Source organism: Equus przewalskii, chromosome 3 (assembly GCF_037783145.1).
Source record: "Equus przewalskii isolate Varuska chromosome 3, EquPr2, whole genome shotgun sequence".
NCBI lineage: Eukaryota > Metazoa > Chordata > Mammalia > Perissodactyla > Equidae > Equus > Equus przewalskii.
In genome coordinates, this window is record NC_091833.1 from 88157650 (window position 1) to 88416907 (window position 259258).

General features: G+C 40.1%; 5 protein-coding genes across 15 annotated transcripts; 4 read left to right on the plus strand and 1 right to left on the minus strand.

Annotated features, from left to right (window-relative positions):
• The first annotated feature begins 8062 nt into the window (after window positions 1–8062).
• TMEM156 (transmembrane protein 156) lies at window positions 8063–48249 on the plus strand. 2 transcript variants are annotated; one of them, XM_008520687.2, is made up of 7 exons: window positions 8063–8271; window positions 24678–24947; window positions 27525–27785; window positions 30790–30909; window positions 32937–33020; window positions 45768–45873; window positions 47664–48249. In XM_008520687.2, exons 1-7 carry the CDS (start codon window positions 8184–8186, stop codon window positions 47674–47676), a joined length of 942 nt encoding a protein of 313 aa, XP_008518909.2. In that variant the 5' UTR covers window positions 8063–8183; the 3' UTR covers window positions 47677–48249. The 2 variants fall into 2 exon arrangements, with proteins under 2 accessions (XP_008518909.2, XP_008518910.2); XM_008520688.2 differs by having other exon boundaries at window positions 8105–8271; window positions 45771–45873.
• A 23699-nt stretch (window positions 48250–71948) lies between these two features.
• On the minus strand, window positions 71949–147697 carry FAM114A1 (family with sequence similarity 114 member A1). 4 transcript variants are annotated; one of them, XM_070615149.1, is made up of 14 exons: window positions 147576–147697; window positions 138557–138912; window positions 127243–127330; window positions 109492–109605; window positions 109263–109366; window positions 106479–106613; window positions 100876–101028; window positions 94379–94508; window positions 86836–86927; window positions 84887–85048; window positions 83907–84046; window positions 81364–81436; window positions 77436–77489; window positions 71949–75754 (listed from the first exon to the last, which is right to left on the minus strand). In XM_070615149.1, the coding sequence occupies exons 2-14, from the start codon at window positions 138902–138904 to the stop codon at window positions 75653–75655; spliced, it is 1695 nt and encodes a 564-aa protein (XP_070471250.1). In that variant the 5' UTR covers window positions 138905–138912; window positions 147576–147697; the 3' UTR covers window positions 71949–75652. The 4 variants fall into 4 exon arrangements, with proteins under 4 accessions (XP_070471250.1, XP_070471248.1, XP_070471249.1 ...); XM_070615147.1 differs by having other exon boundaries at window positions 94385–94508; window positions 147576–147696; XM_070615148.1 differs by having other exon boundaries at window positions 94385–94508; window positions 109263–109363; window positions 147576–147674.
• TLR6 (toll like receptor 6) lies at window positions 147028–174785 on the plus strand. 2 transcript variants are annotated; one of them, XM_008520693.2, is made up of 2 exons: window positions 147028–147209; window positions 171832–174785. In XM_008520693.2, exons 1-2 carry the CDS (start codon window positions 147087–147089, stop codon window positions 174289–174291), a joined length of 2583 nt encoding a protein of 860 aa, XP_008518915.2. In that variant the 5' UTR covers window positions 147028–147086; the 3' UTR covers window positions 174292–174785. The 2 variants fall into 2 exon arrangements, with proteins under 2 accessions (XP_008518915.2, XP_008518916.2); XM_008520694.2 differs by lacking the exon at window positions 147028–147209 and adding an exon at window positions 156342–156457.
• Window positions 147070–209516, plus strand: TLR1 (toll like receptor 1). Of its 2 annotated transcripts, none has more exons than XM_070615144.1 (3): window positions 147070–147209; window positions 204618–204715; window positions 206884–209516. In XM_070615144.1, exon 3 carries the CDS (start codon window positions 206947–206949, stop codon window positions 209305–209307), a length of 2361 nt encoding a protein of 786 aa, XP_070471245.1. In that variant the 5' UTR covers window positions 147070–147209; window positions 204618–204715; window positions 206884–206946; the 3' UTR covers window positions 209308–209516. The 2 variants fall into 2 exon arrangements, with proteins under 2 accessions (XP_070471245.1, XP_008518922.1); XM_008520700.2 differs by lacking the exon at window positions 147070–147209 and adding an exon at window positions 202345–202439.
• An 11299-nt stretch (window positions 209517–220815) lies between these two features.
• Window positions 220816–230779, plus strand: TLR10 (toll like receptor 10). Of its 5 annotated transcripts, XM_008520696.2 has the most exons (4): window positions 220816–220951; window positions 226003–226082; window positions 226226–226325; window positions 227717–230779. In XM_008520696.2, the coding sequence occupies exon 4, from the start codon at window positions 227779–227781 to the stop codon at window positions 230212–230214; it is 2436 nt and encodes an 811-aa protein (XP_008518918.2). In that variant the 5' UTR covers window positions 220816–220951; window positions 226003–226082; window positions 226226–226325; window positions 227717–227778; the 3' UTR covers window positions 230215–230779. The 5 variants fall into 5 exon arrangements, with proteins under 5 accessions (XP_008518918.2, XP_008518920.2, XP_008518919.2 ...); XM_008520698.2 differs by lacking the exon at window positions 226226–226325; XM_008520697.2 differs by lacking the exon at window positions 226003–226082 and having other exon boundaries at window positions 220835–220951.
• The last annotated feature ends 28479 nt before the right edge of the window (window positions 230780–259258 follow it).

Here is a 259258-nt window from a genome sequence, read left to right on the forward strand (position 1 = left end):
CTTCTGTTAAAATACAGAGCTTTAAAAGGTATGAGCAGATCATACCCCTGGAAGGAGAATCTCCAGGTTGGGAGAAATAGGTGGCCAAGCAATCTCAACCCCAAATTTGTCCCCCTGAAGTTCACCTCAGATTCTCACACTGGTTTCTCTTGGTTCCTTAGGGTAGTTCATTCCCTCTTTTAACTTGTTTCCATTCCCCTCCCCACCCCCAAGAAAAGTTTCCTTGGCCTTCTTTACCACAGTCAAGCCAGTCTAGAATTTTCAAAATGAGCTTTACTAAAATCCAAAGTGGTAAAAATGAAATTAGTATGGAAAATATAAGCAACACCCATAACTCCATTCATTTGTTTAGCTCCTCTCCCACAGTTTCCATCCTTCCAGGAACAAACTTCCACCCCAAAGGGCAGCTGTAAATTTACAGGTGATCTGCCTCATTTCCTTCCCTGTTGGCTGCCTTCCTTTCTCTGCATGGTTAGGGTCATTTTTTCCTCTTTCACATGGGAGCCATCAGGCTTGTCCCGCTCACAACCAAGGCTAAAAGCTTCACTTCTATTCCTGTTCAATTCTTACTTCTGGCCAGAGGGACATGGCATAGTCCCAGTACAATCACAGGACTTCGGGGACTGACACAATGTGTGAGCTCCTTCTTCAGGTGGGACTCGCTTTACTCTTAGAGGAACGGTCATTCCCACCCCAGTGTCTGGCCACTCCTTTCAGTCCCCAGAACTGCCCTCCACAGTGCTGGGGACCTGGGGAGGAATATGCATTCTTTCATGCACATGTTTGCATCCACCCATTCATAAGCAGGCCTCCTACAATCAGGCCATACTCTCTGATGGGAAAAAAAGGTTTTTGAGAAACAACCTTAAACATTTCCTGCCAGTCTCCCCCGCTTCAAGATAAAGTTCAAAATTCTTTGCATGGATGTAAGATCCTTCATAATCTAACCCCTCTCTTCCTCTCCAGGCCTCTGCCCATTCTGAATGTTTTGCAGTGCCCAGAATGTATCATTTCTCCCACAATTATATCTTTAAGTTTGTTTCCTTCATCTAGAATGCCTTGTCTTTCCAATCTCTGCTTGCCTAAGTACCTCAAAACTCAACTCCAGGGTCACTGTCCTCTGGCAGTCTTTATCCTCAACTCTCCAGGCTGAGCATGTTTCTCCTCTGTTTTCCCATAATACTGTAGGGGAAGAAAAATAATTTTTCTTCTACCCTTCTAGGTTCTTCGTTGAGACCCCCCCCCCCCCCGTAATAAAAGACATATTAATAGGAGAAAAACAAAGAAAAGTTTAATAACATGTATATCTCCTATATACATGAGAGATACCCAGGAAAACTGAGTAACTCCTCCAAATGGCCCAAGTCACCACCTTAAATGTTATTACCAGCTAAAGACAGAAGATGTTGGCTACAGGGTGTAGGAGAGTGGGGGGTGCCAGTTAGGGGAGGTTACCAGGCAAAGCACAGTAAACAAGGGTATGGTTGTTGTGCAGATTTAAGTCAATTGCTTTCTCCATTGATAAGTTTCTAGAGATTTATTCATCCTCTTCTTCTTGGTACAAGAGGAAGACATCCTTACTATGGAAATTTCCCTTATAAATTTAAATGTCTCTTTTAAAAGGGTAGCTTCTACTTGGTTTTCAGAGCTTTTCCTGTGTCTGCTGTTTCTTAAAAATAATCAGCCTAAAATAATCTTTATGGCAAAGAGCCATATTTTGGCTTGGTGTATTTTGCTCACCTTCAATACCCTGTGTGACCCTCTGTTGTAGTAGGAACTTGATGGCCTGTGAACATTGGCTAACTTGTCTGTCTCCCTGACTAGCTGAGAGATCTATGATGGTAGGCACTCATAAATATTTGTTGAATAAATGAATGAGAAAACACCCCTTGCCTGTGAAGTCTTGAGAAGTAGCAACTTATTAGAGTATGGCCATTTCCCCCTGAGCACTATAACATAACAGACAGGACATTTCCTCTAATTTACAGTGTTATACTACCAGTGTCATGAAACTTTAGAAGGTCCTTAATTTAGGATTCCATAAACTTACAAGGCAAGTGAATGAACACAAAGGACTTGTATTTATTTCCATGCATTAAAAGAAAAATTCCTCCAGCATCTCAATATACTTGTTTTACTTTTTAAAAATAAAAGTTCCAAGACTGCTAATTAATGTTGATTTCTTATGAGTTAAAAAATGTTCCAGGATGCATCTTCATATCTGGATATATTACTTCCTGATTCACTGTCTGACACACAAGAATCACTCCATCTGGCTTCCATTTTAATGTTCTCAGAGAATAAGTTCCTAACCACTATACAAGGTTAAGCATTTAGGTTTGTCACTGTGCTGATAATTTGCTTATGGCATATTCATTCAGTAACACTCACAAGATATTACAAAAAGACCTACAGCATAGACACTGTGCTACTTGTCATGGGGGAGAGAATAAACAAAGATGAATTACACAGATATGTAAACTGAAAAGTTCTTATCAATATCATGCTTCCTCTTTCTCCTCCATTTTGTTCATCTTTTTAAAAGCACACATCTGTCTGCGTTCACAGTTGCATTCTGTATTCAGTGACTATACTTAGCATGGAATTCTTGAGGAAAGATTCTGGCTGAGTAACAAGCAGCTGACCTGAGATTCAAAAACAGTGGGTGAATAGAAGGTGGCGCGCACTGTGCACATTTGGAGACATTCTCAGAGGCAGTGGTCTAAGCAATACAAAGAGGCAAGAAAACAAGCATTTCATTCTCTTCCCCTCCATCCCCAAGAAAATCAAGAAATAGTATTACTTATAGATTACACATATAAAGAGACAGAAAAGCACAATAGAAACAGTCTTCATGATGCCAGAATATAACAACCTTTGACTCTTCAGGAAGTAGAGAAAAATCAATTGCTCAGTCTAAAAGTAATAGGTCCAATATGTCTAGTCTCAGATAAAAAGAACTGACTGCAACAAGAGGACTCTTCTGAGTCTAAGTAATACTATTTCTTGATTTTCTTGGGGACAGAGGAAAGGAGAATGAAATGCATTCATAATTTGACAGGGAAATGCCCTCTTGTTGCAGACAGTTCTCTTTATCTGAGACTGGATCTATCGAACCTAGTACTTTCAGACTGAGCAATTGATTTTACTCTGTTTCCTAAAGAGTCAGAGGTTGTTATACTCTAGCATCATGAAGAAGGTTTTAATTGTGCTTCTCTGTCTCTTTATATATGTAATTAACATGATAATGCATTTCACTGTCAACTTCATTGCCAGAAACTTTATTCCCAGAGGCTGAAATACTACCAGCAGTCCTAGGAGTCCGTTCTGAATGGTTTTGCCTTCTTGCCTCCCCTCTCTGAGTGTACTGGCTGCGCAGAAAAGGCTGCCTCATAATCCTTTTAAGGGAAGTGGCCCCAACAGGTTCTTTCCTGCTGCATAGGCTGCTATCTCAGTGCAGTGGGTTTTGTTAGTGAAAACAGACTCTTTCCTGCCACAGATGATTAGGGTGGGAACAATGTAGGCAAAGCAGCCATGTATGGGCTGGGCATGAGAAGGTCAGACACCTCTGAGGAAGCCTGTGTGAAGGCCTCTGGTGAACTCTGCTCAGTCTTGAGCGTTCTAAACACGGTGGCAGATCAAACCAGGTCTTCCCCAGAGAGCAGGTGAACAAAAAGAAGGCAGGTGAGTAAACCACAGCCTGTAGTCTAAGCAATGCTGAGCACCTTTTCTGGTTCTCTGAGGAGCCAGCTGTACTTCCAAGGTTGGCATGGCTTACCCGGCTGCCTGTGGTGACCAACTGTGTGCCCTCATGCCCTGGGTTTCTTTGCAACAACCTCACCACAGCCACTGAGGGTAACAAGGCAAGCAGAGGCAATGCTGTGGCCTCCTGCCGGCCTGACCTGAAGTTGTCTCTGGATTTCTCTTCAATGAACTTCAAGGCCTGGCCCATACTCTCAGCTTCAGAAACAACATCCCAGCCCCTTTCTCAATAATGTCTGCTTCTAAAACAGCAAAAAGCCTGTGTAGAGAGAGAGAATCATGTTTACTGAGTTATAATTTACATGTAGTAAAATCCACCCTTTTTAGTGTACAGTTCTAGTCTTGGCTAATGTATACTGTTGTATAACCACCATCATGAAGATATGATTGAGACATAGAACATTGCCATCACCCTCAAAATTCCCTCCTGCCCCCTTGTAGTCAGCCCCTCCCTCTACCTCCAGCCTCTGGCAACACTGATGTGTTTTCTGTCCCTTGAGTTTCGCCTTCTGCCTAGTGTCGTATAAATGGAATCATACAAGGCTTTCTTTAACATCCTTATTTAAACCAACATGTGCCATGCCCAACTCTCTGTTAGCATATCATTAACACTTAACATTATCTGAAAATAAACTATTGACATTATTTGATGATTGTCTGTCACTGGGATGCACACTCCCACTAGAATGTGAGGCCAAGGACTTGGCCTCCTTTGCTGCTTCGTCTCCAGGGTCAGAACGCTGCCTGACATTGCATAGGTGTTCAGCAAATATTTGTTGAACAAACTGCAAAAGGAATCAGGACATTGGAACTTCCCCAAACCCTCTCCGTACTTAGGCCAACCTGGTTAATAAGAGATTATTTTCCCCCACAAAATGTGTTAACCCAAGCATTGCTGTATCGCCAAAGTAGGTGGTTTATCTGCAAGTAACACAATTAGAAGTAATTAGGCTGATCCAGATTATGAATTATCTTTTGAATTCACTTTCTGGATGACTAGATTACCCAGAATAGAACTGATCTGAAGTGAGTAACATGGAAACAATGATAGCAACTCTCACAGGCTTGTTATGAGGATTAAATGACTTAATGTAAGTGAAGTGTTTACTGCAGTGGTTCTCAACTGGGAGTCATTTTGCCCGCCCCCAGGGACATCTGGTAATGTCTGGAGACATTTTTTTTGTTGTCATAACTGGTCTGGGGACGGTTGCTACTCACATCTGCTGCTAAACATTGCAGGATGCACTGGACAGACCTCTACAAAGAATTAGCCAGTCCAAAATGTCAGTAGTGTCACCAGTGAGAAACCTTGGTTTTGAGCAGTGTCTGGCACACAGTAAGGGCTATATTTCTGTTTGCTATTATTATTATTTTCTAAGTGACCCTTCTTGACAAATGTTCTCACACAGTCCTAGGCTGGAGGTCTAGCATGGTGGTTGAGAGCATTAAGTCTGCTGTCAGACTCTCTGGGTTTGAAGCCCAGCTTTACTGTTTCCTAACAATTCGCTTTTGAGCACATTACTTGATTTCTCTATATGGTATATTCTTTGCCTATAAAATCGGAATAACAATAGCAACTCCTTCAGAGGGTTGCTGAGGATTGAATGGAACGATCCATGGAAAACATTCAATAAAGCTCTGTTTCTTACACACCACTAGGTGCACGGCTCCTCTAGGCTTGTCTGTTTCCAACTTTTCTGTTGCTTCAATTCTATGTTCAAAATAAAATTAAAAACTAAATAAGATCAAGAGTTAGCACAACCTGTGTTTATTGATTCTAAGGCATGCTCATTTTAAGTTGAATTATCTACAAGAAACTGCAGCTGAATTCTTAAATTTTAGTGATTCATGGCATGTAAAATGCAAGTATTTAATGATATACTTTGTGTAGCAATTTCAGTTATAAGACATTTTAGTGGGTGAATTTTGACAGTCAGAAAAAGCAAGATATTTTGACCCTTTAATTTTAGACCTTGCCATTGAATCTCGGAGGATTTGACCCAGGAGAGATTTGGAATTTGTCACTGGCTGTTGTTTTGCTAACAGTTTAAGCAGTTAGTAACTGTAGGCAGAATGACCAAAAGTTTTTATAAAAATTAGATTAATACATAGTAGGACAATTGTGGACAGTAAAAGATTCCTGAAATATCTGAGGGCATATCACAATTTTTTCATGATTTGCTGAATCAGAGATGACACACTCGTGTCCAGCAAGTGGATTACAGGCCAGCTGTGAGATACTGATCCCCTATGTCCTCAGAGCAGCCAGGCAGTGGCCTGGGATTTAGGGTCCCTGGACTGGTCTCCTGACATCCACCATCTGTATAGCACCAGAGAAGCCAGCTTCAGAGAACATGAGTCAACCCATCATCGACAAAGGACACTTGGAGCTGCTAGGGAAGTTTGTCTTCCAGGTGCTCAAGAATAGGATAACCAGCCTGAGGTCATATTAGAGGGTATGAAGTGGGGAGGGGAGAAGCAGGTCTGCAAGAGCAAGAAATACTACCAAAAATAAAACTTATAAATCAGTAAAATTTGATTTGGACAAAAGAATGAAATGAAACAAAGCATTGTTGTTCATAGAAAGGAATAGATACTAACAACACTAATTTCAGTAAGATTAAAATTGAAGTGGAAAAATATAGAAGTGGTTTAACTGCCTTTTTAAGAAAATAGATCAAGGAATTAAACAGACTTAATGGTGTTACATCAGGTAAAAACTTTCTTGATTAATTTCATCTCCATTGGTAAAATTATGGTTGGAATGTTTGTATTCCTAAATAGGAGTTAGAATGTCTGAGGGAATCAAAACAGGGTCAAAATGGGGCATAGAAGGTCTACTGACCACTTAGTGACACTTGTAAGATGGGGAAGAATTAGGGAACAGGGTCTGCCACTCCTCCCCACCAGCATCTCTACTGAAGATGCTGCCTGACCTATGTTCCAATATGTCTCAGTCCACAGCAAGTGGCACAGGCCATGACTCTCATCAATACCTCTCTTCCTCAAAGAGACCCTTGATGGTGTTTATAAAATAAGTCTTATGTTTAAAGTTCTGCTCCCCTTTTGACTGTTCTTACACCCGGGTCCTAAGATCTCTTAACTCATGATTCCCATCTGTCTATCAAATCACTGCACCCAATCAGAAGAAAAGATGGTTAATTCATATTCACAATATAGTCACAGCATGACCTTGTTCCCTGCCTCCTACTCCTCACTCACCCACGTTCCATAAAGCCCAGTGTTGGGTGGGTAAGAACAAGAAATAGGATAAATGCAGGGGCTGGCATGGTGGTGGCACAGCGGTTATGTGCGCATATTCCACTTTGGCAGCAGGGGTTCGCTGGTTCTGATACTGGGTGCGGACCTATGCACCACTTGTTAAGCCACGCTGTGGCAGGTGTCCCACATATAAAGAAGAGGAAGATGGGCATGGGTGTTAACTCAGGGCCAGTCTTGCTTAGCAAAAAAGAGGAGGACTTGCTGCAGATGTTAGCTCAGGGCTAATCTTCCTCAAAAAAACAAGAAATAGGATAAACGGAAACAGATGAGTGGTGGGGGTACAAGAGATGGTGAGCAGGGAGAAAATGATTGGAGATGGTCAGTACCATTTTTTGTTTTTAAACCAGAAAACAAGAGCAATGGAATAAAAATATTTGTTTGTACATATTCTTTATTCGCCATGAATTTTCCCTACCCTTCATTTATATTCTAAGACAAAGTATTTTATTTCACTGGGATTGTCATAATGAAAGATCTTTCTTTGAAATGAGAACTGAACACATGGATTTTGTACAATAATCACAGTGTTTACAGGCATAATGCTAATGAGTCCCATTCTGCTGCTTTTATACAGTGTAGTAAAGTAGAACCAAAAATTTGCATATGTCTTCAGTTTATCCTTACATTTTGTTCTGTTTACTGCCTTCTAGACATACTGTTTCCTGAATGCCAGAATCCAGCACAGTGCCTGGCACTTAAAAGGGGGTCAACAATCACGTAATAAGTAAATGAATCAATGATGTCCATACGACCTAGACATGACTGACATTCATCATTTTATTTTTGGTAAGTATAGTGTAGGTTTACATTATATTTACTCATACAGATTGGTGAACATGGGAAAATAGCTTCAGATTTAGGTGAGGACAAGACCCGTTTGCTTCTTGACATCACTTCTTTACATTTCTTGTTTAGAAGATAGTTTGAAAGTGCTTAGTTGAAGGTAGTTTTCTTAATGGAAAGTGACTCAAAATGAAGAAGTCTCAGTTCAAGGCCTCTTTTTTTTTACTTCTTACCCAAAAGGAAGTGAGTATGAGGTAAATTGCATAAACTTGAAGTTCCGCAGAGACAAAACTTAAAGCAGGAAGAAACATGCCATCAATGTACTGGATGGGAACACGTGTGTCATGTGAGTAGACATGACAAAAACAGCCCTTCTTAAATTACTTTTGGCAATAGTGATCACATTCATTTTAATTTTGCCAGAATATTTCAAGACACCAAAAGGTGAGTATATACTTATAATCTATCTTTCCTTTTTTAATTTTTAAAAATTACGTCAGCTAATGGTTACAGGAAAGGTCTCCTTTTTGGATATATGCTGCATGAGCTGAAGCTCTGTGTCTGAAAGCTAATAAAATAAGATTGCAATTATAGTAATGTTACATAGCACAGTAACCTTATTTTAGTACTTAATTATTGCAGCATACAATAATGAAATGAAAAAAGGAAAAGAAATATTTAAAATCTCTAGTCTAGATTTCAAACTTTGAGTTTACAATAATCTAATTGTATGATTTTGCTCTTCAAAGGTTTCCTTTAGAAACAATTTTAAGTATGCTTTTACATTCTGAAATTATTTCATAAAGAAAATAACATTTCTTATATCAAAATTGCCTGAATTCCCTCCATCACAGTTATGCCACACAAATAAATTATAGTTGCTTTTTTTGAAAAACAAAAGTATTTTGATATTTTCAAAATACAATTAAAATAAGATGAGTGCAGATTTAAGCAGATGAATGTTTATGTATGTTTGTAACAAGAGAAAAATGGAACAAAATTAACTCTGAATATTTCAGAGAATTGTGATATGATTGCTGAAACTTAGGGGAGAAAAATAAATAGATGTAAATTTAAGCTATTTTTATATGTCAGTAAAAGATTTTAAAATATATTAATGTGATTTGGATGGTAATTGTGCTCCCTAAAATTTAATAAAAAGAGAAAGTAAAAAGAAAATGCTGTATTCTGTCATTAAAATATTATCATATGAATTGATGAAAATCAGAGAAAAGCTTATTTATATGTGATGACTTGCTGCAATGATTATTTATTGTTGCATATGCGTAGTGTTGTGGCAAGATAAAAATATTTTTGCTAATTACATTTGGTGACATATTCCAATGATTATTTAATGTTGCATATACATGACGCTAAGTACTAGGTAAAAATATTTTTGCTAAATAAACACCATGACTGTGAAATTTTGTGAATGATTGAATTTTTCAAATTTCTCTTGGTTTCCTGGCATTCCGTTGCTTAGATTAAGCAATCATAGCATATATTTTAAATTCTTGATTTCACTGGGTGAATATATAAGAAGAATAGTTAGAATTGGAATAGAGATAACCTATTTCAATTTTTAAGCTTCTGTGGCCTGAGAGTAAGCTCACTTAGTAGTTATCTAGGGTGGGTCATATCGATATACTCAGCACCTCCAAAAAATCAGGCTGGGTCTAATGATAACCAGTTAATCAGCCTAAAAAAGTATTTGCTAACTATGGGTTAGTGTTTTATGAGAACTGGTGACTAGAAGAGAGTGATAAAAGTTTTTCTTTTTTGAGCAGATGCCTTGACAGTAATCAGCCACCAATGATGAGGATTTTTGTTCTCTTAGTTTCATGGCTGATTACATCAGCTCCCAATATTACCTTTACTGCCCCCGCCCAAACTTAAAATAGTGATTTCTGTTTTCCTGCTCCAAGAACAGCATAGTTATTTCCTCGCACTCTTTGTGGTGATGGATTTCTTTGGGAATTTTGTTTCAAAGGAACCCTCCTTGAGGCCAACAAACAAAAATGTTTGAAAACCACCATTTTATCCTGACGTAATTTTGCACAGAGCCACCATAAATGAAAAGTTGATTATTAGGCAAAATGTTTCACATATAAAATAGTGTAATAATAATGCCTTATATTTTATAATGATTTGTGGGTCCCCAGGAACAAGTTCATATAGTCTCATTTTATAAAGTCTTATACTGATTAAACTAAGGGCACATAACTGTTTTGCCTTTTTCTAAAGTAATTTTTAATTACAATAATAGTTGCCTTATGAAATGCGGTGACTTGTCAACCAGTGTACTTCATAAAATAAAATACTTAGTGAAATTATTTAATGATAAGTTGAGTGTTCTAGAAACGCTGAAATTAACCTTGAGATTCTGCTGTGTTGTCTTACCCTCCCTATCAGTTACTTGTGTCTTTTCTTCACTCTTTTCTTATGTTCTTTCACTGTAATTTCTAAAATAAATATTATAAAGTGACTTTTACTTATAAATTATTTACTGATACACTGTCTTTAACATGTCAAATGAATTCAAAAGGAATCTTAATGAGGAATAATGTATTCATAAGGTTTAATAGATTTGATTCAAAATAATAAACCCTCTGAAGGCCTAGGTTAAAAATAGAGCACTGTGTTTGATCATTTTCCATCAAGAATGTATCTGAGTCTCTGAATAATCATTACTCAGGATATTCAATTATCATAATTACACAGTATAAGCTAATTAGTCGAACTTGACCAAAGAAGAGGAACTTCTTCAAGGGTGTTGGGCTTTTAATGAATTTGCATTGGGTATGCACTGGCAAGAAAGCCTATTCTAACTTTCAGTTTGTTGGAAAGGCAGCGTATACTAAGATACAGTAGTTAAAATAATGGTTTGATACACTTATATTGCATGTAGATAATGGAGACATAAAGAGAATGGATATATTTTGATTCAGAGCTTCTTGCAATTAGGCAGCTGGGTTGCTCCAAACAAGAGACTTCACTAACCTGCCTTTGTTGGACTTACGGTGTTTAAGAGCCAGAGACCTGGTTAACTCATGTAAATCTCACTGATCTTTTATTTACATATTCCTTCACTTATGAATAATGTTTCAACTGTACTAGGAACCCAGGGCTGCAAAAATGAAAGGCAATTCTTCCTTCAAGAAGTTTTTAGTCAGAGGGAGGATTGTCTGGAAAATAATTAAACGCAATACTGTAATTACTAAAATAGTGATGTAAAAAGTCACGATCGCAACGTCAAAGTTGTTTCCAGGCCTGTCTGGGGGAGGATGTTTCTTCCATTTTCATTTGCAAAGAGAAATAACGGTCAGAGTTCTAATGATTACTTAATATTTCTTCTTACCTACTTGCAGGACCACTTTCTAAGAGAAGCAAGTATTATTGATTTTCAAATAAAATGTACTGATGTTAATATCTCAGAAATTCTCGATACTAAAAATTGTAGTGAGTTATACAAGCGTATTCCTGGTAATTTGTGGCAATGAGGGACAGGAATAGCACAGATGAAAACACCTCAAACCTAATTTTATCAAGCTGTCCTGACTTCCTCACTTACTTTTAAGAGCCAAACTGACATTAACTATGTTTACCAGCTTTCATTTCCCCTTCCATTTCACACTTTCTGATGGAAATGGTAGTCTAATGAGCAGTGAAATTGACGAAAATAAAAGCAAAGGAACTTTAAATACTTGCAACTACAGCATAAACCCTGAAGCATGTGAGCATATGTGTACGTTACTTATATCCATATTATAAAGAACAGTGTTTTCAAGGGTAGCTGCAATTAATTTGCCTCAAAGTGTTATCTTAGGTCTCAAAAATGGGCAGTTTATTTTCTTCTTATTAACTGGCTCACTAATAATTTAATCAGTAATTGCCAATGAGGTTTGGGATATAGTTTTATGACTATTTAAATTTTTGTGTGTGTGTGTGTGAGAAAGATTGGCCCTGAGCTAACATCTATGGCACTCTTCCTCTACTTTGTATGTAGGAAGCTGCCACAGCCTGACTTGATGAATGGTGTGTAGGTCTGGGCCTGGGATCTGAACCTGCAAACCCTAGGCTGCCGAAGCAGAGCATGTGAACTTAACCAGTATGCCACTGGGCTGGGCCCTAAATTTTTAAAAATTTAACATCTACTTATACGTGTACCAAGTAACAAGTACTTTTACATGTAATAACTCATTTTAACTTATTAAATATTTCAACTCATTCCTGGTGAAGCATCATTCTGCAGAGAGTCTATTCTGAAAGTCTTGAGAAAGAAGGAATAAACTTAGATAGATACATTTACTTTGTTGTAAGATTTTCTTTCTTACTGGATTTTCTAAATCATTATAGTCTTAAAATGGCTACTCATAGACACAATATTTTTACATATATATTTTAGACAACATATGCTGACCAAAAAAAAATTCTGGTGAATATAAAGCTTTTCCCTGTTTTGGCAGAACAGGCCTTATTCTCTCATCTATTAGGTTACCATAGCAACAACCCTTGCTGGGGATGCTTTCTAACTGCTTGTCTCATTTCATGGTGGATAAATGAAATATTCTTTCTGTATATCTTTTTTGTTTGTCTAGAAAAAATGACTTGCTCTAAAACACTGACGAGGTAATGCATCTTCCCCTTACACTGTGCTTTTCTTTCCTCCATAGCACTTATCACCTATATAATTTACTCATTTATTGTGTGTATTTTTTGTTGTCTGATTTCTCGGAATGGAATGTAAGCTCAGGGCTTGCCCAGTGGCACAGCAGTTAAGGTTTCATGTTCCACTTTGGCAGCTTGGGGTTCACCAGTTCAGATCCCAGGTGCGGACATGGCACTGCTTGGCAAGCCATGCTGTGGTAGGCGTCCCACGTATAAAGTAGAGGAAGATGGGCACGGATGTTAGCTCAGGGCTGGTGTTCCTCCAAAAAAATAAGAAAAAGAATGTAAGCTCAATGAAAATGAGGTTTTTGTCTATTTAGTTCATATTTCAAGCACTTAGAACAGTATCTGTCACATTAGGAGGCACTCAATGAGTATTCGTTGATTGAGTGAATTTTCATATTGTAAAGGAAAAAAAGGAAACATTCTTGAGGGAAGCATTTCTCATCAGATCCTCACAACCATCTTTTTTTTTTTCTTTTCCATGAGGAAGCTTGGCCCTGAGCTAACATCTGTTGCCAATCTTCCTCTGTGTTATGTGGGATGCCACCACAGTGTGACTTGACAAGTGGTGCTAGGTCCATGCCCCGGATATGTACCTGTGAACCCTGGGCCGCCAAAGCGGAGCATGTGAACTTAACCTCTACACCACCGGACTGGCCCTCCTCAGAACCATCTTTGATTTAGGCAAGCCAGGCATCATTATTCTCACCTTACATTTTCAAAACAAAAAATTTCATTACAAACCTAGGACTTTTAGGTTGCATAGTCTGTGAAATTTATTTCACAGAACCTTTTACTTAAAAAATATGTATCTCTTTACCCTAAGTCATTTTCCTACCCTGTTTTTTCCCATGAAGAATTTCATAATGTGCACTTATTTCCAGTTTTTTGACAAGTAAAGCCAGACGTCTCTTATGTTCCAAATCTGTAGTTCATATACTACTATCATAAGTTAAAAGTAACTCAAAATTTTGCCCTTGGTCCCCAGAAAATATTTTTATTGCCTTCCCCAAATGTTCTATGAATAAATCCATTTCTTCTCTAGACTCTTCTGTTTCTGACCTGGTTAATATCATGGATGCATCATCTGTGCACGACATGATCTTTTCTTTTTTTTCCCTTTCCCACTCAATATTAGCAGAGAAGCTTCAACTATTGGACCCACAATGGAAATATAATTGTTTGAATTGTTACTATTGAAATTGATACTCTTTTGAGTCTATGCCAGTTGTTAAAGAGGCGGATCTGTAACCAAAGGAAAACAACATAGGTTAACCAATGTCTCTGTAAATTAGGCCGCTAAACCATAAGCTCTCCCCTATCCTGGCAGCTAATATTTTTCAGTTGCTGAATTATACTACAGAATATCCAATAATGATGAAACATCTTTAGAAACAATTGGCTATGTTTGCTTTGGTTTGGTTATTTTTTTTGAAGGCATAATTTACACACAATAAAATGGAAAGATCTTAAGTGCTAGTTCGGTGAATTTTGACAGTTGTATGTACCTGTGTAACTACCACCTGACACAAGACACAGATTTTCATCACTCCCAGAATGATTTCTCCTGCCCTTTCCTGCCAAATCTCCTCCCAACCCCAAGGGAGGTTTCTGACCTGTGTCACCATAGTTTAGTCTTGTCCCTTCTTATACTTCATATAAATGGAGTCATCACACAGTATCTACTTCTGGTCTGTCTCCTTTAGCTAAGCATAATGTTTTTGAGATTCATCTACGTTATTGAGTGCATCAGTAGTTCCTATCTTTTTATTGCTAAATAGTCCATTGTACAAATATGCCACATTTGTCCATTCAGCCATGGGTTGTTTCCAGTTTTTGGTTATTATAAATATGCTGCTATGAACATTCTTGTACGAGTCTTTATGTGAACATATATTTTCATTCTATTGGGTAACTAGCAGTGGAATAGCTGAGTATATTTAATTTTATAAGAAACTGCCAAATGCTTCTTCAAAGTGGTTATACTAGCTATGTTTTTAGTGGCAAAATTTCTTATTTTCTCTAGTTTACATTTACTATGTTGAAGCAATAACACTTAAAATACATATTGTTTGAGAAAATCTCGTGCTTCTACCAAAGTTCCCTGACAACTAGTTAACAGAGGAATAGCTTAGGTATTGGGAAAATATGACTTGACGTAGAGTATTTTCTGGAGTTCCTATTGTCTGTCAAACAATGAAGGTTTTATTATAAATTCCCACTTATCATTTTTAAAGGTCAACAGATAGGTGTGACTTCTGTTCTTGCAACCAAACCTTGAGACACATTCCTGGAATAAAATATCTAAAACTGTGAGCTAAGACAGATTAAAAATACATAGTTGAACTTATAAGAAAATAAGAAAACTCCTCAAATGTTGAAAACAGCTAGAAATTACAAATCTAGGTGGATTAGCAAGAGCGAATGGATTGGTCATCTCAGGAATATCTACCAATTCTTGGTGGCCTGGGGTCTCAGTTGCATTGAGCCTCACATTGGGGGACACAAGCCAGAGCCTTAGCCTGGGTTGGAAAAGGTGCCACGCTTCATGAAAGAGTAATTAAGGATAAAATCTGTCTGGCTATAAGGAAATCTGTCTGCCTCCACCTAGGCTCTGGATAGAGAAAAGAAAAAATCCCCCTTGAGAGTTTGGGAAGATAAGCTGGACTTAATTTGGATATTGAGGGTCATTTTCTGTGAGGTGCGAAAAGCCCAACCCAAGAATTTAATTTAAAGTGGTTTTGAGTTAGTGGTACCATTAGACACCAAGTAGAGGCAAATACCAATCCTCTCTGGAGGAAAACATTTTCAACCCAGATCTCAAATATTTCCTGAGTAAAATTCTAAGGAGCCTGAGATACTATAAAAATCATAAAACACATAAAGACTCAACAGGCAAGAGTCAACAGAAGCAACAAATAGCAGAATCAGATCTCTAAAGAATTCAGACATTGGAATTACAAGATATAATATAAAGTAAGTTTTCAATTTGTTTCAATAAATAAAAAATAATATCAAAAATATGAATAAGAAACAAGATTATTAAAAATAACCATGCAGATTTGAAAAAGAACCAACTGGAAATTCTAATTACGAAAATATACTAACTTGAAGTAGAAACACGAGGAGTAGAATAAACAGATTAGACACAACTGAATAATGATGATCTGGAATATAGATCTGAAGCAATTATCAAGAGCATATTTCAGAGAGCTGGAGAAGTAGAAAATATGAAACAGAGGTTAAGAGACATAGAGAACAAAGGGCGATATTTCTAATAAAAGGTGCAAAAGGAGAGAAGAGATAGAATGGGCAAAAGGCAATATTTGAAGAGATGTGGCTGAGAATTTTACAGAGTGATGAAAGACACAAAGCCTGAGGTTCAGGAAACCCAACAAATCCCAAACAGAATAAATAAGAAATTATGTAGAACGTGAAAACTAAAGAGATCTTTAAAAATAACCAGAGATAAAGGCATATTATTTTCAAAGGAACAATAATTAAGCTGAAAACTCCCTTCTTGAAAGCAACAATGAAAATCAGAAGGCAATGGAATAATGGCTGCAAAGTTCTGGGGTGAAATTACGGTTAGTGTAGAATTGGTGAAATGTACGTTTTCAGTTGAACAAAGCAGAGGGTTTATAATCAGCAGATCCTCAGTGAAGGAACTTTTAGAGAATTAACTTCAGGAGAAAGAATGTAATCCAGAAGAAAGGCCAGAGATGCAAGAAGAAATGACAGGAGAAAACTCCAATATTAATTATAGACATTTGAGTAAACCTAAATAAATATGGAAAATATTAACTGTGAAGAAAACCCTACTAATTTATGTGTCAATGAAGAAACAAGAGAATTAAAATGCTATACAAAAATATCATTTAAGTCAGGAATGTTGTGATCAGAGTACAGTATTCTTAGATTCTTATATTGTTTGAGAGAGGGTAAGACTATGGATTGAATTTAGACTTTGTTAAGGATGCATGTTAAAACTTACTAAAATAATAGAAATATAGTGTCTAACCTTCAAATAACTAAAGGGAAAAACAATGAAATGAGAAAAAAAACCCCTCTAAATCAATTCAATAGACAGCAAGAAAGGTAATAGGGAAAGTGGGACAAATAGAAATCACTAGATAATATGGTATATTTAAATCTAAATATATCAATGATCCCAGTAAATATAAATAGGCAAATCTATTCAGGTAAAAAGACAAAAAAGTATCAGACTGGAAGAAAAAACAATTTCAAGCAATATGACCTTTAAAAGAGATCTCTCTAAAGCATTAGGGAATAAACATAACAGTAAAAGAATGAGAAAAATATAGGGAGGAAATAGTAACTGAAGAAAGCACGTATCATTGCATTAACGTAAGATTGTAAGATCAAACACATCACTAGCAGTAAAGAAGGTCAGTATATACAGATGAAAGATTCCATTCACAGGAATACCTATCAATTCCAAATCAGAATGTCCCTAATAAGATAGCTTAAAAGAGACATTTATAAATCCATTATTACAGTGGGAGATTCTAAACATATTTCTCAGTATAAAATATAATCAAATGAACAAAGAATAGGAATATAGATGATTCAAACAATTCAAACAACTAGTTTTATCTAATGGACATATTTAGAATACTGAACTCAACATTTGGGAATACACATTCTTTCAGGCACTTATGGAACACTAATAAAAATTCACCACCTACCAGGGCATAAAAGCAAGCCTCAATAAATTTCAAATGATCTTTAATATATGTATCTAACTAAGTGTGATTAAGTTAGAATCTAATAACAAAAAGAAAACTAAAACCAAACAATATATTTGGAAATGTAAAAAATTCACTTTTAAATAACCCACATTTGAGAAGAAGTCATAGTGGAAATTAGAAAATAGTAACAACTGAATAATGATGAAAAGGATATCTATTTAAACTTGTGGGATGTTACAAAAATAGTAGGTATTTAGAAGAAAATGTATAGCTTTCAAAGCTTATACATGAGATATCAGAAGAGCAGTGAGATAAACCCAAGGAAAGTAGAAGGCAGGAAATAATGAAGACAAGAGCAAAAGTCAATGAAATTAAAAGACACAATAGAAAGGGTCAATAAAGTAAAAAATTGGTTCTTTGGAAAGAGTAATTAAATGGACAAACTTCTGCAACGATTAATGTGTTAGTTTCTTATGGCTGCTTTACAAATGACCACAAACTTAATAGCTTAAACCAACACAAACTTATTATCTTATATTTCTGTAGGTAGAAGTCCAACAGAGGTCTCACGGGGCTAAAATCAACTTCTTAGTAGGGCTGCATTCCTTTCTGAAGGTTCTAGGTGAAAATCTATTTTCTTTTCTTTTCCAGCTTCTGGAAGCTGCCTGCATTCCTTGGCTTGTGGCATTCTTCCATCTTCTAAGCCAGCAATGGCCTGTTGAGACTTTCTCACGTGGTATTACTCTGTCGCAGATGCTTCTGCCACCATCTTCTATATTGTGATTACGTTAGGCCCACCTGGATAATCCAGGGTAATTTACCTATTTTAAGATCAGTTCATCAGCAATCTTAATTCTGTCTTCTGTCTTAATTTCTCTTTGCCATGTAATGTAACATATTCACAATTCTGGGAATTACGATGTGGATATCTTCGGGAGGCCGATATTCTGCCTACCAAAACTTAATAATCAAAAAATGAGAAGATCAAGTAACTAGTGTTAGGAATGAAAAAGGGACATAACAGAAATTTAAAAAGTAATGAGAGATTATTATAAATAGCTTTAAGTTAGTAAATTTAAAACATATGGACACATTTCTAGAAAAATATAGCTTACCAAAACTTGGGAGGAAATGGAAAATCCAAAGAGTTGTACAATAATTAAAGAAATTGAGCCAATGATTTAATTTTCCCTGAAAGAAACACTAGGTTCAGATGATTTTACATGCAAGTTCTGCCAAACTTTCAAGAAATGGATTGAAGAGATAAATTCAATTTTATAATAAACCTTTTCAGAAAATAGAAAAGGGGGAACATTTTCTAATTTATTTTTTAAGACTAGCATATCTTGGTATCCAAACACAACAAAGACTGTATAAAAAAGAAAAATTTACAGGCCACTCTCATTTAGAAACATAGATAAAAACTTTTAGGCAAAACATTAAGAAACTGATTGCAGCAATGTATAAAAATGATCAAATTAGATTTATTCCTGGAATGCAAGATTGAGATAGCATTAGAAAATCTAACAATATAATTCACTGTATTAACAGATTAAAGAAGAAGTGCCATCTAATCATCTCAATAGTTATTGAAAGAGCATTCAGTTATATTCAACAGCGCTTATAATGAAAAACTTTTAGCAAACTAGGAGTAGGAGAGAACTTCCTTAAGCTGATACAGGCTATTTAAAAATGGTGGTATGAAATATCATCGTCAGTGACAAAACATTATAAGTATTCTTCTTAAGATCAGGAGCAAGCATGGATGCCCACTTTCAACACTTCTGTTCATCATGGTGCTGGAGATCCAAGTCAGTACAATAAGACAAGTTGAAGAAATAAAAGGTGTAAGGTATAAAGTTTTCATTATTTGTAGTCAATATGCATATCTGCATAGAAAGTCCAAAATACTTATAGGAAAAAATGAAAATTAGTAAGGAAGCTTATAAAGTGGCAAGAATGAGATATTCAAAAGTCAATTGGGGGCCTGCCTGGTAGCACAGCGGTGAAGTTTGCACATTCTGCTTCCGTGGCCTGGGGTTCACTTGTTCGGATCCTAGGTGCAGACCTATGCACCACTTGTCAAGCCATGCTGTGGCAGGCATCCCACATATAAAGAGGAGGAAGATGGGCATGGATATTAGCTCAGGGCCAGTCTTCCTCGGCAGAAAGAGGAGGATTGGTGGCAGATGGTAACTCAGGGCTAATTTTCCTCAAAAAAAAAAAGAAAAAAAGTCAATTGTATTTCCACATACTCTTATGTGGAAATAAAGAGAAAACATATTTCTTAAAAGATGATATTGATAATAGCAATAAAAAGTAAGATACCTAGGAGAAAAATCTAACAAAAGATGTATGGGGCCATAATGGAGAGAATTTGGAAACTTTATTGAAAGATATCAGGGAAAACCTATATAAACAGAAAGAAAGGAAGAAAGGAGTGAGAGGAGGAACTCAGTGTCATGTCTTTCTCCTCCAGCTGATTTTGAGATTCAATTAAGAATTACAACTGGATTCTTCATCAAACTCAACAAGCTGATTCTAAAATTTATCAGAAAGAGCAAAAGGACAAGAATAGTAAGACACTCCCAAAGAAAATGAACAAGATGAGGGGACTTTTCTTATCAGATATAAAAGCTTTTATACAAAGCAGAAGTAATTAAGTCAGTATGATCTTTGGAAAGATGGATAAATGGACTGATGGAACAAAATTGAGAACCCAGAAACATACTTATACCTACATGGATGCTTGATATATGACAGAGGTGTTATTACAGATAATGAGGGAAAGACAGATTACTCAATAAATGCTAGTACAATTGATTATCCATATGGAAAAAGTAAATTTGGTTTCCTAACTCACACTGTGCACAATTTGAGATAGATTAAGAATTTAAATGTAACAGGCAAAACTTTAAAACTTTTAGAAGAAAATGTAGGAGAAGATCTTTTAAACTTTAAGGGAGAAGGGTTTCTTAAACCAGACGCAAAGTACAAATTGTAAAGAAATGATTGATAAATTCACTACATTCAAATTAAATACTTCCTTTTAACAAAAAGAACATAGTAAAAATGAACAGACAAGGTACAAACTGTGAGACAATACCTTGATAAAAAATTTAAAGAACTTCTTAAAATTGTAAACAGAATATTTAAAGAACTTCTTACATTTTTAAACAGAAAGTTTAAAGAACTCCTAAACATTAATAAGAAAAGACAAACAACCTAACAGAAAAAGGAAAAGTAAGGAAAACTAGGAAATACACTTTACACCATGGTGAGATTCTATTTAACACTCATCAAATTCGCAAAACTTGAAAAGCACTGGCCAAGGAATGTGTCAATGGGAACCTTTATATATTGCAGGTAAGAGTATAAATTGGTACAACCACTTAGTAAAATAATTTGGCATTTTCTAGTAAAATCAAAGATGCACATACTGAATACCCAGCAATTTCGCTCAGTGTGTATGCTAGAGAAACATCTGTATTTGTGTACCAGGGGACATGTTCATGAACATTCATAGGAACACTATTTAAAAATAAACTTTACTGGGGCCTGCCTGATGGTGTAGTGGTTAAGTTTGTGTGCTCTGCTTCGGTGGCCCAGGGTTGGCAGATTTGGATCCTGGGCATGGACCTACACACTTTTCATCAAGCCATGCTGTGGCAGTGTCCCACATACAAAATAGAGGCAGGTGGGCACAGATGTTAGTTCAGGGCCAATCTTCCTCAGCAAAAAACAAACAAACAAAACCCAAAAAGTTTATTGACATATAATTTACTTATAATAAAATGATCCCATTTTAAGTGTATAGTTCCAGGTTTGACAAATGTTTATACCAAGGTAACTACCACCACAATCAAAATATAAAACTTTCCAACACTCCCCAAAGGTTCCTCTTTTTCCTTTGCAGAAGAGCTCTCCTCCCACTGTCAATATAGTTTTCTATTTTCTAGAATTTCGTATAAATGGGATCACAGTATGTAGTCACTTGTATCTATCTGGCTTCTTTCCCTTGGCATAATGTATTTGAGATTCATCCATGTTGTTGTTCATATTAGCATTTTCTTCCTTTGTGTGGCTGAGTAGTACTCCATTATATGGGTATGTCAGGAATTGTTTATAGATTCACCAGTTGTTGGACATTTGGATTGTTTCCAGTTCTTGGCTATTATGAATAAAAAGCTGCCGTGAAAATTCATGTACAGGTATTTGTGTGGACATATGTTTTTATTTCTCTTGTGTAAATTCCTAGGAGTAGAATTGTTGGGTCATATGCTAAATATATGTTTAACTTAAAGAAAATAAAAAATCTATTTTCCAAAGTGGTTGTACTATTTTACATTCCCACCAGCAACGTATGAGAGTTACAGTTCATAGCAGCATTATTCATAACAGCAAAAATAGAAACAACCCAACTGTTCATTGTCAGAAGAATGAATGAATAAGTTGTGGTATATTCATTCAAAAGGATATCACAGGTAATTAGCTACGATTATTTGCAGCAACATGACTAAAACATATTAAGCAAAAAAGGCAAGTCATAGACAATAATACAGTATATTCCATACCTGTGCATACATTTCTAAACTATGTTAAATGAAACAATGTTATTTGAGAATATGTACATTTTGAAAAGGCTCTAAGATAAAGAAAAGGAATAATAAACACAAAATTCATGACTGGTTAACCTGTGGGAAAGAAGGAGTGTGTAGGAATGGAAAGGAATAAGGTGCTTCAGAGATGTTGATGATATCCTGTTTTTTAATTGGGTGCTAGATACATGGGTGTTTGCTTATTTTTATTATTCTTTAACTGGCACAATGTATTTCGTATACACTTATGTGTGGTATATTTTTATAATAAAAGTGTAAAAAGAAAATAAAGATAGTTGATGTTTCTTTAGTCTTGTTCTTTGCTTTTTTTAAAAAGAAAAAATAGCTGACTTGGGCATTTGTCCTATACTGTAATGTATTTTCCTAATTCTATTTAGTATTTTATAAACTTACTCTGAGAGATGGCAGTTGTAGTACTGGAGTAATTCTGGAATGCATTTCTATCTCTGGGAGTGAGAATTCAGATGTCTGACTCCTAGCAATATTAATGGCATAGTTAAATTCATAAATCCTTATTTATGGAGATGAGAATATAGCTCACCTGATAACAACAATGATTGAGTAGAATTCATTTACTTCTTAAAATTATGCCAGGGAAGGATATGTCCTCTATTTATTTCTTTTTCAATTGAATTCTTTAAAACTAAGGTTTAAAAGCCATCATAAAATGACCTCTTAGCTAAATATAGAGGACATCGCATCAATTCCATAAAGCCCAGTTGGTCACTTTTTGGATAAGAAGATTGCAACGTTCACATAAAAATTTCTTTATCTCCTTTGGTGGTCATATAATAGGAATATAAATTCGAGGAGTTTAAAATTTCATAAGATGAAAAATGCCAGTGAGGAAAATGGAGAGATGGCAAGAACTTTTTCATGTGTTTTAGTAATATAAAAAAGCTATAGATTATAGACTTCTGTCAGATGGTACATTTCTGTCTCTTTCCTGGGACATTATTATTATTTTTAAAAATCAGTTACAATTTGATTACAATTTTATTTATAAATATATTAAGACATTATAAAATTGTGTATTTGAGTAAAATACCATTTCCTCCTGCAAAAAAACCTTTATAGCAACTCAAGTATGAAGTGTTTTTATAGCTGGAAATCACATGTCAGTTATTACAGAAGCTATTTCAAGTGTAGAGGGCTGGGAAGCAAGCCTTTAATTTGCTAAATAATAAAAATATTATCATCAGTAAGTGAAACACTTATGGAATTGCTATTACAGTACAAACTCCACAAGTAAAAAACATGCTTTAATATAAATCAATAGCTTGATTTTCTTTTAAGTTTGAACCAAAATCTATGACTAGGAGTAATCATTCCAAAAAATGAAGTAATTCTTTCATTGTGTTCTACATTATTTAGAAACTTTCAATAATACGTTTTGCCCTATATGATTATATGAGAGATAGTAAAGAAAGACATAAAGGTGAAATTGAGCATGCCAGTTATTTCCTCATACTAGCAAATGCCTGCCAGACTGGGAATGTCTGAAAGAGAAGTTACGTCTTCCTTAGGTGATCAATACTGTTAAATAGAGATTCCCAAGTTTTATATGGTCAGCTTTAATTACTTTTGTGGATTAAATCGTAGATAATGCTATCCTAAATGAAGCATGAATTTTGAAGTTTTACTTTGGAATATGGGTTTGCATTTTAAATAATACACATTTGTACCAATTTCCAAAGTATTTTCATATGCACTATAACACTTGATGCTGCCAGAATCCCATGAGGTTAGCAGGGTCTAGAATTATTATCTCTCTTTTGCTGATGAGAAGATAACACTCACAGAGACTAATTGTCCAAGCATCTTGGCTAATGGCAGATATAGCACTAGAGTCTTTGTCTTTTGTTTTGAACTCAGTGTTCTTTCTATTATACCATCATTTCCATACCTGATGTTTGCCTTCAGACAAAAATAAAAGTTATGATGTCACCCTGTTAAATTGCATCTTTGGAGGTCCAGGTAGGTTGACTAATGGCCACCCAAAGATATCAGGTGCTAACCCCTGGAACCTGTAAATGTTACCTTGTGAGGAAAAACGGTCTCTACAGCTGTGATTCAGTTAAGGATCTTGAGATGGGGAGATTATCTTGCATTATTCTGGTGGGCTCTTAATCCAATCACAAGTGTCCTTATAAGAGAGAGGCAGTGGGAGATTTGACACAGGCAGAAGAGTAGAAGACAGAGACAAGAGGAGAAGGCAAATGATCGTGTAGCCACAAGTCAATGAATGCCAGCAGGCGCCAAAAGTTGGAAGAGGGACAAGGAACAGATTCTTCCCTAGGGCCTTCAGAGGGAGCGTGGTCCTGTAGACACCTAGATTTCAAACCAGTAAAACTAGTGTTGAACTTCTCGCCTCTGGAATTGCATGAGAATAAATTTCTCTTGCTTTAAACCACCAAGGTCGTAGTTATTTACTACAGCAGCCCTCAAAAACTAAAACAGAGAAACTGTTCAAGTTTGCCATTCCTTGTTCAACTCCTTGCAGTTGACTTGAACCTCTATTTTGGAAGAGATAGATTCAGGGGAACCTAAGGGTTGTCCATTAAAACTTTTCCAGAAGAGAGAATGGCTAAAATGCTAGGGTTTCCGAGCACTGCTCTAGAAGGACTTCTGTTCTTTGGAAATTAATAGGGAATGTTGGCAAATTTTAAAAAGAAATATTTCAATGGAGTAGGTATTGTTAATTCATGTAAGAACAAAGTCTTGTCACTGATAAGCTGAAATGTACTGAATTTGCCTCAGAAAAACTGTGAGCTTACTGTGTATTTATCTGAATGCCCAAAACTCAGAATTTCACAGTAAAGAAAGTTTTCTTTTTTTTCCTTTATAGGAAACATCTTGAAGCTATCATGTCTGGAAGGGTGTTTACAAACTAATCTCACCTATTCACTCTCCTCCGTGAACTTGTCCTTTGTGACTTTCCTACAACCACTAAGGGAAACTCAGACTATTATGGGAATCTTTCTAAATCACACCAACTTTCAAAACTTCACCAGGATTTGCCAGGACTTCACGAGTGAATTTCAAATGTGCTCCTCATGTTTGGTTTGTGAGTCTAAAGGAGATATGGATTTTATTTCTCAGGAACAAACATCAAAAGGTACGTGAAAAGGGAAAGTAAGAATAAAATTTATTAAGGATAAATGACTTTATTCTGTTAAAAAAAGTATTAATGATATATTCCAATTTCAAGTCCAGTGGCACTGGAACTCCTGGTGGTGTGGCTCTTGATGAGTGATGCACAAAGCTTTGGGATATCACTCATTCTTGGTTTACTTTGATTTATCAAAAACACAATATGTATTCTCAAAATACATCAAAATGCCACTGTAATTCATATACCTTTGATGGGTAAAGGATTATTTAACATGCTGTCTTCAAAGATATTGAATTTTAAAAAAATGAACTGAAAAAAGTGAATTAAAAATATTCTAAGTAGAGGCCAGCCCGGTGGCTAAGAGGTTAAATTCACGTGCTCTGCTTTGGCGGCCTGGGGTTCCCCGGTTCGGTTCCTGGGTGCGGATGTAGGCACCGTTTGTCAAGCCATTCTGGGGCAGGCGACCCACATACAAAGTAGAGGAAGATAGGCACAGATGTTAGCTCAGGGCCAGTCTTCCTCAGCAAAAAGAGGAGGATTTGCAGCAGATGTTAGCTCAGGGCTAATCTTCCTTAAAAAAAAAAAAATCAAAGTAAACTAGCAGGTTCTCATAGTAAAATCACACTTTGATTTTCCAAGGAGTCATTGAATCTTTGATGCATTTGTAATTACTCCTGCCTAACATTTATCCATGGTATACAATTGTCTTTTCACTTGGCTACCTATCCAATGAGCCTCTTGATGGCAAGGACTTTGTCTTTGTTCACTATTATATTTCTATATCTTAGAATAATGTCTGACATTAGGCATTCAGTAAATATTTGTTTAATGAATGAATGAACAAATAGAAGAATATGTATTATCTGTAGTGCCTAACTGAACCTTGCATTTATTATGAGGTCAGTATCTATTATTTAATTAAATTGAATCAATTTTTTGATTAAACCAAATCGATCTTTGAAAAATTATTCATTTACAGTCATAAAATATACTAGTGGCCTCAAGGCCAAACATCTGATTTATTGCTTACACCTATTTAGCAAGACTGCTTCCTGTATTGCTCTATATTGGCATTTTTTCCCTTCTTTCTGAATGGGACCAAGATTTCTTGGCGTTGACTTTAGATGAAGTGCAATATAGATACGTCTTTTCTTCTCTTCTTATTCAAGTAGTGCTGTGACTATTGCAGGGTTCTGGGTCAAATTCACTAGAAAGCAAATTGGGAAAGATACCTTTATGATAATAGAGAATGAGGAAATGTGTTAAGAGTTGGTAGCTCACAGATGCTACTTCTCTGCCTCCTTGAAAAGCAAAAGCAGTTCAGTGATAAGTTATCCCAGTTGCTATGGCTGTGTAACAAATCATCCCAAAACTCAGTGGCTTAAAACAACAGCAATCATTTTATCACTTCTTTTTTTTTTTTTTTTTTTGGTGGGTCAGGGTTTCAGAATGAGCATAACTGGGCATTTCTGGCTTGGAGCATTTCATGCTATTGGAGTTAGACAGTTACTGGAACTAAAATGGAGGGGGCAAGAGGGGCTAGAGGCAGGTGGGCATCTCTCTTTTAATGTAGTCTCAGAGTTTTCCTATGTGGTCTCTCTACTTGGGCTAATTTGGTCTCCCTCACAGCATGGTGGCCTTGAGTTGTTGAACTCATAGTTGTTCAAGGCTCCAATATTAATGCTCCAAAGAACAAGGCAGAAATTGCTTGACCTTTTCTGGCCTCGTCCATTCAGTGTCACTTCCTCTGCACTTGATTGGTTACAAGCAAGTCACAACCCTTCCCACCCAGATTCAAGTAGAAAGATATTAGACTCCATCTATTTATGGGCAGTGGCAAAGTGTTAGGTTAACATGTGTGTTATGGATTGAATTATATTGAAGTCCCAACCTCCAGTATCTCCAGAATGTGATATTATTTGGAAATAGGGTCTTTGCAGATGTAATTAGTTAAGGTGAGGTCATACTGGAGTAGGGTGGGCTCATAATTTAGCATGACTGGTACCCTTACGAAAAGGGGAAATGTGGACACAGACATGGAGACAGAGAGAAAGTCACGTGAGGATGAAGGCAGAGATCAGGGTGATGCTTCTGTAAGTCAAGGAATGCCAAAGATTGCCAGGAAACCGTCAGAAGCTAGAGAAGAGGCATGGAATCAATCCTCCCCTCATAGTCCTCAGAAGGAAGCAAACTTGTCAATACCTTAACCTGGAATAACTAGCCTCTGGAACTGTGAGACAATACATTTTTCTTCTTAAAGCCACCTAGTTTATGGTACTTTGTGACAGCAGCCCTAGTAAACTAGGATAATATGAAATGGGAAATATTATCGACAATTTGGGGGAATACAATCTGTCCCACAAGTCACCAGGGAAATGTCTGTATTTTCTTTGAGATGCTCTGGTTCTATGGTTTTCACAATCTTAAAAAATGTAAGCCCTTTAATCATTATTTTTAGTGTAGGTAACTTCTTGTTTCTACTTTTTTGTATAGGAGGGAGGAGACTTAGTTCTGAGTTGTATATGTTTTCTTACCATGTATTACTATTTTGTGAATAACATTTTCTTAATTTCTTCCTAGTTCTTATCATGAAAGGATCAATGGAAGGGAAGACAAATGATTTTCATTCACCTTGTCCACATTTTAACTTCACTGTAACTCCTACAGTTGACCACATTGAGGAATATAACCTTACCTGTGATCCAAAAACCCACACTAGAAGCTCAGCAATCATGCAGGAAGATCCTGCCAAGGAAAAGTCTATAAACCACACTTGTAGATTTATGGAATACCCAAATAATTGTATACACATTACTTTGCACCAAGAAATGGATGTAAAAAGTAAGTTTTTAAGGACATTAGAGGAAAAGAAGAATCGGACGTAGACACAATTAAATAAGGGCTACCACATTAACTTCACTGAAAGTTAAATAGTTGAAGAATTTTGTTGATGAAATAATACGGTTGGAGAAAATGTTAGCCCATTTATCTGTTCATTTTTCTTTCAAAATGTGCTTCTCATGGGGCCCAGCTGTACCCAAAAGCAGAGGAGATATCTATGGGTTGTGATTTGAGGGTCACTAGAAAGACCTTGTGCCCCAGAATAACTTTTGGACATGCCTGTTAGCTGTGCTTGAAGCAATACTACCACACTTGGGTATCGAAGGGTGAGACTTGTTTTTAAATGTAAATATCTATGTACATTGTGATGTGCTATTAAAATCTTATTTTGAGTTGATTTAACATGTTGTTTCTTAGAGCTGAGAACCAGGCCTGGATTAAATGGGATTTTTGATGTAAAGCCTCAAAGATAGGCAGGGTGCAGTTTAGGCCCTTTGGGTCACTGATGACTCTGAGGAAAAGGTAAGAGCCCAAAAGACAAAACTTACCTACACCTTAATTCTATTTAAGGCTGACTAACTTCCTAGTCACCCTTTTCTGAATTACTGCAGTTGATCCTTTCTACTAAGCAGTGTGCCCTCACTTCACCCATAAAACCTATCCTTGAAGAGTATTTTGTGATGTAATCATTTAATGAGTGCCTGCTGTATGCCAAGCAGAGTGCCAGGCATTGGGGACACAGAGAGATGAATGTAAAACAATCGAGCAAGTGCATTCAGTGTGTCAGGGGCTGGGAGAGCCATTTGCTGCTGTGCTTTTTGATGTTCCGGACATATGGGAGCCTTTCAGATGGCTTAGAACACTTTCCTAAAGCTTTAATTATTTGAGAGGTAATTATTTTTGAAATGTTATACTTATTGTAGAGCAAACACAAATGTATAATATGCATGTGTTTTTAAAGTAAAACATAAGACTTCAAAGAAAGCTCTCCTGTGAGTTAGCTTGCCCAGGGCACTACAGCCTCTGCAATTAGGGGGTATTTCAAGGTATGTGTATGTGTGTGGGGAATGGGAGAGGATCTGAGAAGATCTGAACAGAGGGGTCAGTTCCCTCCGGTTCAAGAGTGAGATCGGAAGGCAGGTTTTGGAAAGGCTGCAGAGAGAAGGCAACTATGAAGAAATCTGAAAGATAAAGAGGTTTGGACTGTAGATATTAAAACTTATATTTATTTCAATGTACATTTATGTATCCATTTAATTGCTTTTTATATTTTCTAAAACATAAAAGAAAAATAAGCATTTCCATAATTTTGATTTTAAGAGAATTTATTTTTGTGCTAATAGAAAAATCTATGAATTCGAGTCAAAGTGAAATGATCGTTAACATCTTTTTTGGGTCCATATTTCAGAAAGATAACATTGGTGCACAAATACGTAGTCTTGTATTCTGGAAAAAGTATACCCATTTTGCCATGTGTACAAGATTGAAAATTTATTCATATTTTCTCTGTTGTGCAAAGACTAATCTGATCTTCTTTAAAAGCCCTATCTACCAGAGGGTGAAACTAAATTCAGTCCAATCTGGTAAATTTACTTTGAAGCAACAATTTAAACTGTCTTTTTAGATTTTCTCAGATTCCTGTCTGTTTCCCCTTGCTCTTCTCCAAGATGGCTGCAGGGATGGGGGGTAGGTTGACAGCCTAGGATGTTGGGACACACTCTTCTGGTGCTTTGGTGGGTGCCCTGGCTGGCTTGGCCCCACTTGTGCACATTCTGCTATTGCAATATAAAGTTGGTGAATGCATGGTTCTTTTTTTATAGCTTGCTCAGTTCCTAGTGACACCTTAGTCATTGGGCCCAGCTTGGCTCTTGCTGGCACTGCAAATCTTCTCTGTCGGTGAACTGCATGCTGAGTGAGGAATACAGATTTGATGGCTGAATAGCATGGAATGATATTGGGGAGGCCGAGTGCTGCCACCCCAGTCAACCTCTACCCTTTCTCTATTCAGCCTCTTCTCTGAATGAATATAGACTGCCTATTTAATGTACATCTTCCCATGGATGGGATTTCCAGATCATGAGCCCCACAAAGACAGTCATCCAATGGGGCAAACAAGTTACACATCTTGCTAAGTTGAATAACTGCTGCCTGTGTTTTGTGTGTGAGGAAGAGGGTACATAGAGTGGCTTAGAGCACCAAATCTTAACCACTAGACCACCAGGGCTTCCTAGAGTGGTTTAGAGAGTCGGTAGGCAGTTGTGTCTTGAACATGGTGAGGTTGGCCTTGTTTAAGTCACTGATTTCTGCGTCGGGTGGCCAGCGTGTCTTTATGGGACCAAAGGAGATGGTGCTAAGCTATTGCTGGATGGTGACTATCCTTCCCACGTTGCCTTACTGTCATTTGAATGAACGAGTTTCTACTGTATCGTTATTAAATTTAGGCTACAGTAACTACATGTTTAATTAATACGTGCACTTATGTGGTCATTGTCGTCAGAGTCCCTGCAGAAAGGGGATCTGATTATTCATCTGCCCTGGCCTCTTATACGCCTCAGTCCAGCCTTCTCTCTTTATCTTTCCCTTTATTCCCCATCTACCTTACACTCATTGCATCTTTGTCAATTTGAGGACATAATTTTTGGCTGCTGGACCCAGTGCCAAACTTGTTAATTACAAATGGTTCTGATTCTGGGATGCTGCTATGTTGCAGTCTTAACCTAGTCATACAAATGATGAGTGAAACTAACATCAATGAAAACTCTAAGTGAAATTAACCCTAGAATTTTGGAACTAAATGGATCCCTGGAAGCCACCTGGTCAAGTTTCCTCATTTAATACATCAGGCAAGAATTCAGGAGAGCCTGTGACCCTGTAGGAGTGAAGATTGTATATTCAGCTTTCCACTTCAGGGAAGAATATGTGGTAGAACCCAACTACACCACTACACAGCCTCTCTTCTGTTGCATCATTTTATTGTATTTTTAAAGTATTTTTTTCTTTGCAGATTTCACTTGTTCCATGAAGATCACTTGGTATGTTTTAGTTCTATTAGTTTTTATATTTTTGCTCACCCTCGTTATCCACAAAATACTTGAAGGCCACAGGAGAGTGCAGAAATGGCAGAGTAAGTACTGAGAAATAAATCCATCATTTGGGATAATCCATGTAGTGTCAACGAACTCCTAATCTTATCTGTAGATTCAATTTTTTTTTTTAGTTCAATTTACGGTCACAAAGCACCTACAGTGTGTAAGTGGTGATTCTAGGTAATCCAAGGAATGTAAGCATAAATAAGACATGGTGTCAGCATTCAGGGAGCTTCACGTGTCTTTCTCCTACCAAGACAAGTGAATAAGGGGGGAAGAAAGGCTGGGTGAATCCGAAGGAGGTGATGGTCTGGAGGTTGAGCAGGTGCTTGGTGGAAGTGAGGGCAGAAGACGGGTAGAAATAGGGGGAGTGGTGATAAAGAATTTCAGAGTTGGAGATCTTGAGTAGAGCGACTCCAGGTGATGAGTGAGACCAGGAGTCAATCTTTAATAAGTGTGAGGGTGTCAGATTTTTGGCTGGGCTGAGCTAAAATGTGTAATTGGAAATCAAGACAGTAGGAATAAAATGTTTCATAAATAAATAAAAATATTTAATAACTAATATGACACAGGCACCTGCCTATCAAGATAGACACTGACTGTTAACTACTGGCATGGCCCTGCTGGTGTGTCCCCATGCATATACTGGCTCTACTGGTCTGCACCCACGTATATATGGGCCCTGCTGGTGGGTGTCCCGATGCATAGACTAGTCCTACTGGTGTGTCCCCACACATATACTGGCTGAATATCAGGCCTGATGGACAATTTATAACATGAGTAGTTGGTTTCTTAAAGACAGTATAAAATGTATCTCTATGAGAACAGGCTTTGGAGACAGGGGGACTTAGGTTGAAATCCTAGTACTACCACTTACTAGTTATGTGACTTTGGGCAAGTCGCTTACTCTGTCTTTTCTCTCCTCCGTAAAACATGAATAATCACCTTTACCACACAGGGTTGAGGTAAGAATTGAAATAGAGATTCTATAGAAGTTTAACACAATGTCTAATGCATAGACATAATGTCAATAAAGAATAGTAAGTGGTATTGTGCTGGTTATATTATTTCCCAAGGCTCTTATGTCCTTTAGCGGGCAAGGCTGTGTTAGTCATTTCAGTAGGGAGAACGAATGGCTGCCTCTAGGTTTGAGTGAAGGTGCCATTAATTCTTTTGGCTAAGTATTTGTTGCAGACGTTCTGAGAGCAGTTTCATTTCAAGTCTTGTCATTGATGCCTTAGTTTACAAGGCCCTTAATGCATTGGTTAGCAACATCATCAATATTGTATATTTGTAGAAGAACCATTTTCAGAGTATTTTTATGAACTTTTCACTAGATGCTCAAAGTATGTGAACAGGGTATGTGCTATTACTTTCATTTCATAATGAAAAACCCTCTGACCCTTGGAGAGGTTAAGTGCTTTCTCCAAAGGTATAGAGCTAATAAAATGTCCGAGTTAAGACCCAGGGTTTTTCTAGTTTTGAAAATTATATTACTTTAAATAATAAGTGTTATTTGCAATTAGTGCATGGTTTTGAGTTTCTTGCTTCATTTTTCCATATGGTTACATATTAGGAGAGAGAGAAGCCAAATAGAAAAGGTCTAGAAAGAGATCAATAGTGGGGAGTGACATTAAGTTCTTATGAACATCTACTCAAATGACAGGCTTAGTGGCCTTCAAAGGCTTGCATTAAAAATCCAAGCATATAAAGTAGTGAAAATGTCACACCATTTAAGACATTGAATATTAAATATACATTAAATACCCTATATATCATATATATATAATATCAATAATATAATATTTTGTACATAAGAGCTGAGGCTTTTCATTAGAGGAGATGGCATAATGACATTTATGTTAGTGACGAAGCCATTGGTTTTAGAAAGAATCTGTATGTATTTGCTAACGGAAAATAAGGAAGAGATCTTAACGTCTTGTTACTCCAGGCCCTGTTCTGAATGGCCCATTGTCCTTGGTAATCCTTTGAATCAACATGGGAAATATCTGCTAAGAATGTGCTTGTTTATAATCTAAATATTTAATTTCTTTTCTTGGAATAGGTCATAAATACAAACCTACGTCTATTCGCTTAAGAGGAAGTGATTCTGAGAAACCTCAAACATCGAATGTGCAGGTTACTTCAGGTGAGTTCCGTGGCGTGCAAATAGAACACCGCTTCGGAAATTCCAAAGCGTCCTTGTTTCACTGCAGAGTTAACTCAAGATCGAGAGATCTGAGCTCATTTAAATTAGCTTTGTCTCTGGAAGAAAGGAGCTGTGGGCAAATGAAATCTAGTTTAATGTCTTATTATCAGGGGACAGTTACTATCAAAACTACCTCCTTAAATAATGGAAAGTTTGATTAATTGGCAAGGAGAAATTCATGTGAGTAGGCAGAGGAGAGAAGGCAGTAAGGAATAAGTCTCAGATTTATTTTTAAATGAGACAAGTTACCATTATTCCTCAGAATTGCAAGAAGAAATTGCAGAGTGGGCATGGCTTTTGCTGGAGCCTTTACTTAGCAGAGGGTGTCATTGTGTAAAGAGAACTTCTAATAGCCCCAATTAAAAAGTCCCTGTCCTCTGCAGAGAAATAGAAATGGAAGAAGGGAATCCTAATTAGAGCAAGTAAGGGGGCTGTTAGCACAGATGCGGCTGTTCGATTTCCTTCTTCTAATTGTAAAGCCTCCTTCTGAATTCAAGCTGTCAAATCATATTAAAAAGAAAGAGAGGGAGAATGTGACACGGGCAAGGGCCTCTTCATCAGAGAGAAATCATATCCTTGACTCGTTGAAAACCACAGAATTATGATTGATATTCCTCCGGGTCCTTATGCACAGCCAGTGCACAGGCACCTTCATACTTTGTGAGAAGTTAGATAAGGAAGCTTCAAGGCTGGTGGGTAAACGGTTTTCAAAAACGAAAGGAAGCCGAACAACCCCTGAGTCTCCCACTGCAGCTGCGTCTGTAGCCACGTGGAGATTTGCACGGCATTTCATTGAGGACATCGATGCCAAGGAGTTTTTAGCTATTTAAATTAGCAGGTACTCAGACCCCTAGCTTGAGGAAAAATTGGATTGGGTGAACCTAAAAAGCTCAATTAAAAAAAAAATTTAGACTTCCCACTCTCAGCGTTAGCAGTAAAATTATTAACCGACTGGTAACAATAAGTATGAGCTAAATAATCATTCAATCCAGCTAAATGCGGGAAAAGTTGATGGAAATTTTGTGCAGTGACAATTTTGTTTGATTAATGAAATAAAAATTACAGGGTTGTTTCAAATGGCAAAATTATTTTTTAAAGGGAGAAAATGGCGTTTCCCCTGGTCCCCGCTCTTATCCAGTAGACGTGCCTGACATCCATACATCAGGAATATTTTAACCTAGTTCTGTGGAGCTTTCATGTGGCCTCAGGAATCCTGGTCCTTTCTCTTTTCAAGTCATAATTTTGAGCACTGCAGGGTTGTCTGAGAAAAAGTCAGTAGTTCCCCTGTCAACCCATATAATCGGGAGGAATCACAAATTTAAAGTACTAGCTAACCGCAAGACTAACCTCTCAAGTTGTATTTACGAGCCTGTGATTTTCATTCAGCAGAGAAGCCTGTCTTGGCCAGCCTTTCCCTTTAATGGCTCTCGCTAAAAGTCTTCTTGCTTTATTACCAGGTCTATAATGTTAAGGTTTAGAGCAGGCCAAGAGGTGATGGCCTTTTTTAAAACTAAGAGTCCTTTTGAGGCTTTAGCATCTTAAAGGGAGAAAGAAGCAGATTCTTTCTTGTTATTTATACTCCTTTAATCTAAATGCAATTTTCCCCCTCCCATTATAAGTTGCTCTTTCTGAGAGAGAAATGGAAAGGAAATAATGTCTCCCTCGAGGGCCGTTTTTAAGGCCTCTCCTTGTGGTGATGGATTATAGGCGGCAGGGAGAATGTAAGGGAAAAATGTGCCAGCATGGTTCTCTGGAGAAGCAGTAACATGAGTAAAAAAAATGTAGTTCAAAGAGAGCAGTGACTATAGTTACATTCAGCAGAGCAGCTTGCTGTCGACTCTGGCTGTACTTTCCAGAAGGTCTCTCCAGTTGTTCATGTACTACAAAGTAAGTGTTGCACACGAACGCACAGTGATATAGATAGGTTCACACCCTCCAAAAGACAGGAGAGAAATAAGGACTGATTACCAAGACCCTGGCACCACACAGGGCCCGGCGTGTACTGGGGGCATAGTAAACACTGATAGAAGAAAAGAAACAAGGCTCGGTGCTGTAGAAAGAGATGTCGTGCAGAATCAAATCCCAAGCTTTTATGTGTCTAATATTTTCTTCCTTGCTTTGAGAAGCACGATGGCTTTTGTTGTCTGTCTTGGCATTAATCTACTTTGCATTTTATTTGTTTGACTATTGTCTTCACACAGGTGATGACTCTGTCTTATTCATCTTTGGATCCTTGTCCCTAGCATAACATCTGGCATGTAGTTCATGCACAATAAAAGCTTATTAAATTGCAGAAACCCTAAGGGGAAATGAGTGCAGATCAAAAAGAGAGGATGGGCAAGAAATGAATCTTGGGGGCTGGGAAAGGAGAAAATGAATGAAGAGACAGAGAGTGAGCAGAGGGAACATAATTCCATTTCATTAAAGAACATACAACACATTTTGTAGAATTGCTAAGAATATCAGAGAATAATGAGTAACGTTGACCATCTTGAAGAAGAGATTTTGAGAACTATGCAAAAGTAACTTTGAAATGTATCCGTAGAAACTGTGCTTAATGAGTTGACCACATTGGGAGACCCAAGCCAGGGGCAGGAGCAGTGGACTAGGACCTGAATCACTGGATGCAAACAATAGAAACCACCTTGACAGAGAGGAAATCCAATGGAAAATCAGTAGGTAACCCATAGAAGCAGCAGGAAGATTAGAGAATCTGAGCGTGGAAAACAGGAGTTAAGGGAGGCCAGGGAGCCAAAAATACAGCCAAAGTCACACCACAGGAATGGGTTTGGTGCGAACTCCTCTGCTGGTGTCACCACCACTGGCCGCTCCGTCTGAGCTGCCAGAGCTACCCTTAGACCACCTTGCAGCTTTGCATCACTGCCCAGGATTGCAGGTACCAAGGAGGAGTATCTGATCGACTGAGTGTGGGATACCTGCCCCTGTGGCTTCCTGCATACTTGAGATGTCCACATGCTGGTCAGTCAATAAATAAATGTCTATGACACCAGGTTTCCAGAATTAGTGCTTCTACATATTCCTGCTGCATGGGTTATTAAAGGGGTCATTTCATCTCTCCCCTCGATCAAAAATGGTGAATTCTTCACCTTTAGATATTCAACCAAAATCTACTGAACACCAGCTCTGGGCCAGGCATTATGTTAAGCCTTGATGATACAGTGGCACATCCACAGCACGGTTCCTGCCGTCATAGAGCTGACATCACTGTTAAGGAGATGCTCCCTGTGGTTGCTTAAAAACTCATTAAGCGCCTTCCATATGCACAGTACTTTCACATACAGCATTTTATTTCACTTCACAAGAACCTCACTTTTTTCCTGATGAGAAAACTGAAGCTAAAAGAGTTTAAGTAAGTGACCCACAGCCAGTTCCTAGCAGAGTCAGGGTTCAAACTCAGTTTTGTCCAACAGATGCACTTTCTAGCGCAGCACTTACTGGCAGTGGTGAACTGGGGAGTCTACCGCTGCTGGCTCAAGCCACAGATCAAAACTCTTCTTGCTCCTTTACATTTAACACAGGAAACCAAAACAAGACATTTTCCCTATAAGGTTGTAGGAGCCTGTGTGAGACGATGTGAGTCATCTGCCAAGCAGCATTTCAGCATTGGCTGAAATGTCTTTTGCAGTTAATGTGGGTGGGTTCTTAAGGGACCATAAATCAAAGAGAACGAAATTTTGTTGTGAAAGAGAATTACTAAATGCCAAAAGTAGATGAGCCAGTAATTTGTATTACCCCAAAATAAAACTAACGGCAAGGTAAAATTATAATTTGCAACATGTTTATGGCCAGTGTAATAAAGACTAAGCAGGTTTCAACTTTCTGCAGAAGAGAAGATAAATTACTGGTGACCAGCAACAAAGCAAGATAACATGAGAATTTAATTTTTACTTGCTTAACTATAATATTTATGGCTTTTTAAATACAGATTTGGGTTCATAAAACAGTAAAGGTTGTAGCCATCTGCTTGGTTACAGAAGAGATCAAAATGCAAAGGGTAACTCTATATACAGGAAGAAATTCATAAGTGTGAAGAGTCTATAGGCAGAATAAGATGATTTATTCTGTTTATTCATTGAATGCCTTTATGTGACAGCCATTTATGCTAGGTCTGGAAGAACCAATGATAAAACATATGCAGATAAATGTCTTCTCCATCTTTGCACGGGCTCTCCCTGCCTGAACCATCCTGCCTCCCTTGCCACCCCCTGCAAACATCTCTTCCTCCCACTCTGCCTTCTTCTAGTTAACTCCAACCCTGCCTTCTGACCCTGGCTTCTGATCTAGGCTTAACTAACACTTCCTCAGGCAAGTCGTATTGAACCTCCTAGACTAGGTCAATTCCACTTATTACACACCCTCATAACACTACAAATCTCTCTTTCTGGCAATTATCACTGCTGCTATTATATCTAGCTATCTATCTATCTATATATTTTTTTGGCTTGAGGAAGATTAGCCCTGAGTTAACATCTGTGCCAATCTTCCTCTATTTTATATGTGGGTCACTGCCACAGCATGGCAGACAAGTGGCATTAAGCCTGTGCCCAGGATCTGAACCCATGAACCTGGGCTGCCAAAGTGGAGGGCACTGAACTTAACCACTATGCCAGGGGCTGGCCCCTGTAATCTTATATTTTTGTCTTATTATTTGATTGATGTTTCTCCCATGAGCCAGGTAGCTCCTTGAGGTCAGGGACACTATCTGATAATACTCATCACTGTGTCCCCAGCTCATAACATGGTGCACATGAGGGCACAGAGTAAGTGCCCAACAAATATTTGTCAAATAAATACAACCCGACATTGGTTATGTTGAAAGGATGGCTGCTGCTGCCTTACAAAGATCTTTCAAATACTTTTTTCCCCTAAATTATAAATTTTGATAATGCCTATCCAAAATAATGAAAGGAGAATGGCTAAACACTTCATCAGTTGCATTCCTTGCAGTATTAACACCTGCAGTGTGAATAAACTGGGAACTGAGTCAATGGCTCAGAGTTTTGGCAACTGTCTGTTCAAGGAGTTTTTCTTTAGTTTTAATTCTAGATAACTTCGCAGTCATTTATTTTTCTATCCTCATTTGATTTTCACATTGGCCAGATTTGGAGCAGATGAGCAGTTTTAGGATCACTGTTAACAATAACAGATGGAGATTTGAGCATAGCAGGGAGTTGGCACCTTGAATAAAAGAAATCTATTTTAAGCTGCCATAATTGGTTCTATTAGTCCTAAAAGGCTACTAGCTCTCTTGGGCTTGCACAAAAATGCCAATGTTTTTATGTGATGAAAAGGTCAAAATGATGCATAACAATTTTGAAGTTCTGCATTCCTATGGCAGTATGAAAACACAAGTAAGACTGGAAGGGTTTTTGAAGATAGATGAGAGAACTGATTAAGAATCACCAAACCATCTGAAAATTTCCACATCTGTCTTGACTGAAGTAATCTGTGAAGATTAACTTGAATTCGTTCATCTTTGGAGAAGGTCTTATGAGGAAACCAAGCACTTTGTGGGTGATAGTTTAGGCATTTATTATCGTTGTCTCCACAAGCAGTCATGACTGAATCTCTGTTCAAAGGAAACAAAGGAAGCACTGAGGTCATCATGTCCAGGGTTAACCGTCCATTGCCTTGCCCTGCTGAGCACATGTCTGGGTTCTACTAAATTCTGAGCAGACCCCTCGAGTGGGCTTAAAAAGATGCTGCTAAAAATATCGTGTTTTGCACTTGGTAGTGCTTTCTGTTTTTCAAAGTGCATCAAAATACACCTTTCTTACCTCATTTGCCCTTACCTTTATTTTCCTCTCTTTGGCCTCGAGGCAGTCACACTAGCTTTGCTAAAGCCACAAGGTAATCATCTCGGTGGTTCAGGTGTCAGTACCCACTGCCAAACCTTTGAACAGAATGCGTGGGGCGAGGCCAGGGCCCTGCCAGGACTGGCTGCCTAGCTGCTGCCGCCCGCAAGGCCACACAGGTGCCTCACATTAGGGGAATTTACCTGGTCCAACGCTTCCTTCCGGCCTGCGGTCTCAGCCTCCTGCAATAATAACACATCAAGAAGGATCCATTGTGTATTCGGCTCACACTAACGGATTCATAAAACCGGGAGGCCAAGGTATTAATTCACAAAGAATAATACGATTGTGAGAAATACAGACCAAAATGCTTCTGACAGCAAACACGTGTGTCCTCTCTCCTTTGGTAGAACTATGTAGGAAGTCAAATTACAGCCAAGGCTTGTTTGGTAGGTCTTAAAGTGGATTCCTTCGCCCAACTCATTTGAAAGGCCACCTTCTCCGTTTTAGGAGTAGCCTGATTGTCTTGTTTAACACAGCACTGTTAACATCTAACAGGCGTTGGCCTGGGAATCATATCTGAAGATGACTCTGTGTGTTTGTGCTCTCATTAGGGGTCAGTTTTATAGATTAACTCTCAGAGGGCAAGCTTATCTTCCTTATCCCCAAATTCCTGGGTGGCATGTTGTGCTGCTTGAACCTGTTCCCTTTTATTAAGAAAAATGAGGCATGAGGAAGTTAAATGACAGTATTCCAGTTATTCAACACATATTTGTTGAGTACCTATTATGTGTCATGCTCCAGGCTGTGTTCTGGGGGATATAACTGTGCATAAAATGTATCTTTGTACAAAAGGAGGCAGACAAATAAACAATTCCAACAAAACTGGATACGTCACTATGGGGGAAGTAGAGGTCACAGAGGGCCGTACGTAGTATGGACACATAACCCTGTTTACTCCTCCTTGTTTTATTTTGTTTTTAGCTGTTTTGGATTTCCAATTTAATAACCAAGTGAAATATAGCTGAACAAGTAGTTTTGGAGACAAGAATATCAAAAATTGATGGGGCAAATTCCGTTTGAGCCAAGACAGCCTGGCCAGAAGGAGGAGGTTTTAGATGTGTCTTCACTGTGGGAGATGCTCCTTGTCTTTTACATGAAAATCCTCAGGAACAAAGTGGAGAAAGCGCCTTTCAAGTTTCTGGTACTTGGTGCGAATTAAAAATCACTTTGGAAGGATGAGCTGAGGTTAGATGCCAGATGTCATAGATAAGAAGCACTTTTGAAAAGTGATAGAAATCTAAATAAAAGAAGAAGAAGAAAAGAATTATCAGAGGGCAACCTGGACACTGTCATGGACAGTGTGATGGGTGCTTTATTTGAAAACATAAAGCATGGAGTTTTATTTTTAATCAAGTTTCTACTACTGGAAATCCATTTTGTTGGCTAGATTCAACCAGGTCAAAACTCAGACTGGGGTTCTTTTTAATTTTTTAGGCTCTTCTGAGGTTCCTGCAAAAAGTCAAAGAAATGTTTGATTCAGAGATTTGACAAATTCATGAAAAAGAGTTCTGTGAAATTTTAAAATATTTCCGACTGCTTCTGCTGCTTTAACCAGTGTTGGTGAATTAATATTATTTGAAAGAAACTCTATTTCCCAGTGTAAAACTAGAAAAAAATGCCGCCCATTTTAGCCATTCTGAAGAAAGTATTAAAATGACATATATCCTATCTTTTTGCCTTTTTATCAATTTTCCAGAGGTTTTCCTATTGGCATATAAGTTACATGACTTTGGATGCTAGGAGAAACAGAAGATAATACACCCCACTAGAGAGTTACTTTGGACTAGCCATCATTTTGACAGATAATAGCTTTCTATAGTAAGTTATGGTTATACCGCACTATAAAACATCAGCAAACTGAATGAATGAGCAAAGGATGAGCAGTTTGGCTTTCCAACCAGAAGAGCTCTGTTACTTTTCTTCAATAATTATCTGCTTTCACGGATAGGCTCTTTTGATACTTTAACCTTAAGAAGAACTATCTCCAAATCTAAAACTCTGGACATTGTAAGATGCTTTGTCAAAGATTGTCTAAGCAATTATTCACATGGTAAGTTCATTCTGAAGCTTTAATGTGCATCAGAATCAACTTGGATGTCTGTAAAAATTCAGGCTCCCAGGCCTTTAGGAAGGGAGACTGTCATTCAAAAGATCTGGGACAGGGTCCTAGAACCTGCATTTTAAATTACTACCTTGGGTGATTTTCAGGTCAAGGGTCTGTTGATCAATTTATTAGTTTTCTATTGTTGTGTAACAAATTACCATAAACTTGGTGGCTTAAAAACAACATACCTTTATGATCTCAGTTTCCATGGGTCAGAAATCTGGGCACAGCTTTCTGGACCTCAGGGTCTCACAAGGCTGAAATCAAGGCGTGAGCTGGCCTGGATTCTCATCAGGACACTCTGCTTCGAAGCTCATTTGGGTTGTTGGCGGAATTCATTTCCTTAAGGCTGTATACTGAGGGCCCTAGCTTCTTACTGGCTGTGTCCAGAGTTGCCCTCGGGTCCTACATGTCCCTTGCGGACCCCTGCTACGTGACTCTTTCCATAGACAGTTTACAGCATGGCATTTTGCTTCTTCAAGCCCAGCAAGAGATCCTCTCTGACCCCAGGAAGGGTCCAGTCTCTCTTTTAAGGCTTTCACCTCATTAAGTCAGCCCCACCCAAAAGAGACTCCCTTTTGAATAACTCAAAATCGACTGATTTGGGATGTTTATTATGATTGCAAAATGTCTTCATCTTTGTGTAACATAATCACAAGAGTGAAATCCTATTCACAGTCCTGCCCACACTCGAGGGAAGAGGATTACAGAGGATGCACTGCAGAGGGTAGGAATCTTGAGGGCCATCTTAGAATTCTGCCTACCACAACCACCCTTTGAGAAACACAGATTTAAAAAGACAAAAGTCACAGACTCCTAGGAACTTTTCAGTCTGAGACAAACAGGGCTGTTGGAGGTGGTCCCATAGCTGTGGTTGGTACTTACTGACAATAAAATAAAATAAAGGATGCTAAGGGGTTCTAGTGCAATGCCTCTGTGTAGAAGAGAGCAAGGAGATGGGAGCTCTGCATCCAGGGAAAGACTGGTCTCACTTTTCCACCTTTTCCTGATCAGTTGGAAAGCTTTGTCCTTTACCCCTTAGAAGGCTAAATGCTCTGTAAGAAGAAAATCTAACTTTGGTGGTTATTATAGCATTTTCGTAGGAACGGAAGGGCCCTCAATGTTTGCTAGAAATAGCCTCAAAAAGGCATCTATTCCTGCCTCTTAAGGAGTAGTTGCTATCCTGATTTTTAAAATCTCTAGTTAAGATGGATGATTTTCTGGAAAATTTTACAAAACAGGACACCAGAATAAATTAAAAATCCAAAAAAACAATTATCATAGAGAATTAGAAAATTTGTTAGTTATCCCTCAAAAGTAATAGGAAGAGTAGTTCACGGGGGAATTTTACTAATTTATAAAAAATAGGTATTTCCAATGGTATTTAAACTATTATAGACCATAGAGAAAAAGGACATATCCTAATTCTATTTATGAAATAAATATTAATATTCACTGTGTCTAAAATGAAACCATTGGGCAATTTTATGTATATCTACACAAAAATTCTAAACAAATATTAACAAAGAATCTAGCAACACAGTTAGAAAATATATATGTATAACACACACACTCATCCCTACTATGATCAAATGGGGCTCTTCTTCTAGGAATAAGGGAACAGTTCAGCATTAGATCTATTAATGTCACTCATTATATTAATAGAACGAAGGGAAGATTGTTTGATCATCCCTGTAGATGCTAAAAATGCATTTGACAAAATACCATACCCATTCTTCATAAAAACTGCTAATAAAAATAAGATGAATAGGTACTTCTTTAACATGATAAAATACATCCATCTCAACCAAAAACCCAGAATCATGCCTAACAGGGAAACACTGAAAGCATGCCTAGCTAAAGCCAGACATTTTCAAGGATGTCCACTCTCGCCACTTTGTCTACCATTGTCCTGGAAGGGCTAGTCAATACAATTAGGGAAGAAACAGAAATACAAGGTTTACAAATTGAAAGGAATAGATAAAATGATCACATATTTTGCAGATGGTAGGATGTGTACATGGAAAATCTAGAATAATTCCCTAAAATGCATCTTAAAAAAAAATTAAGTGAGGGGCAGGGTATAAAATTAATATAAAAAACCAACAGCATTCACATATTTAAACAACCACCCGTTAGAAGATACACTGCATTTAAAACAACTGTAAAAAGATAAAATAACTAGGAATAGACTTAATAAGAAATGTGTAAGATCTTTCTGAAGAAAACTTTGGAAAAACGCTCCTGAGAGACCTACAAATGACTTGAACAAAAGGAATGGAATATCATGTTCTTGACTAGGAAGATGAATATATAAAGATGCCAATTCTTCCTCAATCAATAAGTTCCTTTTAATATCCCAATGAAAAATAAACTGTCAATAATAGCCAGGAAAAATTGACATAGAATAATAAAGAGAAGCATCCATTCCATCATGGCACTGGTACATAAGTAGATAAAAATATCTAATGAAAAGTTAGAAAGTTCAGGACTTTAGCAAATGATGAAAATGGCATATCAAATTAGTAGGAAAAAGGGTTACTGAATGAATGATGTTGGGACAACTGAATAACTATCTATGGAAAAAAAATGACTTTATCCCAAGCTCGCATGCTAAGACTAGGGTAAAGTGCAAATGGATCGATGATTTTAATGCAAACGTGAAACCATAAAAGTAATAGAAGCACAATGGTAGAATTAATTCATAACCATAAAGCAGGCCTTTCTAATCATGACACAAAACTCACCTACACAAATTGAACCGAATAACGCGAAAAAGAACGTACACAGCAGAAACCGCCAGGGAAAAGCTATTTGCAGTTCATCTCAGGTAAACAAACTTTCCTCGTATGTAAGGAACTTCTAATAAATGATGAAAAAAGACAATAACCCAGTAGGCAAATGGGTTAAAGATGAGAATGGACTGTCTACAGAAAAGGAAATACAAATGGATCTTAATCATATGAAAGGGTGTTCAGTTTCACTCAGAATAAATTCTTACAAAAAATTTTTTTTTGGTATCTACTAGGTCCCAATTGGCCTTCTGGGGATAGGAGACACAGCAGTGAACCAAACAAATAAAGATCTCTGCTCCCACGGAGCTTACATTCAGATGGAAATGCAAATCAGAGCTCCACTGAAATGCCATCTTCATCTATTAGATTGGCAAAAATCCAGAAGTTTGACATCACACTCTATGGCACTTTCATGCTTTCCCAAGGCAAATTGAAAGGCTAAATCAGTACAACTTCTATGATAGGTAATTTGGCAATAGCTCTCAAAGTTCCAAATGTACAAGCCCTTTGAGCCAGCAATTCTACTTCTAGAAATTTATCCTATAGATTTACTTATATAGGAGAGAAATGACATACGTACAATGTTTATTGCTATTGTGTTTGCAATATCAAAAGATTAGACACAATCTAAATAGGAAGCTGCTTAAAGACATGATGATACAGCCAAACTGTGGAATACCAGAAAGTTGTAAAAAGGAATGAGGGAGCAGTTATGTGGAAAGATCTCCAAGACACATCGTTATGTGTATATATTTATATAGTATGCTACCAATTGTGTAAAGAAGGACAAAAATAAGATATCCATATATAAATATAAATCCATCATCTAGCTGTCTATCAATACACAAAAACTAATAACCTTGGTTGCCTGTGGCAGAGGAAGGGGAGAAGAGAAGGAAATATGTGATGTGCTGGGAAATGGCTGGGAGATGGGGTAAGAGGGAGACATTTTGCTGAATATGCCTTCACAGTTTTTAAATTTTTAATCACGCAAATGTATTCCTTATTCAGAAAATTAAATCCAAAAAGTGTTTTTCTTACTCAAAATTTTTCTAATTAAAAGAATAAAATTCTGAGAGAAGGTTTGACAATATTTCTATTTTGGTAACCTATAGCAGTGTTTAATCATCTTCATGGACAAGCAGCATCACATTCTTGATGACACAAATCCTCCTTTTTGATTTCTCTTCTTCAGAAGCAACTAACCAAACTTCTTTTTAAATTATAGGTCACCTCCTTTCCATCCATGCTCAGGGCTGTGTATGAAAAAAGTAGAACCATCTGTGAAGCAAAACCCACACACATTATGTAGAACTCAAGTTTCAATATAAAACTAGAGAAACAAGACCCCAGACCCCAGTGGATGAAAGAGATCCATTATGCTATGGATACGAAGTTTCATTTCCTATCTTGAAGTCAGTTGAAGATAATATTAGAAGTCACATAGTCATAGTAAAGGAAGACAGATTAGACTTCATCTAATTTGTAACTTTGCTTCTTGGTAAAATTGTCCCTGAAATCAAGGACGTTGTTAATATTCTTCTCAGGGACACACTTCAACAATATGTAGTAGAAGGAAATCTTTGCAGTCTTCAAACTAAAATTCTTTTCTTGCTACTTGATATTGTATTTAAAAAAAATTTTTCTCTTCTTTGCTGCTCCTTAACTATGCTTCAGGGCTTGTGCCCAGGAAGTGGGGGGAGAGGAGGAATGAAAGGAAAGAAAGACAGCTAAGAGAAATGAGTTAAAGATGTCAGATTTGTAGGCAGGAAGTTTAGTGAGTGGCAGAAACTGCCAAAATCCTTTCTAGATGTAGAGCGTGGTTCTCCACCACATCAGAAAATATTGTGTCTGTTTTTGCATTGCTGTTGACTAAATATGGACTAAAACAGTTCTCCTTTTTAAATAGCAGAGACAAAGCAGAGGCTGCCCTTAACTCAGATCAAGGAAGTGCTTCCTCCAATACCAGAACTAGAAGTCACTTCCACAGTGCATCAGCAAAATCAGTGTACACGGTGAGTGCTGCTTTGGCTTTATTGACGGTTTGACTTTATTCACTATAAATGCAAATAGATCCAAGGAGGTATAGTTTACCCCCAACTGCATTTCTATCTGGGTGTAGGAGATAGAAAGTGATGAACTTGCAAGAACAGTCCATATACATTAAGTGACATGAAATAAAATCACTCTTTCCTCCAAGGTCTAGGAAGGACCAGTAAACTAATCTCTTAGCCTGTTAAACTCCATCCCTTGGCACTGTTTCTTGGGGTTGAGTCATAATTCTAGCAGGCCAGTCGTTGTTTCAGTCAGAGCATGAGAAAGGAGAGAATGTAAATTTGTAAAGCAGAACTACTTACGGACCCTCAATTACTGAAATAAAAAATTCCTCTAAATTTAAGATCTGGTGGTTTAGATTAATGCACATTGATTATTCTGGTCAATGATGGTATACTCAAATTGAATAATTTGAGGAGAATTTAATAAAGGGCCTATTAAGCCAGCATGTGGGAAAACCAAAAAGGAGAGTGCAGCACCCTAGGACTAGTGACAGTAGGGTGCCACTACTGTCCCTAAGACTAAAGGGGCAAAGAACTCAGAGAGACAGAGCCAGAGGCAGACACATGCACACACATACGCACACAGACAGAATATGTGGGGAGGGCTGCCTGACAGGAGATGTGACCTTCGGTCAAGGGACACCACAGCCTGTGGTTGCCCTGAATAAGAGAATAAATATCCCAACTTGGTGGTTCTCCTTCTCCGCCATGGGCTAGTGCTTCCCATTGACCAAACCCAACCAGAGCCAGAGGACTGGAGCTGGATGGAGGCAATTTATATAGACTGGCTTCCCATGGCACCAAGCAGGGCGGGGAAAAGTGGAGAGCAGATCTGGAGAGGCAACCTAAGGGATCCAGCATAGGAGGCTCAAAATGTCAAACTGGAAACTAACTGCCAAGAATGTGTATGTTGAGGACTTAGAGGGAGGCAGGTCTTAGTGCTTGGGTCTTAGTGTAATCAGGGTCCACTGTTGGCTCAGAAACTCCTAGGTAGAATATAACGTCATCATATCATTGTTTTAATGAAATATTACTGGGTATTAAGCTTGATACCTCTCATTCTGGTCCTCATTCTGGGATGCTCAACCTTGCACGTGAAGAGCTCTCCTTTGTTCATTCACCAAATACTATTTGAGCACCTACTGTGTGCCAAGAATTCCACCACTCACTGGCAAAAGTAATGTGCAGTCAGTGGAGGAATCAGATTAGGGAACCCCGAGTTCCTACAGATGGTCAAGTAATGTGATAGAGGTATTCACAGGGGACAGGGTAGCATAATGGAGAGACCCCCTCACTCAAAGGACATGTTGCCTAGCATTTAATAGATGTTCAGTACACATTTGTTGAGTGAATGAATAAGTCCCAACTTCTCTGTCTCTCTAATAGAGTCATGGAATGTTATAACCCAAAGAAACTTGAGTGAACACATACTTTGATTTTATAGAAGTGGGAAATAAGCCGAACACACTTGCAGTGGCAGAGCCCAGAGGAGACACTGCGTTTCTTAGGCTGAGAAGTTTATTAGCACTAACCACAATCTCTTCTTAGGTCTACAATGGAGGCTCCATTGCATAACACAGGGTTGGAAAGAGGCCTTAATCAGTGACTTTAGGGAGTTTTTTGGTGTTTTTACATGACACAGTTTTAATAAATGGTTTTAAAATTGTTTTCTGCTAATTCTATTCAGGTAATACTTGACAACATTTTTGTGTGAATAATATTTGCCTTTTTTTTTTTTTAATCTTCAGAATATCCTTTTGAATTGCTCTGGACAACTTGGACTGAACCCTTTTGAGGAATATTCAATTTTATTTTGAGAATGAGTAAACTGGTAAATATTTGGGTCCAGCTGGAGATGCATAATAGGAAACAGTATGAATGCTGACTGGTTGATGAACACTAGTTCAAGAGCACTCTTTTGACCCAGGAGATCAAAGGAAGGAGAGTTTTTTCAGGAAGCCATTATGAGTCATGGAAAACAAGCTGATGAAACCCACAGAAACAGCAAGAGAACACTAACTCTCCTTGTTTATCCATCATTATGCAGGCATACCTCATTGTATTGCACTTCACTTGTATAGCTTACAATAACCCTAAGATTTCGATTTTGAGGAATCAAAAACAGAGTCAAGGATGAAAATCTTTTCTCTCATTGGCCCACATTGCAGATTCTGATTTGACAGGTTTTCAAATAGACCATTTCTATCCGGCAAATTGCTTCAGAGAGCCTGGACTGTTTATACATTTGTTTAGATTTATCAATCTTGTCTCCTTTTGGCACTGGGATGTTTAAAAAAATTCAAAGATGCCAAAATAAAATGAATTTAACTGAAATATTGGAATTTTTAAATCTAACAGCAAAATGTTTCTCTGATTCTTTTGGCTTTCGTATTTTTATAGCTTTCATTGATGTGAAGAATAATTATAGTTATTAATTACAATAAAAGTACATATCATCAAAAAGCAGCTCTTCATATTGAATAATATAAAAATACCTTCCCAGAGTTAAGGAAGAACTTAATCTCCTGGCTTCATTATATAGTTAAAATTGTTTATCTGAGTAGATTTCTAGACTTGAACTGCAGAGTCAGATTTAACATTAAGAAAACAAACAGAAATGAATGTTTCAGCACACAGAGGTTTTTCTGGTACTCCATTTTTTGGGCTAGATCACAAACTGAGATTCTAATTGTAAGGTTTAGAGATTGAAGACTTGGCAAAAGAAATTCTCCCAGTCTCGCTTTTTCTTGTCTGTGTATCCCTGATTAATAGGTGAGTCAGGCTCAGGTCTGGGATTATTCAACAGGAGTTTAGGGGTGCCACACTCTATAAGGTATGATACAGTTTCTGAGAAGCCAAATTATCTTTTCCTTACAATCACCCATTCCGTTCAGACAAATGGCTTGGAAATCCATGGGAACTTGGCTTACAAAAGGCATAAATTAAGCTCAAGTTCTGTTAAATTGTGGCAGCTTCCTGGAAGCTAATTTCCCTTGTTTATTAAAATAATAGACTTTAACAGAAACTGTGACGCTTTCAAAGATGTAGATGGCCTGCTGTCTGCCCACAAAGAGTTCACAGTCTGGTAGAGGAGACTGGACATGCCTACCACAGGTTGTAATGCTAGACACTGCAGGGTGAGATCAGCTCATTTACAGGCTCCACGCTTCCTGCTGAGAATCCATAGGCTGAGAGAATCGTCTCCTGCTGGGGGTAATCAGGACAGGCTTCTCGAGAAGTCTGCTTTGGAGCAGGGTCTGGAAGATGGCTTTTCCTGATCTCTCAGGATAGGTCAAATCTCCCAAGTGTACACTTTCTCAGTCCTCATAGCCCTTTTCATATCTGTTATTTACAATTATTTTCATGGTTATTAATTAGTGTCTGCCTCTCGAGTCCGCTTCTGCTCACCATAGTATCCCCAGCAGCTGATATGATGCTTGGCTCACAGTAGCTTCTTAATAAATATTTTTTGGATGAAGAACTATTTATTGAGCCCTGCTATACATCAGGCATGTGCCGTGTATGCTCTCATTTCTTCCTCACAACCGCTCCTCGAGACAGGTATCATTATCCCTGAGGAAGCTGGGCCCAGAGCAGCTTACCAATTTGCCCGCCTTCTCAGGACTAATTTGAGGATTCAATACTAGGTGCGCTGGGCTGCAAATCCTGTGCTGCTCCTGGTACTGCAGGGTAGAGCCTGGGCAAAGGAAGCAGGGTGCATGGAGGGGGTGCCTGAGAAAAGGGGCTCCAGCCGAGAGCACCAGCAACGCTGTCTTCTGGGACTGCAAGGAGGCTGGGTTAACCGTACCCTTGGACAAGATCTGACTGGAACTGCTGTTTGGTTGTTGGTCCTGCCTGTCTCCGTTAACCTGACAGTCCTGCTCCCCTCCTCATCCAACTGACTCCACTAAAAACAAATTTGTGGTCCTTGGGGCCTGGTGTGATTCATGGCTTCCAATTTACACCTCTGACCCTGGCTTTTAGCATGCACGGCCTTTCAACTGATTCCGAACCTGACCTTAACTGACCCTGTTCCCCTTCCCTAATACTTACAGCTTAGTCCTGCATCTGTGGTTCTATCCCCAACTGCGACTCATACTCACCTCTGTGTCCTGTTGAGTAGCCAGGACCCTAGCCCCCCATGCAAAGGAATTCAGGTGTAGATTGGGAAGGGCAGAGAGGAAACATGGCACCATGCCAGAAGGCTGCCAGAATTGTACAGTCAAGCGGACACGGTAGAATTAGAACAGTAGAAAGAGGGTTAGACAGAGGAGAGGATATGAAGGGAGAATTGGTGGCACTCGGCAACTGATTTGATGCAGGGGTGGGAGTGAGGTTGGGGCAGAGAAAGGGGGAGAGAAGAGACTCAGACGCCAACCCGCCAGACTTCTGTGTGTAGAAAACGATGTTGCCGAAACTTAGAGCTGCTAGTTTTGGTTTCTGGAAGAATTTTCATTTTCCAGAAGATTCCCTTCAAACTCTACTTTCAACCTAGCCTAAGTTCTACTCTCTCCCCTCCTATACTTAGTCAGCCTGGATGGAGCAGTCCTTCTTCAGAGCACCTTGCTCTTCCCTGCCTCTTTTCTGACTATTACATTTGCCCTTTCCCTCCATCTGTAGAAATCCTCTCCACCCTTCAAAGGCAGATAGGCTACCTTCCCATGGAGCTTCATACCACAACTAGCTGTATTCATGTCTGCTTCCCCGTTAGACTGAGTGAGAGTGGGAACCACATCTTCTCCAGCTTCTGAGTGCCCAGTGACGGGTACTCACTTCTGCCTACCTGCCCCTCCCTTGCCATAACTCATCTTAGTTAATGGAGTTTGACAGATGGTGGTTGTAAATTCAGCACTGTGGTCACCTCTCAGGGAATGGGGAAGGCGATGGGATTGAGGATCCACATACCAGGGACTTCTAACACGAGGGCAATGTTCTTTTATAAACTTGGTGGTGAGTATATGAGAGTTCATTGTATCATGATTCTACGTAGCTTACATATAGTTTATTTTATTTAATTATTTTTTAATTTTAATTTTCATATTTTTTATATATATTATTATGGTAACATTGGTTGGTAGCATTGGTTTGTAACATTATATAAATTTCAGGTGTACATCATTGTATTTTGATTCCTGTGTAGATTACATCATATTCACCACTCAAAGACTACCTACCATCCGTCACCACACACGTGTACCTAATCACCCCTTTCACCCTCCTCCCTCCCTGCTTCCCCTCTGGTAACCAACACTCTAATTAATCTCTGTCTCTATATGATTTTTTCTCATTGTTTTTATCTTCTATTTATGAGTGAGATCATACAGTATTTGACTTTTCTCCTTCTGACTTATTTCACTTAGTATAATACCCTCAAGGTCCATCCATATTGTCACAAATGGCCAGATTTCATTTTTTTATGCCTGAGTAGTATTCCATTGTGTATATATACCACTTCTTCTTTATCCATTCATCCCTTGATGGACACCTAGGTTGCTTCCAAGTCTTGGCTATTGTGAATAATGCTGCAATGAACATAGGGGTTCATGTATCTTTACGCATTTGTGTTTTCGTGTTCTTTGGATAAATACCCAACAGGGGAATAGCTGGATTGTATGGTAGTCCTATTCTTAATTTTTGGGGGAATCTCCATACTGTTTTCTACAGTGGCTGCATCAGTTTGCACTCCCACCAGCAGTATATGAAAGTTCTCTTCTCTCCACATCCTCTCCAACACTTGTTGTTTTGTGTCTTGTTAATTATAGCCATTCTGAGTGGAGTGAGGTGATATCTCATTGTAGTTTTGATTTGCATTTCCCTGATAGCTAATGATGTTGAACACGTTTTCATGTGCCTGTTGGCCATCCATGTATCTTCTTTGGAGAAATGTCTGTTCAGATCTTTCGCCCATTTTTTAATTGAGTTATTAGTTTTTTTTGTTGTTGAGATGTATGAGTTCTTTATATATTTTGGATATTAACAACTTATCAGATGTATGATTTGCAAATATCTTCTCCCAATTGTTATGTTGTCTTTTCGTTTTGTTGATGATTTCCTTTGCTGTGCAGAAGACTTTTAGTTTGATGGAGTCTCATTTGTTTATTTTTTCTATTGTTTCCCTTGCCCAGTCAGACATGATACTTGAAAATATGCTGCTAAGACCGATGTCAAAGAGCATACCACCTATGTTTTCTTCTAGAAGTTTCATGGTTTTGGGTATTACATTCAAGTCTTTAATCCACTTTGAGTTAGTTTTTGTTTATGGTGTAAGATAATGGTCTACTTTCATTCTTTTGCATGTGGCTGTCCAGTTTTCCCAATACCATTTATTGACAAGATGTTCCATTCTCCATTGTGTGTTCTTGGCTCCCTTATTGAAAATTAGCTGTCCGTAAATGTGTGGGTTTATTTCTGGGCTCTCGATCCTGTTCCATTGACCTGTGTGTCTGTTTTTGTGCCAGTAACATGCTATTTTGGTTACTATAGCTTTGTAGTATATTTTGAAATCAAGGAGTGTGATACCTCCAGCTCTGTTCTTTTTTCTCAGGATTCTTTTGGCTATTTGGGGTCTTTTTTTTTTCTCTTAAAGATTGGCACCTGAGCTAACAACCGTTGCCAATCTTCTTTTTTTTTTCTGCTTTTTCTCCCCAAATCCCTTCAGTACATAGTTGTGTATTTTAGTTGTGGGTCTTACTAGTTGTGGCATGTGGGTCACCGCTTCAGCGTGGCCTGATGAGCGGCGCCATGTCTACGCTTAGGATCCAAACCAGTGAAACCCTGGGCCACCAATGCAGAGCGTGCGAACTTAACCGCTCAGCCACAGGGCTGGCCCCCTTGGGATCTTTTGTTGTTCCATATAAATTTTAGCTTTCTTTGTTCTAGTTCTGTGAAAAATGTTGGAACTTTGGGATTGCATTGAATCTGTAGATTGATTTAGGAAGTATGGACATTTTAACTATGTTATTTCTTCCAATCCAAGAGCACAGACTATGTTTCCATTTCTTTGTGTCTTCTTCAATTTCTTTCAACAGTGTTTTATAGTTTTCAGTGTACAGATCTTTCACCACTTTGGTCAGGTTTATTCCCAGGTATTTTATTCTTTTTGTTTCAATTGTAAATGGGATCGTATTCTTAATTTCTCTTTCTGCTACTTCATCGTTAGTGTATAGAAACGCAACTGATTTTTGTATGTTGATTTTGTATCCTGCAAATTTACCATATTCACTTATCATTTCTAGAAGTTTTTTGGTAGATTCTTTAGGGTTTTCTATATATAAAATCATGTCATCCACAAATAGTGACAGTTTTACTTCCTCCTTTCCAATTTGGATCCCTTTTATTTCCTTTTCTTGCCTGATTGCTTTGGCTAGGACTTCCAATACTATGTTAAATAAGAGTAGTGACAGTGGGCATCCTTGTCTCGTTTCTGTTCTTAGAGGGATAGCCTTTGGTCTTTCTCCATTGAGAATGATATTAGCTGTGGGTTTGTTGTATATGGCCTTTTTTATGTTGAAATACTTTCCTTCTATATGCATTTTACTTAGGTTTTTATCATAAATGGATGGTGTATCTTGTCAAATGCTTTCTCTGTATCTATTGAGATAATCATGTGATTTTTAGTCTTCATTTTGTTAATGTGGTGTATCATGTTGATTGACTTGCAGATGTTGAATCATCCCTGCATCCCTGGAATAAATCCCACTTGATCATGGTGTATGATCCTTTTAATCTATTGTTGTATTCAGTTTGCTAGTATTTTGTTGAGGATTTTTGCATCGGTGTTCATCAGTGATATTGGCCTGTAATTTTCTTTTTTTGTGTGTTGTCTGGTTTTGGTATCAGGATAATGTTGGTTTTGTAGAATGAGTTAGGAAGCTTCCCCTCCTCTTCAATTTTTTGGAAGAGTTTAAGAAGGATAGGTATTAAGTCTTCTTTGAATGTTTGGTAATTCACCAGGGGAACTGTCTGGTCCTGGACTTTTATTTTTTGGGAGTTTTTGATTATTGTTTCTATCTCCTTCCTGGTGATTGGTCTATTCAAATTCTATATTTCTTCCTGATTCAGTTTTGGAAGGTTATATGATTCTAAGAATTTATCCATCTCTACATTATCCAATTTGTTGGCATATAGCTTCTTGTAGTATTTTTTTTTATAATCTTTTGTATTTCTAAGGTGTCAGTTGTAATTTCTCTTCTTTAATTTCTGATTTTTATTTATTTGACCTTCTCTCTTTTTTCCTTGGTGAGTCTAGCTAAAGGTTTCTCAGTTTTATCTTTTCAGAGAATGAGCTCTTAGTTTCATTGATTTTTTTTCTATTATTTTTTTAAGTCCCTATTTCACTTATTTCTGCTCTGATTTTTATTATTCCTTCCTTCTACTGATTTTGGGCTTTGTTTGTTCTTCTTTTTCCAGTTCCTTTAGGTGCACTGTTAGATTGTTTATTTGATAGTTTTCTTATTTGTTGAGGTAGGCCTGTATTGCTATAAACTTCGCTCTTAGAACTGCTTTTGCTGTTTCCCATAAATTTTGGCATGTTGTATATTCATTTTCATTTGTGTCCATATATATTTTTATTTCTTCTTTGATTTCTTCATTGACCCAATCATTGTTCAGTAGCATTTCATTTAATCTCCACATATTTGTGGCTTTTCTGATTTTCTTCCCATAGTTGATTTCTAGTTTCATACCATTGTGGTCAGAAAAGATGCTTGGTATTATTTCAATCTTCTTAAATTTATTGAGACTTATTTTGTGGCCTAATATGTGATCTATCCTGAGAATGTTCCACGTGCATTTGAAAAGAATGCATATTCTGCAGTTTTTGGATGGACTGTTCTGTATATTTCTGCTAAGCCCATCTGGCATAAGGTGTCAGTTAAGGCCAATGTTTCCTTATTGATCTTCTGTTTGGATGATCTATCCGTTGGTGTAAGTGGAGCATTAAAGTTCCCTACTATTATGGTGTTACTGTCTATTTCTCCTTTTATGTCTGTTAATAATTGCTTTATATATTTGGGAGCTCCTATGTTGGGTGCATAGACATTTACAAGTGTTATATCCTCTTGTTGGATTGTTCCCTTTATCATTAGGTAGTGCCCTTCTTTGTGTCTTGTTACAGTTTTTGTTTTAAAGTCTATTTTGTCTGATATAAGTATTATTACCCCAGCTTTTTTATCATTGCTATTTGCATGGAGTATCTTTTTCCATCCCTTCACTTTCAGTTTGTGAGTGTCTTTAGGTCTGAAGTGTGTCTCTTGTACGCAGCATATATATGGGTCTTGCTTTTTAAAATCCAATCAGCCACCATATCCCTTTTGATTGGAGCATTTAGTCTATTGACATTTGAAGTAGCTATTGATAAGTATGTACTTATTGCTACTTTGTTGCCTTTTTTCTAGGTGTTTTAGTAGTTCTTCTCTGTTCCTTTCTTCTCTTGCTCTCCTCCTTTGTGGTTTGATGGCTTTCTTTAATAGTATGTTTGGTTCTTTTCTCTTAATTTTTTGTGTATTTATTATAGATTTCTGATTTGTGATTACCATGACATTCAGATATAATAACCTACATATATAGCAATCTATATTAAGTTGATGGTCTCTTTAGTTTGAACTCTTGCTAAAAGCTCTATGCTTTTAATTCCCTCCTCCCACATTTTATGTTTTTGATATCATATCTAACCTTTTGTGTGTGTGTGTGTGTGTATCTGTTACCCTCTTATCATGGAAATAGATAATTTTAGTACTTTTGTCTTTTGACCTTCATAGGTGGTTATCTTCTGCCTTTACTATATATTTGCCTTTATCAGTGATTTTACTGCTCTTCTTTTGTTTTTTGATGATTTTCTTGTTCCTATCTGTGGTCTTCTCTTTCCCACTCAAATAAGTCCCTTTAGCATTTCTTGTAAGGCTAGTTTCTTGGTGATAAACTCCTTTCATTTTTGCTTGTCTTGGAAACTCTTTATCTCTCCTTTCATTCTGAATGATAACCTTGCTGGGTAGAGTATTCTTGACTGTGGGTTTTTTTCCTTTCAGCACTTTAAATATGCCACTCCCTTCTAGCCTGCAAGGTTTCTGCTGAGAAGTCAGCTGATAGCCTTATGGGGTTTCCTTTGTATGTAACTTGTTGACTTTCTCTTGTGATTTTTAGGATTCTCTCTTTGTCTTTAATTGCTGACATTTTAATTATAATGTGTCTTGGTGTGGGCCTCTTTTGGTTTGTCTTGTTTGGTACTCTCTGTGCTTCTCGTACCTGCATGTCTGTTTCCTTCCTTAGGTTAGGAAAATGTTCAGCTATTATTTCTTAAAATAGATTCTCTGCTCCTTTGTGTCTCTCTTCTCCTTCTGGGACACATATAATATGGATGTTAGTGTGCTTGATATTGTCCCAGAGGTCCCTTAGACTGTCCTCATTCTTTTAAATTCTTTTTTCTTTTCTGTGTTCAGCTTGGGTGATTTCCTCTAGTCTTTTATCCAGCTCGCTGATCTGTTCTTCTGTATCATCTACTCTGCTATTGAGTCCCTCTAATGAATTTTTCGTTTCTGGTATTGTATTCTTCATTTCTGATTGGTTCTTTTTTATCTTTTCCAATTCTTTGAAGTTCTCACTGAGTTCATCCATTCTTCTCCCAAGATCAGTCAGCATCCTTATGACTTTTTGTTTGAACTCTTTGTCAGGTAGATTGTTTATTTCTGCTTCATTTAGTTCTTTTTCTGGGGTTTTGCCCTGTTCCCTTACTTGGAACGTATTCCTTTGTCTTCTCATTTTGCCTCCTTCTCTGTGTTTATATATATGTATGAGGTAGGTCAGCTATGTCTCCTTATCTTGAAGAAGTGGCCTTATAAGGCCCAGCAGTGTGCTTCCTTCTTGTCACCAGTTCCAAATATTCCAGGAATTCCCCTGTGTGGGCTACATGTGTCCTTCTGTTGTGGCAGGGTTGCTCTTGCTACAGGTGCCCAGGGAGACTAGGCTGTCCCCCTGGCCGGCTGGTTGTAATACTCTGCTCCCTGTGGCTGCTATGGACCCTTCAGTCACTTTATCAGGTGTGGGGAGCCCCAGCACAGTTGGCTGCGAGGTCTAATAGCACATTCCCATTACACTTTTTCTGTTAAGTGAGTAGGCCCCCAGTGTGGCTGGTTGCTAGGCTCAGGGGCTTACAATTACTGTAGGCCTCTGGCCTACAAGGCTGTTGTCAACTCTCTCAGGGTTTCAGCTGGGTGGGGCCAGGCTCAGGCATGGGAGCACCCATTTGTTTTAGGCTTTGGAAGGTGGGGCTGGTCCCCTATGTGGCTGTTTGGGAAGCACAAATCTGCTGCAACTGACAAGCCCCACCACTCACAGGGCCATACACCCCATCAACACAGTCCTGCCTCACGCACATGTCCAGCCCACTGAAGTGGACCCAGTCACCCCATTGCAGAGGCACTACACACTCCACCAATGCCCCCACACTCCACCTGCTCCTTGTGCATGCTCTACCCTGCAGAGGCGGACCTACTCACCCTGACTGCAGAGGTTCCAGGCACCCAGCCTGTGCAGGCCCACAAATTGTCTTAGGGCTTGCTGTTGGGTGTGGCCAGTCCCTAGGGTAGGCTGCCTGCCCTGGCTGAGATGGATTAAATTGGTGCTCTAGTGGGTGGGGCAGACCCTGGGCTAACAGACCAGGGGAAGAACTCCAATGGCCTGCCAGTGTCTATGTCAGCACTCCTGTACTAGGTCACAATAATGGCTGCCACCAATGTCTCCGTCCCTGGAGCAGTCTCACCTCTCACTGAGAAGTACCCAGAGCCCATCAGGTGAGTCTCTTTTCACCAAAGGACTGTGCACCTTTCTTTCTGGTGATTTTAGGTTGCTTTCTGATACAAATTCTGTGAATTTGTGTGTGGGTCCTTTAAGAGCAGGCTTTTTTCCCCCTTATGTCCCATAGCTTTTCTGGGAGTACTCCCTATTGTTGTTAGTAGCCAGCAAAGCCAGATATTATGACACTTGTCTTGGTTGTGCTGAGTCCACAAGCTGCTTATAGCAGTAATGCTCCCCCACTCAGATCCCCTGCTTTCCAGGGAATGCTTCATACCTTAGGATTGCTTCCAGCCAGCCATGAAGCACTGCAGCTTGCAAAGGTGGCATTTTTCTCTCCGGAAAGGAATTTCTGCCTCTTCCACCTCAGTCAGCACTGTCCTTTGTTGTGGGGGTTCTTTTTACCCAGTTTTCAGTTCTCTGTCAGGGGTAATTTTTCCAAGAGTAGTTGTAAATTTGTTGTGTCCTTGGGAGGAGGTGAGTTCAGATTCTGTCTATGCCACCATCTTGACATCATCTCCTCCATATATCTTAGAATACACTTTTGTACCTGCTCAATATTTATTACAATCAAATTTTACAAAAGGCAAATATTGTATGAATTGCGTCTTTCTTTCTCCCTCTGTCAGTAGATAGCTTCTGTCTGTCTGTCTCTCTATCTCTCTTTCTCTCTTCCAACTATATTCCTTTCCATTCATGTAAGACATGTGGAATAAAGACTTGGACAGAATTTTCTGACACAGTTTATTTTCATAGTTTGACTTTACTTCTTTCCCTCTCTATTTATTTTACTTTTCTTTTCTGTCTACATCTTTTTTTTTTTTTGAGGTAGATTAGCCCTGAGCTAACTAACTACTGCCAATCCTCTTCTTTTTGCTGAGGAAGACTGGCCCTGAGCTAACATCCATGCCCATCTTCCTCTACTTTATATGTGGGATGCCTACCATAGCATGACTTTTGCCAAGCAGTGCCATGTCCACACCCAGAATCCAAACTGGCAAACCCCGGGCTGCTGAGAAGCGGAACATGTGAACTTAACTGCTGTGCCACCAGGCCGACCCCTGTCTACATCTTTCTTAACCACCTTCACCTATTTGTGCTATTCTGATGGGTTGTGATCTTAGGATAATAAGTGGAAAGAAGTTCTGACATTTAAAAAATCTAAATAAGATATATTATCAGATTAACTGAGAAGTACGACAACTAAAAGATACATTAAAAAATATCCTCTGTGAACTGAGAATCATGTACTTTAGTAAAGACAGAGTGGTCTAGAAGTGTCTGTGATTTGAAGCACAAGATGAAGTGTGCATGTATGAGCAGGCAGAAAACAGAACATCTTAGCAAAAAATCATACTTCACAAAATCCTCTGGATGAGTTATTTTCCCCCTGAGAGTTAAGGCTGTTCTGTTACCAGAGGAAAGTATGGAGATAACACTGCTACTTACTGGAAGAATATTGTTTTGTGGGTTATCAAATAAGATACTCTCATCTGCAAATAACAGCAGGCTCAATTCAAAATGACTTAAATGATAAGAAGATTTCTTATCTTACCTAGCAGAAATTCTCAATAGAGTGCTTCCAGGGTTGGCTAATTCAAGAACTCACTTCATCAAGCACCCAGGTTCTTTCCTCCCTTTCCTCTCTGCCACCTTCAATTTGTTGACTTTTGTCTTCAGGCTTCCCCTCGCACGATTTCAAGAGAGATTGTATTAAATGGTGGTACAATGGCACCAACAATCATCATATCCTTACACCACAATGTCCTTTTTAAGAGTAAAGAAATCTTTACAAGAAGCCCCCCACCCCTACTCCAGTAGATTTTCCCTCATGCCAGAGCATCTAGAATTGGATCACAGACCCACCCTTAAACCAGCAATGACAGGGGAAATGGGACCATCATGACTAGTTTAGAAGGATCAAGATTTGTCTTGTTCTGGGGCTGGCCCTGTAGGCTAGTGGTTAAGTTTGGTGCACTGCCCCACTTTGGAGGCCTGAGTTCTGTTCCTGGCTGTGGACCTACTCCACTTGTTGGCAGTCATGCTGTGGTGGCGACCCACATACAAAACAGAGGAAGATTGGCACAGATGTTAGCTCAGGGTGAATCTTCCCCAGCAAAAAAAAAAAAAAAAAAAAAGAAACGGAAAAGAAATAAAGATTTGTCTAGTTCTTAAGATGGGGAGGGGAATTGACCATTAGAATAAAAACAAGGCTTTCCAAACGTGGAAGAAGAGGAAAATGACTGTTAGGTGCATCTGTGAATGTTCTTCCTCAATTCCAAGGAGATGTGCAGAGAGAAACTGACTTAAAGCACGAGCTTGTTTTTGTCCTCAGGACAATCTCTTGAGGCGTGCTAAAGATATTCTTCAAGCATGTGTCATTGCCCAACATTTTGTGATGGATGTCCACAATGTTGTCATGGGGCCATTATCCCCCTCCAAAGATATGTCTGTTTTCAGACGAACTGTAGAAATAGTCCATCTATTTTCACAGAATAGTGATACCAGTATGTGATACCATGAAGGCAAACACAACATTTGTAGTGAAGAGTGGCACAGTAGTCATTACTTTTCTTTCACAACCTTATGCCAGTCTCATTGTAGGGAATCACCTCTCGCCCATTGAATGATGTCTTGGTAGGACAGTAAATCAGGTTCTTGCCCACCAGACAAGGGGTGACATGTGACTTGAGCTAGACCAATTTGACCCTCTATCTTAGGACTGTGATTTATGGGTACAGTGACATGGGGGTGGAAAAAATGATTGGGGGTTATTCATTCCAGCAGCAGAGTTGTGTTGTTCCTGCTTCTAGACACTCCAGTACACCCCCTATTCCCACCAAACTGCCTTGGTTCTGAGCCTGGTCCTCAAGCCTTCCCTTTGATTCTGTGAGCTACCAGTAATATCCTGCAAAAAGATCCATTTCCTGCTTAAATTTCCAGAGTTGGTTTCCGTTGCCTGCTGGGTACAACATCTAACATCTATTTTATTTCATAAAACCACAGGATGTCTGAGCTGTAAGAAATCTTAGAGATCAACTGGTTCAACTGTCTCATTTTATAGCTGAGGAAACTGAAGCCCCCAGAGGTGGAGGGTTTCACCCAAGGTCACATCACTGAGCTCATCAGTGACGGAACTGGGAATAAGACAAGGTCTCCTTTGCCCGCGGTAGTGCGCTCTGCTTTTTATTTTAGTCCGTTTTTAGTATAAACCTGCCCCTCTCTCTGCAATGCTGAATAAAGGATGGTGACTTAAAAATCTCCTCTTCTCGGGGCTGGCCCCGTGGCCGAGTGGTTAAGTTCGCGCGCTCCGCTGCAGGCGGCCCAGTGTTTTGTTAGTTCGAATCCTGGGCGAGGACATGGCACTGCTCATCAGACCACGCTGAGGCAGCGTCCCACATGCCACAACTAGAAGAACCCACAACGAAGAATACACAACTATGTACCGGGGGGCTTTGGGGAGAAAAAGCAAAAAGTAAAATCTTTAAAAAAAAAAAAAAATCTTCTCTTCTCCACCCCCTGCAACTGACAATTTGTTTTGTGTAGTTTAAACATTTTTTCAGAGATAGTCCTTTCAGGGATTTGGCATCTGGTAAAGACAGGCATCAGTTTATATCCTTATATGGAGCCTTGATTCTTTCCAGCTGCCTTTAAATGTTTATTTTCCCCTGACATGAAATTCATGTTTGCAAAGGAAGTCAATTCTCTAGGGAGACATATGGACTAGGGTTCTGAAAGGGTTGTTTACCATTTCTAAGTCTAGCTTCTAGCTGTGTGCATTTGGGGAGAGGCTTCCTTGACTCACACGAAAAGATATCTATCTGCTATCTTTTTTCAGTTGTTTTAGGGCAGTCATAGCTCATACAACCACTGCCCAATGTTGGGGTAGGAGTTGGGGAAGGGATTAATAATAATAGTACAATTATGTGCCAGACACTATTTTAAGCACTTAGCATGCATTAGTTAATTCATTTTATCTCACAACACTAAGAGATAAGTACCCTTATCACCTCAATTTATAGGTTGAAGAAATTAAGGCAAAGAGAGGTTAAATAACTTGCTCAAGGTCATACAGCATTTAAGTGACAAAGTTGAGATTTGAACCCAGGTGGTCTGAATCAAAGTCCATGCTCTTAACCCTCTGTTCTGTTGCATCTTAATCATGGCATCTCTCTCTGTGGAGGTAAAAGTAGATTCTTTTTTCTTAGAAAACAAAGATTGTGCAAAACAGACAAATGCCTTTCACAAACACTTCTAATAGGGGGTTCTGTATCATGAGTCTGTGTCCCCACAGTGCTTGGAGGGTGTACTTACAGACAATACTCTGCCACAAGCACTCTTACACAAATGTTTCTCTTGTCTCTCACCAAAGTACCTCTAAAGAGCTCAATTATTTGGTGTTGTGAGAACTGCAGGAAATGAAGCTTTTTGCTCTGCATGCTCATAAAATAGGATCAGTGAGTAATTGTTCAATCGATTATTTAAAAGAGTGAAAGTCTTTTAACAGATGTCAAGATCCCTTGTGGTGAATGATATTAATTATAATGCAAAACACCCAAATATTGTTGAGGAAAGACTGTGAACTGAGCACCTGAAAAGTCCCTTTCTGCTTACTGGGTTCAAAACACATTTTTATACTTGAAATTTGCTTCAGAGAGACAGGAAATCATCTCTATTCCCCTTCCTCCTTTGGCAAACGAACAACGTAGGTTTTATTTTTAAGCAATTTATCATAACAAAGATCCTCTCTGCCAAAACAAACCACAGTGCTCAATGACTACATCGGGGTGAGATTTTTTTCTTAGATTATTCAGAGCGAAAAATTCAGTAGAGAAAAAGAGTATTTTAAAAAATTGACTATTTTATTCTAGCTATCTAAATAGTAGACTAATACTAGAAGAAAAGTTCCCCATTATTCAGTAATTGTTGCTTTTTTACAGAATAATCAGATCAATGTAGCGCCTGAAATTTCATCATAGTCAGAAATCACACAGGCTGTGGTCTGCAGAATCTGTTCATTTAGATGGGATGGGTAAGGGTGGAAGAACCATGGGGAGGCAAGACAAGGAGGAGAGAGGAGGTTATCCCACCTCTCTTGGGAGCCAGTTCTTGGGAACCAGTTGTATGAGCCCTGGGCATGTAGGCCTCCCCTCCCCAGGGACCCAGGTTGGCCTACCTGTGCCCCAGTGTCCGAGCCTCCATCTCTCCTTCCTGTTTAATTAACACCCCTGAGCAGTTGAGCAGTGTGGAACCTACCCCACCATCCCAGCACCTAGACTTAGTGTATTAGCAGTTTTTTCAGTGAAATTTAATTGAAGTTTGTTACATACGGAGGCCTCCGATGGGCTCCTTTTTGATTATTAACATATTGCTGAAGTGAAGGTCTTTCATTTATCCATCCGTTTGTTAACATAATACCTACATTATGCCAGGCACAGTCCGATGGCAAAGATAGGTAACCCAAACAATTATAATGCAGTCAGAAAAGGGTTGAGCTGCATCTTAACTCCTTGAGGGACTGGTTTTATCTATCTCTGAAGTCCCAGCACCAAGCCAGCTGCCTGATGGAGAAATTACCCAGTAAGTGTTTGTGAAAATTTGTGAACTTAATGGATAGACTGGTATGGGAGCCCAGACAAGGGACAGCTAAATAAAGGTAGAAGACAGAAGTGAGGGAAGACTTCCTGGAGGAGGGGACACAATCTGAGTCTAAAGAATAAGTTGAACAGGGAGGAAGGAACACATATAAAGGCACTTGGGCAGTGATGTACAGAAAAGGGGGCTCTCATTCAAGATCTATGTGTCTTCCAAAACACACACATACACACACACACACACACACACACACACACACACAGAGTGGGCTCCTGGCATGCAGGAGACAGGAGACAGAAATATGCTCTCTTTGCAAATAGTGGTAACTGTGATATTCTCTATTTCAAGGACATTGAGGTAATTAATATGAGAGAGAGGTGGGTTTTATTAAGCTTGAGAACGTCAGAGTTCTGCAAGGGAAACCTGACAATACTGTGATGTGTTATGATATTTTTTACGCTATATAATTTGAGCTTGTAACTGCTTAACCAATTAAAGATTTAGGAGAGAGGCCTTAAACACTGTTGCACAGCTGAAGGAATGATTTATTACACCAAAGCTTATTGGAACAGAGAGAAGCCAGATTGCATTCAGAGGAACACCACTGTAGGACCTGTTAATTGATGTTCCAGAATCAGGCTTCTCTGTTCAACCTGGAGAAAAGCTATACCTTAAATCTGCTTTTTGGAGAGTTCTAATGCACAATAATAAACCAAAACGTTTGGGAAGTTTCTATAGTTAAAAAAAAAAAAAAAGGTTTATTATTGGTTAAACATACTTCCCCGGAAAATCCTTTTTTTCCTTCCCAATTATCCGTAAATACCAGTTTTTGAATGGTTGCAGTAAGAGAAGATTGAGACACTGGAGGATTTATGGAATTTCACCCACTCTTTTGGGTTTATACTATAACCAGATTTTTAAAAAATCCAGTGAAAGATAAATTCCATTAAAGCCCAATTTCACTTGTGTCAACGATGCAGTACTGATTTAGAAATGCATTGTCTATGACATTGTCAATGCTGTCCTTCATTTCATACAGGTCTCTCTTGGGCTCCAATCAATGCATGGTGGAAGCCGCATAAGTTAAGTTGCCACTGCACAGAGGTGAGAGAGAGCATGGTGCAAGGGGCAACCCACGAGGATCTCGGTGGGTTTTACCCTTGAGTCTTGTGGGAAGAATTGATGAAGGTGCCTGAAAAGGTAGGCAGGGACCAGACTGGAGAGGGTATTTTCCTGAATGCTGGGGTGAGCCAGTAAGGGTTTTAATCTGAGGAACAACCAGATTTGTGCTCTGAGAGAGACCATGCTGACCATACCATCATGGGCGATGAGAACCGGACTGAGACCTGCACTGACCATGAAGCTGGGTGCCTGAGGGTTGCTGTAAATATTCAATAAGATTACCTTTCCACCTTGTTATGAAAAGAAGTTAATCTTGTCCATTTACTGTTTTCTTGTTTAACTTCAGGGATGACTCAAGGGTCACAAGGATTTGTGAGTTTGTTTTACAGAAGAAAAAGAATGTCTTAAAGGAAGATATGATCACCAGATAACCAGCCCCCAGCTGCCACTGACCCCCAGAAGTCAGATTGTCCAAGAGCTTATCTGGAGTGAGAGAAACATGGATTACCCCTTTGTTTCTCTGAAACTTCTGCCTAGCCCCTTAGCTCTCTAAAACCTCTGCTTTCTTCTCTTGTTAAGGTGGATTTGAGAGAACCTATCCTTCTGTCTTCTCATTTTGGCCAATTTGAATAAACCTTTTTCCATCTCAAAGCACTGATGTCTCGTGATTGGCTTAGTGTGCATCAGGCACACGAACTTGAGATTAAGAGGTTCAGCGTCAACACCAGCATGGTATTGTTGGGGAGGAAAAGTAATTTTCCCTCTATCCTTCTGGGTTCTCAGCTGAGACCACATAGCAAAAGACAGATTAACAAGAGAAAAACAAACAGAAGTTTACTAACATGTATCTTTATGTATACATGGAAGATACTCAGGGAAAAATGAGTAACTCCTTGATGTGACTTAGAATTCAGGCTTAAATAGCATCTTAATAGGGAAAGGGGAGAGGGCATGTAGGCCTCTTAGGGAGAATAAATGACTTTAGGAAACACGAATGGGCCTTTATAAGAATAGATGGGAGGTATGATAGTTTGTGACTAGGTTTCTCTGGGTGTGGTATGGACTTCTAGTCTCCTCTCCTTTGATAAGAGTCAATCCTCCCTAGTTGATGAATCTCCAGGGGAGGGGATCTATGACAACTGAGTTCTTTTTGGAGGATCTGTCTTTAAGCAGATAAGGGGAGTTCAGAGAAAGTCTCTCCCTGCATTTACTGTTTTTCAAGTGCCTACGGCTCAAAATAATCAACATACCAAAGCAGCATACTTTGGGGTAGCGTATCTTGAACTCCTACAGTCATATTTGGGGTGGCATATTCTGCTACCCCTCAGTATCTATTACACTAGTTCACAGGACGGATGAGAAGAAAATGAAACAAGACTAAGGCAATGGGATGGAGGAAGATAAACAAAGAAGTAGTAATTGATAGTGCTTGAAAACCTCAACTCGCCCTGCTGAGGATGAAAAAAAGTGACAACCCAGGGTGGCAGCTAGACTTCTGGGAGAGTAACACTATGCATCCACCTGGGACAGTGATGGTAGGAGGAGGGGGAAAGAAGATGAATTCAATTTGGACATGTTCAGACTAAGTTTAGTGGGACACCTAAATACTGATGTACAGGTGTCTGGTAGGAAGTTGACTATATGGCTGGAATTTAGACTGATGTCAGAAATTTGGGTGTCATCAGCATATAGGTGAGTGGTTGCAAGAAGCTCTGGATATGTCCAGTGGATTTCTTTGCTCAAAATGATATATATAATTTTGGATGATAGAAGTACAAGGTGAATTTCAAATTGAACCCTATTTAGTAGAGTTGCATGGCAGTTGCAATAAGTGTTTGTGAACTGGCTGGCTGGCTGGATGATTGAATGAATGAAGAGTATAGGTTCATGAAAATCAATTGATGTTCTCCTCTTTTACTTTACCTCATGATTTGTTTCAGTTATAGCTCTGGAATGAAAAGTATATTACAACCTCAAAGAAGCAAAAAGGCAACATTTGGATGCAATACATGGAAGGCTTTTAAAAATCAGTGAGCCTTTCATCTTTTAAGCCAACTAATTTCAGACGATTTGATGTATATTACTCCCATTTGGTATTGCTGCCCAGCAGTGAATGACCAACTGCTGCCTTTTCAGCAAATCCAGATGGAGACGACCAGCCGAGTGACAGACTGGGCACTGTTCAGCAAGCAAACGTTATTTTGCACAAGACTTCCTTCGAGTAAATGCGAGTCTTCACTCTACCTTCCTTGCCAGAGACCAAGTGGTTTTAAAAGAGAGAGAGATGTAGGATACCAGGCATTGGCTTGTAACACCCATATCTTACAGAGATGGCCATACTGTGGTCCCAGAGGCTGCAGAATAGACCAAGACTTGTTAATAATCAATCACACCCCCATCAAGGCAATACACAGGGCAGGTGGGAAAGAAGTCTTCCAATACCATCGACGGACAATTCTTACCTTGCCAGGGAAAAGTAGTTCTGACCTTTCATGAATCATTGAGGAAATGGTTAAAAACGCACAGTCGTGGTCCCAAATGGCTAAAATGTTTTCATACGTCACTACAGGCACCAAATGGTTTGGGCAATGCCAAGGAAATTACGAATCCATTTTGTAGTTCAGGAAGGTCATTAGGACTCAGATTCATTATCCGCTGAGAGTTTGCTTTCCATTTATTACTCTTCTTTGAGGGAAATGAAGCTGCGGGAGCAGAGCAGAGACCTCGGTTCGTTCAGCCCTGACACGTTATCCGAGTCTACAATTTCGCCATAAATTTGGAGAGGGAGAGACAGGAATTGCAAATGCAGGGATTTGAACCCCTTGGGATACATTTGTCAAGATGAGCAGATTGTAAACTGCCTCTTGCAGATATGATATGCGTTTGGGCATCAAGCTAATAACTCTGAACCAGAGACTCATTTATTTGTGTGGCGCTTCCCTCCAGAAGTTTCTGAAATTGCTTCTGTAGTCATTATGTATCCCAGAGCTGTTCGGGTTTAGGAGGAAGATCAGAGAGACTGTCTGGCTAAGGAAGTTGGAGTCTTTTTCCAATGAGATGGAAATGACAGATTTTTCTGTTTACATCATCAGTCTTCACAAACCATGCATTTGGAATACTTAGTTTGGGCTTTTCTGAGGAAAGCAAGGAGAGATTTGTATAGTCATCAAATTTGTCTTAGAACCTTTTAGGAACACTGAAGACAAACAAATCGAAATCATTTAGATGCTCTCTCTCACACTTCTGGTTCTTCTGTTGAAAAATAACCTGTGCATTTTACAGTTTATTTACAACGTAAGTCTCCGGCAGGGCCCTATCCTCTCACTTCCCTGATCAGAAGCAATTTTCTTTTGCTTCTCGGTTTGATTTTTAAAAATTTCCTTATTTAAGTCATCCATTAACACATTTTCATTATAAAAATATTTAAATATTACAAATAACACCAGAGTCTCCTTTGATTACCATGTCAAATTCTGACCTTCTCCCTGACGCTGGTCGCAAGCACTGTTTTTTTTTTTTAAGGAAGATTAGCCCTGAGCTAACTACTGTCAATCCTCCTCTTTTTGCTAAGGAAGACTGGCCCTGAGCTAACATCCGTGCCCATCTTCCTCTACTTTATATGTGGGACGCCTACCACAGCATGGCGTGCCAAGTGGTGCCATGTCCGCACCCAGGATCTGAACTGGCGAACCCCGGGCCATGGAAGCAGAACACGTGCACTTAACCGTTGCACCACTGGGCCGGCCCACAAGCACTGTTAATAGTTTTGTGTATATCTTTCCAGATCTTCTTCTAGGGGTGTGTGTGTGTGTAGTATGTTTTTGTGTGTATGCATGTGTTATTTTCGAAAAAATATACTCCCAGTACCATACTGCAGCTTTCTTTTTTCGCTCAATGACACATCTTGGAGCTCTATCTGTTAGCACAGAGATCTATTCCATCCTGCTATCAACTGAGTGTTTGTGTCCCTGTAGAGCTCCTATGTTGAAGGCTAATCCCCAGTGTGGTGGCAGTAGGAGGTGGGGCTTTTGGAAAGTATTTAGGTTGTGAGGGTGGAGCCCTCATGAATGGGATTAGTGCCCTTATAAGAAGAGACACGAGAGAGCTTGCTTCCTCTCCCTCTCTGCACTCTGCCATATGAGGATGCAACCAGAAGACCGCCATCTGCAAATGAGGAAGTAGGCCCTCACCAGACAGTAGATCTGCCAGCACCTTGATCTTGGACTTCCCAGCCTCCAGAATTGGAGGAATAAATGTTTGTTTAGGTCATCCAGCCTACGTTTATTTGTTATAGCCCATAACCCAAACTGACTAAGACACATTCTTCTTCTTCTTCTTCTTCTTCTTTTGGTGAGGAAGATTGGCCCTGAGCTAACATCTGTGCCAATCTTCCTCTATTTCTTTGCATGTGGGTTGCTGCCACAGCATGTCTTGATGAGTGCTGTGTAGGTTTGCACCCAGGATCTGAACCCGTGAACTCTGGGCCACTGAAACAAAGTGCATGAACTTACCCACTATGTCACTGGGCTGGCCCCTAAGGCACATTCTTTTTAACTGTTGCATAATATTCCATAGTACTGATATACCACAGTTACTTATTTAAGTGGTTCTCATTTTTCACTATAGTCTACCCCTGCCTTGTGAAGAGTCTTAAAAAATTCTTCATAGACTGAATTCTTCTAAGTAAAAAATGTAAATTCCATTTACTTTAATTGAAAAATGTTTATGCATTTCTAAATCCCCAAATCATATCCATTTATGCCACAACACCAAATACCATTAAAATGGACCCAATTACTTCTATAGTTAAAATGTAGTAATATAACTCAACCATTTTCCCATCATTAATTACCCTGAAATATGGCTGTTTCCATTCTCTCATTCAGCTTTTACAGATCGTACACTTAAGACTTTGATGTATTTGTTCATTCAACAAATAATTACTGAACCCCTACTGTGTGCCAAGCATTGCTGTGGGTGCTGGGAAATGGCAATGAACAAAACAGACAAAAATTCCTGTCTCATGAAATTTACATCCTAGTGCAAGAGACAGATAACAGACTAAATTAAGGCACACAGGATGTTAGACAGTGATACATCCTAAGGAGAAGAAAACAAAGCAGGGAAAGAATATAAACTTTGAGAGGGTTGCAGTTTGATTCAGAGAGATCTCACTGAGAAGGCAGCTTTTGAATAAAGACCTGAAATGAGTGAGGGAGGAAGCTGTGAGGCTGTCTGAAAGAAAAGTACCCCATGCATTGTTCAGATGCCCTCCAGAACCAAACAATTCTTTCTCAAAGAAATGGCCAGAGTCTTCCTGCCCAGCAGCTCATCATTGGTTTCTTGTCTTTTATCGCTTTTTCTAGCAGTGGAATTTCCCCCAAAGATAGCAGACTAGAGCTTTCCTGCAGAAGTGTCAAAGGGCAACCACAGTTTTCAGTGAATCCCTCAACATGAGGGAGAATGGCACATACAGGCTACCCACTTTCTCTTGGTATCAGATGCATTGGCAGAAGAAATATGGTTAGCCCTCTGTCAGGGAGATCTGTGGAACATTCCTTCTCTGCCTGAGACCGCAGGATGGAGAGGAGAGAGCCCAGGTATAGCTGGAAGAGAAGAATTGAACCCAAGGGAAAACGAGCAAATTTTCTTTTTATGACCAGATATTTGCTTGTCCATGGGCTCTGTCTAGCATTCTATATACTGCCTGGCTATAAATCTCAGTTCTTCCAATTATCAGTTGGATAACATTAGGCAGATTACTTAATCTCTCTGAGCTTCATTTTTCATCATGGGTACGATAATAATAGTAGCTATCGCATAAGGTTGACACTGAGGATTAAATGAGATTATGGAGGTAAAGTGTCTGGAATATAGTTAAGTACTCAATAAATAAGTACACCACCATCATTGTCATCATCATCACCACCATCACCATCATCATTTCTTGGGCTTACTAGGGGATAGCACCAAGTTTGGGGACAAGAAAGCATTATTCAGTACATCTTTAAAACATTTATCAGCATCTCACAGCACTTGGTACTGAAGAGTTAGCTGAAAGGCTGCCTAGACAAGTTGGTAATCTTCAAGGCAAGGGAAGCATAAAAAAACCCCACACTCCAGGCAGGTTGTAGAGGGTTAAGGATTTGCAGGAAGAATGGTGATTTATGAATGGTCTTCCCTGGCACTAGAAACAGGAGACGGGGAGGAGAAAATGGAGCCACATTAGGAATGTCAAAAGCACCTGTGAGATGGGATGCTGTGTGGATGATGACCAGGAAGCCGCTTGATGTAAATATCTGTGAAGTGGTGAGGGGGCCTGTGGAGAACCACCCAGGGGCCCAATAATCTCGCGTGGCTTCACTCTGTTGTCTCTTTAGTCTCAGTTTGTTCTCAGTTGCACAGAAACACCCGAAGCTGATGATCAAATCTTTCAGCTACAAATCCATCCCACAGCGTAAAGATGGCCTGGCATATAAGTGTTCAGTTGCCTCTAAAAATAACATGCTACATTTCTCTTTCATTGAGAGGCTCTGTATAATAGTTTAAAACGCTAGCTAGTCAGGTTGGACTGACCTGTGTTTGAATCCCGGCTCTGTTTTACCAGTAGTGCAACATTGGATGAGATATATAATTTCTCTGGGTCTCAATGTCCTCATTTGTGCAGTGGAAGTTGTAATAGTATCTAATTAACAGGGTGATTATGGAGATTAAATGGGATAATGGGTAAAAAATACTCAGCATGGTGCCCAGCACACAGTAAATACATATTAGTTATTATTATTGAAATCTTGTGGATCGTTTTCTGGTGAGATAAATGGAGGAAGGAGAGTATAAACACAGAGAAAGAGAAAGAGATGAAGAGATGGCAAAGAGCGGCAGGCTGTTAAAAGCTGATCCTGGAAGAGAGGCACTTAATGACTGTCCAAGAAAACCTCCTGAGAGAGAAAAGGATGAAGATGGCAGGGACTCAAAGGCAGAGGCTCGGCTGTGTTTTTTGCCAAGGTTGCATCCATCTGGCCTTGGCTTCTCTGCTGGTTTTTTCCTCCAAATGACAGCTCTGGAAGCCCAGTGGTGACACCCAGGGCAGGGAGCTAGACCATCTTTGAATTACCCTAAACTTCGGTGCTCGTGGAAGGCATATAAGAAATGTACCTATTATTCTTTTGCAGTACAGAATTCCTTTGAGACTAACAGAAGAGACAGGCCTGTCAAGTAAGTCAGCAGTGACCACAGGCAGATATAATCCTATTGCTTTTTGGCTGACAGCTCACGCAGAGAAAAATACTCTCCGATGCAGACAAAGGTAAATGTAGCTTAAATCCCAACACAAAATTCTCCTCCGTGATCAGCTTCTATCCCAGTCTATGATGACCCTAGACACCAGACATATCAGAAAAACCGTCAATACATTTCTTACTGTTGGGTTGTAATAATTTAATCATTGCTGAAGGTAAAATGCTCAAAGGGTAGAATAACTCAGATTATTTTCAGGGTCTAAGCAAAAAAAAAAAAGAAGGACAGAATGGTGACTTTCCTCAGATTTAATAGCACATAGTACAGAGGACCATCTGTTATAGGCGAGCATATAGAAAATGAACACAAACCTGAATAGGTTATGAAATATCTAGAAAAATAAGACAAGTGGTTAACCACATGATCTTTTCTTTTAAGTGAAGAATGGCTGGTCTGAATCCAGTCCTACGGCTTTTTGAATCCTAATCACCTACAGAACCCAGGCATACTTGCAGTTCTGGGATGGATTGGCACATGGTCTCTTCTACTGTGCCTTTACAGACACAATCATTGAAGAAGCTGAGTTGAAGCCTGAATCTGAATATCAGAATGTAGGGCACGCTGAAGAGGAAGATCAAAGGGCAATTTTACATTGCAAAAAATAGCTTGATGCTGAAGAATAATTGCTTTTATAAAATTAAACACAGACTGAAATCGCGTATTATGACCTACCCCATCTGTTCAGCATACACTCATAAATATACAGTACATATGTAGATACAAATACATATACTATATATATTTGTTTGTTTTTTAGGAAAGAAGAGAGACACGTTTATTTCACATTTTCGCTGAATTACTCCCTGAGATGCTCTGTCCTGGATCTCTGGGGTGGCTATGATTGGAATCTGTCTGCTCTTGTTTCTAACTTAAGCGCAGCATGGCTGACCTGTGCAGAAAGGTGACTTCCTAGACATAAGGGCACATTGGGACAAACGTGGGAAATGCACAGGAAACGCTCTCATTTCTGGCTTCAGACCTCTCCCTATATTTAGCACTTTCCTTTAGCCCACCCGAGGCTGGTGCTTCTTTCACCCGCCATGAGCCCTGCAGCTCCCAGGTTCCATGCTTCCTTGGATGGTGTTGCCGAGGCTGCTGCAATCCCAGCTCAGTGTTGCCGCTGCCTCACTAGTCACACTGCTCGCTGAATCACAAGCTTGATGTACAGCCCAGCGTGCGATCCAGAGAAAGAGAGACTTCTGTTCTCAGTGGGACAGAATATTTAAACTTAGGCCTCTGCTTTCAGATCTGGGACTCAATTTCGCCCTTTAGCGCTGTGTGTATCCATACCCCAAAGCAATTTTTCTTGGATGCATTTTGCTTTGAATTTGAAATATGCTTTTGATGCTTTTTATTTAATAAGGCACAGGCACAGGACTACATTCATTATTTAGACCAGAACTTATTTTGCACTTGATGTAAGAAAAAAACTGGCATGCTCATTCAGGGTAATTGCATAGAGTGAAATGAACCCAATTTACGTAAAGGATTATCGAAGGAATAGAAAACTTCCAAAGGAAGCCTGCTAAATCATTCATTCAGTAACTGATTGACATTTGCCCAGATCTGGGTCCTGTGCTTTGCCAGGTTTTAAAGCAAAGCAAAGAAGCAATTATTTAAAAGTGATGGTGAAAAGCAGTATTGAAAGACAGCAATCCTGGAGAGCGGATATATTTTAAGAGATAATTCTCTCTTAAATAACGTAATTCACAGACCATGGACCTAGGCCCCAGGAATCATCTTTCAGCCTACGTTTCCACCTGGCACCCTTCAATAGTCTACCATTAAAAGATATGTAAATGTAATGTAAATAGTGCCAACTACTTTTTAAAGAATAATTCTCTCTCATCCGTTTACAGATTTCTATTTTATTTTATGATTAAAATTTTGCTATGCATTAAATGGGTGCAGTTATGCTTACAGTCTAATTCCAGGAATCGAGCTCCTCTGAAACTATTTGTTTCTGTACATTTCCAGTTAATGTCTATAAATCTATCTGATACTAAAAAATCTGCTGTGAAGAAATTGTAAATCGAAGTCCTTTGCTTTGCTCTATACATAATAAGTCTAAGATTTATGGAGAGGCAACCCAACATTTTCATCAGCTATAATTGTTCTCTAGACTGAATAACGGAAACATTTCAGGCAATCAAAAAGCAAGTAGAAAAAAAGCCATCTTTAATTGATTCCTCAGAGGATTTTTTTCTAGATTGTAAATAATTTGTTCTCATGTTTTCTATTTGGCTGTTTCAGGAGCTACACAAATGGAATACAGGACATAGACAAATGAAATGCTAATAAGATGTAGGATATTAAAATACCCCTACTTTGCCTGTAGGCAAAGGCAATCTACTCTATCAGGGGAATAAAAGGAAACGTGAAGGAGGCATTTTCACCCTTGCAAAATGAGAGGCTTCATCTGACCTGGAGAGAGCCACTGGACAAGATGTCTTGTGACAGCGCCTGTAAGGAGGGGCTCTGAAATAGGAGCATTATACAGAACTCCAACCCGGAATGAACGTAGGAGCTCAGGAGTCAGAGTGCCCATTGACTCTGCCTCTTCTGGCTACAGGGTCTTCTGTGCAGCCTCTCAGCAATCAACATACCAGTGAGTCAACTCACACATCAGTATTTTCTGTTCTTTAGAAGCAATGACGGTATTTGCCACCAGTGAGAGCGATCTGTGTATTTTTGGAACAGCTTGACTCAACTGTAGTAGACGTAAAAATGCAGTCCTGGGGTCTACTGATTGAAATCCCTTTAGTTTCTTATTTGAATACTTCCAAGCTTTGTAATTATGCTATTATGTACTTATGATCATAAGAAGTCAATTTTAAGCTAAATACTCTTTAGTACCCCTTTTCATATATATATTTTGCCCCATATATAAAGTTTGGGATAAAAAAGTTCAAGGAATGTGGGAAAATACAATAAATTGAAGGGTAGAACATTTTAAAAACCACTAATTTAGCTTGTTCAAATTTTTTAAGGTTTAGAAAATTTTTTAGTACTTTAAGGCATTTTAAGAATTATTATAAACCTCCTTTCAGAATATCTGTCCCTACTGGGATGAGATCACGTTCCTCAATTGTGAGCACACAGTAGGAGCTCAATAAGTCCTTGTTTAGACAATGAATGGCTATAAAGAGATACTTATGTTCCTCTTTTACCATAATAGGTAAAACCTATAAGTAGTGTTATCTTTACCCATGACACCTGTGTAACAAAACTAAGTTCGGTGTAAGAATTGACTTAAAGTAATACAATAAGAATGGGAAATTTAGGGGCTGGCCTGGTGGCACAGCAGTTAAATTTGCACGTTCTGCTTCGGTGATCCAGGGTCCGCTAGTTGGGATCCCGGGTGTGGACATGGTACCACTCATCAAGCTATGCTTTGGCAGGCATCCCACATATAAAATAGAGGAAGATGGGCACGGATGTTAGCTCAGGGCCACTCTTCCTCACCAAAAAGAGGAGGACTGGCAGCAGATGTTAGCTTAGGGCTGATCTTTCTCCAAAAAAAAAAAAAAAAAAGAATGGGAAATTTAAAGGATTAAAAGAAAGTCTTGGGAAAAAAAAAAAAAAAAAGAAAGTCTTGGGTCTGCCCATGAATTTCTAAATATAGCATGCTTGACCAGGAAAATGGAAATGAGTATTTGTGAATGAACTTTAGATTAAAGGAAATTATTAATACAAAGCCATGTAAGTTTAAATTAACATGAAGAAAAATACAATTATTTCTAAAAACAACCATATACATTAAGAGAAATGATACTTTCTTTAAACTTGCATTCTCAATACTGTCTGTGCAAAACTGCTTGTAGTGTCCTCAAATGGGCATCTGTGGTCAGATGTGTAGGAAACATCCCATTAAATGGTATATATATCAAAGCAACATGGCCTGCCATTTCCTTTAATTAGATGGAGTCTGGCCAGGTCACGGCTGTGCTTTTGAACAACTGGTCTGGATGTGTGAAACCTGCAGAACGGGCAGTAGCAGCTGGAAGGCGTCCTGTACGTATGTCATGCTATTGCAGCCCTGTGAGAGGAGAAACATGTGGTTAAAGGGTTATTTTCAGATTTAATCTTGACAAGTCTTCCAATTTGATAATGTTCCCTCTCCTCAAACCCCACAATATTTTATAATATTTTTCTTTTAATGTTGCTGTTTAAAGCAAATGTAAGCACACTCCTTTGGATAGAATACATCCAAGTCTCAGTTATCTATACTAACAGAGAGAGGGATTCACTCAAAATGAGGCAAGACATTTCCATCGACTTTTAGGGTACATCGATATGCGTATATTTATGACACAACACGTCCAGTCTTGCCTATGCTTTTCTCAGGTCAAGCCCACTGCCCTGAAATAAAAGCACAGTATGAAGGAGGCTCTAGTTTGTCTGAATCTATAGACGAATAAACAAGAATGGTCTACATAAAGCTAACTGGAGATGTCATTGTGCAATTATTCATGGCAAGCCTTGAATGCTAGTATCTTCCCATGCATGTTGGTACCTTCTGCTTGGTTTGGATATTTGATGTTGCTATTCATGTTCTGTGGTGCCCTAACATACAGTATTAGAGGGAGAGGCCATTTAAAGTTTCAGGTAACTAAAACTTGAGAAAACTTCCATTGGGAGAATGAATCGACATTTGACCTCATATTCCTCAGGACCGATATGGTGCATTAATCTGCTCATGCCTTCTGGCTAGCCAGGCGAGAGATTTTCTTGTTCCATATTCTGCCTCTGATTGCCTTGGTTTCCTCTTAGCTGTGTCTGTCCCTCCAGAACCTGCCCCTACAGTTCCTTGTCCCTTCTGTGTGGCTGTGTCCCAAACAATAACACTGGGTGCCACCACTTTGTAACTTTTGTACTTTGGTAGTTTTCCTTAGCAGTAAGGCACAACTCCTACAAACACTGCTATAAATATATGGGTAGCCCTCCCTGAGTTGAAGTTTTCTAATTTCCAGTTTTTGTAATTGACAGCTACTTCAGACTTGTGGCTTCAGCCGGGTGCCCTGTGGCTACAGATGTGCCAGTTTCTTATAGTGTGGCCGCTACGGAAGGTTTTCCTCCACCAACCACAGATAGAACAGAGTGCCTACGACTCAGGAATGAGAAGGCCTCTGGGCTTCTTTTCCTCTCTCTTACATCTCTGCTTCTGGCAAAGACACAGCAGTGTCAGGGTCGCTTCATATCTATGCTACAAAGTCCTGGCGGGCGGGCAGGCCACAGAGCAAGTAGTCACAGAGGATGGTGTCTCTGGTCACTGAACGGGCGGAGGCTAAACATCCTATTTGCCATTTTTGCCAGTCTGGAGCTCAGACCCAGCTAAATCATAGGTTATTGTGAATGGAAGGAAGCACCCATTTTTACAAAAATCACCACTGAGCAAGAATCTCTCATCGCAGCCAATAATCACACTGTTAAATCTGGTGTCAAACTTGGCGGCAGAAATCTGCTTCTGCTGGAGGAAACAGCGACAGAAATAACATGCAAGCTTAGCGTTTCTCTTTACAATCAGGAATTCTTGAAAATTAGGTATTGTTGCTTCACCCGCGGGTTTACAGCTGGTTGAGCTGCACAAAGGTACTCAAAAAAGACTGCTGATAAGATTTAGGATTGCAGTAACACTTGCTGTCTGGGAGAAAGACCAAAAAATGTAGCTCCAACATTTGCTTTGATAGAGAAGGGCTTTCTCTCCAGGGGCCACTTACCTCTAACAACACACTATTGATCATGGGGTTAAGGACCTCAGCCTTCTTGTTGCTCTGCAGAAGCAAAAGGATGAAATTAACAGATCAGATTCTCACACTACAGAGCTTGACACATAAAATGTGATACACCAGCTTTGTTGAGGGATCTCTTAGAGACGAAGGGGAGGAGAAGTGGAATACTTACTATAGACCAGGCTTCCTATTTGGTGCTTCCCCTATATAATTGCATTTAATTTTGACAAAAATCCTAGGAGGTAGGCAGGTACCATGATAAATCCAATTTAAAGATGAGGAAACAGGGGCCAGGAAGGTTGAGTAACTTATGTCAGGTCACATAGCTAGAAATTTAAACTTAGGCCTTTTTTAACTATTTACAGCTTGTGGCAGGTCTGAGATTAGGTGAGATGAATGAGGATGAGTTGTACAAGGGCAGGGTCGAATCCTGTCTTTACTCAAAATTTTGGTATTTTGTTCATCATAATTTTTTTTGCCTTCATTTTGATGTTTAAAAATATTGCACTAAAATATCTAGCTAGATGACTGAGGTTATTTCTTTGTCTTTTTTGGGGGGGGGGCGGGACCTTAAATTTTGCTGGTGAATTAAGTACCTTACTCGCCTACCCTAATTCCAGCCCTAGTCTGTAGTCTTTTTTTCTTTCTTCTTTTAAATGCAAGCATGGATATTTGGTTATAGGGTATGTCTTCCAGATTAGCAGCAAAATTAAAACATTCTTAACCATAACTTGCAAACAGGTCTGCAGACTCCAGTTTGCAAAATATGAACAACCCATGGAAAGCACAGAATACAGTGCCTGATACAAAGCAGATGTTCAAAAAGTGAGAGCTAGTGTTAGTATCATCGTTATTATTATTTCCACTATTGATCTCTCAGTCAACAGTCTTCTCTATCTAAAATGTTCTATCTACTCTTAGACAATAAATAATTCAAGGGACTGAAAAGAGAGAGAGCAATTTTACTAGACTGGTTTCCCTTACACTACTCAGAAGACTTTATGGTAAACAAAAGGATATAAATGAAATATATCTTCCCAGAGCAGCCGACTTTCATTGACATCACTCCACTGAGGGCAAAGTAATGTCTTACTGGGGAAACTATAACAGAGTCTTGGGAAAAACCTCTTTAAAAACCCAGTCATTTTAGTAAGTAACCAGAAAATCCATTATGGTATTTGCTTTCATGTTTATTTGATTATCAATAAACCTCTAAAATATAATCAAAATGAGGGCAATAAAATGACATTGGTTTTCAGAATCAATGAGATGTGCAAGCAATTTAAATAGAGTCTGGAGAGCAATATACACTCATTAACTTCGAGTTATGAATAATGGCTGTTTCAGAGAACAGAAACAATGACTTGATGAAAATGATTCATCATAGCACAGGACGAAGGGTATTGTGGTGAGATGGCATTTTAGTGAACTTTATTTTAGACTTATCTTTTTCATTCTCCAAAATGATCGTTTGTGTGTTTCTGGTTTTGTGCATGCAAACATTTGTACACATGTGTGTATATATGCATATATATATGTTCAAGTGCACAACCATCTGCCAGAACTTTGCTACTCAAAATGTAGACTGTGGATCAGGAACAGTGTTATCACCCGGGAGTGCGTTAGAAATGAGAATCTCAGTCCTCATCCCAGACCTGCTAGCTCAGAATCTGCAGGGACAAGATCTCCAGGTGATTTGCTTGCACGTTAAGGTGTGAGGAGCACTATCCCGGAATACAATATGTTAAAAGGAATGGAAACCAATACCATGAACATTACCCACTAATGTGAATAAATAACAGGAATCACATAGAACATATAACACACACACATGCAGACACATACATCCTCGTCACTGGACAACCATAGAGAACCAAACAGTTGGCTTTCTGTCTGCTGTGTCTGATGGACAGCTGCTTAGGAGCTGAGAGATCAATTGAGAGGCTTGAGTGAATCAGTCCACCCCTCTGGGCCTCAGTTTCCCACCTAGTGAACTGTGGGAAGAGTGAGAAGAGGCTAGACAAGAGCCTAGAGAAGCCGAATCACCGAGACCATCCCATCCTGGTAAGACCTCACACCTCTCTATAAACCTACCAGTTATGCCAAAGCCCATGGGTATCAGTCAACTTAGACAACACTGAGCACACAAATGCATTTTATTGAGCCTATCATATCCATGAACTTCCCTCTCGCTTCACTCCGCTTGCATATAGTGAAGCTCCATTGCTGAAGGACTAAAATTAGACAAATGCCAAAGCTGACGTCTTACAAAATAGGAGAGGCGAGCCAGATTCCTTGACAGCAGAACGAGTAGGTGTTATGTAGCTCACTCCTTATTAACGGAGTCACTTAGAGAATTGTGGCAGACACACATCTCTTGACGGTCAGGTCCATAATCACTTCTGCTTCTTGTGAGAACTGCCTTTGGCTTGGGGGAGGCGGGTACACCCCAGCAGCCAGGTAGGTTTACATGATGTGACCCTAGCCCTACTCACTGCTGAGTCATACCAAGATGGACATCTGACCCACACTGATGAGTCTTTCAAACCTTCTCAAGCAGGAAGGATGGAGAGACATGGGGTCTGGGAACTGCTGTAGCTGAGTCGCATTAACAGCAACACTAGAGAGAGGGCACATGATCTCTGCTGCCGGGTCCCCACAGCTGCTCACATTCCTCCTTTGCCTTTAATAAAGTCCTTTTTCTGTCTAAACTACTTTGTTTCTATTACTTCCTGTTATAGGTCAAATTGTGTCCCCCGCAAAGAGATATGTTGAAGTCCTAACCTCCAGTAAATCAGAATGTGACCTTACTTGGGGACAGGGTCGTTGCAGATGTAATTGATTAAGATGAGGTCATACTGGTCATACCCTAATCCATATGGCTAGTGTCCTTATAAGAAGAGGGAAATTTGGACACAGACACACATGGAGGGAGGACAACGTGAAGATGGAGAAACAGATTGCAGTTATGGCGTCACACCCCAAAGAACGCCTGGGGCTCCTAGAAGCTGGAAGAGAATAGAAGGGATCATCTCCTAGAGGCTTCAGAGGAAGCACGGCCCTGAGGCACCTTGATCTCAGACTCCCAGCCTCTGTGAGACAATAAATGTCTTTTTCTTAAGTTACCCAGTTTGTGGTATTTCTTATGGCAGCTCTAGGAAACGAATACATTTGCAACCAAAAAACACCCTACCTAAAACAGGAAGTAAAACCTAATGCTTCTCATGGAAAGAAACATTTGGCCTTACATCCAGGGCCTTAAAAGAAAAAGTAGAAAGGTTAAAAAGAAATATTTTCCACTTGCCTCCTCAACCCCAATCCCACTAAGGTGGGGCTATATACCGTGACTGATATCTAAAGTAAACAACCAGAAGCCACACCTCCAAATGAACGCTGAAATTTTCAAAGTTATTACCTTGAGAACAGAAACATTTATGCCAATTGGTAAATTTTTTCTTTTGGTTAAAGTTGATGTATACAACAAAGAAAAGCAACTTTTTATCTTGTGTGGCTTATAAAATAGCCTCTGAGGGCAACAAGATTGTGAATATTCAAGATTAATTATTTTAAGAGATATTCTTGAATTACATACAACAGACATTAAGTAATAGAAGGAACCTTCATTTGACATTTCTTTTTTTACAAAGAAAATGAGGCCCAGAGAGGTTTGGAAAGCCACTCAACATCTTGTATGTCCGCGATGACAAATTCAGGGCTGGAGCCCAGTCAGGTTAGAGCCCTGAGGTGCCTGTGGTTAGAGAAGGTGCTCTTGGCCTGGTTTTAGCAAATATCCCGGCGGAGCTTCCATTTTGTGGAGCTATCAAAAAAGGCACTGCATGCTCTACTTTTCCTCACAGCTCCTCATAGACCCATCTCTCCTAAAAAGGTGAAGAAAGAATCCATATTATAATCTTACCCCAACAGTGGTTAAAGAATTTGTAAACTTTTTTGATAAAGAGGCCACTTCCTTGCACATTGCAGTAGTTAATCTGAAAAACAAAAAAAGAGATTTAGAGATTTTCAATAAAGTAAAATAATTTAACTGCCAAGACAATTGACGGATATTAATACCACATTCCATTTAGAGGAACATGGTTTGAAGATGCTTTGCAGAAATGTTTTTCTCAATAATCTCCCATGATTCTCAATCACAGTTTAATCTAATCCTGGTTTTCTCTGCATGCTTAATTAAAGAATATTCAGCTAGCTCACCCTACATCTTTTTAGAGTCAAAAGTGTTTGCAGGAAAATAACAGGCTTGAGCCCCACATGTATAGGGGTATAAGATTCTTGCCAACTGGCTTTTCTCCAGCTTTTTGGTCATTTTTAAAGAATAATGAACATTCATTGAGGTACTATGTTAGGTACTTTCATATGCACAATCATATTGAATCTTTATAGCGACCTTATAGGTTTTGTGGTTATTCCCATTTTATAGATGAAGAAACTGACAGTTAAGAAGATTAAGCAACTTGCTTAGGACAAGCAGTAGTAAGTGACAGAGCTGGGATTCAAACTCAGGTGTCTCGACATTTTGATTATGTTTTTATTAGATGCCTCAAAATAAAGATCCTGTAGGATATGTTTTTAAGACTTATATCAAAACTCGAAGTTTATTCCAGCCACTCCACTTCTAGGACTTTACTCCAAGAAAATAATGCAAGATGGACACAAATATTTAACCAATATAATGTTTGTCATAATATTACAGATGATAACAAAAACTGAAAACAATCTAATTACCTAGCGATGTCAGTATTGTATGATTTTTCTTTTACAATTAGTGTATATGACTTTTATGAATAGTGATTAAAACACTACTAGAAAAACAGTAACTCCAAGTTAAGAACCTTACATGTTAAAGATCTAATGAAGTCAGCAGAGGTAAGTTTTGTTTTGATAAATCAGGGTTCTGTCTGAGCTATGTATGTATTCAGGTTTGTTGAGCTTTATCCATCTACCCACCTACCCACCCACGCATCCACCCATCCATCCATCCACTCATCTACCCATCCATCCATCCACCCATCCACCCATCCACCCATCCATCTATCCATCCAAAACTATCTGCAGAGGGTCAGGAGTAGGGCCAGGAGACAGCCCAGAGCCACTCTGTCTATGATTTTGGGGAGGTGCGTGAAGAGGCATTTATTTTACAGACAAACATGAAGCCTTATTACCTTTTGCTTGGTGCAGCTTGATAAGGTTGGGACAACTAGGGCTGAGAATCAGAAAGCAGCTAAGAGTAATGTCCTGCTATCCATACTCAGGGACTTTTGAACTTTAGCCCTTCTCTTTCAAATCAGTACTGCAAATATAAAATAGTACCTAGGTGTTTTCCTCAATATTTTAAATTCTTCCTTTTTGCCCTTTCCTCTTCCTTCTAAACACTGAGGCAAGTACATATTCTTTCTAGGCATAGCAAGGTCAGGATTGTGAGGTTGTTATAATATCTTTGATTTTCACATTTCTAGATATGAAAATCTAGACTAGATGACAGATCCTGACAAGTGAGGAAAAATGCCATCGGTAGTATAAAGACACTAATATCAAATTTTTGGAAGGTCCTTCCAGTAGAAATTTGCTCCCCAATCTACAATGCCAAATACAATAAGAAGCAAAGACCAGTTAGCTAGCAAGGTGAATGAGTGTGTTGAAACCTGTGTGTGTGTGTGTGTATGCATTTACCTCTAGGAGGCTCTTATCTTGGCTCCTGTGTCTGTATAATAATGAGAGGCTGTTTGAACCTGTGCTAATTTTCTGTACCACAATATACAGCCATGCACATAAAAGTTAATGGCTCATTTTTCAGTTCCATACCAACTATTGTAATGAACACTCCATACCAACTATTTTCACGTATATAAAGTTACATATCTACACATTTTTATTTCACTAGATAAATGAATAATAATAGCTACTATTTTTTGAAGAACATAACATATGACCGCACATATGCACACACATGCAATCCACAGCGAACTGGCTTACATTAGTGACCATCACTGCCAGAATTCAGAATATGCAAAGTTGGTATAAGTCCCTAGGAACAGTGGGGGTGTGTTTGCATACTTTTGTGAAGCTAGCTGAGACGTCACATTAAGGTGTCCTTTCTCTATGTTGGTATGTTGAAAATGTAATTACCCTCAAAGGTCTGTACTTTCAAGACTTTGATCTATTAAAATAAACACTCACACAGCTCTGAATGATTTAGTGTGTCTTCCCTTAAATCTCTTCATAAATAATTCTTGGAATTTAGTTAATTATTATTATTCTTGCTAACATAGTTTATTTCTTAAAAGAGTCCTTTTTCTTAACATAACATAGAACGATGTAATTAGTTGACTGGAAATCTGAATCTTTAGTAGCTTAGGGTTTGTGTGTGTGTGTATGTGTATGTGTATTTGAGTGGCACATATATATAAAATTGGAAAAATAAGAATTAAAAGTAATATTTACTTTATGAGAACTTTTGCTTGGTACTGAGCTGATTTTTCCTCTTCTTGTCCATGAAGAATTAATTCTGCTACTTTATGAAGCTGCTCAATACAGCGTGCTGTTACTTCTGCCAGACTTTCGATGGACAGCATGTATACTTCCTGAAATAAACAAATGCAAGTAAGAAAATAATTCACTGAGCAGGTGCTTTTTAAAAAACCCTGTGACACTAAACCTATTATATAATTCTTGAATAAACAACCAAATATGACCTTTAAAAGCTTACCCAAAGATTAATGGGTGTACGTACAACTTCTCTAAGTGGAAATATTGCCATAAAATGGGAACTCTGCCAGGTCCCCAGGGATATGGCAAGCCTTTTTCACAGCTGCATGCCAAGTACTCAGAGCAATGCTGGGCACACGACAGGCAGGTACTCAAGAAGGTGTGTGAAAGGGCAGCCGAAATAATAGACCTCAGTGGACATTTTTCTTTAGACCGATCTAATTTAAAAACTTACTTTCTCTAAAATTAAATCCCATGTAAGATGAAGTTATTGCAAATTCATTTTTGAACATAGGCAGGATATAAATTATGCACATAGAAATTTATTAAACTACAGAATAAAAACTGCGGCAATGAAATTTTTTTGGAAAAAGCTTCAATTACCTCATTCATTAAGGGGCATAAAGACATTTTATAGTTACAAATTTGCATACAAGATGGAATTTTACCCTAAAGATAAATTAACTGTGTTCGTAAAGACCTTTTTTCCTTTAAATTATAATTGTAAAGCTATGGAGAAAAGCTACACTATCTATGCTAAATCACAAATTCTCTTGGCATGGGGAAATTTTAGTGTTTATTACATTAATACTCATATTTCTATAATGTAGAACAGGGTACAAATGACAATGAAATGGCCTCTCCTCATTTAAAATTGGGCTGCTAATAAAATTAACATAATATTACTGCTTTTGAGGTGGACAATATAAGTTTACCTCAACTGTCTTCGTTCTCCTTCCTTCCTTTCCGTCTTCTTTGGGGTTTTCAGGTTTTTCTTCCCCTTCTTCCTTTTTAGTTTTCTCCTCTGACTCTTCTGCCACATCTACCGACACCACGGTTTGATCTTCGTCCATGCAGTCATGAGCTTTTTTCATGGCCTGCAAAGGCCCCCAACCAGAGCAACACATTTATCGTGTCAACATGGAGACTAAGAAATTCCAATCCCAAGACTAGGATCAAGTTGCCCTAAACCTTTAAGGGTCATTCTCTGTAAATTTAAAGCATGATGGGGCAATTCCTGAACCTCCTTAAAAACATCTTGTTGTTGCTTTCTGGTAAATATAAAGTAAGAAAGGGGACAGAATAAAAAGAAAGTAGAGAGAGAACAGTGCAGGGCTGGATGACTTTCCACAGCGCGTTCTAATGTGATACTCAGATAAGAATAAAAATGACAGTCACCTTGAAAGATCGATAGTATATTTTTCACTTTGCCTGACCAACTGTAAAAGAATAATAGTACTTTTTAAATGTACACAGGTTAGAGATTTAGCCACGGTCATTGCTACAGCAAATTTCCTCATTTGAAGTGTCTCATGAAGCCCTTAATGTTTCATGGACCTAATAACGTATTGTGCTGGGAAGACGAAGGATGGCTCCGCTCTTCTCTAGTCATGCCACGTCTTCCAGCTCAAGGGGCAGGAGAGAAGAGCTGTGGGAATGACCTGGCTCTGCTCTGCAACTAGTTTAATTTCACATGGGTGCAGTTTGAACAACCTGTGGCCTAAAAAATTATGGCTAAATTGAACAAGCAGAAACCACTTTGCCTGTTATTCCCTGAATTTAGAAAGGACAGAGTCACCCAGCTTTGATCATTATAGTTTAAGCCGTTTGCTTAAGTGAAAGTTATATCTGAGCTTATGCTAAACCTACTTCTCATCTTAAAGCTTACACGTCAAAGTTTAACGTCAGTGTTGAATGGCCAGTTAATGGCAAGATGATTTAGGGAGACAAAACCCACCAAAACCATCCTTGGTGTGTCCTCTTTTAGAGACAAAGGTTTACCTGGCTATGTAAATAAACCAGTGGGACCTTGGAGGCATCATACACGCTCTGAGCAGTGGCAGGTGCTGCACGGAGATGAATGAGGCAATTTCCCACTGTGTTCAAGTCATTGACCTGCCACAGTCGGTGACCTCTACCAGAGATAAAGAAATTACTCTCTCTCCACCTCACTGCCTCCTTCTGCCCTTTCCTCACCCACTTTGATAAGTGAGGGCCTGTGTCAACTACTGCATGCTAAAAAGAAGAAAGGGAAAAAAAAGAGAGAAAGAACAGGAAAAATAACACAGCTTTAAGTAAATAATAATCAGTGTCCTCATCAAGAAACTCTACAGCAAGACCTGGCACTAACCTGCAAAATGTACTGTGGTAACTATTAGAGGAACCCAGACTGTTAAAGCTGGAATGTTCTTAGGCATGATGTAGCAACAACATTCCAGGGGGGTGGGGATGTGTGGTTGACCTGGCTGATGTGCTTCCTTCTGCCTAATCCTGACATGTCACTTTAGCGGGGGAGGGGAAATGGAATTTGAAAAAACCTGTTGGTGATTCAGCACCCCTCTCTTCTCCCGTATGCTGAAGGTAACCACTGCTCTCATGTAAAATTCTATTTTGAGGAGAAGTGACTTGTTCAAGGTCACAAGGTAATTACTAGTAAAAGTTGCAGCTGAAATGCAGATCTCATGACACAGTCTACCATGTTCTCTGCCACCACATTTCATCATGTTGCCCCCTTGAACCTTAATTACTGACCTCACACTCCCCTCCTGCTATGTGCCATTTGGGATTTGGGGTATTTCCATTTCGGGTGGATCTCTGGAATTTTATAACCGAGATCCTTTTTTTTTTTTTAAAAGACAAAGACTCAGACTCAGAAGGGGCTGACCTTATTGAGTTTGTCAGGCGTGGCTGCGACATGTAATTCAAAGAGAAGCTCTGTGAGCATGCTAGCAAATTCTTCTCCCTTTTCTTCTAAGCCTAGAAATAGAAAATGACAGAAGTAAGAAGCATGATTTATTTTTCATCCTTCAGGATGTGGCAGCTCCCCCAACCATATAGCCCGCAGTCAGAGTCTAAGTGGGGGCTGCGGCAGCCTGTCCTCCAGCTGCCGGGCAAAGATGAGTTTCGCTCGCTTATGAGCATAGCACTGAGGTAGGAGACTGCTGCTGGGTGAGGGCTGCTGGAGCCTTGTTGCTCGCAGCTCTAGCCGGGGCACTGCCAGGCTGGCCTAGAGGGAATGTGAGCGCAGTGAGGGACTCATGCGTCTTGTTCAAGCTATGGGTGGTCAGTAGCTACTTGTTGAAAGAATGACCGAAGGAACAAATGAATGACCTTTCTCAGGGTTGGGAGCCGTAGGACAACACTGTGTTTATGACCTAGAGTACTGCCGTGCTTACTAGGCAACCCTAACGATACCCAGGGCGACCTTTTCTGTCTACAGAGCCACCGTGCTAAGGGAGCAGAATTAGTCTCGATGGCTCGTGTGCTATCTGATGTAACAATGTTATATCTCTAGAGAAATTTCCCAAGGTTTCCTGGGACACCTGTCTGGTCTTACAATACTTCTTAACAATATGCCTTCCCTCCAGATTGGAAGTTACCTAAAGACAGAGACAGAATTTGTTTTGTTCACTTTTGAATCCAGGGCATCTAACACAGTGCCTGGAAGATAGGAGGTGCTAAAATGAATATTTATTGAATAAGCAATTCATTAATAAATTATATCACAGATAATAATATATTGATTATATAAAGTATAATGTTATATTTAATATATCTAAAAATAAAAATAAATTAATATCATTGGTGAGCAATAAAGAAGAAAGATCTTTAAAAGTTACAGTCTGAGCCAGGCCTGATGGCCTGGCAGTTAAAGTTCAGCATGCTCCCCTTTGGTGGCCTGGGTTTGGTTCCTGGGTGCAGAACCACACTATTTGCCTGTCACTAGCCATGCTGTGGTGACGGCTTAAAGAGAAGTCAAAGGACTTACAACTAGAATATACGACCATGCACTGGGGCTTTGCAGAGGGAAAAAAAAAGTTATAGTCTTATTTATCTCATTTGTATCACGAGTTGAAGCCTTTTTTAAAGTTTCTGATAAGTGCTGAAGAATTGATTCCACAATCAGTTTACTACCAGTTTTGAGGGGAATAAAGGCATCATTAATCTGGCCTGATTACATGATCTCAAAACCCTCTGAGAAGAAAATACTCTGGCTATGTCAGTGGGGAAAGCAGTAGCTTCAGGGAGGACTAAGCCATGCGAGAAATACTGTATCTAACACTCGTCTGCACGTGCTCTCTGTTTTATAGACAAAATGTTAATCAGCAGCTCATAAAGACAGCCAGGATAACTTGTAGGTCTTTGTTCAAAACATTTGGCTTAACCAGCTTAACATCACCTAGAATTTATATATGCTCATGAGGGAGACAGATCAGTAAACGTACTAGAGAAGTAAAACATATATGTCAGGAGAAAAGATTCATGGAGAAGTATAAAGCAAGGAAGAGGAATAGGGACAGTGAGGGGTTAGCAATTTTAAATGGGAGGGCAGCTGAGAAAGTGCCATTTGAGTAATGAACCAGAGGAGGAGAAGGGTGAGCCACACCAGATCAGGGGAAGAGATTTCCAGGCAGAGGCACAAAGTCCAGGAGGGAGTGTGCCCGGCTTATTCAGGGACAGCAAGGAGGCCAGGGGGGCCGCAGCAGGGGAGGGAGGCATGTGCCTTGGGGGTAGAGAGAGATGGCTGTCTTTGTTCCTGATGAAGCCAACACAAGTGAATCATTATAACCAAAAGAGGCAAGTGCTCTGACTGAGGGGGCTTTGCAGCACCTAATCCAGTCCTCAGAGGGCTGTTAAGAAGGCTTCCTGGAGGAGGTGATGCCTGAACCAAGCCTTCAAGAACGAGAAGGCATTAGTCACAGGCATAAAGGGAGATCTGGGGGATGCCAGAGGGAGAGGGAACGGGGAGAGAGAGAAATTCCTCCCAAAGCTGAGATTCTCTCTCTGTTGGGCAGAGGTCTAGATCTCATCCTCTCTAGGCCGGCAAATAAAAGGGGCAGGGGCACATCAGGGCAGCATCAACAAGGTCTCGTTCCCAAACAGCCGGGGCCTTCTGGTTCTGGAAGAGGCAGCGTTGCAGGGCAGAGACAGCCCAGGCTGAGGCTTGGGAGGAGGGGTTCTACGTTTAGTGGCTCTGTGACCCGGGCCAGTCACAGGGCTTCTCAGCTTCCATTTCCACCTCTGTGAACTTAGGATAATAAAACCCACCCATCTCCTCTTTAGCGTCGTTGTAAGGACCAAATAATACAACAAATGTGAAAGTATCCTGCAAACACTAAAGATTTAACTACATCATTATGTGCTACAAAGATATAAACATAGGAAGATTAAGAATATTTGGGAGTCATCAAAACTAAACTAGGATATAAGTACTCACGCAGCTTCAGTTTTTAAATGTGTGTTCATTCTATAAAACAGAAAAATACACCAGTGACTTTTATCAAATATTTTAGGAAAAAAAATCACAGAGAAAAATGGAAGGAGAAAAAAACAGATGATAAAAAACGTTTCAACAAACAAAAAGAATAAAATATCTAGGAATAAATTTAACCAAGGAGGTGAAGGACTTATACAATGAAAACTATAAGACATTATTGAAAGAAATAGATGATGACATAAAGAAATGCAAAGAGATTCCACGCACATGGATGAGAAGAATAAACATAGTTCAAACGTCCATACTACCTAAAGCAATCTACAGATTCAATGCAATCCTAGTCAGAATCCCAATGACATTCTTCACGGAAATAATACAAAGAATCCTAAAATTCATATGGGGCAAAAAAAGACCCCAAATAGCCAAAGCAATCCTGAGGAAAAAGAACAAAGCTGGAGGTGTCACAATCCCTGACTTCAAAATGTACTACAAAGTCATAGTGATCAAAACAGAATGGTACTGGTAGAAAAACAGGCACACAGATCAATGGAGCAGAACTGAAAGCCCAGAAATAAAACTGCACATCTACGGACAGCTAATCTTTGACAAAGGTGCCAAGAACATACAGTGGAGAAAAGATAGTCTCTTCAACAAATGGCGTTGAGAAGTCTGGACAACCACTTGCAAAAGAATGACAGTAGACCATTATCTCACACCATACACAAAATAAACTCAAAAAGGATCAAAGACTTGAAGATAAGACCCGAAACCATAAAACTTCTGGAAGAAAATATAGATAGTACACTCTTTGACATCGAACTTAAAAGGATCTTTTCGAATACCATGTCTTCTCAGAAAAGGGAAACAAAAGAAAAAATAAACAAATGGGAGTTCATCAGACTAAAGAGCTTCTGCAAGGCAAAGGAAACTAGTATCAAAACAAAAAGACAACCCACCAATTGGAAGAAAATATTCGCAAATCATACATCCAACAAGGGGTTAATCTCCATAATATATAAAGAACTCACACAACTGAACAACAAAAAAATAAACAGCCCAATCAAAAAATGGGCAGAGGAGATGAACAAACATTTTTCCAAAGAAGATATACAGATGGCCAACAGGCACATGAAAAGATGTTCAACATCACCAATCATCTGGGAAATGCAAATCAAAACTACACTAAGATACCACCTTACACCTGTTAAAATGGCTATAATCACTAAGACTAAAAACAACAAACGTTGGAGAGGTTGTGGAGAAAAGGGAACCCTCATACACTGCTGGTGGGAGTGGCAACTGGTGCAGCCACTATGGAAAACAGTATGGAGATTCCTCAAAAAACTAAAAATATAAACACCATATGACCCAGCTATCCCACTACTGGGTATCTACCCAAATAACTTGAAATCAACAATCCAAAGTGACCTATGTACCCCTATGTTTATTGCAGCACTATTCACGATAGCCAAGACATGGAAGCAATCCAAGTGCCCATCGACTGATGATTGGATAAAGATGTGGTGTATATATATATATAAATGTACACACACAATGGAATACTACTCAGCCATAAAAAAGACAAAATCATCCCATTTGCAACAACATGGATGGTCCTCGAGGGTATTATGTTAAGCCAAATAAGCCAGACTGAGAAAGACAAACACTGTACAATTTCACTCATATGCGGAAGATAAACAAACGCAAGGACAAAGAGAACAGTTCAGTGTTTACCAGGGGAAGGGGGGTGGGGGGTGGGCACAAGGGGGAAGGGGAGCACTCATGGTGACAGACAAGAAATAATGTACAATTGAAATTCACAATGATGTAAACTATTATGAACCCAATAAAAAAACCCCAAAACATTGCAACAAAGAATATCTATTACTACAACTCTTGGTCTGTACACATGGCTGAAAAGAAGATCTTCACCAAGGATATAAAAATAGAAAACAGCCTTTTAAAATCTCTTCACAACAGTGTGGTAAACCAAATTAGAGACCCATGGCAGCGTGATAAAATTACAATCTGCTGGCAAGACGAACATGCAAATCACTAGCTAACATCCTAAATGTAGAGGAGCTCAATAGGAAATCTACCTAAAAACGACAGTTGATTACATTTTCTGAGACTATGAAACAAATTATTTAGGTGTTAGGAGGCTTTTAGGAACGTAAGTGCTTACAAGACACAAGTTTGATGGAAATGCTCTGGTCTCCCAGAGCTTCGCCCCAGGATAAGATTCCTCTCCGTGGCTTTAGGACAAGCCCTCCACCTTCCTGGAGTTGTGGCACTTCATCATAATTGGATTGACTTAATGACAACCCCACTATTCTTTTCTCTTGGTTCTTCTTGAAGTGTTTGAATGACATTTATTTATTAAATTAAGTTAATTAGAATTAATAGTGTTTTTATAATCTGGAGATGCCCTCTGGGAAAATGGATATATTATGGGAGATAACAGGGTTCTGTCACTTAAGGAGAGACAAATGTACCATTTCGTAAGCATGCTGTTCAGGACTTCAATTTTTTTGGGTCATATTCAACAATCTCAATATACTGAAGCTCTACATTAAGACTGGAACACATCACATATAGTAACACTTTCTATTTAACAGTACTGAATCACGTTTCCTCTCCAAAAAATAGCACTAGTTGGGGATGCAATATTGCCTTAACTTGCTCTGGCAACAGTATCTCTTTGACGTTAGGGGGAAGTTAGGATCCTCTTTTTTATTTAAAGATTGGCACCTGAGCTAACATCTGTTGCCAGTCTTCTTTTTTTTCCCTTTCTTTCTTCTTCTTCTCCCCACAGCCTCCCAGTACATAGTTTTATATTCTAGCTGTGAGTGCCTCTGGTTGTACTATATGGGATGCCACCTCAGCATGGCCTGATGAGCAGTGCCATGTCCGTGCCCAGGATCCGAAACAGAGAAACCCTGGGCTGCGGAAGCGGAACATGAGAACTTAACCACTCGGCCACAGGGCCAGCCCCTGGGATCCTCTTTAATCCTCTCAGAGTGACATTCCCAATAGGACCAAGGTCTACCTCAGGCATCATGGAACTGAAGAGAAATAGCCTGGATCTTTTTGGTGATTGTTATGCTGGAAAAGAAGCATCTATATTAGTTCATCTTGGGTCTATCATGCTAGCCGCATGACCTTTGACAACAAACGCCTTAGTTTCTTCATTATTAAAACAGAGACAAGGCTGTCATCCTTTGTGACTGTAGAACATACAAATGCTCAGAAATGTTATTCTCCAACTACTTCTTTGATACTGGGTCTTTCTATGCTTCTGTCTAATTGATTTTTCTATTTTGATGCAACGAGCATAAATCTCATTAAAGTGAATGCACATAAGGTCAATACGTGGGGCTAAAGCGGGAGATGGTATTTAAATAACAGTTTGCAAATGCTTAGAATAATTTTGCCGTGAGCACCGAGGCTGAAGCATTTCTGCTCTTGTGTTGGAGCTTTCATTAAAGGTGTGCAACATGCATGGGCAGAAAATACTTCCAGTGACTTCATGGTATGAATGCACAGTATCACTGTTCTGCATTTGGGTAACAACAAGTACAATCATAAGTAAAAGCTACAATGTATTACACACTTATTACTGTCCTGGCATTGTGTTAGCACTTTAAATAATAATAGTTAACAGTTTTTAGCAGCTCTGTGCGTCAGGCATTGTAACATACGTTTTTACATATATTATCTAATTTGATCCTCACAATAGCCCTTGGGAATATGTAACATTGTCTTCACTTTACAGGTGAAGATACTGAGTTTCAGAAAGGTGATATAGCTTGTTCAGGGCCATTCAGCAACTAAGTGGCGAAAATGTTTCAGATGGGACCTTCAGATGGTCCCAGGAGAAGCCAGCCTTGTGTGTCTATGGTTGCTTGAATTTTTTCTTTTTTTGTGGTGAGGAGATTGGCCCTGAGCTAACATCTGTTGCCAATCTTCCTCTTTTTGCTGAGGAAGATTAGCCCTGACCTAACATCGGTGCCCATCTTCCTCTATTTTGTATGCGGAAGGCTGCCACAGCATGGCTGATGGGCAGTGTGTAAGTCCGCGCCCGGAATCTGAACCTGCCAACCCTGGCCGCCGAAGTGGAGTGCATAAACTTCACCACCACGCCACCAGGCCAGCCTCTTGAATTTTTAACGTAAGCGACACAAACAACTGTGGTAGTGGTGGTTGGTGGTGACATCAGTAAGAGATCACTCTCCATGTACATAGCAAATATTTTGCTATATTCTCTTCCCAAATGGACGTAATCATTAAGCATGCCCAACTTTGAGAACGTTTTTTCCCCTTCTCAAGGAAGGCTTGCTTCTCACAAAATATGTTCTAGTCTCCTTGGTGTCATGTCATTGTCCAGCTGGAAGATGGTCAGGAGTGCACACCTGGCTTAGTTCAGTGATTGTCAACCCAACACATCACACCGTGGTGCACTGGGTGCCTTTGTCAGAACTGTACTTTTTCGGTGGAGTGTAGGCCACTTACCAGTACACCCTAACTCCTGCACATATAAATTAAAAAGAATAACAAGATATGAAAAGAAATCCACTGAAAGACCTGCCCACCATCAACATCAATCACATTCAACAATTTCTGCATGCACACAGAACATTAGACATCGGAGCATAAACTCTAGGCATCAGGGCCCCGTTGAGCACACTGTGCTCTTTGTTCATTTGACCATACGCATTTATTGCACGTCTGTGATGTGATGTGCCAGGATTGTGCTGGACACCAGAGAAATAAAGATGGCTCTGTCAGGAGTTCCCACCCAGCAAAAGGGAGGGTTACAGATCAAAGTGACCAGCTCCTGTGACAAGAGCAGATGCACAGAGTGTTCTGGAAGCAGGGAGGAGGAGCACCTGAATTAAATAATTCCACCCTGTTCAAAGGGCTGTGCTTACTAACAGCGTTCATAAGAATTGTACCTACAGTCTGTCTTGCTCTTTAACAGGTTATTTACCTTTACCTTGTTCTTCTTGATTCTCTTCATTCTCTAATTCTTTGGCTGCAAAGATGTCTTTTATGGAAATTAGGTCATTTTTTAAGAGTTCCAGCTTCTCTCCATCAAGTGATGATAAAAATGACTGAACCTGAAAAAAGAAATAGGTTGGCATAACTGTCATCTCTTCTTCTCATTAATAACATTTATGTACGGCCGTCCTCAGGTCTCCCAGGACTGAGGTGATTCTCGGTGTGGGAGGTTGAATGTTGGATTTACTGCCTACTAACTGTGCAACTTTGGGTAAGTTACATAAGCTCCTTGGGCCTCAGTTTTTTAATCGAATGTGTTTGACATATAACACTGTGTAAATTTAAGTTGTACAACATGTTCATTTGATACATGTATATATTGCACTTGTAGTGAGGTTTAGTGCCTCTATCATGTCACATGATTATCCTTTCTTTTTAGTGGTTGGAATCATAAAGTTTTAGTGTGTTAGCAAGTTTGATGATGGTAGTACACTATTGTTGTCTATATTCATTATACTGTGCATTAGTTCTCTGGCTTATTTACTACTCGCTGCCAAGTTTGTGCCCTTAAACATCATCAATCTAATCTCCCCACCTTCAACCCCTGGTAACTGCCATTTTACTCTCTGTTTTTTATGACATTTGACTTTTTTAGATTCCACATATAAGTAAGATCATACAGTACTTGTCTGTCTCTGTCTGACTTATCTCACTTAGCATAATGGGCTCAAGGTCTATTCTTAGTGTCCTAAATGACAATATATCCTCTCTTCTCAGGGGGGATAATATTCCATCGTGTATATATACATATATATATATACCCCATCTTTTTTATCCTTTCATCCATTGATAGGCATTTAGGTTGTTCCCATATCTTGGCTATTGTAAATAATATTACAATAAACACAGGAGTGCATATATCTCTTCGAAATCCTGTTTTTGGTTTCCTCAAAAAATTAAAAATAGATCTACCATATGATCTAGCAATTCCACTTCTCAGTATATACCCAAAGGAAGTTTTTCTCAGTTTCAAAACAAGATCCATATTTCATTGTGATGCTTTGTGGGGTCAATGAAATAAGGAATAGGAAGTACATTGCACAAGTGTACACAGCAGATGCTAAATAAATGGTGGTGGTAGCTTTTCTATCATGGTGGTTAAAAAAACACTTTGACGTCAACCCTGGATTCAATTATGTGACCTTGGGTAACGTATTTTACCCTTCTATGCTTCAGCTCCCTTATCTATAAAACGAAGACTATACCACCAACCTTGTAAGGTTGTTTTGAAGTTTAAATAAAATGATGTACTTAGAAGTATTTATAGTGATGGTCAATAAATTATATTTATATATATACACACATGTAAACAAACATATAAATAAACGTTATATGTATATATACAGATATATATATACATATATACTTGCTAGATGTGTGTTATTGTACTGGGGTTACAAAAAGGCACAAGACACATTTTTCTTCTCAGAGATCTTGCAGTCTAGAGGAGGGAGACCCATGTCAACTGACAAAAGCCATGACAGACGTGAGTACAGCGACAGTGGGGCACCTGGGAGGGGGCTGCAGTCCCACTTCGGGAGGGAGGGCGGGGGTGGGGAGGCTTCACAGGATGATGCTTGAACTGATGTCCTCTCTGCTCATTGTCTTCAGGACCCTTCTTTTGTAGCTATCCTTTGTAAACAACTTAATAATTATTTGTACAGGTGGCCAGTCATCCTCTGTGAATTTTAAGATTGATTTTAATTTCCAAAATGGTCAAAGGGCAGGGAGGACCATATAAAAAGTCACGTATGACTAGACAGTACTTGTAAGCTTTTAGTTTTTTCATTCTGCAGATCAAACGCTTGCTCTGGAGGAAGAACCAGCAGAGGAGCCACAATGCTCTTCGGAATATGTTGTAATATTCATGATGGTGGTAGATTTGTACATGAGGATAAGTGAAAGAGTTAGAGAGGGCCTCCGAGAGGCCAGGACGCCATTTTCCTAAAAGTAGCTAATGCACATCACCAGGGCATAATGCGACCGGTGCCAAGGCCCTGGGAGGCAGCTTGACGGGAAGTCATCCACATGAAACCCATTAGCCTCAGAGTTCAGCAGGTGGAAGCAAACGCGCCCTGCAGGATGGCTGCCGTCACTCCTTTCTGCCCTGATCTTTTCAGAGTCCTTGTGTTTAGGTCTCAGGGTCCTAGATGTGTGCACATCATATTCTTATGCTTCAGATATATTTTCTAAACAGCAGTTTTCTAAGACTGAATAAAAAAGGTAATTGTTGAATAAATGTGCTTGAGTACAACACTCAGTGAAAACGTATATACACACGTGGAACATTTTGGTTTCCCTGTGTCTTCCGGAGGGTGGCCATCCTCCAGGAGGGAATGCACTGGGGTTTTACGCTTTTGGCATCCCCTGGGAAGGGTTCTTTTTAACTAAGGACTCTTTTGTCAGCATCTTTCTCCTATAGCATCTCTTTTGCTTCCTCCTAGTTCATTCCATTCTGCCAAGGTGAAGTGCATCGAGTCCTTACTTCAATCCAACAATAAATAATAAATAATCATGCGCTCCTCAATAAATATTTGTGGAATGCTGACTATATGCTTGGAATTGTGCTAAGTGTTGTCGAGGACATGGGGTGGACAGTCTGCCTTGTAAATCTTTTCCCTGAAAGGGGGTGTGGGGGGCCATTTTGACGATTCTTGTTTACTATTTTTATTAACTATTGACTATAATGGCAAAATTATTAGTTTCTCCTTAAGATTTACAGAACACCACTTTGCCATGCCTATTGCCATCCTGGAATCAATCTATTAGAAAAGTAATGATAATAATTCCTGATATTTCCATACAACGTGTCTAAGTTTTAGCCAATGGAATGTCAGCAGAGGTGACGTGTATCATTTCCGAACCAAGACTTTTAAAAAATGGGAGCGTCCCCTCTACACTCTCTCTCCTTATGCTGATGGGATAAGAAGACAATAAGGCTCTAGAGGACGGTGAAACCCAATACTTTAGACTTGGATACAGCGGAGGTCACAGGGCCAAAGGGACGTGCCCACCAGAGTCCACACTCCCCCTTCTAGAGCACTCTCCAGGTGACTGAAAGTTCCTTTCCATGGCCTGTGTGAACCCCTTGCTCAGCTGCGCTCCTTACAGGGAGACCATCCATCAGAGTGTGCACCCCAACCCCAAGGGATGGCCAAGACGTGGCTGTCTGCAGGGGTGTCAATGGCGCTTGAACCAGGGCATCCTCACCTGTACACATGAGGCTCCCTGAGGCGAGAGACAGCTGGAGACAACGGGAGGAGAGCAGGCAGGAGGGTGGTGTGGAAATTTGAGGAGTTTGAGAATTCTAAATGGGAACCCTGCTTTCTAGGTCATTATGAAAGTATATTTGTCAAGGTAGGCTGACAAAATATATTTTCTTTAACAAGCGGTTTCACAAGTCCTTTAACTTTTAAATATTTGGTATGCGTAGGTTGCCTGGTAATATATAGGATGTCTTGGGTCTGGCCCCATGGCCGAAGTTAAAGTTAAAGTTCCACGTGCTCCACTTTGGCAGCTCAGGTTTGTGGGTTCGGATCCCAGGCGTGGACCTACACCACTCATCAGGCCATGCTGTGGAGGCATCCCACATCAAAAAATAGAGGAAGATTAGTCCAGATGTTAGCTCAGGGTGAATCTTCCTCACCAAAAAAAAAAAAAGTCTAGTTAAATTTAAATTCCAGATAAACAATGAATATTTTCTTAGTGTAAGTCTGTGTCCCAAATATTGCATGGGACCTATTTATACTAAAACAGTATTCACCATTTATCTAAAGTTAAAATTTAACTAGTCACCCTGTAATTTTATTTGCTGAATCTCACAACCCCAGTATGGATCTCCATTTGTATTCTTGCCAGAGGCCTGTGAACTTTAGGCTGGGTCTAGTGAAGCCACAAGATGGACAGAGCCTGGCTCCTGGCTCCCTAAAGGCAGGAAAGCTGCCTGCTGACCAGGCGCCCCCATCTTGGGCTGTTCTAGGAGTGAGGATAATAACTCTTACCAGTTTTGACTCAGACATTTTAGGACTGTTTATTATAGCATCCAGTAACCATCATTACTAAGCCAAGAAAAAATTCTGCATTCCTTACTATGAATACTACAAAAATCTCCAGGCTGGAGGAAGAAAGCAGCGCTTGTGGGAGCAGTGTGCCAACAGAGGGAAATGCACCCTCCAGGGACCAAGCCTCCTTTCCAGTAACATCAGTCCCTTGGGGCTCTTTGCTTAGGGGCCTGGGGCTGTTTCACAGCTGAGACCTGTGATGGAACTGGCCAGAGTAGAATCTCTCTCTACCACCATAACTTCCAGGGGCCATGCTGCCCTGCAATAGTTTTTAATAATAATAACAAATATATACATATAACATAAAAATGCATATAAAAATAAAATGTCACCCACATTATATATGCATATATGTACACATGCATAAAATGGCAGCTAACATTTATTGAGAGCTTATTATGTACTAGGTATGCTGTGACTGGTTTCACATGAATTGTCTCATTTAATTCTTTTAATAATCCTATGAAGTAGGTTTTATTATTATTCTCATTTCATAGATAAGGCAATTGAGGCAAGACAGGTCCAAAATCGTACAGCTATTGAGTGGTATTTGATAATATGATGTCTGACCCTAAATCCAGCTTTTATAGGGAAAAATTCGTGCTTGAGTAGAAAACTGTATTTTCTAGAGAGCAACTTACCAGATTTTCAGATTCTGCTTTCATGGGAGCAATTTTACAACTATATAAATTGTAGCTAGCTGATAGCAGCGTGAAATGATTCTTGTCCATAGACATGAGAATGACTTTTGTCCAGTGGAGGGACCATTTCCCCTCCTGTGGAAAAGCCAGGTTGTGTCCATTCGTACTTTCATCTCAAATTGCTTTACTCCATATAAATTTACGCTTTGACTTTCCCTTTGAACTGGTTATAACATCTGTCTCATTCCTTCATTTAATTAATGAGCTAAATAAATTCTTTAATTCATGTTCATTTTGTATCTGAGTCATGATTTTGCTTTTGAAAAAAATTATCCTTTAACAGTTTAACCATAAGACTGTCAATGATGGCTCACAGATAAACAGAAAAGGGAATAAATATAGATAGTAATATAGAACTTGATAATCTTGGGTGTGTGCTGTGTGTGTGTCTCCATCCTGTGTGGCTCTTGGTTGCTTATATGGCAGAGGTCATCTGTCCCTGATGAGGTGGGCATCAAGAATGTCTCAATCTCCTCAAAGTCCAAATATAAGAAGGCATGGCCTAGAGAGAGTCAAAAATCACTTTTCTAGGGTCCAGCCCAGTGGCATAGTGGTTAAGTTCACACACTCTGCTTAAGTGGCCTGGGGTTCACAGGTTCAGATCCTGGGCACGGACATACACACCCCTCATCAAGCCACGCAGTGGCGGTGTCCCACATACAAAATAGAGGAAGATTGTCACAGATGTTAGCTTAAGGCCAATCTTCCTCACCAAAAAAAAAAAAAAAAAAAAAAATCACTTTTCCATTCTAAGGCTCACTTCCAAGGTCAACTTCCTGTCTGAGGACCTGCCTCTCCCCAGTGAATGTCACTGGGATGGCCTAGAGCCTCTCACAAGAGGTTCAGAGGGTATTGTCCTGTGGCCTCCGTTGGAAAAACAGCCCTGAGTACAGTCAGCTTGACATCCACACAAAATTGCCATATATACAATTAAATAAGTTAACAGTTTTAAAGTGCTTAGAACAGTGACTCTGTAAGTGTTTGCTAAATAAAGACACACACACACTCACCACGTAGATTCTTAAAATAGAAATCCCCAAACCCTGATGATTTCTGCTCTTCATGTTTTGTTTCTCGAGATCACAGTGGGGAGTGCGAATGTGCAGGGTTGTTAGGTAATTCCCAGGTTTCTGTTCAGGAGCATTCCCAAATAGAACTTGAACGCCCGGTGAGATAACCCTGCCCTTTGTGACCCAGGCTTTCTAAGAAATGGGTGAAAAATAACTATATAACCCATAAAGCTAAATATATTAGAACCCTACAGTCTGAAAAAAACATCAGCTGCTTTGTTTTCACTGCGTAGGAATGAAGATGTGGTCTGTAGGGCATCTCTGACCTGGTACTACGTCAGCAAAGGGAGGCACAGGGCCAGGAGCCTGACAGCAGAGTTTCTGAGCAGCCTTCTGCACCATGCGGGGGGGTAGTGATGACTCTCCTCGTGCTGGCCCTCTTGGGGCTGGGGAGGGGTAAGAGCTTGGCGCAGGACAGAGAGGACATAATATGGAGCATGAGGGGGTCATCAGGCTGTACAGTATTTGTGACCTTAGCACAATAATTATGAAGCTCTAAAAATGCGATATTTTAATGAAGATTTTCCAGTTTCTTTCATGTTTAAAAAAGCGTATTAGTGGACATGCTATTTCCAACACCCAGCGCAGACGTACCTTGCTTTCACTTTCATTGGACAGAATTTCCAGGGCTTCCAGGTGTGACAAACCTTGGTACTCATCAAACAGCATCCCGTAGTGCGCAGTCCTCTCGGCCGTGAGCTGCTGTGCCAGTCTCTGCTTCTCTTTCTCTTTGGCTTCCCTCAACATCTGCAGAAACACACAGTGTTTATGCACTAGATGTACGCTTGAAAGCCCCACTGCCTGCGTAAGATGGAAGGGTAGCACACGAGGACCGACTTTATATTTGAGAAGGGCAGGTTTTAGTCACTTTGGAATTTCTAAAAAAAAAATTTATTTGACTGATAGTTTTTACGTAATATTCCACTTTTTTGTGTGTTCATTTTATACATGACAAAACAAAGCAAAAATTCTATGCCCAGGAACAGAATTGGAAAGAAGCACAACAAACGCTTAACAGTGGTTTCCACTAAAGTGTTTGTCGTGTGTGATTAATTTTCTTGTTTTCTAAAATGTCCAAACTTTCTATAATGAACAAATTTTATGTACACTTGGAAAACTTAATCTACTGTGACAGGATTAATTGCAACTTCTGCGCCCAAGCAGACTTCAAAGCAGTAGTAAGCTGATCTGATTTAATATGAATTATATTATTTAAAAAATTTTATATGTGTGGTTATTAAAATCTTTGATGAAAAAATTAGTAAAATGTAAACTCCTAATGTTTTCTTCACCAGGTAGTGAATATAAATAAGAACGTTAGCTTATCAATTCCTAGATTGGTCTCAAGAAGTATGACTATGAACTGAGTTTCTCTCCAGGTGGATAATTTTTCTCCAGTTATTTTTTTCAGTGAATAATAAAAAGACAACAAAATACACACATGTCCACCAGTTACTCCCAATTTCCTATCCTCGCTGTCTTTGATTCTAAACCTCTTTTATTGGATTCCTAAATTAAATTTACTGGGCATTAAGTTTATAGGGTTCTTTAATAGCTTGAAGAGCACCATAAATACACTGGCCACCACAAGGTCACAACGGGAAGGTCATGGAAGAACAGATTCTGGTTTTTATTGTGTCAATAAAACAATCAACCTCATTCTCCTTTTGGGTTCTTGAGGTTATCAGCCCAAAACCCACTGGACCGCAGACAGAATTCGCCCTCCTGCCTGTCTTTAAAACGAAATAAGTACAAGCTCTGAATTCTAAAGTTTTCAAGACAACCCCAGCAAATCATCACTGGGAATTTTCAACACTTACAATAAAACCCAACCACCCCCACTGGTCTCACTGGCTTGGTGGTGGTAAAAGAAAATAACAAAGTGACATGGAAATTGCTTCCTTTCTCTACACCAACTTCCATCTCTAAATCTGTACTTTGGAATAGAGAGGAAAAGGCAAGAATTGGAAGGGAAAGGGGAAGTGTCACTCTGGAATGATCAGGATTCACTCAGGAAATGGAAAGTGAAATTAAAGTTGCCTAAAGAAGAACTGGCTTGACACAGGGTGTTGGCTCTATTTTCCCTCTGGAAAAGAAAAGATGGTTTTAAACAGCAAGGAGTGATTCTGGCCTGAAGACTTCCTAGCGGACGGGCAGCTCTGGAGACAGACCCATGGGACTGGAGAACCACCGTGTCTCCGCGTTATTCAGGTGTCCGGGTACCACTGGGATAGAATACGGGAGAAATTTAGGGAGTGCGTGGACGAACGTTTCTGATTTCTATAGTTATTTAGTGCGGATTAGGAAAAACACAGCAGACTCCTCTATCTCAGTCGATGGCCGCGTCATCCTTCCAGCTGCTCAGGCCAAAAACTTTGGGGTCATCCCTGCCTCCTCCTTTTATCTCATACCCCACATTCCATCCCTCCGGAAACCTGGATCGACCTTCTAACTATACCCAGAATCAGCGTTCGCCGCTACCTTCATGGCTCCACGCGCCTCTGAGCCACCGTTCCCTCTTGTTTAGGTAACGGCAGTGGCCTCCCGAGGTGGCTGTGAGAGCAGAGCATAAATGACCGAAGGCCCAGGTGCTGCACTTTGAAATCCCTCACTGACCTGGAGGTCAGGCCTCCCACGACCTGTCCCTACTCGTCACCGGAGCAGCAGGGACACTAGGGCAGACCTGTTCCCGGGAGACAGGAGCTCCTTTGTCAGAGGACTTTGGCTGGAGGACCCTTCCGTGGCTTTGCCCAACTTTCCTTAGACAGCACAGCAGTCTAGGACGCTTCCACCCTACCTTCTCTCCCCCTCACCTTCACTGGGGTCAGACTTGCACCTTGGCCTGATGGCCCTGCCAGCCTTCCCGGGTATCCCCTGCCCACTTTCTCCCACTCAGGCATTTCCCCTAATAAAATCTTCACGTGCTTAAGCCCACTTGGCATCTGCTTCTGGGAGGACACACCCTGATACACACACTAACTGGTTTCCCTGCCTGTGGCCCTCCCTGCTACCCAGTCTATTTTCAACACAGTAATGAGGCTGATCCTTTCAAAGCGAGATCTCGTCATTCCTCTTTTCAAAATGCTGCAATGGTTTCCTCATTTCACTAACAGTAAAACCCAAGGTCCTTACAAATGCCCTCGATGATCTGCCATCACCTGCTCCCCATTACCTCTCTGGCCCCATTTTGAACAACTCTCATCCTGGCTCACTCCTCTTCCACCACGTACCATCCCTGCTGCTCCTTGTTCATACCAGATACTCCTGCCTCAGGGCCTTAGCACAAGCTGCTCTTTCTGCATGGAATGTGCTGTACTCAGATTTTCGCATGGTCAAGCCCCTCATCTCCTTCAAATATTTGCTCAAATGTCATCATCTCCATGAGGCCACCCCCTCACAATCCAATTTAATACTTAACCTGCCCCTCACTCCCACACTCCTGATTATGCTCTTCCTGCTCTAGTTTCTCTTTTTTTCCACAGCACTCATCATCTTCTAAAATACTAGATAATGTTGATTATTGTTTCTCTCTCCTCACTGGAATGAAATCTCCTTAAGGACAGGGATTTTTATCCATTTTGGCTACTGATGTATCTCAAGATCTTGGAACAGTGTCTGGCACATAGTGGACATTCAAAACGCATTTGTGGAATGAATGAATGAACAAATGAATGAATGAAAAATTACCGTTTGGAGGGAGGTTAAGGTCAGTAGTGTTGTGGAGATCCAGCTTAAGCCAGCCAAGTGGATTGCAAGTGCAAGGCTCAAGTGTGCCCCAGAATGTTGTGTAGCACACTTTCCGCATGTGTTTCAGACGTGTAAGTAGAACAAACACCGCACATGGCCAGTGTGGATTCTTGGATGACACATTTCTCTGAGCATTGCTACTTACTTTTTAGCAGTAGATTGAACGCAAATCTGATAAAAATTGTGAAAGTGGCACAAAAACTACAGTAATCTGGGAAACTGACCAGGTCCAACTCTTCATTTTACACGTGTGTAAACTTAAGCCAAAGAAGCCAATAGAGTTAGCCAGTTTCTGTACTTGGTCACACTTCCCCCCACGTTACCACCTTCTTAACTAGAATCAAATTTATATAGACATATATTTCTGTAATGAATGAACGAATGAACGAATGAATGAATGAATGAAAAATTCATATATGTTTTCACGTATGTACATGTATCTATATAATTTATAAATATATACATAATCTTGTGGCAAAAATACTCCTATGTGCTCACCAAATATCCTTTTCCTTCTACACACACAACTGAACTGTGTTTCTCAGCCTGCCTGAGTTGAATTCGGTGAACTATATGAGAGTTTTGGCCAAAGGAATGAGGGTAATAGTGACATATGCCACTTCCAGGGTTAGTCCTAAATTGTCCCATATGGCCCTCTGCATATTTCCTTCCCCTTTCTATGAGGCTGAAAGTAAAGGTTTTCAGGATGTCAGAGACACAAAATGTGGGCTCAGAAGAGAGCTGCCCAGCAGGGGCCCCTGAACAGGAACATTCACACTATACAAGCAAAAGGTAAATCTTTTTTGTTCTAAGCCACGTTAATACTTGAGGGTTGGGTTTTGTTGTTGTTGGTTTTTTTTTTTTCTTTTTACAACATCTAGTATTAATTATCTGATTAATACCAATCTGTTTTCTTTTTTAAAGATCAGTATGGTGATGGTGCAGATGACCACGCCTGGGCTGTAATATCAGAGTGGTTATTTGCGGATTATTCTGGAAGAGAGGAAGAAATAGCTTAAAAGAAAAGCTTTTCAGGAACTGCCACTCACATGTTGTCAGTGACAGCTCCCTCATGGCTTCCCAGGACCCAGGCATGAGAAGCTATGTTTGTCTTGCCTGTGAAATTTACAAAATCCGCTGCTACCTCAGCTGATCCTGATTTCAGTAGGGCACAGCGAGACCTGGTGTATCGGACACTTAAGGAGGAAGGGGACAAAGGGCCTTCTTGCACTGAGGGATATGAGCTTGGCATGTCCCATCTGAAAGAGCAAGTTCAATATTAGAGTTTTCTATTTGGAAAATAAGATAAATATTATTTTTAATTTTCTTCACTACTGTAAGTAAGCAACACATAGATTAAACTCTTCATATTGCATTTTTCAAGGAGGGTTGGAAAACCTTAAAGCTGGAAGTATGAGAGGAGAAGCCCATCTTTGCACAGAGTAAGGGAAATATAAATCAAAATTTCAATGAGATAACATTTCTGCCTGTTATATTGATACATAATAATGACAACAACACCTACCCTTCCTGAGTGCTCACTATGAGTCAGGTTCTATTCCAACTCATTTAATTCTCACAACAGAGCTATCAGTAATCTCAAAACAAAACATCAGTATTGATGTTACTCCCGGTGTACAGATGAGTAAACTGAGGCACAGAAAGGTTAAGTAACCTGCTCAAGGTCATGCAGCTAGAAAGTGGTAGAGCTGGAATATATGCAATGGGACTATGGACTGAATGCTGTGTCCCCCCCAAATTCACATATTGAAACCTACTCCCCAGTGTAACGGTATTTGAAGGTGGGGCCTTTGAAAGGCGATCAGATTCTGAGGGTGGAGCCCTCATGAATGGGATTAGTGCCCTTATAAAAGATGCCCCAGAGAGCTCCCTTCCACCATGTGAGGGCATGGGCAAAAGATGGTTATCTATGAACCAGGAAGCGGGTCCTCACTAGACACTGAATCTGCCGGCACCTTGATCTTGGACTTCCCAGTCTCCAGAACTATGAGAAATAAATGTTTGTTGTTTACAAACCACGCCATCTATGGTATTCTGTTATAGCAGCCCAAATGGAGTAAGACAAATGGCATAAATGGAACAATCTTCAAGAAATTATTAAGTGAATAAAGCAAGGTACAAAAGAGTGTGGTTAATATGCTACCATTTGGTTGAAAAAGTATATACATATATATGTGCATATGTGTATATACATACGCATATATGTATGGCTACCTATATTTATAGCTCTATGATAATTCTGACAGAATCCATAAGGAGCTGTTAACAGTGGTTGTTTCCCATGAGGAACTAAGTGGCGGAAGAAAGAAGTGATTTAGAAACTCAATTTTCACTCTCTACTATTTTGTGTCATGTGCTTTAAAATACCTAATAAAAATGTATTAACTTTATTGACTGAAAGAAAAAATTGCAAAAGTATATAACCCCACCTGAGACAAGGACACAGTTCTCTCCATGAGTGTCTTGGTGCGCTTAAAGCCTGGGTCGCTCTCTGCAAGGACGTTCATGGTTTTCTTGCCGATGAATTCCAGAGCATCGAGACCTCCCGTTAAGACACTTTTACCCTACACATGAGGTAATTGCACGAAATTAGATTTTCATGTTTTGCTGTTTCGTAGCAGTCAGCAACTCCTAGATGGCGCTATCTTCAAATATTAAAATCAATATAAAGTCACGATATTTATCTCATCTGGGGATTTATCATCCATGTAATCCTATTTTCTTTTCCTTGGAAGAGCATATGCCGCATAATTTGTGGGACACACAATGTTATTAAAAAAGGATGCTTAGGAAAAACCAAAGCATATGTGGGATTAGTTTTACTGGCTCTGTGTGTACAAATAGATATGTATCTAGGACATAAAATTAATGGGTGACCCAATTTTGCTGTTTTTGCCTGAAAAAATTTTAACAGAATTATTTGGAGTAGTCTATTAAAATGTAACAGAACTATTTGGAGCAGTCTATTAAAATGTCAACTACTCTTGCCAATTTGGGGAATTCTTTAATCGAGGGCCCTGGAGTATAGGACCCTCAGGCTGTTTCAGCTGGTTCTTGCACACTTTCAGAAAGTCGAAATAACCGCCTATAATTAGTATCTTCATGAAATAAGACAAGTTGATTTCCATATACTACGAGCTTTAGAAACGGTTCTATCACACAGTTGTCCTCCTGCAAATCCCTTTGTTTTCCTTTAAAACAAAAAGATGAAAACAACTAAGACGTCCTCACATAAAGCACTCATATAAACAGAACTGCTGACGTTGCTTTGAAACCTCTTCTGTACATACATTCAAATACACAATTCCAGTTACAATATGCACACACCCATGTTTTTTCCCACCTTACACGAATTCATGTTATATTTTATATTTATTATTGCCTATATTCACTTTCCGATCTTCATAACTCTCACTTCAATAGGAATATTTGATTTCACTGAATTAGTATAATTCATTAGCCATTTCCACCTTGCACATTTAGACTTTGTGTTCAGATTTGGAAGCCAATCAATAATACACCATAAAACAGATTTTAAAATACACATACTTTGGGTGGACAATGGAATATCAGTTATCGCACTTTTGCATAATTTGATTTATTTTCTCCTAACATCCTGTGAGGGATTACTTCAGTGGAGAATAAAATAGGAGAAGAAAGGACATAAGGACTTTGAGTAAGGGAAGACCTGGTGGGCATGTCTGGAGCTTGGGAAAAGGGAGGACCAGAAGGTTGGAGAAAACATAGAAAGGGATGCGAGGATGCTGAAGACAAACTCAGAGTGCCCTGCGTTGCAGCCCAGGGAGACCACGCATTCATTTCCCAAACCAGAGATGTTGAAAGAGCTCCCTCCCATCCGAACCCTACAAACTCCCCCCGTGGGCACACTAGACTTGTATTGCTGCTTGACTTCTAAAACATACTTGCTGCTCCTCCTTCATCCTACTTAGCCCAGAGGTCTTCAAGTGGCAAGGAGAGGAGCCATCATTTCCTATTTCTGGCATGCCCTGACCCCAAAGTCTGGGTAAGATACCCCGATATGTGTGTCCACAGACCCTTCTTCCTCCCACATTACACTGTATTTGCCTGTGGAGTTGTCTCTGTCTTTCAGGATATTATGCCCTCTGGCTTGTCAGCATATGCCCAACATCCAGTATAGTCCTGGCACGTAGTGAGAGCTAATCACCTTTTTTGTTCTAACGCATGAATAAATAAATTGGATGAACCACATTTCTAGAAAAACTAGTTAATTGGTTTTACGTAGCAGAAGATAAATCTTTTCGTCCTGAAGATCAGCTAGCTGCCTCATCTCAGTTGGGGTGCCTCCCCCTTTTTTCTTTTTTTTTTTTTTTTAAAAGATTTTATTTTTCCTTTTTCTCCCCAAAGCCCCCTGGTACATAGTTATGTAGCTTTAGTTGTGGGTCCTTCTGGTTGTGGCTTTGGGACGCCGCCTCAGTATGGCCTGATGAGCGGTGCCATGTCCGCGCCCAGGATCCGAACCAGCGAAACCCTGGGCCGCAGAAGTGGAGCGCGTGAACTTAACCACTCGGCCTTAACCACTCGGCCACGGGGCCGGTCCCTCCCCCTTTGTTCATTATTCATCAGTGTTTTGTTGCCAATAACAAGCCTCTTTAAGAGTCAGGCAGGGGCTGGGGGTGGGGGTGGGGCCAGGGCAGTATTTAGGATTATTCAAGGAAGGGGCAGAGTGGGAATTGGGAAGTAGGGATGGGAAAGAATGTTGGTCTTAGTTACCAGGAAACACTTTAGAAACATCTCCGGGATGTTGTTTCTGATTCCTTACTGGTATTTTTTTTTGTTTGTTTGAATGGCTTTATAATTTTTCAAATTGAAGGTTAAGAGACACAGACCATCTTAGGAAAAACAGCTGTCCCAGCTCTAAGAAAGAACTCTTTCTCCCCACAGCCGGAGGCTGTCCTTTCAGCAATTGGAAAGGACACTGCCTCATTAGACTGAAAAATGTTCCTTCTAAGCAGCTCCTTTCTTTTAAACATAATATATATTTCATTTCACCCTTATTATTTTAGTTCCAAGGTTACGCCTACTCTGTAGGAGAAAGCGTAACAAAACCACGATCCCAAGTGGTGAGCACAGCCACCTCGTCTCTGATGTATCTAGGTCACTGGTACATAGAGATATCAAAAGAAGGCACTGGAAGACACCAGGGAAAACAGAGGAAGCAGCTGATGACTTACTGTGTTTTGAACCACGCTGGTGATGGCTGACAGCACGCCCCGAGACCCTGAGGAAGGAGAAGCAGGTGGGCTTTCTGCGGGGCTCTCATCTGTGGCTGCATCTGCTACCAAAGAGAAAAAACCCTTTTAGAGTTCACTGTGCTGACCTAAACTTGATAATCTTCTATTTGTGCACATAGTGTAACACAGCCCAAGTCCAAGAAACCCCCAAAGTAAATATATTACTCACTTTGAGGGACTCCATTTTCGGTATCAGTTTGGGCCCCTTCAGAAGAGCTGGAATTTACACTATGAATCCGCAGGGTGGCCCCTGCTTTTTCCTTGACTGCTGTCAATCCATGACCTGTCAGGAAATAAAAATGCGGTTCATAGATACAATTCAATCGCTCATCTTCCAGAGCTGTTGTCAGCTGTAGGTGTATATCCTGACTGGGAGAAAGTGTGGCGGTTAACAGAACTTCCACAGTGTGGTTCCAATCTGAGCTCAGCTTCACCACTGCCTAGTCAGGTGACTTTGGAGAAGTCATCTGACCCGTCAGTCACTCAGCTTCTTCATTGGGTTGTTGTGAGCAGCAATGAAATAAACATATGTAAAGAGCTCCCAGATATTTTATTATTCCCTTTTGTTTCTCACACCATCTAACTAGCAACCTGGAGTGTCAAACCCAAGATATTATCTGTGAATAGTGTCCTTGTCTGATCCTCTTTACTCTTTTCTAAGCTGCTCAAAGCACCTTTGCATCATTCATTTTTTTGATTCCTTGCAGGCCTAGCCCATTGTGGGTGCTCCATGACTATTTGTTGAACTGAAATCAGTCGAGCCTCAACATACTCTTTCAAAGTTAGTCATTCCTTTAGCATGCAGAGCGCAGAGTCTGGAGCTGATGTGTCAAACTCAAAAGACAAGTCAGTGGGAAAACCAGGAAGGGCATCCAACAGCTCTGACGGTTGTCTTAAGCAGTACAGTCCAAACACAAGCTACAACAGTGGTCAGCCAGGTGAAGGGCACTGGTTTTACTCCATCTGAGTGGGGACAATACCCATACTCCCCAGAGCCCAGCACAGTGGGTATTCAATACAGAGTCAACCTTCTCATTCCTGCACCCCCACCTCCACCCCAACACAGAGAGACCACCCTTGGCCTGATAGAGAAATAGTCTTGCCTACATTTTATTTTGGAGAGTTTTTTTTTCTCCGTAGAGGCCCCCATGATGAGCTATAACAGCCTCTCTCAGATTTCCCAAACTGAAAGTATAAATTAACGGTCCTCAGTGCTGTTTGAGTTCTTGAAGGAGAAATAGCATGAGCTGCCATCCTCATGGTACTCATCTCCCCCTTAGCAATCAGGGAGAAAATGAAAGATTTCACTAGGGACCTGGGCAGCTTCAGGTTGTTAAATCCAAAGGCAGTAGCAATATTAATATGTGGGGAAAAAAGTCCCACATCATGGCAGGATTGAGAGCCAAAGAGAAGCACCTAGTCGCAGAAGGCATGTTAAAATTACCAGTTGTCCATCTCCCAAATAAGAGAAAGACATGGATGAATCCCAAACCCAAATAGTAGTATTTTATCAGTTGTGACTTTACTTATCAGAGCAATGTTTTTTTTTTTTTTTCCAAAGTCACGACTTTTATTTTGGAAAACAAGCAAAAGAAAATGCAGCCTGGAATCTTCAAACGAGGAGAAAAACCCCATTCAGTGCGACCTCAGGTAAATTTTTTGACTTTGGTTTCCTTGTCTGCAAAGTGGGTTAGCCGTACAATCTCCCGGATCCGTGCTGAGGGTGAAGTGGGGAGCACACGCTGGGGCCCTGTGGGTGGCATCTGTGTTGGTTTTATTTAGTGCTGACTTGGAGGTTCTTGGGGGGGTTCTCAGGGGGTGAGTCTGGAAGCCGCCCTTGCATTGCACTTCCTGTAGATCAGAAAATGTCCTTCTTTAAGACTGACGGTGGGATGAGACACCCGTGAAGATTTTGAGAGCCTCAGACTTCCTTTTGTTTCCGCTGCTGTTGCTGTTTAAACCTCTCTGAGCCTGTGGTTCCTCATGTGAAGTAAAAGGACTTCCTTGCGGGAGTTCAAGGAGAACACCCCCAGGCGTGGCTGTGGCACTCTCCCAACTCAGAGCAGGAACTTGCCAAGGTGGCTGGTCCTGATGCTGCTAGGACCAACGTTGTTATGACGCCTCTCCTCGTGCAGCCTGGGCAGCCCCGCAGGGCTTCTGGACGTGCAGAGGCAGGGTGTGTAGAAGCAAGCCGGTGAAGGGCCCCTCTTATCAGAGCAATCTTAACATAATCAGGGCACTGATATTTACCAAATAGACATAAGGCTAATTATGTCCAGTGGGAATCACCTGTCATTATACACTATCTAGAAAACAATGAAACTTAAGAAACATTATTTATAACATTTACAACACTAATTGCATACAGAAATATGTCCATATTCATGTGCAGATCATTAGACACAGTTCAGATTCTTTATTGAGTTATTTGGAAAAAAAGATGCACTGGAACTGCAAAAGCTAAGTCTTGAATTAATTCTCTCTCGCTTCCAACGAATTCCAAGCATTTCGATGGAAACTTAGTGGAGTTTCAGTAACACATTTAAGTTAGGATATAATCATCTAACTTATTTATACACCGAGCCCATATTCCTTGCCATCTTTTAAAAACATGTTTTCCAAAAGGAAATAATGTACATCCAAATCTCAGCTAAGATCCTCATCTAGATTTCTGAGGGCTCCAATCAAGGAATAAACGAGTTTGAGAGGGCTGGGAGGCATCTGCCACATCTACTCTGCATAAGCCATACGAGAAAGATGGTTCCACATCCTTCTCTGAGACCACTCAAGGTTTAATGAACCTCACTGTCATTATCTCCTCTTTCCCCTTCTACACCCCTTGCAGCTGAGGGATGTCTGATTCTTTTCCCAGAGAAGAACAGCCTCTCACCATCTCAGAACACAAATGATCACGGACATGTATGCAAAAGCTCCCTCTAGGAAAATTACGTTGTTTCTGGAAGAAAATACCATTTTTATGTGCATATAAATGGGATGTGTCTGTTTAACAGACATGACAATAGGCTGCAACTCCAACTACACACACACACACACACACACACACACACACACACACACATTAATAGCTTTACTGAGGTATAAGTGATATACAAAGAATTGCACATACTTAAGGTTTCTCCAGTTATATTTTCTGCTTAACAATTCTCTTTTGTGAATTCTTTTGTTAGTGAAAGTCCATCTTTACTGCATTCTACTAGAAACACAAAGCTATGGTTTTCCACAGCTAAGGTTTAGACTCTATGCCACACCCTACTTTGAAGAATAACTTTTAAAACTTTACTTAGTGTGACATCTAGTGCCCAGAATAAGGAAGTAATAAAATGGGGTCATTGTTGCCTTTTGAGTGGGAGTGATTCATTCTCAGAGATATTGACTGGGTTCTACCAATAACAGAGAAAAACAACAAATATGAATAATACTATAGGGTATAGTTCACGGATTCATTCCTTCACATGTCAGGATGAACCCTAACCATCCTCAAAGAAGTGAAACTCCTCCAAATTCCATAGTTCTAAAGATGGAATATCCTTTAACTTTTGACTTAGTACAGTAAAAAGAAGGTGAGTATTACAAAGACAAGAATGTTGTATAAATGCTGTGATACTGCGTCATTTTAAGACAAATGTTAAATGACTGGCTGGTGTTTATTTATTTTCTTTGCTGAGGAAGATTCGCCCTGAGCTAACACCCATGCCAGTCTTCTTCTATTTTTTTAGTATGTGGGCCACCAGCACAGAATGACCTCTAACAGAGCAGTGTAGGTCTGTGCCTGGGAATCAAACCCAGACCGCTGAAGTGGAGTGAGCTGAACTTAACCACTAGGCCACTGGGGCTGGCCTGGCTAGTGTTTAATTTATCACATATACTCTAGTGGAAAACTCTAAACTTAGGAGTCAGGAGTCTTCTGAAGGAATTTTGGTTCCACTATTTATTAGCTGTGCAATCTTGACGAATTACTTAACCTCTCTGAGTCTCTGCTCTTGTGTTTTCTCTGAAAGGAAGGTTATAACATCTATCTCCTAGGGTTTTATAAGGTCACTGAAGAGAAATACGTGAAAGCCTTGGTACTGGCTTTCACATTTACTGAGCACTTACTATGTCCCAGGCACTGGACTAAATGTTTTTAGTACAGTAAATTATCTCATATAATCTTCTCATTATGAAGTAAGGGATATTATTATACCCATTTCACAACTGAGGAAACTGAGACCTGGTGATGTGAAATCCCTTGCCCAAGGTCCCAAAGCCAATAAGTGGCAGAGGCAGGATTCAAGCCCAGTCCTTCTGACTCTAGAACTCACACACTCAATCACTATGTCATATTAAGAAAGTTTTATATGTGATTTATAGTTGATTAAATGTCAATTTAGTCTCATTTCTATAACTCCTTGGAAATCAAATCCTTGATCAGGACCTTCCTCATTTTTAAAAGACTGGTTTATGCTAAAATTAGGTTGACTTACCCTACCTTGACCAAACAGCAAGGTGAAGGAAGGTCACTGCAGTGAAACCTTCTCTAATCCTACCCCTGCTAGCCATGCCTTGGGTTGACATAGCTTGATGTTTTTAGGATCATCTCTGTGCTGTGGGGCACAGATCCTAAGACACTGTGCTATCTTATACCTCCAGTTTAATTTTTTTCTCAAAAAGCACTGTGATTTCACCAAGCCTCTTCTTGTGAGTTCCACCAAGACCAAAATCCCATTGAAGGGAGGGCTCCCTTCTTTCTGAAAGATGAAAATCATTTGTGGGAGGGTCTCTCTGATGGAGTGGTAACTTAGGGGAGCAACAGCAGTTCTGGGCAGCACCCTGGATGATTAGGTAGCTCTACCGTCCTTTCTAGTTGTCTCATATGGTAAAGGACTCCTAACTGGGGCACCAGCTAACTCACTCAGAGGGTTCCCCCTTTTAGATTGCTTTAATTTTTAACATAACCTTTCCTTCTTCATTTTCTTTCTTTCTTTATTTTTCTTTTTAAAAAATGGATATATAAAAAAGAATCTTGGGGATCTTGCCAAGATGGCAGCGTAAGCAGACTCTGAATTCATCTCCTCCCACGAACACAACCAGATTACAACTATTTTTGGAAAAATTAACCTGGATAGAGAACTGAAGATTGGATAAAAAGAACCCACACAACAAGGGACAGTCCTGACTAAGGCAGAGGAGGCAGAAAAATTCCTGCTGGAGAGGAAAAAAACCCATGTTTGAGAGCAACAGAGCTTCTCAGCTGGCCAGGCGGGAGACACCCTAAGGTATGCAGCCCTCCCTGGAGGAGTGAGGTCCGGAGCGGAGGCTGATACTGCTATAAGCATACTTCAGACTCAGCCCAACTGAGATGGGGGTCTTACTGTCTGGCTTCAATGGCTATTAACTGCAGCTAGGATACCCCCAGAAAAGCTATCGGCTGAAAGCTGAAAAGACCCGGGTCTTAAAGGCCTCATGCACAATCTCACTCAGTGCAGCAACCTAAAATTACCAGAGAGAAGGCTGACAGTCCTTTGGTGAAATGAGACTTACCTGGTGGGCTGTGGTGGCATCTTGGTGAGAGGAGGGACCTCTCCAGAGACTGACATTAGTGGGGGCCATTGTTCTGACCTGGTCCAGGTGTGCTGACACAGACCCCGGTGGGTGCTATTGAGGTTCTTCCCTTGGCCTGTTAGCACAGGGGTCTGCCACACCCACTAGAGCACAGATTTTATCCAGTTCAGCCAGGGTAGGTAGCCTGCCCTAGGGACTGGCCCCATTCAATAGCAAGCCCTCAGGCTATTTTTCAGACTGCATTGACAAGGTGCCTTGATCCTCTACAGGCAGGTGAGTGTGTCTGCCTCTGTAGCGCAGGTCCTGTGTGAGGACCAGGTGAACTGTGGGGGGCATTGGTGGAGAGGTGGGGGCCTCTGCAGTGCAGCGTCAGGGTACGCTCCAGGGGTTTGGGAAGTGTGCAAGCCATCAAACCACAAGGGAAGAGAGCAAGAGAAAAAGAAAGGAACAGAGAAGAACTACTAAAACACCCAGGAAAAAAAGTAACAAAATGGCAATAAATACATATTTATCAATAGCTATTTAAACATCAATGGACTAAATGCTCCAATCAAATGCCACAGAGTGGCCAAGTGGATAAAAAAACAAGACCTACGTATATGCTGCATACAAGAGACACACTTCAGACCTAAAGACACTCACAAACTGAAAGTGAAAGGATGGAAAAAGATATTCCATTCATATAGTAATGAAAAGAAAGCAGTGGTAATAATCCTTCTATCAGACAAAATAGACTTTAAAACAAAAACTGTAACAAGACACAAAGAAGGGCGCTACATAATGATAAAGGGAATAATCCAACAAGAGCATATAACACTTGCAATTATCTATGCACCCAACATAGGAGCTCCTAAATATATAAAGCAATTATTAACAGGTATAAAAGGAGAAATAGACAGTAACACAATAATAGTAGGGGACTTTAACACTCCACTTACACCAATGGATAGATCATCCAAACAGAAGATCAATAAGGAAACACTGGCCTTAAATGACACCTTAGACCAGATGGACTTAGTAGGTATATATAGAACATTCCATCCAAAACCCACAGAATACACATTCTTTTCAAATGCACATGGAACATTCTCCAGGACTGATCACATATTACGCCACGAAACAAGTCTCAATAAATTTAAGAAGACTGAAACAATACCATGCATCTTTTCTGACCACAATGGTATGAAACTAGAAATAAACTACAGGGAGAAAACCAGAAAAACCACAAAAATGTCGCGATTAAACAAAATGCTACTGAACAATGACCGGCTCAATGAAGACATCAAAGGAGAAATTAAAAAATTCCTGGAGACAAATGAAAATGAAAATACAACATGCCAAAATCTGTGGGATACAGCAAAAGCGGTTCTAAGAGAGAAGTTTATAGCAATTCAGGCCTACCTCAACAAACAAGAAAATCCTAAATAAACAATCTAAAAGTGCATCTAAAGTTACTGGAAAAAGAAGAACAAACAAAGCCCAAAATCAGCAGAAGGAAGGAAATAATAAAAACAGAGCAGAAATAAACAAAATAGAGACTAAAACAACAATAGAAAAAATTAATGAAACCAAGAGCTGGTTCTTTGAAAAGATTAAAAAAATTGACAAACCTTTAGCTAGACTCACCAAGACAAAAAGAGCGAAGGCTCGAATAAATAAAATCAGAAGTGAAAGAGGAGAGATTACAACGGACACCCCAGAAATACAAAAGATAATAAGAGAATACTATGAAAAGCTATATGCAAACAAATTGGATAATGTAGAAGAAATGGATAAATTCTTAGAAACATACAACCTTCCAAAATTGGACCAAGAAGAAGAAGAAAACTTGAATAGACCAATCACCAGTAAGGACATTGAAACAGCAATCAAAAACCTCCCAAAAAATAAAAGTCCAGGACCAGATGGCTTCCCTGGTGAATTCTACCAAACATTCAAAGAAGACTTAATACCTACCCTTCTCAAACTCTTACAAAAAATTGAAGAGGAGGGGAGGCTTCCTAACTCCTTCTATGACGCCAACATCATCCTAATACCAAAACCTGACAAGGACAACACAAAAAAAGAAAATTACAGGCCAATATCACTGATGAACATCAATGCAAAAATCCTCAACAAAGTACTAGCAGATCAAATACAGTAATACATTAAAGAGATCATACATCATGACCAAGTGAGTTTCATTCCAGGGATGCAGGGATGGTTCAGCATTCTCAAATCTATCAACGTGATACACCACATTAACAAAATGAATAATAAAAATCACAGGATCATCTCAATAGATGCAGAGAAAGCATTTGACAAGATACAGCATCCATTTATGATAAAAACTCTAAATAAAATGGTACAGAAGGAAAATACCTCAACATAATAAAGGCCATATATGACAAACTCACAGCAAATATCATTCTCAACAGAGAAAAACTGAAAGCTATCTCTCTAAGAACAGGAACCAGACAAGGATGCCCACTGTCACCACTCTTACTTAACATAATATTGGAAGCAATCAGGCAAAAAAAGAAATAAAAGGGATCCATATTGGAAAAGAAGAAGTGAAACTGTCACTCTTTGCAGACGACATGATTTTATATATAGAAAACCCTAAAGAATCCACTAAAAACCTTATGGAAACAATAAATGAATACAGTCAAGCGGCAGGATACAAAATCAACATACAAAAATCGGTTGCATGTCTATACACTAACAACCAAGTAGCAGAAAGAGAAATTAAGAATACAATCCCATTTACAGTTGCAACAAAAAGAATAAAATACCTAGGAATAAACTTAACCAAAGAGGTGAAAGATCTGTACACTGAAAACTATAAAACTGTTGAAAGAAATCGAAGAAGAAACAAAGAAATGGAAAGATATTCCATGCTCTTGGATTGGAAGAATTAACATCGTTAAAATGTTCATACTTCCTAAAGCAATCTATAGATTCAATGCAATCCCTATCAAAGTTCCAACAACATTTTTCACAGAAATAGAACAAAGAACCCTAAAATTTATATGGAACAACAAAAGACCCTGAATAGCCAAAGGATTCCTGAGAAAAAAGAACAGAGCTGGAGGTATCACACTCCCTGATTTCAAAATATACTACAAAGCTATAGTAACCAAAACAGCATGGTACTGGCATAAAAACAGACACACAGATCAATGGAAAAGAACTGAGAGCCCAGAAATAAACCCACACATTTATGGACAGCTAATATTCCACAGGGGAGCCAAGAGCATACGATGGAGAAAGGAGAGTCTCTTCAATAAATGGTGTTGGGAAAACTGGACAGCCACATGCAAAAGAATGAAAGTAGACCATTATCTTACACCATGCACAAAAATCAACTCAAAATGGATTAAAGACTTGAACGTAAGACCTGAAACCATGAAACTTCTAGAAGAAAACATAGGCAGTACACTCTTTGACATCGGTCTTAGCAGCATATTTTCAAGTACCATGTCTGACTGGGCAAGGGAAACAAAAGAAAAAATGAACAAATGGGACTACATCAAACTAAAAGTCTTCTGCACAGCAAAGGAAACCATCAACAAAACGAAAAGACAACCTAACAATTGGGAGAAGATATTTGCAAACCACATATCAGACAAGGGGTTAATATCCAAAATATACAAAGAACTCATACAGCTCAACACCAAGAAAACCGACAACCCAATCAAAAAATGGGCAAAAGATATGAACAGAGATCTCTCCAAAGAAGACATACAGCTGGCCAACAGGCATATGAAAAGATGCTCAACATCAATAGCTATCAGGGAAATGCAAATCAAAACTACAATGAGATATCACCTCACTCCACTCAGAATGGCTATAATTAACAAGACAGAAAACAACAAGTGTTGGAGAGGATGTGGAGAGAAGGGAACCCTCATACACTGCTGGTGGGAGTGCAAACTGGTGCAGCCACTATGGAAAGCAGTATGGAGTATCCTCAGAATATTAAGAATAGATCTACCATAAGATCCAGCAATCCCACTGCTGGGTATTTATCCAAAGAACTTGAAAACACAAATACATAAAGATACAAGTACCCCTATGTTCATTGCAGCAGTATACACAATAGCCAAGACTTGGAAGCAACCTAGGTGCCCATAAAGAGGTGAATGGATAAAGAAGATGTGGTATACATACTCAATAGAATACCACTCAGCCATAAGAAATGATGAAATCCAGCCATTTGTGACAACATGGATGGTCCTTGAGGGTATTATGCTGAGTGAAATAAGTCAGAGGGAGAAAGTCAAATACTGTATGATCTCACTCATAACTAGAAGATAAAAACCACGACAAACACACACAAAGCAATGGAGATTGGATTGGCAGTTACCATAGGAGAAGGGGGGAAGGCAAAAGGGGTGATTAGACTCACATGTGAGGGGATGGACTATAATTAGTTTTTGGGTGGTGCACATGATGTAATCTACACAGAATTCAAAATACATTATGATGTACATCTGAAAGCTATATATTGGTATAATCCAATGTTACTGCAATTAAAAAAATAACAAAAAAAATTTTAAAAAAAAGGATCTTGGTAGGCGTCTCACATATAAAATAGAGGAAGATGGGCACAGATGTTAGCTCAGGGCCAATCTTCCTCAGCAAAAAAAAAGAGGAGGATTGGTGGTGGATGTTAGCTCAGGTTAGCTCAGGGCTAATCTTCCACACACACAAAAAAAGAATCTTTAAAAAAAAAAATCCCATAATCTCACTTCCCTGATAGATCTGGTTGATTTTTAAAATAATAATATTTATAATATTAGCAAATTCAAAGAGTATAGAAACAGAGGCTGGCCTGGTGGCACAGGAGTTAAGTTTGCACGTTCCGCTTCTCGGTGGCCTGGGGTTCACCGGTTCAGATCCCGGGTGCAGACATGGTACCGCTTGGCACGCCATGCTGGGGTAGGCATCCCACATATAAAGTAGAGGAAGACGGGCACGGATGTTAGCTCAGGGGCCAGCCTTCCTCAGCAAAAAGGAGGAGGATTGGCAGTAGTTAGCTCAGGGTTAATCTTGGTCCAAAAAAAAAATGTGGAGAAACAGAAAAGGTGGACCAGACTCTTTCTCCCTAGGCAGCTTCCACTGACATAATAGACAATAGAGTCTATGAGCTTATAAGGGCCTATGGAAATATTTAGGACCTGAAAAAAATTATTGATTCTAAAAGATAAAAAAGAAAATTTGCAAAATAGAAATTAATATTTTCTTTTATGTATTCAAAATGTAATATTAGGTCAACTCATCAATTATACTTCAAGTAAATTCAACTCTTACATGATTATATATAAATTATATATTTAATGACAGATGTGGGTGCATTTTATTATATTTGCTGTGATATAAGAGACACTTCCAAAAGAACGCTCAAAGTTCTCAGAAGACTTAAAGTGGTCCTGCCCTCCTTCCCGCTCCCACTCCCCCATTTCCAGCTAAAAAGAACAACTTTAATTTGTTTCTTTTGATTCCTTTCAGGAAAAATTTTAAAAAAGCATCTACTACATCTAAGTGTTCTGGACCTGGCTTTTTCCACTTCACGACAGTGCAGTGGACGTCTCAGCACACGCAGACACGGGTGGAGGCTGGTATGCTGCCCAGGGAGCACCATGCTCATTCTCCCACTGCTTGGAGTGTTGTCTACTGACAGCTCTCAGCTGAATGCGTCCCTCCGAAGTGCCCTTCACCAAAGGGAGTCAGTTTCCCCAAGACTCTACTATAATGACTGGGCAATGCAGGAGTTGGTGATACAAAAGCCTGGCCCTGTGCATTAATGGGGGACATCTCTGAAGAGGCACCCCAAAGCCCAAGCTCCCTGTGGGATAGGCGAGGTCTCTGAGGCAGCTGCATTGCAGTTCAACTTCTTCCTTGCCCAGCGCTGCTTCGCAATCCGTCACTGTCTGGCAAGTCTGGCTTGCTCCTGAGAGCCCTTCACCGCAAAACTCCAGCACACTAATCTCTGCCTCAGTCTCTCTCCTGGGCATCTGATCTAGAACACTGATTACCTCATTCTTCTTAATGGTTGCATAGTATTACTCTACTGAATGGCTATATCACATTTTAACGTTCTCTATGGATGGATACTTTAGTTGCTTCAAGTTTTTCATATATGCCTAGTGAATTCCCTCACCTCCTTAGGTCTTTGCTCAAATGTCACCTCACCAAGGTCTACCCCTCACCACCCTTACTAAAACCTTAACCTGTACTCCTGACCCCACTTTATGTTATTCATAGCCTTACCACTTTCTAGCCTCTACGTAATTTTCCTATTCATTATGCGTATTGGCTACTGTCTGTCTCCTTCCACTAGCACGTAACCTCTACTAGGGCAAGTCTTTGTCTCATAAGCTCACTGCTTTATCTCAAGTGCCTTGAATAGCACGTGACACAGCATGTGTTTGCTGAGTGAATTCTATATGGACATCTTTGTACATATATATTAATGAACTCTTTGCAAAGGATCAACAGTGGAACTGCTGGGCTGGAAGGTACGTGAATTTGAAATTTTATAGATGGTGCTAATTACTCTTCTGAAAGTTGCACCAATTTTACACTCTTCTTTGGGTGAATTTTCGAGACATAGAACAATTTTAAAATACTGACTGCATTTCAGACTCTTTTATCAATGAATTCAAGATATTATAAAAAATTGTGAGGAGCAGTTGTTTAGAAAAACACATGGATGATGTTGCCATGCTCAACTAAAGCAAACTTGAGTGCAGCAAAAAGAGGAAGCAATCAGCGTTCCTTTTGGAGAAGTCTTCCCTCTCCATGAGGAGGGTTGACGTCCATTCTGTAATCAGATACTCACTTCTCTTTAGGTTCAAAGTTGACCAGTGTTTCTGAACTGATAGTGTTTGCCTAGCTGCAAAACAGAAATTCACTAACCCCTGGGCCTTATTCATAGATCGTAAAGGATTGTGAACAAACTCCAAGCATTAATCCTGCTATCTTTTGTATCGATGATCCTTGAGAGTTTTCACATCAGCAATGAGTGAATGAATGAATCCATGTGATATTGACAGTGATTCACCCAGTTAAGCGCTCTCATTGTAGTATCATTTTGACAAGTTTGCCATTCCCTCTAATAAACACTGTCATTATTTCTGACAGTGCCAGCAGAAGGGTTTCATTAAAATGTGCAGAAGGAAGAAAGTGTGTAACTTGGCAGAGGACGGGGAAAGGTAACAAGGATGACTTTGAAAAGGTGAATACACAGATCCGATGAGCCTCCCCCTCCTCAGGTATTCTCGTGCGAAGTGTTTAGACTCATAAAACTGTCAAAACTAGAATTTTAAATAAACACTTAAGCCTTTTGTAGTATCTAGCAATAAACTGCTCTATTTTACTATAGAATTTTTACCTTGGTATATTTGTATATGTTTCGGCACCATCGACGTTCATTTCAGTTATCGGTTTATCACTTAGCAATATATGCTAGGAATAAGTCAGGGCTGGTGGGAAATCACATCTGGTTCTCATAACATCATTTTGAAAGTATCATCAAAATAACTTTCTTTTTTTTTACATTGTCCTTTCCCACTCTGGTTTCTGCCTGGATCTTAAATAATAATCATTTTTATTGCATTTTATGAACTTGTCCAAAGGCATGTGTGACAGGTGATCAAGTCTTCTTAGAATGTGAGGATAGTATAGCTGTGGATGAAACTAATACAGGAGTTATGGCCTTTCCAAAAATAATTGTTGGCTGAGAAATGTTTGATTTTATATAAGTCTTGGAAAGGTTGCTTTTTCTCAGTTTCCCTTAAACCTGGGGTCAAAGTAGCGAGGCAAAAGACAAAATATTAAAATACAGAGTAGCAAAAAGTCAATCAATTTTCTGTATTTTTCCACTTAGCATGTGTTTACAAATATTTTTCTCCTTCTATATATAGCCACAGACTATGGAAGCATCATATTCCGGAAGTTGGAAGGAATCTTAGAATTTTTCAAGTTCCCCCACCATACTTTTCCAAATAAGGAAGCTGAGTCTCAGAAAGGTTAAGTGCATGGTGTAGCTGGTTGGTGACAGTCCTTCGTGATCACAAATTAGTAGCAGTCAGGACTAGGTCTCAGGTCTTATGACTCCTGGTACAGGGCTCTTTCAAGAGAGAACCACCTTCCAAATGTTTCCATTCTCCAATTATCCTCCTGTCAACTCTAAACAGTTCTAACTACTGGGACTGCAGTTTTTCAACAACTGTAAGAAGTACTTCTATTTCCAGTGCTAAGTTGACAGCTCTGTGTTTTGTTACAGACTATGTGTTTTGCACTCCTGTCTACAATTGGAATTACCCTGGAGGCAGCATGAGGTTTCTGAATGGGCATCAACTGCAATGGAATACGTGGTGATTCTCTTTCTCCACTTTCGACAGGCAAGTTATAAACCTTCAAAAGCTCGTCTACTGCTGTGAGTGCTCTGTTTTCCACTAATTCCCTTGCCCTGTGATAATAAACTGTTAATGTTCTTAAAGCCCTGGGTGGCTATTATGCCTGTACAGAACGGAAGGTGTGCCTAGCTTGCCTCTCCCAATCCCAAGGTAGCAGCTCAATGTAGACCACCATCCAGGATGGCACCCAAAACTTTTTAAAGCCTCTGTTCACAGATGGTTGAACCCTATTCGACCCTTTGTTTCAGGCTGTGAGCCCGGTTATGGCACCTCTCCATTTGCAGGACACTTGTGATCCCTATTATCTTTTGGGAGTCAAGCTCCCAACTACCACCACCACCTGTTTCCAGCCTTGGAACCCATCCCATGGCTTCAGCCTCCCCTTATGCTATAAGTTTTAGTTTTCTATCACAAAGATACTTATCTAGTTTTATGTATATTTAACATACATTGCTATTATTTTAGCTACTATTACTATGTAAAGTCACAGCATGTCTTGACCAGAAATCTCCAAAATATGCCTTAGAAGCAACTTAGGGATGACATTCAGTTATATGGCTATTAAATTCACTGGGGTTGTGATGACCAGTGGTGATGAACAGTTAGTGTCTACTTTTCAAAATATAGATCCAATTTGTCCAAAGGGATTCTTAAAATGAGCATGAACATTTCAAAATCTCTTCCATCTCCCTTTTGTGCCCTTTGGCCATTGCGGGTGTGCAAACAAGAGAAAAATGCCAACATTCAAACGCTTTTCAAAATTCCAATATGTAGCCAGAGCCATAAAAAATGCAAAATTTCTGGAATTGGTGGTGTAACTGATGAGGATTTCAAATAGAAAAGGGAAGTGTGGCAGGCAGTATTGAGAGACTGCACCCAGGATCTCGCCCCCTGGTGTACACACCTTGTGTAATCCCCTCCCCTGTGAGTGTGGGCAGGATTGTGAATAGATGAGATTTCATTACCATGATTAGGTTACGTTATATGCTAAAGGTGAAGGGACTTTTCAGATGGAGTTAAGTTCTCTGATCAGTTGAATTTGAATTAATCAAAAGGGATATCATCCTGGATGGGCCTGAACGAATCAGGTGAGGCTTTAAAAGGGACTAAGCTCTTCCTAAAGGGACAGATTTGAAGCTTGGGAGAGATTATCCTGTTGGCTTTGAAGAAGGACCTGAGGGCAGCCTCTAGGAGCTGAGAGTGACCCCTGGCCAATAACCAGCAAGAAAACAGGGGTGTCAGCCCTACAGCTGTAAAGAATTGAATCCTGCCAATAACTTGAATAACCTTGAAAGATGACCCTGAATGTCAGATGACAATGGGGCTAGTTGACACCTTGATTTTGGCCTGGTAAGCCACTAAGCAGAGAACACAGCTATCCCATACCTGAGCTCCTGTCCCACAGAAACTGTGAGATAATTAGTCTATTTTGTTTTAAGCCTCTAAATTTGTGGTAATTTGTTACACAGCAATGCAACCTAATACAAGAGGGTATGCTAAACTTCATTCTAATACTTTATGGGGCAATGTGCAGATGTCATACGATCTCACGGAAGTCCTATCTCCAGGAACCTTAAGAGGGAAAGTGGCAATAGTGACTGGCACAATGATCACGCTGGTCCATGGGCAGTTATCTCTCTAGGCTCTTCTGGGTCAGTTACTGCACAGAGCCAGGTGAGAACCACCAGAGCTTTTAAGTGGTTGTGACATTAACAAGATACAACATTTATCATCTTTGTGGTGCCATAGACAGTGGGAAACTTCAAGAGCAACACCAAAAACAAGCATAGGCTACAGATTAAGACACTGATTTCAGATCAATTTAAAAGATGAGTGCCTACCAGTATGGGGTGGGACCTGCCACAGAAATTTCACCCTGCTTTCTAAGGGATAAAGCCAGCATCATCTACTGCTTACACTTGAACCAGGTAATGGAACCCAGAGGCCTTGGAGCACAGTCCATTGGACCAAGGCTGCACTAGGCTGTAGGTGTGCAAAGGTCAGATTACAACAGGACACCTAAGAAGATGCTAGATAGTAAATTCAATGGGCAGTTGGTAGATGGAAAACCTTGTAAGGGTCCAGTGAAGCCCAAAGTCAAATGAAGAGGTGCAGCTGCTGACTGACGAGAATCAGTAGCAAACAGTCAGACCAACCAGGGGCACAGCAGTTACAGGCAGGTGCACCTGTAAGTGTGCACAAAAAACACCCACAACTGCTACCCACCGGGCAGTTGACTTCTGTACCTACTGTGGAGGGAACTTATATTTAAAGTTTTAAAGAGAAAATAGTCCTTTGTCTATAATAGAAGCACTGAATTCTGAAGCACTGAATTCATTATAAGTCAGGGCAGTTTTGGACACCAGGACAACTGGAAGCTCCCAGAACACTTTACTGTTTTATGACATAAACCATGAGGAGAGCTGTATAGTTTTGTGACTATATTATTTACTTTTCCATGATTTATCCTAATTTCAAAAACATTTAGGCTCTACACGTCCAGTTTTTGGCTCAGAAAGCATGTCACTCCCAGGTGCTGCCAGTGGCAAGATCTTTTGGAGAGCCACCAAAAGCTCAAACATTTTTCCCAGAAAGCGGGCTGCTTGCAGGTGCTTGTCCTCACTCTCAAACAAAGCAGGCTCCTCTACTTTAATTTGGTGAATGCTGCTATCTGCATATGCAGTATGCATGGCACACCTGGCCCCTTCAATTAGCAATAGAAAAATCTGCCCTCCAGGCTCTCACCAGGAAGGTCAACATTTATTCGACCACTATCTACTTCCTGCCAGAGCTCTCACCATATTTCATAGACATGGAATTAGGGGAATGCAATCTATTCATCCTTCCAGGCAATCTAAATCCTATCAAATTAGACATCTGGTCTTTCAACTGTTGGTGATCATAATCCATTGGTTCGTGGCACAAGACCTTCAGGCCTTCCTATGTCTCCTGGTTTAAGAAGTAACAGTGAATTGGACCAATTCATGGCCCATCACAAGATCCTTATGGCTATGGACTACACCTTGAGAATGCCTGAGTTAGACGATCTGAAAGCTAGGTTACCTGCGGCTTCCCTTGTCCTGCTCCTCACTCGCCCCCTTCAAGATGAAATACCTTTGCTAGATTATCTTAGACATGTTGATGTTATACCTTCAGTTTTCACGAAGACTGGATATAAGAAATGGTCACACGAAGAATACTTTGACAAACCTGCACTAATGAAGACATTGTCCGTGATATTTTCTCTTTGTATAAGAGCCAATACTAAAAATTTCTTCAAAAATTTAATACCAGGAAAATAAATTTATCTAGATAAACTAAGTTTTGGTTTATCATTCAATGAGAAATAGATAATCTACTGGTCACCAAGAAGCTCAGAGTTAAGGTCAATGCTCAATTACAATAAATCTATTAGCCTTGGGATACATGTAATATATATCCTTCCAACCTCCATATATATTTTTTAATCTGAATTTCAATGCCCTGCTGTTGAAGTGCCTTTTATTGAGATACCTCAAATCCTTTTAGAGAGTAGGTTAGTTGTGCATTTTAAAACATTCAAGTGGGATAATGAGCACAAACCTTTAAGAACATATTATAAAAGCTCAAATATTATATTTTAAGAGTTGATATAAGATAGTGGTTAAGAGCCATTCTACTTGGTTCAAATATCAACCCAACTACTCCTGACTTTGGACAAGTCTTAGCCTCTCTGTGATTCAGGTTCCCTATCTCTAAAATGGAAAAAATAAGAGTACTTCTTAATAAGGTTATTTTGAGGAGTAAATGTATTAATACACACGAAACACTTAAAACAGTAAACACTAAAAATGAACTGCTCATATTATGTCACGGGCTAATGTTAAACTCTATCAGTACATAGTATGATCAAAATGTCATACCCTATTAGGCTTGTGGACTTTATCCATTCAAATGCAACATATAATGCTTACCTACTGTGGCAGATGCTGATGAGAGCAGAGATTTGCCCCAGGAGCCCCAGCCGGCCCATCCTCCTCCATGTGGAGGGGAATCCACGGCCTGTGGAAAAACAGATTAGTCGCAAGGTCAGCAATTCAGTTTGTTCCTGAATGGAAAAACACTCATTTGGTTTGAAATAAACAGAAAGCTTTTTTTTAAAAAAAATCACCAACCACCATGTCTCACTGGCTTATAGTTTACAAGGGACATAAAAGAAGATACCAACCCACATTTTAAGGTGTACTTTGGAACCAAATTAGTAGTGGTGTTGGCTTCTGAGGGCTTCGCTTGAAGTGAAAAGAAGGGAGATTGAGGTTAACCAAGATCCAAATCTCCCATTATCTGGAATACAGAGACAAGGGCTGCAGGGGGAAAAGATTTATTAATACACTGGGGCACAAAGTGATTTGAAAAAATCCAAAACTCAGGCAACTTTTACATAGCTCAACAAATGTTCTCTTCAAAGAAGAGTTAATTTTCCAATCTCTGCAGTGGTAGGAGGGAGCTTTGGCACAGATGATAGGCAAGTGTCCAGAAAAGTATCAAGAAGCCTGGAGGTGGGCAGCAGCAACGGATAGCCTTTTGAGGTAGACACCTTCAAAGGCGTCTACTCCACTCATAATGACCCTTGTAACTATATCTCTCACCATCCCTGGGCTCTGAGGATTCAGACTCTTGGGGAGGTATTTGGATGGGGACTGAGAGATTCTGGTTCAGCCTGAGCTGGTTGTTTGCACCGAAGATGAAAACTCAGGCAATGCAGGGTGACCCTATTCTATTCACAGTGCAGAGTGAACAGAATGAAGGAGATATGCTCTGAGAAGCCTTTTAGATCCCTGATAGCTTCTCAGTCCCTGGTTTCTGTCCCTCTTCAAGGCCCTGCTGCATTCCTATCTTTGGGTTCCATGAGATTCCTGAATAGTCAGTCTGTCTGTCCGTCTCTTTTTAAAAAATGTTTTGTTCACGGGCGTATCCTCAGAGCCTAGATGAGTACATGGCATACAATGAGTGCTTAATACATTTATTTGTTGAATAAATGACTGAAATTCATCCATTTTCTTAGGTGTGCAATAGTTTATGTTACTTGCAACCAACGAGCCCTAACTCAGTTAGTGGAACCACAGCTTTCCTTTAAAATCTAGGAATACATTCTAGAAAATGAGGCGAGAATACATTAGAAGTTAATACATGAGGAACTGGAGACTTATAGCTCTTCCACTCCAAAAAAAAAAGAAGTTAGAAAGTGAAAAATTCCTAGAGACATTTGCAGATTTTATAACTTTTGACCCAAGGCTGGTCCATCAGTCATCCCCAACTTGTTTCTCCCCGCTGTCTTCCACCTTTGCAGATAAGGGTGGCCATGTGAAATAGTTTTGACCAATGAGATATAAACAGGGAAATTTTTGCTTTCATGATAAATTATACAGTTATGGCTGGCACCAACTCTTCTCCCCTCCGTTCTTCCTGGCCTGAATGTGGACATGATGCTTGAAACTAAAGCAACCATTTTTGCTGCCATGAAGGAAAGACTTGGGAATCACAGAGTTACTGGTCCTGGCACTGCTGAGCTACTAAACCAATGTGAGTAGCTGCCTATCTCCATTCTTTCTGTTAAGTGAGATAAAAATAAATCGCTATGTTGTAAGCTACTATATATTGGATTTTAGTTACTTGCACCCAAATGCATTTCTAACTGATTCACCTAGTAAATATCAAACACCATCCATCAGTGTAGACTACTGGTCAAGAGAAATGGTTATGGAATAAATTGCTTGAGTTTGACTCCAGGCTCTGCCATTTTGGGCAGCAAGTTTCTCAAATCTTTTAAGCCACCATTTACTCATTACAAAATGCGAGGTACAGTAGTGTAGGAACCAGAAGTATAAGGACCAATAACCTCACAGGGTCATTGTGAAAATTAAAAGAAATAATTCATACAAAGCTTTGAGCATAGTGCCTGGCACATACTAAATACTCCATCAATGTTAACTAGTAATAATAATAATAATAAACTACATTTTTCACACTACAAAGAAAAAGCTTTGAAAGTAGGCTGACACTTTTTTCTGTCTGGAAACAATGAGAAGCTTGTTAACATGAATGGAAATACTCATGATTCACGACTGTCTGCTTTCATTTTTGGTGTCTACATTGATTTACTTCACTTTGGCAATGGAAGCCAGTGGCAATTTTATACCATCATGAAGACAGATATAAGTTGGTGATTAATATCATTCTTTCACGGGACAAATCACTTCCTATGTGATTAGGGAGAGTTAATACACTTAGGGGTGACAGCTTCTGACTCAAATTTACAATACTTAATATGCTCTGACAGCTGGTAATTGACTAGCAAATGGAAATAAATGTTAAATGAGTCTAGAACTTTTTGCAGTATAAGTGACTATTTCAACTGCTTTATTAATAAAGCTCCTTTGACATTGAGCTGTGACCGCGTGATCAGCTACAAAGAATACCAGTTATTAATGTCAAATACTCAAATGACTAAATGTGCACATTTAATATAAAAACCATATAAACTAAATGTTCAACATGAATTATAAATATATCTCATCTTGAGTATTGTCTCCACTTTAAATGACTTTAGTGTCACACACTATGAGACTATGAAGTAGGCAGCATGGATCTACTCAGATTTCCCATTATCAAATATGGTTATTTTAAAACTTTTTTCTCACCCTCACCCCATGTAACCCCCACCACCTTTAACAGATAGCTTTGCATCCTAATTCACAGAGAAAACAGAAGCCACCAGATGAGAATTCTCTTAACTTCCTGTCCCCTCCCCATAAACTCTCAGAAGAATGGCCTCATATTGTAACAGCAAATCAGACTTGGCTTGATCAAAAGGGATATCCAAAACTCAACTGGAGATCATTTAAACATCTGTAACTGTTGTGTGGTCCTAAGAATATGAAAGAATGCAAGATTCCATCAAGTTCAAAGTTCTTTAAATAGAAGAGACAGTTACATATCTGGTATCCCATTTAAAGGTCTTTATCATTAAATTGAAGACACATTTATTTATTTTTGGCTGTCAAATTCAAAGGTACCATTAGATAGAAAAAAATGTACAAATCTTAGAATTCCATTGATCAAAAGTCTTTAACATCTAGATGGAAATACAGGTACTTGTCTTAAAGATCAAAGATCAACCTGGTAGTCCTAATTCCTTGAATAGATCAAGAATCAGGCACTGTGCAGAACTTCTATCCAGGGATGGGAGCTAGGAGACCAAACCCTTTTTAAGTTTTGTAACTCACGACATGGCTGCTCTAAAAAGGGGCTCAGTATGACATTTGGGAGGATGTAAATTGCTCTGAGTGCCTGCAGTTCTGTCAAAATATTTGATTGAAAATGGTCTCAGTTATTTCCAGGTAATTTTCTTCCTTGGTGAGTATGCATATTCTACTCTGGGAAGATTTAAAATTAAATATAGAAAGATTTAAAGCATCAAAGTCATGTTATTAACAGTTTTATGCATATTTGGTCTTTTCTGTACTCTAATGTTTAAGGAATTTGATTAGAGTGACAATTTTGGAAAACCAATTTATTTTTATTTGTTTACTTTTTTGAAGAAGATTAGCCCTGAGCTAACTTCTGCCAGTCCTCCTCTTTTTGCTGAGGAAGACTAGTCCTGAGCTAACATCTGTGCCCCTCTTCCACTACTTTATATGTGGGACGCCTGACACAGCATGGCTTGCCAAGTGGTGCCATGTCTGCACCCAGGGTCCGAACTGGCGAACCTGGGCTGCTGAAGCAGAAAGTGCGAACTTAACCGCTGTGCCACCGGGCCAGCCCTTGAAAGCCAATTTAAAACGAATAATTGAATTATTCAACTTCTGATTTTAAGTTGAAATCTTCCTCATTTTATGCACAGTACTATAACACCTAAGAAGTCTTTAGGTCCACTCAATAAATTTAAATTAATAGATTTATAACAATTCTTAACTACTCAGCAAGGTTTTGTTTAAGTAGATAAATGAGGGACTTTAAAAGGAAACAGAAAAGATTAAATTTACAAATGCCGTTTAAAAATATTTGAATGGGTTTAAGTTGGTAGAAAGGACCAAGCATTAATCAATAGTTCCTTGAAAGTGACTGTTGAATTTTGCTAGACTTCTATATAGAGTAAGATTTGTGAGACGAATGTAAAGCCTAAGAAGAAGTGAATTTTTGAATTTGTAACTTTAATAAATTGAACACTAATTGTTTAAATCAAATTAAGTCTGAGTAGTCCTTTTTATGCACAAAACACACAATGGCCTACATCAAAACCCCGTCTAAACACAAATCTAACTTCAGTGCACCCTGACTCACAATTACTTCCTTCCCTTCTATCATTACGGAAGTTGTGTCTTCTTCTTAGTTACAATTATCACCTCCATCTGAACTTCTCTGGGTCTGCGTAGGTTGGATTTCCCTTCTCTTCTGGTTTTTTAACCTTTCTTTACTTCCCACATTTATCATGCACATGATTCCTCCATCTTAAACCAACAAATGAAAATCACAATGATGAAATGTTTCTTCCAAACTTATCTGGTTTCTGCTCCACATCTTTCTTCTTCACTTCTTAAAAAACGTGCCTACCTTCTGTAACCACCCCCAGTCATTCCTCCAACCACCACAGTAACTCTCCTATGGCCACTACTTCATGAAACCATTCTCACCAAGGTCACAATGGCTTCCTTGTTGCCAAAGCCATGAACTCATTTTATTTCTTGACCTCTCAGTAGCATCTACAGTGTAACCACTTTTATATTCTTAAAATAGTCTATTCCCATGGCTTCCATACCCTATCTTCTGATTCTCACTTTTTTCTCCATCCTGTAGTATTATGATTTTAGAAAGTTTCTACATGCTTATTGTGACACTATGGGGGCTCCTTAGATTAACCACAATCCAAGTACTGCCAGCATTCCAAAGGAATATGTACAGTCCAAGGTGGCTAGCTGGCATTCTAATCAGGAAACTCATACTCCAGAGGCACCTTTAATAAGCACTTCTATTATCTGAAACTGTATTAACATCTGATGCTATGTAATTAACACATTGAATTGCAGAAACGAGTTTTAACTGGTAAACATGGTGGATTGTTAATTAGCATTCTGAATATCTGAAAGGGGTACTAGATGGTGACATTAAAGGTATTCAAGATTTGTAGATGGGTAAACACATTTTATAGCCTCTTCCTACCTTTACATGAATAGGGCATGGGAAAGGACTTTGCTCTGTGCTAAATGATCTTTTATCTGGTTCTGAACTCTGGGGAATTCTAGTTTCTTGACGCCAGTTATCAGGGAGGAAAACCCTGCCTCTAGAATTCTAGACATTTGCCTTGAGTGAACTTTTCACTCAAAGTGGTGGTCAAAGCACCTGAAAGGACAGAACGATAGGACATTCTCAAGCCTACAAGAGAAACAGTTCTTATGAACTGTTTTTAACTTTCTTATTAATTAAGGTTTAATTTAAAAATGTCAGGGACTACATCCAACTGAAAAGCTTCTGCATAGCTGGGGCCGGCCTGGTGGCGCAGCAGTTAAGTTTGCACGTTGCGCTTTGGTGGCCTGGAGTTCACCAGTTTGGATCCTGGGTGTGGATATGGTACTGCTTGGCAAGCCATGCTGTGGTAGGCATCCCACATATAAAGTGGAGGAAGGTAGGCACGGATGGTAGCTCAGGGCCAGTCTTCCTCAACAAAAAAGAGGAGAATTGGCAGCAGATGTTAGCTCAGGGCTAATCTTCCTCAAAAAATAAAATAAAATAAAAGTTTCTGCATAGCAAAAGAAACAATCAGCAAAATGAAAGGACAACTTACCAACTGGGAGAAAATATTTTCAAATCATACATCTGATAAGGGCTTATAAAGATATAAAGAACTCATACAATTCAACAACAAAAATACAAACAACTCAGTTTAAAAATGGGCACAGGATATGAACATACATTTTTCCAGAGAAGATATTCAGATGGCCAACAGGCACATAAAAAGATGTTTGACATCACTAATTACTAGGGAAATGCAAAGCAAAACCACAATGAGATATCACCTCATGCCCATCAAAATGGCTATTACTAAAAAAACCAAGAAATAACAAGGGTTGGAGAGGATGTGGAGAAAAGGGAACCCTCAGCCACTGCTGACGAGAACATAAATTGGTACAGCCACTAAGAAAAACAGTGTGGAGGTGCCTCAAAAAATTAAAAATAGAACTACCATATGATCTAGCTATTCCTCTTCTGGGTACTTATCCAAAGAACACAAAGACACTAATTCAGAAAGATATATGCACCCCTATGTTCACTGCAGCATTATTCACAATAGCCAAGACTTGGAAACACCTAAGTACCCCTCAATGGATGAATGGATAAAAAAGATGTGGCATTAGTACACACACACAATGGACTACTACTCAGCCATAAAAAAGATGAAATCTTGCCATTTGCAACAACATGAATGGACCTTGAGGGTATTAAACTAAGTAAAATAGGTCAGACGGAGAAAGCCAAATGCTGTATGATTTCACTTATATGTGGAAGATAAAAACAACAATAGCAACAACAAACAAACACATAGATACAGAGAATAGATTGGTGGTTACCAATGGGGAAGAGAAGTAGGGAAGGGCGAAAGGAGTAAAGGGGGACATTTGTATGGTGATGGATGGCAAGTAGACTTTTGGTGGTGAACATGATGTAGTCTATATAGAAATCAAAATATAATGATGTACACCCGAAATTTGTGAAATGTTATAAACCAATGTTATCTCAATAAAAATAAATAAATAAATACATTAATTAATTAAATAAAAATATGAGTGTGGTACAATGTGATTTGAGATTTGATTTCATCTATAGAATGTGATGGTGAGATTGTGGAGAGAAGAGGTACCTCTCACTATCTCAACTTCTCTGCTTGCTACCACAACCCGTCAAAAAGAATCTAACAGCTGTGCATAACCAAACTGGCTTAGAGACAGGAGAACTTCCAGGGTCAAGTCCTTGGCCTCTGTTCTTCTTTATTTATATATAACACTTGGGCAATCTTACTCACTCCCATTACTTAAAAACATCCAAGTACTGATGGCCTCTAAATCTCTCTTTCTCTCCTGGGCTCCAGACCATTATAACCACCTGTCCACAAGATATGCTTACTTGGATGTCCATGGCATGTTCAATACTGAACTCACCATCTTCTTAATCTCACCCAATGCCCCAACTAGCTCTTTCTGTGTCCTAGTATTAGTGGTTCCCAAACACTGGTCCACAGATGACTGGCTGCAAGAGTATCACTGGGGAAACATTAAAAATAGAGTCTTGGTTTCCACTGTGATCTTTTGAATAAGAATCTCTTAAGGTAGAGCCCAGGAATCGGAATTTTTAACAAGCACCCCAGGTGATTCCAATATACCACCAGATTTAGGAAGCACTACCTAAATTGGAAATACTGCCAATGGAATGGATTTAGGAATGTAATTGCTAACATGGCCAAATGGCACGAGTATCCACTTGGTTGCCCAAGCCAAAAGTTGTGCGCTATGATGTAGAGCAGGCTTAAAAAGGGAAATAGTCAAACAGAACTGGAACAAACACTACTCACTCATTTAAGAGGCAAACATTTGCAATCAATGTGTCTTGGCCTATATTCTCTCATCTTTGTTTCCCTTGACAGCAATTTTATGGCTCTTAAAGATTCTGCTTTTCCTTTTCTAGGAAGAGACTATCAAGTAGTAGTCTATGTTTTTCTTTGAGAGTACTTTTAGTGGTAATGTTGGAATTCTTTACCTTCTTCATAATTGGCATTATGCATTGGTGTTGGCCAGTAGGCACGACATTTTCTTACTCTGGGTAACATTTCTTGGTGTTAAGAATTTAGAAAAATTTGATCTAGATTGGACCTTTTAGGGGCTTATGGACTAGTGTATTATAAGGTCCCACAAGATCTCTGGAAATAAATGTCACTATTGACTGGCACCCAAGACAAACATCTCTGAATTGAAGCTGAAGACTTCCCTGACTCCTTAAGATTGATTAAGTGCTCCCTCTAAGGCTTCCTGGTGCCTCTCCTGTCTAGTACTGTAGGACATGCTATAATTGCTTTTAGACAACACTGTCTTCCCCAACTAGACTGTAGGCATCCCGAAGACAGTTGCATCACTCAGATTCCTGGGCATAATGCATGGTGTCATGGGGCTGGTAGAGCCTTAGAGAATCTAGTCCAACCTCCAGGGTTCAAGTGAGGCTGGATACCATGCCTCACGGATGTTGTAGAGTGGATTCCTGCAGGAAGCCTCAACTCAACGGCTTCTGAGTCTGTACATCAGAATGTATGAGAAAGAGAAGGAGCCCCAAAGACAGAGATGGCTTCTTTGAGTGCATAAACTGTGAAAGGTGTGATCCCTTAAAGCAGAGGTGCCAGCTAAGCAGCTGGCAGAACCACTGGGCCTAGGATCCTGCCTAGTCACACCACCCTATCTGCCAAGCTATGGCCGCCATGCCGACTGAGGCAAAGCTGAAGCTAATAATGTGGATTTTAAGGGGGTCCAGACCCAAAGGAACTATGTAGATGCAAAACACTTATAAAAATATATATATACATTTAACCACATTATCACAAAATCTAATGTGTCCTAGAAGACATTGGTTTAGACTTCCTCAAAGCTTATTCTGTCAAGTTTTTTTTTTTCAAGCAGACATTTTCCCATAGAAACTTTTTAAAAGAAGTGATGAGATTCCCTTAGGCTCAGATACACCTGGGGTCAAATAGGCTTTTGAGCTTGACTGTTTTCCTGTAGGACCTCTCATTCCTCGGTATACCCGTGTTCAAGATCCAAACAGCCAACATGTAAATGATCTTCTGATTCAAGATTTTTCTTTGAAATTATTCTCTTCTGGATCAACGGAAAAATAGCTGTTTTCATCAATGCAAAAGGACTTCTTATATGTGTCCAACAAAGGGCAATTAAAACAGAGCAAATGAACAATGCTTGAAGACAAGGTACAAAATTAACTTCCTCTAATATGAATAAAAGGATAGGTTACCAAGAGAGATGGTATAATCCTCTTTTCTGGTAATCCTTAAAAAGAGACTGAATTTGCACCTGCTTAGAAGGGTAGAGCTCCTCTCCCGTCAAGGCCCTTCCAGCTGTATCAGCTTTCCGCCTTCTTAGAACAAACACACTCTTGGGTATTCCTCCCACACCTTGGTTCTATCTGAGCTCCTGATGCAATGCCACACACACACATCCAGAGCCACGGTCCTAGCTCTGTGGCCAATATTTGCACTTCCATCCGGATACTTTTGTGATGCTTCATTGTGAGGAAACGCTTACCTTTCCAAAGTCCTTGAAAGCTATCAGTGTCGTGCAGGGAGGGGACAGGAGTATCTGTCTGCCAGTCGGCTCTACCCCTGTAGCACTAAGGAGGTTTATAAAGCTCTTTCAAAAGCAGGATTCATTCAGCTTGCTCAAAAAATTTCAAAAGGCAGTTGTGTAGGAGCATACTGACTTTTTATTGTGCCATCTTTACTAACAATCTTGTTATAATTATTAGAAGTCTGAAATTGGAAAGTATAATCTATCCATCAGGAGCGTATATATTTTGAACTAGTAGAACTTGTGTAGTTTCTTTAAGTCATTGGAGGTCAGAATGGTGTGGCTAAGATAGATTTTTCTTGATGTACAAAGATATTAACAGTAGCACTTATAATAAAAATTGGGAACCAATGCTCCCCACAATATAATATCTCCTATTGGTTCTCTGGAGAAGCCAGACTAATACAGACCCTGGCATCAGTAATTTTTAAAGCTCTCCCAATGGTTGGAATGTTCAGCTAGGGTTGAAAACCCCCGGTCTAGGAGTTCTTAATCCCTTAGGGGGTTCATGGATGGCTTCAAAGGCTCTATAAACTCTTGGAACTCATAAACAAAATTTTGCATGTATGTTCATCTACCTGATCCAAACTCCCAGCTGGTCTTCAAATCCCCTCCACGACATCCCTGCAAAATGATTGTTTGCTTTTGTTTAAACATCTACCAATGATGGGAAACACCCTCCTCCCCAAAGAAACCCATCTCATCTTAGAACAGTTCAAGAGTCCCCTTGAGGAAACTGAAGCATGAGAAGCCTGATTTTAAATAAAAGAATCACAAAACATTAGTCAGAAGCATAGCTGGCGGTCTTCATATGCGAATTCCTCATTTTATAGAGGAAAAAACTGAGGCACAGAGAAATTAGGTGCCTCGCCCAAACTAACAGAGTTAACAATAGATTGGAGGATAAAAGCCCAGGGCCCTGGCTGCCTGTTGAGTTCTCTTCCCTACTGCATGCAGCAGAGTCCCTTCAAGGAGGTGAGCTGTGGCGGCACACTTTGGAGTGAGCAGGGCTGCGGCCTGGCTGAGGGAAGAGACCCCAATTTCCCTATCCCATACCATCATTCTAGAAGGTAGGATTGCAGGGATTGCAGGAGAGTGGCCTGCCTCCTCCTTTCACGCTGAGTGACTCCCCACCCCTACCAGTCGCCACATGGATGGAGGTGAAGATGCCAAGAAAACCCAGCTTGACGGTCATATTGATACGGCACATGGTACCAACTGGGAGACACTGGCCTATCTTATCCCCCAGAGAGACAGGTGCAGGCACTGAAGGGAAAGGGCAATGAACATGTTCTGCCTCTGGTCCCTTGGAAGGGATGTGTGATGATAAAATAGTGACCTGAATGTTCAAGATCTCCCTAGTGGATTTGTAAGTATGCACTAAAATTTAAGTGATATTAAAGAAACATTGACTTGTTTAGGGTGAAATCAGGCTCATTAATAATTTGGACTCATGTTCAATATTACAATATCTTCCATTCACTACTAAGTAGCTTAAAGTCTTACGGGATTGCTTTATATCTCTGAGCTTAATTGCCTTGTCTTAAATTAAGGTTAATAATATCCAGCTTAGATCCTCTAAAGAACTGTTGTATGGAGTGAATTACATAACATATAAAGCGGCTAGGAGAGTGCCTGGCACACAGGATGTGTCCAATAACTGGTGGCTGTTGTTATTATTAATAACACAATAATCAAAATACAAATATTATAATGACCAATTATCCTCATATATGCCTTTTCTAACCACACACCACATTTTCAAAGACAGAGTGATGTCATAGTGTATTCTGAACCCCCAACCCCACTCACAGAGTATGGCACAAATCTATGCCTATGGTAGGTATCAGTAAGAACTTAGGTGGAACTGAATCGAATGAATCACTCCTACCGGATTACTCTGTTCTTTCAGGGGTATTTCGGATCCAGGTTCTGCCTCGAGGCTGACGGAGTCAATGCATTCAGTAAGCGTGTCCTCAGTCACTTCTCCATTGACGGGGGGCTCCATGGCGCTGATGTCTTTGGGCTGCTCAGGGTGCCTAATGTCAGCAGTCTCTGCAACTTGAATGGCTGCATTTTCATGCTCATCTCCTCTGGGGTCGGCTGGTGTTGGCTCGTTTGAAATCGTAGCTGAATCACAGTGCACTTCTGCATCTTTGGGTAAAGAACCACTGCTAGGCATCTCAGTAATTTCTGCTTTCTCTCCAGTGGCTAGGGTGTCACCGACATCATCAGACATTTTAATATCTGTTAACATGATTACAAACACTTGATGCTTTAATTTGAATTATTAAACTTTAATTCAAAGCCCTGAATAATAAAATTAAATCTGGTAGGCGTGAACTTTCTTCTACCGATAAGAAACTTTATGTAACCTTGGGGTAGGCTGAATCATGGCCCCCAAGGATAGCCATGTTCTAACCCCTGGAACCTGTGAGTGTTACCTTTTGTGGCAAAAGGGACTTTGCAGATACAATTAAATTAAGGATCTTGAGATGAGGACATTATCTTGGGTTATCCAGGTAGGTCCTAAATGAAGTCACAAGCATCCTTATCAGAGAGAGGCAGAAGGAGATTTGACTACAAAGAAGAAAAGGCGATGTGATGACAGAAGCAGATATCAGAGCAATGTACTCTGAAGATGAAGGAGGGGGCCACAAGCCAAGGAATATGGGTGACCACTAGAAGCCGAAAAAGTCAAGGAAACTATTCTCCCCTCAGAGACTCCGGAAGGAACCAGCCAGACCAAGACCTTGACCTTAGCCAAAATGAAACTGATTTTGGACATCTGACCTCCAGCACTGTAAGAGAATAAATTTTTGTTGTTTTAAGCCACTAAGTTTGCTGTAATTTGTTACAGGAGCAAAAGGAAACTAACACAAACCTACAGTGCCATCTTTAAACTTTCATGTGTCTCTTATTGGTATGCAGGGATACACATATGAGAACTAAGGGTACTTTCTGTAGCTGTGAATTATTCATTTAAATGACTTTATTAATTATATTTGTACCAATAATGAGAACAAGCATAGAAAATACCTGAGAGCTTATTTAAAAACTTGACATTTAAGGGGGCTGGCCCTGTGGCATAGTGGTTAAGTTCTGGCATGCTCTGCTTCGGTGGCCAGGTTCACAGGTTTGGATCCCAGTTGGGGACCTACACCATTCATCAAGGCATGCTGTGGTGGTGATCCACATACAAAATAGAGGAAGATTGGCACAGATGTTAGCTCTAGGCTAATCTTCCTCAAGCAAAAAAAGAAAAAAAAAAGAGGAAGATTGGCAACAGATGTTAGCTCAGAGCAAATCTTCCTCACCAAACAACAACAACAACAACTAAAGCTGACATTTAGCTTTGGAATGTTGTCAGAGATTCACATTGAGAAAGAGACCTACATAGACATAAGTGTGCTTTGTCGGGTACCAGCAGTGAAGACCTGGGCTCTGTTTGGATGATAGTTTAGATAGGGAAACACAAGAATGAGATGGAAAGAAGTGAGGTATTTAGCTAAATGAGGAATGTAGCCATTATGAAATAACCTACAAAGCAGAAAACTCTTTACCAAGCTTGCAAGTTATTGACATCAGGGAGAACAGCATCTTTCAACAGCACTTTCTGTGATAATGAAAATGTTCAATTTCTGCAATGTCCAATGTGGTAGCTAATAGCTACATGTGGCTACTGAACACAGGAAATATGGCTAGTACAACTGAAGAACTAAAATTTTAATTTTATTTAACTTTAAATAATTTAAATTTAAATTTTATATAGGCATGCGCGGCTACTGGCTACCTTACTGGATAGTACAGCTCTAGAAGGCTATTTTGAGATGATAACTTTCTTAGACTAGAATGAAGACACCATATTCTCACTACACAAGAAGCCAAGTCTCAGTCAGATCTGTGGGTATTTTTGTTGACCTCAGTGTTTACCAACTGGTCAAATCTCAGGTTGCCGCTAAAACCACAGTATGTGAGAAGCCCTTTAACATACTGGCCACATGGGGATACAGGCTTGGAACTCATATGCACATGCCAACCCTCTTGTCTCCTCAAACAGCCATTCCCCAAGGTTGTCTGGCTATTTTCCTTTCACTTGTAGTTTCCAGGGGCCAAAGAGAGGGGGAGGGAGTAGTGACTGCCAATGGGTATGGATTTCTTTCGTGGGTGATGAAAATGTTCTAAAATTAGAAAGCAGTAATGGCTGTACAATGCTGTGAATATACTAAAAACCTCTGAACTGCACATTTTAAAAGAGTAACTTTTGTAGTATGTGAATTTTGTGGTATGTAATTTATATCTCAATAACACTATTAAAAAAAATTTCTACTTCCAGATAAGTAGTTCTAGTGGCCAGCTGGACATCTTTTCTTGTCCAAAAGGAAACTTGTTGTCTTACTGTTAATACTAGATGTTCCTCTTGACTTTTGTGTTTCTTTTTAACAACACTTAGATTTCCTCAATAACCCAGGCTTAAAACCTCAGAGCTGTCATTAACTAAACCTTCACTCTCTCAAGAATATATAATATCAATAGCTGTCATTTATTGAGTGCCTATTAAATCCAGGCTCTTTAAATGTATCATCTCCAGGTGACTTAGATATTAGGAGCTCCATTTTACAGATGAGGCAACTGAGGCTTAGAGGTCACACTTTTAGTCAGCAGCAGATTTGAACCCATATCTGACTTTGAAACTGAACCACGATAGAGCTCTGCCTGCAATGCCACCTGCCTCTTTTCTTCGATTCAACCAGTGCCCAAATCCTAGAGGCTCCTTATTCAGAATCTGTCTTTTCTTTTACTGTTATTCTTCCTGCCACCATCCTAGATCAGGTCCTCATTATGGTTCATGTTGATTTCAATATTGGGTTCACCCCTCCACTGTTGTTCTCCTTTTCCCTACCCCATCCTTCCCCATCCTTCATCTCACAGCTCTAAGTACAACTTTCTCCTGGTCAGACATCCTTGGGAGCTTCCCACTTATTACTGAGATGAGGCCACATGCTTCAGCTGGCATCCAAGGATGCCACTCTGTGCTCTGATCTCACTAGGCTTAACTCCCTCTATGACCTTCCAAATCCTTAAATGAGACAATGCAAGTATGTGGACAATGCCTGACATTCAAAAGACTCTCAGATGGCTGTTCGTTCAACATCTTGTTTTTTACACATTTAAGGCTCAGTTAAAATAACCACCATTGTCATTTTTCTATTCCTCCCTACTAGACATAATTTTTGTCCTCTGAACTTCCAGAGTGCTTTGTGTCTATCTCACCTTGGACAGTTACAATCCTCTTTTTTTTTTTTTGGTGAGGAAGTTTGGCCCTGAGCTAACATCGTTGCCAATCTTCCTCTTTTTGCTTGAGGAAGATTGTGACTGAGCTAACATCTGTGCCAATCTTCCTCTATTTTGTATGTGGGACACCACCACAGCATGGCTTGATAAGTCATGTGTAGGTCCACACCTGGGATCTGAACTCATGAACCTGGGGCTGCTGAAGCAGGGCAGGCAAACTTCACCACCACACCACCAGGCTGGCACCACAATCCTCTTTGATTAGAGTTGCTTGAGTATTTCCTTTTATATTGTAAATTCTGCGAAGACAAGGATCTTCCTTTTGTTGTTCTCATATTTTATACAGCGCTTAACATGGTTTCTTGATCATAATGGGAAACTCAACAAATATGTATGTTGAATTATATTAATATTAGTGTAGAGATTTAAAGTTAAAATGTAATTTGAAATGAAAACAAGCAGAAAATGCCTTTACCTCATTTACTGCTCAGGAGCTATCTCATGGTAAGAGGTTCCAAATGACCCATATTATTTTCCTTTTGTTCCTTCACCTCCCAGTTAACTGAGTTAGAAGGTCTCTTTTTAAACAAAAACCCTTGAATTGAGTGACAGCACTCCTGCAAACAAGTCTACAGGTGGGAAAGGCAAAAGAATGCACACTTCCCTTTAGCCAGAAGTTTAGGATATTCAAAGTTGGAGATGGTCTGTCAATGGGTATGGTCAAGCCCAGTCAAAGTAGTAAAGAATGATACAAGGTCACTGTACAGAAAAGGGGTAGTTACTGTGGTTCATGGGAGGGGGGTGGAATTAATGGAGGGTACTCGAAAAGCTACTGTCATTTGGAAGCCTATAAAATCTTTGTGAAAACCTTGAATCAGGACTGGTCTAGGACGGGCGTTGGCAAACTACAGCCTGCTGGCTAAATCTTGTCCTCCATCTGTTTTGGTAAATAAAATTTTATTGGAACACAGACATACTTATTTATGTTCTGTCTATGGCTTCTCTAGCACTACAACGGCAGAGTTGAGTAGTTGTGACAGAGACCATATGGCTTGCAAAGTTGCAAAGCCTAAAATATTTACTATCTGGCCTTTTACAGAAAACGTTTGCTGACCTGTGGCCTAGGACCATGCTCAACTGCCATGGCCGAAAGAGTTCTCTGTCCTAATTTATCCTATCCTTGCCTGGGTCCTAGGGGCATGACCCTAAAGAGAATGGGCCCATGAATAAATGATGCTTGGACATCATTTTTATTCCCATTTTTTGTTCACCAATAGCTGGTCACAGACACTGTCTGATATTTTAATTTCTTTGTAAGATCGTTTGAAAATCCTTATTATCAATCTGGATTATTAAGAAGCTCCAAACTATTTCACTGTTCTATAAGCAGGAACATGAATAAACCTGGCTATCATGAACATTCATGGGCAAATAAAAAGCATTATGGACACTGTGACGTGTATACTTTGCCTGAAATGTGTTGTATTGCTGTTCATAATGCTAAAATACTTCAGCACATACCATGTGACATATGTGTGGGTTAGTTGTAATTTATACCCTGGTGGTAGTTGGTTAACCTGAGATGCCCTATTCAGGAAAATACTCTTCAGAGATCTTTAGTTAGCATTTCAAAATCTGGGATTCAGTGTTTACCTATTGAGAGGGTTCAACTATCACCCTTTCTGATTGGTACTCCAGGGTGTGCTAATTAGCATAAGGGATATTAGACATCATTTTTCACTGATGAAATAGAAATAGTGCTTAAGATAAGTCGACTGGCGAGAAATAACATACAGGTGCTTTCTGCCCTTCTATTTCCAGGACAAAAGATTATATTAGGTCCAGCAGCTTATTGCCCTTGGCAGTAGTTTTCCTAGTTCTTCTAGCTGAAGTGGGAGAGCACCAAAGTCTGATTAGAAGCTTAGCTGAGTCCTGCCTCTAGAGCAGTCCTCACCAGAGACCTAAAAAAAACAGAGAGCTAGGACCTCATCAAGCTTGCAAGAGGCTGTAAAACGGAGGCCAGTTGCTAATATACGCGTGGTGTGCGGCAGAACTCTATCCGAGAACTTGGATGCATAATAATATTACTCTTGGTAGAGAGGTTGCATGGGAGGAAACCTGCAGCCCTCACCCATCTCTCACGGCCAAACTGCCTTAGGTCAGTTCACCTCAACTGCAGAAAAATTGCTGAAACAAAACATCTGTTCTCTGCAGCTGCTCTGCATTCAACCAGCAACATGAAGCCTTTCCTTCAGAAATACCCAAAAAATGAGCTGTGAGGTCCTGAACTGATAGCTGAGAAATATTTATGGATAACCTGTAAATTTCAGAAAGACTACATTTTCACATTGGTTTAAATAATAAAATTGGTCACCATAATATTCAGCCCTACTTTAACTTCTGGTCGTGTATCTCTCTAATCTATATTTATTTCTACCTGTTACAAGTCTACATTTTCCCTAAACCAAAAGCAAAAGCAAAAAAAAAAAAAAAGTCTCTTCTGGTTGTTCCGGTAGGCCTTGATTTACTCTAGATGTTATTATGACAGGAGAGATGTAATCATTTTCAAAACTCTGCCCTCTTGTCTGAAGCCATTAGAAATGGTGTGTTCTAAACGCACAGCTGTTTCTGAGCAGTGACTGGTGGAGCCCACCAGGACTACAGCTGTGGTGTGCTGTGCTTCCCAGGACGGTCCCCATCTCTGCCTGGGTGCCCCACAGGCAGGCAGACTTATAAACCTCTCCTGATTTATGGTGTGGAATGTTGATCACTGTGGCCATGTCCTATGGCTTTGATGCCGGGGAGACTCAACCCACAGAAACAAGGAGGCTTCTTCAGTGAACTCCAAGGAGAGGAAGAGTGGCACATAAAGAGGCCTTTGTGGGCTGGGAATAACTTAGGTTCTCATGAGTAAATTCATTCATCACCTAAAATGCTCTCAGAACTATGCTAGGTATTGGAGCAGCAACATCATAGCTCCAAAAATAAGTTTAAAACGGAAGACATGGTTACTATCCTTCAGAAAATGAATAATCTGTTTTCATTTTATTCCTGAAGTGAAGGTTCAGGAAACCATTTCAGCTTACACCAAATGATTAAACGATGATGCAAACCAGCACATAATAAATAAGGGAAAGATGTACCTGAACTAGGCTGACCTCGGGCAAGAGAGAACCTTGAACGTGGCTTTGATATGCATGGCATGGTGGGATAAGAGAATGTGTATATGCCCAGCATCAGGGATGAATTCTAGATATTCAGGATGGATGTCTGTGTGACCAGGCTAAGAGGCTGCAGGCAGGAATATCGAGGGATGGGAAAGATAAATTCTGAAGTGGAAAGAGCCTTGCTCTGGTCCCACCTCTCTCTGTGGGGGTACAGCTCACTCCTTCCTGCTAGGCTTCCTCATTTCCTCCCCTGTGGAGTAAGGCTGGACAAAATGATCTGGATACTTTGTTCCCAAAACCCCCACTGCAGGACTGGACCAGTCCATGATGACAGAGAAGAATGAGGACAAGAAAGCGAGTTTTTCATCAATCTAAATTTATTAAATATAAAGGTCTGCCTTCATCTTGCAAGGTTAGCCTTCACACTTTTCTTGGTATTAAAATGTCTTTTAATTTATGAAATAGTGGTGCAGCGGATGGATTTCTTTTTTAAAATGGCCTCATTTGGCAAAATAAGAATTTGGTAACACAATAACCTGTGTGAAAATCACTGCCCCCAATTTAAAAGTGTGCTGGTCAGTGAAGGCACAGGAACAGAATCTCTGGATGAGAGGTTCTTAATCAGATTGCAAGAGCTCCTATGGACCCTGACCGGTAGACGTGCCCAGGCCCCAGTATCTTTTCCTCCACTCTACATGTCTGCCAGATATTCTTCTGAAACATGGATGGGACCTATGTGCTCCCCTGTTTAAAAACCATTAGGTTTAAACACCGTTGCAGGGCATCTGTGGCCCTTCATAATCCAGCTCCAATCTCTCTATCCACCTCTTGTAATTCTCCACACACCCCACGCTCCTGCCTCACCAGACTTTCCACCATCGCCCTCAGGGCTTATAAACATCCCACATCCTTGCCCACGCTACCCTGCCTCCAACTGCCTGGCAAACTCCTATTTGTTTCTCAAAATCTAAGGTCACCTTTTACTCTGAAATTTTCCTTAATTTGCCCCACTCCTTCCAAAGAATTAATTGCTCCCTCTCCCAGGTTTTTTGCGATACTTTGCATGGACTCCTATGGCATTTATTAAGGAATGTTTGTTTCTACGTCATTCTCTCCTCCAGGACTGTGACCAACAAGCACCTAGCTTGGTTTCTGACCCTTAAATATGTACTGAACTGAAATACATTGTTTGATATCGATTAAAGACAAAGAATGTTTGATAGAAGCCTCATCTTACAAATATATGGCTACTTACATGGACTGAATCCCTGAGATTCAGGAAGGCCCCCGCCCACTCTCAAATTCCTCTGCCCTGGCTCCCCTGTGCCTCAAATTCCGCCCTCAAAGCTTCATTCCTTTGCTTAAAGCTTAGAATGTAAGGAGTTCATCAGATTCCTTCCTGAGCCCAGGTTTTGATGGAGGAAAGGAAGGAGAGAGTGTGGAATGAATATGGGTGAGGTAGGAAAGGGGGCCACAAGGAGAAAAAAAGAGCAGAAAGCGGCCTCTCGGGAGAAAGCCTGGCTCATTCTGTTACCTCAGGCTGGCTGAGGGTTTCTGAAGTTCAGGAGACACAGATTTGAAAAGCCACCTGCTTGTAGCCCTCAAGATGTTTAGGATGGGAACTGACGGGATCAGTAGGGCATAGATATTGTCCTTACAGCCCACACAGAGATGACTTCCCTCTCTAGGAAAGGGCAACCAAGTTCAGCAGCTTGATGTGAGAGGGCTGGAAATACTCACCAGATTCCAGGGGAGAAGATGAGAAGATGGGGGGCGGGGCGGGGAGGAGAGGCGAGGGTTAGGGGGAGTGGGTCTCAACCTTGGGCTGTAAATCGAGGTGGTGCCAGCTTAGGGCGTTGGCTGGGGTGGAAGAGAGGGCAGGGCGTGGATCTGCAGAGGGAGGGACCGGTGAGCTTGGGTGGGAGGTCAAGGCCTGAGCTCAGTTTTGGCGAACCCGGGATGGAGGCCTGTGCACCCGGCTGCGGGGACCCTGCATCCTGCCTCTCTGACTTGGACCAGAGACATTGGGAAAACTTTTTCAGACTTGCTTGGTGCCGGGAGTGGATATTTCGGAAGGACAAGGTAGGCTCCAAAGGGGTTCACGCCGGCCGAGGGGGCAGACCCGGAGTGCGGGCGTGTGGGTGTGTGCATGAGCGTGGACCCGGAGCGACACACACTCACACACACACACTCACACGCCCGCACCCACGCAGGGCCCTCGGCCGCGCCGCGCGCGCCTCCCCGGACCTTCACCCCCAAGCCGGTCCTCCCGGGTCCCGCGCCCAGTGCCAAGTCCCTGTCGACAGCTTCTCCCTAACGCAGCGGGCGGGATTCGGGGATCAGGACAAGGAGCGACGGCAGGGTCTCCCCACCACCCCGCTGCAGCTGGCCCCGCATTCACCCCTGGCCCGGGGAAGGGGATGTGGAGAGGATACCCGGGGCTCTTACCGCTCAGGCGGCCGAGTGCGCGCAGCAGCGCCGGGCGGGTCCCGCCCCGCCACGTCGGCAGGGCCGGCGGGGACGCGGCCGGAGGGCGGGCCGGAGGGGGACAAGGGGGCGGCCGGGCCGCGGCCCCGCCCCCGCGCGCCCCGCCCCTGCCTCGAGCACCGCGGAGGCGCCCCGCTCCCCCTTTCCCGGGCGGGAGGGGCCCGGCTGCGCTTGCGACCTTCCCTGGGAAACTGCTTTTCTAGCTCTGTTCCGGGCAGGGAGAACCAAAGGGGCGCCCACCCCTGGGCGGGTCGCGGGTTTCTCTGGATCTCTTTCCTTCCTTTAAAAGCGCCCCGAGCTACCAGCCCCATGGCCGAATGGTTAAGTTAGCGCGCTCTGCTTCTGGGGCCCGGGGTTTCGTTGGTTCGGATCCTGGTCGTGGACATGGCGCTGCTCATCAAGCCATGCTGAGGTGGCCTCCCAAATAACACAACCAGAAGGACCTACAACTAGAATATACAACTATGTACTCGGGGGCTTTGGGGAGAAGAGGAAGAAGAAGAAAAGATTGGCAACAGATGTTAGCTCAGGTGCTAATCTTAAAAAAAAGCAACAAAAAGCTCCTGGAAAGCCCCGCAATTTCACCGGGAAGAGGTCGCGGAAGTTCAGCAAGAGTTTGCGGTCCCCTGAGTGTGTGTTAAACCGCTTTCCCTTACCCTGATTGGGGGAGTGTATTAAAAATCAACCCACCAAACAAAAACACTTGCTAGGCCAGTTTGGAAATGTGGATCAAAATTCAAATGCATTAGCTTTGGCCCGGGAATTCCACGTTTGCGAATTTGTCCTAAGTAAACAGTCAGAAGTGCAAATGTGTATGTACAAGGATGTTTATTGTGGTTGTTTATGTCAGAGAAAACCCAGAAATAATCAGTGCCACAAGAAGGGATAGAAGAAGTAAACTATAGTCACTTCAAACAATCGGATATGCTGTAGCTGTTAAAAACTATAACTACATCCAATTTGTTTCCATGGAAGGAAGGCAGGTCATGGCTGAATATTAAGTCGAGAGTGGGATAAACTTACAAAAGTGTATGTATAGTATAAACCCATTCCTGTAAATATATACGTATGCATATATTTTATGTAAAAGTTAGGGAAAATATGATTTTAAAAACAGTGATTCTTTCTGAGTTTTGCAATTGTGGTAGCAAATTGTGTTCCAGGTGTGGCGTGTGTTTTGGTGTGCCATAGATACACAGCATGCCTGTGACGTCTGCGCCTGCCTAGGGACAGCAAGCACCTTTGCTACACCTGACCCTCTGTGCTGTGCTGAATGGCAACAGCCCAAGCAGACGTTCCCTTTTAAAGGGCTGGTTTCCTTTTCTCCTTTGACCCAAACCACACCTTTCCAATAAAATAATATCAACCAAGCAACTCCAGCAATAAGCTTTGTTGCTGCCTGCAAATTATGCCCTTTTACTCAAATGTTGCTGCTTCCAAGCCCACCAGCTTTTATTTCAAAACTTTTATTTTTTTGCAACTTAAAATTTTTTTATTCATTTAAAGAATTCTGGAGTATTTAAAACATATAGAAAACCAGAGAATAATATGACAAATATTTATTTGTAAAGAAAAAAGTAAAGAATACACAACAAGTAGATTTAACAAATTTTGGTTTTTGTCTTATTTATTTTAGAACCTTCTTTTAAAAGAAAAAAAAATATTACACATATGTCTGAAACCCTGTCCCTCCCTTCTCTACCTTCCCTGGAGGTGTCCTGAGGTTGTTGTGTATCCTTCCCACTCATATTTCTATACTTTATTGCACATATCCTCACCCGTAAACATTATACAAAATTATTTTTCAGTTATAAGTAATGTCCCATACACTCATTTACTCAACATTATATTTTTGAGACTCATTCACGTTCATAAATGTACATGATTTCAAAGTCTTTATAGGATTTCTAGCACATTCATTTCAAAGTCTTTATAGTGTTCCATTGTATAAGTATGCTGCAGTTTATCCATTCCCCAAGCAATGGACATTTAGCGTGTTTCATGTTTCACTATTATATATAATTACATATAGTGCTAACTACTGTATTACATACAGTGCTGCAATGGCCATGTTTGTACGTTTTCTTGTATCCCAAGCTAGAAATGGAACAGCCAGTTCACCTTCGCCAGGTATTGTGAAACTGTCCTGTAGTGTGGTTCAATCATTCATTCGACAAAACTTTTTTGAGCATGTGCTATGTACCTAGAACTGCTCTAGGTGCTAGGAATACAATAAGGAGCAAAGCAAAGTCCTATCCTCAGAGAACTTACGTTCCATTGAAAGGGAGATAGAGTAACTACATAATATATCAGGTGGTGGAATAAAGCAGGATGTAGAGTCTGTAAGGTCTAGAGAATGATGGGGAGCAACCATGGACAGAGAAGTCCCTGCCGATAAGTGACATTTCAGTGTAGATTTTAAGGAAGTAAGGGAGTGAACAATGGTGATATCTGGGAACATTTTCAGGCAGAGGGGACTGCAAGAACAATGTGGGAGCATGGTTGGTGCACTCGCAGAATGGTAAGGGGGCCAGGGTGACTGGAGCATAAGGAGGATAGGGCAGAGTGGAAGGAGATGAGGCCATAGAGGTAGTGGAGACTGAGAGATGGAGCAGACCAGGCAGCGCCTTGCACACCACAGTACGCGTTTTGCTTATACTTTGAAAAGGGAATCCTTACAGCTTTTGAGTAGGAGTGTGCCATGATTCTAGCTTCTGGTTCTAATTGGATTGGGATGGGCTCGGGGTGGGTGGATGCATGGAGGTGAAGGCAGAGGCAGACAAAGCAGACAGGAGGCCACTGCAGTTACCTATGTGAGAGATGATGATGGTTTGGCCACTATGGGAGTAGTGAAGGGCATGAGAGGTGTCTTGCTTATGGATATATTTCAAAGAAAAACTCAACAAAATTTGCTTATGGATTGGATATGGAGTTTGAGCAAAAGAAAGAAGTCACAAATTGCTGCAAGGATTTTGACTTGAGTGACTGCAAGAATAGAAATATCATTTATTGAGATCAAGGAGGATGCAAAAGGGGTAGGTTTGGGGTTTGAGGTAGCGAGAATTCAAGCATTTGATTTTCAACAAGAACAATTTAGCGAATGTTTAGCAGGCAGTTGGAGTCTGGAGTTCAGGAGAGAAGTCTAGGCAGGAGATAGTAATTGGGGAGTCATCAGCAAATAAATAGTTTTTCAAGCCATGGACCAGGATGAGAGTGCATGGAGTTGAAGAAGAGAAGTCCAAGACTGAGTCTTGGGTGTTGCATGTTAGAGAGATAAGGAACACAGAAGAGACTGGGAAAGAATGCTAGTGATTAAGCAGGAAAATTGGAGGGAGTTGTGTGGGAGTGGGAGTGGAGGAGGGGAGTGTAGGGTCCCAGGAGCCAAGTAAGAAAACTTTTCAAAATCTTTTAGCTGTGTTAAATGTTGCTAATAGTTCAGGTGAAAATTGAGAATTGACCCTTGGATTTGGCAACGTGAAGGTCCTTGGTGACCTTGATAAGAGCTATTTTTCTGGAGTGGTGGGGAAAGAAACCTGATTGGAGAAGATTTTAAAGAATGGGAGAATAATTGGAGACAGTGAGTAAAAACAACTCCTTCAAGGAGTTCTGGTGTAATGAGGAGAAAAGAGGATGAGGTTGTGGGTTAAAAGGAAGCAATTTTTTTTAAATTAGAGAAATTGTAGCATTTATGCTAATTGGAATTGTGGGGGATTGGAAGTGGCCACCTGAAGATATGTCTCTTTGGCATGAGGATTACTTTTGGCTGGTTACTTTTAAAAACTGCAGATGTGAGAGAAACTCTGAAAAGTAGAAGTTACCCTTTGGAAGAAACATTTACATTATAATGGAAATCTCCATCTGTAAAGGTGTCTCCTTCTCTATGCCAGGAAGAAGAGGAGATGACTGTATCTCTAAAAACTCTTATCAATGCTGAAGGCAAGGACTTAAATTTACATAATAACCTTACTCTTGTTTACTGTACTTTTCTGGTAATCTCCCATAACTGACTCCCCCTTCCCCCAACATCCTTCTTTGTCTTTAGCTGGGGATGGTATTTAAGGTGAGAGCTTCTGCCATTTTGGTGAGTTGCTCAGTTTTTCTGGGTCTCTCTCATGTATACATGTTATAAAGCTTTGTTTAATTTTCTCCTGTTATTCTGTCTCCTGTCAGTTTAATTTGTAGTCCGAGCAGAAGGACCCAGAGGGGGTAGAGGAAATGTCTTCCTCCCCTACAGAATCATACATTAGAGCAGAAAAATGATGATGCAGTAGAGAGAGGATAATTGCAAGAGTGATTTCCTGGAGTAGACAACAGGAATGGGATTCAGTGCTTACTAGGGAAGAAATGGCTCTTGACACAGAGGATTCATTCAGGAGACAGAGGAAAGTAAAGTAGAACAGGTGCAGGGAGGCTAGTAGAGTTTTGGGGGGAGGATGTGGAAATGCTCTTCAGGTTGCATTAATTTTCTTCATGAAAAATGAAGTATCATCAGCTGAGTATGAGGAAGGGACGGAGGTGTTGGATGGCTAACAGAGAGGAGGAGGTGTAAGACAGAAGAGAGTAAATGCGCTAGGGAGGGGAATAGGAAGACTACTAGCATTGCTGCTCATCTTGAGGTTGGGACCCAGTCATGAATTTCAAGTGAGACAGTCAGCTGTTGATGCAAATAACCCATAACCAACCTATAAATCAAAATTGGGGTGAGTTTATTATGAGGCAAAATGAGGATTTTAACCCGGGAAGGCCTTAGAAGGCGTTCCAGAGAAGCATGGGTTTCAGTACAGTTTTATGTCTTTTTAGAACATAAGAAGATACATTAAACACACCCAGGATACATTTTCAGAGATACTCAGTTGCAAATTAGCAGGTCAACATGACCCTGACGCCAGGAAAGGGACTAAACCGGGCGTTACCACTAGGGTGTTGTTGCCAAGAGGGCGTAGGAAGGGAAGTATGCGTTCTTTATCTCAAGAGTGATTCCTTACTTTAATGGATAAGCAGATGTACAATGTATGTTTGATAGGCCATAAGTCAGGCTTTCTAGTTCAAGCTGAATCAGTTTTGAACTTGAATAGTTACCCCATATACCTCAATATGTGAAAATCTCTTGTCACAGCAAAGTGTGTATTTCTTCCAACTACATTCAGCTGTTCAGGCTCAGTATAGTTCAGCAGTGAGTTGAATTTAACCTGAGTTGAGGAAAGAGGAGTAAGGTAGCTGAGGGTGAAGGCAGGGGGATGATTAAAAGGATAGATCACGATCTTTCAGTCTAGGGCAGTGGGGCTGGGGAATTGTTGGCACTGGAAGGAAACACGGGGAGGTGGTAGCTGGAAAGTGGGATGCCGGCAGTTGAGATTGTGGAGAGGGTACAGCCAATGGTAATAATAATATCTAGGGTGTAATAAGGGAATGATGGCTGAGGTAGGTTGCAGGACAAGATTGTTAGAAGAGAGAATATCAAAGAACTAAGAAGCCAGGGGAATGAAAGAATCTCTACGTAGCTATTGAAATCACTAGAATTATAATAGGGGTGGTGTTGGACTTACACAGTGAGCGGTGCTAAAATACTCAGCAAATGAGGTAGTGATGGGGCTCTGTGGATGACTGTAACCAGAAGGGGTAAGTTTCAAGGGTTGGAGGGAGGAACAGTGATCTGGAAGTAGCAGTGAGAGTCAAAGACTCCAAGGTGTGAGGGATGCAGTTGAGAAAACAGGGACCACTAGAGGGCGATGTGTTTAGGATAGAGTTTGAGTCTCAAGAGTGCCTTGACCCTCACCAGGCTGGAATGAAATCCCCTGCAGAACTTTTAAAATAATACTGATGACTGGCCCCATCCCAGACTATTTAAGTCAGAATCCCTGGACATGTGTGAGAGCTGTTCCCTCGTATTCTGACTAACATTTGATGTTATTAAATGTTTTAATTTTTGTCCATCTCAGGAGTGTACAATGGTGTCTCCTGGTTGTTTGAATTTGTATTTTCTCATATTCTAATGAGGATGTATTCCTTGTCATGTATTTGAGCTATTTCCATTTCCCTTCATCTTATCCATCTGTTTATATTCTTTGCTAATCCCCCTATTGGGTTTGTTAGTCATTTTCTTACTGATTTGTAGGAATTCTTTATTTATTTTGGATATTAATCCTTTTATGGTTGTATGCGTTACAAATGTCTTCTCCCAGATTGTGGCTTGTCTTTTTTTAACTCAGCAGAAGATCTTAATTTAATATCATTATTTAATATCTGTTATCAATTTTATTTCTTGTGGTTTGTATATTCCATGATATTGATAATTTTCATATAATTTGTTTCAAAACTGTTGGTAGACATTAATATTTATCTGTTGGTTCTCCAGGGAAAGAGAAAGGCAGTCTTACCTCTATCTACGTTGGGACAACATATTTACTGGCCTTAGACTATGTTATTTTACTTATCCCACTATGATACTACTTTATTTTTATAAAGTAAAAATGCATAAAATAGTAGCATGCGCATATTTAAAAAATTCAAACAGGACAAAAGAGCATAAAATGGCGAATAATAATATGTCTCTCCCTGGGTACTTCTGCTCAAAGATAACAGTTTCTTAAGTATCCTCTCAGAAAAAAGATTTCTATGCATATGTCAGCCTCTGTATGTAGACCCTTGTGCTAGATTTCTGTGGCTGCCATAACAAATTCCCACAAACTAGGTGGGTTAAAACAACAGAAATTTATTCTCTCATAGTTCTGGAAGCCAGAAGTCCAAAATCAAGCAGCTTCTGGTGTTTCCAGGAATTCCTTCACTTGCGACTGCAAAACTCCCATCTCTGCCTCTGTTTACATAGACCTGCTCCTCTCTCTCTGTGTCTCTCCTCTGTGTGTGTCTCATAGGATGGATGGTGTCTTACAAGGTACCGTGGGGTAATGCTGAAGCACACAGATGCAGGGGATACATTGTGTCTGGGTTCAAACCCCAGCCCCGTCAGTGACCAACAGTGTAACCTTGGACAGTTAACTACTGCTCCTCCCTCCCCCATCAGTGAGGATAATGGTAGTACTTATCTCATAGCACCTTTATGAGGGTTTAGTGAGTTAATACTTGTAAAGTACTCAGAACAATGCCTGGCAAGAAGATAACCTATGTAAATATGTGCCAGACAGATTTTATGCAAATGATGTCTCACTCTGTACCTTACCATTCTGCATTTTACTTTCCACCTCAGCACATAAAGATGGAAGGCTTGCCGAGAATTCCAAAGCTCCTTACTGTAATGACTTCTCTTCTGTCAGTCACTATTCCATCCACTTTATATTCTTATCTTCCCTATAAGTCACAAGTACTCACTCCCATTTTACAGATGAATAAGTGGAGTCTCTGTGAGGTTAAGCAACTTGCCCAAAGCCACAGAGCTGGTAGGAGGCATTGTGAAGAGGTCAGCTCAGTACTGTCTGTTTGTTCTATAGCCATGCTGCTTCCACATTACCTGAATTTTGTGGGTTTTGTCATCTTCTTAAAGACATTTTTAAGAATTATAACAGTCTCAAAAAGAATAATCTCTTTGTTCCTAAAAACCAGTGTTATTATGCAATGCCCTTACGAGTGTTCGTTGAAAGTCACCGTGTTACGTGACCAAATCTGTGCTGCTGTGTGTGAGTGTGTATTTTCTTAAAGACTTTAGTCCAGTGTTGCTTGAAATTCCCTCAGAGCTACAGCTGGCCCCTTTCTCCTCTGCCCATTTCACAAATCTGGTTTCCCGGTGTCACAGATACCCACTGCTCTCCAGCTGTCTGCTCTTGCTGGTCCAGCAGAGACCCATCCACTCCTTGCTGACCCTCCCAGGCTTGAGAAGACTTCCTGTTTTATTTGATGAGTAAGAATTAATAGGAAGAAGCTGGTCTTTCTCTTCCTCCAGAAAGCAGAAGTGATTCTTACCCAATTGTCCAACTTTGTCATGGGTCAAACTGTGTAGTCTTAACTTGTTTTTTGTAACAAGGAGGTAATGCCAGACAGTGGGATTAATTGTAGAATGATTATTTAACTCAGTTCTTTACAGAACCTCAATTAAGCGGACAGTCTTGGGATCAGTCGTGGCTACTTGGAGCATCTGGTGAAGCAGACACTTTCTCTTTGTGTCGACTCCTGTTGATATCGTTCTAAGATTATTCCAAATGGCCTTTAGAAAATTGATTTTTTTAACTAGTCCAGGATCTCAGTGTTATTTATTATTCTAGAGTCTAGTATTAAAAATTAAAGCATCTAATAATACCAAATGTTGGTCACAATGTGGAGAAACAAGACACAATTTCCCCCCTGGTGTGGCTATATATGTATCAACTACTAAACTGTCCTTGACAGTTGATTTTTTAAAACACAAATCTTGAACCTAAGCTTGTTTTATTTTAAAGTATCTCATCCAGCTAAAATAATGCTCCGAAACTGCTTGATAATGGTACTTGCAATTATTTTGAAAATGTTAAATATGGCGATAATAGAAAATAGGCGAAGTTCTTAACTTTCCACTCTGGTGACAATTTAACATTAAGGCTGCAAAAGCTTACACGTAAGTATTGCTTTAGGAAAATATTTTTGTTCACACTGAAATTGTCATAAGCTGCTTGCTCATATGAGTTTTAAAATTTGATACCTGTTTTAGTCTGTAGCCCAGAAAAACCTTTGTGCTTTGCGCGTGACCTTTGAAAGGGAAATTCACATGTGGGAGTAATTCCAGTAAGGACCAGCAGATGGCACAAAACTTTCTAAGGTTTTGCTTTAAATTGAAACCAAGGATTTGCATTTTGCCAAGCACTTATTTTTCCGTGCTTTTAGAAGTTACTTTCTCTTCTTCTGAGAAAGAAATCTTGGTAAGTAAGGCTTTTGTGGCTTTTTCAAATTATGGCATAATTACTTCAAATAAGCAAGAAAATAGGTAACATTTCTTTGAAATTTTTGGAAAATGATTTCATGTTTTCTTTTTTAGTATCGCAAATGTCGTTTTAATTATACAAGAAATAACAGTATGGCTATCTTGAAAAGATAGAAAAATAACTAGCACTTGTAATCATTAAGGACAAAAACTAACTGGTGTTACTTATTTCTTCTGTTTTCATCTACTACGTTTTTCTCTTTTCACCTTTCTCTAGTTCGTTGTTTTCAGTAACATTTATAGTAGTTAATGCCATCGATATGGCACCTATCACGTGGTATGCATTTTTATAGTAGACATGAGTGTTTGACATCCCCTGTCATATGGTTTTATCGTTGTTTATTTGTAACTGTCACTAATTGATAAGCATTTTAAAAGCAAAGATTATGTCAGTGCTATTCATATTTGTAGTCCCAGTACCTGACCCCTCGCACAGTGCTGGCACGTACTACACTCTGAATAAACACTTATTGAATGGAGGAAGGGGGAGGGACTCTTCTAGAACTTGGTTCTTCTAGGTCTCTCAACTAAACTTTGACAAAATAAAACAAATGTTTTTCTTGCGTATTTGTTGACTTGATTATGAAATCACACTTACCTCATTTAATTTTTTTCTGATCTTTTCTTTCTTGTGGTTTTACTTTTCATAGATCCTATCCACTATTGCTTTTTTCTTGAAATAGAGCTTCTTCCAGCTGTCTTTTTTCTCCCTCTATTTATTTAATGCCTTAAAGAAAAAAAACCCTACCTTTTATCTCTTCTTACTTCCTTTAAAAAAAATTGTGAGCTCTCTGATCTTCACTTCTCATCTCCCTTTTTTCCTCTCCTTTTTTAATTTTTTTTTTAAATTAAAGAGAAAAGCTCCTGGCTTGTTTGTTAAGAGTATACACTAGGAACTGCTTGAGGGTATAAATGCCCCCAGAGGGATATTTGTATTATGGGGGGAGGATGCTATGAGGGCAGTGGATAGCTTTCCCACACGGTGGCTGTTTCAGTCCCCTGAGCACAGACACCACGGAGGGACCTCTAGGTGGGTTCTCATTCATGAATGTCAATTATCTAGCATAATGTGGAAGAAGTTCTCTCTCTCTCTCATATACACCAATAATACAAGCATGTTTCTTTAAATATAAAATATTTTTACATTAGCTCTATTTTAAGACAACTTTTTCAACTTGTGAAAGATGTTCAAACTTAGAAATTTTGCAAATATTCAAAAGCATAAGAAAGAAAATTAAATTCAACTGATTCAGAGACCTAGAGATACCACTATTAGCATCTGGTATTTTCTTCCCATTCTTTTTCCCCCTAGGCTTTGCGTAGATGTCAGGTTTTCATCACATTTTACAAAATTAGAGTCCTACTGCATATACAATTTTGTATTCTTTTATTCACTTAACTTTATATTGTAGACATTTTTTTCCCCAAAAGTACAATATTTGAGACTGTATGTTGTTCCATGTTGTGGGTGTACCATAATTGATTAAGCCGTTTTCTACGTTAGACGTTATAATTTTCAATTTTTCACAACACAAGCATCCTCATGGTCATATTTTTATGTATATCTCTAATAATTCCTTTAGAAGAAAATTCCTAGAAGTGGAATTGCTGAAATAAGGGTAAGCCTATTTTTAAGGAATTTCTCTATTTACTCTTCAAAAGGGTTGTAGTAATTTCTCATTCTTGCCAGGAGTAAATGAGAGTTCTTATTTTAGTCCCACCTACCAACACTGGGGTATTATATTTTTGAATTTTCCCAATTTGGTAGGGGAAAATAATCACACTTTTTTTCTTAATCTTTAGGAAACAAAAATTCCTATTTGACCCACATTTTTTTTTTTCATTAAAGATTGGCGCCTAAGGGGCTGGCCTGGTGGCACAGTGGTTAAGTTTGCGCATTCTGCTTCTCTGTGTCCTGGGGTTCGCCGGTTCGGATCCCCGGTGTGGACATGGCACCACTTGGCAAAAGCCATGCTATGGTAGGCGTCCCACATATAAAGTAGAGGAAGATGAGCATGGATGTTAGCTCAGGGCCAGGCTTCCTCAGCAAAAAGAGGAGGATTGGCAGTAGTCAGCTCAGGGCTAATCTTCCTCAAAAAAAAAAGATTGGCACCTAAGCTAACATTTGTTGCCAATCTTTTTTTCTTTTTCCTTCTCCTCAAAGCCCCCCAGTACATAGTTGTATATTCTAGGTGTGCGTACTTCTAGTTGTGGCATGTGGGATCCCGCCTCAGCATGGCCTGATGAGTGGTACCATGTCCGCGCCCAGGATTGGAAACTGTGAACTTAACCACTCGGCCACGGGCCGGCCCCCTACTTTATCTTTTTTGTTTTCTTAAAGATTGACACCTGAGCTAACAACTGTTGCCAATCTTCTTTTTTTTTTTCCCTGCTTTTTCTCCCCACATCGCCCCAGTACATAGTTGTGTATTCTAGTTGTGGATCCTTTTAGTTGTGGCATGTGGGACGCTGCCTCAGCGTGGCCTGATGAGCGGTACCATGTCCACGCCCAGGATCCTAACCTGCGAAACCCCGGGACACCGAGGCAGAGTGCACGCACGAACTTAACCACTCAGCCACAGGGCGGGCCCCTATCATTTTATGCTTAAATATTTAAAGTAAATTATAGACATTCTGACATTCCGTCTCTAAATGCTTCATTGCGTACCTCTAAAAAAGTACATTTTCCTACCTAGTCAAATAACATTATCAAAAATTAACATTTATTTCTTAATATCATCTAAGTATCTTCTCCCTCTTAAAATCCATTCCCCCCTTGTAATTCAAGTAACTTTCACAGCGGGTCTGTCCGAAGTGGGATCCAATCCAGGATCATAAGTTTCGTCTAGATGTTTTGTCCTATTTTGTTTTAATTTGCATTGTTATTTTTTTATTTATTTTTTTTTAAATATTTTATTTTTTTCCTTTTTCTCCCCAAAGCCCCCCAGTACATAGTTGTGTATTCTTCGTTGTGGGTTCCTCTAGTTGTGGCATGTGGGACGCTGCCTCAGCGTGGTCTGATGAGCAGTGCCATGTCCGCGCCCAGGATTCGAACTAACGAAACACTGGGCCGCCTGCTGCGGAGTGCGCGAACTTAACCACTCGGCCACGGGGCCAGCCCCTGCATTGTTATTTTTTGTGAGATTGGGCATGATTCATATTATTAAGTGATTTTTTGGTAAATTTTCTGAGTAAAAAATGTGCTTTACTTAATTTCGAATGTTGAAAATTTGAAAAATACAGGTAACAACTAAGAGGAAAATAAACCTCCCATATAATCTTACCATGCAGAGATAGTCACTGTTACTATCTTGGCATGTATCTTACTAACTTTTTCACATGTATGTGTACATATTTACTACTGTGTGTTCTTTTAATAAACTGCTTTTTGTCACTTACATATAGATAGTGAGCCCATGATATTAGATTTTCACTATTTTTAAAGGCCACATAGTAATATTTAATTATATGGATACATCATAATTTGTTTGACAACCTGCTGTTTTTGGACAATCAGATTTCTTCTTCTAAGAGTAATTTATTTTGTAATGGCCACTTTATTGTACTCTCTTACTGATTCTAACAGTTTTTCAATTTCTTCTCTCGGATGTTCCACATTGACAGTCGTATAATCTAAAAATAATGATAATTTTATTTCCTCCATTCCAAATTTCTGTCTCTACTTTTTTCCTCCTTAATTACAATAGTTAGAACTTCTAGAACAGTGTTAAATAATGGTGGGCATCTTTGACATTGACTTTAAGGGAATGCCTTGCGAGTGGGATATTGGTTTAAGTTAGATACTTGATACATTCTTTATCAAGTTTTCAAAATTTCTTTTTAATATCTAGTTTAATTAAAACTGTATTTTTAGTCAAAGACGAATGCTGAATTTTATCCAATGAATTTTTAACATCTATGGAGATGCTTATCTGTTTTTCTCCTTTGACCTATTGATGTATTATTGTCATAGATTTGCTAATAATAAACCATTCTTACAATTCCAGAAACACCTTAATTAATCGTTGTATATTATTCCTTCAGTACAGAGCTAGATCGATTGAGGTTTCTTTATTCTGAGAGTCTCCCCTCCACCAAATGATTGGAAATTTCCCCTTTTATTTGTATTTTCTAATAATTACTCTTAATTTTACGATATACCTACTCAAACATATTTTTCTAACATCTTGAGTTAATTGGTATCTATAGCTTCTCCTCTATCGGGCAAGGATCTTCTCATGCTTTTAGTCCACTCTCTCCCTCTTTCCCACTGTCCACTAACTCCCTTGTTATTCTTGGCCATTTTAGTTCCAGATTGCTATTAAAATTTTTGTCATCAATACCTTTTGGACTTAGTGGTAAATTTTACTACTTTCTTTATGAAGTATTCCTTTCTGCATCCCATTTTTTTTTTAGAGTCAGTTTCTTTTTTAGAGGATAGAGTCCATCCTCTGATAATTCAGATAGTAGAGCTGTCTTCCATGTCCTTTAGCATTTCTTTTGTATATTCCATCTCTTTAGCCTTCTGTGCTGTGTTTTGGGAAAATTCCTCTTCTTGGTCTTCTATCTCACTAATTCACACATAAGTGGTGCCACTCTGCAATTCAACTCAGCCAATGAATTTTCCCAATTCAATTATCAAATTTTTAACTTTCATGATTCCTGCTCCATTCTTTTTTAGAATCTTACCTTGCTCTAGATAGGGTATCTATTACAAATGCCTACTCTGCTCTTTTGTGTCTGTTGCCTTGGGCGTTAACTTCTCTCATGTCTTGAGTTTGGTTCCTTTCTATCACGGTGTTTGCTTTGTGTGTCATGCTTCTTGATTGTGCAACCAAAATTGTGGTTGAGGCTCCATGAAAACTGCTTGTTGATCTGTTTCCATAGCATACTCGTGGGAAGGTGGACCAAACAAGTAATTTTCTATTACTGCTGTAACATATTGCCACAAATTTAGTGGCTTAAAACACACACCCATTTATTGTCTTACAGTTTGCAGAGTAGTAGTCCAATATAGGTCTTGTTGGGCTGCAATCAAGATGTTGGGAAGGCTGCATTCCTTCTGGAGGCTCTAGGGGACAATCCATTTACTTGCCTTTTGAGCTTCTGGAAGCTATCTACATTCCTTGGCTCATGACCCCCTTCCTCATGGCAGATCAAGTCCTTCTCACTTCACATCACTCTGACGTCCTCTTCTGACTCCCTCTTCTACCTTTAAGGACACTTGAAAGTGATTGTGTTGGGTCCATCTGAACAATACAGGTTAGTCTTCCTATTTTAAGGTCAGCTGATTGCAACCTTAATTCCATCTGTAACTTTAATTCCCTTTTCCCATATTACAGGTTCACAATTCCGGGATTAGGAAGCAAACATCTTTGGGAGGCTAGTGTTCTGTCTATCATGGTCTGATCTACTTGTGGATTTCAGAGACTTCTTCTGGTTTAAGTTCCCCTAAAGGCTTTCCTTCTTGCTTTTAAGTGTGTATATGTGCATGTATCTTTTTCATCATTTTGGGGATTTAGGGCAAGAGGAGGGCTGGAGCATGTGCACACCACACTCTTGACTCTCATGATTTTTAATGTTTGTAATTGAAAATGTGATTTTCTTGACCCATAAAATATTTAGAACATTTTAAAAAGTGGTTTAAAAAGTTTATTTTGTAGTCAGAAGTATGACTTTAACAATTTCTGTTTTGGGGTATTTATTTAAAAATTTATTTGACCTAAGTAGCACTCAATTTTACTAAATGCTCCATGAACCCTGAGGACTTAGATATATAATATTCTCGTTTTGTAGTGTACAAAGTTTATATGTATTAAATCATTTATTATTTTATTCAAATCCTCCATGTATCTTTACTTTTTGCTCCTTGATCTAACTATGACCCAGAGAAATATAGTAGATACTTTCACTGTCAATGTCTTCTTTTGTTTTTAGTATTTTTACTTTGGAAATTTTGATGCAATGTTATACATTGCATTAGTGTTCTTATCTGTTATATTATCATTTTGAGCTATTTGTTTTGATCACATAACCAGTATGAAGTAGTAGCTTTTCCTATCCTCATTGTCCAATTCTTTGATACTTTTACCTAATGGAGTATTATGTATACAAATTGCAATTCTTGATGAACACAGCTACTAGTGTTCCTATTTCTGTCCTTATTTACTAGTATCATTGTATGGTTTACATAGCTCAGAATGCAGTGTGCCCCCTCAAGTCCCTCCCTACCTCTTGCCCAGTTTTTTCCCCCTAGCTTTATTGAGATATATTTGATGTATTACGTGGTATGAGTTTAAGGTTTACAATGTGATAATTTGATACATATACATATATTGCAAAATGGTTACCACAATAAGGTTAGTTAACACATCCACCACCTTACATAATTACCTTTTGTGTATGTGTGTGTATGGTGGGAATATTTAAGATCTGCTTTCTTAGCAACTTTCAAGTACATAATACGGTATTGTTAGCTACAGTCACCATGTGGTACATTAGATCCCCAGAACTCATTCATTTTATATCTGGAAGTTTGTACCCTTTGGTCAACATCTCCTCATTTCCCCCAGCCCCTGGCAACCACCTATTCTCTGTTTCTATGAGTTCTGCTTTTTAGATTCCACATATAAGTGAGATCATACAGTATTTGTTTTTCTCTAATTTCACTTAGCATAATGCCCTTAAGTCCATCCATGCTGTTTCAAATGGCAAGATTTCCTTCTTTTTTATGGATAAATAATGTTCCATTGTGTGTATATATATGTATGTACAGTCATGCCTTGCTATATGGTACTAATCTTGTGAGACCACCATTGTATATGCAATCTGTTGTTGAGTGAAACTTTGTTATGTGGTGCCTGACCTTATACCACTTCTTCTTTATCGATTTATCTGTTGATAGATACTTAGGTTATTTCCATCTCTTGGCTATTGTGAATAATGCTGCAGTGAACTTGGGAGTGCAGACATCTCTTTGAGATATCGATTTCATTTCCTTCAAATATATATCCAGAAGTGGAATTGCTGGGTCATATGTTAGTTCTATTTTTAATTTTTTGTGGACCTTCATACTGTTTTCCATAGTGGCTACATCAGTTTACATTCCTACTGACAGTACACAAGGGTTTCCTTTTCTTACGTCCTTACCAACACTTGTTATCTATGGTCTTTTTGATAACAGCCATTCTGAGAGATGTGAGGCAATATCTCTTTGTGATTTTGATTTGCATTTCCCTGATGATTAGTGATGTCGAGCACCTTTTCAAGTACCTGTTGGCCATTTGTATGTCTTCTCTGGAAAAATGTCTATTCAATTCCTCTGCCCTTTTTTTTTTTGAGGAAGATTAGCCCTGAGCTAACTGCTGCCAATCCTCCTCTTTTTGCTGAGGAAGACTGGCCCTGAGCTGACATCTATACCCATCCTCCTCTACTTTATATGTGGGATACCTACCACAGCATGGCGTGCCAATTGGTGCCATGTCCACATGTATGGGACCCAAACTGGTGAACCCTGGGCCACCAAAGCGGAACGTGGCCTGTGCCACCTGGCCAGCCCCACCTCCACCCTTTTTAAAATTGTATTATTTTCCTATTGAGTTATATGAGTTCTTTATGTATTTTTTATATTAGTCCCTTATCCTAAATATTATTTGCAAATATTTTCTCTCATTTCGTAGGTTGCCTTTTTATTTTGTTGATGGTTTCCTTTGCTGTGCAGAAGCTTTTTAGTTTGATATAGTCCCACTTGTTTATTTTTGCTTTTATTGCCTTTGCTTTTGGTGTCATATCCAAAAAAAAATTGTTGCCAAGGCCAGTGTCAGGGAGCTTTTTTCCTATGTTTTCTTCTAGGATTTTTTTATAATTTCAGGTCTTTTAGTTAAGTCTTTCATCTATTTCAAGTAAATTTTTGTGAGTGGTGTAAGAAAGAGGTTCCTTCTTTTGAGTGCATATCCAGTTTTCCCAACATCATTTATTGAAGAGTCTATACTTTCCCCATTAACTCTTCTTGACTCTTGTGTCAAATATTAGTTGACCGTATATGCATAGATTTATTTCTGGGCTCTCGATTCTGTTCCATTGGTTAATATGTCTGTTTTTTGTGTGAATACAACCAGTTTTGATTACTATAGCTTTGTGATATAGTTTGAAATTGGGAAATGTATGCCTTCAGCTTTGTTCTGTCTCAGGATTACTTTAGCTATTGGGGTCTTTTGTGTTCCATACAAATTTTAAGATTTTTTTTTCTATTTCTATAAAAAATACCATTGGAATTTTAATAGGAAATGCGTTGAATCTATAGATGGCTTTGGGTAGTAGGATATTTTAACAATATTAATTCTTCTGATTCATGAACATGGGATATCTTCCCATTTATTTGTGTCTTCCATTTCTTTCATCCATGTTTTATAGTTCTCAGTGTAGAGATCCTTCACCTCCTTGGTTAAATTTATTCCTAGATATTTTATTCTTTTTGATGCAATTGTAAATGAGATTGTTTTCTTTATTTCTTTTCCAGATAGTTTGTTGTCAGTTTATAGAAACACAACTGATTTTTGTATTTTGGTTTTGTATCCTGCAACTTTCCTGAATTTTTCTGTTAGTTCTGACAGGTTTTTTTGGTGGAGTCTTTAGGTTTTTCTACATATAAGATCATATTATCTGCAAACTGAGATAATTTAACTTCTTCCTTTCCAACTTGGATGCCTTTTATTTCTTTTTCTTGCCTAATTGCTCTGGCTAGGACTTCCAGTACTATGTTGAGTAGGAGAGGTGAGAGTGCTTCTTGACCAGTTCTTATCTTGATCAGTTCATCACTGACTAGGTGTAGAAATGTTGGAGAGTTGGAAGGCATGGTCTGTAGAAGCAAAACTCTGACCCACTCACCTTAGTGTTATTTGGGTAAATGAAATGCTGCTTAATTACCTGCTTGTCATTCATCCTTGGTATTTCAATCAGAGACAGAGAGAGGAACTAAATTTCTTCCTACTTTTGTCAGGGTGTCTATTTTCCTGAGACAAAGCTTGAGTATGCCAGGCTTTCCTTAATACATCTCCAGTTACTTTTCCATGAGTGGAGATGCTTTTGTATCCTGCCATTAGTTTTCCGTTCTTCAGTGTATTCATTGTTTCATTCTTTCATCATTTTTAGTGGCAAGTTGGATTTTCAAGTGTTTCTGTGTTTTCCTGGGTGTGTTAGTGGGCAGTTGGGAGAGGTTGTATGAGAGGAGCAGTGAGGGACTTTTAACCATATGCCATTTTAGAATGAAAGTTTCCCAGCTGAGAAGAGTTTTTACTTTTCCAAAAAATGGTTAATTAAAACCCTACTCATCTCTTGACTATTTTACTATTTCCAATATACCCTCTGGTGATGGACAATGGATCCTTTTTTTAATAAAACTAAACGAGTAGTGAAAATCTTCTTTCAATTATTCCTGCTACACAAGGCCCAACTTAAGAAATACTGTTGCTTGCTCTTGTCCCCTGGGGACTCCTAGATGCTTTTCTGTGCAGATCAGATCCTAAATAGGCTTGAGTGATCCTCCCATTTCCAACCCTCTGTCCCAGTCACAAATATGGGGTCTGTGGGCTCATGCACATGCCTCCACCCCTCAGCCAGGTAATCTTTCTTGTTCACTTAGTATCATTGCCATGAACATCAATGTCTAAATCTGTTGTAATACAGTGAGACCTTCTTGGCCCTGGGAAAACTGTTCTCTCTTAACATACAGCAGCTTTAGCCTGACACACCTTTTGACTTCTTCAATGTGCTTTTTAATATTTCTCTATCTTCTCCTGTTTTATCAGAGTGTCAACTGTAGGAACTTGATGTTTTTGGATTATCAAGCACTGAATCCTGTATCCCTGTCTCCTGAAGCCTTGTTGCTTCCGGTCTAATGAGAGTTGGAAAAATACACATCCATTTTTATGGGAATTGTGTCAAAAAATGAGATCCTGTGATTAACAAAATTTCCAGTGATGAGAATGAGTGGAGTATATGTGTCATCTCAACTGCCCCTTGTCGGTGTCACAATCCAATGTACACATCAGGATAGATGCAGAGAGGGCTGATGGCCACTCTGAGTTTATCATAACCAGTGTTTCAATATATACATAGCTTACATCTGTTAAACATACACAGGTGTTCTGGATGAAGTAATTAGCGAATGCCAAGAATTCTTAGTGATTTCTCAAGGAGCCCTCCCTCGGCCTCTGTTTTCATATTATCATGTTTTTGCTGTGCTTGTATATTTTTATCTCAGAGCAGGCAAGGCCTCCTAGGCAACGGCCACCCCTGCTCCCGATATCGTTATAGTGTCTCCATCTGTGCCCCCAGGCGACCACGCCTGGCTTAGGTTGCCTCCTCCTGGAGGTCTTACCCGTCATTGGCTGACCGGCCTTCTCACCTCTGGGTCACAGTTTGTTGGCAAGCCTTTTCCAGTGATTATTAACCCTTCCTGCGTCAGGGGCGGCTACACCCCTTGCTAGTTTGTAAGAGCACTTCTAACTTCTACCTGTAGGTGGCTCCAGGCAAATGTGGTTGTGGGCCCTCTTGTGTAGGTGCAAGGATGCTGCCATGTTGCCATCACAGCTTCCATTGCTGCTCTTATGATGTTGCTGTGGGAGTTAGGTGACCATGGAGCCTTGTCTGGCCTTGCCAGCTTTTGTTCCCTGTGGAGGGCTCATAGATGCTTTTCTGTGCGGATCAGAGCCAAACGGTGTAGACTCATGAGTTTATGTCTGAGTTTCCTGGACTGGCTTCTTGCTTGACCTTTTGCACAATTTTAGTCCCATCCTTTTGTCCCGTCACAAACATGGGGTCTCTAGGCTGGTGTACCTGCTTCTACCCCTTGGCCAGTCGTCAATGCCTGGTTTGGCCTGTATTATTTGTATCTTCTCAAATGGCCCCATGAATGGTGGTATCATCTCTGCCAGCCCAGCTACAGCTGGTTTTGGTGATGTCCAATCCATGGAGGTGAAGTGAGTAGGTAGTTTTTCCATGTGACACAAACTTGGTCTTGTTCCAACCCTCATTCACCCTCACAAAAGGATTTATCCCCTGGCATATACCAGAGAGCTTTAATCATCAAGCCACAGGTGGTTGGGCCTTCTAATCAGGCCTCAGTGTCTTGTCAACCACCTTCCTCCCCATCTCTTTCATCTCATGTTGCCTTGGCCAAATTGAGTTGAGGATCTGAAAGTCAAGCCCACTGCTGTCATGACTCTGCAAAGCCAGACAAAAGGTTTTCTTCTCAGGCTCATCTAAACATTCAGACTCACAAGTCTTAATAGACCACAGTTGGTCCCAGCTTTCTCAGAGAGATATAGGAGAGGAAGCATAGCAGGAGTTTCCTACCTGGTATTATAGTTCACACATAGTCCTTTCAGCCTGAATGTTATTTACCGTTCAAGGGTCATTTTCACTGTACATAACGGTTTTCCGGTAACATAATTAACATTCTACATGTATCACGTTTTCAGAAAAGAGCTAGAAAGTTGATGCTAGGTCAGATTAGTCCATGGAGAAGGAGGGAAATGGGGTTTTTAACCCTTCACTCATGGGTCACTGGTTGCTGCAGATGACTGAGTTTAGTGCCAAATTGAATACTAATGTAGACTCTTGAGAATGCCTTGAGGTTTCGGTGAAGAGCTTCTTGCTTGCCCTTTTGTACAATTTTAGATTATCAAACTGGCTGGTATCACATTTTGGGGGGACAAAAGGACTGGTCTTTATTGTTTTTTGAGGAAGATTAGCCCTGAGCTAATATCTGCCGCCAACTCTCCTCTTTGCTGAGGAAGACTGGCCCTGAGCTAACATCCGTGCCCATCTTCCTCTACTATATATGTGGGACGCCAGTCACAGAACGGCTTGACAAGTGGTGCGGTGCGTAGATCCTCACTGGGGATGTGAACTGATGAACCCTGGGCCGCCGAAGTGGAATGTATGAACTTAACCGCTGCACCACCGGCCCGGCCCCTAAAGGACTGATCTTTAAAAGAGAATAAAGTATTCTCTGAGTCCAGAGAGAAAAGATCATAGTCATGTAGTTAATTTTTAATCCAGTTGATGTAAAGTCTCTGTCTAGTAAGTCAATGCCTGCACTTCTTCAGAGACCATTTCTGTTGACGTCTCTTCTTTCTTCAAATTAATGGACATTCTTTTTTAGAGCAGTTTTAGGTTTAAAGAAAAGTTGAAAAAAAAAAGTTCAGAGAATTCCCATGTACCCCCTCTCCACTGCACACCGCTTTCCCTATTATAACGTCTTGCTTTAGTGCGGCACATTTGTTATAATGGATGAATCAATATGGACATTATTATTACTAAAGTCCATACTTTACGTTAGGATCCAGTCTCAGTGTTGTATAGTTCTGTGGGTTTTGGCAAATGCACAGTGTCATATATCCACCATTACACTATCATATGGAATAGTTTCACTGCTCCCAAAATCCTTTGTGTTCTGCTTATTCCTTCCTCCCTCCCCCTAACCCCTGGCAACCACTGCTTTTTTTTTTTATTTTTGGCTCTTTAGTTTTGCCTTTTCCAGAATGTCATAGAGTTGGAATCATATAGTTGACAGCCTTTTCAGACTGGCTTCTTTCACTTAGCAATATGCATTTTGGTTTCTCTGTGACTTCTTGTGCCTTGATAGCTCATTTCTTTTTGTTGCTGAATAATGTTCCATTATGTGGATGTACCATATATCTTTATCTTTTTACCTATTGAAGGATGTTTTGTTGCTTTCAGTTTTTGGCAGTTATGAATAAAGCTGCTGTAAACATCCACATGCAGGTTTTTGGGTGGACATAGATTTTTCGTTACATTTGGCTTAACACCTAGGAGTGTGAATCCTGGATCATATAGTAAGACTATGTTTAGCTTTATAAGAAACTGTCAGACTGTCTTCTAAAGTGTCTGTACCATTTTGAATTCTGGCCAGCAATGAATGAAAATCCCTGGTGCTCCATATCCTCACCAACATTTGATGGTTCAGGACTTTGGCCATTCTAATAGGTGCATAGTGGTGTTTCTTTGTTGTTTTAATTGCAATTCCCTGATGACCTTGATGATATTGAGTATCTTTTCTTTCTTTCTTTCTTTTTTTTTAAAGATTGGCACCTGAGCTAACAACTGTTGCCAATCTTCTTCTTTTTCTTTTTCCTGCTTTTTTCCCCAAATCTCCCCAGTACATAGTTGTATATTTTAGTTGTGGGTCCTTCCAGTTGTGGCACGTGGGATGCCGCCTCAGCATGGCCTGACAAGCGGTGCCATGTCCGTGCCCATGATCCGAACTGGCGAAACCCTGGGCTGCAGAAGTGTAGCGCGCGCACTTAACCACTGGGCCACGGGGCGGGCCCTTGAGTATCTTTTCATATGCTTATTTTCCATTGGTATATGTTCTTTGGTGAGGTATCTGTTCAGATCTTTTTCCCATTTTGAAATTGTGATGTTTGTTCTCTTTATTGTTGAGTTTAAAAGTTCATTGTATATTTTAGATGCAAATCCTTTATCAGATATATGTTTTACAAATATTTTCTCCCAGTCTGTAGCTTATTTTTTCTTTACCTTAACAGTGTCTTTTGTAAAACAGAAAATTTTAATTTTAATGAATTCCAGCTTAATTTTTCTTTCATGGATTCTGTTTTCGATGTTGTATCTAAAAAGCCATCACCAAACCCAAGGTCATCTGGATTTTCTCCTCTATTATTCCCTAGAAGTTTTAAAGTTTTGCATTTTACATGTAGCTCTGTGATCCATTTTGAGCTAATTTTTATGAAAAGTGTAGAGTCTGTCTCTAGACCTTCATTGTTTTTTTGCATGCGGATGTCTAGCTGTTGCTGCACCATTTGTTGAAAAGACTATCCTTTCTTCAGGAAATTGCCTTTGCTCCTTTGTCAAAGATCAGTTGACTGTATTTGTGTGGGTCTGTTTCTGCGCTCTCTGTTCTGGTCTTTTGATCTGTCTGTCCTTTGGCCAATAACACACTGTCTTGATTACTGTAGCTTTATAGTAAGTCTTGAAATTGGGTAGTGTCAGTTCTCTAACTTTGTTCTTTTAATTTATTTTTTCCCCATGAATGGTCGATATTTCCTTATTTCTTTGCATGCCTCATAGTTCTTTTGTTTAAAGCAGGCATTTTGAATATTATAATATGGTAACTCAGATTATCCTCTCTCCCAGGATTTGTTGTTGCTGTTTATTGTGGGGTATGGTTGGTTGTTTGTTTAGTAACTTTTCTAAACTATTTTTATAAAAACTGTATTCTTTGTTGTGTATAGCCATCAAATTCTCTGTTCCATTAACTTAGTGGTCAGTTAGTGACTTGATGGAGATTTTCTTTTTTTTTCTTTTTTTGAGGAAGATTAGCCCTGAGCTAACATCTGCTGCCAATCCTTCTCTTTTTTGCTGAGGAAGACTGGCCCTGAGCTAACATCCATGCCCATCTTCCTCTACTTTTTATATGTGGGATGCCTGCCACGGCATGGCTTGCCAAGCGATGCCATGTCTGCACCTGGGATCTGAACTGGCAAACCCCTGGCCGGTGAGAAGCGGGACGTGTGAACTTAACCACTGTGTCACCGGGCCAGCCCCAGTGGAGATTTTCTTAAATACTCTGAGATAAAATAAAACAAAGCAAAAACAAAACTCCTGATCTTGGCAGATTGGCTCTGTGCTGAAGCTCTTCTTCAATGCTGACCCAGGCTGTTTATAACTCTTCCTTGGCCTTCACATTCTGCTTGTACAGAAGCTAAAAGTTAGCTAGAGGTGAAAGTTGAATATTTTCTCAGCATGCATGTCTTTTCTGAGCATGCCTCCAGCCCTGGGCATGTGTGTGGCTTCCAAGATTCCCTCGTACGTGGAGCTTTCCAAAGACTTTTCTCCCATGTATCTCCTTTCCCAACCTCTTCCTTCTCTGGCTTTTTGGTGTGTCTGCTGCTTGTCCCATCTGTTATTCCCTGCTCCAGGCAGCTGTGGCTAGTATATTTACCTTTAAAGGTTTTCAGCAAACACTGCCGGGGAGGCTGTTCTAGCCCTGAGAAAGTTCTGAGGGGCATGAAACAAAGGCAAGCTGCTGAGTGGATCCCTCAGAAAGCCACCAGATGGGTTAAAACACACAACCGCAATTCTTGATAATGAGGTCTGTATTGCCTCCGCCTAGCAGGCTGCACAACTGGGAAAAACACCACATTAAATTATGGGGAAGAAATGACTCTGAAAGTAAATGAGGGAATCAGTGAGATTTTGTGTTAGTAAGTGGAAGTTTGAGAGCAATCATCCAGTCTTTATACATCTTAATGTATATTATATTTCTAGAATTTGGACGCGTATCAAGATGCTCTGAAGAACAGCAACAACCCTTTGAGGGACTACCGCTTGAACATCATGACCAAAGACAACAAATGTGTTGTTAGAATCTTTAATTTTGTTTACATCGTGACCTTAATAGTTGGAACCATAATCCAATTCTCTGATGAAAGTAAATTTGCAGTAGACATGTCAAAAATAGGCCTTACTCATGTTCTGAAAGACTTGCCACCAGAAACCAAGGTCTTAGACATGTCTCAAAACTGCATATCTGAGCTTCACCTGTCTGACATGAGCTTTCTCTCAGGGCTGAAAGTCTTGAGACTTTCCCGTAATAGCATCCGGTACCTTGATTTTAGTATTTTCAAGTTCAACCCGGATTTAGAATATTTGGATTTATCTCACAATCAGTTGCAGAAGATTTCCTGCCATCCTATCATGAGTCTCAAGCATTTAGATCTCTCATTCAATGACTTTGAAGTCCTGCCCATTTGTAAGGAATTTGGCAACTTGACTCAACTGGATTTCTTGGGATTAAGTGCTACAAGGTTACAGCAATTAGATCTGCTACCAATTGCTCACTTGCATCTAAGTTGCATCCTTCTTGATTTAGAAGGTTATTATGTGAAAGAAAACCAGACAGAAAGTCTTCAAATTCCAAATACAAAAACACTTCAGCTTGTTTTCCACCCATATAATTTATTCTCTGTCCAAGTGAACATATCACTTAATAGTTTAGGGTGCTTACAACTGACTAATATTAAATTGAATGATGACAACTGTCAAGTTTTGATTAAATTTTTGTCAGACCCCATTAGACAGCCAACCCTACTGAATATTACCCTCAACCATGTGGAAACAACATGGAAATGCTTGGTTAGAGTTTTTCAATTCCTTTGGCCCAAACCTGTAGAATCTCTCCATATTTGCAATTTAACAATAGTTAAAAGCATTGGTAAAGAAGATTTTACCTATTCTAAAACGGCATTGAAAGCATTGAAAATAGAACATATTACAAACAGAGTTTATATTTTTTCACAGCAAGTGTTGTACACAGTGTTTTCTGAGATGAACATTATGATGTTAACCATATCAGATACACCTTTTATACATATGGTTTGTCCTCAGGCACCGAGCACATTTAAGTTTTTGAACTTTACCCAGAATGTTTTCACAGATAGTATTTTTCAAAACTGTTCCACTTTAGTTAGATTGGAGACACTTATCTTACAAAAGAACGAATTAAAAGATCTTTTCAAAGTAGGCCTCATGACTAAGAATATGCCATCTTTGGAAATACTGGATGTTAGCTGGAATTCTCTGGAATATCATGGACCTGATGGAAATTGCCCTTGGGTTGAGAGTCTAGTGGTGTTAAATTTGTCTTCAAATATACTTACTGACTCTGTTTTCAGATGTTTACCTCCCAGGGTCAAGGTACTTGATCTTCACAATAACAGAATAAGGAGCATCCCTAAAGATATCACCAGCCTGGAAGCCCTGCAAGTACTCAATGTTGCTTTCAATTCTTTAGCCGACCTTCCTGGATGTGGTGCCTTTAACAGCCTTTCTATACTGATCATTGACTATAATTTAATTTCCGACCCATCAGCCGATTTCTTCCACAGTTGCCAGAAGATTAGGTCAATAAAAGCAGGGAACAATCCATTCCAATGTACGTGTGAGCTAAGAGAATTTATCCAAAGTATAGGCCAAGTATCAAGTGATGTGGTAGAGGGTTGGCCTGATTCTTATAAGTGTGAGTATCCAGAAAGCTATAAGGGAACCCCACTAAAGGACTTTCATCTGTCTCAATTATCCTGCAACACAGCTCTGCTTGTTGTCACCATTGTGGTCCCTGTGCTGGTGTTGGCTGTTACTGTGAGCATCCTCTGTATCTACCTGGATCTGCCCTGGTATCTCAGGATGGTGTGTCAGTGGACCCAGACCCGGCGCAGGGCTAGGAACATACCCTTAGAAGAACTCCAAAGAACTCTCCAGTTCCATGCTTTTATTTCATACAGTGAACGTGATTCTGCCTGGGTGAAGAATGAACTAGTACCTTGCTTAGAAAAAGAAGATATACGGATTTGTCTCCATGAGAGAAACTTTGTTCCTGGCAAGAGCATTGTGGAAAATATCATAAACTGCATTGAGAAAAGTTACAAGTCCATCTTTGTTTTGTCTCCCAATTTTGTTCAGAGTGAGTGGTGCCATTATGAACTCTACTTTGCCCACCACAATCTCTTTCATGAAGGATCTGATAACTTAATCCTGATCTTGCTGGAACCCATTCCACAGAACAACATTCCCAGCAAGTATCACAAGCTCAGGGCTCTCATGACACAGAGGACTTATTTGGAATGGCCCAAGGAGAAGAGCAAACGTGGACTTTTTTGGGCTAACATTAGAGCTGCTTTTAATATGAAAGTAGCACTAGTCATTGAAAACAATGATGTGAAAACTTAAAAAACAAGTCAGGAAACCAAACTTAACTTAAGAAACCGTCGACTTGAAATCTGATGAACTCTATGGTTTTAAGTTATTGTCTGGATTGTGCCTCCATTATCTGCACGGGTTCAGTAGTGAAAACTGTTTGAACTGAGCTGGGGAACCATGCTGGAGGACGAGGTGGTGCTCAAACTTGCCAATTACAGATAGCTCAGTCTCTTCTGGTTTAACCACTCTGTTTCTCATTCAAACAGTCTCTTTCGAGTAAGTGATCAGTCATTCAAGGACCTTTCCTCTCCTCTCTCCTCTCCAAAATGGATTCTGTGTGAGCAGGAGTTTATGGCACTTCATGGCGGCAAGGAAAGAATCAACCTCAGAACAGTATGCAGTGGTCCCTGGAGTGTCCTATGGTTCCTCATTGGCCTCTGGGTGAGCTTTGTCATCCTGTTCAATTTTGGGGCTTGGGAAAAATTTGGATGAGTTATGGAAAATAAAGAAGTGTTTTTTCTTCACATCCGAATAATAGTTTATTAAATTTTGGACGCTGCCACATGAATATGCAATTAACCATCGGGACTCATGGCATAGTCATTTATGTAAATGGAGAGAAATATAGACTTTAGTCATTGGCTGTTGAGGCCCAAGACATGGATGTGTCTGCTTGCCAAGGAAATTCAGAGCCAAATTTATTTGTAATTGGTTATTGAATAGGGCTTTTCTGGCTATCTTAGAATTTTGGCTAATGCCTCAAAGCTGACAAAGGCAGGAAATGCCACCACATTTAAAAAAGAGATGTTAGACATAGCCAGGGGGGAATTACTAAGAAATAGCAGAAAGAGACCAGTGACTATCAACCCATATTACCCATTTCCAGAAGACTAGATTCAAAAGGGTGATTGGAGAGTCATTAGTAGAGATTTTACACGTGTGGGGAGATTGCTTTGGATTTCTTCCAAAGGTAAATGAGACATTTGTGAATGATGCTTGACAAATATGGGTGCTTGATAAATATTTGTTGAATAAATGGACGAATGTTTCCCACCTGAAGAATTCAGATGGTGATAGGTTGGCTTGATCAGCCCAAAATGGCAAGATGAGGAGAGAAGGGAAGCAGCAATTGCAACCTGCCCTTCCATTATCTGGCACAGCAAAAGTATGTGAGTTTCCTGTGGGCCATGTTGATGATGGGAAGGGTAGCTGGGCTTGAGTTGTCATGATAGGGCCTCAGCTAAAAGGCAGCCTATTATGCAAGGGGACTATAGTGGTGAGAGGCCATGGGGTCATGGGGCAGAGGTGTATGGTGGGGGGTTGCTGCAAGAGGTCAACCAGAGAATGTGCCACTTGTGTCAAAGAACTGTGCAATGTGGGATCCAACCAAGGCCTCTAAATAATCCACTGATGCATCTGTGAAAAGAGCCAATATTTGGACTCTGCCGTAGTAAGAGACAGAGGCATGGTGGCCTATCTGCCTTATCCAACAGTTAACTGCAGGGAGATTTGCTCCTCTTTGTCTAATACACTCTCCTCTTGCAGTGGCCTGGGGACATCCAGAATATAGAGAAGGCAGAGAAGATGGAGGAAGAGTAAAGAAACTGACCACACTCCTTCCCCACTTCACTGCAAGAAAGGCCTGAGCAGGGGCCAAGCAGAAGTTTGAATTAGGTGTGAGACTGATGTTAAATTGGACTGACGTGGACATTTTAATGCCTGAAACACAGGTGCAATTACTAAAATGAGACATGTCACTAAAATATATGGGACCTGCCCAAGATTCAGGCTAGATCCTAAACAGATCCTGACAGGGGGAGGTTCAACAAAACCTGACTATAAGACAGTGGTTAGAGAGAAAGATAAAGCCCTTTCTTTCAGGACTTAGCTCATTCCATAAACCAGTTTCATAATTAATAATGGTAAAGAAATGAGCCTTAGTGAAATCTTATCAGAGTCATCTGGCTGCGCTAGCCCTTCCTTGTGCTTCAGGAGAGGACTTACTTTCCTTCCCTTTATGAAATGGTAAATTTCCTCAGCCTCTGTTAGACTGTTTCCTAAACAAAAATAACAACAATGATGAAGCTCAGCAAACAATCACAAACTGTGTCACACACTCTAAACGATCAGATGTTTTAAAATTGTTTCAGTGTTGCCCACAAAATATTGTTGATATTGAACATATAGAATTTTGACATTTTAACAGAATTTCACAAAGCCTGCAGTTTTTGCTTCATGAAAACACACGCATTTCAGACATGAAGATTCTATTGTAAGAGATCAATTTCTTTTTTAGATAAAGATTTTTTATCTCCAGGAATCCTCTTTCCTCTGTTGAATTCTTCTGGTTGCAAGTAGCAGATATCAACTTGAGAAAGGGGGTGTTTATTTGGAGGATACAGAGGTGTCTCAAAGAATTCAAAGGCGGGGACACAACTGAGCTCCAAGAAGGTTGGGAAGCAGAGATGGTGAACCACTCAAACTTTCTCACTATCTCCACTCTCTCCACTCCAGACCAATTAGCTGTTTGGGGGTAAGGGCAGGGATAGAGGAGTGAGGACTGGGACAGCCTGCCTCATGACCATTATCGAGAAGGCTGGAAGTCCAGGAGCAAAATGCCAGTATGTCTGGTTTCTCCTGAGGCCCCTCTCATTGGGAACAGACGGCTGTCTTCTCCATGTCCTTAGATGGCCTTTTCTCTGTGTGCACACATCCCTGGTATCTCTTCCTTTTTTTGTAAGGACGTATTGGACTAGGGCCCCACACTTATGACCTCATTTAACCCTAGTTACCTAGGTTACCTAGTTACCTCTTTAAAGTCCCCATCTCCGAGTATAGTCACAGTCTGGGGTACTACAGGGTTAGGGCTGCCACATAGGAGTTTTGGAGGGTATGCAATTCAGCCCATAACAGATGTCTATGCAGATAAACTGAAGATGTTGTGACACACGTTGTGAGCTGTCGCCAATATCCATTCTCCCTTTATTTAATACTAGAATGCACGAATTTTATCAGGGCACCTCACAACCCATCTAGAGACTACATTTCCCAGTCTCCCTGGCAGCTTGATGTGGATGCGTGACTAAATTCTGAGCAAAGGGATGTAGCTGGAACCTAAGTGCCACTCTGAGTCCTGTCTCTAAGAAAGATGAGTATGGATTCCTTCGCCCAAACGACCTTTCCACTGTCTAAGAGATAAGAACTGGAGGAGCCATCTAGAACCTGGAGATGAAAGCCTCCTGTTGATGATGTGCTCCTCAGTCTAACATTTTGTGCTGCCCATGCCAGCCTCTCCCCATGTCCTGGACTGCTCAGCTCTCTTATGTGAGAGAAGTAAATTACCTTGTTTATGCCACTATACTTTGGCTCCCTTTGATACAGAATCTTTGTCTGCACCCTCATGAAGACAGACATTTACAACCCACAGATGTTGGTCCAGCCGTTGAACATTTCCTGGCTACGTACACCTATCACGAGAGGAGAGTGTGCATGTTCCACTGTGCAACCTGGAGCAGAGCACACACCATCCTGACCGAGCCACCAATACCTCTCACCTGTACGACTGCAGTAACCTCCTAACCGGCCTCCTTGCTCTTACTCTTTTTTTTCTTTTTGAGGAAGATTAGCCCTGAGCTAACTGCTGCCAATCCTCCTTTTTCACTGAGGAAGACTGGCCCTGAGCTAACATCTGTGCCCATCTTCCTCTACTTTATATGTGGGACGCCTACCACAGCATGGTGTGCCAAGCGGTGCCATGTCTGCACCCAGGATCCGAACCGGCGAACCCCGGGCCACCAAAGCGGAATGTGCGCACTTAACTGCTGCGCCATCGGGACTGCCCGGGAGTGATTGTTTTTAAAGTGTAAATTATATTAAGCCATTCTCTTGCTTCCAATGAGTTCTTAGAGTTAGAACAAAAGTGGAGTTCCTCATCATGACCTGCTGTTGTGGTCTGCCTGCCTTCCACTCTCAACTTACCTGTACGTCTCTTTCCTCTCTCTTCCTTGCCCACCACACTCCAGCGTCAATTGCCTTCTGGCTGTTCATCAATGCGCCACGTTGTTTCCCGCCTCTGTCACCTCTGCACCTGACACATGTCACTCCCTCCCTGTGATTAGTCTTTCCCTGGAGCATGCTTAGCTTGTTCTTGGCACTTGTGTCTCAGCTCAAACATCATCTCCTCAGAGAGGCCTCTCCGTAATTCCCAGTCCAAGGGGACATTCCCCCCAGACACTCTCCCCCATGTTGCTCCCCTTGGTTTTCTTTAGAGCACACATCACCTCTGAAATGATCTTGTTTACCTGTTTTCTGTTTCTCTTCACTAAACTATAAGCTCCAGGAGAACGAGAACCTTCTGTACCTTGTTCACTGCTTATCCCCAGTGCTGAGAACAGTGTGTGGCTCGTTATAGATACTGAGCAAAATCTTGTTGGATGCACGAAGAGCTCTGAATGGCCGCAGGCATAAAACGTCTTTGAAGTCCTCATTTTTATCTTAAAAATCCATACGTGGAATATCCTCTCCATCCATGTTTGTGTGGTGCCTTCACATGCCCCCAATCTACTGCCACAATTTGAGAAGTTTGCCTTAATATGTTGCCAGTTCTTAACACTGTGATGAGAATAAAAATTAGGTTCCCAAATAAGATGACAGGTTAAAAGGATTGAGACATGGCAAAGCTGGTTAGGGAGGGCTGCTCAGACCAGCCCTGTTGGAAGGTCTTTGGGCAACCCTGGGGCGGCATAAGGGTCCTGGGCCTGTGGGTGGGAAGGCCCTCCAAAGGGAGGACACAGTTGGTGCAAAGGTGGAAGTGAACGGCACCATGAACAAAGAAATGATCAAATTGTCACTTTGCTGGATATATTTGTTTCCCAGGGCTGCCATAACGAATTACCACAAGCTGGCTGACTTCAAACACCAGAAACTGATTCTCTCACAGTTCAGGAGGTCAGAAGTCCAAAATCAAGGTGTCGGTAGTGTTGGTTCCTCTGGAGGCACTGAGGGAGAAATGTCCATGCCTCTCTCCTAGCGTCTGGTGGTTGCTGGCCATCCTTGATGTTGCTTGACTTGTAGATGCATCACTCCAACGTCTACCTCTGTCCTCACAGGGCAACATGGCATTCTCCTCTGAGTTTCTTCTTCTGCCTCTTATAAAAACACTTTCATCGGATTTAGGGCCCTCCTTAATCCAATATTGTCAGGTATTGGTTTGATATGATTTGAAACCCACTTGTTTATGGCTTAAATGAAGTTGTTCACATTGAGGAAGCTGTATCAGGATGTTGTCGTTGACATCTGTTGTCATCGATAAGCAGTCAGTAGCTCAGCTGTTGACCAGTGCTGTTCGGGGTTTATGGATAAGAACACGGGGAGGAGCAACTGTGGCTGGGTGACGTTTAGCCTTTAAATACCAAGGGTTTGTGAGGACTTACTCAAGGTTGTTCAGTCTGAGCAAGACAACTATTGGCTGATGTAAACAGCTCTCCAAAGACCTTCGGGCATCAGCTCCCGCTGTGGTAGGGCAACTCTTTACCAGCAGTGGGGAAAACCTTGCAGCAGCCTCGTGAAGAACGTCATCTTGCCCGCCAGCACCACTGCCTTCATCCCTACCAATGTGCTCTAGCGACAAGGGGCTTTCACTTTGCTCTGGAAGCTGGATGTCAGCTCTCGGTTGGCTACAGTGATTCTCCCAAGAATCAACTCGTAGAAAGGTACACCTCAAACTAAATTTTTTTTTTTTTTTGAGGAAGATTAGCCCTGAGCTAACTCCTGCCAATCCTCCTCTTTTTGCTGAGGAAGACTGGCCCTGAGCTAACATCCGTGCCCATCTTCCTCTACTTTATATGTGGGACACCAACCACAGCATGGCGTGCCAAGTGATGCCATATCCGCACCCGGGATCCAAACCGGCGAACCCCTGGCCGCCAAAGCAGAACGTGTGAACTTAACCGCTGCGCCACTGGGCGGGTCCCTCAAACTAAATTTAGACTTTCCTTCTTTCATCTCCCCTTAGCCTAGAACAATAGTGGGATTAATCTATTATTAGAGCATGTGATTTCTTTATCTATTTATTAAGAGACATTATCCTGTATATTATTGGCTTGTGAAATTATAATTCCCACAGTGACACTGTGTTAAATAAATTATTGGCAAAGACAATCTCAGTCTCTAAGCATAATTTTTGCCTTGCAAACAAAACAATTGGTGTAGTCGGCAACCCAACCCAAAGTAATAATTAATATTGGTCAGTGCTGTGGGATGTACCCATACTCCATGTCAAATTTGAAATACAGGTTAAGAAATTATGCCAAATTTATAACTGACCAAAATCTGGTAAAGCCCACTACTGGATTGACAAAATTTAAACCTAATAAAGGCATACTTTGGAGATATTGTGGGTTCCATTCCACACCAGCGCAATAAAGTGAATATTGCAATGAAGCAAGTTACACAAATTTTTTGGATTCCCAGTGCATATAAAAGTTTGGTTACACTATACTGTAGTCTATTAAGTGAGCAATAGCATTATGTCTAAAAAAACGATGTACATACCTTAATTAAAAATGCTAACCATGCTCTGAGCCTTCAGTGAGTCATAATCTTTTTGCTGGTGGGGGGTCTTATAAAAAACACTGAGTCTGTGAAGTGCAATAAAGCAAAGTGCAGTAAAACAGGTATGTGTGTATACTTAGCATCTATGGCATCCTACTGAAGTTATAAACAGCCTGTGAGTAGACAGAATGATAGTGCTGTTATGGTTTGGATGCTAACGCTAGCCACAGTAATTATCTTAATACTGCTTTACCATATTGTAAATGATTTAGAATGTTTTATTAAGTTTCTCTGTAATAAAACATTTTGAACACTGTTTTGAAAGGCAGGAGGACAATAGCAAATATGCCTCACCATTAACCTTATCAAAATTACTCAAGAGGTGGTTTAGGGGTAGAATGGATTATATATTAATGTCTGAGGATCCCTGGAGATCTATTGAATACTTAGTCCAGAAAAAACTTAGAATTAAGGAAAATCCGGATGTTGGCCTGATCACCCAACCCAGTGAGTTATATCCTATATTAAAAAGAGCAAATAAGGAAGAAATTCCAGTGCTCTTATTAGGAGCATTAAGTAACATAGATACTAATAGGCAGAAAGGAAAACATGAGCACAAAAAAGTAATTTCTAGAGTGGAGGAAATCCACTTCTGCTCTACGGGCACAAACCCACACCCTAAGGACAATAATTATTATAATCCTTTTGCCCTGGTAAATTTAATCCACTGGAAGCCAGGCCCATGAGAATAAGCAAAACCACACTAATGATAATTTGGAACCAATTAGGCACTGAACAGAGAGCTTATACGAGACAAGAAATGACAAAAATTAGAATGGAATTCCCACAAACTGGTTCAGACACAGAAACCCAGTGGCTATTCGATTTATGGTCCAAAGATGGACATAACCTGATCCTCACAGGAGCAAGGGTTGTGCAACTCGAACCCGTTACCACTGATGCTAAATTTAGTCAACACCTTAGAGTATTTGGAGAAAATTATGTTAATATACAAAGACTTTTGTTTGACTGGATAGCAGCAGCCTGGAGAATAAGATGGTCTATACCCAATATTTTATCCCTTAAAGCATCTGCATGGAAAACAGCAGGGGGAGCTACTAACATTATAATGAAATTAGGACTATTGACTATGATTTCTGATAGGGGACAGACACCCTCACTGCTACATGCAGAAGCAACAGAAACAATTAAAAGTGTCATCCTAAAAGCTGCACCCCGTTGGACAGAAGAGCATTATTTAAGGTATTTACAGGCACCAGGAACACAAGAGAACTGATTGACTTGATAAGAACAGCTGAGAAACTGAATCAAGATAAAAGCGATAGCTTTAACAGTAATGCATATAGACAAAACAGGCCTACACCTAATGTAAATAACCCTGACAACAAAATCTATCAGGCCTAGGCTATTTAGACCATTTAGACTACCACCCTCTAATCCTAGTTATAGAAGTAAAAACCCCAATGTAGATACTAGAAGGTACTTACAGTGGCAAAGAAACGGATAACCAACCTTTTCGGGGGAACAAACCCACATATACATCTAATAACCCATTTACTATAAATAATAACCCTTTTATTAAACCTAATCCCATTCATAGACAAGCCACTGTAGGCAAAGGAGAGGAAGACTGATGAGCCCATAGAGGGACTTGACCTTGTCTGTCTCCTGGCCCAAGCCAGAGACAATCACCCATGTGTTACAGTGGCCATATCAATAAAAACCTTTTTATAAATAAAAATACTATATATAATACTGCGTTGTTAGATACAAGATCACAAGTGACAATCATACAAGGGCATCGTACTAATTTAGAAAACCTTGACAATAAAACAGGACTAATCAAGGGATTAGGAGGAAAATTAACCCCAGGGACATGGGTGCATAGATTCCTAACAATTGATAATAGACTACCCATTAAGGCTAAATGCCTTATACATCTCAATTTGGAAAACATTCTTGGAATGGATGTAATAGGGCATCATGTAACAAATAAGAATGAAACAATTCCTAAAACTAATTTGGCTATAGCAAAATGGACTGCAATTTAAATGCCTATCTGATCTGAAATAACAAATATACTCTAATACAATCTTAAGGGAAGAAAAAAATTCAGGAACACCTAAAGTAACAAATTATTATTCCTACTATTTCACTGTATAATAATCTAATCTGGCCTGTTAAAAAGCCAGATGCATCATATAGATTTACAGTAGATTATAGAAACTTAAACAAACACTCTCCCAAAATTGAGGAGCATCCCAGATATGGACACTATCATAAACAACATCACCACTGGATCTGGAACGTATACAGTAATAGATTTAGCTAATACGTTCTTTGCTATACCTGTTGATGAGGAGAACCACCCCATGACTGCATTCACATGGGAAGGTAGATAATATCAGTTTACTAGGTTACCACAAGGAAACCATAAGAACCTAGTGATATAGCCAACAACCTCCTAACAGAAGACATCCATGCCTTTCAGGAAAACACAACACACACACAAACCATTATTTCTTATATTGATGATATCCTTATTTATGGTGATAACTTGGGAAGAACAGAGTAGGGTCAAGATAGAGTTAATTGAATTCCTTACATTCAGAGGATGGACAATCAACCCAGGTAAGGTCCAAAGACACCAAACTACAGTAAAATGTGTAGGCATAATTTGGTCTTCTGAAGGTAGGAAAATACCAGACTAGTCATAAATAGTATCGATTGAAAACCAACTCTTACCACAAAAGAAGCAGCTCAGAAACTGATAGGACTGTTTGGATATTGTAAACAGCACATACCACATATGGAGATAATTTTAAAAATAACTGCAAGAGAGTGACATCAGCATCATGGCAGAGTGAACTTTCCCGGGACTCTCTCATTTCCAACATGTAACAAAAAGGAGCAACCATATTCCAAAAGAAAATACCCTAAAAGCACAAAACCTTGCAGAGACAAGTGGCCAGATGATGTAGGGTGGAGAGGCTGGAGTCCCGCTCAGAGGAGCTGGAATGGGATAAGAGAGAACTTTGCTCCCTCTCCTAAAGACTGGGATCACTGCCGCAGGAGGCCCCTAGAGGGAAGGAGTGGGGGAGGGATTGCGCATTGTGGGATCACCCAGGACTCCCTAGGGCCCTTGCAGCCTAGAGGGAAGCCCTCTAATAGGGGCTAGTGGGGGAGAAAGCTTTCACACAGGGTGGCCTCATCCAGCCAAGACCCCAGGAGACCAGATAGTGAGAGCTGATCAGGAAACCCAGGACTGCATGCAGGAGAAAGCACCCCTCCTCCAACTGGCACTGCACCATCTTGGCTGAAGTCAGAGGGCTCAGAATATGTGGCTCTTGACCCCCACCCAGAGGCACTAGGCTGTAACCACAAATGAATAATATCAGAATGAGAAAGACCCATCCTTCCAGCATCAGGCACTACATCAAATCTCCAGATCAGAGAGAAAATAACAAGCACCCAGAACTCAATCCTGAGGACTCAGAAATATGTAAACTAAAGACAATGAATTCAAAATAGCTATCATCAAAAAACTCAATGAGGTAAAAGAGAATATAGAGAAATAATTCAACGAGTTCAGGAGCCACTTCATAAAAGAGATTGAAACTATAAAGAAGAATCAACCAGAAATATTAGAGATGAAAGACACAATGGAAGAAGTAAAACAAAATATGATTCTCTGAATGCTCATGTGGACACAATAGAGGAGTGAGTCTGCATAATCGAAGATAGACATGTTGAAATGCTCCAGACAGAGGAGGAGAGAGAACTGAGACTAAAAAGAAATGAAGCAAGTCTTTGAGAAATATCCAACTCAATGAGGAAATGCAACATAAGAATTACAGGTATTGAAGAAGGTGAAGAGAAGGAGAATGGAGCAGAAAGCATGTTGAAAGAAATAATAGCAGAGAACTTCCCAAATCTAGGGAATGAGAGGGAAATATCTGTGGAGGAAGCTTCCAGATCTCCTAGATTTGTCAATGTAAAAAGACCTACTGCAAGGCATATAGTAGTAAAACTGGCAAAAATGAATGACAAAGAAAGAATACTCAGGGCAGCAAGGCAGAAGAAAATAACCTACAAAGGAACCCCTGTCAGACTTTCAGTAGATTTCTCTGCAGAAATCTTACAAGCTAGGAGAGTATGGGATGACATATTCAAAACTTTAAAAGATAAAAGTCTTCAGCCAAGAATACTCTATCCAGCAAAAATGTTCTTTAGATATGAGGGAGAAATTAAATCTTTCCCAGACAAACAAAAGCTAAAAGACTTCATAGCCACTAGACCCCCCCCACTACAACAAATCCTCAAGAAGGCCCTCAAACCTGAAAAAAGAAAAAAGGGAGAAAAACACCACAAAACACAGAATAAGGAGACAAATATGTAGACAGAATCAGAATAGGATAGCAAACATTCAACTATAGCATTAGGGTAAAGGGAAGGAAAACACCAGAAATAAAGACAATCCTGTCACTTTAACCACAAACTCACAACACAAGTTGGAATAAGATATGAGAAAAATAACTTAGGAAGGGAGGAGGAAAGGGACTGAATCAGTTTCGACTAAGGAAATAAGAGGCCATCAGAAAATGGACTATCTTATATATGATATTCTGAATACAAACTTCAGGGTAGCCACTAAACTAAAAAGCAGAACAGAGACACAAAAAAATAAATAAGGAAAAATAAGGAAACACATCATTAAAAACTACATAATTCAATGGGTAGACCAAAACACATAGGACGAGAAACAAAGGAAATGCAGGAAAACCAGAAAACAAGTGATATAATGACAGCATTAAGCCCTCATACATCAATACTCACCCTCAATGTAAAGGGATTGAATTCTCCAATAAAAAGACACAGAGTGGCAAGATGGATTAAAGAACAAGATCCAACAATTTGTTGCCTCCAGGAAACACATCTCAGCTCCAATGACAAACACAGGCTGAGAGTGAAGGGGTGGAAGATGATACTCCAAGCTAATGGCAAACAAAAGAAAGCAGATGTTGCAATACTTATATCAGACAAAGTAGACCTCAAGATAAGGCAGGTAAAGAGAGACAAAGAGGGGCAGTATATAATGATCAAAGGGACACTCCATCAAGAAGAAATAGTGCTTATAAATATCTAAGCACCCAACACAGGAGCACCAAAGTTCATAAAGCAACTGTTAACAAACCTAAAAGAAGATATTAAAAATAACACAAAAATAGTAAGGGACCTCAACACCCCACTTAGATGACTGGACAGATCATCCAGACAGAAAATCAACAAGGAAACAGTGGAATTAAATGAAAGGCTAAACCAGTTGGACTTAATAGACATATATAGAACACTCCATCCAAAAACAGCAGAATACACATTCTTCTCAAGTGCACACGGAACATTCTCAAGGATAGACCATATGTTGGGAAACAAGACAAGCCTCTGTAAATTTAAAAAAATTGAAATAATAACAAGCATCTTCTTCAATCAGAATACTATAAAGCTAGAAATCAATTACAAGAAAAAAACTGAGAAAGGGACAAAGATGTGGAGACTAAACAATACACTATTGAACAAGCAGCGGATCATTGAAGAAATTGAAGGAGAAATCAAAAAATACCTGGAGACAAATGAAAATGATAAAATGCCATACCATCTCATATGGGATGCAGCAAAAGCTGTATTAAGAGGGAAATTTATCACAACATGGGCACACCTTAAAAAACAAGAAAAATCCCAAATAGGCAATCTAAAATTACACCTAACTGAATTAGAAAAAGAACAACAAAGAAAGTCCAAAGTCAGCAGAAGGAGAGAAATAATAAAAAATCAGAGCAGAAATAAATGCTATTGAAACAAAAAAGGCAGTAGAAAGGATCAATGAAACAAAGAGCTGGTTCTTTGAGAAGATAAATAAAATTGACAAACCCCTAGCCAGACTTACAAAGAAAAAAAGAGAGAAAGTTTAAATAAACAAAATCAGAAATGAAAGAGGGGAAATAACAACAGACTCCGCAGAAATACAATGGATTATAAGAGAATGCTATGAAAAACTACATGCCAGCAAAATGGATAACCTAGAGGAAACAGATAAATTCTTAGACTCTTACAACCTCTCAAAGCTGAGTCAAGAAGAAACAGACAATCTGAATAGATGAATCACAAGGAAAGAGATTGAAACAGCAATCAAAAGCATCCCAAAGAATAAAACCCCAGGACCAGACGGCTTTCCTGGGGAATTCTACCAAACTTTCAGAGAGGATTTAATACCTATCCTTTACAAGCTATTCCAAAAAATTAGGGAGGATGGAACTCTTCCTAACACATTATATGAAGCCAACATCACTCTGATACCAAAGCCTAACAAGGACAGCACAAAAAAGGAGAACTACAGGCCAATATTGCTGATGAGCATAGATGCAAATTCTCAACAAAATTTTGGCAACCCGAATTCAGCAATACATCAAAAGGATCATAAATCACGATCAATGGGATTCATACCAGGGACACAGGGATGGTTCAACATCTGCAAATCAATTAATGTGATACACCACATCAGCAAATTGAGGAATAAAAACCACATGATCATCTCAATAGATGCAGAGAAAGCATTTGACGAGATCCAACAGCCATTTATGATAAAAACTCTTAACAAAATGGGGATAGAAGGAGAATACGTCAACATAATAAAGGCCATATATGACAAACCCACAGCCAGCATCATACTCAATGGGCAAAAACTGAGCCCCATCCCCCTGAGAACAGGAACAAGACAAGGATGTCCACTATCACACTCATTCAACATAGTACTAGAGGTTTTGCCCAGAGCAATTCAGTAAGAGAAAGGAATAAAAGGAATCCAAATAGGGAGTGAAGAAGTGAAACTCTTGCTGTTTGCAGACAACATGATCTTATATATAGAAAACCCAAAAAAAATCCATTGGAAAACTAATAGAAATAGTTAACAACTACAGTAAAGTTGCAGGGTACAGAATCAACTTACAAAAATCAGTTGCTTTTCTATGCTCCAATAACGAACTTACAGAAAGAGAACTCAAGAATATAATTCCATTAGCAATTGCAATTAAAAGAATAAAGTACCTAGGAATAAATTTAACCAATGAGGTGAAGGACTTATACAATGAAAACTATAAGACATTACAGAGAGAAATGGATAATGACCTAAAGAGATGGAAGGAGATTCCTTGCTCATGGATTGGAAGAATAAACATAGTTAAAATGTCCATACTACCCAAAGCAATCTACAGATTCAATGCAATCCCTATTAGAATCCCAATGACACTCTTTACGGAAATAGAGCAAAGAATACTAAAATTCATATTGGGCAATCAAAGACCCCAAATTGCTAAGGCAATCCTGAGAAAAAAGAATAAAGCTGGAGGTATCACAATCCCTGACTTCAAAATGTACTACAAAGCCATAGTGACCAAAACGGCATGGTACTGGTACAAAAACAGGCACACAGATCAATGGAACAGAACTGAAAGCCCAGAAATAAAACCGCACATCTACAGACAGCTAATCTTCAACAAAGGTGCCAAAAACATACAATGGAGAAAAGATAGTCTCTTCAATAAATGGTATTGGGAAAACTGGACAGCCACATGCAAAAGAATGAAGGTAGACCACTATCTCACGCCATACACAAAAATAAACTCAAAATGGATCAAAGACTTGAAGATAAGTCCTGAAACTATAAAACTCCTGGAAGATAATATTGGTAGTACACTCTTTGACATCGAACTAAAAAGGATCTTTTCAAATACCATGTCCTCTCAGACAAGTGAAACGAAAGAAAAAATAAACAAGTGGGAATTCGTCAGACTAAAAAGCTTCTGCAATGCAAAAGAAACTAGGATCAAAACAAAGAGACAACACACCAATTGGGAGAAAATATTTGCAAATGATACATCCAACAAGAGGTTAATCTCCATAATATGTAAGGAACTCACACAGCTGAACAGTAAGAAAGCAAAGAACCTGATCAAAAAGTGGGCAGAGGAAACAGACATTTTTCCAAAGAAGATATACAGATGGCTAATAAACACATGAAAAGATGTTCAACATTGCTAATCATCAAGGAAATGCAAATCAAAACTACACTAAGATACCACCTTACACCTGTTAAAATGGCTATAATCACTAAGACTAAAAACAACAAACATTGGAGAGGGTGTGGAGAGAAGGGAACCCTCACGCATTGCTGGTAGGAATGCAAACTGGTGCACCCCTATGGAAAACAGTATAGAGATTCCTCAGAAAACTAAAAATAGACCTACCATATGACCCAGCTATCCTACTACTGGGTATCTACCCAAACAACTTGAAATCAACAATCCAAAGTAACATATGCACCCCTATGTTCATTGCAGCACTATTCACAATAGCCAGGACATGGAAGCAACCCAAGTGCCCATTGACTGATGATTGAATAAAGAAGATGTAGGATATATATACAATGGAATACTACTCAGCCAAAAAAAAGGACAAATTTATCCCATTTGCAATAACATGGAAGGACCTAGAGAATTATGCTAAGCAAAATAAGCCAGTCTGAGAAAGACAAACACCAGATGATTTCACTTATATGTGGAATACAAACAAGTACTTGCACAAAGAAAACAGTTCAGTAGTTATCAGGGGAAGGGGGTGGAGGGGCACAGGGGATGAAGGGGAGCTCTTATGTGGTGACAGTCAAGAAATAACGTATAAGTGAAATCTCACATTGATGTTAACTATTATGAACTCAGTTTAAAAAAATTAAAAAATTTTTAAAGCTAAAAAAACCCAACTACAAAATAAAAAGGGAATTCAGATAGACAGAGACTAAAGAGGCAGCCTTTACTTATTTGAAAAATGCTGTCAGAACTTTTAACACGTTGGCACCAGCTAATGAGGATTCTAAATGTAAACTAGAGTGCCTCTACTCATAAGGGTTTGTAACATGGTCACTGTAGACTAAAACACCAGAGGGTCCCAAATTTTACCCAATTGGGTTTTGTACTAAGAAGTTTCTGTGGTCCAAGAATGGATACTTACCAATTGAAAGGCTCACTTGGGCACTCTGCACTACGAGACACAAAGCCGCTAACAGAGAATACACCAATTATATTTAAATCCAACTACCTATTCTGGATTGAGTAAAACAGATCCTTGACAAACAGAGGGAACTACCCCTGACCATAAAGTCCTAACATGGAAATGGTATATTTCCCAGTGGGACATATGGGTGGATGGTCGACCCTCTGCATTAACTGAGGAAATCTCAACAATGCCAATGATGGACTTGCTGGAGTTTCCAAGGGGTGAACCTATTCAAGCTCGAGTAATTGGGCAATGGGGATGACCCTGGTCCATGGCATTCAATAATGCCTGGTTTACAGATGGATCAGCATCCACGACACCATCTAGAGTACACTGGCAGGCTACAGCCTTGAGGGTTAGATGGTCTAAACCTGACAGAATTGGGCTCAGGGGAATCAGCACAATATGCTGAACTAATAGCCATAAAATTGGTGACTGAATTCTTTGTCACAGAAAATCAGAATGAGGTATATCTCTTCTCATGGGCAGTAGCTAATGGAATAGCTATTTGGTCAGTAACATGGCAGGAAAGTGACTAGAAAATAGGAAACAAGGACATGGGGGGGAAGGACTTATGGCAGAAAATAGCACTGGCTAACATGTCCATGTTCATCACACATGTCTTTGCACATCAGAAGGACAGCTCTGAAATAACCAAATGTAATAACCAGGTAGACAAACTCAGTAGAAAAACTAATGAGGCTAGAATCCCTAAAGTCTATCTCAAAAAATACAATGACTCACAGATAGAAAGAGAACCTATTCAAAACATAACCATTCATGAACAAGAAGGATAATGAAACATAAAACCTGAACAAACGGGTATGCCAATCGATAGGATCATTGCATGGGTACATCACCAAACAGGTCATGCTGGCATTCATGGCACTAGAACATGGTTAGAAAAAAGAAACACGTATATACCTACCAAATACCTCCAATTCCAAATTAAGAGATATGATAATTGCCGATGGTTTGAAGCTTGGAGGTTATCAATGAATATTCCAGATAAGGTCAAAGCTGACAGACTTTTCCAAATTATACAAATAGATTATGTAAGACCCTTGCCCATATCACAGAATAAACTATGTGCATGCACTACTGTAGACACATGGTCAGGAATAGGCTTACCCTACCCCTGCAGGAAAAGTGATCAAAAATTCGCCATCAGAGCACTGGAAATCTGTATTACTTGCTATGATATCCCAACCTTCATAGACTCAGACCAGATAACCCACTTCACAGGAAAAATAATAGAACATTGGGCCAAAGAACAGGCATCACGTGGAACTTTCACTTACCCTACAATCCAGCTGGCTCTGCATCAATTGAAAGGTATAATGGCTGGCTTAAGCAAAAGCTTAGATTGCTTACTAACAATCTAGATATGAAAGCTTGGATTAAAGCAATCTGGAGGGGCCAGCCCAGGGGTGCAGCGTTAAGTGCACACGTTCTGCTTTGGTGGCCAGGGGTTCGGGGTGGCCGGGCGTAGCAAGCCATGCTGTGGTAGGTGTCCCACGTGTAAAGTAGAGGAAGATGGGCACGGATGTTAGCTCAGGGGCCAGCCTTCCTTAGCAAAAGGGAGGAGGATTGGCAGTAGTTAGCTCAGGGCCAATCTTCCTCAAAAAAAAAAAAGCGATCTGGAAGGCAGCAAAATTTCTCAATCATATATATGGAAGAAATGGAAAAACTCCTATTGAATTAACATTGCAGGCACCCACAGAGATAAGAATTGGTGCTAACAGTACCCCAGAACCTAAATTAAAAGGAAAAAAATTAATTTAAAAACATGATGATATATGGTACTGGGGAAATTACAGCACCTGCTGCTAATAAAACTTACTAGATGACCGAAGGAAAAGGCATATTACATCAAACCTGGGTTCAGATCCCAGGCGGAGACCTACTCCACTTACCAGCCACACTGTGGAGGCATCCCACATACAAAAAAATAGAGGAAGATTGCCACAGATGTTAGCTCAGGGCTAATATTCCTCAAGCAGAAAAAGAGGAGGATTGGCAACGGATGTTAACTCAGGGCGAATCTTCCTCCAGGGGAGAAAATAGCCAATTGGAGCAGAATTGTGTTCTATTTATGGAACAGAACACCTGAAGAATTAATAGATGACTGGTGGAAACTGGGAGTGAGAAGTAAAATCATAAATTGAAAAATGGGATAACCTAGAAAAACCATTAAAAAATTACAGAGATGAGTTTACCACATGGATACTAAATATGTAGTTCCAGCCATGGGTAATGATACTACTTAGGAATAGATGTTGTAACAGCACATTCATGTAAGGACTGCTGGGCCATTACATCTTTAAATATAAATAGGCCAAAAATCAATCATTTACTACAACCCAAATTTAATCCATATTCACTTAATAGAAAATTAACAATAGATCCATAGCCACCATGTACAGACTTTAAAAGAACAGCGATAACTTGTAAGGTGTATAGAGGACACATAGGAAACTTAGCATATAATACATGTCATTTTCCTTGGGGGTATACATTGGGCTTCATCTCACACCACAGGTTTCTACCCCAGGAATATGAGAACCTATGCTAATAAAACTTCTTATGGTCATATTGGAACCCACAATAGTAGCCTACACCTTGAAATTTAATATATAAAACTTTCAAGCTAGATATTGATCCCTAAATTGTACTCAGTTTTATTCATCTTCACTTATGCCCAATTTACAACCTGTGCCCTAAACAGATTCCCTGAAAGGAAGGAAACCCTTACAGTTCCTTGTTGAACTGGTAGGAGGTTTAATTGGAGGAGCAATGATGGGCGCTTTTTCTCAATTCCCAACCTGTCAAATCACATTAAATTTTAAAAACTTTGAAACCAAACAATCTCAATTTAACATACATGCAATGGCAGCTTTGTCATCGTTGGGTACACAGATGGATAAAATTAGCAATATATTACAAAACACAAATGAATTTCATACGGAAGTAAATAGAGCAATGGAAATTCTACATAAGGCAGTTGGAGAAAACACTAAAAATAACAAAATATTGAAAAATGACATAAAAGATGTTTCTCTAAGTGTAGTTTGTCAACGGTTGCAGTTGAGATTGGTTGATATGTGGAATATTCTTAGAGCAGCCGTAATCATGGGGCAACACTGGTCACTCGAGATAATGGACAATCTAACCAGATCTAGAGGAGATACCACACATCCTAATGTCTGTGATTCCTTGGATAACTGTGAAATTAGATTATTGGCACTTAAAGGAGGAAACATGACATTGGGTTACCACACTTCTGTGATTACCTGATATCAAAAGAGAGAGTGGAGCCTACAGGCCACAGAAAGCCCCTTTAATATAGAAGGAAAACATGTTCTTAAGGATACATTGGTGGAATGGAACCAAAATATCTTATCACTGCTAGACCTTTGGATATACCTATGGTACAAGTATCCATGACTATGGCCTTGATGCCTCCTCAATCAGTTATGTGTAATATGGGAAAGTGGACCATGATAGTATGCTTTAATCTGAATCTTACCTTAACCTATTGGAGTCAAGGGAAAAATAAGAAACACAACATGATGAGATGTGTAAAAATAGAACAGGTAATGAATGTGATGATAGAAGGAAAAGGATGTTATTCAAGGTCAATAGGATATAGAGGAACCTTAAAATAACCAGAGAAATATTTCACATTGAGCCTCCTAAAATTAATTTAATAAATGTAAATCATACATTAGAAAAATTAAGACAAGTAAAAGAATATCTGGAAGATGAGACTAATAAAATAAAAATAACTTTGCAGAAATTGAAGAGAAGAAAAACATGCATTCTCTAAAATAATGGCAGCCTTGAAATCTGATGTTATGGCAATCAAGCACATGCCTGATAGTGCCATGCAAGCTTGTACCCCTAGAGCTTTATAAAAATGGCTTTTCCAAGGAAACACAATTGTCAAGGAAGTTTAATTGAGTGGTTTAAGAAGCTTAACTTTTGGTTGTTTGGTGATTGGACATGACTTCATGTTAAAGAGTTCTTTACCATGCTTATATTGACAATATTAGGAATGTGGTTGCTTAAGCTATGATATAAAACAATGTGTGTTAAAGGAAAAAACCCCACATAATACGGTTATTTGTGATTAAGAGTGAAAGTGGTTTAGAATCACAGGGTGGGTTGACATTTTCGTGAACTTAGGTTTGTACAGGACATTAGGCCCTTAGGATTAATTAGTGCGTGAGTGATTTGAAATCACAGGGTGGATTGTCATGCATTGGTTTGATATGATTTGAAGCCCACTTGTTTATGGCTTAAATGAAGTTGTGTTGATCTATGAGTGACTTTGTTCACATTGAGGGAGCTGCGTCAGGATGTTGTCATTGATAAGCGCTCAGCAGCTCCTCTGATGACGGACACTGCTGGGGGCTTGTGGATAAGAGCATGCGGAGAACCAACTGTGGCTAGGGGATGTTTAGTCTTTAAATACCAAGAGTTTGTGAGGACTTACTCAGGAGTGTTCAGTCTGAGCAAAGTGAATCTTTGCTGATCTAAATAGATCTCCAAAGACCGTGGGGTGTCAGCTCCTCCAGTGGTAAGGCGACTCTTCATCAGCAGTGGTGAAAACCGGGCAGCCATGGGGCCGGCCCTGTGGCCAAGTGGTTAAGTTCGTGCACTCCTCTGTGGCGGCCCAGGGTTTTGCTGGCTCGTATCCTGGGCGCGGACATGGCACCACTCATCAGGCCACGCTGAGGCAGTGTCCTAAGTGCCACAACTAGAAGGACCCAGAACTAAAATATGCAACTATGGGGGGATCTGAAGAGAAAAAAGTAGACAGAAAAAAAACAAAACAAAACCAGGCAGCCACCCCGTGAAGGAGATTATCTTGTCCACCAACACCAACATCTTCGTTCTCTAGCAACATGCTCTAGCAGCAAGGAACTTTCATGAAATTTGGGCTTTATTTCTTTCATCTCCATTTAACCTGGAACAATAGTGTGATTAATCTATCATTTGTTTTGGGTGTGTTATTTCCTTTTTGGCTTATTAAGAGGCATTATTTTGTATACTGTTGGCTTGCGAAATCATTGTAATTCCCACAGTGAACCTGTGTTAAATAAATTATTGGCAAAGATAATCTTAACCTCTGAGCATAACATTTTTTGCCTCACAAACAAAATGAGTGTGATCTCATCTTGACTCTTAATTATATCTGTAAAGAGCGTATTTCCCAATAAGGTCACATTCTGAGGTTCTAGGTGCACAGGCAGTTTTTCTGGTGGGGGAGCGGGGCGCCGGATTCAGTCTACTACCCTGGGGTTAGCATCACTGTCTCTGATGGCCTGAAGACTCAGCTGGGTGTGGCAGTAGAAAAAAATAAATGATATCTCGGGGAGAGGAAAGAATATGGAAGAAGCTTTTGGGGGAGTCATATCTGCAAAAAAGGGAGAGACTGGCGAAGGGAATAGAATGGATGAGGGTGAGAGAACGGGAAGGAGGCGGTGACGGGATGACGGGCATATAAATGGGGGAGAGTCTGAGTTTTAATGAGAACGAGAACACAAACAACAGGGAAAGGAGGAAGTCAACTTCTGTCTAGAAATTTCTGTCCAGGTTTCTGGAGAGTGATTTGATTAAAAAGGAATGAGAATAAATGACAGGCAGTGAGAGACCTTTCGAAAGTGAAAGAAGGTTTCTAAAGCCACAGGGACTTTCTGGGAGCTTTTAATTAGTTAGTTTATGAGGAATCTAGCAGAGTCAAGTCTAAATATGAAGCAGTTTTTATTTTTCTCCTGCCGTTCCATCAACTGGCTTCTGAAATTCTCCCCCTCATACCCCTTAGTGATATCTCGAGCGGATTGCCCAGCTCTCCGGTCCTTTTGAGGTATTAACAGTACAGTCTAGTTTTTAATCTCCAGCTCCATCTAAAGCTCCTCTCCTTCTTCACAGCACAGCCTAGACTTTAGTTCAAGCTTGGTATCTATATGGGGGATGGGCACGGTTTACTGGAGATACACACTTGCTGCTCCTGCCTTTCCCAGATCCAGCTTTCTGATGTGGAGGCTAGGGATGAGGGGTAGCGAGGCAGATATACTTTTCTGTGATTGTGTTGGTTAAGATACAGTCTAAGCTTCAGGACAGGGAGATCCCAAACACAGGGGCTTAAATAAGATTGAAATTTCTTTCTTTCTAAGTAAAAGGTCAAATATGGGCAGGAGGTCTAGGATAGGTAGCTGTCTCTACTCCACAAAGTCATTCTAGGGCTCAGGCTGGCCATTTGGCTGTTTCCATAGTTCTTATCTTCTCCTCCAGCCTCCATTCTCCTTTAGATGAAGCCAAGGGAACAAATGAAGTCCTCTTGAGTTTTCTCTGAGTGTGGGACCAAGGAAGGCTGAGTTGGAGATACACTCCCTGTCCCAGGCACATGACATCACAGTCTCTAACTGCCTTTGGTTATTCCTACAGAAGGAGCTACTCCAACAGAAATCTCCAGGAGAGTAGATACCAGTGTTTCTGTTCACTTACACTCCTGAACTCCCAGTGGCACATGTAGTGTTCTCTAAGACTGCTCAGAGAGGGACCACCCTCAGGGAGAGTTGGGAGGGAGGTGTCCTAACACTTCTGCATCAAAGCAAGTATCCACCTGAGGAAGGAGATGCCCAGCCTTCCCGCCCAGTCTCTGTCAGTGATTCTACTGACATGCCCCCTTCACTTGGCTTGGGAAGGAGAGGGTGTCAACTCTCCCACCAGAAGAGGGCTCAGCCTTACATCATCAACACTAGTACCCCAATGCTGCTGACTCTCTCATTGCCCTCCCAGCATTCTTAGGTGGCTGGGAAATATGAGGGTGGGGTGATAGTGGGGACGGTAGTATCTGGAGTATCTGGTTCGACTGCTTTTGAATGCCCTGAGGGAAGTGCTAGGCCCCAATTGTTGGCAGCTCCCTTTAGAATATGCGGTATGTAACACTTACTTGTCCTTGGTTTTGGACCCAAGTCATAGGAAAAGCTCCAGTCAATACCCCATTATGTAATCAATAGAACCAACAGATGGGAAGAGAAACTGGAATTATTGGCAGGTTATTAAATCACATGACAGATGAGCAACCTAAAAATCTATCCTAAATTTGGATTAAATAACCAAGGAAAAGACGTATCATTCACAGGAACAGGAGAAAAGGTAGAGAAGAATGGTTTGGATTTGTGTCTATTGGCTCAGAAAGTCCACTTCATGGGAATATAACTGAAGGAAATAATTATTCATATACATCCTAAGGAAATATATGAACAATGCTGCTGATTGCAGAATTGTTTATCATAGCAAAAATTGGAAACAACTTAAATATCCAGCAATAGAAGATAGATAGGTTAAATATATTAATTAAAATATTTTTAAAATGCATTAAAAGTAAAGTGGAATATTATTCAGCTAATAATAATGAAGTTGTAGATGGATGTTTACTGACATGGAAAGGTATTTATGACGTAGTATGGATTAAGAGAAGCAGATTACAAAGCAGTATACATAGTGCAATACCATCCAAGCATATGTGTGTGTGTCTGTGTGCACATAAATTGATACAAACTTTCTGAACAACAACTTGGCAGCAGGCTTCAAGAGCCTAAAGCATGTTCATCTGTATGGGAGAAAGTCTGCATGGTGGCTACAAAAATAATATTGGTGTATCTTTATGTGGTGAGATGATTGTTGATTTGAGATCTCTTCTTTTTATTCTTTGTATCTTCTGATTCTTCTTCAGCAAACATTTATTACTTGGATAACAAAAAATTAAGATAACTAAAAAATTATCTTTAAGAAGAACACATATTCATATTTATTTGACCCTGTTATGGAGAAGAACTTTCTAAACCTAAAAGCAAAATGTAGTAGTGGAGCTGATTTGTATAGACTCGTGTGAGTCAGTTGTTAAATATTCAGGAATTTTGCAAGCAGGTCAGTTGGTAGCTAGAGATCAGCTCTAGGGGAAATGTATACGCTGCAGATGTTGGCTAGTGCTACAAATCAGGCTCTTTTTTTGGTAAATTGGTTTACCAGGACACAACAGAATGACAGTAACAGCAAAGCAAAAGTCAACTTACTGGTTTATATAAAAACGTACATATTTATTTGTTCAAAAGATCATGAAATGAAAAGGTAGACAATGAGGGAAGATATTTGCAAAAGGTTCGACAGACAGTGTCTGTCAACATAAAAGAGAATGTATAAATAGTAAAAACATAATCCTGGTGTAGAAATAGGCAAATGGCATGAGCAAGTAATTCACAAAAGGGATATGAATAGCCAATAAACGTGAGAAACCATCCAAGACATTTATAATAAAAGAAAATACAAATGAAACAAGAATGAGCTATGAAATTGACGGGTCTACAAAATGTACTTTTGTGGAGAACATGTAGCATGAGTACTCTGACACACCCTTGGGAGTAGGTAGATTGGACTAAGTTTTATGGAGAGCTCTTTGGTGGTTATGCATCAGGAATATGAAATTGTCCATGCATGCCCTTTAACCTATCCCTTACTTTCAGAGGTTTATCCTAAAGCAACAGAAAACTCAGACCAAAGTTGTGTACAAAGGTCAAAGGTGCTTGTTGACATTTTGTGAAACAGAAAGAAGGAACCTCCCCTCAGGTGATTAGCTAGACAAGAGGCTGGCCTTGGCCTACGATTTACTCATGTGGCAATTTCAAAAATTTGGCTGGAAAACTTTAAGTAGTTAAGGGAAAATTAATTAAAAGGAAAATCTCCAAGTGATGCCATTTTTCATTCCAAGTCAGCTTTGTAGGGCACAATTTGAACTCTAGGGTCTGATAGGTGAGAGGAATTGTGGGGGATTGTTGCGTGGGGAGAGTAGGGAAGGAAGGAAGGAAAGGCACCCTACTGCTGTGCACATGGTGTGAGTACTAACCCTGCTGTGAGGGGAGCCTCCCAGACTAGGCACTGTGGTCATAGCATTTGTTTTCTTCCTTATTGATTAAGAAATCATACTTTCTATGTCTTCCTGATAAAAGCACTTGACAAACTAGGAATAGGTGGGAACTTCCTCAACCTGATGAAAAGCATAGATGAGAAACTCACAGTTAATATTATACTTAATGGTGAAATACTCAAAGCTTTCCCCTTGACCTCAGGAACAAGATGAGGATGTCTGGTCTCCCTAATTCTATTCACCATTGTACTGGAGATGCTAGCCAGAGCAATTAGGCAAGAACACATTATAAATGGCATCCATATTGGAAAGGAAGAAGATGACATGATCTTGTTTGTAGAAAATACTTAGGAATCCACTAAAAAACTAACTAGAACTAAACAACAAGTTCAGCAAGCTTCAAAGAAGATATAAAATTGGTCAATCTGCACATGAAAGGATGCTCAACATCATTAGGCATCAGGGAAATGCAAGTTAAAACCATAATGAGATACCACTTCATTCCCAGTAAGAAGATTACAATTAAACTCAGATAATAACAAGTGTTGACAAGGATTTGAAGAAATTGGAAGCCTTATACTCTGCAGGTGGGAATGTAAAATGGTGCAGCTGCTTTGGAAATATCCTGGCACTCCTCAAAAGGCTAAACATAGTTACCATATGATGAAGTAATTCCACACCTAAGTATATACCCAAGAGAAAACATGTTTGTAGAAAAAATTGTACACAAATGTTCATGCAGCATTAGTCATTAAAGCTGTATATGCAAACAACACAAATGTCCATCAACTGATGCCCAAAAATAAAATGTAGTATATCTATGCAATGGAAAATTATTTAGTAATAAAAAAGTGAAATATTGGTACCTGCTACAACATAGATAAATCTTGAAAATATTAGGCTAAGTGAAACAGTTACAAAAACCCGCATATTGTATGATTCCATTTATATGAAATGTCCAGAATAGGCACATCTGTGGAGATTAGTACAATCTAAAGTGGTTGTCTAAGGCTAGAATGGAGGGTGACAGTTAAGGTGTGTGGTGTTTCTTTTTAGGATAATGATAATGTTCTATGTTCTAAATTGATTGTGGTAATAGTTGCACAATTCTGTGTATATACCTAAAGCCATTAAATTATACACTTTGAACAGGTGAAATTTTTTTATGGTATGTGAATTATATCTCGATAAAACTTGTTAAAAAACAAACTGACAGGGGCCGGCCCAGTGGTGCAACGGTTATGTTTGCATGTTCTACTTCAGTGGCCCAGGGTTCACTGGTTTGGATCTCGAGTGTGGACCTATGAACTGCTTGTCAAGCCATGCTATAGCAGGCGTCCCACACATAAAGTAGAAGAAGATAGGCACGGATGTTAGCTCAGGGCCAGTCTTCCTCAGCCAAAAGAGGAGGATTGGCAGCAGATGCTAGCTCAGGGCTAATCTTCCTCAAAAAAAAAAAAAAACAACAAAACAACCAAGCAAACAAACAAACAACTAGAGGTCACATCTAATTGGCAGGATATTTACACTGGTCAGAAACTGCTACTGAGAGAACAGAGAGAAGCCTAGAATCCAAGATATGGAACCTCTATTTTGAGTTAGCTGTTTGGGCTGCTATTAACTGAATATAGGTTTGTACTTATTTGCATGGCTATGATGACTCTATCTAGACCTGGGCTATCCAATATGGTAGCCACTAGCCAAATATGACCATTGAGCACCTGAAATGTGGGTGGCCCCAATGACATGTGCTTTAAGTGTAGATCACACACTGGATTTTGAAGACTTAGAATGAAAAAAAATAAGGTATTTCATGGATAATGTTTTATATTGATTGCATGTTGAAATAATAATATTTTGGACATTTTAGGTTAAATAAAATATTAAAATTTTAAAAAGAAACCATATTCTTTGAGAATTAAAGCTTTTCCTTAGGAGATGTAGTTATATCAATGCAGGGGTGTCCATGACTACAAGTGTGTGCTCGTCCAATGACAATAGGGAGGGAAAATGGAGGCAGGTGGGCAACTCACAGAGGTGGGGATGAGTTTGAAGAGAAGCAGGACTTTAGAGAGCCAAAGTGCTCTGCTTACTGCCCTGCTGACTTCCTGTTCCTGAGCGTTACACTCTAGACCTGTTTCTCAGAGTCAAATACCTTTGGGAGCCGGGAACTGAATGGTTAGTCAAAGACCACCCTGATCTCCAGTTATGGATCTGAGGGAAGAAAGATTGGGAGTGGAAGGGGCAAGAGGTTCATTCTTTCAGTTTCAGAAATATGTTTATAGACGCATTTCCCCTATTAAACAAATTATGAGCGGGTAGGAAGAAACAGAGAGAGACAGAATAAGTCAAAAAGAATCCCGGGGTTCTTAGTTTAGGGAAGTTGACCTTGCTCACTGTGGCAGCAAAGCTGATTACAGTGAAGAATTGTGTCTAGTCTGTGACTGGACATTATGCAATACTAGGCTGAGGACAAGTTCAGAGGCAGACAGCTAGCATTTCTTAGCTTTATTTGCCTATTTGTTGTTTCGTTATTTTTGTTATTTTCAAAGACAAGAGCGGAGCTATCAAAAAGGATTCCTTGAGTGTGCTTATCTGAGAAAACATCAGAGAAAAGAGATTGTTAGATAGCATATTTTTCACATGGAGTTTTAAAAAAATCACTTTTTTGTAGAAAGTTTGAAAATATGAATGGAAAAAAATTTGAGCACCAGATTTTCTCTGAAAACTGATTTGTCAAAAAAGACATGATTAGCATCCATTCTGTATCAGTACACGAATGATCTTCCCTCTTTATGATGAGTTTTAGCAAAAGTTTGATCTTGACCATCTTTCCACTCTCAGTCACTTTCTTTTTTTTTTTTTTTTTGAGGAAAATTAGCCCTGAACTAACATTTGCTGCCAATCCTCCTCTTTTTGCTGAGGAAGACTGGCCCTGAGCTAACATCCGTGCCCATCTTCCTCTACTTTATATGTGGGACGCCTACCACAGCATGGTTTGCCAAGCGGTGCCATGTCTGCACCCCAGATCCAGGCCGGTGAACGCCGGGCCACAGAAGCGGAACGTGCAAACTTAACCACTGAGCTACTGGGCTGGCCCATCTCAGTCACTTTTAATAGTGCACTGATCAAAAGGCAAGAAGCAAGGCATCTGAAATATGCCCAGACCTGCATGCCCTCCTCTACCAGCACAGTTACAACGATAAGCATTTTGAATTCAGCCGATAATCATCTGTGGACTATTAACACCACCTCCTTCACTGCATTACTGTAGACAATAGTAAGTCAACTGCAGTGAAATACAGAGCCGTGTAGATGTGATTCTATTTTAATACAGGTCTATCAATTAACCCACAGGCCCCATTCGACACATGAAAGGAGAAAGCAGGTTTCCACCTCCTGTGTAATGTAATTTCACTGGGATTCGGTAGATGGCATAAAACAGCTCCCCCACTCCCCGCCCTCCCGCCCTAACATTAAACGTGCTTACCAGTGAAATAAATGTTTGAGGAAGTACTTGAATTTCCTACAGACTGCCAATGAGACAGACGGGCAGGTTGTCTTGGTAAGCGGCATCTTTTTTAATTCTATAGAAGGAAATAATGATATAACTAGTTTTGGGACACAAAAATCTCAAAAGTTTCTAAGACTAAGTGCTGGATGTTTTTCTAAGTTCCTTATTTCTGAGATGTACTTACTGTGGTTTGAACTAGCATTTGTTTATCAGATCCCTGTCCTAAATCAGAGAAAACGGGTTTTTTTTGGCGAGGGGGACTTTTTTCTTGAATGGCACCTCATCTCATGCATGATTTGCTTTCAAGAGATATGTTTGAGTTGGGAGATGAATCAGGTCACAAACATCTCTTGGTTTTCTTACAGAGCAACTAGTTGTTGATTTCGGGGAGTATTGCCCCTCCTCCCACCCTTCTCCATCCACCTCTTCCCAGTGAGAATGCTGAGGGACATGAGATGTAGGTAGATTACTGCTGGAGGCGGTGATGATGTTCATTTCCTCTGTTTTTATGGGCAGGTTTATTTTATTGTTTTTTGGAGGCTGTTCCCGTGAGCTATTCTTTTCTGTTTTCTCAGACCGCTGAAACTGTTCTGGGGTGCTACTGGTCAGGTGGAATTGTAGGTTTTGAGAACGTTTCCCAGGCTACACCCAATTTGATCAAAAGAGTTGAAAGTGAGTGTGTCTTTACGACAAAAGGCAAAAGTTCACGAAACCACATAGGAAACAAAGCAGAAAAGCTCTTGAACTGGTTTTGATCCTTTTGTTCTGTGGTTCATAGCTAGTTGGCCTGGTGCAGAGAAGACGCTCAATTACTATTTGCAAGACTGAATTTGTGGGGCACGTTGATTGTATGGGTATTATTCCTTAAGAGAAGTCAGGGTCCTGATTTGATGCCGCCAAAGGCTCCAAACAAATTAATTCAAATGCATTGTACCATATAATGTGAGGCTAAACCTAACAAAATCGTGAAAATGGACATAAAGGCACCTAGAGATATTTTTATACTTTCAAATTAAAGCACCCTTTACTAATCAACTTAGCAAATAATCATTTTATTTGGTAATAAAATAGTTTTAAGTTTCTAATATAGATGAGATTCAGTCATTAGGACTTTGATCAAAAATTGATTTTCACTGATTTAGCAAGTTTGGTATGTAAAATTTAAAGATCCTGTACGTACCTAAACATCAGTTCCTCGTGCATACAATACTTTGGCTTCTTTTTTGTTTTGTTTTTTATTTAAAGATTGGCACCTGTACTAACATCTGTTACCAATCTTTTTTTCTTTTCTTCTTCTCCCCAAAGCGCCCCCAGTACATAGTTGTATATTCTAGTTGTGAGTGCCTCTGGTTGTGGCATGTGGGACACCACCTCAGCATGGCCTGATGAGTGGTGCCATGTCCACACCCAGGATCCGAATCCGCGAAACCGTGGGCCACCAAAGCCCAAAGCAGAGCGTGCGAACTTAACCACTCGGCCACGGGGCTAGCCCCAATACTTTGACTTCTTAATCACAGAAACGAAGACAGTATCATAAACTGAGTGCTTCAAATTAATGACTACAAATGAAAAGGCAAAATGGAGCTTGGGTAAATAGAAGATATTTGAGTCAATTAATTTAGCTAGATATAAAACTGAAGCCGTGGGGATAGGCAGTTTTATAAATTTAAATCTTTTGAGGTGGTTGCTGTTGTTAAGAAAACAAGGACAACTTTGTCTTGCTTGTGGTGGGTTCACCATGCGTGAAGCATTCACATCCATGCATGGGGTCCTGTCTCCGCCCCTTGACTCTCTGGTCACTCTCTGTATACTGTGCCTGACTACACTGATCACTGCCGTCTTGAACTCAGGAGTTGGCCAGAAAGTAGAAAGATCCCCAGACTTGGATTCAGGCTTAGGAATAAGTAGGGAAGCCCACTGGAGCCTCAAACCCAAACCACTTCTACTTCGACCTAGCTTTTACCAGATAGTTCTGTTTTGAAATATTAGGCACTGGCAGTGTTTTGAGATGCTAGGCAATGGCACCAAGTATTTGTACTTGGGTACAAATACCCAAGTAACTGGGTATTTATTCTCATTTAATTGTGTCTCTTGTGGAAGTAGCTCTTTCAGGAAGCTGGAGAAGAAGAATTGGGAAATTTCTGGGTCTTTCAGCCAAATATAATCAATGCCATAAAAATGCCACTATACTTTTAACATGCATTTTAATATGTGTCCCCTTTCTTGTAGAGTCTTTCCGAGTGGTGATGGAGGAGGTATACTGGGTCCTTTTCTGGGTTCAAAGAAATGAGGATAACCAAAGCATCAGTGGGCATCTCTACAAAAGCGTAAGTCCAAGCAATGCTTGGAAATGCAAAAACCAGATGAGTTTGCATATCCACCTTGGGGAACTTTTGCAACCCAGGGTTATTTCTGGGACTTGGTTTATTTAGCTTCTTCTGTACCCATTGAGAGATGTGAGGCAATATGTGAAGAATAATCTGACTCTTTGCCATTACTGATGGGTTGTTTGTCTAATGCAGCTCTGGGGGATTTTGAATCAGTTCCTTGAAAGATCTGTGTAGCCACGTAGCCCCAGCTGAAAGGGTCTCTGGTGGGGAGGGGGGTGTATCACTCTCTAGGGTTCATACCAACACAACTCCTTTTGGTCTCATCCACCCTTGGAATGGTGCTAACAAAATAGTATCTGAGCCATAGTGTGATGGTAACTAGTGCAATGAGCATAACCTAGAACAATGCCTACAATGTATAGGGAATAAATACTTATAGGAAGAATGAATGAAAAGAGTTTTTTGAATAAGAGAGAGGAGTAAACTGCTCCCACCCGCAGAACCTTCCCGTGCTCACTGTCCCCTTACCACTCTCAGAATAGAATCCCAAATCCTTGCAATGACTTACACCCTGTATGATCTTGGCCCTAACTCCTCTCGTCCTTGCTCACTCCCTGCTGACACTGACCTCCTAATTGTGCCTCAGACAAGCTAACCTCAATCCCATCTCTTTTTGCATCTGACTCTTCCTTTTCCAGGAACACTTTCCCCCAGATCTTCCCATAGATTGCTCATTCACTTCATTCTGGTTTCCACTCCAATGCCATCTTCTCAGAAATGGCCTCTCTGACTAACCAATCTAAAAAAGCCACCCCCAACCACTGTTACATAACTACCACTATTCTTGATTCATTTACCCTGCTTTTTTTTTCTATATAGCACTTGTCACTACACGGAATTACGTTTAGTCATTTATTTGCTTATTTTCTGCCTTCCCACTAGATAATAAGCAACTTGAGAATTAGGACTTCATCTTGTTCGTTGCTCTATCTCCAGTCCCTAAAACACGGCCAGTAGGTTATCAATAAATGCTGGTTTAATAAATAAATGGATGAATGGATGGATTTTCTGAGACCTTTAATCATGATCTAATTACCTTTTGAGTAAGACCAAAATTAGGCACCAAACCATGTGTAGGTAATAAGAGGTAAGGCAAGAAGACTCTGAATTCAACCACGTGGGAAGGGAACTCTCAAGAAAGTCGTGGGGGTATGTGTCAAAGGTAAAAAGCACATCAGCTGTGAATTCTAGGTTGAGTTCTAAATGATCTTTGAAGGGTTGGGGTCAGACGACTTTCCATGAGTGTGTAAAACCATCTGGATTAGTTTCCTGTGGCTGCTGTAACAAATTATCATAAACTTGGTGGCTTAAAACAACAGAAATTTGGGGCCCGCCTGGTGATGCAGTGGTTAAATTCATGCACTCTGCCATTTCAGATCCCTGGTGCGGACCTATGCACCGCTTGTCAAGCCACGCTGTGGCAGGTGTCCCACATATAAAATGGAGGAAGATGGGCACAGATGTTAGCTCAGGACTAATCTTCCTCAGAAGAAAAAAAAACAACAGAAATTTATTCTCTCATAGTTCTGGAGGCCAGAAGTCCAAAATTAAGGTGTCGGCAGGGCAGTACTCTCTCTAGAGCCTCTTCTGGCTTCTGGTGGCTATCGGGCTATTGGCATTCCTTGCCTTGTGGCTGTATCACTCCAATCTCCGCCTCCATCTTCATACAGCCTACCCCTTCCTATCTCTGATGTCTCCATCAAATCTCCCTCTGCCTTTCTCTTATAAGGACACTTGTCATTGGATTTAGAGAACACCTGGATAATCCAGGATGTTCTCATCTCAAGATCCTTAACTTACTTATCTCTACAAAGACTCTTTTTCCAAATTAGATAATATTCACAATTTCTGGAGATTAAGACAAGGTTAGGAGGTGGATACATCTTTTGGGTAGGGTTCCCATTCAATCCATTACACTATCCATATTAAAAGTTATTTGATTAGAGGTAGTATAATTGTTTATCAATATGTATATTTCCCTGGCTTCAGGTTGTATGACTCCAAAGAAAGTTGCTTTCATTTTATGAGTCTTCAGTAAAAAATGTTTAATGTCAGCCATGCCTAATTTAATACAATCATTTCATGTTTGTTTGGTTTTTTTCTAGGATCTGCGTATCAGAATACTCTGAAGAATAGCAACTACCCTTAGGAATCTCTAGTGTTAGAAAATGACTAAAACTAATTCTGGCATCTTCCACTTTGCCATCATCTTTGTGTTAATACTTGAGATTGGAATCCAATCATCTGATGAAAGGGAATTTTTTGTTGACAGATCTAAAGCAGGTCTCACCCATGTTCCCAAAGATCTATCTCTGAAAACAACAATCTTAGATATATCACAAAACTATATATCTGAGCTTCGGACTTCTGACATCCAATTACTATCAAAGCTGAGGATTTTGATAATTTCTCATAATAAAATCCAGTATCTTGATATCAGTGTTTTCAAATTCAACCTGGAATTGGAATACTTGGATTTGTCCCACAACAAGTTGGGGAAGATTTCTTGCCACCCTACTGTGAACCTCAAGCACTTAGACCTCTCATTTAATGCATTTGATGCCCTGCCCATATGCAAAGAGTTTGGCAACATGTCTCAACTAGAATTTCTGGGGTTGAGTGCCACACAGTTACAAAAATCTAGTGTGCTGCCAATTGCTCATTTGCATATCAGTAAGGTTTTACTGGTCTTAGGAGACCCTTATGGGGAAAAAGAAGACTCTGAGAGCCTTCGACACCTTAACACAGAGAGTCTGCACATTGTTTTCCCGACAAGAAAGGAATTCCATTTCATTTTGGATGTGTCCCTCAGCACTGCAGTAAATCTGGAACTGTCTAATATCAAATGTGTGCTGGATGATAACCGATGTTCTTATTTCCTAAACGTTCTGTCAAAACTTCAAAAGAATCCAAGGTTATCAAGTCTTACTTTAAACAACATTGAAACAGCTTGGGATTCTTTTATTATGATCCTCCAGTTGGTTTGGCATACAAGTGTAGAAAATTTCTCGATTAAAAATGTGAAACTACAAGGTCACCTTGGCTTCAGAGATTTTGATTATTCTAACACTTCACTGAAGGCCTTGTCTATATACCAAGTTGTCAGTGATGTGTTCAGTTTTCCACAAAGTTCTATCTACAAAATCTTTTCAAATATGACCATCCAAAATTTCACAGTATCTGGTACACACATGATCCACATGCTTTGCCCATCTCAAATTAGCCCATTTCTGCATTTGGATTTTTCCAATAATCTCTTAACAGACACGATTTTTAGAGATTGTGGAACATTGACTAAGCTGGAGACATTTAGTTTACAAATAAATCAATTAAAAGAACTTACAAATATAGCTCATATGACCAAGGAGATGAAGTCTCTACATCAATTGGATATTAGCCAGAATTTTTTAAGGTATGATGAAAATGAAGGAAATTGCTCTTGGACTAGAAGTTTATTAAGTTTAAATATGTCTTCAAATATACTTACTGACTCTGTTTTCAGATGTTTACCTCCCAGGATCAAGGTACTTGATCTTCACAATAACAGAATAAGGAGCATCCCTAAACAAATCATGAAACTAGAATCTTTGCAAAAACTCAATGTTGCTCTCAATTCTTTAACCAACCTTCCTGGATGTGGTGCCTTTAACAGCCTTTCTACACTGATCATTGACCATAATTCAATTTCCAACCCATCAGTTGACTTCTTCCAGAGCTGCCAGAAGATTAGGTCAATAAAAGCAGGGAACAATCCATTCCAATGTACGTGTGAGCTAAGAGAATTTATCCAAAGTATAGGCCAAGTATCAAGTGATGTGGTAGAGGGTTGGCCTGATTCTTATAAGTGTGAGTATCCAGAAAGCTATAAGGGAACCCCACTAAAGGACTTTCATCTGTCTCAATTATCCTGCAACACAGCTCTGCTTGTTGTCACCATTGTGGTCCCTGTGCTGGTGTTGGCTGTTACTGTGAGCATCCTCTGTATCTACCTGGATCTGCCCTGGTATCTCAGGATGGTGTGTCAGTGGACCCAGACCCGGCGCAGGGCTAGGAACATACCCTTAGAAGAACTCCAAAGAACTCTCCAGTTCCATGCTTTTATTTCATATAGTGGGCACGATTCTGCCTGGGTGAAGAGTGAATTACTACCAAACTTAGAAAAGGAGGATATACGGATTTGTCTCCATGAGAGAAACTTTATTGCTGGCAAGAGCATTGTGGAAAATATCATAAACTGCATTGAGAAAAGTTACAAGTCCATCTTTGTTTTGTCTCCCAACTTTGTTCAGAGTGAGTGGTGCCATTATGAGCTCTACTTTGCCCACCACAATCTCTTTCATGAAGCTTTTAATAACTTAATCCTGATCTTGCTGGAACCCATTCCACAATATTCCATTCCCAGTAGCTATCACAAGCTGAAAATTCTCATGGCAAAGAGGACTTATTTGGAATGGCCCAAGGAGAAGAGCAAACATGGACTTTTTTGGGCTAACCTAAGAGCAGCCATTAATATTAAGTTGATGGAGTAATCAAAATAAATAGATCACATGTAGATCTAAAAGTATTCTTTTCACTGTTGCTGCTTTTGGAAGTTCCAACAATGACCTTATTTTGCATTGACCTGAATCTAAACGCGATTTTGGATTTATGATGTAGATAACATGTGTACTTTCAGGCCCCCGTTCACCATTTATATGTGGTAATAAAAATTAATGAAGTGATATAATCTTGATTTAAACAGTTAGTCTATTTGTTTTTTTTCTTAAAGATTGACACCTGAGCTAACAACTGTTGCCAATCTTTTTCTTTTTCTGCTTTATCTCCCCAAATCCCCCTGGTACATAATTGTATATCTTAGTTGCAGGTCCTTCTAGTTGTGGCATGTGGGACGCCGCCTCAACATGGCCTGATGAGTGGTGCCATGTCCATGCCCAGGATCTGAACCAGCGAAAGCCTGGGCCGCCGCAGTGGAGCGCGCGAACTTAACCACTCGGCCACCGGGCCGACCCCAGCCAATTTCTAACATATGAGGAATTCACCTGTTTCTTTGATAGGACTGAATTCATTGAATTTATCATGTAATTAAGAGAAGCACCTGTTCAAACAACTTCAGCGAAATATATTCCTGTGTGCCAGGGTCGATGTTAGAAAACTCCATGCCTTTTACACCTGTTGCTGGGTTTCTTCAGCAGATTAATGTAGCTGTGGGTGCCCTCCTCCTTTCTACTCAGCATTGCCTCTGCATGAAATGCCCACAAAGGGCAATTCAGAAGTGCTGGAAGTTGTCCTTGGAACCAGCCCTCAACCAATGTCAGAAAGTCAATTGGGGGATAAATACTCCAACTTTCTTAGCCCTTTTTGGGATAAATCTGGGGTGTACTTTAAACTCTTTTGGAGTTACCCAGTAGCTTAGAATTCTGATTCTCCATAGTAGAAATGGCTTGATAAGGTATTCTTTATTGGTTTCCTTTCTATTCTTATCTCATATCCTCTTCCTTCAAGGATGTTTCCTGGGATCATCTCTGAAATAAACTACTTGCAGTTGAATACTTGTCTCAGGGTCTGTATCTGGAGAAACCCAAACCAAGAGTGTTACATCTCAGGCCAAATGGAAATTCTGAATCTGGTTTTCTGTGACTGGAGATCTTGCTGAAATTCTAGTTGTCTGAACTGGCGTGCACAAGAACCTTTGCTCTTTTGATCAGAAGGAGGAATATAGTTGATGTGTACTGCCTCTATGAATAGCATCCCTGTCTCTGGGGAACTATTAAAATAGGGCATGAGCAGATTGGAGCAGTGCAAGGGATATGCTGTAGTAGATATTTGTTCCCCAGCTTTATTATAGCAGATATTTTTCGTACTCATCAAACATTTTCTCTGTCTACCCTTTTACTCTGGCAGCCAGCTCTGGGCAGGTGTAGCCTAACAGCACCTTGTTATAACTGCACCATGTATCTCTCACTTTATGTCCCATAGCTTCACTAATGCCACTGCACAAGATGTTTGTAGACGCCTGTTCAACCATTCTGGGATATGCACAAAACTAGAAGAGGAGATCCTTGACCACTTAGGAGATGGGAGATATTAGATAAATATTCCTCTCTTTTATTCTTGGGTAAAAAAATGAAGCATAGTCTAGTGATGGATGTTAACTAGACTTATTGTGGTGATCATTTCACAGTATACACAAATATCGAATCACTATGTTGTACCTCTAAAACTAACATAATTTTATATGTCAGTTATATGTCAATTAAAAAGAAAAGTCTACAGACACAAAAAAGAGGCATAGTCTACACCATTTCTCAGAATCTCCAATGGGATTAAGCCTCGCTTACCCACAGGAGGAACCAGCTCAATAACGCACTCTTGGATTGACTTTCCCTTCTTCCTTGTTTCCTTCTTCTCAGTCCTCTCACTCTTGAGCCCTGAGATTATTTCTTCATACAAATGACCTGAACACAAAGTTCTTGTCTCAGTCTCCAGTTTTGGGAGGAGCAACCCTTTATACCCATTAGTTCATAAACTAGTGGTTTCTTGCCCTAAGGAATTTATAGTCAATCAGGGGACATTACATGTATCCAGCTAGCTAAAATAAAAATCAATGAAACAAAAATATACAATGGAAGTTCAGAGAACATTTAGATTGAGTGAAAAGAATCTTCACAGAAGTGATGTTTTTTCCATTGGGCTTTGAAGGAAGACTTTGACTTGGGATTTTGCAATTTGTGATGATGAATAATGAAAAGGCCATTCTAAATAAATGAAGAAAACAAGGACAGAAATACCCAGTCCTATTCTGGGACTGGTGTCCCAGTTTGATAGGACCCCATGAGTCTTATGAAAAACGACAGTGAAGTACAAGCATGGAAAGTTAGATTAAGATCATATTGTCAAGGGTCTTGAAAGTCCAGCTATGGAGTTAAAACTTAGGGATATAGGAAAGTTATCATTTAAATTTCTATGAAGCATAATAGTGGGAAGTAAATTCAAACCATGAATATTTACTAAGAGTGTATGAAAGCTCTTGTTCTGCAATAGAAGTTGCAACAGTTGTTAGAACTGGATTTTCCTGTTTTCTCTGTGATGATTAAACTTCCTGTAATGAACTTCAAGATTTCATAACAAGTTTCAGTTGCTCAGCACTGTTGTGTGTTAGCTTACTAGGGCTGATGTAACAAAGTACTGCAATCTGTGTGGCCTAAACAATGGAAGCTCTTGGCCCGCAGTCCAATATCAAGGTGTTGGTAGAGTTGGGTTCTATTGAGGGGTAGGAAGAAAGGATCTGTTCAAGGCCTCTCTCCTTGGCTTGTAGATGGCTATCTTCTCCCTGTGTCTCTTCAAATTGTCTTCCCTCTATGCCTATCTGTATCCATATTTCCCTTTTTTATAAGAACACCAATAGTATTGGATTAGGGGCCATCCTAATGACCTCATCTTAACTAACAACATCTACAATGACTCTATTTCCAAATAAGGTCACATTCTGAGGCATTGGGGTTTAGGACTTCAACAAATAAATCTTGGGGGGGGGTCACAATTCAATCTATTACATCTAGCAAGTCTAAAACAAAAATCCCTAAAGGGAGGCATAAAGTCAGTTAAAGTTTATCTAACAAACTCTAGGTTTCGAGAAGAGAAGTTAGATGAATCCTGTATATAAATATCTGCTCTCATAAGTGGTTTTAAGGAGGCTGCTAGGAGGCTGAAATTGCATTGGTGGAGTTTCCTGCCGAAGAATTCCCAGTGGGGAGATGAAGAATTCAGGTCAAAATATGGACAAATAAGAAGTGACGTAATGAAAATAAGAAAGATTTCATAGGTAAATGAGAAGAAATATTGTATAATGGGTAAATATACAAGCTCAGTTTGAAACGTCTGGGTTTCAACTCTAGTTCCATCACTTATTTGTGAATGACCTTGGACAATTTACTTCAACTTTCTAAGCCTAAATTTCATTATTTATAAAATGTACCCTTAGAGTAGCTAGCCAAGACCTTCAGATCTCCAGGTATGAATTAAAGACTAGTTGCAATATGTCCCCCAAAGTACAGAGTTCACGCGGCAAGCTTTCCAAGTGGTTCTGTAGAGGCCCATTCTCCTGAATTGAGGTATAAGGGGGCACACCCCATCCATCCTTCTTCAGGGTAAACGGAACTCATAACACACCAAAAGCTCTCTTCAAAGTCGTCTTCCAATCTTTAACTCCTCTCAGACTCTCCGACCCATTTTATTGGCTAGAAGTCAGCAAAGGCTTGCAAAGCCAGTTATCTGATATCATACCACACTCCAGGGGCCTCAGCCAAATTGATATTAAAATAGTTCCATTTTTATCAGCCTGTTATACTAACAAGACTGCAGTGGAATGGGCATTTTATATAGTGATATCAGGAGGGTAAAGTAATTTGGTAATCTATATGAAGAGCTTTAAAATATTCATGTTCTTTGGTCTAGTAATTCCACTTCTCAAAATCTATCCTAAGGAAATATGTTGAAATCTGGACAAATATTTCTTCACAAGTATGTTAACTGCAGGGTCGTTGTTAACAGAGAAAAATTTGGAACACTCCACACTTCCAACAATGGAGAAATGTGCTGTGCTCATTTAGTGACATATTTTACAACCATTAAAAGACAGTGTTTAGGGTTAAGATGGTAAATTTCATGTTATGTTTTTTACCACAATTTAAAATATAATGTATAGGAAGTCTTTTAACATAAGAGAATGCTTATGTTACAATATAAATGAAACACATAGGATACAAAATTATATGCACGGTATAGTTTCAATATGTCAAAAATATGCACAGAAAAAAGTCTGGATGAAAATAAACAAAAACATTTATCACTGCTTGCCTGCGGTTGGTGCTTGCTTTTGCTTTTATACTTTTCTGTGCTTGAAAAATTTGCAACCAATAAAAAAAAAGGAAATGGGGTTTAGGGGATCAAACTAGGTCACTGTCGGAACTGGAAGTAGCAGAGAATAAAGATTATAAAGCTGGGTTCTGCCCACAAGCATTCTGGAATTAAATCCTGGTTCAATTTCTCTGCAGCTCTATGCCCTTGGATGAATTCCTTAACCTCTTCCAGCCTCCTTTTTTTCGTCTGTAAAATGGGCATAGTAATGGTGCCTCTCTCATATGGTTGTTATAAGAAATCAGTGGTATAATGTGTGGATATCCAGGGTCTGGCTTTTCACTCCAGAGCTGGCAGTGCACAGTGGGCAGGAGGAGCATTCCAGAGACAGACCACCCCAGCCTGAATTCTGCCTCTTCCACCTCCTTCTAGTGACTCTGAGTGGTTCTGTAATTCCTCTCTGTTTTATTTACACTGGATATAAAATGAGAAGAATAATAACACCTATCTCATACTGTTGTTAGGAGCATTAAATGAGTTCATATATGCAATGCGCATAGAACAGTGTCTGGCCCCAAATGAAAGTTCAATAAATGTTAGCTATTAAGATGATGTCATTATGATTGTTATTATTATTATTTCCATTATCTTAAGCCACCAGACGTGGAACTGGAGCTGAGCTGCTGATCATGTTCAGCCTGGATTGTCCTGGGCTTCCTAAGATTAAGTAAAATGAGAAAAGAGACAGAATTTGACAACATAAAAACTGGAAACAAACAAGCAAATGAATAGTCAAAGCAATAAAAACAACTAAAAATGACAAATGGGGAAACAAGAAATTGGGAAGTAATCTGGTAGCAAATATCACAAAGTTCTCTTTTCCTTTTTTATATAAATAACTAATAGAGTAAATAGAAAAGCACTAGGATCCCAATCGATATATTGGCAATGAGCATGGACAGCTCAAAACAGGATCCAGTTAGAAAACAAACACATGAAAAGCTTCGACTTCACTAATGCAACCTGAGTGTCACCAGAGTTTCTAGGTTTGGGGTTATCGCTTCCTTTTATTTTCAAGTAAAACAATTCAAGTCTCCAACTCGCCTGGTTCTGGGAAAGCAGTCCCTTCTGAGGATTTCAGAGGCGTGCTGAATTTCCTAGCTGCTTCTCAGGGTCTCTCTTTCTGAACTATTTCTTCCTATGGCTCCCCAACACTTTGAACCAGCTAGTCACTGCCTTCCTTGGCTGTTCCAGACCTCTCCGATGGACTTCACCCTCATACTAGGACACAGTCACTTATTCACTGCAAGTTAACACCCACACAAGTAGATGACAACCCTTAATAAAAATCCGTTATCAAAGTTAATCAACAATGTCCCAGGCACCATGCCTTTGAGAGTCGGGGGACAGGAGTGCTGCATGTTGATGATCCAGTCACAAGCAGGCCTACGAGGATGTTTCGCTCTCTTCCAAGACAACTGGAAGATAGAGGTACTTCTTAGAACTTAAATATGACAGCTTCTTCCCCCAAAGAAATTGAAGCATTGGAAAATATCCTAAGGGAATTTCTAAAGAATTAGAACAAAAAGATTAATTGCCAAAGCAAGAGAAAAAATAAGAAATAGCCTAAGTTTGGGAAGTCCACATCCATCTTATAGGTGTTCCAGAAACAAAAAAGGAGGGGAAGACATTATCAAAGAAATAAAACAAAGTAATTCCACTGAAGTACACGAATCTCTTAACTGCCCAGAAAAATGAATGGTACAAGGCACCTTCTCTTGAAATTTTAGAATACCAAGGACAATGTTCCTAAAAGCTTCCAGAAAGAAAGAGAGAAAAGCAGATACAAGGAGCCAGAGATCAAAATGGCACGCACTTCTCAATACAATGCTAGAAATACAATTCTAGAAAATAATAGAGCAATATCTTCAATCAATCAAATATGAGACAGGACATTTAAACTCCCACTCCAAATTAACCATGAAAGCACTCTTTCTTAGGAAACTACTGGAGGACGTGTTCCACTGCAACAGGTGCAAACCAAGAAAGAAAATGCTATGCATTCCAGGAAACAGGCGAGCTATAATCCAGGAAAGAGGAGCAAGGACTTTCCAGGATGGCAGCAACTCAAAGGCAGAGGATGTCAACTCTGCAGCAGTCCTGCAGAGCGTTCATTCCATACTGGGACAGGATGACTGGTCATTAGGAGGAGGCGACAGTTTATTTGATAGACCAGACCATTTAAAAAATTTGACTTGACAGAGATTTGAGAATGTGGGGAAAATTGTCACAGATACATAGAAAACTAACAAAATGAAATGCAAGGCAAGTATTAACTAGAAGAAAACAGAAGTGTAATCATGGAGTGTAATCATAATATATAATGTAGTTTTTAGTGGTGCCCCAACATTTACAAAGGCCACAATAATGTAAACACTGAACAATGATTTAACCAAAATTAAGAGATAACTCTTTGAAAAAGTAAGTCATTGAATTAGAGAAATGATTTCATTCTTTAAAAATAGATATAAATGACACCAGATGTAGTGGTGTGCTGGTAAAGGTTTAACAATAGACTCTCCGAAAAAAAAAGTTCTATGACAAATAATGAACATTTTCTCCATTACTTTCATAAGTCTAGAAAATTGTCAAAACAGTAAAGTCTTGATTTATAGTGATTGCCAATTGCATGGTGTAAATATTCCCACCATCGTCAATTTCAAGGTACCAATGCCACCACGTCACTAAAGGTGGAGCTGGAAGGAGATCCACCAGTAGTGTACATTGTATAGTATTTCCACCATACAGATGCATTAGACATAAATAACCTCAAGCAGGTAATGGTAGTAACTATATAGTAAAATATTTAGGAAGTGATGAGGTTCGAGCATCTCTTATTTTGTTTTTAACATAATTTATTTAGTCAAAAGTATATATACTTTAATTTTTAATAATTAATAATAATTAACTACTAATAATTAATCAATAATTTAATTTTTAACAACTGGCTCACAAAATTCTTGAAATTAAAAGTTGACTCTCACGAGCTGGTATAAAGTGGCTCCGGCAGACCACTGGATGTATTGGAGGATATTTTAGTAGGCAGGATTCAATGTATAACTTTTTCATACTCTTTGAAGACAATGGCATGTGGTTTGCATGCAAACAAGGAAATCCAGGGGATTTCCGCATGCTGATGTGTCTCACAGGATGTTTATTACATGATTGAGTTTCTCTATAACTGTGTCTAGGATAAATGTTAAAGTCATTAATAAAGTTGTAGTAATAACTGGCACCTGATGAGAAATTCAGATACTCCCCATTTCCTTCTCATTTCCTTTTTCCACTCCTTTGTTTAGCCCATAAATTTTATTTTCTCTCCTTTTTGCCTCCATTCCTTTCCCATCCCTCGCGTTCCATCTTGTTTTTCCCCATTTTGTCATTCCCATTGTTTCCCCCATCTTTTTGCTTTCTCCTTTTAACCTACCATCCTTTCTGCTTTCCAAAACCTTCCAGTTTCTCTCTTTTCCTCTTTAATCTTTCTTTAGTCTTTGTTTACCCTCCCTCTTCTCTTCCCCATTCCACCTCTAATATATCTATTTTTTCTTTCTTGTGTGGGTCCTGATAGATGTCTCAACAACAGGATTATTCACAAGAGTGATCAGGGTCAGTAGAGAGAGGGAGCAGAAGCTGGAATCAGGAGAGGTTGGGACATGAGAAATAGCAATATTTGGCACCACTAGGGAAAATTTTGTGGGTGAATTAAGAGTTCCAGTTCTTTGGCTAATTACAGGAGGGTCATTTATTGACTTGAGGCCCTAGCTCTATTTGTCCAATATGGTAGCCACTAGCCATGCGTGGCTATCGAGTCTTTGAAATGTGGCAAGTCTGAATTGAGATGTGCTTTCAGATTTCTAAGACAACATGTGAAAAAAGAATGTAAAGTATCTCGTTAGTAGTTTTTTTAATATTGCATGCATGTGAATATTTTGATATGTGGATTAAATAAAATATATTATTAAAATTAATTTCACCTGTTTCTTTTTGTTTTTTTAAACACGGTTACGAGATAATTTAAAGTTACTTATGTGGCTTCCATTATTTCTTTATTCTATTGGACAGTGCTGCTCCAGTCCTTGATGATAAAGTATTATCAAATTTCTGCAGTCTTTAATTAGGTTCCTACTATTTATCAGGACCATTTTAATTTATTTAGTTGAACTAAAAATTTCTCCCCTCCTTATACTCATCAAGTGTAGTAAATGCATGATAAACTATTTGAATTTCCTAACCACGTGAGAATTTTATTTGTTTTTCAGAAATATAATTCAGGAAAAATAACCTCTGTCACTATTTCCTCTTACTGATACTTATAATTAAGTTAGAGAAGCTTTTCTCAATTAACACTTGCTTCATACTAGACTATGAGCTAGCCCACAGCAGCTGTAGGGTGAAAGCAGCCCCAGCCCTTCCTTCTACCCAGTGGGCAGCCTTGGGTCATGTGACTTTCCTACCTGCCTGGATCAGGGCCACAGTCCCTATCAAAGCCAAGACATGACATAGGCCAGCAGACTATCAGGTGGTCCATGGGTCCTCTGCCCAATGGAGATGCTCCATTTTGGATGGTGAGATAGGATCCAATCAGATTTCTTATTTTGGGAGAAGTGCCCTCAGGATGAGCCTCTGCCCTGCCTATAAGCCATGCTACTGGGGCTGTAGGAAGAAATAGAAGCAAAGGAAGCAATAAAGAGAAGTTGGGAGTAGAAAGAGAAGCAGATTGAGAAAGAGGAAGAGTCAAAGAGACACCGAGTCATAACAGAGTAGAGAAGAGCCCTTACCCACTTTGAAGGATTTAACAAGATGGCCTGACCACCAGGGCTGCCTCTGGAAGTCCTGAGAAGGCTTCGTTCCAGGTCTCTGAGTCCTGGCTGTGTGCTACTGTGCTTCCTTACTTCCTGTAGTATCTTTATGTAGTTATTTTTCTGTAGTGTCTTTAAAATAAACCTCCATCCGTTTGAAGTAACCCAAAGCTCTCTGTTCATTACAACCTGTATATGAAGGCAGAAATAGGGCAGGCAGAAGTCTGAAATCACCGGAGGGTATAAGGGGAGAAACGTATGCGCGTGTGAGCGCGTGACTGTGTGAGTGTGTGTGTATGTGAGAGAGAGAGAGAGAGGGAATGGCAGGTATCTTTGAATACCAGCATGAGAAAAGAGGAGAAAGAAATGGGGGGAGAAAAAGGGGAAAGATTTTTGAAGGGAATAAAAAATGTTACATCTCAAAGTTATCAGCACATACTGTTCTGAGCATATTATTCTTAGTGTTCATTGCAAATAAAGATTTAAAGATTTTAGAAATTCCAGGTGAAGGCAGAGGGAGTGGTACACAAACTCTTGGGCACCTAGAGTAGTAAAAATATTGTAGGCTTTGGAGCCAGACAGACTCAGTTTTGAACCTTGACTCCATCTCTTACTGGATGATGACCTTGGGCAAGTTTCTTGTTCTCTCTGAGTCAGTTTCCTCACCTCTCAAGTGGGAGTCACCTATATGTTCTATGTAGTTTGTGGTGTGGATTAGGCAGTATCTTGCACTTAGGAAGTAAATGCAAACAACAGTGATGGTGATGATGATGATGATGACACAAAGTACTACTTTCTAACTTGGCATGATTTACTAATTAAATTAAAAATAAGGAAAGAAAACTCCCTTCGCTGACGGTGTAAAGTATTTAAACACAGTGGGCTCTGGGAAAGGGAAGAATATGTATTTGGATACCAAAAACCCCAAGTGGTTATTTTTCCTTGAGAGGGCAATAGAGATCGTGAATGTGCTGATCAGAGTTATTTGAGAATTTCTGAGATGGAAGAGATTTTAGAGCTTGGTTCATCCAACAAGCTGGGAGTACCCTCTCCAACATTCCTGAAGGGTGTGCACCCAGCACCTGTTTTCGTGTATATGTAGACATGTTTCTATGTTTAAGGTGGGCAGTAGAACAGACTGTTTTTGTTTTTCTTTATACAGTATTCATTTTATGACTTTTCCCCTAAAATATATGTAGAAATACATGCATTACATTTTAACGAAAAAACACCAATATCATTGTAAAAAAAATTCTTGTTTTAAGAACACACTCCCTCCTCAATTTCACATTTATGTAAAACTATTATAATCATTCCTTTTAAATTGTCATTCCTCCTGTGGACAAATCCATGTGGAAATTTTCATCTTCACTAGTGATCTCCAGCAGTGTCACCTGAATCTTAAGTATGATAAAAACCTTGAAAAGTGTTGCTTTAAAAAAATTGGTCTGTACTCTGCAATCTGCATAAATAACACCATGCTTGTTTTCCCACTTCCTTTCAAGACAAGGCCTCTAGCTTGTGTGCTCTAGCTTCCTGTGCTTGTCCAGTCAGATTGCTCAAATTATGGGGCCACCATTCCTATTCCTTCTCGGCACCGCTTGGCCTCCCATCCAATTTGATGAGCAAGATAACTACCCGAAGCTTGAAGTAAGGCACCATCAAAGTGGTCTAAGATGCTGTGGTAAACAGCATGGCAGTTCTGCAAAAAATTAAACCTAGAATTGCTGTATGACCCAGCAATTCCAGTTCTGGGTTCTGGGTATACACCCGAAAGAATTGAGAGCAAGGACTTGGGCAGATATTTGTACATCCACATTCATAGCAGCATTATTTACAATAGCCAAAAGGTGAAAACACCCCAAATGTCCGTTGATGGATCAATAGATAAACAAAATGTGGTGTATATATATATACACAACGGAATATTATTCAGTCTTAAAATGTAAGGAAATTGATACATACTACAAAATGGAAGAATCTTGAAAATACCACGCTACATGAAATAATCCAGTTACCAAAGGACAATTACTGTATGATTCCACTTACATGAGGTACCTAGAGTACTCAAATTTATAGAGACAGAGTCGAACAGTGGTTACCACGAGCTGAGGGGAGGGGGGAATGAAATGAATGAGATGATGAAAAAGTTCTGGAGATGGAGAGTGGTGATGGTTGCACAGCAATGTGAATGTACTTAATGCCACTGAACGGTACACTTAAAAAATTGTTAAAGTGGAAAATTTTGTGTTTTGTGTATTTTACTGCAATTTTTTGAAAAGTCCTGTAAGACTACAATGAATCTATGCAACATGTAATGCCGGCAGCATGCAGTAGAGGGCAAAGGAGCTTAAGCTTCACAGAAACGCTTGATTCAAACTCTCCTGCAGCCAATTCTGGCCGTGCCAACCAGTCATCCACACCTGCAGCTCTGCCGGAGCCGGTGCGATCTCGGCGGGTAAGAACTGTTATCTTTGTTTTTGTGACCTCGTGAAGAAGAAATAAGGGTTCCCTGGGTCTTTTCTAAAGAAGAGATGGAACTCATGTGGATGGGAGGAAAGCGGCCTTATTCAGTTTTAGAATTTATAATTTTGCCTATATTAATCTAAAGATTAATGATTAGTGAGTGGCCTTGAGGCTATTGATCCGAGGAGCGGTGTTGCAGGCGCTGGACGGTTTGCGTTTCCTTTCGCTGGTTATCGATTAAACCTGGTCAGTCCTTCTACCCAGGGTGGATGGTCCTAGGCATTGTGGTGAGTTTTCTCTAGCTTTTGTTTTCCAAAATGCATGTTAACAACATCTGATGGATGAGCTCTTTGGCTACTTAAAACAAACGTTGCTCCTTTACCAGTTTTTAAAGTTCTGCATTTGTGTGGTCTGTCTAAAAGTTGGGGCACATCTGATCTTAATTTTGTATAATGTAGTCCTTTCTCAGCTTCCTTTAAAAGTCAAAAGTGGCCAAAGATGGTCACGTGTCTGCTGTAGAGCAGAGAATGATTAGCATTTGATTTCTAGAAGAGCTTTCTCACAGACTGCATAAACTGAGCTATCAATTAGAATTGTGTCCACTTTCTGAGTTTTATTTCAATTCTCACGAACTTATAACTCTCTTAAGAATGCATGTAGGCAAAGCCTCTCATACTTTGTGACATCTATCAGAGTGTCCCACAGCAGCTGCTTACCACTTTGGAGAAAGGCACATGGGTGAGAAGGGAAGAGGAGGCCACCATGGCAGCTAGTCCTGCCAATGGAATCAACCTTGGAAATCACATCCTAAGCTACTTCATTCAGGGTTTGAAACACCTTCAATCTGGGTTCTGGAAAGGACCGGATAGGTCTGGGTTCAAATTCATACTCTATCACTTATTCACTGGGTCACGTTAGGCAAGTCACTTAACTCCTGGGCTTTAACCCCTCCATTTGTAAAATAGGGATAAAAATATCCACCATTTCACTGAGTTGTTGAGAGAATTGAACAAGATAATGTATGGAAAGCACGTAGCTCCATACTAAGCAGATAGGAAACACTCAAAAAAGGTCAGTCATTCTTACTCTTATGTTGCAAAGATCATTCAACATTCAATAGATTTTTAAGTCCTTTCTGTTTTTTTTCACCATTGGAAGAGTTGGATGATTAAGCATTCTTTGGCCAGTTACCAATAGTCATTCATGGTGTTTTTTGACTTGGATTTTTAAATCACAAGCTATTAAGGAAAGTCATTCTCTGCTTTTTGTCTGCTCTCAGCATAGTAGTAATAGTACTGGGAATGTGATAATAATATATAACATTTATTAAATGCATCTTCCATCAAAAGTTCAAGTCCTCCTTTTGAAAATGTTTTAATGAAATGTCACAATGCAGATACATTGCCTGAGAGATAATGTCTTTTTGCTTTATTATATTAAGAGAAGTTCAAGAAGAGTTAGGGCCTCTCCCGTCGTTAGCATAAGTTCCAGATGAGGTTGTGGTATTAGGCAGTGAGAAAAGGTGGGTAAATATAGAAGCTAGACATCTCAACTCAGTTGATTCCAGATAAAGCAAATGGGATAGATTCTGCTGCATTTTTCAGATCTAGGAGCTTAAAGTAAGTTTCTAAGAATTGAGGTACTCTGTGAGAAAATGTTAAGAACAACTTTGTCAGCTTAAGGACTATAACTGCCAGTGTCCTGCCAAGCCATATTGGAGCCTGAGACAAAAGGAAAAATCAGTGATACTCATCCTGTTTTTATGACAAATTTTGATATTTCATTCATCTTGGATTTTGCATTAATTTTAACTTTTAAAAATATTTCATTAAAACATTATTTATCTTGATTACTGAGTTTCTTGACACCCCTTATAATTTGTGCCTGAAATCACCCTAGTCTTGGCCCTGACAACTGCTACCATTTGTGATATGCTAGGCATAATGACAAGTGATTTATATACATTATCTCTTTTATTCCTCTGCACAAAACCCATTTTACAGATGAGAAAATGGAACCTTTCAGCAGTTAAATAAATGACCTAAGTTAATACAGCCAGTGAGTGGCTAAGATTAGACTTGAAACAGATTTATTAATCCCTACACTAAACTCATTCTCTAACCATCATGCACGGCACCATATCAGGAATTCACAAGATGAATTCATTTGTTCAAAACATATTTTTGAGAGCATGTTAGTTACCACCTTGTGCTAAGGAATAAAATTGAAATCATTCATTCATTCATATACATTAAAAAAGTATTTACTGAGCATGTGCTATGTGACAGGCACTATTTTATGTGCTGGGGATAAAAAACTGAACAAGATCATCAGCTCCCTTCTCTCATGGGCATGAGAAGTGGAGGAGATAGTCAATAAATAAATGAACAAAACATTAGGATAGTGGTAAGTGCTCTGTTTTGTAGAGAAATAAAATAAGGTGATATGAACTAGTAGCAAGCTGGCCACTTTAGATTAGGTGGTCAAGTCAGGTCTCTTAGAGGAGATAAACTTTTAAGTCAAGATCTAAATGACGGAAGATCCAGATGAGGAAGGATTGGGAGAGGAGCATTCCAAGCAGAGGAAAAAGCTAGTGCAATGTCCCTAAGGTCAGAGCAAGTGTGGTGTGGTCAAGGAAAAAGAAGGGCAGTATGAATGAAGTGTGGAGGGCCAGAAGAAGAGGAATGTGAAGTGAGATCCCAGAAGGAAGCAAGAGCAGCTTGTGGAGGTGTTGTCATCCAGTATGAGAAGTTTGGGTTTTATCGTAAGTGTAATAATACATTAGTTGGGACATAAGCTGGCTTATATAACAAGTGACCCCTAAATACAGTGGCTTAAAGAAGATAACGCTCAATGTAATGGCTCAATCCATGCCAGAGCTTGTAAGTAATGATATAAAACCTAAATTGAGTGGTATTGCATTTGCATTTGGGTGGCATTACAGTTTCCTGGACTGTGTATTAGGAAACTTTGAAGAATCAATATGACTCAGTGAGATATAATTTCATTGTGATTAATGTATTGTAACATATTTTGAAAATAGATTTACCTTGACTCACCATAGAGAGACAAGATAGCATAGTGGCTGGGAGCCCAGGCTGCGGACTCACCATGTATTAATTTTGTGACTGTGAGGCAGTTACTTGACCTCCTTAACCACAACTTTTCATATCTGTAAAGGGTGAATAATGATAGCACTTACCTTACAAAGTGGTTGTTGTAAGGATCACTCCATGTCAAGTTAGTATTACTTAGCCCAATGAATGGTAGTTGTTGTTACCCAAAAAGGCAGCAAGTGGCCACTGCCTTATTTGTGTGATAGAGTCAGTATGGAGGGGAGATGCCATCCGACATGCTGAGTTGATATAAACATGTAAATTCATCAAACAGAACAAATGACTCAGGTCATCTTAAATGTGGGTAATGGATTAGAATCATGGTACTGGTAACAAATTAATTTTGCTGGATTCCAGAAATCTGGAAAATTACCATGGACGTAAAGCTGCATCAAAGAGGCTCTCTTTTTGTTTGATTTGTTCTTATTTTGATATTGGATGCTGTATCCAATGTTATATAAAAAGGATGTGACCAAGAAAGTACTACCTGGGGTGGATTGGAGGGAATATCTTGGTGGAAAGTGAACGCCCTAGGCCAGGTCCAGGCTACTATCTCCTCAATCCCATCCCACAGAATGCCTTTCCTGACCCTCTTCCACTGAGTGTGAAATGGACAAGGAACACCAAAATCAGTTTTCTCTCCACAGTTGTGTCACAGATGGTTGAGCATTTCTGTGTCCATTTTCCTGTTTTCTATGAAACAGTTTTATAAAGTATTTTCATTTTTAAGTTATTTTGGGAAATAGCCACGTTTTCTAGAATTTCTTCATTTCAATAACAACAACAACAAAAACCCAAACTTGGTCAGATTCTACAGAAAGAAAAATCCAGATGAGAGTGAGGACTTATTCCAGGTGTCTTTTTGTCTTAGTTCTGCTAGTTTGTCCCCTCACCATGCCTGCATGGGTGCATGGGTGCACGTGTGCATGCGCACACACACACAGCTTCTCAGATCAACAGGAAGCATAAACAGTACCAAGAAGTCTCGCTATACCATGTTTTCCCTGCAGAGTATGCCTTTTGTTCCTCCTGCTTGTCTACGGGAGTGACCAGTCTGTGGGACATTGAGGTCAATGTGTATTGGACACATGCCGGTAGAAGCAGGAAAGCCCTCATCACTGCTGATCACCTTTCCTTGGTGTTTTCAGAGTGCCTGGTGTGGGAGGACATGAAGTTGCTGAGTTTATTAATTCAATATTAGAATCTAGCCACTTCTCGCCACCTCCCCCACTACCTTCTTTCTTGCATGAGTTGCCCTATAGTGTCCCAGGGAGTCTTCCTTGCCAGCCTTGCACTCTTCCAGTTATTTCCACCCAACAAGCAGAGGAGTCTTTAGATGTACGTCAGAATCTGCCAGTCCTTTATTCTAAATCCTCCACTGGTTTCTTATTTCAACCAGAGGAAATTCCTGAGTCCTCATAACATCTGATGTCTTCAGTCCACTTCCCCAACTTCTCTCGAGTCATTGCTTACATTTTCCGAGCATGCTCCCACATCAGGTCTTTGAACGTGTACCCGCTGTTCTCTCTCTGCAGAATACTCTTTCTCCAGACAAGATGACTTGCTCCCTCCCTCCCTTTAGATCTCTGCATGAAGGTCACTGTGTCAGAGAGGCCTTTGGGACCACCCTATGCAAAAGATCACTCCCCAGTTCCTCTGTCCCGCTTATCTTAGCTATTCTTCTTTCTAGCCCTCATCACCACCTAACATATAAATTTATTATTTTCTTTATTGTCTCTCTTTTCTTACGCTTTACTAGAATGTAAGCTGTGTAGGAACAGCTTAGGAACAGAAATTCCGTCTGTTCTACTCACCGCTATATCCCCTGTGCCTAGAAAAGTTCCTGGCAGAGTCGGTACTTAATAAATATCTTGAATAATGAATATTGTGATAATCTTAGTTCTCCAACCATCTCTTCTGTGTCTAGTCAAACAACTTGGAGCCTGGCTCTTCTCTCAAAGTCCTCAGAATTCTGCACCCATGAGTTTCCTCATCTGTAAAATGCAGGTAATAGTACTTCCCTCACAGAGTTTTGGGAGAAATAAATGAGATGATATATATGAAGGGGTAATATATATCTTGGCACCCAGAAAGCCTCCAAGGAAACTCCAGTGGAAACTGGTTTTGTCATTATTACTATTATTTGGCAGTGATCCAGATTGCTTTTGCCACCAACCTGAAGACCTATGGAGGCATAAGGACAGGAACCATCATGTTTGTTTCTATGTTTTGGACCTTCCACACGTATGGGTAAGTGTTGTTGAAAGTGAGATATTAGCTCAAGGGACTCTCTATGTCCACAAATACAAAAGTTGAGGAACAACTCCATGACATTAATTCAGAGGTCCACAGGGTCGGTGTTAAATTATTCCTTTCTTTGAGAACTTATGTCTACACAAAAGCCTGCACGCAGATGTTTATAGCAGCTTGACTCATAGTTGCCAAAACTTTGAAGTGACCAAGATATCCTTTAATAGGTGAATGGATAAATAAACCGTGGTACATCTAGACAATGGAATATTATTCAGTGCTAAAAAGAAATGAGCTGTCAAGCCATGAAAAGACATAGAGGAACTTTAAATGCATATTACTAAGTGAAAGAAGCCAATCTGAAAAAGCTACATTCTGTATGATTCCAACTATATGACATTCTGGAAAAGACAAAACCATGGAGACAATAAAAAGATCAGTGGTTGACAGCGGTTGTTGGGGATGAGGAGGAGGATGAGTAGGTGTAGCACAGAGGGTTTTTAGGGCAATGAAAATACTCTGTATGATACCGTAGTGATGGACACACATCATTGTACATTTGTCCAAACCCATAGAATGTACAACATCAAGAGTGAACTGTAATGTAAACAACGGCTTTGGGTGATTATGATGTGTCAATGTAGGTCCATCAATTGTAACAAATGTACCACTCAGGTGGAGGATGTTGATAACAGAATCTGTGAATGTGGGCAGATACAGCAGATATGGAAAATCTCTGTAACTTCCCTTAATTTTGCTGTGAACCTTAAACTGCTCTAAAAAAAAGAAAAAATAATAATTAATCTAAAAAATTCAGAAAGTTAAGCACACTCTGCTTTGGCAGCCTGGGTTTAGTTCCCAGGTGTAGAACCACACCACTTCTCTGTCAGTAGCCACACTGTGGTGGCAGCTCACATAGAAGAACTTGCAACTAAAATATACAACTATGTACTGAGTCTTTGGGGAGAAAAAGAAAAGAGGAAGATTGGAAACAGATGTTAGCTCAGTGCAAATCTTTGCCAGCAAAAGAAAAAAAAAATTACTTTCAAATTTCCTAAAGCTTTCAGGCTACCCAAAGGAGATGTGAAGGAGGGTGTTGAGTATGACCTGGCAGTGAAGTTCCTAAGTTGAACTGAGGCACTTCTGCCAACTATTATATTTCTCCCTTCTGGGAATCCTGACTTGCCTCAGAGAGGGGAATATGGCACAGTTACTGATTTGGAAATTTATTACCCAATCTCTGAGATCAAGTCAAAGACTCAGTACATAGTTTGAGACCCTATTCCAAACTCTTGGTGAATAGAGTCAGATGTTGGAATTTTTAAAAAATAAAAACCCTACAGGATTTAACAAATCACATAACCACTTGACATTACATGCTGTCTTTCTAGGATTTTGAACTCCCCTTCATCATTCACATGAGGAAACCAGCAATAAAATCCTTGGAATTACAATGAGACACATCAGAAGCATTTATGTATTTTGTTGTATTGTTATGTCAGCATGTGGCTGGGCTTCAAAGCTGCCAGAAGAAAGAGAATTGACAACCAACTGCTCCAATATGTCTCTAAGAAAGGTTCCTGTGGACTTGACGCCAACCACCACCACCCTGGATTTATCCTACAACCTCCTTTCTCAACTCCAGAGTTCAGATTTTCATTCTGTCTCTGAACTGAAAGTTTTGATTCTATGCCATAACAGAATCCAAGAACTGGATATCAAGACCTTTGAATTCAACAAGGAGTTAAGATATTTAGATTTGTCTTACAACAGACTGAAGATTGTAACTTGGTATTCACTGGCAGGTCTCAGACATTTAGATCTTTCTTTCAATGACTTTGACACCATGCCTATCTCTGAGGAGACTGGCAACATGTCACACCTGGAAATCCTAGGTTTGAGTGGGGCAAAAATTCAAAAATCAGATTTCCAGAAAATTGCCCATTTACATCTAAATACTGTCTTCTTAGGATTGAGAACTCTTTCTCATTATGAAGAAGGTAGCTTGCCCATCTTAAACACAACAAAACTTCACATCGTTTTACCAATGAACACAAATTTTTGGGTTCTTTTGCGTGATGGAATCAAGACTTCAAAAATATTAGAAATGACAAATGTAGATGGCAAAAGCCAATTTGCAAGCTATGAAACTCAACAAAATCTTATTTTAGAGAATGCCAAGACATCTATTCTGTTACTTAATAAGGTTGATTTACTCTGGGATGACCTCCTCCTTATCTTCCAATTTGTTTGGCATACATCAGTGGAATACTTCCACATCCAAAATGTGACTTTTGGAGGTAAGGTTTATCTTGACCACAATTCATTTAACTACTCAAATACTGTAATGAGAGCTATAAAATTGGAGCATGTACATTACAGAGTTTTTTACATTCCACAAGAGAGAGTCTACTTGCTTTTTACCAAAATGGGTATAGAAAACCTGACAATATCAGATGCACAAATGCCACATATGGTGTTCCCGACTTGTCCTTCAAAATTCCAATATTTAAATTTTGCTAATAATATCTTAACAGATGACCTGTTTAAAAGATCTATCCACTTGCCTCATTTGAAAACTCTCATTTTGAAAGGCAATAAATTGGAGACACTTTCCTTAGTGAGTTGCTTTGCTAACAACACATCCTTGAAGCACTTAGATCTGAGCCAAAATCTGTTACAACATGAAAATGATGAAAATTGCTGGTGGCCAGAAACCTTGATCACTGTGAACCTGTCATCCAATAAATTTGCTGATTCTGTTTTCAGGTGCTTGCCCCAAAGTATTCAAATACTTGACCTGAATAATAACAAAATTCAAACTGTCCCTAAAGAGATGATTCATCTGAAGTCTTTGCGAGAGCTAAATCTTGCATTTAATTTTCTAACTGATCTTCCTGGGTGCAGTCATTTCAGAAGACTCTCAATTCTGAACATTGAAATGAACTTAATTCTCAGCCCATCTCTGGATTTTTTTCAGAGCTGCCAGGAAGTTAAGACTCTAAATGCAGGAAGAAATCCATTTCGGTGTACTTGTGAATTAAGAGATTTCATTCAGCTTGAAAAATATTCAGAGGGCATGATGGTTGGATGGTCAGATTCATACATCTGTGAGTACCCTTTAAGTCTAAAGGGGACTCAGTTAAAGGATGTTCACCTTCCTGAACTATCTTGCAACACAGCTCTATTGATTGTCACCATTGTGGTTGTCATGCTCATTTTGGGGATGGCTGCAACTTTCTGCTGCCTCCACTTTGACCTGCCCTGGTATCTTAGGATGCTACATCAATGGACACAGACATGGCACAGGGTTAGGAAGGCAACCCAAGGACAACTCAAGAGAAATGTCCAATTCCATGTGTTTATTTCATATAGTGAACGTGATTCCGCCTGGGTGAAGCATGAATTGATCCCCAATCTAGAGAAAGAAGATGGTTCTGTGTTAATTTGCCTTCATGAGGGAAACTTTGACCCTGGCAACAGCATTACTGAAAATATCATAAACCACACTGAGAAAAGCTATAAAATCATCTTAGTTTTGTCTCCAGACTTTGTTCAGAGTGAGTGGTACCGTTATGAACTCGACTTTACCCATCACAGTCTCTGTCATGAAAATTCTAATTACATAATTCTTATTTTACTAGAACCCATTCCACTCTACTGCATTCCTACCAGGTATCCTAAGCTGAAAGCTCTCATGGAAAAGAAAGCATACTTGGAATGGCCCAAGGATAGGCGTAAATGTAGACTTTTTTGGGCAAATCTTCGAGCTGCTATTCATGTTAATTTAGTAGAAACCAGAGAGACGTCTGAACTACAGACATTCATAGAGCTGAATGAAGAGTCTCAAGGGTCTGCAATTTCTCTGATAAGAACAGACTGCCTGTAAAACCCTCCCCTCCTCTAGGGAAATTGAGGTCTACATACACTGTTACGATATAAATTAATACAATCTTTATGGTGGCAATTTAGCAATATCTATTAAAACAAAAAACAATTGTTCCTTTATGTCAGTTCCTTGAAGGATTTCTAAGAATGTATCCTATAGAAACACAAGTTTGCAAAGGTTTGTGTAAAAAGGTGTTCATCCCAGCATTGTTTATAATCATGAAAAATAAACAGCTCAAGTATCCACAAAATAAGGATTGATTCAATAAATTATAGTACCTTAATGCAATAGAATATTACACAGCCACTAAAAAGAATGAGGTAGTTATATATTTACTGGTATGAAGAGAATTATATTAATATATTGGTTTATACACTAAAATAAAAGTCTAAAGGAATCCATACCAGTACATTGGCATAGTAACAGTGGCTTGGGTCTGGGAGGTAAGATTATAGGGAGCATTTGGTTTCTATGTTGTACATTTCTATGATGTTGGACGTGCCTAGAATGAATCTGTATTTCTTTTGCAAGTAGATAAAACAATAAAGATAATTGTTAAAGCCTATGTATCCTACTCATTTTGCTTGATTCTTCCCCTCTAGTCTCACAGATCGTAGAAAGAGAACACTCTCTCCTGAATTTTGGAAAATTACATTTCAAAAACAAACATCATGTTACTTCCCTGATTAGAAAAATTTCTGTGGCTCACCCACATGACAAAGGAAGAAAATTTCATGCTTGTTTAAGATCTGACACCAATCTTCTGTGACCTCCTCTCATCCTATCATTGAGCCCTATCAAGTTATTGTCCATTTCCCGAACATTCAATCTTCTTTCATGCCCCCAGACCCTAGAATTTGGCATTGTGCCTGCCTGTAATATCTTTCCTGCCTTGGTTTGTTCAGGAAATCTTTCAGATCCTTCAAGGCATAATCCAAATGTCAATTCTTCTTTGAAACCTTCCTCACTTCTTCCCCTAAGCATGTTGCTCCTTGATTCTCCCTAACACTGTGGACATATCTCTATTACAAAATTGATTAAATATGTTTTTAAAGTTTCCCTTTCCCACTAGACTATGAACGCCTCAAAGGCTAGGATAGACTTCCCTCTGCCTTTGTATGAGTAGCAATTTGCTCAGTCCCTGGTTCAGAGAAGGTGTTCAATGAGTGGATGTTGTGTTTGCTAGAGGAACTTCGCTAGTAGGGACTCAACTGGCTTCAGGAAAGGTAATGGAATTTGGAGGCAAAATTCTGAGAAGCTGGAGAGGAAGAGCAGAAGTAGGTTAAAGTCAAGTGAGAAGAAAGAGAATCTAGAATTGAAGGATTCCTGAGTACACCTTGCATCATGTGAAAGTGCCAATATTTGATTGCTCTTGACCTACAAAAACATCTATTTCATCTCATTTAATCTAATAAAACTGATAACCTAAGCAGGGTATGATTGGGTTCAGCATCTATTTTATTTCCATATAGTTTTGTTCTTATGAATTCCTCATACTAGTGGTCATTTGAAAAATTGTACTCAAGATGGTCAATCTGAGAGTATACGGAGAGGGTTGGGTGTCTATTTAGAAGCGAGGTTGTGCTACCATTTGGTCGGTGACCAGTCTACTCGGAGGAGTTAGAGTTCAGCAACTTTGAGGCTGAGTGTCTCTCTTCCTCCTCCCTGGTGAGCCCACAGCCTGTTTTGGTAGAAGGGGGAAACCACAGTAGAGTGAGGGCAGAGAACGGTGAGAACACCTTTCCTCCCAGGCTCTCAGTAGCTGGGCTGCTGATCTTAGTGTGACTCATGGCTTCTGGAGGAGTCAGACAGAAACTGTACGAGGATTTTGGAAATCTTGAGGAAATCTTGAGTCTCTCAGTGCAAGACTCTTACTTCTAAAGATTACTAATTGGGAACTTACAAAGAAAGTAACATTAGCCCTAAAGTCACCAGGATTTAGTTACTCCATGGTAAAATTCTCAGTTTAGGAATACAGTTTTAAAAATAGATATAATTTATTACAACTTAGTAAATAACACATTAGGCCTAGCTCTCAGCAACTGTTGTTTCAGCAGCTGGACAACCTTTAAATCTAATCTATCAGACCACTGCATTGTTCCTGTCTCAGCAACTTCCATACCATCCAAAATTTCCTAATATGCTTGGTTTGACTGTTTCGGCTCCTGGTAAGAGAAAAGTAATTTTACATGAGTTTAACATTGGGGCTTGAGATACAAGTAGGACCTAGCCTAATGCAACCCTGATGATATACTTCTACCTAAGAAATTTCAGATTTCAGCAAATGACCCACTTTCCTGCATCGTGATGTTGATGGGAAAGAGAGCACACACACAGGCTGTGTGCTTTAAGAGATGCCAGTGTAAGAACTCTGCTTGTGTTTTGAAAACAACTCTAGGTGAACTTGCAAGTTTCTTTTTATTTCTCCGCCATTTGCCAACCTGGAGCTTCTTCCCTTTTTTTTTCCTAAGGAGACTGAGCTCTGTATCGATGTGGTTGGAGTCTGTCTGTGGACTCCTTAAGCGGCCTTCACAATCTCCATGCATCTCTGCAGATAAGTGGCAATGTTTTCTGGATGTCAACAGTCTGGTGTTGACAATGGTCCACATTTTCTAAACGTGGCAAAGAGGGCTGTACTGAAATGGGGTCATAATCCTCAAATTCAAGTGGTTTGGGAGGAGAAGTGACGAGGTTTAAATCTAACTCATGGCAAACGTTCCCTAAGGTCCAACTCTTTCATCTATTTTAGTGAACCGCTCAAGAAAAGCACAGACTAGGAATATCTAAACTGAATGAGAATTTAGAGTTTCTCAAGCATAACTCTCACTTTCAAACAGGGAAATTGAGGCTTTAGAATTTTAAATAACTCACCCAAGCTGGAGATCAAACATTAGTCTTTTAACTCCGAGATAATGTTCTTCCTTCCAATCCACAACAAGGTGGCTTTTATGTTTTGCATTTGATTTTATTATCTGGACCCTTTCATTTCTGTTCTCAAGATCAGAGCTCTGGATTAGGCCCTTTGCATATCCTGCCTATACTCCCATAATCATTTCAGATCTAGACCCTGTCTGTAGTCTCTCCCTACTGCCAAAGCATCCTGTATTTGCCCCCTGATTCACATCCCTGAAACAACATTCTTGTTCTATCCATAACTCACTACGGAGGCTGCTCCTCAGATTAGCCACCTTTTGTCCCCAACGCAGAACGTGTTCTCTATGTAACGGATGAAGAATGATTGAGAGCATGGTTTCCCCTGGAGGTTTTGAGGACAACTTCATCACTGGTACCCTGCAGGGGATGCTTCCCACAATCCCTGAGCTCAGTTTTCACCTGATGTGTTGTGACACATGGTGTGCTCTTGGTATTGATCTCAGCCCTTTACAGGGCTCCTTGAACGATCACTTGAGGAAAGGGGTCTGATAGCGCGTTTTGAAGTCCCCGAAGGTGGCAAGCACAGTGAACAACCCCTGACTGTGGAGTAGGAGGTGGTCTACAGCTAGACATCTATTTTAACAGCCAGCTGTGATACATTGCTCCCCTTCACACACAAGGGGCCATGCAGATGCTGGCATATGTTGTGTTCCAGTTGTCCAAGGACAAAGATGCAGCCATGGGTGGGGTTATTCAGGGTGAGGGTTAGGGAGGTTGGGTGGGACCTCCTGGCCAGCACAACTCCAAATACCAACTACAAATCTCTCCCTTCACAATGAGAGGTACTTGTCTTTAGAATGTGTCTTGTTAGTGGTGTCCAAGCTGACTCAGTGATAAATACTAACGATGCATGCATATTCTAAAAATTACTTTGAAATATTTGAATGAAAATCCAGTGGAGTGGATTCTAAATCCATTCACATTTTTCCAAAACATGTCAATATTACCCTTTCCCTGCAAATCTTTGCTCCAATCACATTTCCAGTGAAGACTTCCTGAACGACCTCGTTGAAAATGGCAGCACTCATTATCCACCTTCCCTGCTTTTTATTTTTCCATAGCATTTGCCACCTTCTAAACTACCATCTCATTTTTCTATTTATGTAGCTTATTCTCTGTCTTCCCGTACTAGATTGCAAACTCCTTTAGAGCAGACATTTTGTCTGTTTTGCTCACAGATGTTGTCTCCACCTCGGCCTGGAACAGTGCCTGGCACATAGCTACTCTCCAAATTTTCCTGAAGGAAACATAGTTTGTGGACCTGCTATTGATTGGCCTCTTCTGTTCTTCTGATGCTGCCCATGTCAGTGTCAGTGCTTATTGTTGTAAATAAGAGGTATAGATTTTACTCATCAGGAAGCATTCTTTACCTTCAATAGTGTATTTTTGCTTACATTTTCTGGGACCTGCCATCACTGGGTTGTCTCCCCTCACACTCCACCTTTGGCTCTTCTCTTTACTTCTTCTTATTGGGATCTTCTTGATCTCAGGGGTTTGCCGTGGGCAGCCCTTGCACTATTTCAGAGTCTGCAGATTCTATAAATCACCACAAAAGGGGTTTATGGGTTTCCCCCACTGCTGCCCCTATTCTTGTTGCTGTATTAGCCTTTCAAGAGGAGAAGGGGAAGTTCTGGCCCAATAAGGCCTCTGCCACTTGCCTTTGCCTCAGTCTTCTTTCCCCTCCCCTATCCTCAGCTCTATGGATAGTCTTCCTTGAATTTTCTAAGTTCATCTTAGGGCCTGGTACTGCCAAGACTGGCAGTATTCTCTAAGTGGGATGTTCCTGGCCCAGACCCAGACCCACATGGACCCTGGTCTTCATTTGTCCTCTTTGAGATGCTTTCTGACCCTCCTCCTTGCACATACAGTCAAACCATATATCCCGAGGAGCTCTGGAACTCGCACCTATGGGGTCCTCTCAGAGACCAGCGGTTTGGCCCCCATTTGAGGTAGAGAGCCTGGCAAGCAGATCACTCCTGCTGGCTGAAGCAGTGTGGGGTCACCCAAGACTGGAGCACCAGCATGGTGCTGACACTGATTTAGGGCGACTCTCACAATGAACACAGGACAACTTCAGGGGTCTGGGCTACCAAGTTTTTACCACCAACCCTTGGGTTTGAGCTACCAGTGTGGGGAGAGCCTGTGTCCATCTGTGTTTTCAGTGTGGTGCCACCTCCTGTCTACAGCACCTGAGGATGGCAGGCGTGGTGGCAGATGATCTTTACCCTGTGCTCCCCCTCATCCCCCAGCCTCTAGCACCCAGGATGAGAATCGCCATTGCTGGAGGCTCTGAGCCATGTGTTAGGTAGTCCTTCGAGAATGATTCTCAAGACTGAACACCAATGGGCTTTCAGTCAATGTCCTCTCTTGCCTCCCATTGATGTGGTGACATAATGCTCTCTCTGTCTTAAGCCACACTGAGGAGGGAAGGACATATCTTGTGGGAGTGGAAATGTGCCTCTCTCTTCATGCATGAACCCCTCACCTGCCCTCCCCACTGTGGTTGTGTGTGGAAGGGAAGAGTTCAGTCAACATCGAAACAGCTCCCATTCTAGGAATGCAGTGATTACCACCTCAAGAGTCCAAGAGATGACACGGCTAGAAGATGCCTAGTTCTATGTATACACCATAAAATTCTGAATGGTAAACTTAGAACCAGAAAACAATTATTGGGTCCCATCTTCCTGCATACTTTGGGGAAGACTTGCATCAATGAAACACAGTACTAACCTTTAAGAGAGTCACTGGATGGAAGTGTGGATGGATGACGAAGCATCATGAGCAGCAACATAACCAACATTACTGACATGCTGTTAGGGAGCTGAGGAGGCAAGAAGATCTATACTGTTTAATGTCAACAGGTGCTGAAGAGCCATCTCCTTACAATTAACTACAGCACTGCTAACATTTGCTGCTGGTGGATGATATAAAATTAACCAGGAACAGTGCATTGGGCAATAAAATGCCCGAAGAGATGGTCCCTGGATTTGAACAGCAAGAGATGGTGGTTGGACCCTACAAAGAATCTTCCATTCACCAACTGGACAGTAAACAAGACATAAGTAACTCTTCTCTACCCACCTCCATTAATAGGTCACTATACCTAACATGGGTGCATACATTGTGAAACATTTTAAAATCAGATTATTTATATAGACAGAAGCCCTGCACTGCAAGCAATCTTTTCTCTGCACACCCTGGAGGTATCTCTGAGAAAGACAGTATCCTGCTTTATGCGGCCAGGAGGTATATTGTTTATTTCTTGGCGGCACAACGACTTGTTTTCGTTTCAGAGTAAGTAAGTCACCGGCAGCAGAACAGTGTTTGCTTCGAGTGCTAATGGATGATGTGGTGAAATCCAGTGGTGAGACTTACGGGTCCAACAGAATGGAACAGGCAAACGCTAGAACCACATTAAGGTTTTTGGAAGTTCCTCTTATGGTTTTATAAAAAACTGAAAGGGGAAGAGGCATTTCTTATTTTATGTCATGATGTGTTAAAGCACCACATTATTAAGTTCTGTTCCCCCACTAGAGGAAGTTAGATCCTTTGTTGTGCTCTGGAACTTTCTAAACCTAAGGACCTGCAGTGTTTAACTTCCTGGCAGCAGTACGTTTGTGACCCTGGGAAAAAAATAGGCCAGAGAAAGATGCTGGAGGAAGCTATACCAGGTTATCTTTAATGGTCCATTGAGACTAATATCTTCTTTTGGTTCCTGGACTCACTAGCCCTGGGGAGATCCAGAGACTCATCAGCCCTCAACCTCCTCCTCGTTCTTTTATTTCTGGAAAAGAGTTGAATCAGTCTCCATGATGCTATCTATAATATTCTAGCCTTGTGTGTGACAATACAAATTGCTAACTCTTCTTGAGGTTTACGGGTGACGGCCTCTGTTCTAAGGATGTCATAAGTTATATTTGTTAATTCTTATAGACCTAAGAATTAAAACTTATCCTTATTCTCATTTAACAGATAAAGTATTGAAGGTACCACAAAGTTAAGGTTTCATGGCTAGTAAATGACAGAAATCCAAGACATTCTAATTAAAAAGCCTGCTTTCATATCTACTCTGCTTTCCTAACTTCCCAGAGCATAGTCACTAACTCTTGGCTTCTTTCATATTTATAGTCACCCTGGAAATACTTGTTCCTGCTAGACCCTAGTGTTGGATGGAGGTATCTTGTTGCTTAACAGCAATTCTCATCATTTAGTGTGTAACCCAAATGCTACCAGTACTCACCTTTGTAGCCTGTGGCTACAAAGAAGGGACATCAAAATGAACCACCTCAAATTCTTATCCTTGTTCCCATCTGCTTAAGCAGGTCTCTGGCCCTCCTGCAAAGGTCCCTGTGAGTATTTCTATGAGTCCCAAGAAGCCTAGCTTGTGTTCACACACCACACCATCAGCTACACTCACTATCTGGTGCCATCATCATCTACTGTGCCCTAGCCAACTCAGGTGGCTAGACCTGGGGTCTCTCAAAGTCCTTGAAAGAGCCCTTCACTATGGACATTGCTGAATGAAGATTCCTTCTAGACAACGCTAATGTCCTTGCTAAGGATGCTTTCTCCTGATAATCCCAAAGCCATTTATTCTTGAGGTGAGGAGCTATGCAGAATTCCTTGTGGTGGTACCTTCAGGATCTCTCTCCTCAAAACTGGCTGTCAACGTCTCGGCATTCCAAAGCTGCCGTGTTGGGATCCAGAGGCTCAGAGAGTCCCTGGTGAAATCCCCTTGTTCAGCACTCACTCCCACACTTCACGGGAGCTCCAAACCAGTCCAGGGGGGCATGGAGCATGAAACAGCACCCCATCCTTCCCCTGTCTTTATTCCTCCCCACCTTTCCTTTTCAACCCCCAAAATACTCTTCCCTCCTCCCACCTATGCATATCGCTTGGTGCGTATACATGGAGAGTGAACCTCACCCAACTGCCAAATGTCTGTTCCCAGTTGGGGTTCAGCTAAGACTCTGCTACATATTCTATGCAAGTTGGACGAGGAGGTTTGCCCCATAAGGAGGCCCAGGAGAGGATGGAGAGGGAGAAATTAACTCCATTGTCAGAATCTTAGAAAAACCTTAAAGCAAACATCTTAGCTTTCACAGGCAGGAAGCTGGACTAATAGAAAAATAATAGAACTAATAGAAACAAACAATGATTTTGTTTTTAATTTCTAAATCCCTCTGTCTTAAAACTCAGCTTCAGGCCCAAGAATAAAAAAGACAAAATGATATAGGACCATCATTAAAAAGGAAAAACCAAACCAAGTAAAAAAAGAAAAAGAAAAAGACCAAGAGAAAAAGAAACAGCAGGAGCCGCCGTAAGGCAACTTCTCATTTTGCGGTGTGCATCTACGCTTACAGCAAGGGCCCCGGAGAAGCCGAACGCCCAGAGCTGGGGTTAAACGCAGTTTCACTTCGTCGGTTGGTCCCTCATTGGCCCTTCCGGCTTCGGAAAGCAGAAGTTCATGACATGAAAATAGATCCCATTGTGCATGCAAGAGCAACGCCATCAGCAAAGCATCTCTTCCTATTAGACCACTTCTTCAATTCTCAGGTTGCCTCTTTGCAACCCATTTATATGGACTTTATTAGAAACCCTGATTAGGCTTTTGCGGGAAGCTATGGAGTGTTTGCTGAAGCATTTGGCCACTTAGTGTTTTGTAAATTCTGCAATAAATTGCTTAATGAGCCCTCGTGTCGGGGAAAGAATGTACCGTGAGAACCATTCTGACCTCCGCAGCTCACCTTGACCGGGGGCACCTGCCACATCACATTCTTCAGACGGCGGAACTGCAAGCGACTCGTGTGTGGGATTGGAATGTTACAAGAAAGCTGCCCTGGTTTTCTTTTGTTGTTCCCCACTATTCTTCTTCCCCTTCACTACCTCCGAAAGGCGTAGAATGGGGACGCTTTTCGGATTTACTTAATTCTTACTCCTGCCCCAAATCAGACACAACTGAAAACACACTTGGAAACCATGGAAAATTACTGAAAGCTAGAGGACCTTGCTGCGTCACCTGAAAGCCTGTTAGAAATGGAGAATTTCAGGCTCCATCCCAGATCGACTGAATCAGAATCTGCATTTTCACTACATTCCCGGATGCTTCCTCTGCACAGCAAGGTTTGAGAAGCACTGGGAAAGAAAGCGTTAATAATGAGCTGCGGTCTCGCCCCCAGGGGCGGGGCCCTTGTGTGAAATTTGGGGTTACAGCGACACCTTGTGGTTGTGATAGTAGTTGCTGTTGAGCTTTCCGGCGGGCAAGCTACGTGTGACACAACAGCTGTTAGTGTATTTGTCAGTCCCTGGAGGAAACAGAGGCCCTGACAGTTGTCCTAGTGCCCACAGGTCTCCGAGTTCGGCCTTTCTCCTCCACGCTGCCAGTTGAGGAGATATGGGCCCTCTTCCAATGACGCCTTCTGCTTGAGCTTAGAACGGCTTATAGGCTTAGTCATTTTGTGCCTTAGAAACAGCAGGATTAACAGAGCTCAAGGAATTTCTTGCCTCTTCACAAGATTTTTCATAAAATTCATAAAGTCATTAAAATACAAGAGGCGCAAAAGACCCTTTTGGCAACCCTCTAGAGGAGTGGTCCCCACCTTTTAAGTATGAAGATCACCTTATGATAATGGTTGATATTTATTGAACATTTACTTTGTTTCAAGCACTGTTCTAAGCGCCTGGATGCCTTTAGTCACTTCAACCTCGAAACAGTTCAGTGAAGAAGGTACTACATTATCTCTGTTTTGTAGATCTCAGGCTGACAGTAATTTTGTTTGTAGTATTTGTTGGCTGAGAAAAATCTATACTAACAAGAAACCATGTAGTAGTAACTCTTGAAATGTAGTAACTCTTGAAAATGAATTTGCATTGAATTAAACCCAATAGCTTCTATACGATTTGTAGAAGCATGTATATATATCTTGGGAAGAGTAGTACAGGTGTCTGTGATGCGATATCTACCCATCCCTCAGGGTGTTTGAGGCATATATCGACTTGGGGCCTCTGGCCATAGCTCCAAGGATCTCCAAAGGGTTCATAGCCCACAGTCTGGGAGCCCCCATGGGGAAGCACACGCCAAATGCTTTAATGATGCTCTACCATACATTCCTGAACACGCCTGATTTCATCTGGTCTCTGATGACCAGAGGATCAGGCTGGCCTTGGCCTTGGACGGCAGACTTTGGTGGAGTAGCAAATGAGGAAACTGACTTCAGAGAAGTTGCCCATGATTGTACTTCTAGCTTGAAAACCTGTGCATAGAAACAAACAGAGCCCACAGCCTGTTTCCAACCCTCTGTTCTCCAACCTATACACCCCAGGAAGAATGATTTTCCTAAAACATGGTTCTGTTTGGGTTATTCCCCAACTCAAAATTACCTCCACCCAGCTGGTTATGTGAGGTAATGCTCGTTCTGATCACCTTGGTTTTCAAAGCAAAATCTTACACCAGCCAACCTGCTTGTTGCCACTCCCTTCCTGCCCTCTGTGCTCCATCTAGACCATTCCTCTTGTCCTCTGTGTTGCCATTGGAGAATGAGGGCCTCAGAGGAGACCCCTAGAGGCTAAGGTGACCCTCCCTGGGAAGTATTGCTGTGGTTAAGTCACTTAGAATGCAGGGTTAGGTCCTACTCAGACACAGAAAAACAACTGTGGCAAGTAACAGAGTTAGACAGGCTGCTCTCAAGACCAAGCATGAGTTGCTTTGAAAAGTATAGTTACCAAGTTGACCAGGTAAGTTCACATGCTGGTGGGTATTCTGTTTTACAAGCCCTCACGGGAAGAAATAGTCCTGAGTATGGGTAAGGCAGGGATCCAATTTTGAGTTTTTGCCAATGGCTGACCAATTACCTTAGCATTGTTTTTTGAATAATTTGTCCCATTCGAACTGATCTGTAAAGCCACTTCTGCCATATATCAAATTTCCATAAATGCAGGAGTGTCGTTCTGGACTCTATTGTTTCATTATTCTGTTCATCAACCTCTGTGCTGACACTGCACTTCTCCATTATTTGCTCTTTAATGTTCATTTAGAATCAGTTTGTCAAGTTCCATGTACACACACTAAAAGTACCGACCAATATTTTGTTTGGAATTTCTTTGAATTAAAGATTAATATGGGGAGAAAAAACGTCTTCAAGATAATGAATTTTCCTCTCATGAATATGAACTCTCCTCTTCTTTGGGTCATCTTTAATTATATTCCACAAAATTTTACAATTTTCTTCTTCGAGCATCCACATCATTTGTGAGATTTCTTCCTAGATAATCTTATTTTTATGCTATTATAAATAACATAAATGTGATCTTTAAAAAAATTATATCTTTTAACTATTTTTGGCAGTGTATAGAACATAATTAATTTTTGTATCTTGATCTCAAAGCCAGCAATCTGTATCATACTAGTTAACATTTATAGAATCCTCGCCATGTCCCGGGCACTGTTCTAAGTATTTTGTGTGTATGGAATTCATTCGATCTCACAATGACTCTGTGAAAGAGCTAGCATTATTATAACTGTTTATAGATGAGGGAACTGAAGTGCAGGGAGGTTATGTAAATTGTCCAACATGCAGGGCTATAACCACAACACCGTATTCGCCTCTTAACCTTGTTAAGCTCTTGCATTAATTCTAATAATTTGCATGTCAATTCTCTTAGGTTTTCCACGTAAACAACAAAAACAGTAAAGTAAGTACTTTAAAAGGCAACTAGCAAGCACTTGGTTATGCCCTATTAAAGCAGTGCACGGGGTGTGTGTGTGTTGGGAGGAGGAACTTTATGAAGAGCAGCATTCTCAAAGTGAACGGAATTCGCCAGACCCTTGGGACTGCTGGTATACTTCCCGAGGAGCAAGGAATTCCAGGCATTGCAGCACTAGCCAAGTCAGGACATCCTCCCAGAGGCCCGCAGGCTCCAGGGAGGCCTGAATAGGGAAAGAGGCCCAGGGCCAAGCCCAACAGAGGGTGTCAAATGACAGGCCTGCCCCTTACCACTCTCCACCTCCAGATTTGGGCTGAATCAAAGGGCCATTCAGACCCCTCCTTTTCACAGACGGAGGCCACTGGGTCCATCCCCCGAGGCTGAATCACAGCAATCCCACGGGCTTCTGCTCCAAACAGGCTTGCGTTGGAAACCACAATATGCTTGGCTCTGGTTTTACACACAGTGCTTTCCTGGTGCTGCAAAAAGAAGGAATTAGAAGAATGAAAGTGAGAGGTCTTGAGGGACAGGGAATTCTTTTTCCAGTCTAGTGAGTGAGGTTAATAAGTAGAAAAATAAAACTACTCTCCATGAAGGGTCTTTGGAAGGGTTACCAGGCCATGATAATTAAAAGCAAATTAAAAGGCTCTATCATTCATTCGGCCGCAGTCGCCTCTCACAGCCCTGAGGGAACTGAGTGTACAGCAGGGCATCCAGGAGCGGGAGAGAGGAGGAGGAGGGGGAGGGGGGAGCATGAAGGGCTGTGTTTTCTCAGACGTGGGGTGGTAATGTTAAGAAGTAGGATACCCGCCTGTGTTTCAATCTGTGGCATCCCAAAGGCTAATTCATGAATTAGGGAATTGACTGAATGATCATCTTCCAAAACCCTGCTGCAAATTGGACGTTTGTTCACGCATTTCGAAGGAATATTTTCTAGTGCTTGGCGAAGTGTGGAGAAAAACAAGCCACCCTCGGGTTTGGGTCACATCGAGTGAGTCACTTGAATCTCTCTGGTCTCCGTTTCCTCTCTGTCAAATGAAGGTGCAACTAGATCAGTTCTTTCCAAACAGTGGCCTCCTGAGTCCTCGCTGAAGCGTGGAATAGGTAGAGGAAGGGAAATGGAGATATTTGAGCCATTTAGCCCATGTCTGTTTCTGTCATCTTTGACCTCAGACCATTTTCAACACAACGTGGTGGAGCACTTCATTCTCACGAGCCTGTTTCTGTGACATGCTAACTCTGTCAGCAATTCCAGGTGACCCCAGAGGTCAGAGCCACTGCCTCTGTGCTGGTTTGGCCACGTTGTAGGGGGTGTGGAAGGTTCCTGCCAGCATCATGTCTTTCTCAAGGAGACTGAGGAAGATTTGTGGTGACACATATGGGTGGTGAGTACCCACAGGTTCTGTGCTGCTGGCTTCGGGAGGTAGCCCTGTGGCCTGTGTTGCAGTGGGATCCCGCAGATCTACATCTGTATTTTCACAAATGCAGGTGAGATTTTGCGTAAGATTCTGCGACAGTTTCCCTGTGAAACCTTTCTTGAGCTCCAAAGTTGGGTTATGATGCTTTTCCTATGTTTTCCAAAGCGCTCCGGTTATTCACTACCCTAGAACTTGAAATTGATAGCATTGTGGCCTGTCCACCCACTCTTCAAGTATCCTTTCTCTGGTCTTGAGGTCAGAAATCTTGGCTTTTCCTGAGGAATCCCCAGGACCTAGCGAAGTCCCTGCCGTACAAAGGTGATTGTATTTTTCAAAAATGCCAACAGCAGTATTTCCAGTTTCATGTGATCTTTCACAAACTGTCTGCTCCCCATCATGAGGCAGAATCTCTCTCCCCTCACCTGAGACCTGGGAGGCAGGCAGGGTGAACTCTGTGATGACCTGAATTAATAGAATGCTGCCCAGTGCGTGACTTCCAAGGCTAGATTATAAAAAGCAGTGAGTTTTCTGCCTGATACTCTCTCCCTTGGGACATTCATCCCTGAAACCAGCCACTAGGTTGTGAGGAAGCCTAAACTAAACCATGTGGAGACCAAATGACGTCCCCAGTCAACAGCCAGCTTCAACTGCCAGACAGATAAGCAAAGGAACCTTCAGATGCAAAGGAATCCTCCAGCCTTCAAGTCTTCTTGCTGAGACCTCAGACACTGTGGGGCAGAGACAAGACACCCCTGGTGTGCTGTGTCCAAATTCCTGACCCACAGAATCTGTGAGCAGAATAAACATTTCTACTGCATCACTAAATGTTGGAGTTTTTGTTATGAAGCCATAGTCATTGGAACAGTGGTCAACGACAAACACTAAACATATTAGTGAATGGTTGACTGTGAGTTCTATCAGACCCCTGGGCTCACCTAGAAGGTGGAAAAGAAGAGCTATTCTAGGAAATGAGTGGAACTGTATTTTGTTTCTCTGAAGTTTTAAGGCATAAATATCTATAAATATCTACTATATTATAGTAGAAAAGATTCATTTAAAAAATCAATGTCCTAGCAAGCCATGAAAAGAGATGAAGGAAACTCAAGTGCACATTTCTAAGTAAAAGAAGCCCTCAGAAAAAGCTATGGATTCTATGATTCCAACTATGTGACATTATGAAAACGGTGAACTATGGAGACAGTGAAAACTAGCAGTGGTTGCCAGGAGTTGGGGGGGAAGGGATGAATAGCAAGAGCACAGAGGACATGATAATGGTCGATACACATTATCATACATTTGTCCAAACCCATAGAATGCACAACACTAAGAGTGAACACTAATGTAAACTATGGGCTTTGGGTGATAACGATGTATCAGTGTTGGTTCATCAAATGTAACAAATGTTGATGGTGGGGGAGCCTGTGTTTGTGTGGGGACTGGGGTTTACATGGGAAATCTTTGCACTTTTGTTCAATTCTTTTTTCTTTCCACTCGATTTTGCTGTAAACCTAAAACTGCTCTAAAAAAATAAAGGCTGTTTTTTAAAAAAATAGTCATTTAAATATGGTTGTATTTGTCTAAGTGCCCAGGAGCTCTTCCTTTCCTCTCCCCAGCCTTCTCGCAAATAAACAAATTGTGCAATCATTGGTGGAATTTTTAGTGTTTGCATCACTGCTCTGGAGCCTGAGGGTAAAGTTGGACCATGTCCATCAGGGGTTCATTTACCTCGGGACTCCTTTCCTTCCTTCGTTCTTTGGTGGAGCGTGTTCTCTGGGAGCTGATGTGTTTCTAACATAATTTAAGGAGTCTTCTGTTTTCGCCTTGAGTGGCAGTGAAAAAACTTCAGCCTTAAAAGGCACAGAACTAAATGAATGCCTTAGGAGGAGATTAAAACAAGCACTCCAGGGCAGTTTGAATAATGAATTAAGCATTCATGATACTTCGTTTCTTTCTCTAGTATTTATAAATTAGCAACTGTTTTCCATAAAAATATCGGCGGGATCATCATCCTTAAAACTGACCAAAATAAAGGTGATGTTTAATTTTGTGTTTTAATTAAAACTAGATGTTATAATTGGGTTTTATTGTTACATCTATTTGTTTAATAGATTTCTCCTCAGAAAATAAAGCAAATGACCACATAGTTCCCAGAGTGATTATTTGGATGGAAGGTGATTGCACAGGGTTTTCCCAGCTTTAAAAACATTTGTAATGATGATTATTGATGTTTTTGGTTTAAGCTGTCTTTAATCTGATTTATGTGCATGTGTGTAGGTGCACACAGTTACTAAACATCTTGGAAGAAGAGTGGCCGTCAATCTATGCCACTGAGCTGCCCAGCTTCCATGAAGGGGGGAATTGATGGCAGTTTCTTTGGGCTGGGGATCTGCAGACAGGAAAATGTGTCGCCAGAAGCTGAGGCAGACAAGAGGAAAGTCTGAGAGCTGCTTTCTGTGAATTTTTCACATAGAAATGATTATAACAAGTAGATCCTTTTGCTAATTAAAAATAATTTATTATGAGTATGTGTTTATTAATTGTTTTTTTAACCTTATCAAAGTTTGACATGTACAAAGTTTAACAAGTCAGATGGTTTTCTAAGGCTTCTATTGAAAACCAGCAGTCCTTTTCCATCCCTGAGTTCATCTGCACAGGGGCGATTTGTTCTTTTTCTTAAAGCCGTTTCTTCTAGAGTTGTTCTATATTTCTAAATTATATGATTATACTGCTGTTTATAAGGTTGGTGTGTGAGCATCAAAAGGAATTAATTCAGAAAAAGCACTTGTAACAGTGCCTGGCACTGTTGTTATTATATTACCTTTTCAGTTTTAGTTATTATCTATTATCTTTCTGCTACATAAACATTATGTTTAGCTCTGTTACAATACTCTATTTACACATACCCCCCGCCACACACACACACACACATTTTTCCCCTTCCTACCATCTGGCCAATATTTTTCCATCATACATTTTTAAGATCAATGTTTAGTGTCTACATTATTAGGGCTTTGTAAATATCTATCGCTGAGCCACATAGAGTCTTAGGATTGTATTTTCTTTCTTGTTCAACTATTTGTTTTCACTGGAGTTTATAATTATTGCGGGTTTTTTTCTTGTTTATTTGTTTGCTTAGTTTTCTACATACCTCTACTTGAGTCATTCCCAAACCTTCCACCAGAAATGGAAATCTCCTCTCAATACGTTCTAATAGTGTAAATTTGCGGGTAAAGATATCCTTTCCGGAGCTCTCTCTCCTCCTGCTGCAGTGTGCACTGGCCGCTCTGTATGTCTGCTGCATAGCCGTCACCCTGGGATTTCCTTTTGTTATCAACCTCAACATTCCTTTCAGTTCTCCTCTGTGTTGGATCCTCTTTTTTTCTCTCCCACAGAATCCTCTTTCTTGCTTTACACTTTCATTTTAAATGAGCACGGCTTCTAGCAGCTGCCAGATCATGAATGTCTAAAAAATTATTTCACCTTCATACATGATCAATACTTGGGCTAGGTATAGAATTCCAAGTTGAAAATATTTTTCCCTTAGAAATTTGAAGGCATTGCTCTTCTAACTTCCAGTGCAGCCATGGGGACGTCTGATATTTTATCTTTAGAATGAGGCTTGTTAGTTCCTCTCTGGATGTGTTTAGAATCTTCTCTATCCTTGGAATTCCAAAATTTTTTGATGGTATGTCTTGGTGTGCGACTTTATATGCCCATTATGCAGGGGACTCAGTGAGGCCTCTCAATATGAAAACTCATATCCTTCAGTTCTCAAAAATTTTCTTGAATTATTTTTTGAGTAATTTTAATCCCTTCATTTTCTCTGTTCTCTTTCTGGAACTCCTATTTTATTTGAATCTCGTAATTTTGGTCTGGTCTACAAATTTTTAAATTTTCTCCTCTTATATTTTTCATCTCTGATGTTTCTTCTGCTTTCTGGAGTATTTCCCAAACTTTGTCTTCCAATCTTTCTATTGTATTTTGCGTGTCTGCTGTCATAGTTTTAATTTCCGAGAGCTCAGTTTTTGGTCTTTCAATGAGATTTTATATAGCCTCCTAATTTCTTTCTCTTTGTTTCTCCCTGAGCATATTAGATATAACTTTTTGAAGTTTTCTTCTGCTCCTCACATTATTTCTGTTTCTACCAAGCTCTTTAACAAAGCATTATTTGTTTTGATCTTAGTTTTCCTATCAGAAAGTTTTCTCAAATGTTTGGTCATTCTTAGCTCCCATCTCATATTTAAGAGTAAGTCTCTAAAGAACTGATTAGAAGCTGTGTGAGGGGTGTGAGTGTGTGTGTGCATGTACACACATGTGGTGTTGAGGGCTATAAGGAGTTGCCAATGGAAGGACTTTTCTGTAAGGTGATTTTCTGAGCTCTTTCACTGGGAGACTCCCATTTGTTAGTTTCTTTGGGTCTTTCCTCCTAGTCTAGTCAGTTTCCCCAGAGAGGAATCCTCCAGTCTCTTATTTGAGATATAAACCTGGCTGCCAGCATTCTGAGACTAGACTGGAAGAAAGGGAATAGGGGTCCACAGTTATAGATGTAGAACTCCACTTGACCCCCAGTCCTCTCTATGGTGCCCTGCCCTGATGTCACTGAATCTCAGAGTCTCTCTGGCCTACCTTCTTTAGAGAGTCAGGCTCTGAACTTAGCATATTGAGGGTAGAGGTCGGCAGACCTTGGGGAGAGGGTGTATCTGTGTGCTTCTCACACAGACTTGTAACCAGTCTTCTGCTCTCACCTTCTTTTTCACCCTGAAGGCACCAACTCCCGAGTCTCTCCGAGGTTTTGTGACCCAAATCACTGCCTCCAGGCTGCCCAAGGGCTAACATTGGTTTCAGCATCCTTCAGACAGCTAAGTCAGTAATCACTTGTCCATATGCTTTCCAGCTCCCAGAAATATTTATTTTCTTTTCCACTTTATGTTCCCTTTGTCATTGTGGATTTACATCTTTTTTTAACCATTCACTGTCATTTTGGTGGGACTGGTGGAGGTAGGGGCAAAACTGTAAACGATGTTTTCAACTTGCCACATTTAACAAGATTTTTGAGTGATAGAATTCAAACAATGTAATGGTAAAATCTATACTGAGCTGCATTAATTTAATTCCTATTGGACACAATCTTGACCTTTAAAATTTCCTAGGGGTGCTAAATTTGGTTGTTAGTATAGGATTTTATATTTCTATAGGTGTCCAATTTGTGTTAAATGTTTATATCAGAAAAGCTGAAAATCAATAAACTGTCTCAAGCAATTAGAAAAAGAACAGCAAATTATATCCCAAGAAAGCAGAAGGAAGGAAATTATGAAGATAAAATGAAAATCAACTAGAAAACAATGTACTATAGAGAAATTCAGCAAAGTCCCAAGCAAAACTCTGGTGAGACTCATCATGAACAAAATAGAGAAGAATTTTGCCGATATCAGAAATGGAAAAGGAGACCTCACCTTAGATGCTACATAGATCATAAGATGATATTCTAAACAATAATAAATTCAAAAATTTTAGATGAATTGGACAAATTCTTAGAAAAATAACATGCCAAAATGGACATGAGAAATCTGAAGAGTCCTATAAATATTTTTAAAAATTGAATCTGTAATTTGATTCTTCCCACAAAGAAAACTCTAGACTGAAATGGCTTCACCAGAGAATTTGACCAAACCTTTAAGTAAGAAACAAGACCAATTTTACACAAACTCTTCCAGAGAATAGAGAAGGATGGAGCCATTCCCAAGTTGTTTTAAGAGGCTAGCCTACTCTTGGTACCAAAATCTGACAAGGACATTATAAGAAAGGAAAATTATAGGCCAATCCCACATAAAGATGAAAATATTCAGAATAAAATATTAGTAAGCTGAATCCAGCCATGTATGAAAAGTATAAAACATCATGACCAAGTTATTTCATTAAAAGAGTTTATTCTGGAAATTCAAGGTTGATTTCCCTTTCAAAAATCAGTGTAATTCATCACCTCAGCAGAAGGAAGGCAGCATCTGTGTCAAGATGACTATTTGAGATGCTCTGTGGAAAGGAGTTTTGGGTAACTTGGTAGTTTTCTCTATAATGCACTAATGAAACCAGAAGTGAAGAAATTCTGTCTAAAATCTAGTCAAGGCCCAGTACATTGGGGTGGAGGTGGAGAACTGGGCAAGCTGGAAAGTACAGAGACCTGAACATGGAGGAAGCTGAGCACTGGGATGTAGGCCACAGCACCTGGGAAGTAAGGCCCTCAATAGGTAACAAATCTCCCCCACCCCTTCCAATAAACACAAAGGCTTCCTAAACAGAATATGTGTTCTGGTTTTCAAAATATGTCAGTATTCCCAAAGAAGTATTCAACATTTAATGATAAGTACCTGGTCCAACTTCCTTTTGAGAGCATCTCGACTGGGTTGAGCCTAGTTCCATCCGTTCCAGAGTTAAAGGTGATGGTCATCTCTGACACATTGACCCAAAGAGGTGAGTGTGGTAGGGGCTTGTAGGAGAGCACCAACTGCTGACCAGTCTTTTCTCCCCTCAACCATGCCAGTCGTTTCTGAGAGAGATCAACATCTTGGGATATGGTCCTATTTGAAGTCGGCTATACATTATTTCTCAGAATCTCAAGATTCCTCCCTTATTTTACCTACGAGTTTTTTTTTTGTTTTTTTTTTTTAACCATCAGAGTTCTTACTCTAGCCTAGTGGTTAAGATTACTGCTTCTGGAGACAGACAGCTGTGGGTTCAACACCAGTGTTGAAACTAACCGGAGTCAATTTAGTCAGACACAACCCTCGGTCTCTTCTATAGTCACTGCAGAGATTTGAGGTTAAGTGAGGATTAGTAACTCCCTTCCTCACAGCCTTGCTACCAGGTTATAATTCTGCCACACAGATAGATATTTATTAAGCAAAAGTTTATTAGCAAGCAAGAATGGAACCATTTCTGGAACCTGTTCTCTAGGCTGAAGGAAGCCCCAGCTCTCTGTCCCTTTAGGTGCTTCATCCACCCCTTGCTTGATAAAGTCACTCAGAGCAGACTCTCTGAACGTCTGGACACAAGGTTGTCTTTCCTTCACAGCTGGTGTTGGATGGAGGCTGAGCCGGGTTCCTCCGCATCCGTGGCCGCACCTGGAACCAGAGAGGGCTTTAGCCTGGAGCTTTATCCTTGAGGGTGAAAGGCACAGGAGTCCAGGGGCCACGTATTTCATTTGTGCAATTGGGGGGAGTATCTCAAATATTTTAGGCAAGCCACCTATTTTAAATAAATTGCTCTAATCAGAGCCCATTTCTAAAATCCATCATGTTAGTTAACAAACCACTAGAGTCACAATTGGAGACGCATTTCCGGCGTTCGCTATGCTGACTGGTAACATATTCGATGTTGATCGAGATACAAATAACTGAAGCATGGGCGGTAGCTGCCTCTGGGGCCCAGGCTTCCTGACCAAATGTTCACTGACCACTCCCAGCCTGTGGATTCTTCACTAGGATGGACCACCTGAGTTGGTGCTTAACCAAAGTAACCATATATCACACTGTACATACAGAAGTACTTAAAAGTAGATTATAGACATTGAAACAATCATCTCTGCCACATCCTAACTAATGACCTGGACTAATTACTCAATATTTCATGCCTTAGTTTCCTCTTTTGTCTACACACATGGATTGTTGGGTCAACAAAATGAAATAATGTATCTAAAGTACTTAGAATTGTGCCTGACACACAAAAAAGAGCTAATAAATGGAAGCTACTATTGTAAACCGTATACTCTATGCCACTGTACATCTTCCATTTGCCTGTCAGAAAGCCGTGGCTCTCTGTCCATGCTGTGGAAAAAATGGAAAAATGGAACGGAGGTCCACTGGGGTATGCCAGATGCTATTGCATACCCGAGACCAGATGGCCACAGTAAAATGACAGGCCCTCAGCTTACAAACTGGGAAACTGATTTTCTTCAGGATATCCAGAGGCAACTCATGATAATCAAGCTCATTAGAGACTGATGTACAAATCAAACTTTCAATTTATAAATCATAGTGAGAAATACAGCTACCAAGTACATTGGATATTTGATTCCTGGGAGCAAGTGATGATATCTTTAGCATGGGTTTATTTTATGCAAAATGCGTTCCTGAAGACTTTGCATTATTCAAAACTCCTGTAATTCAAAGCAAATTTTCCCACATTAATAAATTTAAAGTATGGTGGAATATGTTCCCAGAGCACATAAATCTATACCCATTGGCCTGGAACTTCCTTTTAATGGTGCTTTTCATTTCTTCAGCATGATCCCTGATATTTTGCAGAAATGAATCTGCTAAATTGCAAGCATATCATATCATAGTGGCTGTTAGGTCTTCTTCAGAGCCCTTTAATGACATCCAAAGTCTGGAATAAACACATGGCTTTTGGTTTTTCTGCATCACCACATTATGAAAACTCAGATGACGTGGTCACAGGAATTTTTAAAAGTATTTTAAAATATAGTAACTGCACAATTGTCACCAAAATCACTTGATGAAAATTCTGAGCCATGTGAAGAGCAGCATAGATGCTGTTGAGATGCTGACAAAAAGATGAGAGGATTTTGTTTTAGAACCAAAGTGGTACAGTTTGAAATTTACTTGTCTGAGCAGCTTCAAACTTGAGCAATTCTTGATTTCTTTTTTAATTTTGGGGATTTGCATGATTTCTCATTTAGAACACAAAATGAGACCTTGTGAATATTTTGTATGACGCAACTTCAAATACATGTAACTCAAATTCACTTAAACTGTAGTTGTAGTACTGAGCAATTATTGCTTTTTGGGCCATTTTCTTTTCAAGGAGGGTATAGTTGAAAGATCTTGGCTTTGAAGCCACCAGACAGATCTAGATCTAATTCAGTTTTTTGCCGCTTATTAGTTGTATGGGATTTAGTTTTCTTATCTATAAAACAGGAATTATAAATGCCTGTCATATAAGGTGATTCTGAAGATGAATATTAATATTTACCATTTATTAGAGGGCTTACTATAGGCCAACCAACTTAGACATTTTATTGTATTAATCTTACAAAAATTCCACAAAATAGAAATTATTATTCCATTGAGAAAAAAGGCCCGTGGAGGTTAATCAACATGGCCAAGGTCAAATACCTCATAAGGAGCAGAACTGGATTCAAGCTCAGGTTGAACTGACTTCACATCGAGAGACACTTCTATCTCTTTCCAGAGCTGAATGAGATGATGTCTTTAAAATGGCCCAAGAACAGTATCTGACACAAAGTAGGCGATTAATAAATGGTAATTATTGTTACCATCGTTATGGCAACCTCCTCCCTCAAGTCCAAAACACACACACACACACACACACACACGCGCATGCACACACAATAGCAAAGATCTGTGTACTTCATTGCCTTAACCTTCTTCTTTATTCATTTGCTCAATCACTGTATATAAATATATAACATGAAAGGAGAAATGGAATTCCTCAAGGCCTTTCCGGAGAGCTTACGACAACAAAGAAAAATACCCATTGCTTTTCTTCCTGGGATAGATAACTCTGGTCAAGTCTCAGGTTATCTGCCAATAAACTAAGTGTGTGTATTAGTTTCCTAGGGCTGCTGTAACAAAGAGACACACACTAGGGGCTTGAACAATAGACATTTATTGTGTCCCCGTTCTGGAGGCCTACAAGTCTGAGATCAAGGTATCTGCACGGTTCCTTCTGCAGGCGGCGAGGGAGAAGCTGTTCCCTGCCTCGCTCCTAGCTTCTGGCCTTTGCTCTCAGTCTCCGGCGTTCCTTGGCCTGCAGAAGCATCACCCTGATCTCTGCTTTCTGCTTCATGTGGCGTCTTCCCTGTGTTTCTGTCTCTTCACATGGTCTTCCCTCTGTGCATGTCTGTCTCTGTGCCCAAATTTCTTCTTTTTAGAAGGACACCAGTCATATTGGATTAGAGCCCACCCTGATGACCTCATTTTAACTGGATTACATGTGTTAAAGACCCTGTTTCCAAATAAGGTCACATTCTGAGGAACCGGGGGTTAAGACTTCAACACATCTTTTTGGGGCGATACAATTCAACCAATAACAGTGTATAGAAGACTTTGTGTGTGTGTGTGTGTGTGTGTGTGTGTGTGTGTAAGAGAAAATGTGAGCAGGGGTAGCCTTGGACAAAAAAGTTCGGGGAGGTAAGATTTCTCGTTGGAGCCCACCTACCTGCTGAATGTCTCTTGGCTTCTGGCACGTTGGATGTGTTAAGTGTGACTCTTTTGATTGCAAGCTACAGAGACTCAACTTGAACTAGATTAAGTAAAGTGAGAAAGTATTGGGTTATATAATCAAAATACAGAAATGAGAGGGAAGGAACGGCCTTAAGGATCCAGGGACTCTTAAACTGTTAAATCTCTTTCTCTTGCTCAGGTCCTTTCTGCATGCTGCCTTCATTCTTCCAGCTGTCTCCATGAGGCTGCAGGCATGATGCTAGACCCCTCCACTCTTCATCCTTACAGCCTCGTAGCCAGAGAAGTAAGAGCCTTCTTAGGTGGTTAGGAAAGGATGCCAATAGGCTTTCCTTGGATCACATGACTTTCCTGAAACCAGCCCTTGATTCTAAGGGGAAGAGGAATTATGACTGGGCCCACCCGGGGCATGTGCCCATCTCTCGCCGGGGCCTGGGGTTACTGGGACTGGCAAGGTTGAAACTGGAGACGAGTAGCTCCCCAAAGAAGAGGGCAGAACAATCAAGACTCACCACAGAAAGGCTTTGGGTACATTTGCAGCTTGAGGTGCAGCAGAAAGTTTAGCTTCCTGTGAGCTTACCTGGGGGCTAATGTCCCCAGTGGAGGTCCGCCCTGTGCTTTCACTCTGTCCTGCAATCTCCTGTTCCTAGTTGTCAGATATGGGTTGTGGCAGAGACTGCCCAGATCCACCAGATTCATTTCCCTTTTTTCCTGGGCACGAGCTGCACCGCATTCTGCAGCCTCCCTCGCTGTTTCACTGTTGCTAAGTATTGATGCGGTAACTGAGTTCCAGTCAAAGGTATGTGATTGGAAGTGATATGTGCTGTTTCTCAGCCTAACCCATAAAACCTCCCATCCTCCATGCTCTTCCCCTTACTGCCAGCCTGATGCCAATGGGCATGGTGGCTTGAAGTCACATATTGAAATTGTGGAATGACAAGATGGAAGGAGCGTAGTGGATTCCTGCTCGGAGGCGAGCCATCTGCTCATCAGGAGCCCCACGTTAGACTTCACATGAGAGAGAAACGTAATTCTAGTGTTAGAGCCATTAGAAATTTCAGAGTTTGTTGTAGCAGCGAGTGTTCCCCAACCAGCAGAGAGACTTTCCTCACTGTTTCGGCATCGGCTTCATCATTCCTGTTTCCCCAACAGCTTCAGGGGAGATACTGGATCCAAGAGCTTGATTTGAATCCTGGCTCTGCTACTTCCCAGCAGTATGACTTCAGGCAGGTCACCCAACTTCTTTGAGGTGTAGTTTTCTGATCTGTAGAATAATCATGCCAACTTCACAGGGCTGACGTGAAATTTGAACTATAATGGGTATAGAAAAATACTCTAATCACAGATTCTAGATGTTGATAGAATTGTGGGGTTTTTTAACTGCCACAGGGTAGCTTCATCCAAAATGACTTCCCACCTAGCTCTGGCTGCCTTGGAGAGCATCTTGTCAGCTAGGAGATTCCCCGGTCTCAGAAAAAAGGCTTCCTGGCTCAGAATACTAAATTGTGTCCTTGGGCTGTGGTACACTGCTGTTGCCATGGATCCTTCTTTCTACCAGGAGGCAGCCTCCAGCAGACATTGAATCCGAGGTGCTCTCTGCCTCTTTGGAAGGCTTCAGGTGGGAATAATTCTCATTCCAGGCTCTTGGCCCTCTGCTTCTCTTATTCATTTAACTCCTCTTTCATTCGTTTGTCCATTCATGCATGTGTCCATCTGTCTGCTTATCCACTCATCCACACAACAAACATGTATTGCACGCTGACTCTGTGCTCGAGATGCAGAAGTGAAAGGAAAGGCACATCCTTGTTCCCACGAAGCTCCCGTTTGAAGGAGGAGTCAGAGAGGAGGATGTCAATGCTACAGCCAGTACAGGGTGCTGTGGAGGCTCGGAGAAGGCACTTGGTTCAGGAGCTGGGGCCGGGAAAGGCATTCCACAAGTAATGATGCCAGGCACAAGTTTTTCCAGGTGAAAGGATGGCAAAGCTCTTTCTACTACAGCTACCAGCTACCCCTGAAATCAGGCTACTGGGGTCTTCCACTTGCCAGCTGCATCATTTAGATGCACTAGATCACCACCGCCAACATCATCATCATTACCTCCCTTTCTAAGCCATGCCTGCCCAGCTTCCAAACTTCTTAAGGATACAGTGCCCTGTGGAGCCTGATAGCTATCAAAACCTCATTCGTGCCTAGCTGCTTCCCCACGACCACCAATGTGACAGTCAAAAGGGCATGAACATCCTTAAGGCATTCTGTGTGTATGTATGTATGTATGTATGTATGTATAGTCAACAATATTCACTATATATGTATATATGAAAATGCTGTAAATGTAATATATAGATATACATGTTTGCATACACACACAACAATGCATGTACATATATGTGGATATACATACGTATAATCTCTAAGTTTCCAAGAAAACTAATTGTTTAATTGGGGTTCCTGTTGCTGCCTCAGACACCAAACTTTATTAAATTTCCCCAGAAACAAAAATAAAAGGCAGTCTACAGCTTATCTGGCTATCAAAGAGAAGGCCAACGACCCAACCAACTTTGAAAGTGCCTGACTGATACAAAAGTTGTTCTACCCTTTTCCTTTGAGAAAGCTTTATTATTGGAATTGTGTTCATGATTTCTCCCCTTCCTTTGGTGTCTAGAAGAATGTTTCCTGTGATACAGGCCAAGGTGTGAATGACTGACAGCTCACAGTAATTTGAATGTTTGCTGAGGGGTGGGACGGGGGCTGTATTTTATGTACATCATTATCTACACGCTACTCCCTCCCTGCCTGTTAATGACTCCCAAATTGATAGAAGTGTTTTTTCTTTTTTTTTAGGGAAGATTAGCCCTGAGCTAACTGCTGCCAATCCTCCTCTTTTTGCTGAGGAAGACTGGCCCTGAGCTAACATCCATGCCCATCTTCCTCTGCTTTATATGTGGGACGCCTGCCACAGCATGGCTTGACAAGCGGTGCATAGGTACATACACAGAATCCAAACCAGCGAACTCTAGGCTGTGGAAGCATAACATGTGAACTTAACCGCTGAGCCACCAGGCCAGCCCCTAAAATTGATAGAATTTTTTTTTTTAAGATTTTATTTTTTTCCTTTTTCTCCCCAAAGCCCCCTGGTACATAGTTGTATATTCTTCGTTGTGGGTCCTTCTAGTTGTGGCATGTGGGATGCTGCCTCAGCGTGGTTTGATGAGCGGTGCCATGTCCACGCCCAGGATTCGAACCAACGAAACACTGGGCGGCCTGCAGCGGAGCGCGCGTACTTAACCACTCGGCCACGGGGCCAGCCTCTAAAATTGATAGAATTTTTGATGGCCCTGAGAGAGACCTTTAGGGCTGAGAGAGAGGAGGGAAATTTTCTCTTAGATTTTATTAATAGTAAAGATGAGAATAATGATAATAGCATTAATAATAGCAGTAACCAACCATATATAATTATATAGTGTATAATTAACATTTATAATACTTGTTTACACATATTACCTCATATACGTCTCAGTGGTTGACATATTATTTCATTTGTATCTCAAAACTGCTCTGTGAGGTAAGTTCTAACATTATCATCCCAATTTCACAGATGAGAAAGGTGAGGCACAGAGATGTTTAGTGACCTGCCCAAAGTCACACAGCAGTGGGAGAGACAGGATTTGAACTCAGGCAGTCTCACCCTAGAGTCCACCCTCTTTACCGCTAAGTCAGGTTGCTTTTCGCTACTTTTATACAATCCAGTCGTGGAAGAGCCATCTGAGGGGAGCAGGAAATGCTCCAAGAACTCTCAGACCTGGCGGCTCTGAACTCAGGCCCCCAGTTTCTGGGTCCCCCTCTCCAGCAGGGGGCGCCCACAGTCCACATTTCCTTCATTCCCTTTTAACCACAGATGACTTGGCTCTTGAGAACCAGAACTCCTGACCCTTGTCACGAAAAGTCCTGAGCTTAAAACTGTGTCTATCATTCTTGAAGTATTTACAGTGTGTTAATCAAAGAAGCGCTCCAATAAATGAAGACAATTGAATGATCCAGCACATTTCTTGGAGGACCTGCAATGGGCATGGATCACCACAAGCCCAATAAACCTGCATAAGCCCCAGCTCAGAGCAGCACTTCCTGACTCCAGGGAAACCACAAAGACATTGGAGGCAGGGATTTTCTTCACCGCACTCAGGAGGCATGCTATTCAAACCAGCCCAGCTCTCGGGGTGGCCTCGAACCCGGGTCCTTCCACCTGGTTTGTAAGGCCAGGGGCCCATGCTGTACTTGCTACACTGCCCCTTTGGAACGTGGGCTGAGCTGTTTTCTCTCGAGTGACCTTTGTCACATCCTTTACAGGAAATTAGCTCACAGGAGGAACCCCAGAGGGCCAAACTTCAAATTGCACCACAAACAGAAATGCCAGGAGACCAGGGTTGGCAAAATGTGTCCCTTTCACAATGTTGGGAGGAGAGCGGCTCCGTGGGGGGTCTGTCCCGGTCCCAGACACTCCCTCCACCTTGTAACACTCTGCAATAATGATGGGTGAGGGGCCTAACCTTTAATGGGGGTCTCTCAGACTAGGAGCAGCAACAGAGTTGATTGCCTGGGAATACAAGTTTCTCCAACATCCTGTCCATTCCCCAGCTGCCCTGAGGAGTCCCAGGGGGCTTCGGGAGACCCTCATCCGCCCCTTCAAGTGATCTTTTTTCTGTATATACTTTGGTATAAGAAATCTGGTTGAAAATTAAATGAGAGGGGAAACAGAGAGAGAAATACCCCAATGCCAGCCTCCAGGGAGCGGCTATCAGAGATTACCCGGGTTCAGATTCTAGTTCTGCCTCTTCTGGGCTGAGCAGCCCTGGGCAGGTTGTTCACCCTCTCTGTACCATGGTTTTCTCATGTGTAAAATGAAGACAGTAAAATCCACCTCAGAGGGTCTTTGAGCACATGCAATAAATGAAAACACGTGAGGACTTCAGCACAGTGCTTGGCACGCAGGAAGCCCTCAGTAAATTTTAGCTGTTGTGTTTAAACCTACTCAAGCAGCCCAGCCCTCCGTGGAAAAGGAATCTTGTGCCCGCTCACTACTGCGATCTCTATTGGTGCCAGGACAGTTTTTTCTGCCCTGAGTGGCACTGGCAAACTTCCTGTCTTCCCCTGGAGAACATGACTTCCCCCTTCACTTCACCTCTTCCAGACGTAAGCTCCCTGCTTCAAGGTAGTTGACCAAATGCCGTATGGAAGTTTTCTCTCCCGGAATCAGCTCTCTGGGCATGTATCCTCGTGACTAACTGGCTGGGAGTTGAGGTCAGCTGAAGTTCAAAAGGGCCTCAATTCTGACTTGTACTGTTTATTGATTTGTGGCATTTATAAGCCAAAGCGCTCCACCTCCAGGGCCAAGACCACAGGCGCAACAATGCAGCCCTTCTCCGTGGCCCTGTTTGCCTTCCGGGAGCAGGCAGGGTGTGGCCAGAACTTCTGGGGTGGCAAGAGCACAAGGGTGTGGTGAGAACGCTGGGTGTGGCTGCCCAGGACAGGCCTTGGAGAGAACAGCCGAGAAACAAGCCAGGGTGGCCCAGGTCTGAATGCTGAGGCCAGCTGTGGTTCCTGCTCTGTTGTGCAGGAGCTGCGGGAACTCAGGTTCTGAGCTCCCCAAACACAACAACAACAACAACAACAACAACAACAACAGCAATAATAATAGCATACCTTTACCGAGTACTTACTTGCCACGCGTGGCACTCCATAGCTCTCCCTTAATTGTGAAGACCATGGGCTGCT

Excerpts from the sequence above, each read along its gene's own strand:
- TLR6 (XM_008520693.2), top strand. The coding sequence starts at position 147,087 with ATGGAGGCCTGTGCACCCGGCTGCGGGGACCCTGCATCCTGCCTCTCT. Across the intron at positions 147,210-171,831 it reads GGATATTTCGGAAGGACAAG|AATTTGGACGCGTATCAAGA; the intron begins GTAGGCTCCAAA and ends TTATATTTCTAG.
- FAM114A1 (XM_070615149.1), bottom strand. The coding sequence starts at position 138,904 with ATGTCTGATGATGTCGGTGACACCCTAGCCACTGGAGAGAAAGCAGAA. Across the intron at positions 127,331-138,556 it reads TGAAAGAACAGAGTAATCCG|GCCGTGGATTCCCCTCCACA; the intron begins GTAGGAGTGATT and ends GTTTTTCCACAG. Across the intron at positions 106,614-109,262 it reads CCAGCGTGGTTCAAAACACA|GGTAAAAGTGTCTTAACGGG; the intron begins GTAAGTCATCAG and ends CCTCATGTGTAG.
- TMEM156 (XM_008520687.2), top strand. The coding sequence starts at position 8,184 with ATGACAAAAACAGCCCTTCTTAAATTACTTTTGGCAATAGTGATCACA. Across the intron at positions 27,786-30,789 it reads CCAAGAAATGGATGTAAAAA|ATTTCACTTGTTCCATGAAG; the intron begins GTAAGTTTTTAA and ends TTTTCTTTGCAG. Across the intron at positions 30,910-32,936 it reads GAGAGTGCAGAAATGGCAGA|GTCATAAATACAAACCTACG; the intron begins GTAAGTACTGAG and ends TTCTTGGAATAG.
- TLR10 (XM_008520696.2), top strand. The coding sequence starts at position 227,779 with ATGAGACACATCAGAAGCATTTATGTATTTTGTTGTATTGTTATGTCA.
- TLR1 (XM_070615144.1), top strand. The coding sequence starts at position 206,947 with ATGACTAAAACTAATTCTGGCATCTTCCACTTTGCCATCATCTTTGTG.